Source organism: Rhineura floridana, chromosome 7 (genome assembly GCF_030035675.1).
Source record: "Rhineura floridana isolate rRhiFlo1 chromosome 7, rRhiFlo1.hap2, whole genome shotgun sequence".
NCBI classification, from domain to species: domain Eukaryota; kingdom Metazoa; phylum Chordata; class Lepidosauria; order Squamata; family Rhineuridae; genus Rhineura; species Rhineura floridana.
Window position 1 is genome coordinate 16,882,337 of NC_084486.1, and position 260,686 is coordinate 17,143,022.

Below are 260,686 nucleotides of genomic sequence, written 5' to 3' on the forward strand. Positions count from 1 at the left end.
ACAGATACATACTGGGAGCAGAAGCTGCTCCCACATGGCTTTGGAAATGTTTGAAGGAAGCAAGTCATGTAGGTCCACCTTCACCAATCTGGCATCCTCCAGATGTTTTGGACTTACAACTCCCATCTGCTCCAGCTAGCACAGTCGGATGGGAGTTGTAGTTCAAACCATCTGGAGGATGCCAGATTGGCAAAGGCTAATGTAGGTATCGCTGATGATGTGGTTACTCCCCACAACAGCATTTCCCTTCAATGTTCATTTGTTCTCCTGCCTTTCTTTGTTTGAAAAGATGTATTAATAGGAATTTTGCTAAAGATCTAAAATGCGCTCCTAGTTATAAGGCTTATAATATAAGCCTAACAACAATGATTTAATTCTTTCTGGTTTGTTTTGTTTTTAAAGACAGGAATGTAACGTAATTATATGCTGTTATGAAAACTAAATTTAGGAGCAGAAAAGTAGACACGCTGCATAATCTCATTTGAATTCTGTCTGATTTTACTCACTCTCCTCATATACTTATGCAAAAGGTGTTTTGGGTGAGTCTAGTTACAAAATTGGGGAGGGGGCACATCAGTCCAGGGCTGACTAGATATTTTGCAGCAGACCTAAATCAGGGGCTGCAATTTCTGCTGAACAGCTGCATGGCTGTGAGGGTGTGCGGAAGGCAGGATTTGCTCATGAGAAGTGGCAAGTGAGGGAGGCAATATTTCAGTCTTCACTGCCTTCCCTGGAACCCCTCCCTCAGGCTCTTTCCTCTGCAATGTGGCAAATGTATCTGGATGGGAATATTAGCTAGGAGAAACTGGGTCAGGTGCAAGATTTTACTGCCTGAGGCAGAGCAACAAATGGCTCCCAGACCTCCCACCAAGTCAAATTATATAATACCCAGCCAAGATATTTTGGTTCCTGAGGCAAAATATCCCACAAGAGTTTCTCCCTCTTCCCTGGCAGAAAAAATACAATGATAACAAATGACTAACAATCTGCTGCTCTTTTGTGACACCATAAATCTGCTGCCTAAGGCAGCTACCTGATTCTGTGTAATGGTAAGTCTGGCCTTGTGGTTGAGGGGGTGCCAGGAGAAGGAAGGGTTTAAACCCCCTCCCCTCTTGAAATAATGCCTTTTCCTCATGGGCTTTGAAACAGTTCAGTGGCTGGGGTTCATAGACATGTGTCTGCTAGTTCAGCCTTTAGGCAACACGACACACACAAACATAAAGTTTGTGCATTTGCTCTGGCCCCTGAGGAAGAGTATATATTGCTCAAACTGCCCAGGGCTACCAGCAATAGCTTTACAATACCTGTTGAATTCTGCCACTCCGCTTGCTTCCAGTTTTGAATGCTGCATTTCTATGTCTATACTCTGAGAGTGTATCTACAAGCTTATATTTGTTTTATATATATATACCATGAAAATTCTCCAGTATTTTAATGCAATTTTCTCCTAATAAACACATTTTTTGTAGGCAGTTTTAACTAATGTACCCATTCTTGCAAGCAATTTCTCCTAATATAATGCAGCTTTGTATGACATTTTCACTAGTATATTAATTTTTATGCACGCTTCCCCCTAATATATGCATTTTTGTAAACATTAGTTGGCGAACTGTATTCCAAGTGTTGATTTTGAAGGATGACTATCTTTCAGTTCTCATATCGTTTCAGAAAGTTCAAATTTGATAGATTCGGCTTGAAATGTGACTTGAATTGAATTTCTCCCCCATCCCTAACCCTGAATGAAGCCTTGCAACATGTAAGAGGCAAGCACACCTTTGAAAAACAGGAAATCTGAGCTGAAATGAAGAGCTACAGATATTCCAAACCCACTGAAGTTTCCAATTTCACTACTTGGATTTTGAGTGGGAAGTTTCAGATTCAAACTTACCTTTTGAATGTGAAACTAGATGTGATATTTTACCTCTGCATTTAAAATCAATATGTATCAGATTTGTTGACATCTCTTGATTCAGGGTGGGCCCTGCCACCATTAGCAAAGTAAGGTGGTTGTCTCAGGTGATGGCTGTTGGGCGACGAGGATGAGATGTTGGAGGAGAAGGCTGTGTGCTACATGGCTTGCCCTGTTACAAACAAAACGCCCCAGTCCCTTTTAGGGGTCCTGGTGGCTTGAGTCCGCTCCCAATACTCACCCCAATAGAGTCTTAGAAAGAACGAAACAGTGATGGAGAAGGAGTATCTTTTATTACTAACACGTGCACGTGGAGAAGAGGTCAAGCCAATTCTGGCAAAATTAAGCATTGCTAGCCTTTTTATCAACTTTGTTATGTTAATTACATTAACATCATTATTGTCATAACTACATCACTTTCATTTTCCATACATCACTTTAATCCATGCCTATCTCCTTCCTAGCCCATATTTGGAACTTGTTATTCACACTTGTTTTTCCCGTTTTCACCTTGAACATTAGAAACATAGTTTGCTACTTGCAACAAGAGCTAATTTTCCCAGTCATTTTGCAAACGCAGCTTTATACAAACAATACCAGTCAGCAAATTAGCATTTCTATCTAACACACACACAAGTAAATTAACTTGTCAGCAGATTAACACACAAGCAAATTAACTGTCAGAGGGATGCTACAATTCCCAAACCAAGCAATATCTATATTTAAGTAGACTTCAGTGTCACAGCCCTACACTCCATAGGCTAGCCTGCCGTCCTCAGGTGTGGTGAAATGCTGAAGTAAGGTTCAAACACTGCTCCTGTTGGCTTCTGTATGTAATGTGTGTGTGTGTGCTTGTGTGATTTTGTGTTGGGTCAGTCCTGTCTTTATTGTTTGGTAGACACCTCACAATGAGCTGTTATCTGTCAAATACTAAATACTATGACACTTCAGCAATCCTCACTATGTAGAAATGTAGAAAGCAGCAATTACAAGATGTCAAATAAGATACCAAACAGCCAGCAAATATCAGGGCAGTCAGAAAATATCTGACTTTAAAAAGAGGCTGAATCAATGACTAGTAGCCTTTGTAGCTAAATGGAACATACCTCTGAATGTCACTGCTAGAGAGCAAATTGTTTCATGATTATACACTTTCAAAGGAATGGATGGCCCAATGCTTTTTGGAACCTCATGAGGCTGGCCTAGAGCCTCCAAGCAAAAGCTTTTAACTCCTCAGTTGACAACAAAGATTCTGATATAATTACATCAGTCTGACAATTATTTATTAATTTATTAAATTTATATCCTGCATATCCTCCCAATAGGAGCTCAGGGCGGCAATTACCTTTATTCTCCTGGAACATTATGGGTTGGAAAAATAAGTTTCATGATGCTGACTTTCTATTTTATCTCCAAAAGTTTAAGATTCTTTGTGTACAGGAAACCTGGGTTCCTGAAACAAATCTCCTCTCTTTACAGGGATTTCATTTACTGTATTTTCTGTCCCTGCTGTAAAAACTAATTTAAAGGGCTGTGGCAGCAGTGGCCTTACCACATTTATTTCAGTTGGTTTGCAAGTAGATATGCAGCTGCTGAACAGTATTTTTTCCACAGTATCTACAGATTATTTTTATAAAAGGTAAGCAATTAGGGCAACCTTTCCCAACCAGTGTGCCTCCAGATGTTGTTGGACCACAACTCCCATCAGCCTCAGCCAGCATTGGCAATGGTCAGGAAAGATGGGAGTTGTGGTCCAACAACATCTGGAGGCACACTGGTTGGGAAAGGCTGAATTAGGGTCTCTCATCTGTATAATTGTATACTTCCCTCCGAAACTAGCCAAGGACCTAAGCCCCTATAGTATTTGGAATAACTTATCAGAAACCTGGAGCTTCAGTTCCTGAATACAAGACTCCTGTTATGTGGATGCTTTAATGCCAGATTGGGGGCTACCCAATGGTAGACCAGCCACTCTGGGCGACGTACAGGATAAAAACAATACATTAAACAGTAAATTTAAAAACCTACAATAAAAACCTAGACCATCCCAAAAGCCTTCCTGAAGAGCCAAGTCTTCAGGGTCTGGTGGAAGCTTATCATAGAAGGGGCATGACAGAGATCATTTGGGAGAGAGTTCCATAGGGTGGGGGCCACTATTGAAAAAGCCCTCTCTCTGGTCCTCACCAGTCTAGCTGTTTTAACTGGTGGGATCGAGAGAAGGTCTTCTGAGGCTGATCTTGTTGAGCGGCATCCCTGACGATGTTGGAGGCGCTCCTTCAGATAGATTGGTCCAAAACCGTATAGGGTTTTAAAGGTCAGAGCCAACACCTTGAATTGGGTTTGGTAAGCAACCGGTAACCAGTGCAACTCCTTCAGTATAGGAGTGATATGGTCTTGTCGGCGGCTGCCTTTAATCAGACGAGCCACCGCATTCTGTACCAGCTGCAACTTCCGGACCATTTTCAAGGGTAACCCCACGTACAGCGCATTATAGTAGTCTAGGCGAGAGGTGACCAGGGCATGTACTACCGGTGGGAGCAGATGATTGGGGAGGTAGGGGTGCAGCCGCCGTATCAGATGAAGTTGATACAGCACTGACCGGCTCACAGCCGAGACTTGAGCCTCCATAGAAAGCTGGGAGTCAAGAATGACCCCCAGGCTGCGGACCTGGTCTTTCAGGGGCAGTTGTACCCCATTAAGCACCAGGTCCAGATCCCCCAACCTTCCCTTGTCTCCCACAAACAGTACCTCGGTCTTGTCCGGATTCAGCTTCAGCCTATTCCTTCCCATCCAGCCACTCACCGCCTCCAGGCATTTGGACAGGGTTTCAACAGCCAACCTTGGTGCAGATTTAAATGAGAGATAGAGCTGCGTGTCATCTGCATATTGATGACATTGCAGCCCAAATCTCCTGATGATTGCCCCCAGCGGCTTTATATAGATGTTAAACAGCATCGGGGAGAGGATGGAACCCTGTGGCACCCCACAAGTGAGAGGCCAGGGATCTGAAACCTCCTCCTCCAATGCTACTCTTTGGTACCTACCGGAGAGGAAGGAGTGGAACCACTGCCATATAGTGCCCCCCACACCCAGCCTCCCCAGGCGGTCCAAGAGGATAGCGTGGTCAACGGTATCAAAAGCCACTGAGAGGTCGAGGAGGACAAGGAAGGTGCCTTCGCCCCTATCCCATGCCCTCCTCATATCATCTACCAAGGCGACCAAGGCTGTTTTAGTCCCATGTCCAGGCCTGAAGCCCGATTGAAATGGATCCAGATAATCCGCTTCCTCCAAGTGCGCCTGCAACTGTTTAGCCACCACAATTGCTTAAGAATGGCAGATTTGAGACTGGGCGGAAGTTATTCAAATCTTGAGGATCCAAGAATTTCCCAGCATAAAATCATAAACAAACAAGGGCAGAGATTCCTAGATGTTCTGTCCCTGCACCAGTTAGAGTGTCTGCATGGCATTTGTTACGATTATGGTTACTTACCTTACCAATAGTGGTGCCAGCATAAAAGACTATGTGGCAGTATCTGTTACTCTACTGCCTGACATACTTAGGTTCGAGGTTGACTATAGAGTTGAAAGCGACCACTTCCCTCTGCTGTTGCAAATGAAATTTCTAAACCCTGTCCTCCTCCATCTTTTGCAAAACTTGGACGAAGTCCACCTCAGGGAACAGAGGATATGACGGTCAATTAATTTGTGTTTTCCCATCTCTCAGGTGTTTGAGAGTTTGTTGTGCCTTCAAGTCAATTACGACTTATTCCATAAAGGAAGCAATCCATCTCTTGTTTGGTCTTCCTCTTTTTCTACTCCCTTCTGTTCTTCCCAGCATTATTGTCTTTTCTAGTGAAACATGTCTTCTCATTGTGTCCAAAGTATGATAACCTCTGTTTCATCATTTTAGCTTCTAGTGATAGTTCTGGTTTAATTTGTTCTAACACCCAATTATTTGTTTTTTTCGCAGTCCATGGTATGTGCAAAGCTCTCCTCCAACACCACATTTCAAATGAGTTGATTTTTCTCTTATCCACTTTTTTCACTGTCCAACTTTCACATCCATACATAGAGATTGGGAACACCATGGTCTGAATGATCCTGACTTTGGTGTTCAGTGACACATCTTTAAATTTGAGGACCTTTTCTAGTTCTCTCATAGCTGCCCTCACCAGTCCTAGCCTTCTTCTAATTTCTTTATTGCCTCCATTTTGGTTAATGGCTGTGCCAAGGTATTGATAATCCTTGACAAGTTCAATGTCCTCATTGTCCACTTTAAAGTTACATAAATCTTCTGTTGTCATTACTTTAGTCTTCTTGACGTTCAGCTGTAGTTCTACTTTTGTGCTTTCCTCTTTAACTTTCAACAGCATTCATTTCAAATCATTACTGTACTGGTTTCTGCTAGTAGTATGGTATCATCTGCATATATTAAATTATTGATATTTCTCCCTCCAGTCTTCACACCTCCTTCATCTTGGTCCAATCCCGCTTTCCGTATGATATGCTCTGTATATAGATTAAGCAAATAGGGTGATAAAATACACCCCTGTCTCACAGCCTTTCTGATGGGGAACCAATCGGTTTCTCCATATTCTGTCCTTACAGTAGCCTCTTGTCCAGAGTATAGGTTGTGCTTCAGGACAATCAGATTCTGTGGCACCCCCATTTCTTTTAAAGCATTCCATAGTTTTTCATGATCTACACAATCAAAGGCTTTGCTGTAATCTATAAAGCACAGGGTGATTTTCTTCTGAAATTCCTTGCTCCGTTCCATTATCTAACGTTTGTTTGTGATATGATCTCTGGTGCCTCTTCCTGTTCTAAATCCAGCTTGGACGTCTGGCATTTCTCCCCCCATTTATGGCAACAGCCTTTGTTGTAGAATCTTGAGCATTACTTTACTTGCATGGGATATTAAGGCAATAAGTCAATAATTACTGCATTCCCTGGGATCCCCTTTCTTTGGAATTGGGATATATATTGACAGCTTCCAGTCTGTGGGCCATTGTTCAGTTTTCCATATTTGTTGACAAATTTTTGTCAAAATTTGGACCGATTCAGTCTCAGTAACTTGTAGCAACTCTATTGGTATGCCATCTGTTCCTGGTGATTTGTTTCTTCCAAGTATTTTAAGAGCAGCTCTCACCTCACATTCTAAAATTTCTGGTTCTTCATCATATGGTTCTTCCGTGAATGAATCTGTCATCCTTGCATCTCTTTTATAGAGTTCTTCAGTGTATTGCTTCCATCTTCCTTCTATTTCATCTTGGTCAGTCAGTGTGTTCCCCGGTTGATTATTCAACATCCCTACTCTTGGTTTAAATTTCCTTTTCATTTCTCTAATCTTTTGGAATAGGGCTCCTGTTCTACCTTTTTGTCACTCTCTTCTATTTCTGTACAATAACTATTCTAATAGCTCTCTTTGTCCCTACGTCCTAGTTGCTGTATTGTTGCATTTAGGGTTCTGACCGTGTTTCTATTTTCTTTTGCTTTTGCTTTCCTTCTTTCTTTAACCGTTTTAAGAGTTTTGTCAGTCATCCATTGAGGTCTTTCTCTCTTTTTAGCTAGAGGTATTGTCTTTTTGCATTCTTCCCTGATAATGTATCTGACTTCAATGCATAGTTCTTCTGGTTCTCTATCAACTAAGTTTAAAGCCTCAAATCTATTCCTTATTTGATCTTTATATTCTTCTGAGATGTTATTTAAATTGTATTTTGGCATGATGATTGTTTTGTTCTTCTTCTTTCTTTTTTTTTACAATAGTTTTTATTCAAATTTTCATAAAACAAACAAAACAGAATAAAAAAAACATAACACAATAAGAATAAAAATAAAAATAAAAAATTTGACTTCCGATTTGTCACAGATCAGCTATAAATATATAATATATATCAAACCTGTCCCTTAATACATACAAAATCACTGTTCTCCATAGTCTATCTTAATTAATCGTCAAATCCCATTAACATCATTTCATTTTTATCTTTCAACAAAAAGTCTAAGAGAGGCTTCCATTCCTTAAGAAATGTGTCTGTCGATTTTTCTCTAAGTAGACATGTCAATTTATCCATCTCTACTAAGTCCATTAATTTCAATAGCCATTCTTCCATTGTTGGTGTTGATTCCATTTTCCACTTTTGTGCATATAATAATCTTGCTGCCGTAATCATATATAATATTATTCTTCCATATTTCTTTTCTATTTGTTTATCCATAAAACCCAATAAAAAAATTCTGGTTTTGACTGAATATTTATCTTTAGGATTTTTTGCATCATCCTACCTACCTGTGCCCAAAATAATTTTGCCTGTTTACACAACCACCACATATGATAAAACGATCCTTCTTGTTGTTTACATTTCCAACAAACATTAGAAACATTACTATACATTTTTGACAACTTTTCTGGAGTCATGTACCAACGATACATCATTTTATAGAAATTTTCTTTAAGATTATAGCATAATGTAAATCTCAAGCCTTTTTTCCACATATTTTCCCATTGATCCATTTGTATATTATAACCAAAATTTTTTGCCCACTTTACCATAGACTCTTTTACTTGTTCTTCTTCCATATCCATTTTCAGCAGGAGTTTATACATTTTCGCAATTATATTTTCATCATTTGTACACAAACCTATTTCAAAATCAGATTTACTTATTTCAAACCCATACATTTTCTTATCCATTTTATATCTTTCTAACAATTGTAAATAGGCAAACCATTGAGAACTATATCCTTCCTTTATCAGTTCTCTCTCTTTCATTATATATTCTCCATGTACATTTTCTAATAGTTCTTGATATGTTAACCATTTCTCTTTTCCAGCCATTTCTCTTCTATAAAACGCTTCTTGACTTGAGACACATAATGGTATTTTCGAATAAAACCTTGGTTTATATCTATTCCATATTTTCAACAGAGGACGTCTTATAAAATGATTATTAAAATCCACATTAACTTTTACTTTATCATACCATAGATATCCATGCCATCCCCATTTCAGGTTATGGCCCTCCAAATCCAATAGTCTTTTATTCCTCAATAATAACCATTCCTTTATCCAGACTAAACAACAGGCAGCATAATAAAGTCTCAAATTCGGTAATCCCAGTCCTCCTCTTTCTTTGGCATCTTGTAATAATTTAAATTTAACTCTTGGTTTTTTTCCCTGCCAAACAAATTTAGAAATATCTTTTTGCCATTGTTTAAAAGGTAAATCAGAGGATATGACAGGTATTGTTTGAAACAAAAACATCATTCTCGGCAATACATTCATTTTTATCACGGATATTTTTCCCATTAATGACAATTGTAATTTATCCCATCTTAACAAGTCTTTCTTAATCTCTGTCCATAGTTTTTCATAATTATTATGAAACAACTTTGAATTTTTATTTGTCATAATAATACCTAAATATTTCAACTTTCCCTCTCTATTTTAAAATCTGTCTTGTCCATCAACTCTTTTTGTTCCCTTGAAGATAAATTTTTCACCAACATCTTTGTTTTTTGATTGTTGATCTTAAATCCTGCTAACGGTCCAAATTCTTTTAATTTGTCCATCAATGCATTAATTCCTTCCAAAGGGTTTTCTAATACAATTATCAAATCATCAGCAAATGCTCTCAATTTATATTCCTCTTTTTTTACCTTTATTCCCCAAATCCTTTTATCTTGCCTTATATCTCTAAGCAGCACTTCCAAGACCAAAATAAATAAAAGGGGAGATAATGGACATCCTTGTCTTGTACCCTTTTGTATTTCACATGGGTCCGTTAACCCCCCATTGACAATTATCTGTGCCTTCTGAGATGTATAAATAGATCTAATCCATTTTATAAAATTATCTCCAAAATCCATTTGCTCCAAGACCTTAAACATAAATTTCCAATTCAAATTGTCAAATGCTTTCTCAGCATCTAAAAAGATCAAAGCTGCTTGTTTATCATTTCGTTGTTCTAAGTATTCCAACACATTCAAAACATTCCTGACGTTATCACGTAGTTGTCTTTTAGGTAGAAACCCTGCTTGATCTTCCTGAATAAATTGTTGCAATATTATTTTCATTCTTTCTGCCAAAATTGTTGTAAAAATTTTATAGTCATTATTCAACAAAGATATCGGCTGATAATTTTTTGTTTTGGTTAGATCCTGCTCCTCTTTAGGTATTAATGTTATATTGGCATTTTTCCAACTATCCGGTATCTTCCCCTCTTGCAAAATAGAATTCATTGTATACTGTAAAGGTAATAAGAGTTCCTCCTCCAAGCATTTGTAATACACTGCTGATAGTCCATCCGGTCCTGGCGCCTTTCCTAATTTAATTTTACTTATAGCCTCAGATATTTCTCTTGACGTAATAGGACCATTAATAACTTGTCTCTGAAAGTCTGTAATTTTAGGCAAATTCTGTTTAGATATATACTCTTCTATTTTTTCAGAGGGAATTTCCTGACACTTGTACAAAGTTGAATAATATTGATGAAAAACCCTTTGGATTTTTACATTGTCTGTCAACATCTCATCTCCTTCTTGTATCTTTAAAATAAGATTTTTTTGTTGTTCTTTGTTTTGTTCTTCTTCTTTAGCTTTACTCTGATTTTCTATATTACCAGCTCATGATATGTACCACAGTCAGCTCCTAGTCTTGTTTTTGCAGAAAGTATGGAACTTCTCCATCTTCTGCTACCAGTTATATAATCAATTTGATTCCTATATTGACCATTTGGTGATGTCCACCTGTACAGTTGTCTTTTTGGTTGCTCAAAAAATGTGTTGGCAAGAAACAAATTATTGGCTTCACAGAATTCGATAAGTCTTTCTCCTGCTTCATTTCTATCTCCTAAGCCCCATTTCCCCACAATTTCCAGTTCTTCTCTGTTCCCTGCTTTTGCATTCCAGTCCCCCATGATTATCAGCACATCTTGTTTTGGTGTGTGATCAATTTCCTCCACTTCTGCGTAAAATCTCTCCAGTTTCTCTTCTTCTGTGTTTGCCATCGGAGCATAGACTTGGATGATGGTTATGTTAATAGGTTTCCCGTTTAATCTCATTGATATCACTCACTCAGACCTTACGTTATAGCTCCTAATTGCTTTTGCTACATCACTTCTCACTATTAAAGCAACCCCATTGCTTCTTAATTTCTCATTTCCTGCATAAATATTTTGTAATTGCCTGACTGAAAATGTCTGATTCCCAACCATTTTAATTCACGCACGCCAAGTATTGTAATGTTGATGCATTCCATTTCTTGCTTGACAATTTCTAACTTTCCCTGGTTCATGCTTCTCACATTCCATGTTCCTATTGTGTACGTTGTACAACTCCAAACTCTTCTTTCACATCTGTGTGCATCAGCCTCTGGGCTTCCATTTGGCTTTGACCCAGCTGCGTCATTAGTCACAGCGGTACTCATACTTGTCCGTTGTTCTTCCCCAGTAGCTTGGCGAGTGCCTTCTGACCTGGGGGTCTCATCTTCCAGCACTTTCTTGTGTTGCATTTTGGATACTCTGTTCATAGGGTTTTCATGGTCATGGGGTTTTCATGGTTTGGGAGTAACACCTTTAATTTCCTCCATCAAAGAGTTATGGCCTCTGAATCATGTCCTGTTTGTGAGCTTTGTGGCACATCTGACTGGCCATCTTGGAGACAGGATAGATTTATCAGATACAGTTGAACTGTTCTAATGGAGAACATTCAGCATCAAAATTCACCAAAGAAAATTTTGGGAGCAATTTCATTTCAGCTCTAAGGAAAATGAAGAGTTTTGTGTAAGACCATTTTCTGAGCACAATGTTTCTACTGTACAATGGCAAACAGGAGGCAAGTGAAGGAGTGGGAGCAGAGGGTAACTATTATGGAGGATAAAATCTCACCTTTTTTGTATGTAGCCTAATCAAATTCCTCTGCATTTTGAATGATCTATGTTATCATAGAATGTGATGTAAAGTTATTGTTGTCCCATCTCAAAGGGGTATCACAGAGCTGGGAAAAGTGCAGAAAAGTTTAAGCACCTTCCCTATATGAAAAGGCTAGCAATCAAGGATTTTTAGTTTTTGGTAGCGGTGGTGGAAATGACTAGATATTGTGTGATGATTTGGGTAGGGCTTTATTACTGTATTTTTATTATATTGTATATATTGTTCAGTGCTTTGGTAGGCCTTTTGAGCCAAAAAGCAGTATATAAATAAATAACAACTCCACAAAATTATAATGCTCAGAGAATGAATAATGATTTCTTTCTTCATCTCGGGATGCTAGAACTCTTATCACCTCGTTCACTTGAGGGATGGATGGAAGCTGCAAAGTTTGTGATACCTAAAGCGTTCCCAAACGCTGGGTGGTATTCAATACTAGTACTACTCAGAGTAGACCTCACTGAAGTTAATAGACATGTCTAACCTAGGTTCATTAATTTACATGGGTCTATGCTGAGCAGAATTGAGTTGAATACAACACATTGCACTTTACTGGGTGACTCGGGGTTGTGTCCAATGCTAGTCTGACTCAGAGTAAACCCCATTAAAATTAATGGGCATCATCTTAATGTCCTTTGATTTCAGTGGGTCTACTCTAACTGGATATAACCCACAGCTTTAAAGCATAACACTTACTATCCTCCCCCTCTTCTTCACACTGAATTTATGAGCAATCTTGGAATCCTTACAAGTAGTTCTCTAGAGGCATAACAACAAGACATTTGGGAAGCTAAAGAAAGCCAATCCCAGTTGATTATTAGGACAAATAACAAATTCAGTTGGAGAGGTGAGAATCATTCCTGTTGTAGGAGAATTGTCATGTCCTATCAGGAAGATGACAAGTGCAAGGGCAAAGAAGTGACTAACTAAGAGGAATCTGTGCAGGGAGCAGTGTTGCTCGGAGTTGAATTTAGCTCTTGTCAGAAAGGCTGTACACGATGGCTGAAGGTGCTGGAAGCTGTGAAATGCTCAGCCTGTGCTGATTTTTCCCCTCTGGGGGGAGGGGAAATCATTCCTTTACAAGGCCTTCATACTGCCATTTTCTCAGAGTTGTCACAACAGCCTGACTCATTGATGTGCTGAGAATGTCACTGAAGCAACTCAGGGCATCTTTATCAAATGCATAAACATCAGTTGCCACAGCGTGTTGGCCAAACTTCCACTTTAAATACAGTTTCCCTGATGTATTACATTTGAGGGCCTCATTTTCTCTCTCCCATCTTTAAAGCTCTGCAGAGTAGCCTTTTGTGGGAGAGCCTAGTAGCTGTGATTTCTTTTTGCAACTGGCTGTATTTCTTTGTTCCCCAGAAGCAGCCATAGCGGTACTAATAGGAACCTTGCACTATTCTCAAATGACTCCTGTGTGACATTGTCATTGTCCTGATGTCCCAAGATAGATCTGCTGAGGGCCATAATTTACATTGTAAGTACACTTGCTTCTGCTTGATGCACTTTTAGTTCAATGTTCTCTTTGGTATTGCAAAGCACATCTGTAACCAGCCAGCATTGCAGCACATCTGTAACCAGCTAGCGGCTGCTCCCAACGCTGTTATATAGAATCACATTCTGTCCCAGTGTATAGTTTGGTGTTATGAAGCAACTGCCCTGTCATCTGGGATGCCTGGCCATGGTCTGTGATCTCTATCATATCCCTATATCATTCTGCCCTTGGGACTTTACTTGCTCTGTACTCTGTTCCTCAGAGTCCTAGGGCTGAGTTTATGCAATTCTGCATAGTATGATTGGTGAGGAAGAATAAACCATATAAGGGGCACAACCTCACAGAAGTTAGTCATCATGGCTAAGGGCCAGTCCACATGCAGATCACATGGCAAAACTTTTCCTGATTCAATGGCTGCAAGTCTCAATAGCATGTGTTTAGCATGTGTTTTAGGGCTCATCCAGACGACTGCAAAATGTGTGACACGCCCACTATGTGTGTTCATTATTTTTCAGTTGTCCAAATGACGTCTCGCGCTGTTACGCATTTTTGTCGGTTAAATCCGCTCCTTGCAATACCAGCAAAAATGCAATTTGCTGTTTAAAATTGGGAATCATCCGCTGTGCCTTCAGGAGGTAGGATGCAATACCGCGGACTTTACAGCTGATGGGTGGTTCTTGGGCATTTCCCCTTGCCCCTTCTCCTCATTCCAGCCAATCACGTATCTGCACTTTTGCGCATGTGCGAGAATAAGCCCGGGAAAATTGAACCAATCATCGCAATGGTGGGGTGTTGGGGGGGGGTCTGCAACTACTGCACAGATGCATTTTATTTTTTGCCAGCCTGCAAACTGGGTGGCCGCTCTGGGTGAGATCTGCAATGCACAGCAAGTGAGAAAGGGGCTGCTGGTTGGTTTCACACCTGCCTCCGGAAAGCTTTGTCAATTTCATTCTACTCTGGGGTTGTTGTTTCAAATCATTTCGCCGCGGGAAAGAAAGGGAGAAGGAGGGGTGTGTGAATGAAATTGACAAAGCTTTCCAGAGACAGGCGTGAAACCGACCAGCAGCCCCTTTCTTGTTTGTATTTGTGATATTACGCTTAAATGAATGTATGTTTTTCTGCCTTTATGGATATTTAAGGAGATACACACGCTGGCAATTGCACTTATTTCTCCAAAAAAGCAAGAAGTGTGTCACTCCCTCTTCTCCCTTTCCTTCCCGCAGCGAAATGATTTGAAGCAAAAAACCCAGCGAGTAGAATGAAATTGACAAAGCTCTCTGGAGGTAGGCTGAAACCGACCACCCCCCTCCTTCTCCCTTTCTTTCCGCCACGAGAACTCCTTTACAGCCATATTGTGCTTCGTTGCAAAGGGGGAGAGGAGCATACGCCATTTTTTAGCTGACCAACTGGTTGATAGGGGGAGGTTTTAGAGGCGTAGCTTGGAAAAAACAAAAAGAATGTAGGGGTCTTACTGCTGCGGGTGCGGGTGCAAAAAAGCATTTTTTTTAATTGGGAAGGAGCGAACTAAAAGGCAAAGTGAGGACTATCAGATGATAAACTGAATATGGAAACCGTGGATTATCCCGCTCCGTTTGGATAAGCACTTATACTGTTTAAATTTTTAAATTGTTTTTATAAGATCTGTTTTAAATTGTATTTGTTTTAATGTTTTTAGTTACTGTAAACTGCCCAGAGAGCTTCGGCTATGGGGCGGTATACAAGTATAATAAAATAAATAAATAAATAAATAAATATATGGATAGTGCAAGATTCCTGTTAGTACTGCCGTGATTGCTTCTGGAGAACAAAGAAAGACAGTCAGGTGCAATGGATCAGAGGCTGTGAATACCACTTATTGGGAAAGCAATGGGAGAGTGTTATCACCCTCATAGTCTTGCTTTTGAGCTTCCCAGGGATATCTGGTTGGCCACTGGGGAAAAAGGATTCTGGACTAGCTGGGCTTTTGCTCTGATCCAGCAAGGCTGCTCTTATGTTAACTGTACCACTTCAGTCTGTAGGTTTTTGTGTGTGGCTTATTTGGATTCTCCCCCATGAATTCTCCTTCCCCATTGTGGGGATCTCCAGGTGGTTTGGACTACATCTCCCATCACCCCCAGCATATTGGGGAAACCTGATTGTCCCCCACATAACATTTGAAAGAGAACTTCCAGGAACAGCTTTAATTACATGACCTCTGGTATATGTAGATTGGCCTTACTTTAATGGTGCTTTAAGTTCATTGTGGCTGAACCCTGTTCCATTGCTTTAAATGTGGCACAGTTACTAGCAACTTCTGCCTGATTGTGTTTTGCAGAGTGAGCAAGAACGATTGTCCAAGTAATAGCTGAAGTGTTGAATTGGGAAGTTTCCCCTGACATGCATTTTAGCAACATTGTGATTTGCAGAATGTAAAGATAACAATATACCAAGTACGGTTCCCAGTGTGGTCATTCTGTGCTTACACCATGCCTCCACCAATTCCCATATGTTGGCATTGCAACTTGTTACAGGTCAGATCCCCAGTGGCATTTGAGTGAACCATGACAAATTAAATGGATGTTAACAGATGTCTCAAAGATTGCCTGCTACTGTAGATATGTCTAAGGCAGCCTTTCCCAACCAGTGTGCCTCCAGATGTTGTTGGACCACAACTCCCATCAGCCTCAGCCAGCATTGCCAATGGTCAGGAAAGATGGGAATTGTGGTCCAACAACATCTGGAGGCACACTGGTTGGGAAAGGCTGGTCTAAGAAAACTACTGGATATTGGCTGAGTAGTCTATAGTCTCAGGCCATCTCCCTGCATGAGGCACTGCCATCATTAGTAGTCACGTTACCACTCATTAGCATCACTCAAGGCTTAGAACCCTCCACTGAACATGTGCACTGATTCATGTTTTGCACACTGCATATATTTGCATTCATTGCTCATGGTTAGTTTTTAATGTTGTTGATTAATGGAAGAGGGGTGATTAGTTGATTATTGAGTGTGGTTTGTACTGGTTTTATATTGTATTTTATTTTATTATGTCAATGTACGTCGCCTAGAGTGGCTGTTAATTCGGCCAGATAGGCGACTCAAAAATAAAATTTTATTATTATTATTATTATGGTGTGAAACTTATACCCCAATAGTGTACACACTGAGATTCCCCCAATAGTGTGCATTCCCCCTCCTCTAGATGACCAGACCTATAAGGGTTTTCTCCTCTAAACCCTCAGTGTTCATTCTTATTAACCCTAGACTGGGTTGCTTCAGTCCTAGTTAGCTTGGCTTGCCTCCCTAGCCTCTTTTCCTCAGTGTTCTCTACCTCCCTCTCTTCTTGGTTCTTTTGTACTCAGTTTAGTTAGGGTTCCAGGAGAACCACATGGCACACCAGTCTCTTTTCATCACAGTGGTAGTTACGTAAAGTGCAGGCCTCAAGGAAGCCTCTGGAGGATTGGCCTGCTGCACGCACATTGTTGACTTTCCTCATCACTTTCTGTTGTCAAGAGGCCAGGGTGTCAGGAACTGCCCAGGTAATCCCAAGTGGCCTGATGCTTAAGACAAACTTATTCACTGCAACTGCTTGAAGAAAAATTTCTCTCCACTCCTCCCACCTTGGAATAGGTAACATCCATGCTTCTATTTCTCTCCCCCACTTCTTTTCTCAGCTTTTATGCAGGTACCCATGTTGCTTTGCACTTACAGCAATGTGCATTTGTATTCTAACTTCCCTCTCTGTGTATGCCTGTATGGTGTCTGTAAATACACTGCCTATATAATCAACCTTCTATTTCTGTAGCAATTTACATGCTAATCTTTGTCTTTTGTAATACACTGTTCACTCTTGGATTCTGAGCTTTGTTTGCCATCTCATTGCTGAGGCCCCCTGATATGTGTAATATACCCATGGCATACTGTGACTCTGAATTAAAGACCTGAAAACACTTGCTTGTCCTGCATACGTGAAAACTCATTGGCAATCACTTGTGGCCAAGTAAGATTGTCTTCCAAGATAAGGTCTTTACCAGTGGGTCCGTAAGTGACTGTGGAGGCCAATTCTGGATCCACACGACCTCCCACAGTAAGGACATAGGTTTCTAGATGGAAGATGTTCGCGATGAGGATTTGTTTGATGTGCCTTCCACTTAGCTCGTTTGTCCCATTTGCCCTGTATTCATGCTTCTTTGAAGTCCATAGCCCCTTTGATAATAGCTGGCCTCCATTTGGGATGTTCATGGGCCAAGACTTCCCAGTTCTTGATGCTCATGTTGCATTTTTTAAGATTCACTTTAAGAACCTCTTTAAACCTCTTTTGCTGTCCACCGATATTCCATGTTCCATCCTTAAGCTGGGAGTAAAGTAGCTGCTTTGGAAGACTGATCAGGCATTCGAACAACATGGCCAGTCCAGCGAAGCTGATGTTAAAGGATCATTGTTTTAACACTGGTAGTCTTTGCTTCTTCCAAAACATTAGTCCATCTGTCTTCCCAAGTAATTTGCAGAATTTTCCGGAGGCAGTGTTGGTGGAATCTTTCAAGAAGTTGGGGGTGGCATTTATAAATGGTCCATGTTTCACAGGCATATAGTAAGGTTGGTAGTACAATGGCTTTGTAAATAAGTATTTTGGTCTCCCTGCGAATATCCTGATCCTTGAACACTCTACGCTTCATTTGGATACTCTTAAAACAGTTAAAGAAAGAAGGAAAGCAAAAGAAAAGAAAATAGAAACACGGTCAGAACCCTAAATGCAACAATACAGCAACTAGGATGTAGGGACAAAGAGAACTATTAGAATAGTTATTGTACAGAAATAGAAGAGAATGACAAAAAGGTAGAACAGGAGCCCTATTCCGAAAGATTAGAGAAATGAAAAGGAAATTTAAACCAAGAGTAGGGATGTTGAATAATCAACCGGGGAACACACTGACTGACCAAGATGAAATAGAAGGAAGATGGAAGCGATACACTGAAGAACTCTATAAAAGAGATGCAAGGATGACAGATTCATTCACGGAAGAACCATATGATGAAGAACCAGAAATTTTAGAATGTGAGGTGAGAGCTGCTCTTAAAATACTTGGAAGAAACAAATCACCAGGAACAGATGGCATACCAATAGAGTTGCTACAAGTTACTGAGACTGAATCGGTCCAAATTTTGACAAAAATTTGTCAACAAATATGGAAAACTGAACAATGGCCCACAGACTGGAAGCTGTCAATATATATCCCAATTCCAAAGAAAGGGGATCCCAGGGAATGCAGTAATTATTGACTTATTGCCTTAATATCCCATGCAAGTAAAGTAATGCTCAAGATTCTACAACAAAGGCTGTTGCCATAAATGGGGGGAGAAATGCCAGATGTCCAAGCTGGATTTAGAACAGGAAGAGGTACCAGAGATCATATCACAAACATACGTTGGATAATGGAACGGAGCAAGGAATTTCAGAAGAAAATCACCCTGTGCTTTATAGATTACAGCAAAGCCTTTGATTGTGTAGATCATGAAAAACTATGGAATGCTTTAAAAGAAATGGGGGTGCCACAGCATCTGATTGTCCTGAAGCACAACCTATACGCTGCACAAGATGCTACTGTAAGGACAGAATATGGAGAAACCGACTGTTTCTCCATCGGAAAGGCTGTGAGACAGGGGTGTATTTTATCACCCTATTTGTTTAATCTGTACTCAGAACATATACGGAAAGCAGAATTGGACCAAGATGAAGGAGGTATGAAAATTGGAGGGAGAAATATCAATAATTTAAGATATGCAGACGATACCATAATATTAGCAGAAACCAGTAATGATTTGAAACGAATGCTGATGAAAGTTAAAGAGGAAAGCACAAAAGCAGGACTACAGCTCAACATCAAAAAGACTAAAGTAATGACAACAGAAGATTTATGTAACTTTAAAGTGGACAGTGAGGACATTGAACTTGTCAAGGATTATCAATACCTCGGCACAGTCATTAACCAAAATGGAGACAATAGTCAAGAAATTAGAAGAAGGCTAGGACTGGGGAGGGCAGCTGTGAGAGAACTAGAAAAGGTCCTGAAATGAAAAGATGTATCACTGAACACCAAAGTCAGGATCATTCAGACCATGTCATTCCCGATCTCTATGTATGGATGTGAAAGTTGGACAGTGAAAAAGGCGGATAAGAGAAAAACCAACTCATTTGAAATGTGGTGTTGGAGGAGAGCTTTGCCGATACCATGGACTGCAAAAAAGACAAATAATTGGGTGTTAGAACAAATTAAATCAGAACTGTTACTAGAAGCTAAAATGATGAAACTGAGGTTATCATACTTTGGACACATAATGAGAAGACATGATTCACTAGAAAAGACAATAATGCTGGGAAAAACAGAAGGGATTAGAAAAAGAGGAAGGCCAAACAAGAGATGGATTGATTCCATCAAGGAAGCCACAGACCTGAACTTACAAGATCTAAACAGGGTGGTTCATGACAGATGTTGTTGGAGGTCGCTGATTCATAGGGTTGCCATAAGTCATAATCGACTTGAAGGGACATAACAACAACAACACACACATCATTTAGAAGCCTACACAGAATGAATAAGAAATCCAGGCCTCATCGTTTTGTAGCAGGGCAGAGGCACATTCCTCATTTACTGTATGAATAAAACCAAGACTAGTAAGGCTGTGCCTCTTTAAATTTTTTGAAACTCAACCCTTTTTGTTCTCAAGGTGAGGGGACCTTGTAGAAATAGACTGAATGAAGAAGAAACACCCCAGTGGGTGGGCTTTCACTTTGTGGCTTGTCAATTAATTAAATCAAATTGGAATGCCCCAGGAACTCTTCCACACATGTTTTTGTTCTGAAATGTCACTTGCATGCAAGCCCAGATCTTTTCTGAAAAGACCCTTTTGACACTCTGGGGCAAGGCTAGTCAAGAGCTTTTCCTAAAACTGTGTGAATGAGGCATCCCCACTCTGTTCAGTCCTTAACAGCAGGAATATTCCACACAACTCCATTTCAGCTTTGGATGCTTCTCAGCAGCTGATTCACACCACTCTGTTCCAAGATATGCTGCTTTCGCTGCAGACGGTGACATCCAGCTTCTTGCTTTCTTCTGCAAGGTTTCAGCCAAATTGTTTCTTCCCTCTACCATCCCTTGCTCCCTTGCCTCTAAGCTGTGCTTATTGTTTTGGTTTGGGGACTAATAAGGACCTTCTTCAAGAAGACACCAGCCAGTGTTTTTCTTCCAGGGGAAGATTTTGCTGCTTTTGCCACACACTAAAAAGGGTTTGGGAGAGCATCTTAAAAGAGGTCTCTATATAGGAAGGAGGTTTCCTTTGGCCTTATCAAGGTCCTGGCAGATACCTTGAGTCCATTGGTTAAAAGGAGACAACAAGCATTGCCTCCAGGTGTTTATGGGGACACCAGGTTCTGCTTGAGACCCACAAGGTAATCACAGTTATTCTGACCATGGTGCTATGAACTTGGTATCCATGATCCCCTACTAAGTTGAAAAAATTCAACAGCTTTCCTCTCAGTTTCCTCCTACCACAGGATATGTAACTAGTAGCAACCGTAACCTTCCATTTATTTCTATTGCATTTATTGCCTGATCTCTTTTTTTATTATCACAAGACAGGACGTTTGCATGGTAACCTTTACCCTTTCTGGTTCTTTCATCTTCTCAATAGACTAAAGTCTCCTCCTCATAATTCCATATTAGGTTACTCTCCTTCCATTGTACTTGCTCTTTATCTCTGCAACGATAATGTTCCTGGTAAGGCATGGGTGGTCTCAGCTGGGTATGCATTGTTAACCCAGTCTTTTCGGTATTTTTGTAGTAGTTTTGCAAGCTGCATAGCTGTTCTTGTTGCTCCTAAATAATTTTATGTTGGCTTATATTGACATGTTATCAACTTGAAACCTTTATTCATTTGCAAATAAATATTATAATTGTAGCAATGGTGTACTTATTGCTGGCTCTCCAGAGCAAGCATACTAAGATTGGCCTATGCTAAATCCACCAAATTAAGTAAGGATATCAAAGGTAATGAAATTCTGTCTGTTTGCTATTTCCCCTAAACTAACTAGTGAATACACATGCAAAATGTGTGTATATGCAAACGTGTGCACTAACAGATCTTGTTACAGACTATTCTAAGCAGGGCTTTTTGTGTGACAGTACTTGTTGGTACTGTACTCTAAGAACCTCTTTTTTGCTATCTAATAGCAGTTGTCATGTGCAGACACCCATGGCACTTTCATCAAGCTATGAGAACCAAGACTTCATTTTTTACTCCCCCCCAAAAGGCACTGACTCTAAGCATGACGGAATCTGAATTGAAATCACTATGCTCTTAATAGCTTGGCTGCTCACATTCTGGTTTCTACATATATCCAGATTTATACATGTGGAGTGATCTCACTGGTGTTGCAAACTGGCAAAGAATGCATTGAGTTCAATATGAAGAGAGGTGATGAGTACATATTATCTAATTCTCCAACTCTGACATAAATAGGAAAAAAAAGAATTTGCTGATGCTGACTAACCTGCAAGCAAATTAGATGAATTGTAAATGGGGATCATAAACTACTTTGTTTCCATTCATATAACCAATATTATGATGACAAGTCTTATCATTTTATGTGACCAAAATAAAAACTAAATAAAATTACTAGCCCAAGACTATTGAATTATCTCTGTGCCCCATGGCAGTTATTTGCCTTTAAGTGCTGGCAGCTGTGCTGTTTGGTGATGTCTCTGCTTGAAAACAGCTTGCCTTGCTTTTATGGGAGTTTATTAGATTAGATTAGAGCTGGAATATATAAATGCTATAGCACTACCTTACTTGATGGCTGGAATATCACACCCTAGAGAAGCTTTGGTTACTCCATTGGTTATGGTTGATTTCATAATTAATATCCCAAGAAACCAACTGTGATGTCATGAGGAAAGGCAGACCGGTAACAAAAATGGACTTTTCTATTGAATTGGGATTTTGTCAGCTGATTAGTTTTGCTTGTGGCTGATATTGTTATAATGAAGGAATTTTGCATGTTGTTTAGTATTGGTTTTATGGTGGTTTTTAATGTATTTGTTATGTATTTGTATATTTTGTTACCCCATGGATATTATGAACAAATGGTCTATAAGTTATCATAAAAATAAATAAAGGCATGTGATGTGGCAGGTGAGGAAAATGAAGGAATGAGATGGATGGCATGCACATTTTGGTCTGTTATGGCAAATGGTTATTCATTTAATGGGGCTTGCACAAAAGAACCGTGTTTATTGGTAAAATATTTATACTGCTTAAAATAATTTAAAAAATCTCTTAGTGGTTTACAGCAAAGGGGGTAGATTGGGTCTATGGTGGATCATGCCCATGGAATATATAATATCGACCTTCAGAGGCTGTCCCCTGAGCCTGCACCTGCAGAACCTCCACTGCCTGATGAATTGCCCCCACCCCTCCATACCAGGAATTTACACCCTCATGCCAACCCACAGGCAATGATCCTGGAAGGAACTGTTGAAAACAGGAGTGGTGCTAAGCTCCAGGCCAGAAGCCTGTCTCTTTAAAGCAGTGTTTCTCAACCGGTGTGCCTCCAGATGTTGTTGGACCACAACTCCCATCAGCCTCAGCCAGCATTGCCAATGGTCAGGAAAGATGGGAATTGTGGTCCAGCAACATCTGGAGGCACACCGGTTGAGAAACACTGCTTTAAAGCCTTCTATTCCTCAAGGAAGGGATGGATCCAGGGATAATAATAATAATAAGAAGAATACATTTTATTTCTAGGACGCCTATCTGGCCGCACAAGCGGCCACTCTAGGCGGCGTACAAGATCAAGTAAAATACAACATACAAACTACATAAAAACCCAAGAACTGCAATATAAAACGAAACCAAACCCACCCATAGCTAAAACCAATAAAATTAGGCTACCCCAGGGATCTTGTAGGCCTGCCTGAATAGCCAGGTTTTCAAGGCTTGGCGAAAACTTGGCAGGGAGGGGGCATGGCGAAGATCATAAGGGAGTGTCAGGCCCAGGATGTGACTCAGGAACCAGACCAGCGGTTGTAGTTAATTCGTGTTTTATTAGGGTAATGTCCAAACAAAGACTGCGTTTTCTCATGAAGCAATACAGGGATACAGGTCCTGCGGCATTCGGAGAAAGTTGACAGAGCAAGGGACTTCTTCCCGCCTGTTCTTTAAGAAGGGGCCAAACGGGTGCGCAATCTTTCGCTCCTCCTTAACTGCCCCTCAGGTACTGCCCGCCTTCCCCCCTTCTCTCCTGTCTTTTCAGCTGTCTGCGTGTGCGCGGTGAGGGGGGAAGCATCACCCCCTCCTCTTCTGAAGTTTCCGATTCCAGGATGGGGGATAGGGGAGGGGCTGATGGTAAACTGCCTCCCCGCTTTTCAGCTGTGAGCAGCCCTCCCTCTTCCCCCTCTTGCTCTGAGCCTGAAAGAGGGGGAGGCGTGAGAATGTCCAGGGAGGGCTCAGGCTCCCCGTTGCTAAGCGACCCTATCACTGGCAGTTCCTCTGTTTTGTGTTCGCTTCAAAGGGGGGAAGTTCCTCCCCCTTCCCTCTGCCATCCATCTGAATACTCTTCTCCCAACTCTCCGGGATCCAGCTCCCCGGGATTGGGACCCCAGCTCTGCCTTCCGACACCATCCCCCCTCCCAGGCTGTGCCCCCCTCCCCTTGTCTGGCTTGGGACGGTGGGGAAAACGTTGATGGAAAAGTTTTACCAATTCTGGAGCATGCACATCAGCTGCATCTTCCCATGATCTGTCAGCCACCCCATAGCCTTTCCAGTGAATCAAGTACTGCAGCTTGTGGCGTCTGATCCTGAAATCTAAGATCTCCTCAACTTCAAACTCAAGCTGCTCATTTACCAGGAGTGGAGCTCCGGGAGGTTCCTCCGGCCGTAACTCACTGGGAGGGGCGGCTTTCGTTAAGAGGGATCGATAGAACACAGGATGTATTTTAAACGTGTCAGGCAGCTTCAGTCGGTACGCCACGGGATTAATTTGAGTTTCTATTTTGAAAGGACCCACCCTCTTGTCTTGTAATTTTCTACATTTGCCCGGCATCTGGAGGAAGCGGGTGGACAGCCATACCTGGTCTCCCGGTTGAAGGGGGGGGCCCTCCTTCCTGTGCAGGTCAGCAACTCGCTTGTACTCCATTTTGGCTTTGTTTAACTGCTGTTTCAGTGTCTGTTGCGCCGCTTGCAATTCCTTAAGGAAGTTCTCAGCTGCCGGTACCAGCATTCCTTCTGAGCTGCTTGGAAAGACTTTAGGATGGAATCCATAATTAGCAAAGAACGGGGTTTGTTGAGTGCTGGAGTGCAGAGAATTGTTGTAGGCGAACTCTGCAAAATGCAAATATGATACCCAGTCAGTCTGTTGATAGGACACATAACTTCGTAAATATCTTTCCAAAACGGCGTTCAAGCGTTCCGTCTGCCCATCTGTCTGGGGGTGATGGGCGGAGGAGTGTTTTAATTCCGTCTGCAACTGTTTCCACATTGCTCTCCAAAATTTGGCTGTGAACTGAGTTCCTCGGTCTGAGACTACGCTGTTTGGCAATCCATGCAGCCGGTAGACTTCTTTTATGAATAACTTGGCCATTTCTTTAGCCTCTAAGGCCCCTGCACAAGGAAGAAAGTGTGCCATTTTGGTAAGTAGATCCACCACTACTAAGATGGCTGTCATTCCTTGGGACTTGGGTAGATCAGTTATAAAATCCATGGAGAGGTCCTTCCAGGGTTCGTGTGGGACAGGCAACGGTTGTAACAGTCCTGCTGGTGTCCCTGTTTGTGTTTTTGTCCGCAGACAGACAGAGCAGGACTTTACATAACTCTCAATATCCCGACGCATTTTAGGCCACCAGAAGTCCTTGGCCACGTTCTGAATGGTCTTGTAAATCCCAAAGTGTCCCGCTGTGATGGAATCATGACACTGGCGTAGGATTCTGAGCCTTAATTCCCCTTCTGGCACATATCTGGCGGTTTTGAACCATAACAGTCCATTTCTCCAGTGAAAGGTTACTTCTGAGTCTTGACCTTGTCCCGTCTCCTGCTGATATTTTAGCATGTCTGCATCTTCTTGTTGTGCCTTTTTGAGTTCCTCTTCCCATGAAGGCTCGCATACTCCCAATGTTAATTTCTCTGGCGGGATTACGTACTGAGGCTGGTCCTCGGATTCACTTTCTTTGTATTGTGGCTGTCTGGATAAGGCATCTGCTCTCTGGTTTTTGGCTTGGGCATGGTAAGTAATCTGGAAGTTAAACCTAGTGAAGAACTGGGACCATCTTATCTGTCTCTGGTTCAGCTTTCTGGCTGTTTGGAGGCTTTCAAGATTCTTGTGGTCGGAGTGCACTTCAATTCGATGAGAGGCCCCCTCTAGGTATTGTCTCCAGTTTTCAAAAGAGTCCTTGATGGCCAGCAGCTCCTTCTCCCAAACTGTGTAGTTCTTCTCTGCAGGCTTTAACTTCCGAGAGAAGTATGCACAGGGGTGCAGCTCCTTCCCTTCTTGGTCTAATTGTAGCAGGACCCCCCCGATGGCAAAATCTGAAGCATCTGCTTCCACTACGAAAGGGCGGTTCGGATCAGCAAAGCGCAGAATGGGCTCAGTAGCAAACCTTCTCTTCAGCTCCTCAAAGGCCTTGGTGGCGTTCTCTGTCCATTGAAACTTCTTCTTCCCCCTTAAACAGTCAGTCAGAGGAGCTGTTAATTTGGAAAACCCTGGAATGAACTTTCTGTAATAATTGGCAAACCCCAAAAACCGTTGTACATCCTTTTTGGTGACAGGTTGGCCCCAGTCCAATATGCAGCTTACTTTCCCTGGGTCCATCTCTACGCCTTCCGCTGAGATTCGATATCCAAGGAAGTCTAGAGACTTGAGGTCAAATCCACATTTCTCTAATTTAGCATACAGGTGATTTTCTCTCAGTCTCTTCAACACCGTCTTCACATGCTGGTCGTGGTCTTCCTGGTTCTTTGAGAACACCAGGATATCATCTAAGTAACAGATTACATACGTGTCCAACAAGTCTCTAAACACGTCGTTCATGAATTTTTGAAAAATTCCTGGACTTCCACAAAGCCCAAATGGCATGACCAGGTATTCATACTGTCCGTAAGCGGTCAAGAATCCTGTTTTCCATTCATCTCCCTCCTTCATTCTGATCAGATTGTACGCTCCTCTCAAATCCAACTTCGTGAAGATTTTTGCAGAGCGCAGTCGGTCCAGCAACTCTGAGATCAGGGGCAGCGGGTAGCTGTTGGGGATGGTGATCTGGTTCAATGCGCAATAGTCGTTACAGGGTCTGAGTTCCCCCCCTTCTTTTTCACAAACAATAGTGGCGCTCCAGCAGGGGATTGTGAGGGGCATATGAATCCTCGCCTCAGGTTTTTATCCAGGAATTCCTTCAGGGCCTCCCTCTCATTCTCTGTGAGAGAGTAGATTCTCCCTGATGGGATGCTGGCTCCTGGCACTAGATCAATCGCACAGTCGTAAGGACGGTGGGGGGGGGTAAAGTCTCTGCCTCTTTTTCATCAAACACATCTTTGAATTCTTCATACTTTGGCGGCAGGGTCACTTGCTCGATCTCTTGCACTGCCCCCGCTAAGGTGTTCTTGATTCCTTCAGGTTGACAGTTCTCCTGGCAATACTGTGAGGTGAACCACACCACCGCCTCCTTCCAACTTATTTTGGGTTCATGCTTTGCTAGCCAGGGCATTCCCAGAATCACCTCAAAGTTCGAGAGATCTGACACGTATAGCGAAATGAAATCTTCGTGCCCAGGGATTTGAAGTTTCACTTCCTCCGTGGCTTGTGTCACCCCTCCTGACTTCAGGGGTCTCCCATCGATAGTCTCCACAGCTAGGGGAGCGTCCAGTTTCCACCGGGAAATTCCATGACGCTTGACTAACTTTGCATCAATAAAATTTGTGGAGGCTCCACTGTCAATTAAGGCAGTGGAATTAAACACCACTCCTCTGGAAGTTGTAATCCGAATAGGCAAGACCAACACCCCCTTTGAGGAAGGTTGGATCGTTGGGGGGCCTTTATACAACGCTGCCCCCAGTCCACCGGCCTGCACGTGGACTGGGTGTTCTAATTTCCCGACGGCTCAGCTTTCCCCCCTTTCAGTCCACAGTCTCTGGCCACGTGGCCCGGCTTTGAACAATAAAAGCATAAACATTCTCGACGTTGTCTTTCCTTTTCTTCTTCTGACAATCTTGGCCTAGCCCCTCCCTGTCCCTCAGTTGCATTACCTGCCATCCCTGCAGAGGGAAGGGTCTTGCTGCGGGATGCCGAGGCTGAGTATCTCGGGACCTCCTGCTTCCTTTCCAGGCGCCTTCCTTCCATCCGGTGATCTATCTGTAGGCATAGCCGGATAAGCCCTGGTAGGTCAGCGGGGGGGGGAGGTCCTGGCCAACTCATCCAGGATTTCAGCATTTAATCCACTCCGGTACATAAACATCAGGGCGGCGTCATTGTAACCAGTTTCCTGGGACAGAATTTTAAAAGCGTTAGTGTACTCGGAAACAGTCCCTTTAGCTTGCTTCAGAGCGCCTAGTTGCCGCGCTACTGTTTCAGCTCTTTGCGGGTCTTGGAATATCTCGGTCATCTCCTGTATAAATCCTCTGTACCTTCTTAAGACAGTATCCTTTCTCACGAGATATGGAGTCACCCATTTTGCAGCTTCTCCCTCCAGGAGGCTAATCACGAAGGCCACTTTAGCCCCATCATCTGGAAATTCCCTGTGCCTGACATCCAGATATAACTCACATTGAGCCACGAAAGTTGCCAACTGATCACTTTGTCCCGCGTATTTTGGGGGCAATCCAATGGGAACCTTTACTACGGCAGCTGGAGGGGCTGTTTGCATCTGGTCTATCGTGGCCTTCAAGGTTTGATTATCCGTCTTCAGCGCCTTGACTGCTGCTAGCAGGGCTTGAACATCCGTCTGCAAATCAGCTACCTTAGTCCTCAAGAGTTTCACTTCTTCCGTCTCAGAAGTGGGGTTCGTCCCCCCCGCTGCTCCCTTTGACATCTTGTCCCAGTCAAGTGAAGAGAGCGTTGAGGGTGATTTAGGTGGCTGTCAGGCCCAGGATGTGACTCAGGAACCAGACCAGCGGTTGTAGTTAATTCGTGTTTTATTAGGGTAATGTCCAAACAAAGACTGCGTTTTCTCATGAAGCAATACAGGGATACAGGTCCTGCGGCATTGGGAGAAAGTTGACAGAGCAAGGGACTTCTTCCCGCCTGTTCTTTAAGAAGGGGCCAAACGGGCGCGCAATCTTTCGCTCCTCCTTAACTGCCCCTCAGGTACTGCCCGCCTTCCCCCCCTTCTCTCCTGTCTTTTCAGCTGTCTGCGTGTGCGCGGTGAGGGGGGAAGCATCACCCCCTCCTCTTCTGACGTTTCCGATTCCAGGATGGGGGATAGGGGAGGGGCTGATGGTAAACTGCCTCTCCGCTTTTCTGCTGTGAGCAGCCCTCCCTCTTCCCCCTCTTGCTCTGAGCCTGAAAGAGGGGGAGGTGTGAGAATGTCCAGGGAGGGCTCAGGCTCCCCATTGCTAAGCGACCTTATCACTGGCAGTTCCTCTGTTTCGTCTTCGCTCCAAAGGGGGGAAGTTCCTCCCCCTTCCCTCTGCCATCCATCCGAATACTCTTCTCCCAACTCTCCAGGATCCAGCTCCCCGGGATTGGGACCCCAGCTCTGCCTTCCGACAGGGAGAGAGTTCCAGAGGGTGGGGGCCACGATTGAAAATGCCCTCTCTCTGGTCTGCACCAGTCTAGCTGTTTTGACTGGTGGGACCGAGAGAAGGTCTTGAGTGGCTGATCTAGTCAGGCGGCATATTTGTTGATGCTGGAGGCGTTCCTTCAGATAAGCTGGGCCAAGACCGTATAGGGCTTTAAAGGTTAGTACCAACACCTTGAATTGGTCCTGGTAAACAACTGGTAGCCAGTGTAGATCTTGTAACACCGGAGTGATGTGATTGTGGCGACGGCTGTTGGTAATCAAACGTGCCACCGCATTCTGTACCAGCTGCAGTTTCCAGACCGTTTTCAAGGGTAACCCAACATAGAGCGCATTACAGTAGTCTAAGCGAGAGGACACCAGGGCATGTACTACCCGTGGGAGAAGATGGACAGGCAGATAGGGTCGCAGCCTCTGTATTAGATGTAATTGAAACCAAGCTGCCCGGCTCACTGCCAAAACCTGAGCCTCCATGGACAGCTGGGAATCAAGGATGACCCCGAGGTTGCGGACCTGGTCCTTCAGGGGCAGTTTTACCCCATTGAGCACCAGGTATAAAGCTCCTAATCTTTTCCTGTCTCCCACGAGCAGTACCTCGGTCTTGTCAGGGTTTAGCTTCAGCCTATTTCCTCCCATCCGTTCACTTACTGACTCCAGGCACTTGGAAATGGTCTCCACAGCCAACTCTGGCGAGGACTTAAACGAGAGATAGAGCTGGGTGTCATCCGCATATTGGTGGCACTGCAGCCCAAATCTCCTGATGATGGCTCCCAGCGGCTTTACATAGATGTTGAATAGCATGGGGGCAAGTATAGAACCCTGTGGCACACCACAATTGAGAGGCCAAGGGTCCGAGACCTTATCCCCCAATGCCACCCGTTGATGTCTGTCTGAGAGATAGGAACGGAACCACCGTAGAACAGTGCCCCCTATTCCCATTCTCTCCAGACGATCTAAAAGGATACCGTGGTCGACCGTATCGAAAACCGCTGAGAGATCCAGGAGGACGAGGAATGCATGTTCTCCTTTATCCAACGCCCTCCTCAAATCATCCACCATAGCGACCAAAGCTGTTTCAGTTCCATGACCAGTCCTGAAGCCAGACTGGAATGGATCCAGATAATCTGCTTCATCCAAGTGTGTCTTTAACTGTTCGGCCACCACTCGCTCGATGACCTTGCCCAAGAATGGAAGATTAGAAACTGGGAGGTGTGCTCTGGCCCTAGAAGCATAAAAGCTTTTAGTTCAACTGTAGGAATTTGTTGGAGCGGGTTGCTCACTTGGAGTTTGCCTTTCTCCACTCCATCTTGCTATTCCTTGTTAAGATCAGGAGAGGAGAAAATGTGTGTTTCAAAGAAGGATTTGAGGGAAGAGAGAGGTGGCACCAAATAACAAGAGAAGGGAGTTCCAGCCTTAAGGCAAAGCAAGAGAGAATCAGTAACATCTGTTGCGAGAAGACATTGACTTTGTATACTTTGAGCTAAGAATACATTCTGCACCCAATATATCCAAATTACGTGCCAAGAAAAGAATTCTGTAACCTTTATTATGCAGATAAAGATAGTCCACATAATTTCACTTATTAAGTCACTCTGTGGCCTCTGCTGTCCAAAACTGCACAAGCTCTTTTTTTTTTGAGGGGGGTGGGAGGTCTCTTCAATGACTTGCATGGGGGGGGAGGCTTGACCCTTGGCATAACAAGAGTCCTTTCTGGAGAGGTGTAACACTTTATTGGGACCTGTCTTTTCTGGGGATCCATATGCTTCCCCCCACCCCATTTCCTATGATTTCTATTGTACCCATCCCCAAATGCTGAAGTGTGCCCTTGTGGGAAAACCACCACAGTTATAATTCAGACTTCATTTGCCTGCCAATTGCATCCAGAGCTCACAGAAAAAGAACAAAAAGAACAAAAAGTTACAGACTTCCCTTTGTTTAAACAAAATCAAATGTAAATGAGTTCTCCGTGGATATATCTCTGCCTATAATTTGGAGGGTTAATCCACTCTCAAGGTGCTGCCATGCCTGAAAATTTCATCCATTTCTGCGAAAGGGAAAACAAGTTATAGGTGTTTTTAGATTCCCCATTGGAGTGAACAAGGCACGAAAGATACCTTTGTTTTTAACATATCTAATTTGGTTCTGAATTACGAATCAAACTGGAAAGACGCAGAGTGGCTCCAAGACAGATCTGGCTGCTTCCCAAAGTTACAGATTGAAGCTGAATTTTGTGGCCAATGCACACCCTTAGCACATCCAAGGAACTAGGGATGGGGAAGAATATCCGCTAAATCAGACTTAGTACCAGATTCCAACTGAATTTGACAGTTCGTCATCTTTTTGGCTGGCATTGATTTCTTGCGGTGGGCCGCGGCTGTAATCAGCACGGATTTTGCAGCCGTGGCTGCAATTGGCACAAGATTTCCTCCCAAAATTTTCTTTCTATTTTACATAACTATCTTCATAATTTCCTCAAAGTTGCTGTATTCATAACAGTGTAAGTGTGATAAGGATTGCCATTTGTCCATTATATATTATGAAAAAATTGCATTATTATTGTCATATAATGCAAAAAATATTGGCTGCCCTGGCTGCCCTAGACTATATATGTCATCAATGTTAACTGTCAAATCATCCTGCAATTTCGTGTTTTCCAAACAAGACAGCTCAGAGCATTCTGAATCGCCATCCTCTTGCGCAGGAAACATTATTATGATGAGAGAGACTGATGCACGTGACCCACCCCAGCCCCACTTTCATTGCTGCTGTCCTCAGCTCATTGGGGCTGTCTCTGTCTCTCTCTGTGTGCTGAGAGAGAAAATAAAAATACAAGGTGGTACTAGTGGTGGTGGTGATGCTGCTGCAGTGCTGCTAACTCAAGAATAGTGAAAGGGAGGGGAATCATTATGCAGTGCATCAGTTAGCCCAAGGCAAGAGACAGGCTCTGAGGTGATTATCTGCCTTATTGATATGTAAATAGGAACAAAACACACGTGGAATACCCTGATCATAAGCATTTCTGTTAAAAATTACATTTTTTCACCACAAATCCCTCCACACACAGATTGAATAACCAAAAAACACACACACTACACAGTGGATTGAATCGTCAAGTGTCAAAGCAAGCGGGAACAAAAAAAGGCAGTTTGGGATCGAACGATGGACTATTGGAATACAAGCGGATTGGAACTAGGCAGAGAACCCGATCCCTACAAGGAACAGACACACATATGGAGCAGGGCATGACAGATGCTGAAGAACAGACATTCATCAGGTTTTTTGCTCTCTGGGGCAGTACAAATGTGGGCGAGTCTTCTCCTGCCTCATTGCTTCCCTGAGGGGAAAAACAAAGCCAATGCTTCTTCTGTTTCCTAAGTCTCTCTAAGAACTTCTAACAATGGCTCCGATTTTCTAAGAATTCTTTCATCATCATCAGAAGGGATTCTTTTGTCAAAGTAGATGATATTTCCCCTGCCCCTGCTTATCAGATCAACAGAGACTTTTCTGTAACAGTGGGGTTACATCACAGCAGTGCCACCTGCTGGCTATATCTATATATTTAAATATAGCAACATTATTTGGCGGATTCACTTGGGCACCCCAATATGGGTCTCAAGTTAGCTACTTCTGGCTACACATTTTCTGTCTTGAGGCAGGGAAATAAGAGCAAACAGAGGGAGAGGGCTTACCCTGAGAGACATCACCCCCATTTCTTCTACTGTACTTTTACTCTTTATGTACTCTTCAAGAGCAAGAGTGCTATGAAGATCTGTCTACACTATTCATCCTTAGGGATGGGCAAGAATTCTGCCCAATTCAGATCTGGTACTGAATTTTCCATTAATTAGTTGATTCTCTATTGTTGCGGGTTGGATTTTTATGTAGCAATTTTCTGCGGCTATTTTAGAAAATGGGTGTTTTTTTTTAAAGCCTCTAAAATATTGATATTAAGAACAAATAATTTTATCAATATTTCCTTTCATTTGTCGATATTTCTTTTCAAAATATTGATATTTCCTTTTAAATTATCAGTATTTCTTTTAAAAATATCAATATTATTATGAATATTTTTGTGAGAAACAAACATGGATTGGGCTAGCGGACAAAGAACAAACTTAAATAGATACCGGCATTTAGATCAACAGAATGCTTTTGAACCCGCACTGGCCAGCCAATCCCATGCCTTCGATGAGGAAAATCTTATGTTCAGAAACATAGCTTGGCACATGACTAATTCAGTCAATGTCTTCCGTAAAATTGCTGGGTCATCTTGATTAACTCCCCCCCCCATTGGTGGCTTCTAATTACACCAGTAATCAATTCAGCCACCTAACATGATGTGAGGCTAATGCAACATGACTGCTGTATTATACATAATGTTGCTAAACTGTGCTAGAGAGTGTATTAAAGGAAATTAGCACTTGCATAACATACTTTGCTGAATTTAGAGGCAGAAAAAAAGGTGGAAAAGAGAGGAAGGTTCCTTAAATATAATATAATAATATAATAATAATAATAATTAATTCATTAACAGGATATTCACCACATGGTGGGAATGTTTGAAATATGCAGAACTGCCCAGCTTAGTTCCCAAGCAACAGGGGGACAGAGGAATAAGAATGCCAATGTCACAACAACTCTTTGTGCTAAGTCTTTCATTTTTAAGATGTTTTAAAGTGTTTTTAGTGTTTTTGTTTTGCCACCCTGGGCTCCTTCTAGATGGAAGGGTGGGATATAAATGAATGAATGAATGAATGAATAAATAAATAAACAACCCTACCCCCTGTCACCAAAGGTCTATGGAGTTCATTATCCCTTCTTATCTATGTGCAGCTTGTTTACTTTAACCCACAGAATTCAATCACAGCTGCTGCTAACTGAGCCCAACTTTATTGGCACAGTGTTCCTTCTTAATATGCATAACCTTGCCCTGATTCCATTTCTTGGACTACGCTGTGATAGACGGAACCCAGAGACTTATCTGTGACTAGAGAAAGCCCAGGACATTCAATGGACAGGGGAGAATAGAGGGCTCCAGTCCTTTCCCACATATTCTTTCCAGCACTTTCCCATCCCAAAACTCTCCCACTTCCCCATTGTTGTAGACATGCTGTTTCATTTTGACAGTAACTGATGGCTGGCATGCATTTAGAATGTAGTGTTTTGACTATGTTTGATATTTAACATGCAGTGGTATTTGTTATCTTGCATCATATGGCTTGATAGGTGATATGCACTTGTCTTCAGTATTTGCATGTCGGATTTTGAAGTAAAATGTCACATTCATAACAGAAATTCAAAAGTTGAGTTTAAATTTTATGTTCACACTTGAGTGTGAAATTGGAAATGTCAGTGATTCCATATGCTTACAAAATGAGAAGTATTGCTGTCCCTCCCACTCTCCCATTAAGCATGATACAAAAATGTGCACAGTTATTGCAGTTGTCTACTGCTTGAGCAGCTATGCTCTGTAATGTCTGGAAAAACCTCTTTATTTCTTGTTTAGCTAAGTTTTTTTTTAGCACAACATGGTTATCAGATCAACATCATACCCCACAGAGCCACACATCTAGCTCCGTGTATCTAGGATGATTTCAAAACTGATTTTCAAATACCAGATGTTTCTGAACCATGCAATGGGTGCAAAGTAACATGGGATTCTGCTCTCCACCCTCAGCCAAAATAAAAAAATAAAAAATAATTAAAAATCCCACAAAACAACTGCACATGTGCAAGCTCTTGGATGCAGCCCAACTTGTTCTCTAGAAATTACTTTATGAACATGGAAAAATGAAATATGCCTCCCCAACTACCTGAAAAATAAACTCATTGTACTACAGTGAATGTCTAAAAGCAAGGCATAAGTCTAAGTGTAGCCCATCTATCTTGCTATTGAAGAAGAGAAAATGACTGGAACTGGGTAAACTACAGTTAGGAAAGTTCACTCAGTTGTATTAGCCTCCGCCCTTTGTAAATGTGGGGCAGATTTTCAAACACCATCCACCAACTGAAAGAAAAATTGAAGTCTTGCACTTTATGATGAGCTTGTCAAAAGCTTTAAGAAATTCTGCTGAACTATGCCTTCCCAGACTCCAAAGTAATCATATGTAGTACAAGGGCAGCAAGGGACACAAAGAGACAAACTGAAAAACTGTTCTGTGTGGCTCAGGTGCTGGGCTGCATAATGAAACTACAGTGCCCTTTAAAACATGCTAGTGTGGTGGGAGGTGCTATTTTGTGGGTTCATCTCACTGTGCTAGTTTCATGTTTACAGACCCATAATTATGCTGGCAGAGTCTTTCCTGTGGAGTTGTCCCCAGGGTGGGGGTCAGATTTGATTTTTAGGGACCAAATGGAGCTGAGATCAAATGGATTAGTATAAGACTCTATGTTGGAGAAAGAACCCTCCTGTTGAAAAATTATGATGAATGACATATTCTCAAACACTTCATAGACAAAACCAGAGTGGGATACTGTTGTGTACTTTTAGCTCCTCTAACTCACACTAACATTCACTGCCTGAATGCCTCCACCACCCCAACCTAAATAACAAACTTGGCTACAGGAGAAAAGTTCCTTAAGCATCCAAGGATTTAAGATTTGGGAACAGCCAGCAAAGAAACTCTCTTCAACAGGTTGCGGAAGTGGGGAGTTAGCTATTGCAATTTCAACCACCCTAGATTTAGACGGGATTGAGGTCAAGGGGCCAGTTTCTAACTATTTTCAGATTCTAGTGATACAAGGATATAATTCAGATCACCTGATATGTGTTAACATCTACATGCCTCCCAGATCTACTAGCTCTCATGTCAAGATATGGACAATGCTGGAAGACATGCTAGCTAGACTCCTCACAGATTATCCTAATTACCATCTATTGATCTGTGGAGACTTTAATGCTAGGATGGGTGTAGAATACTCCTCAGTAGAGTGAGCGCTTGGTTTAGATCTAGGAATAACAATAAATATAACTCGTATTTCACGTGATAAGACAATTAATAGATATGGTCAAGCCTTCTTTGCAATTATTTTCAAGCACCAATCAATCTATCTAAATGGGACCTACCTAGATTGCTCAAATGGTTACTATACATAGTTAATGGATAAAGGGGCTAGTGTGGTTGATCACATTCTTGGATCTCTCTCATTGACTCCCTTTGTTCAGTCCATGGAAATTGAGGACAGATCTGAAAGTGATCATTTCCGTCTCAAACTAACATTGGATCTGCAGGGGAATAAATCTCGTGTTTTAACAGATCACAATATAGTTGATAACCTACAGGGTGAGAAATGGATTAAATGGTCTCTCCAAACAGATACTAATATTAGGGAGGTACTGGAAAGTGCTGAATTACAAGAACTCTATCAGTCTGGCGTAGAAGGATCTCAGAATATTTGTGAAATATTCCAGGACATTATCACTACACTTATACCTTACCTGACCGTCACCCCCTCAGTTAAGTCTTCCCCAGCAGTATGTTTATGGTTTGACATGGAATGCAAATCTGAAAAAAAGGAACTATACAAATTTGCAAGGTTAATAAGATATTCTCACTCAGATGAAGCTGTCATACTTCTCCCAAAACACTGAAGTGATTATAAAAATTTGCTCAGAAGAAAAAAGAGAGAGTTTTTATGTGATTGTGGCAAAAACTGGCCATGATTACTATCGACAAAAGGTTATTTTGGCTTATCCAATTACTACACCAGGATAACCTAATACAGGTAAAAGTTGGTTTCCAAGATGTTGTAACACAACCAATCGCTATCAACCGAGGGGTGAAATAAGGCTGTATCTTGGCCCCTGTTCTGTTCAACCTGTATATTAATGATTTAATTCCTGGCATGGCCTCCCTGTCCTTCTTTTCTCCTTCAATTGATAATCGGAAATTATCAATATTGCTTTATGCTGATGATTTGGTCTAAACAAATTAGGACTCCAAAGAATGTTAAGTAAATTTGGTTAGCTTTGTAAAGAGGAATAATTGAAGGCCATTGTGATGTTCCTATATTAATGTATATATGGTAAGTGTTGGTTGTTTAGAAGATACATGGTAAGTGGAGTGAAAGAGGAGGGGGAGTGAATGGGCAGTAGAATGCTAGATGATTGGCTGAGTGTTTAAAATGGCTGAACGTATAAAAGGAAGAGTGAGAGTGGAATCAGGGGGGAGAAGAGAATTGAGTGGGTTGCTTGGTGGGGTTTAGAGAGTTGTTTGACAGGAGAGAGTGGAGAAGGAGGGAGGTGGAGTTCGGATTAGTATTGAGTAAAACCATATGCTTATGTGCCTTAAGAAGAAATCTTGTTAATCTTGTTAGCTTTGTTATCTTTAATAAATACTTAATTTGGTTTACCAAAGGCCTGATCCTTGGCTGGGGTTTCACAGACCAGAAGGGAGGGTAAGGTAATGACCAAGGCTGAAGGGGAACTGTAACAAATGGTGGCAGCAGTGAAGAGAATAACAATACCAGTATTCAGAGTCTCTGGGAATACTAGTATTAGGACGTTACTGGTGGTTGCCTAGCAGGGGGATCTGTTGAGATCTGTGCTAGAGCAGGGAGAGAAACCATAAGAGAGAGCGGTCCGGACTGGTGGAGTCCCTGGTGGTGCCTAGTGACAGGCAGTAACCACGAGCAGGTAGGAACCTGACAGGGAGAGCCAGGGAAGGACGCCTCACAGCCATCTATTCCAAATTCAAAACTATGGTTTTGGGGAAAAGAGCTCCAGTGCATAAATGGTCCCTTGAAGGGCGTAACACTGAACAGGTTCAATCATTTAAATATTTAGGACTTCATTTCAATAAGTATTTATCATTGAAGCACCATTTAGCTGCAGTTAAATTAGCAAGTTTATTGGACAGCCTAGGAAGTTTTTCTTTTCTAGGGGAGCTCAGTTGGTGAATCCTGCCCTGAAGATCTTTACAGCTAAAATTATTGCCCAAATGTTATATGGGGCTGAAAAGGGGGGGGATACCTCAAATCCATGTTGGAGGTTCTTCAAAATAAATTTATGAAACAGGTCTTGGGACTTCCCTCTGGAACACCATCAACCCATCTGACAGCTGAATTAGGACTTGCTTCAATCGCAGCCAGAATTGACCTATCCTTTTTTTATATATTGGCGCAGATTAAATGAGATGGAAGACCAATCTCTGACTTAGCTTTTCTGGTTTGAGCAGCTGAGACATGGGGGTTGGGCACAGCAGTGCCAGGCAATGCTTGAAGAGTATAACCTTACTATGGTCAGGTTTTTACCCCTCAGCTCATGTGCCCTTAAAAATTGGGTTTTTGATCGTAATGCAAATCAGGACAGGGCAGCAATCTTTGTTGCTCAATTTTCCATGTGGTTTTCTAAGTTTAAGTTAACTCATTTAAGGGTACACTATCTCGAGATCCTGACACACTCTAATCTCTGCAGGGCTTTTACTGACTGTAGGTTTCAGCTGATGTCCTCAGCTTTTCTTGATGGGAGATATCATGGGATCCCACATGAGGAGCGGAGATGTATATATGGATGCAGCCAGATTGAGAACATCATACATTACTTGCTGTTCTGCCCACTTTTTGAGGACCCCAGAGGGAAGTTCTCTCCCATTATGCAGCTAATTTCAGATCCATCCCCACAGAACGTTGTACTTTTTAAATTTAGAGGACAAAAATGTGTATATTTTTTAAAAAAGTGGCTCAGTTTGCTCTAGCAGCAAAGAGGTTGCATTCTTGTTACTTGAAAAATTTAGAACTTTTAATAGGATTGTTTCAACAGTTATAATGATGCTATTAAGCAGGATACTCAATGACGATTTTGTGACCTGTTTTAAATCTTATATTTCTTTCTTTTAGTATTTTAAATGAGTTTAATAATATTGAAAAGGTCTATGGCCAATGTACAGTAAAGGTATCTTAGTCCTTAAAATCCAGTCCTCCACATTTCTGCAGAAATTTATGAATGCTTTGTTTAAAAAAGTCCTCATGAAAATTCTCAACATTTTAGTGTGATTTTTTCCTAATAAACATTTTGTAGGCAGCTGTGACCAATGTACATAGAGGATGTGAGAGCAATTCAAAGGGGCCAAAGCACACATGTCAGAAACATTTGGAGAGAGACATAGCATACAGGTGTTTATATGCCAGTGCCAGAAGTCTCTGAGCCAAGATGGGTGAGCTGGAGTGTTTGGTTTTAAAGGAGGCCATAAATATGGCAGGCATTACAGAACCTGTTGGAATGGAAAGAATCAGTGGTGAAAGGTTATCTCTGTATACAAACTCTATAAGAAGGACAAGGAAGGGCTTCCTGGAGGTGGTGTTGCTGTTTATGTCAAAGAGGACATAGAGTCCAACTGTCGGGACACAGAATTGGGGTCCCGGGGATTTAGAGTCAGAAGATGAGGGGGAGGGGAGCCCCCTGTCAGACTTAAGCGAAGGAGAAGGAGAGGAATGTCCAGATATAGGGTTGCCCAGCAACGGAGATCCTGGGAGCGCCAGAGTCTCGGAGCCAACCTTGAAAGTTCACACACCTCCCCCTCCGCCCGGACCTCCCCTTATGCCCATACTGGAGTCGGAATCTTCAGAAGGGGAGGGGCCGGCGCTTCCCCCCTCACCGCGTACTCGACGACGAGTGAAGAGACAAGAAAGGGGGAGGGGGAGACAGGTGGCCCCTGAGGGTGGATTGAGGCAGAGTGAAAGGCTTCGTGCCCGTTTGGGTCCTACTTAAGAGTTGGGCGGGAAAGTGCACTTCGCTCTGTCAACTATCTTTCCATGTCGCAGGATCTGTAAGTCAGTGGTGCTTTATGAGAAGGCACAGCATTTGTGTGGATGTCACTCTAATAAAAACTGAATTGCTTTCACCCACTGGTCTGGTTCCTCAGTCTCATCCTGGACCCGACAGCTTGACAGAACCACCTAAATCACTCTCAACGCTCTCTCCACGGGACGAAGACAAGATGTCAAAGGGAGCGGAGGGGAGAACAAATCCCACTTCTGAGATGGAAGAAGTGAGACTCTTGAGGACTAATGTGGCTGATTTACAGACGGATGTTCAATCCTTGCTGGCAGCAGTCAAGGCGCTGAAAACGGATAATCAGGCCTTGAAAGCCACGATCGATCGGATGCAAACCGCCCCTCCAGCCGCTGCGGTAAAGGTGCCCATTGGATTACCCCCAAAGTATGCAGGACAAAGTGATCAGTTGGCAACCTTCGTGGCTCAATGTGAACTATACTTGGATGTCAGGAATGCAGAATTTCCGGGTGATGGGGATAAAGTGGCATTCGTGATCAGCCTCCTGGAGGGAGAAGCTGCAAAGTGGGTGACTCCGTATCTGGTGAGAAAGGATGCTCTCCTAGGAAGGTACAGAGGATTCATACAAGAAATGACCAAGATGTTTCAAGACCCGCAAAGAGCAGAAACTGTAGCGCGGCAGCTAGGCTCTGTGAAACAAGAAAAAGGAACTGTTTCCGAGTATACTAATGCTTTTAAAATTTTATCCCAAGAGACTGGCTATAATGAGGCAGCCCTGATGTTCATGTACCGGAGCGGACTGAACGCGGAGATCCTGGATGAACTGGCCCACCGACCTGCCAGAACTTATTCGGCTGTGCCTGCAGATCGATCACCGACTGGAGGGGAGACGCCTGGAGAAGAGACAGGAGGCCCCTAGATACTCCGCCTCGGCGCCTCGCAGCAAGAATCCCTCCACTTCGGGAATGACGGGTAGCACGACCGAAGGGCGGGGGGGGCAGACCAAGGCTCTCGGAAGAAGAGAAAGAGAGACGATGCCGAGAACGTTTATGTTTCTATTGTTCCAAACCGGGTCATATGGCCAGAGACTGTGGGCTAAAGAAGGGGAAGACGGAGCCGTCGGAAAACTAGAACACCCAGTCCACGTGAAGGCCGGTGGGCTGGGGGCAGCATTGTACAAAGGCCCCCCGATGACCCAGCCTCCCTCCAAAGGAGTGCTGGTTCTACCTGTGCGGATTACAACTGCCAGAGGAGTGATGTTCAACTCTACTGCCTTAATCGACAGTGGAGCCTCCACCAACTTCATCGACGCAAAGCTGGCCAAGCGTTATGGCATCTCTAGCTGGACACTGGACATCCCCCTTTCCATGGAGACCATTGACGGGAGACCCCTGAAGTCAGGGGGGGTAACGCAAGCCACGGAGGAATTGAAGCTTCAAATTCCCGGGCATGAAGAGCTCATCTCACTGTACGTGTCAGATCTTTCAAGTTTTGAGGTGATTCTGGGGATGCCCTGGCTCGCCATGCACGAGCCTAAAATAAGTTGGAAGGAGGCGGTGGTGTGGTTCACATCTCAGTACTGTCAGGAGAACTGCCAACCAGAAGGAATCAAGAACACCTTAGCGGGAGCCATACAAGAGGGCACGCCAGCGATGCTCCCTCCAAAGTATGAGGAATTCCAAGATGTGTTTGACGAAAAGGAAACGGAAACCTTACCCCCCCACCGTCCTTATGACTGTACGATTGATCTTGTGCCAGGGGCCAGCATACCATCGGGAAGGATTTACTCACTCACAGAGACTGAAAGGGTGGCTCTGAAAGAGTTCTTGGAAAAGAACCTGAAGCGAGGATTCATTCGCCCGTCACAGTCTCCGGCTGGGGCGGCTTTGTGCGGATTACAACTGCCAGAGGAGTGATGTTCAACTCTACTGCCTTAATCGACAGTGGAGCCTCCACCAACTTCATCGACGCAAAGCTGGCCAAGCGTTATGGCATCTCTAGCTGGACACTGGACACCCCCCTTTCCATGGAGACCATTGACGGGAGACCCCTGAAGTCAGGGGGGGTAACGCAAGCCACGGAGGAATTGAAGCTTCAAATTCCCGGGCATGAAGAGCTCATCTCACTGTACGTGTCAGATCTTTCAAGTTTTGAGGTGATTCTGGGGATGCCCTGGCTCGCCATGCACGAGCCTAAAATAAGTTGGAAGGAGGCGGTGGTGTGGTTCACATCTCAGTACTGTCAGGAGAACTGCCAACCAGAAGGAATCAAGAACACCTTAGCGGGAGCCATACAAGAGGGCACGCCAGCGATGCTCCCTCCAAAGTATGAGGAATTCCAAGATGTGTTTGACGAAAAGGAAACGGAAACCTTACCCCCCCACCGTCCTTATGACTGTACGATCGATCTTGTGCCAGGGGGCAGCATACCATCGGGAAGGATTTACTCACTCACAGAGACTGAAAGGGTGGCTCTGAAAGAGTTCTTGGAAAAGAACCTGAAGCGAGGATTCATTCGCCCGTCACAGTCTCCGGCTGGGGCGCCTTTGTTGTTCGTGAAGAAGAAGGGGGGGAGCTCAGGCCGTGTAATGATTACCGCGCACTGAATCAGATCACCACCCCTAACAGCTACCCACTGCCTTTAATCTCAGAGTTGCTAGATCGGCTACGTTCAGCCAAGATTTTCACGAAGTTGGACTTGCGGGGAGCCTACAATCTAATCAGAATGAAGGAGGGACATGAATGGAAAACGGGGTTCCTCATGTGTTACGGTCAATTTGAATACCTTGTCATGCCGTTTGGGCTTTCAGGAAGTCCAGGAATTTTCCAAAAATTCATGAACGATGTGTTTAGAGACTTACTGGACACGTATGTAATCTGTTACTTAGATGATATCCTGGTGTTTTCGGAGAATCAAGAGGATCACGACCGACATGTAAGAACCGTGTTAAAGAGACTGAGAGAAAACCACCTGTATGCTAAGTTGGAGAAATGTGGGTTTGACCTCGAGTCTTTGGACTTCCTGGGGTATCGAATCTCAGCGGGAGGAGTAGAGATGGACCCAGGGAAAGTGAGTTGCATAAAGGACTGGGGGCAACCCATCACGAAAAAGGATGTGCAATGGTTTCTAGGGTTTGCTAACTTCTACAGGAAATTCATCCTGGGGTTTTCCAAACTAACGGCTCCCCTGACCGACTGTTTAAGGGGAAAGAAAAAGTTCCAATGGACGGAGCACGCTACAAAGGCTTTTGAGGAGTTAAAAGAGAAATTCGCTACCGAACCCATTTTGCGCTTCGCTGATCCGAACCGTCCCTTCATAGTGGAAGCTGATGCCTCGGACTTTGCCATTGGGGGGGTTGCTACAAGGAGATCCTGAGGGAAAGGAGTTGTACTCCTGCGCATACTTCTCTAGAAAGTTAAAGCCTGCAGAGAAGAACTATACGGTCTGGGAGAAGGAGTTACTGGCCATTAAGGACCCTTTCGAGAACTGGAGGCAGTATTTGGAGGGAGCCTCCCACCAAATTGAAGTGCGTTCCGACCACAAGAACCTGGAAAGTCTGCAAACGACCAGGAAGCTGAACCAGAGGCAGATCAGATGGTCCCAGTTCTTCGCCAGGTTCAACTTCAGGATTACGTATCACGCCCAAGCCAAGAATCAGAGAGCCGACGCCTTGTCCAGGCAGCCGCAATTTAAGGAGAGTGAGCCCCAGGACCAGCCACAGTACGTGATCCCACTGGAGAAATTAACACTAGGATCATGCCAACCTTCATGGGAGGAGGAGCTCAAAAGAGCGCAACGGGAAGGGATGGGCATGCAGCAGTACATTCACGAGGCGGGGCAGGATCCAGACTCAGAGGTGAATTTCTACTGGCGAGATGGGTTGTTGTGGTTTAAAACGGCCAGGGTCATGCCAGAGGGAGACTTAAGACTCAAAATTCTACGCCAGTGCCATGACTCTGTCACTGCAGGACACTTCGGGATTTACAAAACCATTCAGAATATAGCTAAAGACTTTTGGTGGCCGAAGATGCGCCGGGACGTTGAGGACTATGTGAAATCCTGTTCGGTTTGTATGCGAGCTAAACATCAAACGGGAAAACCGGCAGGGCTGTTACAACCGTTAAAGGTCCCCAGTGAGCCTTGGAAGGACCTTTCCATGAACTTTATAACTGATCTACCAAAGTTACAAGGGATGACTGCCGTTCTAGTCGTGGTAGATCTCCTTACCAAGATGGCACATTTTCTCCCTTGCCCGGGGCCCTTAGAAGCGAAAGAAACGGCCAAATTATTCATCAAGGAGGTTTACCGGTTGCATGGATTGCCCAACAGTGTAGTCTTGGACCGAGGGACTCAGTTTATGGCTAAGTTTTGGAGGGCGCTCTGGAAGCAGCTGCAGACGGAGTTAAAACTCTCGTCTGCCCATCACCCCCAGACAGACGGTCAGACGGAACGCTTGAATGCCGTTTTGGAGAAATATTTACTCTGTTACGTTTGTTACCAACAAACTGAATGGACTTCGTATTTACATTTTGCAGAGTTTGCCTACAACAACGCCTTACACTCCAGCACTCAGCAAACCCTGTTCTTCGCAAATTATGGATTTCATCCTAAAGCCTTTCCTAGCAGTTCGGAGGGAGTGTTGGTGCCCGCTGCTGAAGAATTTCTACAGGAGTTACAAGCCATCCAACAGACCCTGAAACAACAACTGGACGAAGCCAAGACGGAGTACAAGCGAGTTGCTGATTTACACCGGAGAGAAGGCCCCCCCCTTCAAGCAGGAGACCAGGTATGGTTGTCCACTCGATTCCTCCCAATGCCAGGCAAATGCAGAAAACTGCAAGATAAGAGGGTGGGGCCTTTTGAAATAGAGACTCAAATTAATCCGGTGGTGTACCGGCTGAAGTTACCCGATTCATTCAAAGTACACCCTGTGTTTCATCGATCTCTGCTCACCAAAGCAGCCCCCCCCAGTGAGTTGCGGCCAGTGGAACCTCCAGGGGCTCCGATCAGGGTAAATGAGCAGACGGAGTACGAAGTTGAGGACATCTTGGACTCCCGAATAAGATGCAAGAAATTGCAGTATTTGATCCATTGGAAAGGGTACGGGTCTGCAGATAGGAGTTGGGAAAATGAAGTTGATGTGCACGCTCCAGAGTTAGTGAAAAGGTTTCATGAGTTATTTCCCCACTGTCCCAAGCCAGTTAGAGGGGGGGGGCTCAGCCTGGAAGAGGGGATGAAGTCGGGACGCGAAATTGGGGTCCTGGGGATTTAGAGTCAGAAGACGAGGGGGAGGGGAGCCCCCTGTCAGACTTGAGCGAAGGAGAAGGAGAGGAATGTCCAGAGATAGGGTTGCCCAGCAACAGAGATCCTGGGAGCGCCAGAGTCTCGGAGCCAACCTTGAAAGTTCACACGCCTCCCCCTCTGCCCGGACCTCCCCTTACGCCCATACCGGAGTCGGAATCTTCAGAAGGGGAGGGGCCGGCGCTTCCCCCCTCACCGTGTACTCGACGACGAGTGAAGAGACAAGAAAGGGGGAGGGGGAGACAGGTGGCCCCTGAGGGTGGATTGAGGCGGAGTGAAAGGCTTCGTGCCCGTTTGGGTCCTACTTAAGAGTTGGGCGGGAATGTGCACTTCGCTCTGTCAACTATCTTTCCATGTCGCAGGATCTGTAAGTCAGTGGCGCTTTATGAGAAGGCGCAGCATTTGTGTGGATGTCACTCTAATATAAACTGAATTGCTTTCACCCACTGGTCTGGTTCCTCAGTCTCATCCTGGACCTGACACCAACAAACTAGAAATGCCAAAAGGTGGTAGACTCCACAGAACTGCTGTGGGCAGCAATACTGGGCCCCAAGAATTTAGTACTTGGGACATACGGTGCCCCTCCCTGACCAAACTGAGCCATTTGATGGTGGCAGCTCAGGTGATGCAGGAAGGGGTTTCTTGGGATGTTGGTTCCCACCTCTCCCCCATTCATCCAGGCTGAAAAAGTCTGATTTCAAGGTGCTTCACCCCAAACCCTGGCTTGGCAGGTGATGTGCCATAGTAGCAGGGTGGACTCTGTTTGATGTCAGGGCCATTCTATATTTCCCATAGGCATGATGCCAGAGTGCCTCCTTCTCCTCCCATTTAGCAGTTCTTGGTGACAAAACTGAGCCTGATGGCTTCCTCTCCCTTCCCAATTCCCAGATGCAAAGTTGCTCCTCCTTGCAGCATCTCTTGCACTTGCTCCAAATTAACATGGGGATCATATTTGCTACTCAAGCAATGCTAATACATGTTCTTCCCTAGGTGTGAGCTGCAGTGCAATGGCTTCTGCCTTCATTCCTCCAGTCCTCCTCCATTTGTGCAGCTGAGTACTTCTGCTCCCACTGCCACCCTGAGTCCATTTCAAGCTTCCATGGCATTGATCTTTCTTTTTTTTCTGCTGATACACAACAAAACCCTCTCTGTCTGTTGCCTGCCTATCTATCAGCAAAGAGGACATGAGTCAAAGAAACACATAAAGGGCTGATTTCAAAAATGCCAAGAGAAAGGAGTCATTTTCAACCACACCAACATTTTAACCACATCAAATTATTGCTGATCTGAAGGCTCTGCAATCCTAAGCACACTGTGACCTTTGTCATGGAAAAGAATGACTACTGGAGCATTATAATAGGGAATATAGTTATATATTAATTTATTGAAAATATTTATACCCCTCCTCTCACACATTTCTTGAGGCAGTATATAACAAATTAAGTGATGTGTGGAGCCATAGTTAGGAAGAGGCTGTGTACACATTACCATTTACGCTGGCTCCGGTGCACTCTAACAGCTGGGTTTTGAATCTATGTATACAACAAGACATTACCCAGGAGCCAGAGCCATCCTGTAGTCTTTTTGTGAAATACTCTGGTTGAATGTACTTCCAAGCAAGTGAGCTTTGATCCAATTTGAAAACTGTAGGATTATTCAATTCGAAGTAAAGCCCAGGTGTATAAAGGTGTGGTGTAGTGGTTAAGGTGTTGGACTACAACCTGGGAGACCAGGGTTTGAATCCCCACATAGCCATGAAGCTCACTGGGTGACCTTGGGCCAGTCACTGCCTCTCAGCCTCATGAAAACCCTATTCATAGGGTCGCCATAAGTCGGAATCGACTTGAAGGCAGTACAGTTCAGTTCACCTTTCCTGTGGGAGGGTAGTGGTGGTGGTCCTACATGACTGACGATGGCATGGTATCTTAGAGGAGCATCCCACTTGCCACCCATTGCCGCCTCTGCCATTACCTTGTCCTAATCCTGTTGAGTCAGAACTAAGGCTGCAATTGTTACGAAGGGACCTTGAACTTCCTCATGAGCAGAGCTCACTAGAAATCCAAATTCCCCAAAAGAGAGCAGCAGGATCTTTTGCTGGAGTTACCCGCACGTCACCCCCAGAACATGTATAATTTTACCCTTAACCCAATAACACATACACTGAAAGTAAAATAAAGAGTGGTTTTATTAAGAGAAGGAACAAGGAAAAATATTGCAGTTTACAATTGCAGTTAACAATGAGTAGTTTTCTAACTATTATTCATTCATTCATTCAGCAACACTGGATAGACTAAAGTAAAGAGACTAGCCCTATAAACACTTTCACATTAAGCTCACCCACACAGAAAGAAAGAAAAAAAGGAAAGGAAAAAGGCCCAGATAGTTGCATATACCTTTCCTGGAGAGTTGCTGCAAGGCTAAAGCTGAGAGAGATAGACTTTCGTATCTAGCCCAAAAAGCTCCACCCTTTGTAACCAGCGCCATATTTGAAAGTTCTCACCCAAATCCATAGCTCTGAAATTGTCCCAAAGATGCTAACGTGCGTTGATAAGAAAAGCAGTTGTTGCAGCCCCCCAGACGAGGAACTGACTTCCCCTTCTCACTCCTCATGTTTTATACCTTTTTTCTAACTAAACTGACCCCAAAGTAAACCCAATGTAAATGTCTCCAGGAGGATGTGGACCCACTCATTTCCTGATAAGTTCCCAGATAATAGGTGTGATCTCCCTGCTGTAGATTCCTGATGATTCCCCAAGGTTAAGATTATCATAATCCTTGTGTAAAACAGTTTCTTTGTTTGACAGGAGTTTGTCCTGTCTTCTCCAAAGGCTTAGAAATGCACAACACCTCCTAGTTTGAAAGGATCTATTCTGTTTCCTCCTGATGGCCTAGATTATCATAAACATTTCCTTTGTTTGAAAGGAGCACCTATTCTTACTGGGTGACAAATCCCAAATTTCCATGAGTCAGGAAGTCTATACCTTCAGGCATTGCAAGATATGTACCCAGAGGTCACAGAGGGGCTGTTTCCCAGGAATCTTTGCTGTTGTAGGCCTTTTCAAACTCTGGTTCACTGAGATGAATCAAAGATTAAAAATTCCAAATATTTGATTCCTCATAACAGCAATCCTAACCATGTCTACTCAGAAGAGTGAAGTTGAGACACAATATTTATTTCAGTCATAGACCAGCACATATAAATAAAAAACACAACACAATAAAACACAATGCATATGACAGTATGAAATACTCAGGCCCCATATAAAAAAACCTAATAAAATATTAAAATAATATTATTTTATCAACATTCTACAGCAGGTGATGGTAGCTAACTAGCCACTTTAGCTGTAACCTGAGAATTCTGATGTGACAAAAAAAAAAGATAAATAAAATTGGTCAGATTTGTCAGGAATTTTCTGTAAAATTAGGGTAATAAAGATGAATTGGATGTCATGATAAAAAGAGCCGTATAATAAAACATGTGCGACTGTTTCTACTCCCCCCCCCGTGCACAAGGGCATAATCAGTCAGAAATAAGTCCCATTGAATTCATTAGGATTTACAAGTTAGGATTGCGATCTAAGTCTTGTTCACTTCAATTGGCCTTAATTCCAAGTAAACCCATTAGAGTGTAGTGATGTGTACAACACCGTGTGAATTTGAATTGAAACGTAGAGAAATAAACTAACCTCACTGTGTTTTAAGTAAGTAACGTACACAGCCAGACTCTCCCTTCCCCCTTTTTGTAGCCACAATCTAGTCTGGCCATTAGAGGGCACCATAGACTTAACTATGTACTTTGAAACGGAAAATAAAACTGAAAATGAAAGAACAAGACAAACCAACCATCCATAATTAAAGATGGGGGGGGGAGAGAGAGAAACAGGCTTTAGGTATTCCATTTTGAAAAACTGACAGTAACATTTTGGTAGATCAAAGACAGTAAAATTTGTTTTGGTGAGTACTTCCTTCCATTTAGTTTTCTTACTGATACTTCTCTGTATAGGAAGATGGCCTCAAATAAAACATCTCCTCCCCCCGCCCTCACACTGTCACTTTGCTTCTTCCATTTTTTGATCCCTGATGCCATGGTCTATCTTGACAGAACAGTTATGTTTCTAGGGTTCACTAAATTATAAATGCTGCGCACATCTAAAATGTGCAATGCAAATGGTATTTATGGATGCATAGTCAAGATAACGTAATGTGGATTTGTTATTCCTTAACACACTTTAACTAGCACACTCATAATTAAAGCTTTAAAGAGATAAAAGCTTGTGGTTTCTCCTCACTTCCTCTTACTTATTGGGGTGTACTGTTTCTGAGATCCCATCAGTCTGGGTTTACCAGGCAATAAATTGAAAGCCATTTGTGAAAAAATCTGGAGTTTTAATACCTGCATGCACTTTTTACAACTGGTGACATCTGTATTGCTACTTAAGCTTGGGTGATTAGCGTACAGTAATACCTCAGGTAACAAAGTAGATGCATTCCTGGAGATTATTTCTTTAACAGAAACTTTGGTACCAGAGATAGGAATAACATGGAAAGAATAGGGATAGGTTCCTACAACCGCTCATGGATGGTGGGGGCAGCTTCAACAGAGACTTTAAAGGGTGCCTACCTAAAGCACCTCCCCTCCCCCTACTCTGAATCGTATTGGATCCTTCCCTCCCCAGCCCTGGGAGAATGCAAGAGATCTCTTTAATGCAAAGCAAAGACACAGTCATGTCAGTTTCACTGCAACCAAGCAAAGGCACAGGCTTGAAATTTTATCCATAGCAAAGCAAAAACACAACCTATCCAGTTTTACCTTAAAGCAAAAGCACAGGCTTGTAGGTTTATTGATAGCAAAGCAGACACAGGCTGGTCAGTTTCACCTTAAAGCAAAGGTGGTCAGTTTCACCTTTAAAAAAGCCTTGGTTAAAAGGAGCATTGTTCCTGGAGGATTCCTTAACTGAGGTACTACTGTACTTGAGAGAGATGTCCAACTTTATATTAAAGTGAATGCAAAACGTTCCTGATCATGACAGGAAAGTCATTTAACCTCTAGAGGTACCTGGGAGCTAAAATCTATTAGATGTTTGTGTTGTAGTGATCAGACCCCACTTTTTGGACCTAGCTGTATATCAGGGTTTATCCCCCACCCAATTTCTACCACTAAAGACCCTTTCCAACTTGTCTACTCCTGTGCACTACAGAAGATCCTGGGGCATATTATTTCACTTGGACACGGTCAGTTTCATGTGTGAGGAGGTCCTCAGGTGGGCCTCCCACACTAAAGTCCTCTTCCATACATGGCAGTGGGGAGGGGGGTAAGCAGCAATATCTATCATATCAGTTCCAAGTGCTGCAGTGATGGAGGCCCTCCAAGCACTGCGATAAGTGGTGATGTTTCAAGTATGGTGCAGCAGGGTGTGCAGGCTGCCCACTTGTGTATGGTTCCAAAAGAGGAAGAGCATCATGAAAACAGTGGGCAAAAGAAGACACAGATTTGCATAAAGCTGCATTTGATTTTTTTTTTTTTGTATATGTAGGTGCCAATTGAAAAATAATTTATGCAGTTCAAATAGAAGTACAGTACATCTCACCATAGTGTTGGTAGGCACACAGAACAGGGTCTTTTCAGTGTTGATCCCCTCAGTTATGGAACTGAATTCCTAGTAAAATCAGGCAACCCATTAATTTAAATGGCCTTTAAAAACTTGTTTTTTCATCATGGCCTATGGAGACTAATCTAGGATATTGAATGCTGTTTTCTAGAGTTAGGTGGGTTATTCCTTTACCTGGCATGTTGACTTATATATTTTATGTTAGATGAGACAGGATATTTTAATTGTTTTAAATGGTTTTATTGTTGGGTTTAATGAACATGTTTCTATATATGGTTGTAAACCATTTAGGGAGGAAATTTTGCCTTAAAAAGCTGTCTAGGAGCCTATTAAATAAATAATAAATTTCATGCAAGACTGTGGCCAGGTCACCTGTCTGCCATCCAGGTACTAACTATTGGTGGTCAGCTTCAAGGCCTCCACTCCACTTTCTTGTGGTTCTTTATTTTTCAACTGGACTTGGACTCGACAGCCTTTCAAATAGGACTACCCACAGTAAAACAGTACATATGGTCACCTTAAGGGTCTCTCTGGACAGCAACAGTGCTCTGAATGTCCTGCCAGCCACCTTTTAAACTTCTGAAATGCCCTAAATGTAGCCTCACTCTGGGACGGTGTCTAATAGGTCACATGACACATGGGGCACCTGAAAAAAAGTAGAAAATATTTTAAGGGGGGAATTTTATGGAGAACCCATGACCAGAGTCCACAGTGGGCCCTACTGGGGCACTGGCACCCCGGCAGTTGCCTGAGGAAGCCACATGGTGGTGTCAAGCCTGCACAAGGAGCCCTGAAGCTCCCCAGAACACAGTTTGAAAACTACTGCAATATATTAGAGGAAATGAGGATATTTCTTGTTATTTGTATCTGGCTGATGTTGCTTCCTAGAAAGCTGGAAAGCATGCCTATGATCATATCAAAATTGACATTAATTAAGTGACATAGCAAGCAAAGATACCATTTAACATGATCTTTAGCATACGGCAGGATTGGGGAATCTTTTTCAGCCATAGACCTCATTGCCTTATGGCAAACCTTCTGAGGGCCAAAGCAAAAAAGTGGGCAGAGTTAGGGTTCTGACTCCTCCATATGCTGGGTGTGGCTTCCCCCTCCCCTTTCAGCTACACCTATTCTCCAGGTTAGTTCTGGTTTTCTAGTGTGAGGGTTGGGGTTGGCTATCCTTGACGAGTCTTTCTATATCCGCTGACATTGATGATGCCACTACACTCAACTGGCATTTGTTGCTCTGTGAGAAGGTTGGTTCTTCTCGCAGCACTGCCCACAGCACTATTTAGATTCCAACGGTGATGCAATTTGAAGTGCATATCTCCCCAAGCTTAGAATCTAATAAAGACTAGAAATTCAGAACAGACATTGTGGGATATTTACTCTGAAGTACACTGTTGCTTTACAGTTCAGTTAATTCAAGTTGAAACTTCTGACACATCCCTCACCACCACCAGCAATGTTGCTGCTGATGATGTTGCAAATGGTGGCACTGACAAACTGGATTAGGAGACTGGCAGGCCACTCCAAAAGACCCAGAAGGCTATTTCTGGCCCACAGACGATGAGTTACCTGCCTTGGTATATAGTACAGAATTCTAACCAATCCGAGACCAAATTGACATAATTTGCACTAGTTGAGACAAAGTTACTCAACCACTATTCTGTTCATTTTTGTTTTTCAGAAGTCCATTTAGAATGTTTGGGGGCTTTTTGTAAATATTTTAATTGTATGAACCTGTAGTCGATATTCTGATGTCATCATGTCATGATGCAGTATGCAAAACCATCACATTTATTGTATGATATGTGACTGGTTCAGCCAATACGATTTTTATTTCCTCAGCCTCAGTGATGTCCTGTTCGTGGACTTCCCATAGACATCTGATTCACCACTGTGACTAGATGGGTGTTTGTTTGAGCTGATCCAGCAGACATTTCTGATGTTCTCATGCACAATATCTGTGCCATGACACAATGACATGCATTTGCTGTGTACTATCTGATTGACTTGTGGACCACATGATAATGAGCCTAATTTTGTAATGAGTTAACAAAAAGAGCCTAGAAACATGGAACTATTGCCTAAAAGAGTGTCAGTTCAAACAATGAAAGTTTCAGAATTTTTTGTCAAAATCTTTAACCACTCCAATAAGAGCAAAATGTGGTGCAAAAAAAAAAAATCCTCTGAAAATTTGCAATGGTCTTAGTTATTGCCAAAGTTAGAATAACTTCCTAATCCTCTAAAATGGCAAAATGCTACAAAGTGTGGGGTTATAATTTTAATTCAGATTACTCATTGTAAATACAGAACCAGGAGTGGTAGTAATTCCAGGTAATTCATCCAGAATAAAGTATCATGATTTTATATATGTCCTGTCCTTGGTCTCAGATGTAGTATTTTCCCCAACCCCAGCTCTGCATTCTCTTTATTTGAGAAAGTCTCTTTTGCTCCTTTTCACATCTATCATCCCTAAGTGTTTTTATATAAATGTCACAGCTAAGGTGGGTTTTGACTATGTCACAAACTCTGAATAAAAAAAAAAATCATTTCCTGCTGCTTCAGCATTCTTGCATTTTAGTCAGAGAGCTGTTTAGTTTAGTGATAGGAAGCTATGTGCAAGTTTTAAATAAAACAGATGAAAGTAAAAGGTAGATTACCAGTTAAAGGCATCACCCTTCTCTTAAAAACAACAACCACCACCAATAAAACTATCATTACATTCTTGCCATTTAAAATAAAAGACAAAGACAACTGAACACGGAATACCAATCTTTTGCTCAGTGAATGATCTGGAGAGGTACTGATAATAGTGCATTGATGACTCAAGTGCCCTGTTTGTTGCTGCATAAGGAATGATGCTAAAAGCAGGCACAATCAATTGGACAGGGCATTGGCCTGATGTCCAGGAGTCCTGGGTCTAAAGTCCTGTCACTTCCATGGACTCATCTTGGATAAGCTATTGTCTCTGAGCATAGTTATCCTTATCTGCAAAATGGGAATAGAACTTTCTACTTCACAAGTTTGTTGTGAAAGACAAACATAAGAAATGTACTATATTTTTATCCCTCTTTTCAGACAATGACTTGCATCAATTAAAAAAGAGTGGGGGGTACTGCCATTAGGCTTAAAAAAACACAAAGAGGGAAGAGGTAGAGGAAGGAGATCAGTTCTTCAAGGTGAAAACAAAGTGGTCAGCTACAATCTTTCCATCTGATGTTCTTTCTTGAATAATCTGTTAGTGGCTCTTTTCTCTTTGGCTGATGGGTCGGGCTAGAGGGTTCTTCCTTGTCTCAGAGGTAGGCAAGTGGCAGTTGCAGCTGAGTGTTCTTTCTGGAAGGGAGAGGAAAACTGAGCTCACTGTAGTTGCCCCCAATGGACAGGGCCAGTTTCAGGTTATCTCCTACTTGCCATGATATTCTTCCTGGGAGGAAGAGGGAACAGACTCCATGGGGTCTTAATTCCCTGACAAATGGCAGAGGCCAGAGTGTGTTACCTTCAGTGCTAAGTATTATGCTCCACAGGGGTCTGTTTTGCCAGCAAATGTACTATATGAACTTTCATATTAAGTAGAATCCGGCTGTGATTCTATGAGGACTCCCAGATTCCACTGATTTCAAAGCGCAAGTCATAACTAAATTGTCCCATTGACTTCAGTGTGACATAAATGCAACTAATGTACGCTGGATCTGACCCATTGCCTTTGGGATGTCCTGGAGAAAATATTGGCTAGGTCAATAAATGGCAAAAGCATGATCCATTTTAGGAAGTTATACTGGCTGCTCTAACACTTAGCTGTCAGACATAAATAGGCACCTGTACACTCTTTCCAAATTCAGTAGTTCTTATGTATTTATGGAGTCTCAAGAACTCAGCTTTACATTAAACAGATGTGTCAAGTAGACACAACTTTATCATAAGTGTGCCATGCAGTGATAGCAACCACATGAATAGTAATATATTCTAAACTGTTGCTCCAGGAAAAAACACCCCTGCTGTTATTTGGAGAAAGGGAAATTATATGCTGACCTGTTTGACAGCTGCCCAGCAGTGAGGAGTTTGGGAACAAGGAAGAAGCTACATAAACCATCTGCAGTGCCCACCCATTCCCTGGCAGCCCTGCGGACCCTGGCACTTTCCTTGCCTTGGCTGACCTCAGAGGGGGAGAACTGCATCCAGCGGTGGCCAATCTGCAACACTTGGCCCATAGACATGAAATCATCTTAAAGCTGAAATCAAACCAGTTTGATAGATCAACTTGTTTCCGCTCCGCGGTGTGTTCAATGAAAATGTTTTGCTGTAGGTTGGGCAGAGACAGTGATTGGGCTGGTGTTTTGCCATGGGCAGTCCTAAAAAGTCTGAGATCAGCAGCAGGGAAGGAAAGTGTGTCCATCTATGGGCAAAAGCCAGAGAAAATGGTATGGCTGAGTCGCTTCAAAATGTAGCCAGAGAAACCATTCTCGCTGCTTCTGAAGCCACTAGTGTGCCCACATCTGGAGAAAAGCCCTGGAGCGGCAGTTCCTCGGGTTTTGGAGTAAAAAGGGGCAGAGTTTGACTACTGTCTTGTCTCTCCAACCCAGAAAACAGAGGTGGAGAAGCACTGAAGTCAGCACACCTCAAGTGTGTCTCTACCCTTATTTAAAGAAGGCTGCAGAGACCCCTGCTTTGGGATAAGCTGGCCTGTTTGACTGCTGCCCAGTGGTGAACAGATTGGGAGTGGGAAAGAGGCTGCCTAAACCACCTGCCCACCCATCCCCTGGCAACCCTCCTGACCTGGGCACTTTCCTTATTGTGTCTGACTTTGGAGGAGAGAACTCGCTGTAGCCATTTTGTAACACCTGCCCCACAGACCTATTTGCACACCCTTTCAGTAGTACTTCAATTTGTGAAGCCTCTCTCTCTCTCTCTCTCTCTCTCTCTCTCTCTCTGGGGTTCCCCTTCCCCTTCTCTCTCTCACTCTGCCCCTCCCCCTACTTCCTTGCTGTGTTTGTGGTTTGTTTTGGAAGGAATGGAGGTTAAAGTGCTTGGTCTGATTGGTGGTTGGGTAGTGGTGTTTATAGCTCATGGTGAGAGCTTGAGCAGTGGGAATGATTATAAAGCTAGGAGAGTGGCTGTATACTATAGTCAGCATGGATTTTTTGCATTCCATAATGTTAAATTGAAAATACTCCCCATGCCATTCTGATCCTTCCCATAGGCGCATTTAAAAACAAAATCTTACAAAACTTATAGTCCTGAACTCAGAAACACTTCCTTAACAACTCTCTAAATTTTCATGGCGATACACAAAACAGTCAGAGAGAATAGAGAGTTCAAAATCTAAAAAGAGAGGGGAAAAAACCCAGAGCCCTTTTGGACTTTTTTCTGTCAGAGTTCTATTAATTTGTTGAAATTCATTAAAAATCAGCCATGTTCACAGAGTGCCTGTAATCCTATTACTGACCTTGCCCCATACTATGACCTTCATCGTCTGCAGTTTAAAAGTTAAAAAAATGCCTGGCTGATTTTTAAGTAATTTAAGAAATTTAGCATTGAACTCAATGATAAGGCTGGGCATGCTCAGTAAGAACCAATTGTCAGTGTTCTAAAAACTAGACTCACAGCTGCTGGGCTTGCCTAATCACGGGGTCACACCCACACCAGACCTTTATTTTACTTTAGACAGTCAAGGCTTCCCCCAGAGAATCCTGGGAAGTGTAGTTTGTGAAGGGTGCTGATAGGAGATTCCTATTCCCCTTAGAGAGCTCCAGTGGCCAGAATGGTTTAACAGTCAGCCACTCTGATTGAAGCTCTGTGAGGGGAACAGGGCATCTTCTAGCAACTCTCACCATTCTTCCAAGCTACACAGGAAGTGGATTGGACTGTGAAAGACCAACCGAAATGGGTTTTGCATTTTGACCAATTTGTAGGGCAGTCCAGTATCTCAGAGAGGAGGTCATGTCTCCTGCTTCCCTGGTGCATTCACTGTAGCTGCCCAATTTCCCTGCTTTTTAAAGTTTGATAGAAATATCTATTGGCTACAGGTAAGTTCTTAAACCGCAAGAAGTTTTGCCTGTTAGTGAATAATGAGATAAAAGTGCTCACTGCCCTTCAAAGTCTTATCAGCACAGATCTGTCCCCTACCGCGGGTATGAGGCAGGGAGGGAGTGAATGCACTATGGATTTATATTTATTTCAATTCCAAGGCTGTATGAGTTGTTATCTGGTTAGCTATCTATGCTGGACAAAATTGGTTGGGATTTTGGACGTTTTACTGATTTGATAGTTTAATGTTATTTTAAAGGTTTTTAATTGATTGTTAATATTCTGTACTGTACTTGATAGTTATTTTGTACACCGTTTCTGGATCTATTTTTGAGTTGTTTTTGAGTTCTGTTTGGTATATTGTTTTAATATCTTTGTATTGTATTTGATCTCCAGCTTGTATATTGCTTTTGAGATTCCTTTATGCTGTATCCGATTTTAATATGTTAAATTGTAAATTGATTTTCTTTTTTGGTATTGATTTGTATTTTTGTATATGTTTTTGTTCTTCTTTTGTATGGTACTGAACCTTCACTTTGCACAATGCTCTGAAATTATGGCCTATCATATTTTATTTTTATTGTTTGTGTGTTGCTTTGAGATTCTCTGAATATAAAGTGATTAAGAAATTTTATAAATAAATAAAGAAATAATGTAAAAGCCAAGACACCAAGTTTACCAAATGCTGACTGACAACATTAGCTCAGCAAATGACAACAAGTGACCTTTAAGCCAAAGATTTGGCTGGCTATTTCAAATCAATATGTGAGTGTCGCCTTTAATTCCTTCTATAGATCCCTAATCTTGTGCATGTGTCATTTCTGCCCTATCTCTCAGTTTCCTTTCTTTCCTCCGGAATTCTTTTCCAGTGGTGCACTTAGGTAATTGCAGAGTCTGCATTAGATGATAAAAATGTGTCACAATTCTTACTTCAAAATATGGTAAGTCAGTCCTGCCATGTTTGGTGGCCCCCTCTTATTCATTGTGCTGACTGGGGCCCCTGGACATCTACCCTGAAGTCTTGCCCTGAGAGTGCCTTTATTCTCTTCCTTTTGATCCTCTAATCTAGACTGTTTCCCTTTCACACATCACTCTCGTTTCCTAGATACCTCTGTTTTTTTCTGTTGCTGTTTCCTTTTACAGTTCTTCCTTGCCCTGCCTTTCTTTAAGATCAAGCAGCCCAGTCTGCCTGCCTTTTCCCTCTGTGACGTTATAATCGCTCATCCAGTCCCTACCACTACTGCAACTGTCACCACTAACATGAAACCATTCAGTTCAATTCAATATGGAGACGCATACACCTATGGGGGAAAAAAAATCACAGAGAGAGGAGAAGAGGTACTTTCTCTTTCCACCCACCAACAATTCCTGTTAATGGAGCTGGCTCTGGGAACAATCTGCGGGGCTCCTCTGCTCAAGTTGGGTATTGCTAATCTTGTGTAGAGGGGTTGTGGTGAGTCTCCCCAAACTCGACTCTGCCCAGCAGAGCTGGTGGGCAAGAGGACCTAACAGCGACCTTGCTGGCTGTAAGCAAGCTGGATCACCCTGTATTCATGCATCTGTGCATGTTTGTAAAATATTAATACTTTGCCTTTCTACCAATGGTGTCCTCACGCTGCCAGTGAACATTAGCAGCAGAGAGCAGCATGCAGTGTGGGAGGGCCTAGTCAAATTGGGGTATCTGCTGCTGTAATGTAATTACCTAGCCGTGCATCTAGAAACAGTCTCTGCATTTGGCTACGGACCCTTGAGGAATTTGGGTTTTTTTGCTAGTTCTCATGCTGTCTGACCTGATCTGCACCTCCTGGGCTAAGGTGCTGATCAGAATGCAGTTATCCTTTGGATTTCGTATGTATTTGGATCTAGCGATGACATTCTTTGGTCTAAAAAAAGTACCAAAATGCCTATAAATATGTGTGTACACTGAAAAATATATATCAGAAATGTGTACTTTGAGAGCAAATATGTTTAGAAACATGTATTGAACGAGCAAATATAAATAAAATTTTCCACATGACTTTTTTGTTGCTGAAAAAACCCACAGATTAAGGCCAAAACAGGATGAGACAGAATTGCAAATGAACAAATGCAAAACTGATATGGGAGGAATATAAGTTTCCTCCTTTGGGAGGAGGGGTGGGATATAAATGTAACAATGATAATACAGACATAGAATGATCCATCCATTCTTATGCTGGACTCCTCTGACAATCAACACATGACTGTTTTGGTGGCTGTTGGGTTATACCAAGGAAGCCTTTGCCCCCTCCCCCCAAAAAGAAGAAAGACATTGATCAGTAGAATCATTTAGAAGCAATTTGCCCTTTTCTATTACCTTGAATCATGATCAGTAAACATCCACCTCTTAAAACAAGCAAGTCGTTCGTTTTACAGTGTTCTTACTGGAGCCTTTTTAGCACTCTCAACTATAACAGTCTGAGAAACGTATTGGCAGACCATTTCTGTCATGGTAGATGTTTCTAGAAGTGGCTATTAGTTATGATACTTAGATGGAACCTCCAAAATAAATCCAGGGGTAATATGCCTATGAATATGAAGTAGTGGAGACGAACAAGAGGTAGTCAGCTCTTGCCTACTGCCTTGTGTTGCCTGTAACAGAAGTTTTTGCTAAATTATGGGTTAGAATAACTGCACTCTTTAATTTTTTTCTTTTCCTCAGAATGGAGTACAGGGTTTGTTCCATCTACACCATACTTTCAAAGCACATGACTGCTCCTGCTTAAGGGTGTTGGGAACTGCGGTTCTGTGAGGATAAACTACAGCTCCTAGGATTCTTTGGGGGAAGTCATGTGCTTTAAATGTGTATGGTGTGGATGTAGATCAGCTGGAAGAATGTTTGACCCTCCAGATGTTGCTGAACTATAATTCCCATCAGCCCCAGTAAGCATAGCCAGTGGTCTGAGATGATAGGAGTTATAGTTCAGCAACATCTGGAGGGTCAAAGGTTCCCCACAGCTGATGTAGGTTATAAGTGAGACTATAAGTGAGACTTTCAACAAAATGTTGTAATGTATCCTCACCTTCTAACAGGAACGCTCCTGTTCAAGATGCCTGCCAGCCAGCAGGCTATGCCTCCTCCAGGATACTATAAACTGTAAAAAGCTCAAAAAGCCGGCCAATTTGTTGTGTCCCCCCCCCCCACGCTGCAAGTTTCTGTTTTTTATTTCCAGCTGTCAGTGCCTTTTGGCTACTGAGCATCCTCAGTACTCAACAGGCTATTTTTAAATGGTTCTTTTAGTTTTTATTTTTAAAGGGTTTTTTGTACTACTTGGTTTCCTTAAGCATGCTGATACCTCCTTCTTCTTTCTCCTGTCTTGTCTTCACTCACCACCTGAATTTGCTGTTAGAGGGAGTAATGCCAGCTTGAAAAATCTTTGCTTAGTAAAAAGATCAAGTTGCTTAGAGGCACTGGAACTGTTCCAGTCTAAATGTTAAGATGTGGTTAAGGTGTCATTCCACTTAAATATGCGTAGAGGAATCAGATACAAGTTGACCAAGGATGTGATTGTGAGCTGATGAAGATTTGAAGTCAGCAAGCTAATTTTAGGGTCATGTGGCCTTTTGCATTAACAGTTCTGTTGATGTCCTGGAGGGAGACGGACCTTTTGCTCTGATCCCAAAGGATGCTGTTATATTATTACGATCAAATAATACTTACCTTTCCTAAGAAGCAAGAAAAAGTAGTAGATGTTATTCACGACTATTTTGATGGTATTTGAATATTTTAAGGCACCCTGAGCATCTTGTTAGACTATTAGCATCTCAGTGGTCTGTGTTCAGGTGGTCAAGGGTTAACAGTTTCGTTATGCATTTAGTTGCTTTAGATTTTAACGGAATGGTATCAAAAGCATTTTGTGTGCTTTTAAATCTATTATTACATATCCTGGACCTTTGAGACTGGATGGGGCTCTGATTAGCTGCATATACATTATTATAGTAGAAACCCTAAAGTGCTAACAATAGTATTTCACGGAGAGCAGGAAAATGCCAGTAAACAGCAAAAGGTCACAATTTGCTTGAAAAGTGATCTCATCTCTTTCCTCCTGCCACAGAATGGAAAATACACTGATGGCAGGAGAGTTAACACAGTCTGCTTGAACTGCCGAGGACAGACTTTTGCATAATTAATATTAATTAGCTGCCTCAAGAGTTTTCTTGTTTGCAGCTTTAGGCTGCCCTTCCATTCCTTTTTGCAAGTAGGAAAAATCCGTTTTGATCTGTCAGCGCTGAATCACCATGTCCGTTGGCAGTAACTAAACATGACCCTGGAAAGACCCGAGTGATGGTGTGTGCTCCAGTGACCTGCGAGAGTAAGCAGAGCTAGAGCTAATGAGTAAACGTGTGTTGCCTCTTATCGGAGATCAGTTTCCCAAAAGGCACTGGAATGACATAGATATCACTGGTGTAGTTGTTACTTTTAACCATGACATCACTGATTTAAAAATAAGCTCAGAGATACACATACCCAGTGCTACATCAGAACTACATTAATGGGAACACACTGCCATGGGAATGAGAACCTTGAAGGCAAGAACACTGTGCCATAATCAGATCAGTTGTTTAAAATACTGAACTGTTTCCAATCCAGTTAGAATTGGAACTGTTTGGCAGCTATCAAGAGTTATCCTCCCCGCCCCCCTCAGCCATTTTGCTTTTTAATATCATCCAAGCAGCTCATCTTTCTTTGTATGTCTTTCAGTGACTGATCTTGTTTCATTTTTTCCCCTATTGAGCACCTGTTGATAGGTGACGCAAGCTATTATTTTTGTGGTCATTAACGGAAAGTGATCGGAGCATGAAAGGGAACACAACCTCACTTTCACTTCAAGTTGTTTTGAGAAACTGCTGAAGCTGCCAGTTTTCTGGTTTGGACAGGCTTGGTTGTCTTTATTTTTTCTTTTTGGCAACAGTACGTGTGGGGCTTTATTTACTGGTTTGCCATGTTGCAGCAAATTCTGCGGGATATGTACATTGATCCGGAGCTACTGGCCGAACTGAATGAAGAACAGAAGCACGTCCTCTTCTACAAGATGAGGGAAGAGCAGGTCAGGCGATGGAGGGAGAGGGAGGAAAACACTCCAGAGGGAGAGGCTGAGCTGAAGAGGACACTGAGACTCAAGCAGGGTAAGATCTGACACCTTTTCTGATCATCCGTCATTTCTATGGGACGTTTAATGTCCAAACTGCTATATATTTGTTATAGCAGTTGCCCTGTGGAATAAATCCCAATAACTTGTCTATGGCAACTACCAGATTTATTGGTTTTGAACATAGACTTCCCAGCTTTGGGCCTAGAATTCTGGTCAGGGAGTCACAATGGCTCCAATCCAGTTGTACTTTAGTCCCATTGAAACTAATCGGAACTAGCTTAGCTATGAAAAATGTTTCCTATTGGGCTTAAATGTGACTCTCTCTTTTTCTCTTTAAGTACAGGGATTTGTGCCTTTCATGTGCACACCTAATTCATAGATCCATTGCTTGTATATAATGCTTGACATGGTGTGTAAAACCGGTAGACCAGAAATATAAGGAATGATCACAACACTGGGGTGAGGGTGGGGTGAAGAGTAACTTCCAACTCTCTAACTTGACCTATGAATGCCTCATCCTCACTGAGGACATGATTATTCATTAATCCATGGCCATACAGTTCTTACCTGTAAACAAAGCAAAATGCATGCTACAGCAATCTAAGGTGAGAAACATGTATACATGTCGGGCAGAGCGGTGTTAACATAGATGTGATATTAAACCACAGAGGGTCATTGTTAGGGAAATGCAGGAACAACAGATGGATCTGAGTGTCTCAAATGGTCTGTTCACATACTGGGACTGGAAAACTTTATTATCTATGAATCGCTTGTCTTATCCCATCTTTAAACACAGTGTGAAGGGTATTTCCTGAGGACCTTCACCACTAAACTTGCATTTTTGCAGTGCCATGTGCAAATAAAGGCCTGCTCAGTTTGATTGATCTGTAGTTTTTTTGGAGTGAGGGTTCAGAATGCAGCTCAGCTTCATGCACCAAAACTGCATTAAGAGGATGAAGATTGTCTTATGCTGAAGATGAACATAATGCACACTAACACCAAAAAATGTAACTGCAATATTTTTATATAGTAATTTGTCACAGTGTTGACAGCTGCATTTCCATATATAAATTATACATTAAGCCTATTCTGCTTTTTAGTGCACAGAATTGTTTTTTGGGTAATTAATTTTCTGGTTTATAAAGCATGATGAAAAAGAGAAAATGATCATAGGAAACTTTATACTGTCTTACTATATCTGGATGCATGCACCTCACCTGTGCTTAATGTTTCATGACCGTTTGCTCCTACCCAATTGACTTGCCTATTTCTTTAGCTGCAATTTTTTTTGGGGGGGGGAGTTTGAGCATAATTGGGGCAGGGTGACTAGGAAATGTAGTTTCCATCCTGCATAAAAGAGAAGGACAATGAGTTTCACCTTAAACAGGTACAAAGTCAGCCTGATCAATTCTAAATTGAGTTGGTCTAATGGAGGCCAAAGTAACCATACAGTTAGGCCAGTGTAGTGAGAGAGCCACAAGGCTTACATGGATGACTTCGAATTGGTAGTACAGCCTACATGATGGGAAAGAGTTTCACAGCACTATGTGGCAGAGGAAGTCCCAGGTCAAGTAGTGTGGTGTAGTGGTTGTGGTGGACTAGAATTGGGGAAACACAGGTTCTAATTCCACTCAGCCATGTAACGCTCACTTTGTGAGTGACTAACCTATCTCGTACCTTTGTTGTGAGGATAAAAGGAGGGTGGAAGAGAACTATGTACACCAGTGAAGGTGGAAAGAAGGGAATAGAATTAAAAATATCTCAAATTATCAAGAATTTTAGAAAAGTCAATGGCCTGGTGCATATTTTTCATCATTGTCTGACTGCAGCTTACATGCTTGTCAGAGCGATTACAGGTTAAATACCCCAGGGAGGACTCTCATTCTCACCTACCTCTTAGGGCTTCTCTACACTCCAGATTTTGGCATAATTCATACGTATGTATTTGTCCTAGCCCCCAGTCTAGGAACCCTGGGGTTGTGGCCCTATGATAGTGCTAGGAATCTCTAATAAGGCTGAAAGTGCATTTATGGCTCAGGTGAGTTTTGAACTACAGTTTGCTCTCTTAGAGCAACCCTGTGCTTGTATACTCAGAAGTGGGACCCATGATGCTCAATAGGATATACCTGGGATTGCAGCCCCAGCTCACAGTACTATACCATGTGAATCTGAAGTGTTTAATATTCTGTATTCTACCTCCCTCCTCCTCTGAAAGGATGAGTCTTACTTCAAACGGAGAAACAATCCTTTACTGCAGTCGACAAAATTCTTTCTACAATAGGAGGCAGGTCTGTTTATGCCCTGAGAAGTGGAATTTCCTCAGCACACCCACCTCATCTCGGCTCATAACCTTGGGCTTAATGCAGTGCTTTCACTTCATCAAGAGAATTTTATTCACTTCTGAAAAGAATGCAGTTGACAAAAGAATAATGCATGCCTCAAACAAACAACTTGCTGTGAGATCAAAGCAGCTCTGTGGGCTCAGGCAATATGGCAGGACATGTGGGCTACGAAATGGCACAAGCTATATTTAACTTTGTTAGAAGTTCAGCATGGCCACATAAAGACTTTAATGTGGTTGCATACAATTAGGACCACTGGATCTACTGTAGGAGCAACAGAGAAAATGTTGAATGGATATTTAATGATGTTTTAAATACAAGCTTCTTTCTTTCTTTCAGTGAAGAAGATAGATTGTTCAGGTGGCTATTCGGGGTGGCAAACTATTCTTGAGCACTTTCTGCATAATATTGTAATGAGGTTGAGGTAGAACTAAATGGGCTTTTGGACTCCTCTCCAATTGAGTGATTTTTATAGCTGTGAAATGGGATTCTGCAGAAAATGGGGACTGCTGAAATAGTCAGATCAGTTTCTTTGTTAAGTAAATAGTAAGGTCACTTAATTATCTGCTTTGTAATATAAGTTAGGGCAATGGGTTGCCACAGAAATGAAATAATTGGAGATCAGTTGGAAGGGGGCATGTCTTTCTTCCCTCCCCTTCCCTGGGCTGGACATCATGCCATCAAGATGTCTCTGTGTGAGACAGAACAATAGCCAGGCAGTATTGAAACTGGGCCTAAAAGAGACACAGAGACTTGGCTTGCTGTGTTGCTGAATCTAGTATTAAGTCATTGGGGCACCATACAAGAAACCCCATGGTGAGCAGGATCTGTTGCAGTGTTAATGCTGTGAGCCTTTAACTTCATTCTCAGCCTGTATAGTATGTGCAAATAAGCCTTATATCACAGAAACACCATCAGTGTCCTGTGAGCTTCATTCTAGTGGAACCAACCTCAAGGTTATGTGCTGGGACCTCTGAAATCTCTTACCACTTGGAGACTGGGATGCATGCAAACAATACTTTAGATGCCATGGGAAGGCTGAGGCCGAGGCCTTGGGTAGTCATAGTCAAATCTAGCTCAAGCCAGTGTGTTCTTCATCACAGACTCCTTCAAGGCAGGCTGGTGAGCAGAAGCTGAGGTCCAGCAAGTAGAAGTTGTAAATGGAAATGGACTGCCTTCAAGTCGATCCCGACTTATGGCAACCCTATGAATGGGGTTTTCATGGTAAGCGGTATTCTGAGGGAGTTTACCATTGCCCCCCTCTAAGGCTGAGAGGCAGTGACTGGCCCAAGGTCACCCAGTGAGCTTCATGGCTGTGTGGGGATTCAAACCCTGGTCTCCCAGGTCTCTAAGTAGAAGTTACAGCTCTGTTAAACAGGCAAAGGCAGAAGGCCAGTCTCCTACTAAGACAGGAGTGGGGAACAGGATCTGGCCAGTGAGCTAGATCATGAGCTCCCACACCCCTGTGGATTACTTTGACAGGTGGGCAAAGGCACCCACCTGTCGAATCACCTGGAGTCACTGTGACATCAGGTGACACAACTTCAAAGTAAAGAATTGTTTCTTCCTTGAGTTCAGGCTGTCCCTGCAATGGAAGATTCCTGCTGAAAGCACTGACTGCAGGACCCATTTTTGTCAGGAACTGGCTGCACTTGGGAGCTCCTGACTGGGTGCTCCCAAGCATATTCAATACCAGCAAGGCTCAATCTCTGTGCCAAATGTAAGCCCTTCTTGCCAAGGAACAACTGGGAGTACATTTTAAGGCCCCTGATTGTTCATTTGCAGCTGCATCTTTACCTGCCCCTCACCTGTTGTAATATGGTAAATGTGGGGCAGGTGGACATGGCTTTGCAGAAATGGCCTTGAGAGCCAAATTAGGACTAATTTGTCTCACTGACCAGAGGTTCCCTGTGCCTGTACTAGGCCAATCCAGAGGCTTCATATTGCCTGCCAATCACCAAGGCTGATGCTGCACACACCAGTTGCCTTCTGTGCCCGAGGAAGGCTCTGAGACCTAAGCATACTCAATCCCAGGCAGTTCATTAGTCTAGGCCCCAGCCTTGAACCCTGCGGCTCTCAGTTCAAGCCTCAAAGTCCCTCACAATTGGTTGCCTTAGTAAGAGTGGTAGTTAGTCACTTCTGAAGAAGCAGGATTAATTTTGCTGCCTAATGCTTGGCTCCCTTGTTGTACATAAATCTTGTTTCTTTTATTTAAGAGCTAAAGGATTAAATAAGATCTGTAGTAACACATGTGCCTTAGCTTGGGCTCTTGCTATCATCAGCTCTTTGCACAGTTGTCAGGATAGTTTTTCTGTTGTGCATGGAAGCTAGGTTCCATTCATAACAATAAAAATATCTTCCACAAATATTTCTGAATAGGGAGGAAACCACCCGTCAGTTTTCTTTGCTCTGCACCACATATAATTAAGGAATGTGTATTAATGTCTACAGTCTGATTAATTAGTAGCTTTCTTGCTCGCTTCCTAAAAATATAATAGGATGCTTTAAAAAAAGATAATATGGGCACAATCCAGCAAAAATCAGTGGAACTTAGTTGTTGCTGCGGAGTCCTATTTCATTGCTCTCAATGGATCTCTGTTGCAATTAACTTTTGCCACATTGTGCCCAGGGCTGGCATCAGACTACAGCGGCCCTTGGCAATGGCAGCGGCAGTACTACAGCTGGGGGCTTAAATAGGCCTGGCTGGGTCACAGAGTAGCACACAGTGTGCGCATGCCTGCCATCACCCAAGATGGCGGGAGGCATGTTGATGCCCCCACTGCCACCTTGGGTGATGTCAAGCATGTGCACACTGATGCGGCACTGCAGGAAGTTGCATGACCAGCCCACACCAGTGGCAGGGTGGCGTGCCTGGGAGGATGGCTGCCACTCCACAGTCTGCATCAGCATCGGGTTGTGGGGCACATGCTCTATGACCCGAGGCTAGCATGGATCACCGAGTAGGACCTATAGCCACCCAGCCCCAGCAGCAGGGGCCCCTCACAATGCCAGGGTCCCTCTGCCAATGCCCAACCTGGCCACCAGCTGGTGTCAGGCCTGATTGTGCCTAATCTACAGTATTTAAGGTAATTGTCTGAAAGAAGTGAGACTGAATACTCCCAGCATGCCTGGGAGATAGGGCAGTAATACCTGCCCCTAGCAGAGGTTTATTGGAAGGAGGCAAGGCCAGAACATTGAATCATACAGAAATGGAGTAGGTAACCTTTTCCACAAGTAGTTACTTTGGGCTCAAGGGAGTTATAAATTCTCTCTCATGGCACAAAAGTGTATTTTGGCACTCAGGGTGGGAGTTACTCTTCTACATGATCTCACTAAGCCATGTCAGTTTTCTATTTAATAGGAGGAGGGTAGATTTTTGACTCCTAGGACCTCCACTTTTGGGTACCCACCAAGTGGAATTCCCCATTACTCTCTGGGACTTCCTTGTCAAGAGTGAGAAGAACAAGTTCAGCAGTTGCTCATACATTATTATTGAAGATTGTTGAAAGAGCAAGTAGGATTAATATGGTAGTACCATTTCCCCTTGGCAATTTCTAAGCGAAGATAGAATTGATCAAGGCCACAAGTACAGCTTCAGTGCTGTGTCCAGATTACAAGCTGAACTAGCAGCTCCCCCTTTCTGATGTAGTTACCACACATGAAACAACTGTTCTACAATCACAGAAGTGTTGGCTAAGGTTTGTGACATGCCATTCAATTGTACATCACCTGGAGGCTTGTGCCAAAATAGCAGAATTCAGATTATAGCCTGAATATGTCATTAATTACCACCCACATCTTTTTTCAACAAAGCATCTGTGTTCATCAATTATGGATAATGTATTCCTTCACCAATTATAAAATGACAAATCTGCAATGTTAAAAGAAAAAAAATCTGACCCTGAATGGTGATAATATAAGATCCTCTTCCAGAATGATCAAAGTACCTTTACTGATGAGAGAAGAATTGCTCGTCTGGAAAACCATATTGTGGAATTCAACAAGCATCTGGCTGTGTCCCTTTTGATTCATAGGAAGCTGCATTATACCGAGACCATTGGTCCATCTAGCTCAGCATTGCCCACACTGACTGGCAGTGGCTCTTCAGGATTTTAGACTAGTGACATTCTCAGTTTTTCCTAGAGATGCCTGGGATTGAACCTGGGACCTTCTGCATGCAAAGCAAGTGCTCTCCCACTGAGCTATGGCCCTTCCCCTGGGGCAGGAGTGGCGAACCTTTGGCACTCCAGATGTTGCTGAGCCACAACTCCCATCATCCCTATCCATGGGACATGCTTGCTAGGGATGATGGGAATTGTAGTTCAGCAACATCTGGAGTGCCAAAGGTTCGCCACCCATGCCCTAGGGCCATAGCTCCACGCAGAAGTGGAGCCTGACAGACCACTTGTCATCGCTATCCACTTTTCCACGATGACCACAGTAACACCATTTTCAGACTATGTGTCCACTGAAGTTTCAGACCAGATATTATGTCTCAGGAGCAATTTATAATTCTGGAATACGTTGTGGAATTTGTCTCTGCTACCTATGAACAATCTGCACAGTTTACTAGGCTCTTAGCATTTGTAATTTTAGGAACTTAGTAAGCTATCTTATACCTGGTCAGATCATTTGTCCATTTACCCTCTTCTTGTCTGCTCTGGATGGGAGCAGCTTTCCAGATCTCTGACAAAGGTCTTTCCCATCACCTCCTACTAGAACCTTTGGAGGTGCCAGGGATTGATCCTGGGACTTTCTGCATGCAAAACAGGCAATCTATGGATTATTATATAATATTTCTTTGGTATCTCACTCTTCTTATAATGACCTTGTGGAAATGTACATAAGGTTATCTCACTTTATTCTCACAACAACCCTGTGAAGTAGGAGAGGCTGAGAGATAGTGACTGGCTCAAGGCCTGCTAGTAAGGGCAGCAAAAAAGTCTTACTTCACTGCCTCTATTGTGTCCTCAAGTAATCTTCTAGCCAAGCTTTTCTGGGTTGTCCAGAGTCTGGTCTCACGTGCTAGTGGGGAATGGGCCTCTGGAGGCAATGGAGGCCTGCTGTGACTGTCTCACCCATCATTTTAAGGATAAAATCACTCGACTCTGTGGTGATTTAGATGCTACTGTTATAGCTACAGTTCCAGCTGAAGTGTCCAATGCTGTGTCTTCTCTCACTATGTGTGATCAGTTTCAGTTTATGCGGCTGGATGTTATGGACAGAATGCTTGCAGGAATGTGTCCAATTGCATGCCCTCTTGATGCCTGCCCATAATGGCTGGTGAAATCAAACTGGGGGGGGGATTGCCCAGATGGGTCCAGAGCATTGTGAATGCTTCTTTGCTTGAGGGAGTGGTGCCCACCTCCTTCAAAGAGGCAGTGGTGCAGCCACTACTGAAAAAGCCAGCCCTGGATCCAATGGATTGTAACAAATGTTGCCTCGTGGAAAATACCTTCTTGTGACTGAGAGATTTGTGTCAGAGCAACTGTGGAGATTCCTGGATGAGATGGATTATTTGGATCCATTCCAGTCTGGATTCGGGCCTCCATTCAGGACTGAATCAGCTTTGATGTGGTTCTCATGGATGACCTTTATAGAGAGAAGGACAGGAGGGGTACAACCCTAATCCTTCTGCCTGATCTCTTGGCGGCTTTTGATACCATTAACCATGGTATCCTTCTGGACTGATTCTGCGGGATGGGTATTGATGGCACTGGGCTGCGGTGGCTCGTCCTACCTGCAGGGTCGTGGCCAACAAGTTGTATTGGGAGGGTGCTCTTGGCCTCCTGGTGTTTATACTATGGGGTGCCACAAGGCACTTTTCTATTCTCAGTGCTATTCAATATCTACATGAAGCCTTTGGGAATGGTCATTAGCAGTTTTGGAGCGAGGTGTCATCAGTGCACTGATGATACCTAACTCTACGTCTCCATTACAACTGAGGCAGGAAAGGCTGTGCAAGCCCTGGACTGGTGCCTGGATGCATTTGTGGACTGGATATGAGTCAATAAAACTTGAATCCTGGAAAGATGGAGGGTTTGTCTAGGAGATAGATCAACTGCCTGTCCTGGATGGGGTTGCACTCCCTCTGAAGGAGAAGGTCCACAGCCTGGGTGTGCTCCCTAACCCATCTTTATCACTAGAGGCCCAAATGACCTCTGCGGCCAGGAGTGCCTTCTACCAGCTTTGGCTGGTATGCCAGATGCAACCATTTCTGAACTTGGATAGCCTGACCAGACTGGCCCATGCCATCACAATGTGATTACTGTTATGTGTTTTATGTGGGACTGCCCTTGTAGTCCAGAATGCAGTGCTGTTCATAGGAGCAGGCTACTGACAACATGTTGCTCCTCTGCTGTAGGAGTTGCACTGGTTGCCAGGTTCAAGGTTCTTCTATTAATTCACAAAGCCCTAAACAACTTGGGCCCAAAGTACTGAAAAGATTGTCTGATTTCTTATTTTCCTCCTTGATCACTGAGATCCTCTGATGGGGCACTCCTGGTGGTTCTCCATGCCCCTGAGGTTTGGTCAGCTTTACGAGGGAACAAGCCTTTAATGTGGTAGGTGCTCCCCTGTGGAACTCCCTGCCAGTAGAAGCTCAGCAGGAATCATCATTGCCTACTTTTAGATGTTGCCTGAAAACTCTTGTTATTCAGATAGGCCTTTGAAAAATGAATTCTAGGAACATGGGAAGCTGCCTTGCACTGAGTCAGACCATTGGTCCATCTAGCTCAGTAGGATTTCAGACAGGATTCTCTCCCAGCTCTGCCTGCAGATGCTGGGGGTGGAACTGAGGACCTTCTGCAAGCAACGCAGATGCTGTACTACCATGCTATGGCCCTTCCCCAATTCTTTTCCCCAACAAATATCTATTGATCTTATTGTAATTTTGTTTGTTGTTTCTGTGTTTTTATGAAAGTGTGGTCTAGAAATATTTAAATAAAGAAATAGTAAGCTTTCATGGCTGAGTGGGCATGCCACTGTTTACTATACTACATAGCCATAAAGACAGAAATACTAATTTCAGTGGAAGCCAGTGGGAAATTTTCTCTGTGGGATTGGATTTTTTTCCGTGCCTGCTGTTTGCAGTACGTCACGAGAATCCAACACTGGATAGGATTAGAAAAAGTCCCATGTACTTTTAAACAGCCTAATTAGAAACAGAACATTTCACCTTCATTCATTTCATATCGGCTGTGGTGCTAGCAATGCACATATCAATGCTGGTTTTTTAAAGCCTGACTGTTATCTGTTTTTATTTATAAAGCTTGTTAGCTTCTTCTCTGTAAAATACCCAAACTGATGTACAATAAAATAAAGAATTAAAACAATATATTTGTTAAAAACAAAACATTATTTAAAAGTAACTGCAGTTTAGGGCCAGCATCAATAAAAATACCTGTATAAAATCAGCTTCAACAGTAATCCAGAAAAATTATTTTAAAAAGCCCTTCTTCAATAATGTTGTTATTGTTGTCATTGCTTTAACTTGCTGGGGGACATAATACAAGGATAAACCTAGGTATATTTCATGTGACAGTCTGTTCCACAGGATGAACAATAGAGCCAGGAAAGCTCTGTTCTTTGCTCTCATAGTTCTAACTTCTGGCAAGTAAGGCATGAGAATGAAGGCCTTGGCTGCTGATCTGTATTTTGTCTCCCCAGATCTTTCCCCATATAATCCCCATGTTCTTAATGGAAGAAGAATGGATGCAAGATAGAGTGAGAAGGATTTGCCCATATCTGAAGATCAGCAGTCTGGCACTGTTGCAATCTCATCCACTCAATGAACTGTAGCTCCAGAAACAGAGTGCCAAACAATTATCTTTATGGCCCTCTCACTTCTAATCACCAATGATGGATAATCCTTCAAAATGATTGAATACAGCAATCTAGTTAACTTCTGGGCCCCTTCAAGGTGTTGGCTATTACCTTAAATAACCTCTGTCTTTATATAGTTTGTCGGGGGTTCCTTCTCAAACATGTGTCTTCCTCTCCTTTTTGATTGGCTGAGAAGTCCATACTCCATGTTTACGTAAGAGGGCACAGATCATACCTCCTACATCACCCTTCCCCAGCATGAAAACCTCCAGATCAGGGGTTGCCAACCTGTCCCTGCGGGCACCATGGCACCTGCAAAAACCTTCAGTGGTGCCTCCAGCAGGCAGCCTGGAATCTGAGGTTTCATTTAAAAAAGTCTCTAACCCTCCTAGAAAGAAAGTTAGGGAACAAAATGTACAGGTATCTTCCAAGCGATTTCTGTGACATGAACCAGCCTTGCTGCTCCTGCCTATCAGTGTTATAAGTCAGAGCTGTGATTGATAAGTGAGTTATTTGGACACCAGGCAATAGTAATCCCTGGGGTCCTGAAGAGCTGCTGTTTTGCCCTCTCTTTTAGTGCACTTTTCCTGCTTCTCTCTTTTTTTCTTGTCCTTGGAAACTCCATAGTTTGTCCTTGCTTTTCTCTTAGCAACCAAGATCTTTTTTGTGCTGGGTTCACCGGAGGTCAAGTAGGTGAAGGCCTAGAAATTGTTTACTGCAAATACTATTACCCAATAAGTGTGGCTGAATGTTAAAGAATCCCCCTCCCACCAAAAGGCAAATGTGAAAATTTTGCAAAGAGGCTTAGCTAGGTTTTCCACTTTACAGGCACTAAAGACCGGGGACTCATTAAGAATTCACTATGTAGTTAACTTACAGTACAATGAATCATAGAATAGTAGAATTGGAAGGCCATCGAGTCCAACCACCTGTTCAATGCAGAAATCCAAATTAAAGCATCCCTGACAGATGGCTGTCCAGCTGTCTCTTGTATGTCTCCAGGATTGGAGAGCCCACCACCTCCCTATGGAATTAGTTCCATTGCTGTACTGCTCTAAGAGGACATTTTTCCTGATATTCAGTCGAAATCTGGCTTCCTTTAACTTGAGCCCATTATTCTGCATCCTGCACTCTGGGACGATCGAGAAGAGATCCTGGCCTTTCTCTGTGTGACAACCTTTCAAGTACTTGAAGAGTGCTATCATATCTTTTCTCAATCTAATCTTCTCAACATGCCCAGTTCTTTCAGTCTCTCCTCATAGGGCTTTGTTTCTAGTTCCCTGATCATCCTCTGAACCCGTTCGAGTCTGTCTGCATCCTTCTTAAAATGCATTGTCCAGAACTGGACACAGTACTCAAGATGAGGCCTAACCAATACCGAATAGAGGGGAACTAGTACTTCATGTGATTTGGAAACTACACTTCTGTTAATGGAGCCTAAAATAGCATTTGCCTTTTTTACAGTCACATCACACTGTTAACTCATATTGAGCTTCTGATCAACAACAATTCCTTGCATGTGGTATTTCTGAGCCAATTATATTCCATCTTGTAATTGTGCGTTTGATTTCTTTTTCCTAGGTGTAGAACTTTGCACTTATCCCTGTTGAATTTCATTCTATCATTTTCAACCCAATGCTCCAGTCTGTCAAAATCACTTTGAATTTTGTTTCTGTCCTCCAGGGTATTACCTATCTCTCCCAGTTTTGTACCTCCTGTAAATTTGATAAGCATTCCCTGCACCCCTTCATCCAAGAAATTAATAAAAATGCTTAGGAGCACTGGGACCAGGACCGAACCCTGCTGTACCCCGCTTATTACCTTCCCACAGTTTGAGAAGGAACCATTGATAAGTATGCTTTGAGTACGATTCTGCAGTCAGCTGATCCACCTGATAGTTGTTCCATGCAGCCCACATTTAGCTAGCCTGCTAATCAAAATATCATGGGGCACTTTGTCAAAAGCTTTGCTGAAGTTGAGATATATTATGTCTACATCCTTCTCACAGTCTACCAAGGAGGTTACCCAATCAAAAAATGAGATAAGATTACTCTGGCAGGATTTGTTCTTGATAAATCCATGTTGACTTTTTGTAATCACTGCATTGTTTTCAAAGTGCATAGAGATTGACAGCTTTATAATCAGCTCCAGAATTTTCACAGGGATCGATGTCAGGCTAACTGGTTTGTAGTTTTCAGGTTCCTCCTTTTTGCTCTTTTTGAAGATAGGGACAACATTAGCTCTCCTCCAGTCATCTGGCACTTTACCCATCCTCCATGATTTCGCAAAGATAATTCAGTATTCTAGGATGCAGCTTATTGGGCCCTGGAGATTTGAACTCATTCAAAGTGATTAGGTGTTTGTCTATCATTTGTCTATCATTCTCAAGCTGCAATCCTGCCCTTTCAACTTCACGTTTTCTAGGAGGGCCATAGACCCTTCTTCTGAGAAAACTGAGCCAAAGTAGGAATTGAGCACTTCTGCCATTTCTTTGTCATCTGTTATCATTTTGCCATCCTCATTGAGTAGCTGTGCCACCATTTCTTTTCTCTGTCTTTTACTATGGATGTACCCGAAGAAAGCTTTTTTGTTGCTTTTAGCATCTCTTGCTAACCTCAGCTTATTCTCAGCTTTAGCCTTCCTGACGCCACCCCTGCAATGCCCTGCTGCCTGTCTGTACTCTTCCTTTGTGGCCTGGCCTTCCTTCTACTTCCTGTATGTGTCCTTTTTTGTTTTCAGGTAACCTTTTTGTGAAGCCACATTGGCTTCTTCTGCTGCTTTCCCCCTTTTTTCCTTGTTGGAATTACTTGCCATTGTGCTTTAGAATTTCCTTTTTAAAAAACTCCCACCCAACTTAGACTCCTTTTCTCATTAGGGTCGCTTGCCACAGAACCTTACTTATCATTGTTCTGAGTTTATTAAAATCAGTTGTCCTGACGTCCAGGGTATGCATAGGGCTACCAGGTATGTTTTCTTGGGGGGATGCTCCGGGACACGGCCCCGTTACTTTTTTTGCAGGTGGTCCCCTGCTGGAGTCCCTCTGTCTGTCTCTACAGCCAATCAAGCCACCACAATTCCCAAAAGCAGAGTGTATGTTTGCATTTAAAAGCTATGCCCTTTCTTCTTGCCTTAGGAGAGCTGGAGAATCCAGCAAGGTCAGGAGTCACTACAGCTAATCAGCAGTCTGGATGAATCTCCTTGCATGCTAATTGGCTCCCACCACCTATTGTTGTGGGGAGGAGAAAAACACAAGGAGGGAGAGAGTCAACAGGAGTTCAGAGAGAGACGTTTACTGAGAAGAGGACAGCCAAGCCTGATTGAAGATGGAGTTTGCATCAGAATCTTACTAAAACGAAGGTCTTTCAAACAGTCCCATGCCAACCGATAGCAGCCAATGTGGAGGGTAGGTGAAGACTGTCAGGACCTTTCCTGTCAGGATCCCACCTCAGGCCACCACCTGCTAGGATCCCGCCTGTGGCTACTGCCTTATCACGGTCCCACCTCAGGGTCCTGGTTTTTAAATGGTTCTCTCACAGGCTCTAGCAAAGATTTCTCAAGATCCCACTGCTAGGCAGCACCACCAGTCACTCCCAGTAATTCAATATTGCCTTGAGACTGTGCCTTAGTCTCCCCTCCTGGCCTATTGATATTTTGTGTCTAGGTGCACTTGCAGGCCACACCCCCCCTGTATCTTTCCTATAAAGCACACAGCCCTGGGTTGCTCTGGATACCTGATGATGCTACACTATCTCTTCACCGCTGCCACCATTGATACTGTTTCCCAACCTTGGTATATGCCCTGCCCACCCTTCCGGTCTGTGTAACCCAGCCAAGGATCAGGCGTTCTGGTAAACCAAGAAATATTTATTTATATACAAAGGGAATAACAAGATTACTTAAAGGTATTGTCAACAAGCTTATGGTTTCATCAGATGCATTTCTTTTTATGTTTCTAGTCGTCAATAACCTGCCTCACTACCAGCCTAATCCAATCCAACCCACAAAACCAACCTCCCTCAGAACTCCCACCAACAGACTTCTCTCTCAATTGTCATCCTCTCATTTATACCTTCAGACACTCAAACGCTCAGCCAATCATAATACAACATTCTCCAGCATTCCAGCCCATGTACTCCCCCCTCTCACTCAGTCCACTTACCAAATACACTCTAATAAACCCGCACTTACCATATTTACAGTCATATATACAGGGACATCACAAAGACAGCCACAAGGGGGGGAAAGGATGGGTCTAAGAGTGAGGCCCAGTCTCAAATGTGCCATTCTTAGGCAAGGCAGTTGAGTGGGTGGTGGCTAAACAGCTGCAAGCACACTTGGAAGAAACGGATTATCTAGATCCATTTCAATCGGGCTTCAGACCAGGACATGGGACTGAAACAGCCTTGGTCGCCTTGGTAGATGATATGAGAAGGGCATGGGATAGAGGCGAATGCACCTTCCTTGTCCTTCTCGATCTCTCAGCTGCTTTCGATACCGTTGACCACGGTATCCTCTTGGACCGCCTGCAGAGGTTAGGTATTGGGGGCACTGTATTGCAGTGGTTCCATTCCTTCCTCTCTGGGAGGTAGCAAAGAGTAGCACTGGAGGAGGAGGTATCAGATCCCTGGCCCCTCATTTGTGGGGTACCACAGGGGTCTATCCTTTCTCCAATGCTTTTTAACATCTATATAAAGCCGCAGGGAGCAATCATCAGGAAATTTGGGCTGCATTGTCATCAGTATGCGGATGCCACACAGCTCTATCTCTCATTTAAATCTTCACCAAGGTTGGCTGTGGAAACCCTGTCCAAATGTCTGGAGTCGGTGAGTGGCTGGATGGGAAGGAATAAGCTGAAGCTGAATCCTGACAAAACCGAGGTGCTGTTTGTGGGAGACAAGGGAAGGTTGGGAGATATAGACCTGGTGATTAATGGGGTACGACTGCCCCTGAAAGACCAGGTCCGTAGCCTGGGGGTCATTCTTGACTCCCAGCTGTCCATGGAGGCTCAAGTTTCGGCTGTGAGTCGGGCAGCTCTGTATCAACTCCATCTGATACAGAGGCTATGCCCCTACCTTCCCAATCATCTGCTCCCACCGGTGGTACATGCCCTGATCACCACTCGCCTAGACTACTGTAATGCGCTCTACGTGGGGTTACCCCTGAAAACGGTTTGGAAGTTACAGCTGGTACAAAATGCAGCGGCGCGTCTGATTACAGGCGGCCGCCGTAGAGATCACATCACTCCTGTGTTGAAGGGGTTGCATTGGTTACCGGTTGTGTACCAAGCCCAATTCAAGGTGTTGGTCTTAACCTTTAAAACCCTATACGGTTGTGGCCCAGCTTATTTGAAGGAGCGCCTCCAGCATCGACAGGGATGCCGCTCAACAAGATCAGCCTCAGAAGACCTTCTCTGGATCCCACCTGTCAAAACAGCTAGACTGGTGAGGACTCGAGAGAGGGCCTTCTCAATTGTGGCCCCCACCCTATGGAACTCTCTCCCAAATGATCTATGCCATGCCCCGTCTATAATGAGCTTCCGCCGGACCCTGAAGACCTGTTTTTTTAGGCAGGCTTTTGGAATGGGCTAGTTTTACTGTGTTTTTAAATTTTTAACTGTTTTATATACTGTTCTATCGTGCACGTCGCCCAGAGTGGCTGGCTATCCAGCCAGATGGGCGACTAACAAATCTCATAATAAATAAATAAAATAAATAAATAAAAACAGCGTTTTCTCACAGAGAAGGGGAATGAAGGAATGTTGAAAAAAAGGAAGGCTGCTTGTGAAATACAAGGTGCATTGCTTGTAAATCATTTTTTTCTCCCTTAGTGGTGCTTTTGCAGATTGTCTGGGAGAAAGTGGAGGGGAGAGAGACAAAGGGCTAAGAAGAGTGGGGGTATTTTACAGACATCACAGCTGATCTACAAAAAGCAGGTTTCTACTCCTTGTAAAATACAGGCAGACTCATTCTTCTTAGCGTTTGCTCTTTCTGTCTTCCCCCATCCTCTGTGAGGCTCTCTCTCCCTCCCTCCTCCAGTTTCTCACAGACAGTCTGCAAAATGCACAATCAGTGAAAAAACCACTTTACAAGCAATTCCCCTTGTATTTTACAGGTAGCCTCCCTTCTCCATTTCTTCAGTGTTCCTTTGCCCCCTTCTTTGTGAGGAAATGCCACCTCACCTCACTGTCCACCCACTCTTCTTAGCCCTCTTTCTCTCTCTTCCTGTGCACTCTCCATTTTGGCTGTAGTGAGTGTGTGCAAGGAGAAAAGCACTTGTCAAACAATGTCCCTTGTATTTTGCAGGCGAGAGAGAAATCCTTGTCTCAGCTGCTACGCAAAATGCAGGGGGAAGAAACCTGCTTTTTACAGGTCAGCTGTGAGAGGGACCTTTCTTGCAGGCAGCAATGCCTGTAAAATACCAGCTTCTTTGTCCCCATCCCCATGGTGAGGGAAGAAAAAACCACTTTGCCAGCTCTAAGTTTGGTGTTTTGGGAAGCACCGAGCACAGGGCTAGCAACGCCCCATGTGCAGTGATTTCCAAGCACCTGATTGCCATCAGGATGTGACTTGGGATCCCCCTGCAGGGGTTTTTGATAAGTGGGTTGGACAGTGATGTCATGTGATTGACACGTGGGTGCCCCTGGTCACCTGTCAAATTTGGCCTGTGAGGCCGATCCTGGTAACTCATGCAGGGGCCCTGGCCTTCTAAATTTGCCACTATAATACTGATGGCTATTCCCATGGCAGCCATTTTGTGAATGATTCCCCCAACACTCTCTCAAAATTCTTAATGTGCCCTCTGGTCCAAAAAGATTGGCAATCCCTGCTCTAGATGATGATGGACTACAACTCCAATAATCCTTGATCTTTGGCCATGCTGGCTGGGGCTGATAGGCATTGTGATTAAAAAAAAAACATCTGGAGGGCCCTAGGCTGGGGAAGGGTAGTTGATACAAAAAGGGGAAGAGGTGAAAAAATGCAATAGTGTACCCACAAGTAACCTATTGGGGAAATGTATACTGTGGTACATTGTGCACAGGTAAGATCTACCGTGTATTTATTAAATTGCACCCTGTCTTTCTGCTTGTTACTGTCCCCTTGTAATTTGTGGTTCCAGGGTTTTTTTGGGGGGGTGGTGGTCAGGGCAAAGAGCTCTCAGTGGTACTCCCTCTATGACTGCAATCAATTCTCCCTTGTCACCACTGCTCATTGGGGTCCAATCAGCACCATGTCCCAGAAGGAGAGGAAAAGGCATGCAGAAATTATTTATTTAAAATATTTCTGTACCACTCTTCATCCGGGGAATACCAGAGAGTAATTCATATGCAAACATAATACAAAACAATATCACACATTAAAATATCTAAAACCACATAAAAATCACATCCACTGTGTCTGCCTGCCTGCCTGCCTGCCTGCCTATCTAAAATATACCAAGCTGAAAATGTAGCCAGAAAACACCTGGCCGAACAAGTAAGTCTTAAGCAGGCACTAAAAACTCCTCAGAATCAGCACTTGCTTTATTTCAGAGGGAAGAGAGTTCTACAGCAGAGGTACCAATGGAAAAAAGGCTCTTTCCCAGATTGCCACATAATGTACCTCAGTCATCGTCATAATCAGGAGAGCCTCTGCCTCTGATCTCAAGAAATGGGCAGGTCTATATGGGAACAGGTGTTCCTCCAGCTATCCAGGCCCTGAGTTGTATAGGGCTGTATATGTCAACAGAAGCACCTCAAGTGTGGCTTGGTAGCAAAACTGGCAGCCTGTGCAGTTCTTTCAGAATTGGTGAAATATGGTTCTCGTAGGCTCTGCACTAGCTGCAGTTTCCAAACCAGATCTAAGGGCAGCCCCACACAGAATTTATTACAGTAATCCAGCTGAGTTTAACAATGCATGGGTAACTGTGGTCAGGCAATGCCTGTCCAGGAATGGCCATAACTGGCACACCACCTGAAGGTGGTAAAAGGTGCTTCTAGCTGTTTAGGTCAGTTGTGCCTTCAGCAACCATTATGGATCCTGGAGCACCCCTAGACTGTGTACCTGCTCCTTTACACAGAGTGCAATACTTTTCAGAACAGGCATCCTGCCTAATTTCTGGAATTGGGAACCACCTACTCACAAGGCCTCTGTCTTGTCAGGATCCAGTTTCAGCTTCTTGGCCTTCATCCAGCCCACCATTGTGTCCAAGCACTGATCTCGGACCTGCACAGCTACACCTGACTCTGATGTTTCAAAGGAATAGAGCTGGGTGTCATATATGTGACACACCACTTCAAATTCCCATAATGATTGCTCCCAGTGGCTTCAAGTAGATGTTAGATAGCAATGGGAACAAGATGGGACCCTGCAGCATCCCACAGTGAAACTGTAAGTGGGCTGAGGTACAGTCTCACAACACTGCTCTGCAACGGGCCCAGTAGGTAGGAATGGAACCACTGCAGCACAGTGCCTCCTACACCCAACTCATGGAGATGATCCAGTAAGATACCATGGCCAACTCAACGGTATCCAGAGAGATGAGAGGAATCAACAAGATCACACTCCCTCTTCTGATCAAAGATAATCTATCAGGGCAACTAAGGTTGATTCAGTCCCCCAACCATGCCTGAACCCAGACTGGAATAGGCCAGATAGTTTGTTTCATCCAAGAACTGCTTCAGTTGAGGAGCTTCCACATTCTTGAGCACCTCCTCCAAAAGGTTTTGGTCCCTTCCCTTTCTCTCAGTGGCTGATCACTTGGAGAGGGCAGGTGGAAGCAGCAAAGGCACTTGTTCACCTGGGGCTCCTGAATTAAGGCTGCTTCACTTCTCTTCCTTGTAGGCGATATAAGTCTTGCACCTTGGCAAGAGCACAAGTCTTTGGATGGGAGCACAAGGGCTCTTGTCCTGTGGCTCTCAGCAAAGGACGAGCAGCTGGAAGGAGATAGTAGATGTGAAATTTGAGCAAGTGGAAATGCATTGAATGTGGAATCCTATTTTATGATTTTGATGTTTTATATACTTTGTATTATATATTGTATTTAATTTTGTTTTTCTTTTATAAAGTTCTTTGTGATCATTTCTGATGAAAAATAAAGGTGAGAGCCAGAGGCTCCAGGGGTCTGCAGTGGGTCCTCTACTGGAATATGGACCTTGACAAGTGCCTAATGATGCTAGTATTGGATGCCCACCCTGCCCTTTGCAATAAAAACAATAAATGGCAAATAATCATAGATTCCTTGTACAGTTCCTGCATTGAAGATCCCCTTAATGGCAGTTAGTTTCAAATTATATATCCTTTAGATTTGTATTTATTTTTATATTGCTTGGTACTGTTTTGTGTTTTTATCTTTTAATTTTAAGTTGCTTTGATTTTTTTTATTTGTTGCAAAAAAGCAACTAACAAATCCACTAAAAATAAAACCAATTTAGAGATTTTTTTCATTTTCTAGAAATTTGTCAAACTTAACATTTTCTTTAAAAAAAATCAAGATCTGATATCATTGTCGAAGTACAAATTTTAAAAACTCATTTAATGTTCTTCAGATGGGAGAAGTCCTGTGACTACTACTTGTCGTCCACGGATTAGTTTGGTTGAAATAAGATTACACGAGGGACTTTCTCATTGGCATACAGATATCTATGGAGGATACAAAACTAAGTCTTGGAGCTTAGAGCACAACAGCATGAGATTTCAAAATGTATTGCACCCTGAACAGCTGAAGGAGCAGCTTGCAGGATAGAATAGTATTGTTGCGTGCCACCTCAGTGTCCCAGTGGTGAGAGATCTCCAGGGGTCCCTGCACTTGCCCAGGGTTTGGGTTTAAGAACATAAGAACATAAGAAGAGCCTGCTGGATCAGGCCAGTGGCCCATCTAGTCCAGCATCCTGTTCTCACAGTGGCCAACCAGGTGCCTGGGGGAAGCCCGCAAGCAGGACCCGAGTGCAAGAACACTCTCCCCTCCTGAGGCTTCCAGCAACTGGTTTTCAGAAGCATGCTGTCTCTGACTAGGGTGGCACAGCACAGCCATCATGGCTAGTAGCCATTGATAGCCCTGTCCTCCATGAATTTGTCTAATCTTCTTTTAAAGCCATCCAAGCTGGTGGCCATTACTGCATCTTGTGGGAGCAAATTCCATAGTTTTGTCTGTCCTGAATCTTCCAACATTCAGCTTCTTTGAATGTCCACGAGTTCTAGTATTATGAGAGAGGGAGAAGAACTTTTCTCTATCCACTTTCTCAATGCCACGCATAATTTTATACACTTCTATCATGTCTCCTCTGACCCGCCTTTTCTCTAAACTAAAAAGCCCCAAATGCTGCAACCTTTCCTCGTAAGGGAGTCGCTCCATCCTCTTGATCATTCTGGTTGCCCTCTTCTGAACCTTTTCCAACTCTATAATATCCTTTTTGAGATGAGGCGGCCAGAACTGTACACAGTATTCCAAATGCGGCCACACCATAGATTTATACAATGGCATTATGATATCGGCTGTTTTATTTTCAATACCTTTCCTAATTATTGCTAGCATGGAATTTGCCTTTTTCACAGCTGCCGCACACTGGGTCGACATTTTCATCGTGCTGTCCACTACAACCCCGAGGTCTCTCTCCTGGTTGGTCACCGCCAGTTCAGACCCCATGAGCGTATATGTGAAATTAAGATTTTTTGCTCCAATATGCATAATTTTACACTTGTTTATATTGAATTGCATTTGCCATTTTTCCGCCCATTCACTCAGTTTGGAGAGGTCTTTTTGGAGCTCTTCGCAATCCCTTTTTGTTTTAACAACCCTGAACAATTTAGTGTCGTCAGTAAACTTGGCCACTTCACTGCTCACTCCTAATTCTAGGTCATTAATGAACAAGTTGAAAAGTACAGGTCCCAATACCGATCCTTGAGGAACTCCACTTTCTACAGCCCTCCATTGGGAGAACTGTCCGTTTATTCCTACTCTCTGCTTTCTGCTTCTTAACCAATTCCTTATCCACAAGAGGACCACTCCTCTTATTCCATGACTGCTAAGCTTCCTCAGAAGCCTTTGGTGAGGTACCTTGTCAAACGCTTTTTGAAAGTCTAAGTACACTATGTCCTCTGGATCACCTCTATCTATATGCTTGTTGACACTCTCAAAGAATTCTAATAGGTTACTGAGACAGGACTTTCCCTTGCAGAAGCCATGCTGGCTCTGCTTCAGCAAGGCTTGTTCTTCTATGTGCTTGGTTAATCTAGCTTTAATCATACTTTCTACCAGTTTTCCAGGGACAGAAGTTAAGCTAACTGGCCTGTAATTTCCGGGATCCCCTCTGGATCCCTTTTTGAAGATTGGTGTTACATTTGCCACTTTCCAGTCCTCAGGCACGGAGGAGGACCCGAGGGACAAGTTACATATTTTAGTTAGCAGATCAGCAATTTCACCTTTGAGTTCTTTGAGAACTCTCGGGTGGATGCCATCCGGGCCCGGTGATTTGTCAGTTTTTATATTGTCCATTAAGCTTAGAACTTCCTCTCTCGTTACCACTGTTTGTCTTAGTTCCTCAGAATCCCTTCCTGCAAATGTTAGTTCAGGTTCAGGGATCTGCCCTATATCTTCCACTGTGAAGACAGATGCAAAGAATTCATTTAGCTTCTCTGCAATCTCCTTATCGTTCTTTAGTACACCTTTGACTCCCTTATCATCCAAGGGTCCAATTGTCTCCCTAGATGGTCTCCTGCTTTGAATGTATTTATAGAATTTTTTGTTGTTGGTTTTTATGTTCTTAGCAATGTGCTCCTCAAATTGTTTTTTAGCATCCCTTATTGTCTTCTTGCATTTCTTTTGCCAGAGTTTGTGTTCTTTTTTATTTTCTTCATTCGGACAAGACTTCCATTTTCTGAAGGAAGACTTTTTGCCTCTAAGAGCTTCCTTGACTTTGCTCGTTAACCATGCTGGCATCTTCTTGGCCCTGGCGGTACCTTTTCTGATCTGCGGTATGCACTCCAGTTGAGCTTCTAATATAGTGTTTTTAAACAACTTCCAAGCATTTTCGAGTGATGTGACCCTCTGGACTTTGTTTTTCAGCTTTCTTTTTACCAATCCCCTCATTTTTGTGAAGTTTCCTCTTTTGAAGTCAAATGTGACCGTGTTGGATTTTCTTGGCAATTGGCCAGTTACATGTATGTTTAATTTAATAGCACTGTGGTCACTGCTCCCAATCGGTTCAACAACACTTACATCTTGCACCAGGTCCCGGTCCCCACTGAGGATTAAGTCCAGGGTTGCCGTCCCTCTGGTCGGTTCCATGACCAACTGATCTAGGGAATAGTCATTTAGAATATCTAGAAACTTTGCTTCTTTGTCATGACTGGAACACATATGCAGCCAGTCTATGTCCGGGTAGTTGAAGTCACCCATTACTACCACATTTCCTCGTTTGGATGCTTCCTCAATTTCATATCTCATCTCAAGGTCTCCCTGAGCATTTTGATCAGGGGGACGATAGATCGTTCCGAGTATTAAGTCCCTCCTGGGGCACGGTATCACCACCCACAACGATTCTGTGGAGGAGTCTGCCTCTTTTGGGGTTTCGAGCTTGCTGGATTCAATGCCTTCTTTCACGTATAGAGCGACTCCGCCACCAATACGTCCTTCCCTGTCCTTCCGATATAGTTTATATCCAGGGATAACCGTATCCCACTGGTTTTCTCCATTCCACCAGGTCTCCGTTATGCTCACTATATCAATGCTCTCCTCTAAGACCAAGCACTCCAGTTCTCCCATCTTGGTTCGCAGGCTCGTAGCATTAGCGTACAGGCACTTGTAAGCAGTGTCTCTCTTCAAGTGTCTTTGGCACTTGTGGTTAGGCCTGTGGTAATTTTGCTCTTCTGAATTTATATCCTGTGCCCCTGCTCTCACAATGCCTACTTCTAGGCCTACCCCTTTTAAAATTTCATCATTTCTTTGGTTTTTATCCCAGGGGGGAGGTTTATTCCGAACCGGACCTTTCTCAGCTCCTGTCGGGTTTCCCCCCTCAGTCAGTTTAAAAGCTGCTCTGCTACCTTTTTAATTTTAAATTGGAAAGAAGGTCAGCAGAGTCTGTGAAATCTTTATAAAATATAGTTTATTTTACACGCATTCCAACATGAGCGTAAGATGGGATTCAAAGCATTAGCAGTCCAATAGATCTTGCTTTTCCATCAAGGTTACAAGAGGCATCCTAAAGCCATGGTGAAGTGAGTCAGCCTGGTTGCATGTCTCCAGTCTTTCTTTGGCCCCAGGTGTGGAAGGCTCTCCTGAAAAGTTTCAGTAACAATCTCCCTGGCCTATTCACCAGTTAATGGGCACTTGACAGACCCATTAGCCCACCTGGCCACTCTATTAGATTAACAAAGGAGAGTCATGTGACCACGGGAGCAGGTTTCTCCCCTGAAGAGCCCACCTGCAGGAGCAGGGCTCCAAACCAGAGACTGGATGGGGACTTATAGAAATCATCCACAGCATCTCAACCCCCAAACCCATAACAGTATATTGGTATGTCCCAGCTTGCTCTGATATTTAGTACTTGTGAGCTGCTGCTCATTATGTTGAATCAGAAATGGCATGTCATAGCTGGGCCGTAATCTTTACCCGAGAAACTCTTGATTAGAAGAACAAAATTATTGTTACAGAACTAAAGTAATAACAGGTCTGACCACTGGGCCAATGGGGTATTAGGGGAGTGCTGAACAGGTTAGCATCTGCATTGTTTTTGAGGCTTTCAGAAACTATGACTGGTGCTGCTCCCTGCTGGCCCACAGGGGTGGGGGAAACAACCAAGATGCAATTGCTAGGCCATCCTAGAACCTGTAGTTAGAGCTTGCTGTTTGGGTAGCCTAACATCCACAACGTGGTGTTTTCTCTTTTCTCTGCCGCCCATCAAGATGGGAGCTACTGTAGCAGCAGACATCAGGCGAGAGGGAGATCACTGTCAATGTTAAGGTAGTTATAGTATTAAATATTTCTCCTCTGCTTTGTGGTCAGCAACTGGAGGCCCCTGGGCTTTTTTATTTTCTTTTATGGGAACATTTTGGATCTCCAGTTGACAACCCAGAGGTAAAAGAGCAATAGAAGAAACAGCAGTTTTGGAAATATGATTTGGCCCGCCTTGGACATCTAGTAAAACATCTGTGTGGCTGCTGGGGATAATTGACCTCACGGGCCAAGGAACCTGGTCAGTGTTCCTCTCACTTCCCAGTGGGTGGGTGGGTGCCTGCCTAATAAGAAGCAGTAGCTCAGGGTCCTAATGTGGAAGGCCAGCTAGAAAATCAGTGCAAGGGTTGAATGCACCTGTTGGTACTCTGAATTATAAAGATGAAAAACCATAGGGTATGAGATCAGATTTTCTGGGGCCAAGTTAGTCCTATCAAAGACACAACACGGAACACAGAAGAATCTTTTTACTAGAACGGCTGTTTGTTTTTAAAAATAATGCTGGGAACAACTTTGGAGTCTTAGGCATTAGGTGGTTGTGGTGGAAATCAGTGTTACATTGTGAGGGTGGGTGTTTCCTTTTTGTCTGCTGTCTATCAAAACAGGACCAAGAAGTTAAGACAGACAGAGAGTAATCATTCTGCATCTCCTCTCTGTTTGGAATTCATGACATCCCTTATGATCTATAAATCTGTGAGGCCAACACACTATAGGGCTGTTTCATACTTTATTTTGGAACATACTGCGAAATGTCTTAATAGCATCACGAATGGCATGCATGTATATAGACTGTAATGTTTGCTGGGAAAATGCTTGTAAGCAAGACCCGGCCTTCACTGGAGCACTGCTTGCAGGCATTTTGCCAGCAAGGGCCATAATTTATACGTGTGTGGGCCATTCATCAATAATGCTGTGTGTACTTTGTACTCAGAAATTGGTTCCCCAATAAAGAAAATAAAAATGAATTGGCCCTGAGATATGCCTTTTAAAATACAAGTCACCTAGCAACCCTAGCTCCCAAGGTTCCAGAGGCTTTAATTGGATGGTTTTGCAAGTATTCATAAATGATTCCTATTGAAAGAATTTTTCTACAGACTTTAATGAACTGGAGGTTGGACAAGAACAATCAGCCAGTTTTATAAGTGTCTGTGTGGGAAAGGCATTTTGAACCACGAGCAAAACCCAACTGAATTTCCAGCCAAGAGGAATAGGGAAATCATGTACTACTTCTCAGTAGTGTAATTGGAATGGGATACCTACTCTGGGCACAATCTGGACAACATTGGCACTAAATATTACGTTACCAAAAGTTAGTAAAATAGTGGTCAGTTATGCAATGTTACCCCCTCTAAGATGCACACCTTAACATGGTGAGGGGGTTTGAGAGTGTCGAAGAAGCTGAGAGCAATGCCGTCAGGAGTCTAGACTGAGAGGCTAGACTCCTAGCAGGGTCACCCAAGGAGGAATGATCAAAGCTGAGACACCAGATTAAGATGCACCCAGACTCAGAGGAAGGCAACGGCAAACCACCTCTGAATACCTCTTACCACGAAAACCCTACTAGGGTCACCTTAAGTTGTAACTGACTTGAAGGCACATCACACACACACATGCAATGTTTTCAGGAGGGAAAGCCAGACAGCAGCTTGCTCGGTGAGCGTAGCAGCTGCAGGCCAAACTGAATGGCACCATTTCAGCTTCTCATTGGCTGTGCGCCTGCAACCTAACACATTAAAGTGTGTTCAGCTATTGGAGAAAACTACATGGTGGTGAGAACATTAGACATGCAGCGCTGGAAACAGTAGCTAGCAGATTTTGCCCTTTCACAGATGGAGTACCTTAGCAGCAGCAGTGGACAGCTGAGCAGGGCTGCGCTGCTCACTACCTGATCTCCGTGTGGCTGGGTCACTGCAGGAAGGGGGCATGGTGGTGAGGTTGGCCCGGTGCACATGTGCCAGTGGAGCCAATCCAGTGTGTTTGCACTGCCGTGATCTTGCCGCTGCACTCCTTCCCCTCTCTGCCTCAGTAGGCTGCAGCCACTGAGCTGGACAGAGGTCAAGTGAGTGACACAGCCCTACCAGGCCGTCTGCTGCTGCTCAGGAATGAGAATGTGTCATTTCAGTAGCAACACTGTTGAACTTGGTTCATGGCAGGGGAGGATATACGTGGCTAGCTTCGGTACTGCTTCTCCTTATGGTGCCGGGGACAGTAAAAGCTTGTTCCACAGCATTCAGATGAGGGACTGCATTTGCCGATGGAGGTTTGACTTGGAGAGTGAGTTTTTAAAAAATTTTAGAGCTGCCAACCACTTTGTATATGTGGCAACTGTGCACGGACAACAGCACATGTCCCTGAGTCCTAACCAGACTGCATGTAGCTGTATATGTGGGGGAAATGGAGGCATGAAGCAGGGCAAATGGGATGAAGCCAGGGTGACTATGGATGGTCTAAACAGGGATCATAAGGATTCCTTTAAAATAGTTGTCATGATGGTATCCTGCTTCTAATTCCAGAAATGAGAGTCAGAACTCAAATATGCTTGCTTTCGGTTTTCCAAACCTTGGCAGGGAAGACTGTGTCACCTAGGTCTTTCAGCCCTATGGGAGCTGTACTTTTTGTTTGTTCTGAATTTGTAATTAGGAGGTGCATTATCTGGATATTTCTCAGGCTATTGGAAGAATTATATTATATTGAAGGGCAACAATTGAGTGTGTGTGTGAATGTGTGTGCATAAGTGAGAAAATATTATCCTTTTCCTGGCCTCCAAAAGCCTGTTTGAATAAACATATCTTCTAGCACTTCCCAAAGAACCACAGGCTTGGGCTTTGCCAAGTCTCCAGGGAAAAGGAATTCCAAAGTTAGGAGACAGCCATTGAGAACAGGTCTCTATATGCCCTAGCAGTCCTGACTTGGTGCATCAATGACATTAGTGTACCTGGTTGATCTTAAAGATTGGGGTGGAAGATGGAGATGAATGAATGAATGAATGGTTTATTATGGTCGATGACCAGAAAGATATATCATACAAGCATAGACAGTACAAAACAGGGTTAACAATGCAGTATCCCCTAAAAGTATGTATATACAAACTATTTAGACAGATGTTGCAAAGTGCAGCGGTCCCTGGGTTATAAGCACTTTACATAAATCAATCGCTGCAGCAAAAAAGTTTGCAACCTTATATGTAATACGGGGGTCTGTGTCTGCAAAGAAGTAATGCATATAAAAAGTTACATCCCTGCCCAGCAAATTCTGGAGGAAAGGGGTGATAAACCGTCTGCGGAGATCATTATAAAATATACATTCTACTAGGACATGATTTGCGGTCTCAATAGCACCAATATCACATGGGCAATATCATTCAGCAAAGGGAATTTTGCGGATCCTTCCCTCTAAAAGAGCAGATGGCAGAACGTTATATTTGGCCAGAAGATGGAGATGGAGGCAACTTCTTACATATGCTAAGCCCAGGGTATTGGACTTTTTAGGTCTTCATTAGCACCTTGATTTGAGTCCAGAAGGCAGTAGATATTTTCCTAGCCTTCCTGTCATAATTGTTCTGGGATTTTTGCTGATGAAACTGAGGTTATCATACTTTGGACACATCATGAGAAGACATGATTCACTAGAAAAGACAATAATGCTGGGGAAAACAGCAGGGAGTAGAAAAAGAGAAAGGCCAAACAAGAGATGGATTGATTCCATAAAGGAAGCCACAGACCTGACTTACAAGATCTGAACAGGGTGGTTCATGACAGATGCTCTTGGAGGTCGCTGATTCATAGGGTTGCCGTAAGTCATAATAGACTTGAAGGTACATAACAACAACAGAGGTCCTGTCTACAAATTAAGCTGATGCTATGAATTAAAGTACTATACGCAGCCAATACATTATTATAGAGCCTTGGTGGAATGAGGATGCATTGAGGTAAAGAGACAACATCATGGCCTGCTCCCCTCCCCTCCACAGGGCTAACAAACACCATCTACCCTGTGAAAAGGAAGGAGAGAGCAAAGGAGGCTGGCAGAGGCAACATCAGGGCCTGCTCCAGCCAGTTTGTCCCCTTCCTCTGGAGGGCAACCTTGCATTTTATATCATTTATTTGTTTGGGTATTTTAAAATTGTAACCCTGCTTGTGTGTCTTGGCAGAAAGGAAGTATAGAAATGCAATAAACAAATGATTAAAGTCACTAATTCTCATTATGCTCCCATGTGGCTTTTGTAATGCGATTATCAGCCCATCGGTTATGAAACTGAATAGTGAGTAGCAATATCCTGCAGTTTTTTTCAAATCCGGGGGAGAATGTTTGAAGATGTCAAAGTTTATAAAGAACAATGATAAAAAATGTAAGTGGTAATTAATTTCATTGCCCAGCTCCTGTGCTAAACCACTGAGTGCACTGAGCTGCACCAGGCTGTTAAGTTTTGGGAGGGGGGGGAGAGGGAGAGAGAGGGAGAGAGAGAGAGAGAGAGAGAAGAAAACAAGCCTTCAAAGCTACAGTTTGTCTTAAAAACTACAAAGAAGAATGATTAGGTCTGTGCTGGATCACTGAATGCTGATAGAGCATATTTTAAATGGCAGAACAGCTGCAGAAGAAATATAGCAAAACAAAAGAACAACAAACCATGACATTTTTTAAACATCAAGGATTCCTAAATGTGAGGTCAGGTAGTTTGTTCAAAGTGCTTATTTATTTGGACCCTGAAAATGGGGTTCTTAAATTGCCCCAACAGGCGAGGGAGTGTGTAACCAAAGTTCAAGAAGCGAAAATCTGTTTGGAAATATTTATTTTCAATACATCAACAGAAGACCAGGGAACACAGTACAGTTTATCAAAGACATGAGCATTGTGATACCAAAGAGAAATCAACAGCATATTATATATAAACGAATCTTGGGGAAGGGAAAAATTAGGAACAGTATGTGACAATAGTGATTATAATAGTGATTATATGGAGAAACAAAATAGAATATGAATATGCAACTTAAGTTATAAACTGAACTCTACTCAGAAGAATAATATGTAAGACTAAAGTTAACTACAACTTAACTGTTACTGAATCCTTACATTGGCCCAACTAAACTCCACCTGCCCTCTAGTTAAAGCTTACTACACTACTGTAGCTGTCCCAACTACGTGATCTTTAATTTAACTGATGAGCATAGCTACCAATCCAGAGTGATTTTTCACAAGTCAGTTTCCTGTGACCTTAGATGCATGTTAGTCAGGACTGGTGCCAAAGAGTGGCCAGGTTGGGCCCCTCATTAGGGTGGGACAGTAGCATTCCCCTTCTGTACTCTGCGCAGGGTCCCTGCTGCGGATTGCAGGGACAGAGCTTCCAGGCTGCCTGTCCATTTGCTCGTGCCACCTACCTCTCTCCTGTGTTTTGCTGCTGCATGCGCTGCGCCTGCAGGGCTCCCATCAACCAAGATGCTGGTGGAGGCTTCTCTAAGGGGCTGATGCCCCTACCGCCATCTTGGTTGATGGCAGGCACATGCACACATGTAGCATACTGCGCATGTGTGCCATCAACCTAGATGGCGGCAGGGGCATCAGCCCCTTAGAGAAGCCTCCACCAGCATCTTGGTTGATGGGAGCCCTGTGCGCACAGAGCAGAACACAGGAGAGAGGTAGGTGGAACAGGCAGGAGCTGTGTGTCAAGGGCAGGCTGGTGCCCAATGGCCCAGTCATGCCTGGAGCCAGCCGTGATGTTAGTAGAGATCAATCTGGTGTCCAGGATATAGCATCCAGGAAAAAAACCAAGCAGAAAATGAGTCCAGGTAAAAATTAAAGAAAAATGTTTAAAAATAAAGTAGTGATGTCTGAACAGAACCCAGGGAACTAAATAACAGGAAAGTATATGGAACACTCAGCACAGAAAAAAGTAACCTAGTGTAAAATTATTACAAGCAGCAAGAATGGAATCCAAAAGCAAAGTTTCCTTCTCCATGTGTGCGTTCCAGAGAGAAGAGCTAAAATATGGTAAAAATAGAATTTAGAAAAACCTGCTTGTGTAGAAAAGATATGAAGCTAACATAGCATCCAGAGAAGAAAGTCCCCCCTTTTTCCAACAGCCCAGAAATCTTTTCCTGCTCACTGATTGGCTCCTTTTCAATTCCCCCCACCCCACTTGCTCATAACTAAACTTGGTTTTCTTTGATGACAGGTCACTGCAAAAACAGTTTTCTTTTGTTTTTGGGGTTGACATGTTTCCAAGCCTTATCGAGGTACAGGGAAACTTACAACAGGATGCCCAACGCTGCTAGCCACATGGAGTAATGAATCTTGTACCTTCTTCATACTAGTGCATTGTCTCAGCTCAACTCAGGCCTTGCCAGCAATTCTGCTTCCCACACACTCTGGATGGGGAAAAAAAATGTCTGTTCTCCAAACAGGATTCAGGCCTGTTCCCATCATGAGCTAAAGTCTCTTGACCAAGGGTTTGTTCTATTTCATTTCACAGCTTCTGGGGTGATAGCCTTCACCATGCACAGACCTGGCCAAATTTTGAGCTCACTAACAGACCCCTAGGGCATTCATCCCTAGGGCAGCTTTTTTTAAAAAAATCAAAAACCACCATAAAATGTCCAAATAAAGGGTTGGCTTAATGAAAGTGATGATAAAAATGCATTCTCTGTTAAATGTCCCATACCTCTGTTAGTGGGTCTGTTGCACGTTCTTCCTAGACTGCTTAGGTGGCTAAGAGGGAGAGGGAGGACTAAGCTATATTTTCGGAACTTGCAATGTTTCACTTGGGAGGCCCCCCTTCCCCCCAGGAACCTTATTCATAGGGACAGGACTGGTTTGTCTTGTTGTAGCAGGGGGTAACCTAGTGTCTTTGTGACATCAGCAACCACTGCACCAATCTCCACCTTCAGTTCAAAACTCATTTGCTTGCCTGATACAACCAGCATAGCTAAGGAAAGGGACACATTGCTTTGAGAGAAGGTAGGAGATTGGTTCAATGGCTGCTGATGTCACAAGGTCACTGCTTTTCCTCTGACATTGTCATAGGGATGGACTAAAGCAGAACAGGACTATGAAGGAAGCAGGAGACCCAATGTTTGGCTGAAGCAGTGGACAGAGGCAAGGGCCCTAATGGATTGTGAGAAGCAAAGAAAGATGGGCCAAAGTCTGTTGGAAAAGGATGCAGCCAGGTACAGCCACATTTCCACATACATTCCTATATTTCCAAACACTTAATGGGCATCCAGGTAGTTCTGGTTCTAGTTGGTTGCCAAAGGCAGCCCGAACAGAATTCAGTGCTTCTGACTGAGATCCTGGGCGGTGGAGCGGTGGCAGTGGTGGAGTTCCATAGCTGTGAAGAAACTGCTGAGTGCTGATCCGCACATCACACAAAATAAGATGGTAGGAATCTGGATTGTACCACTTCAGGTAGCAGGTGTGTGTGTCTGTGTGTACCATGTTTTTAAGTGCTTCCCCATATTAAAAAAAAATCATCTGCATGAAGCAAACATAGGACCTTAGGGAGAAAATTTCAGTGTAGCCCACTTTCTGATATACTAGTTTACTGTGTACAGGGAACTTTAGATGTAAGAGACCTATGCTGGAAGCAAGGGGATTCAACAGAAAATTGTAGCATTTATTTATTTATTAAATGTATATCCCATCCTTCCTCCCAGCAGGAGCCCAGGGCAGCAAACAAAAACATTAAAAACACTCTAAAAGATCATAAAAACAGACTTTGAAAAGATATTAAAACAAAACATCTTTAAAAACATTTTTTTTAAAAAAGCTTTAAAAACATCTCAAAAAGCAATTCCAACATGACGCAGACTGGGATGAGGTCTCTACTTAAAAAGCTTGGTAAAAGAGGAGGGTCTTCAGTATGCACTGGAAAGATAACAGAGATGGCGCCTGCCTAATATTTAAGTGGAGGGAATTCCAAAGGGTAGGTGCCACTCTGCCGAAGATCTGCTTCCTATGTTGTGTGGAATGGACCTGCTTGATAAGATGGTATCTGCAGGAGGCCCTCACCTGCAGAGCGTAGTGATCGACTGGGTATATAAGGGGAAAGATGGTCTTTCAGGTATCCTGGTCCCAAGCTGTATAGGGCTTTGTCCACCAAAACCAGAACCTTGAACTTAGCCCGGTAGCCAATGGGCAGCCAATTCAATTCTTTCAGCAGCAGGGTAGTAAGCATGCAGGGTTTGGAAGTACCTTAATGTCCCTAAGATTCCAAAGCAATGATCCACTAAAATGATAATTTAATTAGTAATTAATCTGCTACACCACAGAGTGACTTAAGTACCTGAATACTGAGTTTGGCTGAGTGTGCTGCAACCCTTGTTTAACTAATAGTATATCTCCAAGATTTGATGTCCAATTGGGCTTGCAATGGACTTTAGAGCAGCATCCATGCAAAAATGAATCAATTTCAAAAGGCTGTGGAGATGGCTAACAATTGGGAATTGTCAAGGGTGCCATAATTGCTAAAAACAATGATAAATGAGCCTGCATGCAACGAGCTGATTCTAGCAATATCCCATCAACTGCAGCCTTAGTTATTTTAAATGGCTTTTAATTAGCAGCATGAATGCAAATAACTTTAGGCATGAAACAAGAGATGCCGATCTCTCCATATCTGCTTGACTTCTACTGGGGACAGAGACAGATTTTCTTACATATACTTTTATGTTGGTTAGAAATGTGTGAAGGTTATATGTGTGTCTGGCACCTGAACCCTTAATTCCAGTAGCCAAAGCTGATGGACCACCCCACCCCCCAAATATTGCAGGTTCTCACAAGAAATCTTGGAGTCAGGTTGTAAGGTGCCAGGGAACTCTCAGACTGCTGATCAGACAACCAGACCTAGACAGTTACTGTCTAGCACCACAGCAATTTACCAAGAGCTTCTGGATTGTTCTTCACTGGGTTTAGGCATCAGAAGTGCACCTGGCCACAGGACAGCAACATAGCTAATTGTCAGGGACATTATTAGTCTTCTACTTGGCCCTATAAAGCTTCAAACCCTGCCTTAGCTCTTAACTCTGATGAAGCTGCTCTTAGACTGCCCAGGCCTCTCTGCTCAGTGCTTGCTCTGTGGTCAGATTATCAGCCCTGGTACAGGTTTAGCTGGGGCATGACAGGAGTGAAAACTGAGGCTAATAGCAACTGCTCCTCTCAGTTATCATAATATTATCACCTGGACCACATCCAGCTATCCAGATAAGGGGAGTAGATACATCAGAGGCAATTTATTCACCACATGGTGGCTTTGGGGAAAACTCTGAGAATATATGAAAAGTGTCTTCAGGGTCCAGAAATGGGGATAGATGGGTGAGCAACTTGGGTGTCGTCCCCCCTTGTACTTCCTGTACATGATTTAGCAGGCAAACATTGTTGTCATGAAATTGTGTTCTGTTTCGCCCACAGCTTTGCAGGTCAGAGGGTCTTCTTCACAAAATGATTACTGCAGTGGAGAAGGTGCTTCCCCTCCCTCCTTTTTTGCTTAATGTTCTGAATTCTTTACTTTTCTTTTGTTGGCCTTTTGTGAGGGTGAGGCTGGGAACAACCACTCCAGTCCATGGTATATTAGACTGGCAGTGCAGTTCACTGGAGACTAATGATTCTTCTAGGCCAGAGTCCTAAGTTTGGTACTGCTCTCTAAGGCCTTGTTTCCTGAGTTCATTGCTGTGAACTTCAGCCAGAAGTGATTTCTATTAATCTGTTGTAGAAGGCACTGGAAGGGGGCAAGCAAATATTATGGTTCTAGTGCTAGTGCTGGGTATGTTTATGAGACAAAATAAGTATACATTTTTAACATGTCACAGCTTTCTGCCTCTTGGAAGGTTGTCATTGTAGCCACTGGTGCTGCAAAGGTAGAATGTATCATGTACTTACCGCAAGGGCACAGCCTGGAATCATGTGCACTCGGGATGTAATCAGAGTAATTCTTAGTGACACTTAGGGTTGCCATATTCCAGTTCCACAAATCCGGGCAGGTTAATTTGCATATTATGCAAATTATTTGCATATTATTTGCATATTATGCAAATATTTGCATATTAATACTTGGATTGTCCAGTTGTTTTGTTTTTGTGCCTAGGAATTACCATCAAAAACTGGGGAAAGATGTGAGAAATCTTTTTTTTAAAAGCAACATTTTTAGCCTTAAATGCCTAGACTCTAGTTTCCAACACTATGGAGTATTTATTGATTGATTAAGAGAATTTATATCCTGCCTTTTTGCTGTTAAAAACAGAGCTCAGCACAGCTTACAAATATAATAAAAACAATAAAAATACACAATCAATATAAAAACATAATAAAAACACAAAATAGCAACAAACATAAAGTAAGTCAGGGCAACAGTACGGTTAACCATATACGATATATTTCAAAGATGTGGTGGGTGGAGAAAAACAAGAAGCCAAAATGTTAGGAAAAGGAGTCTTTCACACCACATGCTCAGTTGTAAATACTGTTGCAGCAAGCTTTACAAGTTCCTCCAGTATTCCACTGGTGCAGGCACTCAGACATTCAAAGTATCTGTATGTTTCTTAGGTTTTATAAAGCAGATCTTTGCTTAACTCAAAATTTCTTCTCCCTTTGATCAACCACATCTACACAGGTTCCACCTCCATACTCAAAATGAAACTGGGCCTGGAAGTGTGCAACAACCCCACACATACCTTGCTAATTAGATTACCAATGCCAGGATGTCTGTCTTATCGACTACTCTCCTGCTCCCCCACACACACCGGGCATCATGAAAGACCCAGTCCTGGGCTCAGAAAGAAAATAAATATCTGGTCCTCTTCAAAGTATTGATAAGCCTCTTGTTTTAATTGAAATAATAATTATAAATTCTTGCTCTTATCACTAATGGGAGTTAATTATCTTGCATATGCTGCTGTTGCTTCTATGGCTGTAACGGAGTGAGGTTAAAGATAAGTGAAATGCAAATAGGAAAAAACAACACAAAAGGCAGCAACACTTTCCTAAATGTAATACCATACCAACCACAACAAGATTCCTATGAGTAAGGCAGAAAACTAAGCATCTCACAACCAAAAATATGATAAATGAAGAAATATTTATATAAAAGCATGACTATCAAATATATTTATTATTTACACAAACTGTAAAGATATTTATAGTGCAATCCTAGGTTTATTTATTCAGAAGCAAGTCCCAGCGTATTCAGTGGGGCTTACTCAAACAGGGACAGAAATGCAACCTCAAGTGATAAGCAACTTCGTTCACAAAACCCAAAATTCCGAATCATGCCACTTTACACTGTTTTGCAACTGTTTATACTTGTTTTTATGGTTATTGGATTTTAAATGACTTTATTTCTTGTTGTGAGCTGCCTTGGTTTCCAACCCTACCTCACAGGGGTGTTGGAAAGATTCCATACACGCACACGCACACACTGCAGATGTATAAATACATACAGCCCATATAATAGTTTATTGTCAAACCAGTAGGTCACTGCAGAAAAATCAGTATTAGTTTTAAAAAAATCAGTATTACTTTCCTACAGAATAAAAACTGTAATACCTAAGTAAGCCCTGCCTACTTGCTTTAAAATAGGACTGGAGGGCACAAACACAATTCTTTTTTACATTCACTCCAAAGTCCCATTGATTTTCAGCACATTCATAACCATGTCTACTCAAAAGTAAGTCCTATTGAATTCAATGGGATTTACTCTGGGCATATGGGATTAGCATTGCTTTTACAAAAAGCAAGCATTGGGAAGGTTTTCAAAACACTGCCCAAGCTCTGACTCCTGCACACAAGAGGAAAAAAAACTGAAATGTATATACTTACCCAATTTATGAGATTTTCAGATAAACGGGGGGTGAAACCACCATTTTGTTTTCTAGACACTGCCTCAGGTCAATGAAACTGAAACACAATCCCTGATTGGCTGCAATCCTGAACGGGCAGGGTTAAAGCTACGAAGTGCTATACAGTACTGTTTAAAGAAAGATTTAACAGTCGGGGGGGCTGATGTTTTTATGTATATATCAAGAACCGGACCACCTAGAAACTTATTTTTTTTAAAATTAAAGCTGAGAATCCGGGCCACCTAAAGAACTAGCCGGGCGCCGGGTGGCATGCATAGAATCCGGGTAAAACCCGGCTAACCGGGCAATATGGCAACCCTAGTGACACTGGTCTAGTTAGTGGAAGGAATATTCAAAGGGCCAGGGATGGCTGAACTCTCCAAAATTAGCCACATATTGATAATTATCTGTGCCTCCTTGCCCTGATCTCAGAGGAAACTGGATAATTTTTCTGAGGCTGTCAGGTTGCTTCCAGACGACCTGTTTGTTTAGTATTCATTTTAGTTTTTTTGCACAAAGTTTGCAAGGAGGTTAGATGATGTTGCATTAAGTACATGTTATCCTACCCTTTCCAGGTCATTTCTCCCTCACTTTCCTTATTTTGGGGGTGGATGATGGGTTTGTTGCACAAGAGCTCTAAATCAACTTGAATTACTCGATCTCCATTTGCCAGTAAGTGATTGAGTCCTACCCTTAAATAAGTGATGGTCTGGAAGCACCCTCAGAAAAAGTATATACCTGTTCCTTTGGGGCATGAGCCACTGGGCTCTGTTTCCTGGCACACTGCTAATCAGAGTACCAGAGCCTCAATGTAGAGTGTAGAGTCAAAGGAAGGGGCAAAACATTCCTGCTCTCCCTCGCCTGGACTTCAGTTCTTATCATCTTTTAAAAGGAAGGGAGGCCTGTGTTTCAGGGGTGGGATGATCAAGGAAGTCAATTTCTGTGAATTCTGATGTAAACTGACCTGATCTGCACCTTCCAGACTAAAGTGTGGGTTAGAAAATAATTATCTTTTGGATTTCACGCCTCTCAGAATTTAGTAGTACAGTTCTTGGCTCAAAGACTGTACCAAATATGGATTTTTAAAAACATTTATTTGGAGGAATAAAAAAACGATTAAGTTATAAGTGGTGGGGAAAAATAGGAGAGGATTAGCTCTTCTAAATTTGAAACTTTATTATACTGCAAGTTGTATTCATTGGTGAACCAATTGGATAATAGACTCTGATTTTCAGATGTAGCCTTTGAGGATGAACTCATAAGTGCTCCATTACATAAGGTATAATGTGTGTGGGAGGGGAGATACAAGTAGATCAAAGCAAATAAAGGATTTTTAAAAAATCCAATTGGTTGAAAATATGAGATTGTTATATGTGGCTGTGAAGCCCTAGAATTTCTCCGTTACAATCAGAAGAGCTAGATACAGATGGAGATGGAGGCTTTAAAATTTGGAGAGGAAATAATCTTTTTGGATATAAAGATTCAATAAATCTGGCTTGGTTGACTGAGTATTCAGAAATTAGAACAAGATTGAACTGTACCAAACCATGACAATTTGAGTATTTTAAAATAAGATTGATAATTTATTTATTTATTTATTTATTTGCCAATTTATAACCCGCTTTCGTTCAGTGAATTCAAAGCGGCGAACAACAGTATAAACTCATACAATGTAAATAAGAACTCATAAAATCACATAATAAATCTGTTAAACATTAGTAATAAGATAAAAATGTATACAATTTGAAAATTTGGCAAAAATTAAAATTAAGTAAAGTGGAAATATTTAACAATTAAAAGCTTGGTGAAATAAAAATGTTTTAACATGACGATGAAAATCTAAAAGGGAGTTAGAAAGCCGTATCTCTAGTAGAAGGGCATTCCACATGCTAGGGGCTATTACTGAAAAAGCTTTGTTCCTAGTGCCCAATTTACAGATTGTAAAAGTTGAAGGAATAATCAAGGTACATTCAACAATGGATCTCAATGGACGGTGAGATGTATATTCACAAATACGATTGGATAGATAAGATGTCGCCAGATTGTGTAAAGCTTTAAAAATTAAAGTCAATAGCTTAAATTGGTTACGAAATCTGATAGGAAGCCAGTGTAGATGATATAAGAGAGGCGTGGTATCCATTTGAGGACCAGCTCCTGTTAGCATCCGTGCCGCTGTTCTCTGAACCAGCTTAAGCGGCCGAAGGCTTTTGACAGGAAGGCCGACATAAAGGGAATTACAATAATCCAATCGTGATGTTACAAGGGCCTGCGTTACTTTCCGTAGATCAGATAGTCCCAAGAAAGTCCCATTTGGAATACTGTGTACAGTTCTGGTCGCCTCATCTCAAAAAGGATATTATAGAGTTGGAAAAGGTTCAGAAGAGGGCAACCAGAATGATCAAGGGGATGGAGCGACTCCCTTACGAGGAAAGGTTGCAGCATTTGGGGCTTTTTAGTTTAGAGAAAAGGCGGGTCAGAGGAGACATGATAGAAGTGTATAAAATTATGCATGGCATTGAGAAAGTGGATAGAGAAAAGTTCTCTCTCATAATACTAGAACTCGTGGACATTCAAAGAAGCTGAATGTTGGAAGATTCAGGACAGACAAAAGGAAGTACTTCTTTACTCAGCGCATAGTTAAACTATGGAATTTGCTCCCACAAGATGCAGTAATGGCCACCAGCTTGGACGGCTTTAAAAGAAGATTAGACAAATTCATGGAGGACAGGGCTATCAATGGCTACTAGCCATGATGGCTGTGCTCTGCCACCCTAGTCAGAGGCAGCATGCTTCTGAAAACCAGTTGCCGGAAGCCTCAGGAGGGGAGAGTGTTCTTGCACTCGGGTCCTGCTTGCGGGCTTCCCCCAGGCACCTGGTTGGCCACTGTGAGAACAGGATGCTGGACTAGATGGGCCATTGGCCTGATCCAGCAGGCTCTTCTTATGTTCTTATGTTCTTAAAGGATGAAGTTGGCTGACTAATTTTAGTTGTGCAAATGCACTCCGAGAGACTGCTGCGACTTGAGGTTCCAAGGTTAGGGCTGAATCTAAAATGATGCCTAAATTATGGACTTGTGCCTTCAGGGGAAGTAAAATCCCATCTAATGAGGGGAGATTTTCATTTTCCTGAAGGGAATCTCGTCCGATTAATAGAACCTCTGTTTTGTCTGGGTTAAGTTTTAGTTTATTACTATTCATCCAATTCTGAACTGCTGCCAAGCATTGGTTCAGAGGATGAGCAGCCCCTTTGACATCTGGTGGAAATGAGCAGTAGAGTTGCGTATCATCAGCGTATTGGTGGTAGGAAATTCCAAATTTGCGTATAATACGGCCCAATGGTTTTATGTATATGTTAAACAACATTGGGGAGAGAACAGATCCCTGGGGAACCCCATATCGCAATGGCCAGGGCTCTGAGAGAAAATCCCCAAGAGCAACTCTTTGCAATCTACCTTCTAGGAAAGAGCGAAGCCATTGTAGAGCAGTGCCTCGTAGCCCCATCTCGAAAAGGCGGTTCAAAAGGATGTCATGATCAATAGTATCAAATGCGGCCGACAGATCCAATAGGACTAGTAAGGTCACATTACCTTTATCTAATTCAAGTCGTAAATCATCAACCAACACCACTAAGGCTGTTTCAGTCCCGTGATGAGGTCTAAAACCTGACTGAAAGATGTCGTAGTGGTCATTGGTGTCTATGAAACTTTGTAGCTGCGCCGCCACCACTCGTTCGATTACTTTACTTATAAATGGCAGATTAGATACAGGGCGGAAACTATCACAAAGAGTGGCATTAAGAGAAGGTTTTTTAAGTAACGGTGTTATAATTGCTTGTTTCAGATATTCCAGTAAGTGGCCTTGTTGCAGTGATGAGTTGACTATCAGGCATAGCCAATTTGCCAATTCAACTCTAGATGTTTTTATCAACCAGGAAGGGCATGGGTCGAATAAGTAAGTCGTGGGATTCATTCCACTGAGGAGCTTAGGAATATCCTCTGGTTGGATTAGTTGAAAGGTTGTAAATAAAGAAAAATGGGCCGCATCAACTATGGAATCACAGGGGCCTGGCGTTTTATTAGCGTCCAGTGAAAGACGGATCTGACCAACCTTATTCTCAAAAAATGTAGCAAATTCTTGGCAATGAGCCTGTGAGGGAGTTATACCAGAATCAGGCTTTGTTGGATGGAGTAAGCCATTAACTATCCTATAGAGCTCCTTTGACTGATTCTCGGCTGAAGTGATAGCAGCCGAATAGAAGGATCTTTGAGTGGCATGTCTTGCAGAGGCATAAGTTTTTGCTAGTTTCTTAGTGTCGGCCTGATCGGAAAGACTCCCAGTCTTTCGCCATCGGCGTTCTGACCGGCGATAAGCGCGTTTCATTTTTAACAATTCTTCTGAAAACCAAGGGGCTGGTTTCAGTCTTGCCATTTTTAAGGGTCAAAGAGGGGCCATTGAGTCTATCGTTTCTGTCACATTAAAATTCCAGCTATTAATCAGGGAATCAATTGATTCTCCAAGGCGCGGGCTAGGATAATTTTTAAGTTTTTGTACAAATATATTAGGATCTAGTAGCCTCTTCGGCCGGTATAATTTTGTAGATCTTTTAGTGCTAGTAGGCAGGGAGGTTACTAATAATTTGAAACTAATCAGATGATGATCCGACCAAGATAGTGGTGTAGTGGTTATGTTGTCTATATTCCATTCATTGATATTTGGATCCGATTGAAAAATAAGATCCAAAGTATGGCCCGCTTTATGAGTGGGGGTCGTAATTAATTGTTGGAGGCCTAAAGTGGACATCATGACTAAAAAATTTTGCGCTAAGCTTGAAGAAGTTGATTCTGCATGAATGTTGAAATCTCCCAGTACTAAAAGTCTGTGGGACTTCAACATCCATCCTGAAATTAAGTTATATAGATCAGACAGAGAACTCATAGGCGAATGAGGGGAGCGATAGATTAAAGAGATTGTTAGTTGATCTTGATTACCAAATTTTAAACAAAGAGATTCAAACCCCATATTATGTGAATGGGGCAGCTCAATCAAAGGAATCGATTAATGATAGATTAAGGCTACTCCTCCTCCTCGATTATCAGGTCTAGGTTGATGAACTGCTGTGAAACCAGGAGGACAGAGATTGGTGAGATTCACTCAACCGGAGGTACCTAGCCAGGTCTCAGTGATACATGCTATATCTGCATGTTCATCCTGAATAAGATCATAGATAGTTATAGCTTTGTTATTAACAGATCTAGCATTAAGAAGTAAGACTGAATAACTTAAATAATTTTGTTTTTTGTGCAAAGGCTGTTCAATTCGCTGGGGAATTTGCATGGGGACTATTAGACAACGAGATAGGGATGGGTTCTTGGGGTACCTTAAATTGCTCAGCTGATTGTATCTCCCCTTTCCCAGTGTTAACTCTATCGAGTTAACATCAGGCCTTTTAACAGAGTGGGATTCCGGGTGAATTAAATCTAGGGGGGGGGGCTGAATAAGTTAGGACTTAAGTCATTAATGGATCAGAATAGAGAGGAATCTAATAGTTGTATTGGACCTGTGGTAGATAAATTAGGACATTCTATATTTGTATCTTGCGAAATCAAGGATGGCACATCTAGTTTCTTGTTTTGTAGAGTTTGAAGGAGATGTTGAAGGTCCGTAATGATATTTTGTTGTATATTTTCAGAGAAACTTGGGAAATTAGATATTAAATCTTCCACATTCTCATCTAAGAGAGTAAGGGATTGGGATTTTGTTTTATCATGATTGGAAGTGAGATCTGTCATCTTTGAATTGGTGCTGTGAGTTTGAGAATTGGAGGGAGTACCCACTGGTTGTTCATTACTATTTATGCATGTAGATATGCATCTTAAGTTTAAAGGCTGTGGACTAGCTACATTAATAAAGTGTCTCTGAATCATTACACCCAGTTCTCTGAGACACATTCTCCTTGTTATGAGTAGCTTCACTGCATCACAGGATTTAAATGTTAGAAGTAAAGACAGACCTGAACTGAGGTTTGAAAGAGTTTCCACCTTAACTAGATCATTGTATTTCAGTGGACCTATATTCTGCATATGAAAAAGGTTCAGAATGTGTGATTTCAGGTTTGCAGAATGCCTATTACTATAGGAGTGCAATACATAGGGGTGGGGTACATGAAATAATACTAACGTGTTAGGGCTCAGTCTTAAATTCCAATGAATAGTTGACTTTGTCTTTTCCCTGTTGGGCGGTCGCTCTGGCGGTCTGATAGAAGGAGATGGAGTATCGGGGTTCAGAGTTGGAATCTGGTCTACGGAGCTTTTTATTAAAGGATCATTTGTATTAGGCTTGTGAATTTCGTCTGATCGATTCAGACATTTGGCTCGTTCTATTGTCAGTAGTTCATCCAGCAGTTTAAAAAGTCTATGAAAGTTCATCTTTCTATATCTCGGAAATTTAAAGTTTTTTATATTTTTAGTTTTAATTGTTTTTTGTCGAATATTAGGGTGTTTTTTCTTAGAACTTTGTTTGCAATGCGTTTGTTTCTTTAAAGTAACCTGGGTATCGATGACTGGAGGTTTAGCGATAGTGACGTCCGGTTTAACCGGAGAGGGGAACTTCATAGTTTCTTTAGTAAGAGTTCTTAGGAGATTGTTTGACTCAGAGATGAAGTTTCTAATCACCTCCAGCTGATTTGAAAATGATGTTAATTGTTGTAAAAATAGAAGTGAGATTTCGGTAGCTGACAGAGCTATATCCGGTGTATTAACACAACAGGAAGTGTTTAGATCTGCAAGAGACTCCACAGTTGGAGTCAGGAGCATCTCCTTTAAATCTGTAGGATTGTGCAGAGCTAGCTCTATGTTTTGATGGAACAGCGAGTCACTTTGAGCCAGCTCGATCGCCAGATTGGGAGTGGTTGGTGACGGAGGATCCCGTAGCAAATGATGGACCTTGGAATCAAGCACCCAGTCTGATATTTCGTGAGTCAATAATGGCTGTTGGAATTTCGGGTGAATCAGTTGAGTCCGGTTGTGATTAACTGGAGTCTGTGGGTTTTTTTAAGTCTATAGATGAATCCGGAAGTTCTAATTCACTCTTCTTCTCCATGAAGAACTGAGTGATTTTAAGTTGCTTTAGTTGTTTAAATTTAGTTTGTTGAATCCTTTCATGATGTATAGATTGTGCCGATTGATTCTGGTCCCTATTTAGCTCAGACAGCAGTGAGGATTCTGTCCCTGGTTCATCGTCATATGTTTTCTCTTCCTGCACGTCTTTTTGATTTCGGCGCATTTTTCTAGTAAAGACCATAGCTGAAATGCCAAAGTTCCTCGCGTCTTTTTAGTCTTTAATCTTTATAGATCCTTTAAATATCTAGATCCTAATAAATATCTAGATCCTAATAAATATCTTAGAGATAAATACAGGGCTGTAGTCATCTGGGGTCTAGACCCCTTACTTTTTTGGGAGCAAGGTCCCAGCAGGACCTGTCTCTAGAGGCCTGTGAGGCAATCAGCATGAAAGGGGAGTTTGTTAGCCACTGAGAAGAGTCTTCTAACATGCTCCCTGGTGCTTTCCTGGTGACTGGAGCCAATCAAAGTGAAAGGAGGTGAGTCAGCCACTGAGAAGACTCCTCTCAGTAGTTAACACTCTTCCCCTTTCATGCTGATTGGCTCTCACATCTGTTGTTTGTTTATTTATTTATTTATTGTATTTGTATACCACCCCATAGCTGAAGCTCTCTGGGCAGTTTACAACAATTAATCTGTTGTTGTGGGAGAAGGCATTAACCAGGATCTCATTCTCAACCCAGCAGCAAAAAGGGGGGAAAGGGCATGGCTGTGACTATCATGAAGGGACCCTGCACTTCTCAATTTGCCACTACGCTACTAGATAAACAGTGAGAGAATTAACTGATTTTGACATATGTATATGTATATATGATTACTTGTTATCAAAAATATATGCTTTGCTTCTAAAATACAGAGCCCAACCAAAGAAGAGGGTACATGATTAAATGGGCACAAAATATAGGAGAGACTATTGCATTGGAAATTTGGGAGAATTTGTGGAGAAAGACATATAGATTCTCACCAAGTTCAGCTATTGGAGGAAATTGCTTTAAAATTGTGACATGATTATATGTAACCCTGGAGAAAATCAACAGAAGGAATAAAAAGGTAAAGGTGTCCCTGCACTTGTAGTGCGAGTCATTTCCGACTCTTAGGGTGACATCTTGCGACGTTTACTAGGCAGACCGTATATGTGGGGTGGGATTGCCAGTTCCTTCCCCGGCCTTTCTTTACCCCCCAGCATATGCCGGGTACTCATTTTACTGACCATGGATGGATGGAAGGCTGAGTGGACCTCAACCCCTTTTACCGGAGATTCGACTTCCTCCTTCCGTTGGAATCGAACTCCGGCCATGAGCAGAGCATTGGGCTGTGTTACAGCCGCTTACCACTCTGCACCACGGAGTATGTAACCCTGGAGAAAATCAATAGAAGGAGTACAAATTATCAAAGTGTATGTTGGAAATGTCAAAAAGATAGAGAAGATTATTGTCATGTGTGGTGGAAGTGTCAGGTTGCTAAAAACGTTGGAGAAGAGTTAAAAGTACAATAACCCCTGTTTTAGGTTACAAGACCCCTTTAGAACCAGCTTTCTTGGTATTGAGTTACGCAAAACAGAGGTGGAGAGACTTCAGTCTTGTCAGATCTTGGTTTTTTTTATTAGAATCCCAAGATGTATCAATCAGAGCTAGGTAAAGGAGACATACAGTTAGAAAGAGAGAAGAGTGTGCTCCTGGGCACATTTTGAGACTAGGAATTTCTTTCAGTACTTTTCATATAAAAATAAATCCTTGGTTAGCTTTCTTCATTTCAACCATCCAATTTAGGTTGGAAAAGTCATTTTATATTGTTGCTATTGTTAAACATTTGTGAGTCTCTGAAACCCTTGCCAATTTACTGCAAATCACCACAGATCTACCAGTAGAACTTGATCAACCTTCTGCTCATTCCTTTTGGAAAGTTCATTAAGGAAGGACTTTAAGGAATTAACTGAGCAGGTGTGGGAAGCCTTTAGCCCTCCAGATGTTGCTGAACTACAGCTTCTATCATCCCTGGCTGGGGCTGATGGGAGTAGTGGTTCAGCAACATCTGGGGGCCCAAAGGTTTCCCATCTCTGGGACAGAGACTAGAAAAAGTAGGAGAATGGCTCGGGGAAATGTGGGATTAAACTGATATATTATTTGTTGGTATAAGAAAAAAGGCAATGGTAGAATAATTTTATATTCACTAATAGGCAAAAAAAAGAGCACCCCTTGCGGTTTAAGAACGTACCTATAGCCCACAGCTATTTCTATCAAACTTTAAAAAGCAGGGAAATTGGGCAGCTCTAGTGAATGCACCAGGGGAGCAGGAGACCTGACCTCCTCTCTGAGATATTGGACTGCCCTACAAATTTGTCAGAATGCAAACACAATTTGGGTTGGTCTTTCACAGTTTTACAGTTTGGTAACATGTCTCTGAGCATATGGTAAGTGGTGGCAACACCTGCAATCAGCGCTACGGGTGCTTTCGTACTGCACTTTATTCCGTTATTCTGATGATTTCTTACCTGGTAATTTGCGCATTATATTTGAGCTTTCATGCGACATACTGGGTAGCTCCAGAATTCTGGTGGAATGTAGTGCAAGTATAGCACTAATTACTGCAATAAATGATACCAGAAATAATCTGTTAGCAAGGCTGGGAACCCGGAAGATAATGGGAGTTTTCCGCTAGCTGCTGCCGCTCATGTGACAGGCATCCCAGCATGCAGTGTGTTCCCGCCCTTTAGTTGTGCAGGGTTTTTTGGGTTTTTTTGCCTGACGAATGTTGTACTGGTATTCCGGCATCGGCGCAGATAGCAGCAGCATTTCCCACACACCCCTGTCTTGATACAACTAAAACAATTAAAAAAGTCAGATCCTAAAGGGAGAGGGCTTGCATGGCGACGGGACGAGATCTTAGACCTCCTACACAGTGGGGAACAGTGTGCATGGGTGAGGGACGAAAACAAGCTGTGTGAAAGACAGTTGCGCGAAATGCCGCTATATTGGCTGAAAAAGTACTGTTCCTTATCACAAGAGCTACTGCAGTGTGAAAGCGATTTTAGAAATTGGGACAGAAGCGCTCCCTTTTTAATCCGTTAAACAAGCACTATTAGCCCAATGTGTAAAAGCAGCCTACATCTCCAAAGGTGGAGAATTACATTTTTTGTATTTTGTTGTTGGTGTTCTTACTTAGCTTCTTTCCTGTGTTACTACTGATTCTACAGAGAATCTAACCTAGAAAATTATATTTCTCTCATTATTCATCCCAGAAATCTGTGTCAAATTTATTTGCTGGGAGGAGGAGCGGGATATAAATCAAATAATAAATAAATAAATAAATAAATAAATAATTTCAAAGGCTTTTTATTGGTCAATGTCATATGATGGTGAAGACAGCCTTTTGTGTTTGAAACTGGAGGTTAAGTTCTGGGTGCATTTTGGGTGCATTAACAATTGAATCTTAAACTGCAAGGTTTTCTTTGCCTATTAGTGAATTTCTCTGCTTTTTAATCTGGGAGGTAAGACATGGGATCCTGTGCAAGTTTGCTGAGAATGGATTGATCATTTGCATGCTTATTGAGTTCAGTGGGATTTACTCCCCTGCAATCATGCTTAGGATAGGTGAAACTGACCACGGGGGAGAAGGAGAAGAGGGAGAGCTGGAATAGGCAGAGGAGGAGGAAGAAGGAAGAGGGGATGGGAGGAAGAAGGGAGGAGGAGGGAGGAGGGGAGAGGAAGGAGAGAGAGGGAAGAGGAGGAGAGAGGGGAATGAAGAGGGGAAAGGCAGGTCTGATCTTTTGCATGCTTGTTGATTTACTCCCATGCAATGATACTTAGAAAAGGTAAAACTAACCATGGAGGAGGAGAAGAGGGGAGAGGAGAGGGAAGGAGGAAGGGAGAGGAGAGGGGAGGGTTAGGAGGGGAAGGGAAGGGGCAAGAGGGAGGGGCTACACAGAGCTACAATCCCCAGAAGAGGGGCTGACTGTTAAACCACTCTGGCCACTGGAGCTCTGTTAGGGGAATAGGCCTCTCCTAGCAACTCTCAGCAGCCTTCACAGACTACACTTCCCTGGATTCTTTGGGAGAAGCCATGACTGGTTAAAGTGGAATCAATGGTTGGTGTGGGTGTGATTCCCTGATTAGCCATTCCAAACAGCTGTGAGTCTGGCTTTTAGAAAATGGACAGTTGGTTCTTACTGAGCATGCCTGGGCTTATAATTGACTTCAATGTTAAATTTATTTAATTAATTAAACATCAGCCATGCACTTTTTAAAACTTTTAAACTGCAGAGGATGAGGTCAGGGTAGGGGGCAAGGTCAGTAATAGGATTACAGGTACTCTGTGAACATGGCTGATTTTTAATTAATTTCAACAAATTCTGAGACCACTGATAAAAAATTCCAACCAGGGTCTGGATTTTTTTCTCTGCCTGTCAGTCTAAGGTTAAACTTATTTTTCATAAAAATTAAGGGTTTAAGTTGATCATCACTTGTTACAGTAACAAGGAAAGGAGAGAGCGAGCGTTAAGTCCTTATTTAGCAAAAGGCAGTGTTTTACATAGTGTTCATTAACATGAGAGAAGGAGGATGAACTGTGAATTGAAGAGAAGTCATCTCCATAAGTGTTGCCACTTACTATCCATAATTCACATCATGGTAGTGAATAATGAGAATACAATAGTCACAAACTCTTATTTCATAGAATCATAGATTAGTAGAGTTGGAACGGGCTCATATTCAGCTTGTGATCAACGACAATTCCAAGATCCTCCTCACATGTACTGCTGAGCCAAGTATCCCCCATCTTGTAACTGTGCATTTGGTTTCTTTTTCCTAAATGTAGAACTTTGCATTTATCCCTGTTGAATTTCAACCTGTTGTTTTCAGCCCAATGCTCCAGCCTATCAAGGTCCCTTTGAATTTTGTTTCTGTTTTCCACGGTATTAGCTGTGCCCCCAATTTTGTATCATCTGCAAATTTGATAAGCGAGTGAAGAGTGTACCTCCTCATCCAAGTTGTTAATAAAAATGTTGAAGAGCACTAGGCCGAGGACCGAGCCGTATGGTACCCCACTCGTTACTTCTGCCCAGTTTGAGAAGGAACCATTGATAAGCACTATCTGAGTACAATTCTGGAGCCAACTGTGGATCCACCTGATAGTTGTTCCATCCAGCCCACATTTAGCTAGCTTGCTAATCAGAATGTCATGGGGCACTTTGTCAAAAGCTTTGCTGAAATCAAGATATATTATGTCCACAGCATTCCCACAGTCTACTAGGGAGATTACCCGAACAAAAAATGAGATAAGATTAGTTTGGCAGGATTTGTTCTTCATAAATCCATGTTGGCTTCTAGTAATCACAGCATTGTTTTCAAAGTGCTTACAGACTGACTGCTTCATAATCTGTTCCAGAGTTTTTCCAGGGATTGATGTTATGCTGACTGATCTGTAGTTCCCCAGTTCCTCCTTTTTGCCCTTTTTGAAGATAGGGACAACATTAGCTCTCCTCCAGTCATCTGACACTTCACCAGTCCTCCATGTTTTCACAAAGATAATAGACAGCGGTTCTGAGAGTTTTTCAGCCAATTCCTTCAATACTCTAGGATGCAGTTGATTGGGCCCTGCCAATTTGAACTCGCTCAAAGTGATTAGGTATTCTTTGACCATTTGTCTATGAATCTTAAGCTCCAATCCTGCCCCTTCTACTTTATGTTTCCCGGGAGGGTCATAGACCCTTTTTTGGCAGAAGACTGAGCCAAAGTAGGAATTGAGCACTTCTGCCTTTTCTTTGTCATCTGCTATCCTCATTGAGTAGCTGTGCCACCATTTCTTTTCTCTGTCTTTTACTATGAACATACCTGAAGAAAGCTTTTTTGTTGCTTTTAGCATCCCTCTCTAGCCTCAGCTCATTCTCAGCTTTAGCCTTCCTGATGACATCCCTGCAATTCCATGATACCTGCCTGTACTCTTTTTTTGTGGCCTGGCCTTCTTTCTACTTCCTGTATGTGTCCTTTTTTGTTTTCAGGTCATCTCTAAGCTTTTTGTGAAGCCACATTGGCTTCTTTTGCTGTTTTCCTTCTTTTTTCCTTGTTGGAATTGCTTCCCATTGCGCTTTTAGAATTTCCTTTTTGAGAAACTCCCACCCATCTTGGACTCCTTTTCTCATTAGGGTTGCTTGCCCTGAAACCGTACTTAGAATTGTTCTGAGTTTATTAAAATCAGCTTTCCTGAAGTCCAGGGTTTTGCTTCTGTTAAAAGCAAGAATTCAAGTATGGTGTGGTCACTTTCCCCCAGAGTTCCCGTAACAGCCATTTCATCCACCAAATCATCTCTATTGGTTAGAATCAAGTCCAGGATAGCTGATCCTCTGGTTGCTTCCTCCACTTTTTGTAGGAGAAAGCTATCTCCAACACAAGTAAGAAATTTCTTGGAGGGGCTGTGTTTGGCAGAATTTGTCTCCCAACAGATATCAGGATAATTGATGTCCCCCATTACTACTACATCATGTCTCCTTGAAACATTGACAATTTGCTTTTCAAAAGTTACATTCTCGTCTTCTCCTTGATTGGGTGGTCGGTAGTAGACTCCAAGCACCACATTCCTTTTATTACTTGCCCCATTAATTTTAATCCAGATACTCTTGGTGGAGCTACCAAGCTCATCTTCCTTTGTTTCTTTGCAAGGATATATATATTTTAACATATAGTGCGACTCCACCTCCCTTTTTATTCCTTCTGTTCTTTTTGAACAAGTTATATCCTTCAATTGCTGTATTCCAGTCATGGGTGTCATCCCATCAAGTTTCAGTTATACTTATCAAGTCGTAATTATCCTCCTGTATTAAGAGTTCAAGTTTGTCCTGCTTGTTTCCCATGCTCTGTGCATTAGTATACAGACATTGAAGACTATGTAATTTATGGCTTGGCTTCCTTACTATATGTTTCTGAGGACTGTTATTGGGCCCTATTAGAGCTGATCTCTCTGTTCCCATTACTGTGCACAAGCCTTCATCAGTTGTGATCACCAATTCTACGTCTCCCTCCCCCTTAGGATTCAGTTTAAAGCCCTTCTGATGAACTTCTCCATGCTGTGGCCAAACACATTCTTCCCAGTCCTTGTGAGATGCAACCCATCACTTGCCAGCAGTCCATCTTCCAGGAAGCATACCCCATGGTCCCAGAATCCAAATCTCTCATGTTGGCACCACCTTCGTAGCCATTTATTCATACTGAGTATTTTTCTTTCCCTTTCTACTCTTCTTCTAAGTACTGGAAGGATGGCTGAAAAAACGATCTGGACCCCAAAGTCCTTGAGTTTCTTTCCTAGAGCTTCAAAGACATCATTTCTTCATAGCTCCATTTGGCAGTATAATTTGTTCCCACATGGATGAGGAGAAAGGGATACCTGTCAGTGGGCTTGATGAGTGATGGCAACCCTTCCATCACATCTGTAATCCGTCCTCCTGGTAGACAGCATACCTGGCGAGTCCAGGGAACTTCTCGGCATACTTGGATTTTGATCCCACACAGTAGGGAGTCTCCCACTACCAGTACTCTTCTTGTTGTGGGGTGTGGTTTCATTGCCCCTGCTTGATTGAGCTTCAGCTTCTTGCTCATTGTCGCACGGGTCTCCTGTATTTCTTCCAGTACATGCTGTCCTCCAGTCTCATCCTTGAGTGGTTGAAAGCAGTTCCATATTTCCACTGGTGAAGGGTGTCTTCTAGCCCTTCTGCTCCTGTCACCCTTTCCCATGGAGTTTCCTCCACTTCTTTGTTCCTCTCCAAAGCAGCCTCCTCTTCTGCTACCACATGTTGTTGTTCTTCCACCTCCACTTCTCTTTGCTGCTGTTGTTCCAGCATTCTGTCTAAGAACTCTTCATCTTCTCTTATAGTCCTCAGTGTGGCCACCCACCATTCCAGGCCTCTCACTTTTTCTTGCAGCAGTGCCACAAGCTTGAACTTGTTGCATGTGTACGCCATGTTTTTCTCAGGCAAGAAAACAAACATGACACACACTTTGCAGGTCACAACCACCAGAGTATCCTTCCCATTCATACTCTCTTCTACCTTTTGTTTCTTTCTAACTACTTGTTTTGGAGTGGCCTGTGCTTTGTCCTGTCCTACTTCAGGGTAAACTTGAGAGTCCCACTGGTATGCGGTGTGCTGTACAAGGAGAGTTAGTATTTTTTATTTTTATTTTTAGGGACCTCCCCTTGATCTCCCTTGTCAAACTCTTTTGTCAAACTCCTGTTTGCTCTCCCTGTTCGCTTAGTCTGTTCACTCTCTCTGTGAAAGCTTGCTTGCTTATATCTCCTCTCCTGTGGACCAGCTGAGACAGCTCCCTCTGCTCTGCTCAGTTAGGAGTCAGGAAACAGAATATTTAATAGGAACCTTGCTGATGATCATAAAGCAGCTGCTTTTCAGAGGTACATCAGAATAATTTTACTTCTGCATTTGTTCATAAAACAATGAAGTCTTGTGCTGCTTAGGAGAGTATGAAGTTTTGTTTCTATACTGTGTTGCTGAATTCAGGATCCTAGAGGACATGACAAAGCATTAAACTTCACATTAGATGTGAATTAGATCCATTAGATCCATGTTTTGGATTCCTTCCATCTTTCATGAGGGTGGCAGCACAGAGATGTATGAAAGCGCCTCAATCCTTTCCAATATTCATTCTCACTGTCATCTGATATTTTCCCTTCTGCTGCAATTGGTTTATTTTGCACACGTCTTCTGTTTCATCATTTGCTGATACAGAAATATATGTATTTTTAACATATATCATAACAAGCACAACAGACGTGCATATCTCAGCCATCAACAGATATTTTCAAATCAGTTGCCTCACCTGTGTGTTTCCTTAATATACATTAATATATTTCCAGATGGGGTAGCCCTTTTGGGGAAGAATGTTGAACTAAATATTAAAAAGTGTTTGTTGTTCACATGGATTTATTCTGTGACAGATGTCTCTCTTCCTGGGAAAAGAGGCTGTATACCCCAGAATCTCTGGTGGGGGGCAGAAGCCCACCCCACCACCAACCCTTGTTGTAACAGGGTCTTTGCGGGATAGGTGGCTGATACTTTCCCCACCCTTTTTCTTCCTTGGAATCTATGCTATTTCCCCCTGTCCAGTACCCCGGTCAACCTATAATTCCTATTGTACCCATCCCCAAACAGTAAAGTCTTTCCCTGTGGGAGAACTACTGCAGCTACCATTCTGAAATTTGACAGACTCCATTCCCTCAGATGGGTGACCATGACTCCAAATTGCTTCTAATTCTGGCAGAAAATAAGAGACCTTTTTAAAAAAACAAAAAAACTAAGCTTTAAAAGTTCCTTGCACAAAACTTCCTGGATATATATGTCTACAAATTGACAGGATTAATCCACTCTGGAGGGGCTCGTATACCTGCAAATTTCACTCAATTCTGTGAAAATGGGGGAGAAGTGTAGCCTTTTTTAGATTTACCATTATATTGTGGTGAAAAATAGAGCTTTGTTTTAAACAGATCTAATTCGGTCCAAAAATAATGAGTCAAATGGGAAAGACACAGAATGTCTTTGAAACAGCTTGGGAAAGCAGACCGATCTACAGATAAAAGTTGAATTTTGTGGTCAGTGCATTTTCCTAGTTATTGCTATAGTTTCAAATACTTATAACTATCTATTTATTAAATTTATATCCTGCCCTTCCTCCTAGAAGGAGCCCAGGATGGCAGTATTATATTGTGTTCCCCCCCCCCCCCGTTTCCCTTTCCGCATGTAAAGATTGTTTTATGCCAGTTGTTCTGGGGTTACTATCAATTTTAGTTAGCTTGATTAAATGGAACAACTTTTTCTTTCTTTCTTTTCATTTCCTTTGTTGTACATCTTCCCATCTTTCTAGTGGGTATGCAAATATCTCTTCCTGCTTTATTTATGCAATTATGTTAACTTTCTGACTTGGTATTTGTTCCATTTCTTCAAGGTAGGAACTGCTATCAATTCCCCACTCCCTCATCCCAACACTTTTGATGGGGCTACTGTTTAATTGCTCCAGAGTCCTATCTTTCTTTTCCCCCTTCGGTTTCTACATTTATATTCTATTAACAATTGCTACTCTCCTCCCTTGGGCACCTTATGTATGGTGGTTGTTGTTTTTTAACTGCCAACGCCTTCCCCCCTTTGTTTTCTTTTCTCAGGTGTATGATGTTTCATCTTCATTTGTTTTAAAATGTTGCTCTTACTATATTTTTCTGTTTGTATGATCGTTCCCTCCTCAATGGACTGTTTGCCTGTTTTATCACTGTGCTGTATTTTCCTCACAATCTCAGAAACTGGTCTGTGGTTCAGCCATTGGCTGCTTTCACACTGCACTTTATTCTGATGATTTCTTACCTGGCAATTTGCACATTATATTTGATCTTTCACATGACTCACAACCTAGCTTCAGAATTCTACTGGAATGTAGTGGAAATTTAGCACAAATTTCCGTGATAAATGATACCAGAAATAATCCGTTAGCAAGACTGGGAACCCGGAAGATCACAGGAGTTTTTCACTAGCTGCAGCCGTTCACGTGACAGGCATCCCAGCATGCAGTGCGTTCCCACCCTTTAGTTGCGCTGGGTTTTTTTTTTTTTGCCTGATTAAATGTTGTACCGATATTCCAGCATTGGCACATATAGCAGCAGCATTTCCCACACACACCCCAGTATTGATACAACTAAAACAATTTAAAAAGTCAGATCCTAAAGGGAGAGAGCTTGCATGGCAATGGAACGAGATCTTAGACCCTTCTACACAGTGGGGAACAATGCTCATGGGTGAGGGACGAAAACAAGCCGTGTGAAAGACAGTTGCATGAAATGCCAATATATCGGCTGAAAAAGTTGCTCTTCCTTAATGCAACAGGTACTGCAGTGTGAAAGGGATCTTAGAAATTGGGACAGAAGCTCTACCTTTTTAATCCATTAAACTAACGCAATCAGCCCCATGTGTGAAAGCAGCCATAGTCTCTCACAGTGGTTGTAGCTCTTTTTCAGTTTCATGCCTATCAAACCATCTGCTACTTCCCCACAATTCTAACCTTTACCCAAACTTTCCTGCCATCATTTTTCTTTTTGCACATGTCCTCATGTTTATCTTCCCTGTGTTAAATACTGTCAACTTTATTTATCTCTCTCCACATGTTCAGAAATACAGATCTGCACACTCCCAGTGGTCTGACAATCTGTCTGTTTTCCTTTTAAAAGGATTTGGGGAACCTAATAATACCTAATAAGTATTATTCAGAATCACATGACAACATGACTTGCATGGACTATAGTTCTAAAGCAGAGTTACCAATGTTGACCCTCTGGGGGCAAAGGTAATCTTGAGAACTTTCACTGGTGCCTGAAAAGCCTCTGAGCCTCCCTAAACACCCTTTGCCATGAGGTGGCATGGACGGTTACCTCCCCCCCGCTTAAAAAGTACCGTATATTCCGGCGTATAAGACGACTGGGCATATAAGACGACCCCCAACTTTTCCAGTTAAAATATAGAGTTTGGGATATACTCGCCGTATAAGACTACCCCTGCTTATGACATGCAGGTACTTAGCAGGAAAACTGTCACTTATAAACATAAGGCTGTTTGTCATCAAACATGTAAACATAAAAGCCACCCCTTTGCCTCTCTTCGCCCTGTTCCACGTGCAGGCTTGTCGTAGCTGAAAAGCGTCAACGAGGCGCAATCCCCTCAACTTTTGTCCGGGCCCTTCCACGCACCAGATCAGATCATCTCCGCCGCCAGGTCCTTTAACGAGCTCCCCGCCCCGCTTTCTCCTCTAAGCTATCCCGCTGGCTTTTGTTTTCCCCTCTTCTCCCATCCCCAATCCAACCTCTGCCCAAGCCACGCTCGCGCAGCAAAAACCAACAGGGAAGGTCCAAGAGCACGTCTTTTCCCCCCGAGAGAAAGCTCTGCTGTGGCTGTCCCGGACGAGGACAAATTGCCGCCATTCATCAAGCCCGGGAGGGCAAGCCCATGAGCATCATCCCCATGACAACTACAAGCAGAGGAAAGAAAGGCATTGGATGGTTGGAAGGGGCGGGGAGAGCCGGGATATAGCAGGAGCGAAGCGAAGCCGTGTCTCCCGCGTGTCGCTGCTGTGAGAGTTGGGACTGAGTAAGGAGTCCAAGCCAAAGCAATGTGTCTTTGTTTATGTAGGCCGGCTGGCTAGCTGCGGCGCGCTCAGAGCTGTCCCCGTCCCTGTCGGTTGTAACTGAAGGAGGCTCCTGAGTGTGTGCTTGCTCTCCCTCTCCCTCCACGCCGCGCGTCATTTGTGCGAGAGGAGCCATAGAGGCCTCTTCATACAGCGGCTGGAATGCGAGACGTCAGTAGTGATGCCATGGGAGCCTGACGCTACTGACCCCCGCCCCCTGCCCTCCCCGCCGGGTGTCTGTGCGTGTATACACACGTGTGTGTGTATACACACCAGCCCTAGCCTGCACGTTTGTTTGCGGAAAGGCACGCTGGCAATAGTCCAGCAATGCCCACTCTTGCGAAATAACTACCGTATATTCCGGCGTATAAGACGACTGGGCGTATAAGACGACCCCCAACTTTTGAGAAGATTTTCCTGGGTTAAAAAGTCATCTTATACGCCGGAATATACGGTACACAGAGCTGAAGGAAACAGCACATAGAACTGCCTTGAAAATAATATAATGGTGAAATAGGTAGTGAAAAAGCATCTCTTTCACCATTTACTGCAATCTAATACACACTTACTTCTGAGTAGACATGTATTGGACTGCACTGCCCCTCTCTGAGTTCTATGTATTTTTCAAGGCTCTGATCAGCAGCTGAAAAGAAAGTGGAGCAACTAAGGGCTCATCCAGACGACTGTATAATGTGTGACATGATCACTTTGTGTATTCATTATTTTTCAGTCGTCCATATTCCATCGCGCGCTTTTGCACATTTTCGTACGGTTAAATCTGCTGTTTCATTACTGCAAAAAATGCGGTTTGCTTTTTTAAATCGGGAATCATCTGCTGTACCATAAGGCGCTTGGATGCAATACAGTGGACTTTAGAGCTGTGGGCGGCCCATGGGCGTTTCCCCATACCCCTTCCCTCGTTCACAGCCAATCATGCATTTCCACTTCTGTGCATGTGTGTGGATGTCCGGGGAAAGCCCGGGAAAACTGAACCAATCAGAGCAATGTTGTGGTGTTGGGGGGGGGCTCTGCAATTATATTGTGCAGCTACAGCCATTTATTTTTAGCCAGCCTGTGAACTGGGTGGCCGCTCTGGGTGAGATCTGCAATTGTGGCTGTTTGTAAAACCCCCCTTGTCCTGGCTGGTCTCGCTCAAGTGCGGCTGGTTGGTGCAGGGAGCTCGCTTTGCAAATGGCCATGGGAAGGAAAGGGAGAAGGAGGGGGGGTGAAGGCAATGGAGCATCAAGTTTTGCCTGAAGTGGTTGGGAAGCTGCTGGGAAGCCTCTCTTAGTGGCTCTTCCCTGACACTGCCGCCACCGCTGCCTAAGCAGAGAGCGAGAGGCAGGCAGAGCGAGAGTGAGAATGGAGAGGAGCTGGGAGCCACCACCGAGCACTGCACTCTAGAAAAGCTTGGGGGTCAGGAACCTTGCAGTGGAGCCAGAGGTCCCAGCTGGCATTCTTGCATGGTATTTGATTTATGAGACATTGGGGGGGGAATGAAAGGTACAAGGACAACTTGAATCGAGAATGCGCCTGGGCGGGTGTGCGCAAATATGCAGAGTCACAAAGCTGCCACGCCACCCCAGGAAAAGTTGGTTCTGTAAGAAAGGGGGTGCTCCCCATTAAACTCTCAGCTTTCCTGCCATTCTTTACAAAAGAAGCAAGTAGTAGCAGCTCCTCAATACCCCCCTTTCCGTTCTGTAGAAATAAGTGGAATTGCCAGCCGTGTGTATCTCCAGAAACTGCAATATGCATAAAGGCAGAAAAGCATACAGTCGGTTTTGCAAAATATCGCAAAGACAAGCAAACAAAAACACAGGAATTATTGGCATATAAGTGGTTTGCTAGAGCGTCTCAGGTGCCCGCAACCATAGAGACTGGTGGCCTACATTCCTAGACATGACACGTTGTTACTTGCTTGCAGTTCCATGAGAAATAAGTGGAATTGCCAGGCGTGTTTACCCCCAGAAAATTTGATATGGAAAAAGACAAAACCACATATATTCGGTTTAACGATATATCGCAAATACAAGCAAACAACAATACTGTATTGGAAGTAAATTCATATAATTGTTTTGCTAGAGCGTCTCGGGCGCCCGCAACCATAGAGACTGGTCGTCTACCTTCCTAGACATGACACGTCGTTACTTGCTTGCAGTTCCATGAGAAATAAGTGGAATTGCCAGGCGTGTTTACCCCCAGAAAATTTAATATGCAAAAAGGCAAAACCACATACATTTGGTTTAGCGATATATCGCAAATGCAAGCAAACAACAATACAGCAATTATTGTCAGATAAGTGGTTTGCAGTTCTATTTTATCAGAGGGAACACTTCAAAGCGGAGAAAGAGGAAAGGATGTTTAGCAGCTCTAACCTCATTCCCCCTGCATGCCTTCCTATTACAAATTGTTCCTGGAGAATATGTCCAGCGCGCGTGTGTGTGCGTGTAAAAGGGGGGAAAGGAGGCCCTGCACTCAGCACCACCACCAGCAGCCCCCAAGAATCGAGGGATCCAGCAGCCGTGTGGGGTTCCCTAGCTAGGAAAGGCTGCTGGGTGCTGGGGGGAGGGGGTGCGAGGGGGGAGATTGAGATCCCCCTCCCCCAAGCCCTAGCTTGTGAACAATGTTGCCATAAGGGAGGAAAATGTAGCAGCAGCCGCCACCTCCCGCCACGCTGAGCTCGCTACATCGCGGCGCTTCCTATCCCGAAGCTTCGCCGGTGCAGCTGCTGTGAAGTAGCCTCTTTCACCACCACCCCTGCATGAGCCAAGGAAGCTCAGCATGGCGTCAGCACTGCTGGGGCTCCTGCTGTTCCTGGGCTCCGGGGTGTCACACGACCCTGTCCAGGCGCCCGTTGGGATCCGGCTGCCCTCAACTGCACAAGGCAGAAATTTAATAGCTGTAAGTGGAGCTGTACAAGAGCCAAAAACTCGGTCAACTCCATTTCAGCCACTACTACCAAACCAACAGGAAATTCAAACTTTTGTGCTCTTACGTTCAAGCGCCTGCACGTTATTGTGCTTGGGTGCACAGGGGGAGAGGAGCATACATCATATTGGCTGATAGGGGGTGGTGTTTCAGGTGGAGGTGGGAAAAAGCGAAAAGAATGTAAGGGTCTTCCCGCTGCGTGTGCGGGTGCAAAGAAAGTGTATTTTTCAGATCAGAAAAAGATCAAATTTCAGGCAAAGTGGGGACTGTCAGATGACAAAGCGTGTATGGAAAACGTGGATTATCGTGGTCAGTTTGGACGAGCCTTAAGAGGACAGGAAGGAAGAGGGCAGAATGTTATTTTATCATCCTCACAATTATTATTTTAATTTATTGCCTGCCCTTCAACCTGAGGTCCCAGGGTGGGTAACGACAACTAAAGTACATCCTTAAAAACCAGTTCAAACATCCTAAAATCTCAATATAGGGTGGGTTCTAAAAATATACATCTCACGTTTCAAAGGCCAAGATTCACCAAAAACTGTATTGCCAGATGCACCTCTGTGGGGAGTAGGGATGGAAAGATCTGTCAATTTCAGTTCTCTCGGTTTCTCATTTTTTCTAGTCTTAAATTCAGTTCTCTGCATTTCTGTAGCAGTTGTGATTTTTTTACAAAAATCCTAATGAAAATTCTCCAGCATCGTCTCCTAATAAACCTATTTTTGTAGGCAGTTTTGACTGATGTACACTTTTTTGCAAGCATTTTCTTGTCATGTACTGCATTTGGTATGTTGTTTTCATGTATATATTCATTTTTATGCACACTTTCCCCTAACATATGCATCTTTGTAAACACTGGTCGGTTGATGAACTTCATGGAAAATCTGAATAAATTCACATTTTGAAGGATGGCTGTGTTTCAGTTCTCATATTGTTTTGGAAAGTGTGAATCTGATAGATTCGGCTTGAAATGCAAACCGAATTGAATTTCTTCCCTGTCCCTAGTGGAGAGGGAGTACCACAACTTTGACTGCCGTCAGAGTTGCGGTTCCAAACTATGCCCACAGCTATCCTAGAGGGCAGATATAACGGAACCCCGCTTGCAGAATGCCTCTGTATTTTCGGTTGCATGGTCCCTGAGGATTTAGTCCATTATATGTTATTATGCCCCTCGTACCAACACCCTAGAGAAAAGTTTCTAGCCCCTCTCCTATGTTCCACCAGGGGACTCTCTCATAATAAACTACTAACAGACCTATTAATGGACAGTAATAATCAAACCACAATTGCAGTGGCTAACTTTGCACTTGCTGCTAAAAAGCTCAGAGAAAAGTACGTAAACTCGCTATGTAAATAAACCAGTGATATATTTTAGACTCAGGTTTCGGTTTTTAAACTTTTTATTGTACCCCATAGAATCAAATCATGTTTGTCTGTTCTGTTTTGCTATTTTATGGTGCAACGGCCTATGGCTATATGCAAATAAAGTTTATATTGATATATTGATTGACTGCCGTAGAGCATGCCCCTTTCCACACCTCCAGCCCTAAAATTCGGAGGGTACCAGAACTATCAAGACGGCCCCCTCTGCTGATCTTAGGGCTTTAAACAGAAGGAGAGGGGTGGGATCTGGGAGATTGGAGGGAGGAAAGTGAAAGAGCCGAGAGGGGGGAGACACTGGGGTGCAACTGGAGTCAGGAGTACAAGAGAGAGAAGGTGTGTCTGCAGTGCACACACACACACACACACACACACACACACACACACACACACACATCATATCCAGCAAAATGGATCCTTTTGAAACTGCATTATTTTTTCATTCCTTCCCTCCCCATTAAATCACATCTGCCCCTCCTGATGTTGTTGGAGTCCAACAACATTAGTTCCACCCAGCATGGACAAGAGTCATATTATCTGGAAGGCCACAGGTTTTCCACTCCTGCCCACTGTTAAAGATCTAAGAGAGATCAGACACACACACCTTGTCCCTGGGGCTTCTGTTCAGGGCCAGCAATTGTGAAGTCTTTGATACTGTTCACGACCACAGTTGTGTGGGAATTGCTGGGATCCTGAGAGTCTATATATCCATATCTCATTCTTCCTGCCAAGAAGCTCAAAACAGAATGTTGGCTTCCCAACACAATCCTATTTGATAGGGTTGGTTGAGAGAAAGAGAGTGAGTGAGCATGTCTTGCTCTCCCTGGGTAGCTTGGACATATACAGTATATCATGCTGCCAAGGAGGTAAGGAGAATTTTACCATATCTGAGATACAGACTTGTTGTAACAGACTTGGTAAAATGTGCAGTCAGTTCCACATTTACGGGGGGGGGAACCATACTTCACACTTCAAAATATTATATTTTTGAACTCCAGTGATGTATTGTGATGTCATCTTGAGTGATCAGAAACCAGCATTATGAAGTCAGCAGTGAGGTGCTTTGTTGCACAAGACCAAGTCTGCTGGGAAGACCGGGAAGTTTATATGGGAGCTGGGAAAGATGCTGACCAATTATTATAAAGAGAAGTGGGAAAAGCAAGCTGGTAAAGCTGATTAGAGTCTCTAGTTGTTTTTCAAAAGCAAAGTGATGGCTCAGAAACTGAGGCCTGTGGCTTAACTCCCAGGAGATCAGCTGCTGGTCCTGATGTTCACTCACATGCATTGCCACAAATAAGCATAAACATATTAAGGTTGGCTTCCTTTCTGTGAGACAGCTCATGTGCTTAGGTCTATGATTTGTATTTTGATCCTTGTGTCGACTGTGTGTTATTGACTCTGAGTCTGTTCCCTCATCAGAAAGCCGTTTGTTTTCTATTTTGGTGGCTGTTACAGATAATGGCAAACGTGTGCAGTGGCTCCATGGGATCGATGGCAAGGTCTGGGTTTGGATTATGGGAGAAGCTCCTGGAGACAAGCCATATGAGCAGATTTCAGAAGAACTTTTTGCGGAAAGAGCCAGACAACAAGCCCAGAAGGAAGCAGAAGAATTATGGTGAGCATTTTGTAAAACCAAATTCCAAAACTTATTAATGTAGGTGGTGTTGGATGAAGATGCTCACATTTCAGTAATGTTTTCTACTCAAAGAATAGGCAAAATTTTAATACCAAAAATACCTGCTATATCCCTCTTAGCTTTTATCTGTCATTTTTTAAAAAAAAAATTATTGAGAATTTTTGAAAAAGAGACAAAGAAAACCACAAGTAGAGCATATACAAGTCAGTTGAACTGAGGCATGTCATCATGGGTCAGTCAATCAAATGCCTTCCATCATAAGCAGTAATATACAATTCAATTCTAAAACCCAAAAGAAGAAGCATTAGAAGAAATGCTTCAGAGCCCTGTGCGAGTAGAGGGAGGGCAAAGAAATTGACTGTTTTTATTGATGAAGCTAAGGAAAGGGAACCAAACTCTATTGAACTTATCACGCTTTGCCAAACCATATGTAATGATACATAAGGTGTTCAGAGAGAGTGATGCTCCAGACTCGAGACCACCACCCCTCTTTGAGGGGCTGGAAGCCCCCTTTCATTTGCTAGCTACTTTGAAACATGCAGCCGTCAAAAGCGGGGTGACCAGCTCATTGTGATGAACCATTGGATTAGTATCACTCTCCAACGACAGCAGAGCTAAAAGGCAATCTGGACTCAGACACTGTAGAGTGATTACAGAGATTTGCTCAAAAACCCAGACCCAAAAATTGCCGAACTTTGTCACAGTCCCAACAGAGGTGTACCAGGGTTCCGATGCTACCATACCCTCTCCAGCATTGCTGGGAAGATGTCCAGAGGATGCAAGAAAGCCTCACCAGAGTCCAGTGCTAATGGCATAAGACTTTTAATGAAGCCTCTTGAACTCTCGTAGAAATTGTTTTTAGAGGGGCCCATGTCCGGTTCTTATCTCAAACATCAACATCATTTGAGGTGGCAGGGTCTCCTTCTCAGGCAAGTCTCAAACCCTCCGTATCTCCCGTTGTCCTCTCAAGTGATAATGAATAAAGCACTGAAGTAAACGCCTTTGATTGGGAGTCATTTTGGACACAGAGGTGCTCGTAGGGTGTTGGAGCGTAGAAAACTGCCCTGTTTCCCCATTTTCTTAACAAACGAAGTCACCTGCAGTATTTGCAGCCAGTGAAATTTAAGACCTTACAATTTTTGCCTCAGTGCAATGTCTGTGATAGGATGACCCCACTCAAACGGTAGAAGCCTCTCCCCCTCCCCTCCCCTGTATTGAGCTAGTTTATCAGGGTGAAAAAAGTCTTTATGCTCAAGGAATGAGAGGAGGGGAGACTTCCCCGGTGCAAAAAAACCCCCCCTCTGCCAGTGCTTCCAGACTTGTAACATGACCTGAGTGAATGAACTGGATATTTTGTTTATTGCCCCTTGATTAGGGCACAAAAATGGCAGAGCTCTCAATGGTGGGACAGGTGAATGCAGCTCCATGTGAACCCAGGGCACCTCAGTAGCTCCTCTTATTATGGGTACGAGTTGTTTCAATTGAAAAGCATCAAAACAGAGCTTACGTGTGGGAGCTCCCAGCCCCCTCCTCCATCTGAGGCCTATATCAGAGGGAACTGCTGACTCTGCTGAGTTTTCCGCTCATTAATAAAAGCATTTAGAAGGTGCTGCCACTTGGTGAACCAATGGTCTGGTATGGGGAGGGAAAGCTTCAGGAAGAAAAATTAGAAATTTGGGAAGTATGGCATCTTCACAGCAGCTGCATGACCTAACCAACTGAGGCACAGCCTTTGCCAACTCTGGAGCTCTCCATGGATGATGCAGTGAAGATTCCAAGGTTTTGTTTCCTCAGTTGATTAAAATAACTTACGATAATTATCAAGTATCAAAATCCACCATAGCATGGAGCCAGGCCAGAGGCCAAGGATAATCAATGTTTCTCTGATGAGGAGAGGCTGAGACGGAACACTGTGGACTTTTTATTTCCAGCCCTGCTAAATTCTTGAAAAGCTGTCGTGTCTGCTTAAGTGGTTCTAAAGCCGCCTTCAGTTTACTCAACATCAGGAGAAAGTCATCCATGAACAGGTTGATTTTATGCTCTCTCTCCCTCAACCATCACCCTAGCAGGTCCAGGATGTGCCTTGATTTTGCAGGCCAGCACTTCTATTATAAGGGCAAACAGCCAGGGGGACAAGAGACATCCCTGCTTTGTGCCCCTATGTAAAAATAAGGCAGAAGAGTCATGACCATTGACAGATAACAGAGCTCTTGATGTTGAGTAGAGCTGTCCAATAAGATGAAGGAAACTGTGGCTGAAATTGTTTTATTAGCAAGTGTTGTAATAAAAGTCCCATTCCACCCAATCAAAGGCCTTAAAGGCATCCAGTGAGAGTAGGGCTGCAGGTAAGTGACTCTTATTAACCTCATGTATCACATTAAGGACCTGGAAACAGAGTCTGCAATGTTCTGGTTGGGGATGAAGCTGGTTTGGTCTGGTGCTATATAGTCCCCTACTAGGCTTCTACTGGGAGGGAGGGCAGGATATAAATTTAATAATAAATATATAAATAAAATGAAATGTGTTTAGACACTGGACATGACTCCAGACCATAGCTTTGCATTGGTGCTAATCAAAGCTATGGATCTATAGGACCTGACCTGGATGGGGTCTCTGCTGGGCTTTCGGATGATAACAAATCTAGAGAGTTGTCATGAGTCTGAAATTGCCCACACATCCAGCACCTGATGGATTTTTATAAGATGAGTATCTAATGAATTTTATAAGTTGTTCAGGTTTGAGCTTGCTCCACAGCTAGCTCCTAATTTAAGTCCAGAGTCAAAAGTCCAGGAGAACGTCCTTGGAACCGCCTTTCCCATGCAGAGCTCTACTAGTACAGGAGCATGATTGGAGACTGTGATAGACCCAATATCTGCACGTCTGACACTAGGCCAAAGGTCCTTTGATGGGAGGATGTAATCCATCCTGAATTGTGATTTGTGACTGGGGGCAAAGAATGTATACTCCTTTGCATTGGGTGGCATTCCCTGCAGACATCTAGCAAGTCATGGTCCTTTAAAAAATCACATAATTCTTCTTCCTGGGTAGAGATCGTAGGTCCTCACCCTATAATCAAGCGCACTACTGAGACTGATGTTGAGGTCCCCTCTGATAATGACAGAACCAGTTGCAAAGTTTTGTAGCAGCTCTAGGGCTGAGGTCAAGAAGGAGCACTGTCCAGAGTTAGGTGCATACAGCTTGCCCACGGTGATTTGGCAGCCTTTAAAAGCCCTTCACAAAGGAATCTACCCCTAGGGTCTGCTAACGAGGCTTTGATCATTAGAAGGCAAGACTGAGCTATCAGGACCACAACACCTCATGACTTAGAGGAGCTCAGGGCAGTGTGCAGAGTACCTATCCAGGAGTTCTTCAACAGGCAATGAATTGACTTCTTACGCTATTGTGTTTCCTGGAGCAGCATGATGTTTGGACACTGCCTTTGCAGTGCTGCCTCCACTCTCACTCTTTTTACCACTGAACCCAGGCCTCTCACATGGAATGAGACAACTCTCAGGCAGTCTTCATCATGGTGCATTGAAACTAAGTGTTGCTGCAGGTGTTGCCTGAACGTGAGGCTACTTTTTCTTAAGACTCGTACAACTTGATTTCTTTACTTCTGAGCCTTCAATGAAGCGGGGGGAAAGTACCTGTGAACTAACAGGAAAAAGACTGGAAAATTGGGATCCAAATATGAAGGCACCAAGCCACAAACTAGGTGTTTTGAGATTTCCTTAAAAGATGTCTCAAGCCATTTAGGATTGGGGGGTGATTATATAAGCAGTCAGGGCTCAATGACAAAACTCCACATAGAACAGAACACAAACCTTTAGTTGAAAAATAGGAACACGAAAGATCTCAGCTGCTCACTTTGCTGCTCAAAAAGCTAAGCTGGGATTTTCCGTTTGTCACACCCATTCCTTTTAGGAGCCCATTGGGAGCCATGTAACCCACTCTGACTGTCTCTTGGAGAGACATGATCATCATCAGGAGGTTGAATGCTGACAGCCTGGAAGATTAGCTTCTCTTGCTCATCACTTGCAGCGTGAGTTTCCCCCTGGGACTGGAGAATTAATTTGGAGGGAAATCTCCATCTGCATGAAAAGCCAGCCTTCTTTATTGCCTGTGTATAGGGTCTGAAAGAGTGTCTTCTCCTGAGGGTCTCAGGACAGATGTCCTGAAATACGTCCACACAAGCCTCCCCACACTTCAGCTCTCTAATGTTTTGTAGGGCCTTGAAAAAAACTCCCTTCACATTGTACTGTTTGAAATGAACCACCACATAATGAGGCAGTTCTAATGAATGGCCTCTCTGACCCACCAATCTGTACACCTGTTCTAAATTGGAGAGGACAGCAGTGATCCCTAGCTGAAGTGAGTTGAGTCAAGTAATCAGGAAGTTGGTCAGGTCACCCCCTTCCTCCCGCTCTGGAACTCCTCGCACACAAATGTTCTTGCGGCAATCACGGTTGGATTGCCCTTCTTGCTTGAGCTCAAGGTCAGTGACTGCCATTTTTAGAAGCTCAAGTTCAGGTTGCATGCCCTGTTCTACTGCTAAGGCCTCGTTCGCCATTTTAGCCACTTCGATTGAATTGTTGGAGACCACGTCTAGTTTAGATTCCAGGGGCTTAAGGGCTGAGGATCAGTCGGACATTAGCGCACTTTGTGCTGGAGACACAAGGTCGTCAATTTCAGTGGCCTCACTATTGGGTCCTGTCAGTTTCGCTCCCTTCAGTGGCTTAGACTCACCCTGCAGGGCCCTCAGTGTTTGACAGCTCCAAGCCAATGCAGCCAATTACCTTGGTATTTTTGAGTCTTGGGAGCTTTGCTTGGTGTCCTCTTGATCCCTGGATCATGCCTCCTTCAAAGCTGATAGTTTTAATGAGGATTGCTTAAAATAGCAGCCAAGATCTGCCTTGAATTGTCCTGTGTTTAGCGGAGAAAGACAGCTACACCACCATTCTCCTTTGTGGCTAGCCCAGACCCCTGTCATTATGATAAAATAACTCACTTTTGTTCGTTCAGAGATTATATCCTTTCCCAAAACAAAATATTTAAGAGTATTATGTCTCTTACTTTTGTCACATGGTCTTTGATATCTCCCTGGACCTTTGCATGGATGGAGAGCTCTGGAACACCAGAAGCTCTGTCGCTATCATTCTTGGGGATCATCTGAGGCCATGGACTTTAGCCTGAAGTTCTGAGGTTCTGTCTCTGAGATGAGATACGTTGGCTGCTCAAAAGAATGCCAAGAGTGACCAGTTTCAGGAGTCGTTTGCTCTAAATTACAACCTGAGTTTTCTCACACACCACCACAGGGAACGTATTTTGAGTGAAATGTTATCCTTGGTTGGCAGCTGTATATAGGGGGGTGAGAACTGTAAACAGTCTACAAAAACTTACATCAGGGGTGGGGACCCTCTAGCGTATGGGCCAAATTTGGCCTGCCAAGCGTTACCATTTAGTCTGCTAGGCCATTTTCTGCAAAACACTTATGTTCAGTTCACACCTGGTGTCTTATGTGACATCAGGTGTATGGCAGGCGAAGCTGGATCCTGTGGCTGGAAAGCAGGATTGAACTGCCTGAGCATCAGTGGATCGGTAGGAAGCTCAATCCTGATTGGTTCAGGTGTATGAGCTAGTTCCTAGGAATTAGCTCACACACCTGAACTGTGCAGAAGCAGGATTGAACTCCCTGCTCATCATCTGATGTACAGGGAGTTTTATTTATTTATTTGTTTATTAAATTTACATCCCACCTTTCCTCCCAGAAGGAGCCCAGGGTGGCAAACAAAAACACTAAAAGCACTCTGAAACACCTATAAAACACCTTAAAAACAAAACATCTTCAAAAACATCTTAAAAACAATCCTGTTTGGTTACTATCTCTCCCCACGCCCTGGGCCAACATTGGCCTATGGGGTGGGGGGAGATAAAGACTTGGCTTGCTGGGCCAAAAAGGTTCCCCATCCTGACTTACCACATAATGAGACTTTAAGGTGCCACAAGCCTCTGTGCTGCTTTTCCATTTATTTACATACACTGCTTCCCCCCACCTTTTTTTTAAAAAAAAAAGGAAGCAAAAAGAAGCAGAAATTACAAAGAAGTTCCGGGATGCTATGGCTAAGGAGAAAGCTCGAATAGTGGCGGAGAAGTGGAAGATAGAGACAGAAGATCGCAAAGCAGCCAAAGTGATGGAGGAGAAAATCCAGGAGGAATTAAAGGTTTGTTAACTCCTTTATCTTCTATACTTGCATTCTGCCATTGGTGACAGCGATTCCCTTCCGGGGATGGGAAGACCCCATCAGAATATCAAGGCATTTTCACTCAAATTGTACAAATTGGGTTGGCCCTTAGGATCAATGATGTTGAACGCATATTCAGACTTAAGTTTTAAATGTAGCACTTGACACAGGGCTATTGCGGAAAGCAGCAGTCGTGTGTAACATTTCCCCCCTAGACTTACCTGTGTCATTTCTCAAAGCTTTTCCTGCCCTTACCAGTGCCAGTAGCAGCCACCCAAAAATGCTGGGTGGGTGAAGTCTGGGTGAGTCTGACCAGAGCTGACCCAAGACATTTTGCTGCTTTAGATGAAAGACAAGATGCCCACCCCTCTGTTGAATCGTTACTGGGCTGGATGCAACAATCCAGTCACTCGAGGGCAGCAGACTAGCTTAGGGTGGCACCGGCAAGCCGTGTGGCATGTACAGCTCTCTCCTTCAACACCTTGCTGCCACTCCTTGTTCCCTCATCTGCTGCCTGAGGCAACTGCCTCACTCTGCCTAATAGTAGGGCCTGTAAATGTTCCAGGAAGGGTGGGAGGAAATGGCAGCTCTGCATCAAGCATCACAGCTACTTTCATGCAGAGGGTAGATCTGAAATTGAAAATTAACACACCTAAGGGGCAGACATCCCATGGCTGAAGTGCAAATTCGATAGAAGTGGGAATATGAGAGTGCTGAACTATTTTCCTTTCCTTCATTTTCTGAACAAGATTGTCTATACTGAGTTGGGCGTGTGTGAGAGAGAGAGAGAGAGAGAGAAATAGGGGCACACTTTGAAAATTATTGAGTTAGATCACTGGCAACATGAATCCCAACCTACTAATTCCATAGTTGTAATGTTCTAAAGAGTTCCTGTAGAATCTCAAGTATATGAAAAATTATATTCCTGTGTATTTTCTACTTGGCTGTATATGAAAGCATTTCTCTCCCTTTTTAGCATACTTTTTGTAGCTTTCTTTGGAAGTTGTGGATGTAGGCTCTTTTTATATTGCAGGAAAGCTGCGGATTTTGAAGGCAGAAGGAGAGGATCTTGGAGTGTAGCTGTGAGAGAGTGGCAGCAAAGAGAATGTGGGAAACCAAAGGGCTGCGAGGTGGCATCTGGGTCCTGGACGATCCCCTTGTACCTTTTTAAATCTGCCATTCAATCAGAAGATGAGGCAGGCATTTCTCCAGTTTGTTTTCCCTCCTGTTCCTTTTATGCAATTCTCTCCCCACCACTCCTGATGCCCTGCCTGTGGGTTGACATAACTGGAGCCCTATTAGCTATAGCTTGTAGAGGAAGGGTGCGGATGAAAAAAAACACCTCTGTGTGGGGGGGGGAGGGACACAAGCAGAAGAAGCCACAACTGCCTCATTTCCCAATTAAGTGACAATTTAAAGGCACAAGATGAACTTCCAGGTTGCAATCTAGCAACCCTAGTAACAGAGGGAGGCTGCTAGTCTCCTGTTCCCTAGGAACAAATACAGAACTGGCGTCTGGCTGGAAGACATACACAGAACAACCGTTTCTTTATCTGTTCTTTTGTGCTCAACTTCTTTTTGGCAAATTCACTATCAGTCATCCTGTGCTTAATGAAATACGGTGCTCTGCAACTTTTTTTTTTGTAAGGGAGCAAATAGCAGCATTATATCGAGAGGAGACAAGATGGCGCCCTAGGAGGACACGTCTTCAGGAGCTCGGTATTACTGCCTACTAAGGACCTATCTACCATCAAATTGCGGCTATCTTCTGTAGGACTGTATATCTGTATATCTTCTCTGTCCATAATTAACCTTGAGCAGCTGTCTTTGGAGGAGGAGTTCTATCATACGCCATTAGCTGCTGTCTCTCTCTTTCATCTTGCATGCTCTGGCTGCCTGCCTGCCATGGAGGGCTTACTAAGTAAGCTGTCATTGCGAATTGTAAACGAGCAATGAACAATGAATAACGAGCACTTATATGTATGACCAGGCATTGCTATTAGCAAAAGCCTTCAGGATTATCTGCCTTATCCGGTCATTTTATGGCAGCCTCTCCTTTTATCATGGCGGATTGTAAATCTGCATTCTGCTCTCTACCTTAAAGATATCCCACACAATTCACCACTGTGATTACCTGCTTGCTTGCTCCTGACGGGAACTCAAAGTGATACTCTGGCAGCTATCCTGCAGTATGGTCCTTACCAGGAAACACTGTAAAGATCTGGGGATTGTTCCCTCGCTCAGGCTTGAGCTCAACCCATGCGAGGGTCGAACTGAGCAATCGAAAATAACTCATTTCTACTCCTCAAAGGAGGCAAACCCCCAAGAGAGGAAAGATAATGAAATGAAAGATAAGGAACCAGCTGTTGAAAGTATTCAGCAACCAAACCTAATAATGGATTGGTCACTGAGCAACATTCCAGGCAGCCACTTTGACATCTGCGACCCACTCACTATAAATCTGGCTCAAGAGATAGCTTGGGCGGAGAACAGGACTCTGCAATGAACAGCTAGAATTTCTCTGGATGGGGATAATCTCATCCAAACTGAACGACCTACAAATCAACCTTTAGAAGCCTATGAATGTGTGGACAGTAAAATGAATGGCTGCTCAAGCCATTCCAACCAAACTGAACTTGTCAAGGAACTAAATGACTCAAACAAGAATAGTCCTCCGACATCTGAGATCTGGTTCCTCTGGATAGCAAAGGTCCTTGATCGTATCTCAGTGTTCTTGGCAGAATCCAACCAACTTTTAACTACACTGACAAAAGCTTATATAAAATCAGGCCTAAATCAGGAGATGAAGGAGACCAGCCCACCTTCAAGCCTGGCTCCAGTTCAACCTTTACAACCAAAGAATTTATCCTTAAAAGATACTAAGAAATTTAAAGGCAAGGCATGGAAGCGCAGAAACAATACTGCTAAGTCATCCAAGAAGAGTAAGAACATCAAGAACATTAAATCCCTAAAGAGCCATTGCTGCTACAAAATGAAATTTGAGACTCTCTTTAAACTACTTGATGCTCTGCCAATACGGGAAAAGAAGATGATGACAAAAAAGACCACCTAGCCTGAACAAAACCCGGGTGCCAGTATTAAATCTACACAAGAAGCTCCTATGGTCCCTCTGCTTCCATTACTGCCAAATCCCATATGACAGAGCAAGGACTGTGACCTACCAAATGAATCCACACTAACCACGAGGCGAGAGAGAGCTATGAAATGGTCCTTAGTTCTAAATCGCTATAAGCTGGCCCTGTCTAACTATCCTAAACCGGTAGGCTTTTTAACCCCAAAAGAGCGTAAAATTCATCTATTAAAGGCCTTTGGTAGCAATATTTTCGATGATATAGCTCATATAGATTATCTGTTCTATAATTACCAATGCTCGTGCCATGGTGTTGTTCTTCGACATGAGAAAAGCAAAACTGGTATTTGACAACAGAGACTTACTTTCTACCCATGGTCTGCTAGTGTCAAGAGTTTTTGAGAACTTAGCTTCTCCGCAGACTCTAACCTTCCATCCTGACATAGGTAGAAATAAAGCCCTGGAAAAACCAGATAGCAAGGCAGGAAATGACCTGATTGATTTGAACTCTGAACCAGCACCTCTCCAAGCTAGAATTTGGGACCCACAGGTTCAGGAAACCCAGAAAGGAGCAGAACCCAATGGGCAAGTACCAGAGATAAAGGAGAAGAAGGAATCTCTTATCGAGGAGGAGAAGACCCTGCTCGATTCGTTCCCTGCTCTATCTGCTGCTGCCCAAATGGAGATTCTGACAAGACTTAATAACCTAATAATACACCTGGAAACAAGACTGGCGACTTCCACATATGGGGATCCCAAGGAGAATGAACTTGGTAGACTGAAGGACCACGAGGTAGCCTTCCACGACCATCCTAAACCCTCAGAGAGACCACCTCAAAGACCGGCAGAGGCTAAGCAAAATGCCCCCTTAGTTCAGACTACAGCAGAAATGAAGCTACTAGCCCCTGATATGATGCAATCCTCCCCCAAGAAGAAACAGGCTTCTATCACCCGTAATGCTGGAGCGTCTGATTGTGTATCTCTGTCCTGGACAGATATGAGATGGCTTGAAGCGAATGAAGAGGGGTCTCCACAGAAGATAACCACTCCCACGATTTATCCATCTGGTTCCCTAAAACCAATGCTCTCAAATGTAAGCAGACTTGATCCAACTTTGGACAAAACCGTCCCCTGTGAGGAGACCGACCTGCCATACCCAGCAAATATGAGGCAGAATCTACCACCTTGCAAATCTTCCCCTCCCTGACAAAGAACTAGCCAGTCCATTAGGTATTTATCGATCCTCTTGTGGAACATCTCAGGTTGGAGAAATAAAGTATCTGACCCATCCTTTTCGCAATACCTTACAAAATACGATATTATCCTCCTCCAAGAGACGTGGCTCAGAGGGGGACTCGACCTAAATGGCTTTACAACCCACCTACTGGAAGCTACACCAAGCACCAAGGGGGGATGCCCTAAGGGTGGACTATGCACACTTATTTCTATGAAACTGTGTGCTTCTATCATCAAAGCAGACCCCCTTATGGCCCTTGCTAGCCCCTTAATAATTAAATTTGCATGGACGTCTTTGTTGCTCATCAACGTCTACTCCCCTCCATGTTGCCATAAAAAATCAAGTAATGCTAACATGTTGAGACTTGAAGAATATGTGGCCAAATTGACATCTCTCTATCCTGAAGCTTTGGTGATACTAGCAGGAGACTTCAACGCCAGAATTGGCTCCAGCGACGAAGCCCTATATACGAGCTTTCAGATGCCGGTCCCACCAGTGGATGGGCCTTTTAATGTTCTGGCTAGATGATCAAAAGATAATGGCATTAATTACACTGGACTATGCCTTTTGCAAATGCTGGACAATCTGAATCTAACACTGACGAATGGGAGGGTGAAAGGTGACTCTAATGGCGAACTAACCTTTCTTTCTGGCCTGGGAACCTCCACTATTGATTTCTTTATTGTCTCCCAGGAGCTATTCCGGGCAGTTGCCTCGTGTATGGTTGATAATCTCCCTGAAAGCGACCACCTCCCCCTACTCCTGTCTCTGAACTGTGGCAACCAAGCTATCTATGTAGATCAGGAGCCAATGCTAGATGCAGATCTTGATATTCGCCCATCCCGTATCATGTGGCTGCCCAATGTGGAAAATGATCTAAAAGAGACATTAAACTCGCATAGATGCCTCTGCCTTTGTGAACATGTAATTACAGCAACCTCGATAACGATGGTACTCAGGTCTTTCCAAAAATTGATTATGGCCCTGCAAAACGTCCTCCTTCCTAAACCTAAGAATAAACCTTGGAATACTGTATCAAAATCCAAACCTTGGTTCGACCATGACTGTGTAATGCAAAAAACCCACACACAACTATTTACAATATATAAAGCCTATAGAACTGATAACTCCCAGTCATCATTTATGGAATACCTCGAACTGAAGAAACGATACAAGCATCTAATTAACCGGAAAAAGGAGTTAGCACAAAAAGAAAACTGGCAACGTCTGTTAAAAGCCTCCAGATTAAAGGTTTCAACTTCATTCTGGAGGCTGGTTGCAAAGGGATGACCTAAAGTGCCTCCTAATTTGGACTACCACATCTCAGCGAATACCTGGGAGTCCCATTTTAACAAAACTTGTGCAAGAGAACACTTACACCAACACATGTTCAAATTCGACCTCAAGGACCTTCCTGACTGGCCACCTGTGTCCATCAAGGAAATCTCTAGCCTTATTGCTAAAATGAAATCAAATAAAGCTCCTGGGGCAGATAACATCCCTGCTGAGGTATTTAAATCGAATGTAGACTGGTGGGCCCCGATATTAGCACCTCTCTTCACATACATAGACCATTCTATCTATATCCCAGAAGACTAGGGCCTTGCGATAATTATTCCAATTTATAAAAAAGGCTCAAGATTTGATCCCTCCAACTATAGACCAATCAGCCTCCTAAATGCCGTTAGCAAGCTATATGCCAGTCATCTGCACGAGAAGCTGAAAGACTGGATTGAACAAGAAAATATTCTAGTAGAAGAACAGGCCGGTTTTAGAGCAGAATGCTCCACCATAGATCATGCCTTTGTCTTGCAACATCTGATGGATAAATATACAGCCAATCCTGGTGGAGCTCTCTATGCGGCCTTTATTGACCTTAAATCAGCCTTTGATTCGATCCCAAGGGACAGACTCTGGGAAAACTTAAAAGCTACTGATATCTATAAGCGCCTCCTATTACTAATACGTGGTCTCCATGATAACAACTACTTACGTATTAGATGTAACAATGCTGGGCATCTATCCAGGCCTATCCCTATTTTTAAGGGAGTCAAGCAGGGGTGCATACTAGCCCCCTTACTGTTTAACTTCTGTATTAATTCTTTAGTAGACACCTTGATGCCCATCTACTTACATCTGCCCAGATTATCTAAAAGACCTCTGTCCATCCTTCTGTATGCAGATGATATAGCTCTTCTATCGCTGTCGTGCATTGGCTTAAGGCTCATGCTTAGTGCTCTTGCCAACTACTGCAGAACTGAATCACTGACAATCAACTATAATAAGTCGAAAGTCGTAGTCTCTAATAAGAAGACAAAACATTGCTGGTGGATAAACGACCATCTAATTGACCAGGTCGCCTCCTTTCGTTATCTAGGGATGATCTTCCACTGAATGGGAGCGTGGCGACTTCAAGTAAAGACTGCCATTGCCAACACCCAGAGAAGTATGAAGGTGCTTCTCTCCCTCTATTATAATAAAGGGGGGCAATATCTTCTGGCAGCTATGCAGGCTTTTGTGGCAAAAGTCATTCCACAGCTGTTGTACGGGGCACAAGCCTGTGTCTATGACAAAGAGTTCAAAACAAATTCCTACACGCCATACTTGCCATTCTATGTTGTGTCCCCAACTATGTTCTGCACTTAGAGGTTGGACTTCCTACAATAGAATCCCGCATCTGGATGTGCAGAATTAAATCATGGCTAAAGATGATGTTTGCCCCAGTGGGTTTGGCCCCCTACATCTTATCTGACCTTTTCCAGTCTAAATGGAAAAAGTTGATTAATGCCAAACTACTAAACTTAGGGTTCTCCACTCCCATGATTCATCATCAGGTTATGTAAAAGCAAAAGAACATATTCTCCAACGAATCCTTGATACTGACTTTCAAGCCCATTTGACCCTGGCTACAAAATTCAGGATTAATGCAAGGCCATTTGTACCCGCTAATTATCTAGCGACTTTGACTATTCCTAAATTCAGAAAAGCTTTCACACTGGCCAGGTTTAGCATCCTACCCTTGGCTCTTTTAGAGGGCAGATTTTAAAAAATCCCCTACGAGAGGGTCTGTCCCTGTGGTAACGGGGCAGTAGAATCAGTCTAACATGTGCTATTGCACTGCCTATTCTATCGTGACCTTAGATCCCACCTAATTACCCCAATCTTACAAAACATTCCTGGCAGAAATGCGGCTTTCTATGTTGATTTTTTTTATCTGATCAATCCCCCCAGATTTCAATCAAGATAGCTAGCTTCTGCTCTCCCGCAATCTATTGCAGAAGAACTCTCTTAAGTTGATTGATAATTTGATGATGTAGATTTGATTTTAATGAGATTTTAACTATCCCGTGCTGTTTTATTGAAAATTTTGCTCTTTTTAATGATGTTAATAATGTTTATATTGATGCTGGTCTATGACTGCAATAAACCTATTCATTCAGCATTATATCTATTTGAGCGGCTTTGCTAAGACTGTGTTTCAAATCTAATGAGCACTTACTAGTGGCAATGCCCCTCTGCCCCCTAAAGTGCAAAAGCTTCTTGACCTACGATGACCCATCTATCCTTAAGAGCAGCTACTCAGGCTGCGTCCTGGAATCATACTGCACTCACCGGAAGCACAATAGATGGAAACCTTTCATACTTATTGATCCATACAGAGAAGCTGCAAGAGTTTCAGCGGAAAACCTCGTGCCAATTTCCTTGGCTGTAAAAGTGGAGGGGTCAAATGCCAGCTCCCCTAACGTCAGTATAGCAAATGAAGTCAAGGAAGTCCTTTCAGGGTTTCCCCCCCTGGGTCATTAGCCTTGGAGATATTTTGCAATCCCCAGTTTCAAATGTCCAATTGCAGGTTTGTTTGTTTTGTTTCTGTTTGTGATTAAGACAAAAAGAACTGTAGCAAGATTTTAGAAATCCTTGGTTTTTGTCCTCTAGGATTGCCACTCCCCCTCCTGCTCCTATTCCTATGACTTTAACAAGAGTTAACCAGAGCATGAATGACTGAGGTCAGGTCTGGTTTCTCTAAGAAACGGTGGGCTTGGCCTATGAGATAAAACTGATAAAAAGTATCTGTGGCCACCGCTGCCAGTCGGCCAACCAGAAGCAGAGCTGGATATGGGAGTATTCCTAAACTGTGAGCCTGCTGCTTCAGCAGGAGTACAGAGCTACTCAGAACAGGTTGTACACCTGCTCCTAGATACCAGAACCTGCAATGCACAGTACCTCAATTGTATCTGGATTAAGTTGCATTTTGTTCATTCTCATCCCATCCCAGACTGCCTCCAGATACAGATTCCTCTCCACAATTGGAAGATGGAAATGGGAGGGAGGGGGAGAGAGTGAGCTGAATGCCACCCACATACTGGAGACACCACCACCCACATACTGGAGACACCAAACTCCAAATATCTAGATGACCTCCCCCAGACGTTTCATGTGGGAAATAGTGAAGAGCACTGGAGACAAGATAGAACTCTGTATGCAAAGGCTGTGGGGTGGAGCAGCAGTCTCCCACCTCCAATTTCTGGAACCTACCCATCAGGAAGGACCAGAGCCACCTCAAAACGGTAGCCCCCATTCCCATCCTCTCTGGGTGGCCGAGAAGGCTATCATATGCAATGGTACTGAAAGCAACTTAAGGATCCAGAAAGTTGACTGGGTCTCATCCCCCTGTTCCTTTCCTACCACAGGTCATGCATCAGGGTGACCAAGCCACTTTCAGTCCTGAAACCGGGGCAGAATCCAGATTGCATACAAATAATCTGTTTCATCCAAGAAGGGCTGTATTATATTAGTGAAATTAAATTTATTTAATCTGTGTATCCCTAAGTACAGAAAGGCATTTACTCTAGCAAGATATAATGTACTCCCCTCAGCCTTATTGGAAGGGCGGTACAAGAGAGTGCCTTATTCAGAATGATTTTGTATTTGTAACTCTGGTGCGGTGGAAACCGTTGAACATGTATTATTGCACTGTGCCCTTTACTCTGATTTACGTACTTTGTTCATTGTCCAGTGTCTTCTTTTTTTTTTTTTGCAATTAATTTTTATTCCAATTTTCAAAACCAAAACAATACAAAAAGAAAACAACACAAATCAATAACTAGTACAATACAAAAAGAAATATATATATATATATATATAAAAGAAAGAATATTGACTTCTGATTTGTCATAGTTCAGCTATAAATCTATAATATATATCAAACCTATCTCTTAATAGATTATAAAATCACCTTCCTCCAGCGGTTATCTTAGTTGGTTTCAAATCTCATTAACATCATATCATTTTAATCTTCCACAAAAAGTCAAAGAGAAGTTTCCAATCCTTGAGATATATGTCAATCAATTTTTTTTCTAAATAAACATGCCAGTTAATCCAACTCATCAAATCTACTAAGTCCAGTAATTTCAAATCGCTATAATTCAGCTATAAATCTATAATGTATAACAAACCTATCTCTTAATAGATTATAAAATCACCTTCCTCCAGAGGTTATCTTAGTTAGTTTCAAATCTCATTAACATCCTATCATTTTAATCTTCCACAGAAAGTCAAAGAGAAGTTTCCAATCCTTGAGATATATATCAATCAATTTTTTTTACTAAATAAACATATCAATTAATCCAACTCATCAAATCTACTAAGTCCAGTAATTTTAAATCGCTCTTCTGTCATTATCCATATTGGGTCCATCTTCCATCTTCCATCTTTACGCACCCAAAAATCTTGCTGTCATAGTCATATAATAAAAGTCTGATAGGAATTTCCTCCATCACAGATATTTTCTTGCCATCAAATCCAAACGTATCACTGAAGTATTGTTGCAAAGCCGCATCTCTGTTCCTCTTTTCCACATGATACACTAGTACATCTCTTGAAGATTTTTCCATTGACACAAAACAGGGATTAATTCTGTTAACTTTCTCCATTTCAAGTTCCATCAAATCCTTCCAGTCCAGGAATTTTTTTGAACCGATAATATCTTTATCTCCAATCTCTTCAATTCCTTCAGGGACAGCGCTGAATTCCAAACTGTAATATTTGTCTCCAGGATCCATCACAGCCAGGAAATCCAAATCTTTTTTCATGTCCATAATTAAGCCAATCTCCATAGTTTGAACCTTGCCTTTAATTTCTCTTTCATCCTTTTTTTGTTTTCCAGATCTATCTTTATTCTCCTTTCTCATAGAATCCTGAGTTTCTTTCAGCTCCTGTCTCATTTCGTGAAATTCAATTCTCCACGCTTGTCTATTATTTCTCAGTTCTTGTTTTATTGAGTTAATCCCATTCATTATTTTCTGAAACATGTCTAGAGATAAAGTCCCTTCTTGTACATCCATGATCTTCTTAATTGTCATTCTTAAAGCCAAAGGAACAAAACTCCTTCAATTTTCAATGTCCCAAACAAAGAGCAGCTTATTTTTTTAACCAGTTACTAAGGAGTTAATCTTTCCAACCAACTAACGTCACACGCTAGACAGCCCTTATCTCTTATTTGCCCGGAAGTGTAAGAACGGCTTTAGTTCACAGCGTCCAAATAACTAGTAGCAGAGAGAATGAGCAGATTCGTCAAAAAAAAAAGTAGATCAGGAAAAATAGTCCCAGCCATATATTACACAAAAGTCTTATAAATCAAAAAGATTTCTTATCTCTTCCAATCAGAAATCTTCCGTCCGTTGTAATCTTTAAAATGCTATTTTCCATGTCAGCTTTTTGCAATAAAAAAAAAGATAAGCTATTTATATTTTCTTCCCCCTTAGTTCCGTCAATAAAAAAAGGAAAGTCTTACCTCACCTAGGTTACCTCAATTGCTGTTACTTTGACAAATCTCTTTAGCTGTATAGATAAGAAAATGATGAATGTAGACAGGAGGATGTTTGCCTGTTAATCCGTAAAAAAAAAAGGATCACTTGTCCAGCTGAGCTAGCATAAAAATCCTCGCTCTGTCTGAGCTGCTGGAAGACAGACAATTCTGACGAATTCCAGACTCCAACAATCAAAACAAAGCTGTGTGGGAAATCTCACGTTTCTTCCTTATCCGGAAGAAATTATTCCCAGTCAGAAAAGAGCCTTCTGACTGAATTTAAACTGGATAAGTTTCATCTAAGACGGAGCTCGTCTCAGAGGCTGCACAGGCGTAGGGATCCTCCTGGGAAGTCGGATTGCCCCGTGTCTTCTTAAAAGAGCTAGAATATTAGAAGAAAATTCCTTCTACGTTCTACTTGAGGATCGTGACCCATTCATTACTGATATGGTATCTAGATTCTGTGTTGCGGCCATGGCCCGCAGAAAGAGCTTGGTCTAATCATTTTAATCCCTGTTCTTACCATTTTAATATGTATTTTATGGATTTGGAAATGTGTGTTTTATGTTTTTTGTATGTTTTTATTTTGCTTGATGGTCATGGACTGAAATAAGCATTCATTCATTAGTGAAATACTTAATTAGGGTTACTAGGCATGTAAGTAGCAGTGGAACAGCCCTTATGACCATCAGTAGCCATTACACCAACCCCCCCCCTTCCTCAGACCTCTTTGGTCCTTTCTCCAGTGGTTTTGGTTATGACCAGCCCTGTAAATTTGCTCTGAGCTAAGAGTGGAGATTGGTATAATGGCTGCAGTTGTCCTTGTATAATTAGGTGTGTGTGTTTGTGCACGGAAATTTTTTTTACTTCACCTTTCAAAAATTTGTCCCTCCATCCCAAATCCTACACCACTCAAATGTGTTTGCAGACTATAGCTTTGCTTGGTGCTGCTCATGTTAGTATGTTCATAGACAAATGGATAACCCTCTCAAATAGGAGAAAGCTGCCGTGTTGTCACTTGTGAAAGAACCAAGAACAAAGTATGAGCACTTTTGTACTCTCATACACAAATGTGTAAGAAATCAGGCTTGCTTACTATAACACTAGTATTGTAGTTGAAAAGTTGCAGGTTCTTAAAACACCATCTCTTTATCTTTTCATCTTTTAGCTTTCTGAGGATACTTCCTCACTGAGTATACTTTGTATTCTAGAATTGCCACTCTTTGTTCATTCACTTTTTAGAGGCATCTACATGATGTCATTATCAAATTGTTGTTCTCCTGTGTTTTCCCCACAGTTCTGCCCATTTTGAGAGCTTACAAAATGTGATGTTTTTGGAATGAACGGTGTAGGTCTGCAGGTGTAAACATGTCCATCTTTTTGAAGAGTCGTGGTTTTGACACGTGCAGTGAGATTTTGGACATTGGAGCATATTGCCATGTCTGCACATACCTTCACTATTACCTTTTCAGCAGTATTTTTTTAAATCAATCATTTAAGTTGTGCCAAAAAAAGCTTTTTTTGCCGACATTTATTTTTAAAAATACTGAAATATTTGTGCAATAGCACTTAAACAATAAAAAAAGTTTTAGCACAAATTTAAACATTGCTTTAAAAAATCTGCTGCTAAATGGATAGGTGCATTGTCACTCTCCCATCTACATGGCTAAGTCGTGTCCACGAGTGTTGGAGAGAACTTTGCTGGATGTACACAGATACACAAAGTACTTTACCCCCTGAAGTATGGGAGGTGAGTTGAAATTCCATGATGTAGCTTTCAGCGGAAGAGAAATAACTGGTTAGTGCTAAAAACTGCTAGTCTGGAAGCATCCCAGCTCTTTCTTCCTTCTACAGGAACAAATGCTACGACAGGGATAAACACAGATGCTTCAGTTAATAATCTATTCATGTCTGAAATCTCTGAAGCCCTGAAAAAAAATGAACTTTTATGAATGGTTAAGGAGGGTAGAATAGTTGCAGACTAGTTGACATGCTCACTTTACCACATTTAAAATGTTAAACACATCACTAATACATATATATTTTCCCCTGGAAAAATGATGGATCATATTTGAAACCATCTTCAGAAAAGAGAGAGAAAAAACCATGAACTCTATTAATTTTTCATCATCTGGAAGCATTTTGATTTGGGAAATGAAAGTGTGCTGACCCTTAATTATACAGTATCATCAGACCCCACTTTTAAAAATCACTTTTTACTGTGTATGAGGATCCTAAAGTTGGTCAGATGAGAAAGATTGTATCTTCACTTATGAGAGTGAATAGTGATTCCTCCTTTCTCTTGCCAATACTTATCTGCCCCTGACATTTCTTAAGATATTATTTAGTTTATGCTGTCAGATTAAGTGGGGTCAGCTCTATATTTGGTTTGGCAACTCACATTTTCATGCCCCCCCTTTAACTGTGTAGTTAAATAAGCTACTTGCTGGCAAAATAATTCATTGAATCATTGGGAGACCATGCACTATGTCAGCTGATAGGCTGCTATAGCTTTTTTGTTGGAAATTCTAGTCTACCATGAGGTATTGCTACAAATGACTGGGGTACTCAAACTCGGTGATTGTTTAATAGTTGAATCAACACAACTTTTTCTTTTTAATATGGGGGGGAACCCCAATATAATTTATCAGTGCATTCCCAGGTGTACTTTAGTCTTGGAACAGATTGTTTTGGATGTCTCTAAAAGCTTATCATTCACATTTTCTATCATGTGCATATATGAGGCCATCCCACTGAGTTCTTGCAACAACCGAGGAACAGAATGAGAGGCTGAAAGATAACGATTTGCCCAATGGCTGAGCTGTGAGTTTTGAACTGAGGACTGCTCAGTCCCATTTCAATATTTTGTCCACATTACACCAGCTTTCTTTCTGTAACATTCATGCATGGGGAGAAGTATGTAGTCTCAGTGCAGGGACAGCAGATGCAGCCTCCGTGAGGGGAATGTATGATTTTTTTTTCATATATTGTAAAATACAAATATGTTGACTGAATGCATGAGTAGCTTCCTGCTGCTATCCTTCATAGAATGTCTGAAGGGGAAAGGCTCCCTAGACAACAATGTCATCATGCATCACACTGTACCACTTTGGCTTGCTGGATGGAGGGAGGTTTGTCCAATTGAATGGGGGGGGGACATACGTAAGAGGCAAGCATGCCACTGAGCACCACTAGCCTTCCAGATTTTTCTGGATGCCGACTCCCATCATCGGCTACCATTGGCCATAATGGCTAGGGCTGATGGGAGTTGGATTCTAACAACATTTGGAGGCCGTAGATTTCCTGTCCCCGAAGTACAATCAAGTTCTTGTTCTGTTTTTCTGTTTGTTTGTTTATGGGTTTTTTTTAATACTGGGGAATGCTGGGAAGTGATGAAACTTGAGCCCCTCTGTGTCTGGGGAGAGAGCGAGCGAGCGCAGGGGTCTCTCTCACTCAGTGGGGTATCCACCGTGGTAGGGTGGGGGTAAGTGGGCAGCCCCCCCTTTCTGCATCTCCCTTTCACTGGGAGCGTTTCCATCCCTCCCCTCTCCCTCCTCTGTGGTTATGAACGAGGGTGGGTGATGTTCTATCTTTAAATAAATGGAATAAATAAGTATGCCAATGAGATCCCCCCCCACCCCTCTTTCTCATTTCACGTACACGGACTTATTTGTTACTTTTACATCATACTTTCCTCCAAGAAGCTTAGCAACATGTTTTGCTGACAACCCAAAGATAACTGTGTACTAGGATGCTTTTAACTGTTTTTAGTATGCTTTTTTTTGTGGGGGGCTGTTGTTCAGCCGTTTTGTTTATGTTTGCCACCCTGGGCTCCTTTGGAAGGAAGGGTGGGATATAAATTCAATAAATAGATAAATACCTTCCTCCTCTCAATAGGTTTTACCACATGACTATCTGTTTGGGTAAAGAGCATATAAACCCATGAAGACAGATAAATTATTTATTTACCAAATTTATTTACCACCTTTCTTCCCTCATGGAACTCAAGGTGGCACCCATGGTGTTCTCCGGTGGTCTCCCATTTGGCCACAGACCTGCTGGTTGCATCATGTGCCCTCAGATCATACCCTGAGACCCAACACATGATTTCTTTATATGATCGTTGTACGCCTGATGAATGTATGAATGGATTCTACTGAATAGCATGAAATGGTGTAATAGTTCAGCTTTGTGATGTCTCAGACCTGTTTTGTATCGTTTGCACATCCTGCTGTGGTAGCCAAGTGATGAAAATGCATACATAAACCAGCCCATGGAATGATGGGGTGAACTTACAATTCATTGTTTGTGATAAGACCAGTAGAGTTTGGTAAAGATAGCAGCAGATTGCAGAAATGTATAGTCTGGTAAGACTTATGGTTGAAAGAATAAAGAAATGTAAGGTTTATTACTACTGGGAAATAAAGCTATTATGAGTACAGACATACATGTGGCTAACACTCTCACACGCTAACTGGCTAGAAAGAAAGAGGAAGGAAGGAAGAAAAGCCTGTGAAAAACAAATAGCAAGTGTTTTCTTTTAAAGAAGGAATCAGCAAGGGAAGAATAGGTTTCTGTCTATCATCCCACACTGCTTCAGATTACTTGTTACAAGTGTTGGTGCTTTATACCGAACATAGATATCAGTGGATTGAACGTTTGTTTGCTATACTAGCTTCCGTAGACAGAAGTGAAGGCAACTGGCATAGACAATTTTAAATGGTATTTTGCTACCCCAAGCTGAATTCCAATGTGTCTCAGGGTGGTAAAATTGTGTCCTGCAACAAAGCCATGAGTGCTAGCCTCATGACTCCATAAGTGTCAGAAGAAAGGTATCTGCTTCCATGGGTTGGTTTCTTTTGCTAAAAACAGCATGGGTCATTTTTATCCCAATAAGTTAACATTGGTTGGGACAAAAAAAGCATCCCAATGGCAAAAATCAATAGAATTTGTGGCATATTTGTTGCCCCAGGCTCTTTTTGTTTACAGAAATAGAACTGTAAATGGCACCTGGCTGCATTGCAGGGACATTGTTTACTACTGTGCAGATGACACTGTCTTAGAAGAAACTACGCTGTAGGTCTGCTTCTGTTCAAATTCTGTCATGAAAAGCACACGTGGTGTTGATTTCAGGCCTGCTTTTGGTTAGAAGGCAAGAGCAGGAGCTGGAAATGATGTCTTACAGCATCAGAACCAAGTTGTACATTAGAGAGGATAACTTTTTTTATTATACACATTTCATTGACTTTAATTAAAACTCTGTCCCTGCTTGAAAAAGGCAAACCGTTTTCTTGCTAGGAAATAATTCTCTTTCAGCCCCCTCAGGGCTCTGCTGTAGTTTTTACTGCTCTTTTGTTACTTGATTAACATAACAAATATAAGAGGATCCTGTAGAGACACATCTATTATGTGACAGGTCTCATCACCATATGCAACAGATTGCATCTGTTTTATGGCTGTAAAATGGGTGTAATGCTCACACTGCAGCATTATTAATGTCCTGGTGACCAAAACAGAACTATCTTGTCTTCCTGAAGGCTTTTCGCTGTTGTTGTTTGTTTTTTGCCTAGAATTAATAATTCATCTTGTTGAAATATAAAAACCAGCACTTATTTTGCTCTGTGTGTTCTGTTTTCTTTGTTTGCCATAACTGAACTTTTGAAAAATTGTTTCTCAAAAAGACTCCCTGTGACAGTTTGTTTATAGTAATGCACACAACTGCAGTCTATTTCATCCATTCTCCTGGTGAGGGGAGAAGCACAAAGATGTAGCCAGCGGACTTCTGAAGGTTTCGTTATATCCAGATGGGGTATGTGTGGGTCTGCCAGCTTGATTGGGGGTGGATCTGCCCATTGGCTGGTTTTCTGAATCTAGCTGTAGGCTGTAGTCTTTGGAATGAGACAGCCTGTGCATCTGCCAGTGTCAATGGGGGTGGTGGGAGAGCCCCATCCAGACTGAGTGCTGTGCATGCTGCAGGGAGGTCCTGGATGCTGTCATGCATGTGCAGTGCATCCTAGGAATTTGGGCATCAAGGGAAGCATTGCTCCCATATGCCTAGCAGCCTTGCGCATGGGCAGGAAAGTCTGAGGCCTCTCTGCACTCCTCATAGCCCAGCTGGGACCTTCCACTGCCCACCGTTGATAATGAGAAGCAAGGGCAATGGTGGGGAAAGTCCTACTGAGGGTAGTGGCACAGGTTGCAGGAAGGTCTCTTGTCCCTAGTGTGCCATTTGGACTGTGCCAGGGCCTAGTGCAGGGATAGGGAACCTGTGGCCCTCCAGATGTTGTAGAACTCCAATTCCCATCAGACCCGGCCAGCATGGTCAATGATGTGGGGTGAGGAAAGTTGTAGCTCAATAGCATCAGGAGTACCCAGAATTCCCCATCAGTGGCCTAGAGGGCATAGCTCCAACTGGTGGGGCAGGACTGAAAACTGACTCACAGGCCAGTCTACGTGCTGTTGGACCAGCCACACAACCATCATTTCTTCTGGCTTTTAAAATGATTCCCCCCCCAAAAAAAAGTTCATAGAAAGAGAAAGAAAGTAAAGCTGAAAATTGAAGTCATGGAGAGGGAGAAGGAGTTAGTAAATAGAAGGAAAGAGGGACAGAGAGAGAGAAGCAGAAAGACAGACACAATAGTAAACAATAAAAAAAATGAGAGGGTCCCATGTAGTGTTTTTTAAAAATATAACCCTGGAGACTACTGGATCTAGAGACCTTTCCAATTTGGAATTTGGTTTCTCTCAGCTTCTCATTTCTCCAATCTTAAGTTTGGTTCTCCAAATTTCCATCAGTTTGCAATTTTGTTTAAAAAAAGAGTCCTCGTTAAAATTGATCAACATATTGTGTGAATTTCTCCTAATATGTGCAATTTTGCCAAATATACACATTTTTGCTGGTTGCCCTAATGTAATGCATTTTGGTATATTTTCACTAATATATGCTGCTTTATGCATACTTTACCCTAGAAGCTGCATTTCTCTACTCGTTACTCAGCTAGAGAACTGCATTGCAAAATTTGGAGAATTTCAAAGAATAGTGGGTTTTTTTGTTTGCATGTTGTTTTGGAAAGGGCAAATTAGGTAAATCACCTTTAAATGTGAACTGAAACAAATTTCACCCCCATCCTAATTCATCACTAGTTTTTACTGCAGCTGATCACCTGGTGGTCCCACTTCTCCCTGGGGTGTGAGCAGTTGCTGCTAAAATCTTCAACAGCCACACACTGCATTCACGCCTCTTTTCAGCCCACCAGGTTCCCTTTCACTTGTTTTGTTTTCTTCTGGGGAAAAAGCCCTAAACTAGTAAAGACCACCATTTATTTCCCAAAGGCTTTTCGGTAGAGGAAGATGATATTGCAGACATTCTGTTGTACCATTTCTAGCTGATGTATTATTTTCAAACTGAAAAGCTTCACTACAGAATTGAACCTGAAAGGGCTGAAGTGGGGCTAGAAATGAAGGGAGCATCTGTGTCACTAAGATGCATCGTGAATATTATATTACACATATAATATTGCATAGCCATCAAGCAAAGAGCCCCAGTGTATGATGTGCAGACAGATTATTGCCTTATGCTCTTAAACCCTCATCATAATGACTACAACGTGTGAGTGAGTGAGTGAGAGTGAGAGAGAGAGAAGGGAACCTATATATCACCCCCCCCCAAAGCAAGAGTCCTATACTTTTGAAAATTCAGTGACAGGTGGATATGTAAACGTTACAGCTATTCCCAAGACTATACTTCTGTCAGCTGCTGCTTTAATGTTTTGCCCATCATATTGCTTTTAAAGGCACACAAGTCTTGATTTATTTTTTACAGACAGCAGTCCTAATTTAGGGACCCTGAGTGGATGTAATAAGTATACGTTATGCCTCCTTCATGGGGTCTCTGCTGGTAGAGACATTGTCAAGAGTGATGGGTGGAATTTGCACCCATTGCAACATGTCACTTATTGGTGTTATATAAGATTTTTATCCTACCTCTTTACAAATGTTTCAGGCAACGTGATAAAAACAGCAACAGGCAGGATGAAAACGATAAAATTAACACACCAAGATCAATTGAATTACACACACGCATGACACAGGCAGGAACAGATATCATAAAAAGGCAGGTCAGGTGTCATTAAAAGCCCAAGAGATCTGAGTGAACATTTCCTGGTATCTACAACATAGTAGCGAAGGCAAGGAAGGTTGTCCTCAAGTGCAGTAATTCATTCTCTCCCCCCTCCCCACAATGAGAGAATGACAACCATTCTCTTATATAGGACAAACTACTAAGAGATCCACTTTGGGACACCACCGTGGGATAGGAGTGTGGGGAGAGGTGAACCTGTCTCTTGTCCTTGGTGACTTCAATGTCTGGGGTAAGGACCAGCTTTTACCACCTCTCAGCTGTGTCGATTGCAACTAAGTTTACTTTGTCCCATAGAACTCAGTGGGACATGATGAGATCAGACTTGCCCTAGCTGAGTTGCCTTACCCTTTCATCTGCATATCCTTGCACTGGATCTCATTTCTCAGTATTACCCTAAACCAGGGATAGGGAACCAGTGGCCCTCCAGATGTTATTAGACTCCACCTCCCATCAGCCCCAATCAGCATTGCCAGTGGCCAGGCTCTATGGAAGTTGAAGACCAGCAATACCTGGAGTGTGACAGGTTCCTCATCCCTGCCCTAGAACTGAACACTGCAAGCTGGCTTTAACATTACTAAAGGTTCCTGAGTGCATGCTCATTTCTTGAGGAAAGTAGCATGCTTATACATACACAAGCCCTAGTAACTAAAATGTTCTGCTAATACAAATTTAGGGCTTCCCAGTCCAGATCCTTGGAAAAGCCTACACTGTTGTTCTTTTTCAGATTTGCACAGAGTGGAAACATCCACCAGGGGCTCACACACATTTGATTATACTCAGTAGACTAGAAATGCAATAAATAAACACAAAGATAAAATACAGAATGCAATGCAATACATGCAATAAAAACAGACAGTGCTCTGCAATCTCAAACAATCAAAACATTAATGGTATATAATAATAATAATAATGGTGACATAGAGCTACTGAAATCTTGGGTTTGTACTTTGTCCTCAAAGTAGTCCTTGCAGTTACAGGTGAGAAGTTGTTCTCTTGTTCTCACTGCTGTTGACAGAAATTTAGCCAATGACAGCCTTGGTGTTTTGTACCATTAGATACTTAACATATTTACGATATTTAAATTGAACGGACCTCCCTAGTAAATTGGTCAGTAATTGTCCAATCATATGAAGCCGGATCCCTACCATAAAAGTTGCAAAACAAAAGGACATGTTCAGTGGATTCAGTCTCCTGATTATTGCACCGGCATAGCCTTAAGGAAAGAGGGGTGTCAGCAAACTTACCATATAAACATTGGGATGGCAGAACATTGAGTCTAGCCAGAGCAAAAGCTCTGCAATATTTGGCTACTCCCAAGTTCTCAAAATAAGTAGGTAAGTGGAAAGGACCAGCATAGGAGATATCCAAGGAGTAAGGTGAACATGTTGTATGTGAACAAGCCAAGAGATCCTGAAAGGTAATATCCCACACAGTTTTTGTTTTATCAGTGACAGTAAAAAAAAAAAAATTTTTAGGGGCAACAGGTTTTGTTCAGGGGCTACAGTAAGAGTCCCCAGGTAAGTGTACTAGCAGCCCTGTTCCCATTTTAAAGATGAAGATCTTATACCAAATCTGTAAGGTTGCCATTTCCAATAAAACAGCTGCATTGGGGGCACATTTTGGGATCCAAAGAAGGACTCGTAAGAATTTAACTTGATCATAATTTAATTCAGGCAGCACTACCCTAATTAAATGGGAAGTTATCTTGGCATGAAAGACCTTAATAGCTGCAGGGATATACTGGCTACCTTTGGTTAAAAAAAACAGTATGGTGGACTGATTAACTTGAACTTTCTGGGAGGCAGATTTCCTATCGCAGCTTGTTCTACAGCTATTGCCCAGAAACCATGGGTCATCCTTAAGCCTTGACTGAAAGGCTGAAGGCAATGAACTGGGCTATCCCAGACTTGTGAGGAGGATGCCCATTGTTCTTGGAACAACAACAAAAATCTATCGATCTACTTATTTTTTTGAATCTAAGAGTCAAATTATGCCTCCATTTTTAATCCAGAAAAACTCTTATGCTCTAGGTATAAAAAGTTCAGGAAACACTGCCTTAAAGGAACATGAACCCTCTTAGGGTTTGGACCTGGCAACTCTGCTGAGGTTTATTGCCTTTGGTGGGTCGCATCATCCACCAAAATCCTTTGAAAAACAAGTCACCAAGTTCCCTGCTGGTATAAACAGCAAGCAAGGAATTTAGCGATACCTACTTAACTACAGCTGAACAACATATTGCCTTAATAAAGGTTTTCAGACCACCTGGTAAAACACCTTGATTACTTGCCAAAGGTAGAGATATGCACTTACTCCAATTTAGTATTCCCTGAATATCATAATTGCTTGTAATTAACCAATTGCTTACTTTATTCAAATCATTTTTGAAATGTCAATGGATAGAAAGTATTTAGAAGATTGTCTGCTGGCAGGGTTCTGCTAAGCAAACCATTCTTATGAAGCCCAAGACACCTGTCCTTGTTTATTTACAACTGACAAAGTATGACTATTCTTTTCTTCTCCTTACCAATAGAAAGTGCTGATTCTCTTTAACTAATTCTTAAAAAAAAACCAAAATTGTCTCTGTGCAGCCAAGCAACCTGAGTCCTACCTGGTATCTTAAGAGTCATGAAAAAATGTTGGAGAATCTTCTGAAAGATCTTCACATTTTGATAGTGCTAAAACTCCCACTATGCACCCTAGCATTTTTTTAAGGTGCAACAGTGCTGAGTACCAAGCTGCTAAGAAAAAGGCAATGCTGTTCATTGAAACACTCTTAAGTTTCACGGGCAGCCTCCTGGATTTCTCTGCAGTCAACAGCTCATCCAGTTTGTGGTTACAGTGATTTGCAGAAACTTATGACAAAGTCATATTTATGGCAGAAGAGACTTATGACAAACTTATGAAACTTTTGTCATGAGAAACTCATGTCAAAGAGACAAATTTATGGGCAAAGAGTTGGGGTACACTCCTGATATTAGACTTGCCCAGATAAATGTGGCTCATTTGTCTACTAGAAAGCATTTTGTACAGGGACCTGGGCCCCTGTGGCTTATCTTTACTCATTAGTGTGCCCCCCACTAAACTTACTTTCAAATGATAGGATTGCAGCCTTAAAAGTCATTCTCTCTAGAAAGTCTTGGACAAATCATTAGGCAAGTGAGAGACATGGCCGCATGCTTGAATTCCATTTGCATTATTTCTTTCTTTACTCTTTACTCTCATTCTTTTTCAGCAGGGCTTTTTCATACTCTGCTATGGACCATAACGATGCTTACCACACAGGTAGCCAATGTGGTGCCCTGCAGATGCTGTTGGATTACAAAGCCCTCACCAGCCCTCCAGAATAATGCTTTGCATGATCTAAGTCGTCTTTACAATCACTCTGCAGAGTAGTCTGGTTACATGTTACCAAGAGGCTCATATTGCAGATGCAGGGTGGAAGGCAGAATAAAAACAGGATAATAGAATCAAACTATCATAAAATATTATACATCACAGCAGCCAAAATGACTTTGCAGGTAAAACAAATTACATTAAAGATTTAAAAGCTCCCAAATGTCTAATGGAATAAAAAAGTGTGTGTGTGTGTGTGAGAGAGAGAGAGAGAGAGTGTGTGAGAGAGAAGGAGAGAGAGTGTGTGAGGGAGAGGGGGAGAGGGGGAGAGAGGGGGAGAGGGAGAGGGAGAAGGCCTGCAACGAGGGGACCATCACTGAACAGGCTCTGTGCCTTGTTCATGTCAATCTGACTTCAGACAGAGAAGACATTTGGAACATATATGTTACTATAGATGGGGATCTATTTGAAGAGGTGGACTCAAAATGTAGACCCCACTGCTTGGGTTGGCTGTCCCCAATTTGAGTCAGTTCCTGGCCTCTTCAAACAATGTCTATCTCAAACTGGACCTTGCATCCCTATCTACATTCCTACCATACTCTGCTTGCCAGTCCCCACCTTCTTAAGTCAAGAAAGCAGTGCAGGTATCCCATAGGTAATAGGAGAAGCCCTGCAGGGTAGGGTCTCTCCTTGGCAGCAAATGATGCACAGCAAATGTATCATTTTCTGCTAGGAATCATGGGCCTTGGCTACTGTCTATGGGAGTCATCTACCACCTGTTACTCGCCCCCCATTCCCCAAGGCAAGCCTTTTTTTGGCTTAGGGAAGGGGGATCAGTGGCTAAACAGATCGCTCAACCCCCCCACGGCCACCTCAGCATTTTATGAATATTTGATGCAATCACTCAAAAAGACCAATTTATATTGGGGGCCAGCAGGAGGAGGCTCATATATTACTGCTGATGGAGACTAATGCAAGGGCAAATGTTCCCTAAAGTTATATGAAGCCACGTTATACACAGTCATCTCTTTGGTCAACCCTATCCAGTATTGCTTGGGCTGACAGGCAGCAGCTCTCCAACATCTCAACCAGGGGCCTTTCCCAGTCCTTCTTCCAGGTCTCCTTTAACAATAGTTTGAAGCTGAGATTTTCAGCGTGCAAAGCACAGGCTCTTCTGCAGAGCAATGGGAAGTACTCTGGACTGAGGCCATTTAGGACAGGAGCGGAGAACTGGCAGCACTCCAGAAGTTTCTGAGCTCCAGTTGTCATTATTCCTGACCATTAGCAATGCTGGCAGAGGGTGATGGGAGTTGGTCTAACAACAGCTGGAGGGCCACAAGTCTCCCATTCCTGATTTAGGGCTTTAAAGGATAAAACCAGCACTTTGGACCAATTAAAGCTTCCAGACATTCTTCAAAGGCAGCCCTCTGTAGAGTGCATTACAGTCATTCAACATGGAACTAAGGTCTAGACATGCTGCCACATCAGATATTGTAAAATGGGACTGCCGCTCACACTTGATCAATCCAGAGCACCAATAATTTTTGCTTTTTTATAACTCTGACGTGTCACCAGTCACAGTGCAGAGTAATCTGGCTGCCATGGTACAATTTTTGAGAATCCTGCCCTCAAAAATGGTTTTGGGGAGCTGTATCACATAGGGGGTTTCCTTATATGCTGTTTCCTCTCAGTTGTGATATCCTCCTGAATTTTTGATTTGTTTAGAAAAGAGAGGAAGAAGAGAGGCAAAGAGGTGAAGAGCAGATACGGCAACAGGAGGAGTGCAGGGCTCAAGAGCTGTACCTGGGCCTCAAGCAAGCCCAGCAACATAGCCAACGCAATGAAAAAGAGGAGCATGAGTGGGAAGAACAGTGTGAGTAACCTATAGAGGATTTTTGTGATGCCAAGTTCTTGCTTTAGCCTGAAGCTGCCACGTGATGCCATACGAGGCGTGAACTGGGCCTTGTACGGAAAGGGCAAAGACATTGTGCCTTTCTAAATGACTCGATAGGAAGAAGAACTTTGATCGTTTAGATCAAGGATGGGGAATCTGTAGCTGTACAGATGTTACTGGACTACATTTCTCATCTTCTTGGTGATTGGGCATGCTGGCTGTAGCTGATGGGCGCTGGAGTCCAACAACAAGTTGGGGGGGAGGTTGGAGCAGAAACACCTCTTCTGATTATGTTTTATTTATTTATTATTTATTTAGTTTAATTTATATACCGCCCTAAGCCCGAAGGCTCTCTGGGCGGTATACAAAAAGATAAAAACAAGCACAATATATAAATACAATAAATACAATAAATAATAATAATACAACAAACAAACAATAACGAACCAAACAACATCCAAAATACGGAAATGCTGTTTAAAATACACTTTAACTTGACTGGAACTTCAGGGAGTTTGATTTGCATGCCTTGCTCTAGTATTTAAGGTTTTGCTGCTGTTTTTGTTGGACTGCTGTGATTTTCTGCATTTTCTTTGGTGAGTTCTTCGTTTATGAATTTTGTGTTATCTTATTGATTGCTACTTACTTACTTTACTTGGTCTTAAAGAATATAAAACAAATTAGTTGGCCCAATATGAAATGTCACATTGTCATTTCATTTTCATTCTTTGGTTTATGAAGAATGCTAATAAAAAGCACCAAACAAGGCAAAATGGAAGAGAATTTTGTCTGCATCATAATTATGTGTCCAGTTTTCATCCTGAAAGAGAAATATATTGGTGTGTTGAGAATAGGGTTGTCAGGTTCACGGCCTGAGACTGATCCTGTATCTTTAGGAGAAGAGAATGTCAGCTAAGTGCAGGTGTTCTTGCAACTCTGTAATGGGAAAAACCACAAGGTGGAATTCTCCTTTCCCCCTGGACAACTTTTAAAGATACAGAAGATCTCTTGGAGGCTGGGCCTGGCAACCAAGAGGTCTTCTGTATCTTTAAAAGTTGTGTAGGGCGAAAGGAGAATTTCACCTTGTGGTTTTTCCCATTACAGAGATTCAAGAACACCTGTACTTGGCTGACTTTCTCTTCTCCTAAAGATACAGGATCAGTCTCAGGCCAGGAACCTGGCAACCCTAGTTGAGAATCCTGGTCAAGGAGAGCTTATGATTGGCCCAGGCCAAGTAGTCCTGGTTCCAGAGTTTGTTGGAAGGAGAGAAAGAACAGGGAAGACTTTAAGGAGGGATTATGTGACAGAGCAGGACTGTTGTTGTCACTGAAAGAACTCCAGGCCTGCTGGGGAAAGGCGTGAATGAGTGAGTGAGTGAACACCACCTAAGATTTCCAGGCAAAGTGCCGCTGGAGAGTGATTTTCTGTGGCAGTTACCACAGGGAAAGGCTTAGGAGTGGTGTGACGCCAGGCCTTGGCTGAGGAATCCTTCCTTCCTGAGTAAGTACTGGAGAAGGCCAGCAGCAGGCCAGAACCAGAAGACCTGAGAGACCGAGTCTCAGGAAGCAGAAAGGAGCTCTGCCAGAAGATGTTTCAAATATGGAGGAGATACTGAGAAGAAGCACAACCCTATTCCCTTATCTTGACATAAGAAAAAATGAAGCACATATATCATTCCTTTTCATCCCAGAGCAAGGAGAAGCTGAAGGTGAGAATTCTCACATGTAGCTTGTGTATGCAGTCATTTTTAAATGTGGCCCCCAGCTTTGTACACACATGCATGGGTCCTTGTAGGGGGCAGCAGCAGGGCCCCAACATCACACCAGTACCAAGTCCCAAAAAACCTCTGGGTGGCCTATGACCATGAAGGGACATGCCGAAAGCACTCCTTGCCCAGAGCATTATTTATCCTAGGGCCAGCCCTGAGTGTAATAATAATAATAGGCAAATTGGAGTGTATTTTCTACACTCTTTGTCCTCTTCCCCATTCCTTTTGTGTCAGATCTGTTTAGATTTTAAACCTTTGGGCAGGGACTTGTCATTTCTTTTAATTTTCTGCCAGGATCTAGTTAAATGTTAAGCACTGAATAGATTAACAACAGAAATAACATTCCTGTGAGTGCCATTGTGGATTTCAGTTGTGCTGTGGCAGGGGCCACATGATCTGTAAATATAACCTTATTCATAGAATTCAGAATAATTTCTCAAATGTCAGTTACCTAAAGACCATGACCTGTCATTTGTATTATTATTTATTTATTAGATTTATTAGTCGCCCATGTGGCTGGTTGTCCAGCCACTCTGGGCGACGTACAGAATAAAAACATACAAATACATTAAAACATTAAAATCTCAACAGTAGTAATAAACCTATGAGATCAGGTCACTTTGAATCAGATTAATTTTGCATGTGAGAAATGATATTCCCATTAACTATGATTGTACCTGGCCTCTATTTATCATCGAGTAAAATCATGAAAAAGTAACTTTCAGTGAAAAAGGGAGTGAAATAATGATGGTCTCTGGAATAACGGTAAGTCCAATTGTTCACTTGAAAAAGAAAAGAAAAGTCCCTTTGAACTAGACATGGAAGGAACATGAGTATAGGGATAGCCTGATTTCTGTCATTGGGGAACATGATTTCTTCCCTTTTTTCGATTTCTGTGTGTGATAATGAGGGGGGGAAAGACAGGAACTTGGTAATGATAATGTCAAAAAAAATCTTCAATAATATCAAAAAAAGTATCTCATTACTTGAGAGAAGTTGTATCCTTTTGACTAGTGATGGGGGAGGCCTGGGCTCAAATTTCATCTTAGGGGGAGACTCTGGACCACTGCCAACCCATGTCTCCCTGGTCAGTGTACTTGAAAAATGCCCCATGATATACTAGCGTGTTTGTGTTTTCCAACTACTTGTTCTAATTCAATGGTTGCTGCATGCAGAGGCTGGGGAAATGCTAATATACTGATGTCACAGCATCTTTTGTTTCAGTTATACATTGTCAGGGGGAAACGGGGTGGGTAGAGACTGGTGATGCCTTTGTATCTTCCCACAACATGTAGTTAAGACGGAGTAGACTGTGTGCACTCCAACTGTGGTGGGGGTGCAGGTGAAAGCTTCAGGCTTCGACTCCTCCTTTATAATGTGTAGATTTTGTATGAACTGCTACCTATGTGTGCACACCATGCTGGGTGTATGCTCCACCCACATAATCCACCTGCTTCAAAGGAATAGGATATGGATTGTGTGAAGAGTATATGTATGACTGTATAAACATCTGTGGATGATAGTGCAGACTAAACATCATATACATTATGAAGGCATTGAGGGTTTGCAGTAGGTTTGTGCTCCTTATTTGGCTGAGGTATCTGAGCCTCAGCCAAGTTGGGCTGAGACAGTCTCAGATTGCTACAGGTTGGATATGGTTGCCCAGAGTGTTCCGGGGCTATCGGGATGGGGTGTAAGGCAGAAAAAAGAGGCAGACTTGTGTGAGAAGGAACCAAGAAAAGGAAGTACCTCTTCATGGGAGAAGGTAGATGCCTTTCTGCCTGACCTCTCCTCCTCCCTGCCAGGCCTCCCGAAGCCCCACACACCAAATCCTCTTAGCAAGAACCTTCCCAGAATGCAGAGAAGCCGTTCACAAAGGAGCAGCTCTCACAGCAGGAATCGTCTTGCGTAACAGCTGATAAGCTGGAAGATTCATCTCGTGCGGTTACACCACCTGAGTTGGGGGGGGGAGTAGCATCTCCTTCTTGCCTCCCTCTTGACCACATTTTACTTTTTTAAAACCCTTAGCCCCCCCCAAATAACTTCAGGGATGGATCCGGGGCAGGATGGGTGGTCCCATTTGCAGGACAGGGTAGACTGGCCCTCCTTGGGGCCCACAGATTGGGGCCACGGGGTGGATAGGGAGGGATGTGCACAGCCCTAATTTGCAAGCTTAATACTTGCTCCTGTGACCCACTGCTTAGGGCCAAATGACACCACCAAGTCAGCAGCTGCGCTCAGCAGTGCCAGGGGTGAGCATGATTCAGTGTCTTCAAAAGGTGCTTAAACCCAGCCACTTTTATTTTGAAGGAAAAAGCAACCACACGGCTCTGATCCAGAAAGTGCAGGGCCTCTGTCCAGATCCGAAGCATGTACTGCTTTGGAGCCCTGCAGCTGCTTTTTTCCTTCAAAATAAATGTGGCTTGGTTTAAGCGCACTTTTTAAAAAGTGTGAATCCCGATATGTATTGTTTGGCCCTTACAGAGTTTACAATCCAGGCCACATTGTGAAGAGATCCTTAGGGCTCAGAGTTGAAAGGGACGGGCTTCAGGTAGATATTTTGCGAACTTGGCTGCAGTTGTGCCTAAGTTGTAATAAAAATGATGTTTTGCAACACAGGTGGGGCACACACAGGCAGAACACAAAGGAGCTCTGCCTAAGCCTGTACCAGCTTTCCATCTGTGTACAGATGTACATGCGGTGGGGCGGCCTCTAACCAGGCATGTGAGGTCTGATCTAGACAGGAGTGATGTGCTTGCACTCCAGGGCACATGAGCTCTGTATGAATGGTACCCTCCAGTTTTGCACAATAGAGTTTGCCCATAGCTGCCTGTGTAGACACGTTTTCAAGTCTTTGGAGGCCAGGGGCACAGCTAGCAGACACAGCCCTAATCTTTCTCTTTTCCACTCTCTTGCCCATACATCTCTAAGCACTTTGAAATAATTACAGTCTGTGAAACCCTGTGGAAAGTGAGTGCTGAAACCTCATTTTAGAGGAGGAGGTTATTAGGGAAGAAATTTTTAAGAGTGCAAGAATGTGCCTGGAACCTTGATGTGACTCTTGCCCCATCTACAGAGATGGCACTTCTGCTACTTGTGTGTATCTGAGGCTTGTGGCTTCATATGGTCCAAGAGTGTATGGACTAATCATGCCCTGCTGTTGTTACCCCTCAACTGTATGGTAATGCTTACCTGGCTGCTGTCCACCAGCATCAGAGGCCAGGAAAATGCAGAAATGCCAGTGTTTGTGTTGTTTTGCTATTATGTGCTGACTGCAGGAGCCAAATTATCCATTAGGAGCAGAGCCAGGCCCCATCATGTCTTGCCACCCCAAAGTCAGCGGCACTGCTCGGCAGTGCCAGGGGTCGGAGGGGGTCAAAGAGGCGCATTGCTAGTGCAGCTGCTGTGGAGGACAAATGTTGCAATGATATTGATGACACTACTAATTTATTTAGTAGATGGAATTTCCAACAGAATGGGGATTCATCTCATCATCCGACCACTATTTATTGCCAAGTCAATAGGCAAAGCGTTACTAATTTTAGTGTTCAGTTTAATTCACTGCTGTGGTTCCTTTCATTCAGCCAAACAAATAACAACACTCTTCTTCTATAGGTAATTGAAATATAGCCCTTTAGTGCTTTTTAAAATACGTTACGTGGGCATTTCTCAAATGTGGACATAGCATTGCCACGCAAGAATTACATTGCTGGTTCAAAGTGAGGTCTCTCCACAGCCAGCATGATAATAGTGACCCAGTCAGATACTTCTGGTTCTCACACTCAGGGCTTGGCAGTAATGCTTTCCCATTTTACTTGACCTCAGCACCTGTTATTTAGGGGTATTCTGCCTCTGTACAGTGAGGTTTCATTTAGCAGTCATGAATAATAACTATGGAGAAACAGGTCCTCCATAAATCAGTCTGACTCTTTTTTAAAAAGAGTGATATCACCCTCAGACCCACTGAATTTGATGGACTTGAGTTACCCCAGTGGGCTTACTCTGAGTATGACTGATCACCCAAACTCCAGTATTATGACAGAGGAAGAAAAATTTCCTCCTCCATCATATTCATAATGTATAGTCACTCAACCACACCTCTCAACCCAAGTCATTATTTTTTTTCTAAACTAAAAGGTCCCCAATGCATTAACCTTCCTTTATAGCAGGAACAGGAAACCTGTAGCTCTCCAGATGTTGTTGGACTCCAACTTTCATCATCCCTGACCACTGGTCATGATGGCTGTGAATGATGGGATTTGGCACCCAACAACATCTAGAGGGTCATAGGTTCCCTGGCCCTGCTTTATTGAGAAGGTATATCTATAGTGGCAGACTTGTTATGACTGGAATTTATTCTGGGATAATGATGCACTGAACTGGGTTTAGTTTGCCATAGACTGCAGTCCCTACACTGGAAAAAATGTCAGGAGAATTGTCATCAGTATACCTTTGCCAAGTCTCAAGAGTACTAGCATCCTTCTCCAGGTCTCCAAGGGTTAAACTGCTGGGGAGGGAGCCCTAAGCAATTGGCCAAGCTATTTTCCAAAATCTCTGTTCCCAGCACTCTTCCCTCATTTCTAGCATGTTCATCCTATTCCTGTATCTTTCAGATATCTGAGTTATTTGAGAAGTGGACACCAAGCCATGTATAAAAATAATTTATTTTGAAAGTGCAGGGGAAAGAGAGCCACAATCCAGTGCAGGAGATTGGTTTGAAGGCTGATCTGTAAGGTTCATTCCCATCTCCAGCAATACCAGTCTTCAGTATGGAGGCCCCCGCTCCCTAAATTCCTGAGTCTGAGCTTCAGGAAATCAAAGCAACCCTTTATATGCATCTCCAGGAATTTTGTGGCAACTGTTTTGGCTAGTAGTTTACACAAAACCTTTAAAAAACTCTCAGACATTGTTGACTCTTCCCTTTGATCAGCAGACCCCAAGCCCCATGGCTGCTTCTGAAAGCCTCTGTTCCACAGGTGGTAAGTTAGCTCCATGGAAAGGGAGGCTCTTGAGGAACATAAGCTGTCTTAATCGCATGGAGCTAGTTGCACAGTTCTTTGGAATCCAGCCCAAACGGTGAGAACAGGAAATGCTGATTTAGTACCTTACCTGGTCCTGATGTCTGCCATGTGTGAGGGCCTGGAACATGTTGATGTGAAAAATTCTGCTTAGTAGAGAGTCCAGCCCCATGATCCCCAGTGAGGAAAAATTCTCCCTGAATCATTTGTAGCCTTAAAAGTTGGGGCTACCCCAATTATGTTCCCAAGTGTACCTGTTTTACTTTTTTCCTGTGTAAGTGAATGGCTGCCATCAATGGCTGTCATATACTCCTATGGGGAAAAGCAAAGCACTGTACTTGTGAACACACTGTTGTGATCAGGGCAAAATCCGTCCTTACATCTGATAATTGGATTTCATCTGTGCTCATCTCACAGAGAGGTGTGTGTCTGTTCAAAGACCAGAGATGCATTGCATACCCCCTCTGCAAGGTGCAAGGCCCTCCCTCTGCACACACATCACTTGCCATGATGGGTCTCAGACTACTAGCATGAATAATAAGCATGTGATACTCAAATTTTCACTGATGTGATCTCACTTCATGTTTTCCAAGTTATTATTTTTCTCAGCAGAAGAACAGAAACATATCATGCAATGTTTGCAGTCAAATACCGTTTCTATCTTGAATATTTATTGCAAGTTGTTCCCAAATTAGCTATAGACCAACGACTATTAAGTGAGCAGCTGGAGCAAATCATTAAAAATCTGAGATGCATATTCATGGGACATTCTTATAATATACATCCAAGCCTAGCTCTGTGACTCGCTGCTCTTCAGAAGAGCAAAGGAGGCCATAAAATATGGAGACCTCCTAATCTGTCCTAAATGATGTGACTTGGTCAAGTTCATTCCCAGCGCAGTAGGAATTCATTCACATCTTTATCAAAGAACTTGCAGTTAGCAGTCCCTGTAAGAGTAGCCAATATATTTTCCTGTTATAATTATTCTGTACTTTTCTTTCCTGTGCCAGTAGTGCATTCTGGACCATTGCCCTAATTTCTGTCTACATTTTTATATGCAATTTTGCATAATTTATTGGCATTTATAGACTGTCTTTCTGCCAAGGCACCCAAGGTGTTTTACGATTTTAAAATAGTAAAACACGTAACTGGTATAAATTATAGAACAGTCCTCTCAGCAGTCCTGTATCCAGCCTTCCTTGTTAGGTGAGACAGCCACATTTCTAGGTGGGGCATTTGGGGGCAAGAGGTGCACAGTGCCAGCCAACCCCCCCTCATTGGTGCAGAGGATGTGAGAGCTAGGTCAGGGTAAGCGAAAGGCCCTGCCACTCCTTCTCCATCCAGAGAGTGTGTTGACTTACATGAATGAAGTGTAATCTGTTGCATTGTCTCACCTTTTTTTGAGAGAGCCGCAGGAATACCAGATTCAAAAGCTTGACTTTGACTATAGCTACAGCCCTCTTTCACCAGTGATCTGTCCCTATGTTCTGATTCTTCATGAACTGAAGTACTTTTGTAAAGACAATGAGCTCCTGAGCTTGGCTTTGATGCTGCATGAGGTATCTCAGTTTTAGATACCACCTGAAGGACAAACTTGTCCATACTACAAGTTTAGGGAAGGGGAGAGAGAAAATAAATACTACAGGGTGTGTTTGTTAACTCCTCCTTGAGAGTCCCTCCTTCTAGTCTTGCTCCTGGCCTTTAGAATTTCGTTCCTGTTGGACAATCAAGGGAAAACTTTTTAATTGGCTGCTACATAAAGGACGAACTAAGCAATTGGAAACTAATTGTGGAAAGCAATGGGTTTTTTTTTTTACTGGTTGCTGGGTTTATTTTTCTGTCCAGAAACCCTGAAAGGCCTCATGCTGAGCTGCACATATTGGGAAAATCAGAAATGAAGTCTGAGGTGTCCAGCCAGCTAGGTAACTGTAGCTTACATAGCAATGTTTCTATTCCTCTAGGGCTGTTTTTAGTAGTCAAGAAAAAAAATATAGCCACTATGACTGTGTGTATAATGAGTACCTTAAAAAACTAAAGGGTAGCCATTTTTTCAGATCACTTTAAGTTATCTATTTCACCCTTCAGTAATAAGCAATGCTGTTCTACTCATTATAATGACTGCATAATAAACAAACTCTTACTTTCTTCTGCAGGCAAACAAACATGCTTCTTTATGTAGACAGCATAACTGAAACTGAACAGCAGAGCAAAGGAAAGTCCAAGGACAGAGTCTAACTCTAGCCCATAATATGGACTAATATGTAACTCTTCAAGGGTCATGCTGCTATAATACAGGCTTTTTAAAAGGAACATTTATATAATTATAGGGTGATTGTGATCATGAAAAATCCATCCTCAGTCAGGGAAAGTCTTGACTTTGGGGGCTCTTCCAGACGAGGCTTTTGTTGTGCACTCGTCCTGCCTTATTCACTGAATTTTTCAGAGGGTCCTATTCTTAAATTGCTCCTGTTCTTAAAACAAGCTATCATTCCTTAAATGGAGATTGTCATTGTCTGTCATACCACAAATTATAAAGAAGACAATTTCCCAAAAAATCTTAGGGAGGAGAAGCACAGCTTGGGGGGGCAACCCCCCTCCCAGCTTCAGGCCTGCCTTTCAGGCTGTCCGATGGTCTCTTCAGGTGCTGATGGCAAAAAGAAAGCACAATTTTCAAGGGAGGATTGTGTTTTGGTTGGCTTATTTGTTTGTTTATTAGATTTGTATCCCACCCTTCCTCCCAGTAGCAGTCCAGGTATTTATTACATTTCTAACCTATCTTTCCTCCAAGGAGTTCAAGGTGGTGTACATGGGTCTCCTTTCCCCATTTTATCCTCACAACAACCCTGTGAGGTAGGTTGGGATATGTGAATTAGGTAGGTTTACATCAAACTGAAAATGAAACCCCCTCAAAACACACACATACACAGACACTTTTTCTTCAAGGATCAAAAAATGGCACAGTAAAGTTCATCCAATTTTCAAATACCAACAGCCTGGAGAGGAAGGCCAGGCTAGTGATAGCAACTTGTGTGTAGCAGAAATTTGAGCTCAAATACTAGTTCATCACTCTGTTCCCTGCACTGTAGTGGCAGTCAGTGTAAAGATCTAGGGGAGAGGTGGTTAACAATTCTCCTGTGTGTGTGAATCAGTCTGAATTACAACATCCCTCTAGATATGTGTTCTAACATTTCTATAGGGATGCTGTAGCAGTGGATGTTTGGCATCAGCTGGGCTTTAAATCAAATGACTTTTAGGAGATCTCTTCTAAATCTATGGTTCCATGAGTCGAAGATAGATATTTTAATAATTAAGCCACAAAGGAAGGATGTAACTCTCCCACACTCACTCACACATATCCACACATGCTTGCAAAGTTTTGTTTTAAAACTAGCATTACTATCCACTGTCTCACTCTAAACCCACAATTATATATAGATAAAAAAAATCTCTGTACTACCTCAGTTAAGGAATCCTTCCGGAAGAAAGCTTCTTTTAAGGAAGGCTTTTTTAAAAGTGAAACTGACCAGCTTTGCTTTCCTATGAATAAACATTCAAGGCTGTGCCTTTGCTTTAAGGTGAAACTGACCAGCCTGTGTCTTTGTTTTGCTGTCAATAAACTTTGCCTTTGCTTTAAGGTGAAGTGTCTATGCTTTGCTATGGATAAACTTTCAGACTGGTGCCTTTGCTTTGCTGGGGTGAAACTGACAAGCACGTGCATTTGCTTTGCATTAAAGAGCTCTCTTGCTTTCTCCCAGGGCTGGGGAGGGAAGGATCCAATACGATTCAGATGTTGATGATGAGGTGGAGGTAGGTAGATGCCAGGAAGGCACCCTTTAAAGCCCCTGTTGAAGCTGCCCCCACCATCTATGGGTGAGTGTAGGAATCCATTCCTATTCTTTCCAAGTTATTCCTACCTCTGGTACCAAAGTTTCTGTTAAAGAAGTACTATCCAGGAACACATCTATTCTGTTAACTGAGGTATTACTGTACAGAGAAAAAATAATAATGAAAGCTGGTAAGGTAAGGTGAGGATGTCATTACGGGTTAGTCAAGCAATATTGAATTTGACCCTTGGTATGCCATTTGCAGAATGTTACTCTTTTTTTACTACTGGATCCAGAAGGTCTTCCAGCTCCATCTTTATGTGTGGAAACTGGATGACTTTCAATGCTGCAGTGTTACTAACATGGTAGCTCTCTCAACCATATATGCTGGTACCCCCCAAAAAGTAAAGACACTCTGATGATTCTGTACTTGTTCATCCCTCCAGTACGTCGCTCAAAAGCTGCTGATGAAGAAAGGAGCCATAAAGCACGCTGGGCTCGGGATGAGTATCGGCGGCAATCTTTGCGGGCCATCCAGAAAGGAAAAGTGGCTGGTCTAAGTAACCTGTTCCAGATAGCTGATCTGAAAATTGAGCAAGAAGCAAAGCTGAACAATGCCTGTCACATTCCACCAGTGGCCATGACGGTACCAACCAGGTTTGTTTGTATTAATAAGGTGACCCAGGCCTGATTGGCATGTTCCGGCTCCCATATGGAGGCTGTTGCCAAGAATGCATTTTCCAATTTCACAGGGGAAGAGGCAGTAGGGGAAGCAAGATTTTCAACAAGATTACTCTTAAACATATTCAAAATTAAATTGCAAACAATCTAAAAAACATAAAGCATTTTAGGATTGCTCCTACTTTTTGCAGAGAGGTCACCATGTCACTCCATTGAAGCAGAATCAATCAATCAATCTTGGGGCAGCTTAAAGACTCACTAATGTATTATGGCATCAGTTTTTGTGGAATATCTTTAGACATCTCATAATGGTTATAACCATGTCATCAACAAACAGGTTTTTTTTTAAGCGGAGGGATCTGCTTAACAGTAAGGAGCTATAAATCCTGTATATTGTTTATACTGGTGCTCTAGCTAAGACCTTGTCATTTCTGCTTCCTACATTTCAGAGTCCAAGCAGAGAGACATTTCTTCCCTTAAGAAAGACCTCCGTGTCTTAAGGGGTTCTTAACCTGTGATCAGGAGGTCCATGAACTGGGCACAAAAACAATCAATTTCCAATGCAATAAAATAAATTGTACTTATTTTTTGGGGGGGGGGCATAGTTTTCATCAGATTCTCAAAGCGGTCCATGACCCCAACAAGATGAATAATCACTGGCTTCAACCATGAGCCAGAGTTCTTTGACCAAAGTTTTCTTCCTAGTAATGTGTAAAAAATGTGCATACTAGGGTATAGTGTACATAAAAAATATCTTGTTTATCTTTATGAAAATAACAAAAATGCATTACAGTAGGGAACGTTTCTTTGCAAAAATGTGTATGTTAGATAAAATTGCATACAATAGATATATGTTAGGAAAAATCCACATTAAAATGCTGATGAATTTTCATGACTTCTAAAAAAAATTACAAACTGATGTAGAAAGGTGGAGAACTGAACTTAAAACTGGAAAAATGAGAGAGAGAAACTCAGAATTGTCTGATTTGCCCATTCCTAGTAGCTTTATAGTGCCAGATGAAATATGATTGTCTGTAAGTATCTCCTGACCCTTGTCAAGTGCGATGCTGATGGTGCAGAAGAGCACAGCAGAGAGCAAATGAGCTGCCCCCTTCTTTGCCAACTAGCACAGTAGTACACCATGTAAGGTGCCTGGGTTTCATGGCCAGAGCCCCTGTCCTGAGGCCTCTTGCACGTTATATAGTTCAGTACTTTTGTTCCATTTTTTCTCTAAAACTCTGAAATCAAATAGTGTGCATGACTGGGAATGCAGCAGATAAAACAAATTAGAACTGAGATGTTGGTTGAGAATTTCCTTACAAAAATAATTTCAACTCTAGTTGAGAGTTTTCTTTGGGCAAAATTAAAGCGTTCTCTGATTGTATTTTTATCGATCCCTTGCCTGTCTGGTAAGTTCTGTGAATTTCCAGCAGTGTAAAACAATCTAACACAGCAGATGGAGTTAGGCAAAGTTTTATCAGTGGCTCCTCCTGGGTTTACATGGCACCATATGATATTATTAATTAGACTTGGTGTTAGGAACAAGCTAGTGCAAACCCAAACATGCTGTTAGTTTTTAAAATGTACAATTGCACATACAAAAAGTCCCACTAAGAGCAAGTCTCTTTGTGCTGATTTTTATTTTCATTTTTAATGCCAAGACTTTCAATTGTCAGTCTTTGCTCTTATGAAGTCTGGCAGCCCAGCAGGACAAAAGGCACCCTAGTCCCTTCCTGTTCGGCGTTTTGTGTTCTGCTTTGACAAGCATTCTCTTTGTCTTGCTGTGTTTTGAGACACAATCTTGCCTGTAATGGCTGCTGGCATTCCCAGCTTGATTAGGGAATCAAAAATGTAGCTTCTGAAAGGTAGTGAATTCTCTGTGTTTCGCTTGTAAGTTGCTTGTTGAAGCAATATTTTCATTATTTTTGTTACTCTAAGCACTTAAAATGAAGGAGGCTCCTCCGAAATAAAGTCACAAAAACATTAATAGAAGTAATAAATGTTAAGGACTGTTGAATATTATTCAGCTTCGAGTTCTAAGCCTTCTAAAGTGAAAGTGTTTAGTGTAGAATTCAGTATTAGATGTGAATGCTTTTGTAATTTTCAAGTGAGGAAAATTAAAAGGCTATGGCAATTATTCTGTATTTACCCAAAACTGTTTGTCCAGCCTTGAATCAGCCTTGCATTTAACAACTTGCTTGGTCGCCATAGGTGACAAGGAATTTTGTGCAGGTGACTGAGCAGGCTGGCAGAGGAGGTATGGACTGCTCTGTCTCTCCATGAGAATGCTTTGTTTCTGTACTGGCTTTGAAGGAATGGAAGCCTGCTCTCTAGAGCAGGGGTAGAGAACCAAACCCTGTGGGCAAAATGTGGCCCTCCAGGCCTCTCTATTTGGTCCTGACTCTCCCCAGACCTCCTCTCCGGCCACACCCCTCACCAGCCTTGTTTGGCTGGGATGTGGCTCTGAGGCTGAAAAGATTCCCTGCCTCTGCTCTAGAAGCATGGAAGTAGAGCAACTGTGCAAGCCATGTCTTCCCACGATAATGGTCCCTTTGACTTGTTAAAAAACCCCTTTTATTTGGTACAGTTTTATTTGGTACAGTTTTATTTGGTACAGTTTTGTTTCCACGCAACAATCTCTGCATGGCTTTAACTTTGTTCTTTTCATTTAATACAGTAAAGCTTGGGAACGGCCTCCAAGGCCTTTCTCCAAAGAAGTCATTGTTCAGTGGTTCAAAGAAGAGCAGATTCCACGCCGTGCTGGATTCGAGAGGAACACTAACACCGTGGCATCTTGGTTTCATGGTAAAGCGGAACTTTGTTTGCATTCTTAAGGCTGAAGTGCTTTTCCAGGAAGCTGGTGGCGGTGGCAGGTTCCTGGAGAGGTTTGTTTGTTTCCTAAAGGGAGCTAGAGCATATGAGATGTGCCTAGCCTGACCTCCAAAACAGAGGTATCTTTTTGTAAAGAAAATAGAAAGCAGATATGCCTCTCTCAAAGCAGCATTTCATCAACCTCATAGATATTTGTTAGCTGGTGTGGTGTAGTAGCCAAGGCCCAGGAATCACTGAGGTGATCAACCTGTGACTGAGCTGTGCCACTTCAGACTGTGCAGGCCCATATGACAGAATGTTGTTCTGTACTGCATATAGAAAACTAGCATGTTAGGAAGAAAGCTAGGCTGAATCCCAGGGCTGGCACCAGAGGGCGGCCGGATTGGGCACTGGCTGAGAGGCCCTGAAGCCCAGATGGGCCCCTGAAGGCTCCCTCCTTAAGGTGGGAAGGTAGAATTCCCATTCTGTGATCCACAGCAGTGTTGGCTCCCGACCCTGCCGTGGATTGTGGAGAGAGAGCTGCCAGGTGCACAAACTCCAATACAGTCAGTGCGGGATTCAATGAGCCTATATGCACACCCCACCGACCTCTCCCTTCCCTGTGAATGGTGTGCCCTCTGTGCATGCATGCCTGCCATCAACCAAGATGGCGGTAGAGGCCCCCGTTGCCATCTTGGTTGACAGCAGGCATGAGTACTCAGTGCACAAGTCATTCACAGAGATGGGAGAAGTAGGAGGGACGCACAAGTGGGTTGATTAGCCCTGTGCCTTCTGTATGGGGGAGGGCTTGGGCTACAAGGTTGTGGGCTTGGGGCAGTCTGGTGCTCAAGGGCTCAGTCATGCCCGGTGCCGGCCCTGCTGAATCCCTTCTCCCTGACATTTAGTGCAGTGTTAGTTTGTATATAGGAGACTTCACTCATGTGAATGCTCTTAGGGGGTACAGCCCAGATGTAGGTTTGCCACCCCAGTGAGCACTAGGCTGATATTTGCGCTGGAAGCTGACAAGTCACTGTTTTAATCTCACTGTAGCTCTCAGTTCACTAGGTGATCTCAGGCAATCCACTTTCTCTGCCATTGTCTCGGCCCTCTGGTTTGCTAATGATAATGTGAATGATAATACAGGCCTGCCTTACAAGGTTGTTGATATTACTAAGACAGTAGGTGTTAAATGCACTGAATATTCACAGAGTGCTAAGAATCATTGTTATTGTTATATAACTGTTCCATTGTTTTTATTTCTCCCTCATAGCTCATAGTGTTGTGGCTCTTGGATTTGTGAATGTATTTGTTGCCTTCAGTATCATTTCATGGGGTAGGGTGGGGAGGAGTCAGTCTCACTTCATTGTCTTGATTGTTTACTGCATTGGTTCCAGTGGCAATGCTTCCTACAAACGAACCATTCCAGTCATTGACAAACTGTTCAACGGTTCAGACAAACTGAACTGGAAATAAACTGTATATTTGAGAATTTTTTTTTTTTATTAATGAATGAAAAATATTTTCAGAATTGATTCTGATTCTAAATTTTTTTGCCTAAAATGACTAGTTTTATTTAGAACTGTGTCAAATGTTTACTGACTTCACTTTTCAAGTGGTATCAAACTATTCTGATGTGATAGAAATATTCTTAAAGAAAAGAATAGATTGTGCAAATGGTCGGTTTTTTTCCCTGTCCTTTTCAATGATAGTTTTGCTACCTGGCTGCTGCTGCTCCTGCTTTAATCACATCCCTCCCCCGGCACCCCACCCCATCCTAGTCAGGGCCAGCCCTAACATTAGGCAGTGAGGCAACCGCCCCAGGTGGCAGATCCTGGGGGGCAGCAGCAGCCCCTAGCTGTTCCTCATGAACCCTCTTGCCATTCCCCCCTGTTGCCACGCAGTCTGTCCTCTGTTCACTATTCTGGTCTGCTGCCTCAGGTGTGGATGGAGGATGCTATCCTGTCACCAGTGTTGAAGTAAAGATTCAACTGCCAGTCTGCTGACTCTTCCTTCTCTGGATTAGTCACATGAATAATCCCATCCAACCAAGGATCACACTGTGAACAGGACAATATTTCAACTCTGTCTAGCCAGTCAGATTTGCCTATTGGATGGTGTCATGGATAGCAAGTCATTGTATTGCTAATGGAATACAATAGTATATAATACGATATATAATACAGAGCTTGGAAAAGTTACTTTTTTAAACTACAACTCCCATCAGCCCCAGCCAGCATGGCCACTGGATTGGGCTGATGGGAGTTGTAGTTCAAAAAAGTAACTTTTCCAAGCTCTGATATAATATACCATGGAAACGTGAGGATATAAATAAGCTTTTCACAAAGACCTGCAGAACTGCCAGAAAAGGGAGGCATTCTTTAGCACTGCCAAAAATGTTCTGCAAAATAAAAATAAAAATACAAGTAGTTTCAAGTTTGCTGTAATTTAAAAAGATCTAAGGACAGATCTGTTCAGGTTGTGTAGGAGCAGGCCTGCTTTTAACCTAGTGGCACACAGGCAGAAAGCACTGACATCAAGACCTGGGTGAAATCCCCTTGTTCGTGAAACTGGTGAGTGGTCCTCTGTTTATGATAAGACTTGTAGAGAGTAGTTGACTTAAACTAGCAGCTGCTTCTGGTGGCCACTTGAGCTGTTCATACAACATTTTTGTCTCTGTCTCAGCAAAACATGAAGCCTGAATATGGCCTCCAGTGGGCCATGGCTGAAATTAAGCACTCAAGCTGGGAGTTTATGCTGATGGGAAATGTGTGGGCAAATAGTGCTTTTAGACTCTCTCTCTAGCTTTTTCCCCTTACAGAAAAGCAAGATCTAAGTATATATAATCATGGATGAGCAATTAAATCACTAGGATTTTGGATGGATTAGGAATAAAGGTAAACTCAGTTACAATCTGCTCATACTCACATGGAAAGTTGTCAGTGAGGTGTGCTGCACACAATTAATGACTTTTACTATAATTAAGAAACCCAACTGTTAGCTTTATCCCAATCAGGGAGCTTAAACTGAAGATGTCTGAGGGGTTGGCTGCATTGTGTCAGCCCTCTCTGGGCACTGGCCACTCTGGCTAGGGCTGATGGGAAGTGGAGTCCAACAACAACTGGAGGGCCACAAGTTCCCCATCCCTGCCCAATTAGTGTTGGGCTCGTGCATCTCCTGCTGCCCTATCCCTTTATGTGCCGTGACCCAGGACTTCTGATTCTTGTTTAGTGGCAAAGCTCTGTTCACTGTGGACAAACTGTGGCTTGCACTTGCCTGTAAACCATGATTACAAGTGAAAAGAGATTAATGCAGGGTTAATAGGAATCAGTAGGATTCTTCCTGTTGAAGAGAAGGGTCGTAGCTCTGGGGTAGAGGATCTGCTTTGCATGCAGAAGGTCACAGGTTCAATCCCCAGCAGAAAAATCTTGTCTGAAATCTGAAAGAAAATCCTGTCTGAAATCCTGGCGAGCCCCTGCCAGTCAGTGTAGACAATACTGAGCTGGATGGACCAATGGTCTGACAGCTTCCTATGCTCAAGACTTTGAGGGGCTTTGAATGGAGAATGACTGAACTGGCGAACCACAGGAAATACTTGAATCATAAACCCATTTGTGTAGTGTCACGAACGATATCAGAAAATAAAATAAATGGGAGTTCACCTGTATGTACTTAGAAAGTGTTTGTGAGTGCCAACCATAAGAAGTCAAGAAAAAAGAAAAATGGAGGAAGACTGAGTGTTGACAAGATGTCATCTGAAAGTCCACAGGGGCATTCCTTTCTGTGCCATCTGAATTGAACCCAGTCACTACACAGAGTGGTTAGTGTAGATAAAAGGGCTACACTGATATGACAAAATAAGTACAGGCAGAGCTATCTTCTTAAAATTGAAATATTTGGTGAGGTTAGCTAAAAACACCCACCTAAAAACAGGTTTAACCTCGGGGGTGTGTTTGTTTGGCACATGTATTTCACTCTCTCTCCCCAAAAGCCCTATTGAAATGTAGAGGCCCTACTTACTTAAATAGGTTTGTACAGATGTTCATGGTGGATTGTACCTTAAATGCCGAGTGTAAGGAGTAGGATACCGGAGTTGTCAGACTGGTCACTGTTGTGTCACATTTAGAGTACTGGTGTCATGAATACAGTGCTGGAACAAAGACACCTGAATTCAAACCCTGGTCATTAAGCTCATGAAGAGTGACCATGACTCAGTCAGTTCTTTTTAACCTAACTACACCTCCCTCACAGGGTTGTTGTGAGGATAAAATGGGATAACCCATGTGTGCTGCTTTTTTTCTTGGAGAAATGTTGCATCATTATGAAGCTGAATCAGAACAAGTATGCCTCTGACTACCAATTGCTGGGTATCAACTGGTTCTGTCGCCTTCAGGTCCTGCTTACTGGCTTCTCATAGGCATAGACATGTGGTTGGCCATTGTGAGAATAGGATGGTGGACTAGATGGGTCTTTGGCCTGATCCAGATGGGCTCTTCTTATGTCCTAAGAAAGAAAGAAAAGAGGGAGGGAGAGAGAGTGAGAGAGAGAGAGAGAAAACCCAGCAGAAGCAGGGAATGCATTTGCTGCCACGGTATATGGGATGAACACTTCGCTCCTATTCACAACCTCCCACCACGCCCACTACCACCACCACACCACCGAAAGGTGTTTGTTTGCAGCCTGGGAACAGGGTCAACAGTTGAATGGGTCATTTCTTCTCAGCTCTGGTCCTATTTATTGTGGAGCTGATCTGAAGGTTTTTGCCAGAAACCTTTCGGACAACATTCAGTGATTTGGATGGGGGAGAAAAGAGAGGGGGAAAAAAAATAAGGGAACCTTTGGAGGGCAAGAGAAAATGAGCACAGAGGGCTTACTGGAAAAGTTGTGATGGCTGTTTCTTTTTCTTTTCTTGCTTTTGTTTTTTTGGCTGCTTCAAGTGGCACCCAGCTGCTGCAATCTGTGGCCAGGCAGCCCACCACATTCCCCACAGATGCCATGCGATGCTATGTCATGGCATAGTGCCTTTCTGACTGAGGGATTTGGGAAATCTGATTGGCTGTGTTATGTAATTTTGTTCATCAGCATCCAAGAGGCAGCACTACAACACTGTTGACAAATAGCTTTGGTTGTCTCAGTCAATTGGATCAAACATCTGTGTGGGAAAAGAGGCTGAGAACTTGATGGTAAGGGAAAAGAAGAAAGAATCTGGCGTTAACAGCAGCATAACTGAAACAATACAAATGTGTTTTCAATGAAGAAAAAGTGAGGCACTTTTTGACACTTAAGTAAATGTAAGTGAAATGAAGTAAGCAGTTTCAACTACACCGTAGCTGCAATACTCAGAGGTGAATGAGCAGACAAAAATAAGGAAGCGTTTGGTTGAAGGTTACAGGACCCATTTGCTATCAGTACTTCTGTGGTTGTAGAATACTTCCAACAGTGTTTGGTGGTGTACAAGACTGTATGTAGATGATCATGGCCATTTTTCAAGGTCAGTCAGTCGTCAGTAGTACCAGAAAAAGAGCTGATTACCTTGTCGACTCCAATTCACCTCCCCTGGGAAGCCACTGCAGTAGTTATTTCCTTCTTCTGTTCTCACAAATAATTTGATCCTTCGTACAAGATGTCACCTTACTTGAGTTTTTAATAACTGTTGAAAAGTCTGTCCATCTTTTAGAAGGCCTTGTGATTGTTGTTTTAGTCCATTGTAGTTGGGAAGTGTCTGCACCAAGAAGCTATTAGCAAACATGATAAATGTTTCAGAGCCACAGCCTCCTGGAGGAAGAAAGGAGAGTATCCAAGTGAGGTAATGTGAACTGGGCCACACGGCAACAAGAAAGGAAGCAAAAAAGGCCAGCACTCCTACTGTTCTGAAACCAGAGAGCGGGTGGGGTGGGGGGCTGAATAATTCATGCCGACGGTCTAATTGCTAATGTGAAAATAGGCTTTGCTAACCCTCCACAATGCACCGAACATCTTTGCTTTGTGTTTAATTGGGAATCAAGGGCATATACACCAAGGCGGTAGATGATGGATGGAAAAACACTGTTTTATTGGGCAGCTGTTACTGATTCAAAAGAGGGGAAAACGTGATTTCATAGTTTGTTAGCACAGATGTGGAGAGAGGCTTGCTTTCTGAAGTATGATGAAGGTTTTAGAAATAGAAGCAGACCCCTGTACCTTGGATACAAGTTGCCCAAGGCATGACAATGTTCAGTTTAATGTAAAAATTTAATCTAATATTGAGGCTTAAGCAATGCAAGGCTATCCTTGTGATTAATTAAGGTTGTGCACCAGTGCTGGGGCATGTGGATTTGCAGATGTTTTGACTTGTTATTCCCATGTTGTTCTTGTCTGGCTATTGGAGAATCCTAGCAACAGCTAATTAATGTGACCAAGAGCCTCTCTCTGTGTACAGAAATGGAGGGGAGCAATAGCCAGTTATAGAATACATTATAAAGTTCATTTGTTGCGGCCTAGTAAAGGGCAAAAAAACACCTGATACTTCTGAATGTGATGAGTTGTGCATGATGATAAACAGAGCTTGGAAAAGTTACTTTTTTAAACTACAACTCCCATCAGCCCCAGCCAGCATGGCCACTGGATTGGGCTGATGGGAGATGTAGTTCAAAAAAAGTAACTCTTCCAAGCTCTGATAATAAAACTAAGACCAGGTCAAACTGTCCCCTCCCCTTTTACAGGACCATTCATTTTCCTCAAAAATATAGGAACGTAGGAAGCTGCTTTATACAGAGTCAGACACATTGGTCAGTCTAGCCCAGTATTGTCTACACTGACTGGTAGCAGCTCTACAGGGTCTCCCAACTCTATCTGGATATGCTGTAGATTAAACTGGGACCTTCTGCATGCAAGGCAGATGCTGTACCACTGGGCTACAGCCCTTCCTCCCAAAGGACGTGTGTGGAATATTGGTGACTTTCAAGTGGTGGGCAAATTTTGGTTGGGAGAAGGGCTTACCTTTCAAGGTGAGGTGACTGAGTTGTTAAAAAAAAAAGCAATCCAAAAGTGGCACAAACACCTGAACTTGCTGGCACCATCATCTGAATTACACCAACTCCGACCCTGACATGCATCTGTACATCCAAGTGATACTGACATGATTAAAGATGGGACTGATAGTGAGTAGAGGGACACACATACAGAGCTCTGCTTACCTCTCCTGCCAAGCCACCCCACTAGTCAGAGGGGGCAACCATGTAGTCCTTCTGACAGTGGCTTGGCAGTAGCTCTGAGCAGAGTTCTGGGCTAAGTTGTTCACCTTTAATTATTCTGCCCCCCACCCAACATACATATGTATTGCTGTCATAATTGAGGAAGGTGATGCTGGTGAGTTAGGGGGTATAGGCTCAGAGCTTCACTCAGTGATGCCTGCTGAGTTTCCCCCACCATCTCTCCCATCTGCCATTGGCCTGCAGGAACAGTGGCAAATGTGGCAGCAGTGGCTATCACAACCACCAAACAGTAGGAGTGGCAGCAGCCATGGGCCTTGTTGAGGCCCCAACTTGGGCATGCTGATATTGGGTCTGCATGTGTGGGAGGAACATAATGAGTAAACAAGAGTGAGACAGTATTCACTAATAGGCAAAAAACCTTGCGGTTTAAGAATGTACTGATAGCCCACAGATATTTCTATCAAACTTTAAAAAGAAGGGAAATTGGGCAGGTATAGTGAATGCACCAGGGGAGCAGTAGACCGTATCTCCTCTCTGAGATATTGTACTGCCCTACAAATTTGTCAAAATGCAAACACAATTTGGTAACATGTGCCTCTGAAGCTGACGACAGGAAACATGGAGGGGAGGAGGAGGAGGAGAAGGAGGAGAGAAAGGGCAGAGGGGAGTAGAGGGATGGGAGCAGGCAGGAGGGGAAGGGGAGGAGAAGGACAGGTTTGATCATTCGCATGTTTATTGAGTTCAGTGGGATTTACTCCCTTGCAGTTGTGCTTAGGATAAGTAAAACTGACAGGGAGGGGAAGGAGGGCTGGAGTGGACAGGGGAGGAGGAAGAAGAGGGGAGGGAAGGAGGAAGGGAGAGGAGAGGGGAAGGAGAGGAAAGGTAACTCTGATCATTTGCATGTTTATTGAGTTCAATGGGATTTACTCCTATGCAATCATGGTTAGGATAGGTAAAACTGACCATGGGGGAGGAGGAGGGGGAGGGCAAAGGGGAAGGAGTAGATTGGAGGGGGGAAAGGAAGGGGGAGGGGAGGGCAGGTTTGATCATTTGCTTGCTTATAGAGTTCAATGGTATTACTCCCGTGCAATCATGCTTAAGATAGGTAAAACTGACCTTGGGGCGGAGGAAGGGGAGGGGGAGGAGGGGGAAGGGGGTATTGGAATAGGATGGGGGGCAAAGGAAGGGGGAGGGAAGGGGCAAGAGGGAGCGGATAGGAGGGAGGGGAAGGGGATGGGGGTGATCAGTTGAATACTTTTTGAGTTCAGTGGGATTTATTTCTCTGCAGTCATGTTTGAAAATGGAAATGTGCTGCCTTCAAGTTGATCCTGACTTATGGCGACCCTATGAATAGGGTTTTCATGGTAAACGGTATTCAGAGGGGTTTTACCATTCCCTTCCTCTGAGGCTGAGAGGCAGTGACTGGCCCAAGGTCACCCAGTGAGCTTCATGGCTGTGTGGGGATTCAAACTCTGGTCTCCCAGGTTGTAGCCCAACACTGACTCGGGGGAGGGGTGGGGAGGGGAGGAGATTTGGTGAGTGGGCACTGGGCAGAGGAGAAGCCTTTTTCCTTTCTAAAACGAAAACATTGTGAACAGTATAATTGCTTTTCAGGGTTTTCCCCACCTTTTTATTCTACAGCTGGCACATGTAGCCTCCCACCCAAATTTAAACCAGAGCTATCCCTGGCCACATCTGCACCAGTCTTTTATTTCACTTTGGACAGTCATGGCTTCTCTCAAAAAATCCTGGGAAGTGTAGTTAGTGAAGTTTGCAGAGAATTGCTAGGAGATACCCTGTTCCCCTCACAGACCTTCAATCAGAGTGGCTGACTTAAACCACTCTGGCCACTGGAGCTCTATCAGTGGAATAGGAGTCTCCTCTCAGCACCCTTCACAAACTACACTTCCCAGGATTCTTGGGGGGAAGCCACGACTGTCTCAAGTGAAATCAAAGTCTGGTGTGGGTGTGGCCCCCTGATTAGCAAAGCAAAGCAGCTGAGAGTCAGGCTTTTAGAACACTGACAGCTGGTTCTTGCTGATCATGCCCGACACTATCATTGAGTTCAATGCAAAATTGCTTAAATTAATTAAATATCATCCAGGCATTTTTTTAACTTTTAAACTGCAGAAGATGGTCATAATATGGGGCAAGGTCAGTAGTAGGAGTACAGGTACTCTATGAACATGGCTGTTTTTTAATTAATTTCAACAGATTATGAGAACTCTGACAGAAAAAAGTCCAAAAGTGCTCTGGGGTTTCTCTCTCTCTTTTTAGACTTGATTGATTGATTGATTGATTTGATTTGTATCCCACCCTTCCTCCCAGCAGGAGCCCAGGGTGGCAAAAAAAGCACCAAAAAACTTTAAAACTTCATAAAAACAGACCTTAAAATACATAAATACAAAACAGCATTAAAAACAATGAAAAAAACAACCTTAAAAAGACTTTGAACTCTCTATTCTCTCTGACTGTTTTGTGTATCGCCATGAAAATTTAGAGGGTTGTTAAGCAAGCGTTCAGGTCTATAGGTTTTTTAAGGTTTTGTTTTGAAATGAGCTTATGGGAAGCATCAGAATGGCATGGGGGTATTTTCAATTCAACATTGCGGAATGTGAAAAATGCATGCTGGCAACCGACAGGCCCAGCTTCTGATTGGAGGGAATAATTTTCCCAGGAGTCTCCAATTACAGGCCTTTGAGGGAGGAATATTGTAGTAATGTATCACGTTGTTCTAGTCTGCTCAGTGCACTTTGCTGGTTCTGCTAATGGTGCATGTTTGGAAAATGCAAGACATTCATATTCTTCTGTCTCTGTGTCACATGCCCACACATTCACTGCTTAGAAATTTCACACTCATCTGTCAAAAAGAGAAAAAAAGACTTTTAAATTTCCTCATAATGGTGAATGGGAGGAGATAAAGCTTCATTTTTCCAAACCATGATTTGGATTTGGACCCTAAACAGAATTGGACCGCATCCAAAGTGCTTCAGACTGAATCTTGCAATTTTGTGAAATGTCAGAGCAGGGTCCAAAACAAATATTGTGGTCCATGCACACCTTTACCCAAAATTCATGGTCCTGTTTGTTTGTTTTTTTCATTTATTGCACTTCTTATAAATATTGTCATTTCCCTTCAATAAAGAGATGATCTGACATGCTCCTCACCTGTTAAAAATGCATTTAGGAGCAGAATACAGGTAACTGTGTTCACAGACTCAAATCTGACTTCCTCAACCATATTGCTAATGGTGGAATGTGGGGTGAGTTGTGGTGACAGTTGGGGATGTCACTGTGGCAACTGTTTACTGATTGTGTCATGCCAGACGTTCAGGAAGTAATGGAAGTTCTTCACTGCTTTTATAGCTATAATGAGTGAAATGTCTCTCATTAGCACAGGTGGGCTCTGTATCAATGACCACAATATCTCGTAAGCAGAACTGAGCTGGGCAGTTCCCCTTTCTTGATTTTGCTTGCACCTCAAGCCCTCTTCTGGCAGCTCCCCCTCCCTCAAGGGAAGAAAAACCCTTCATGAGGAGAAAGTAGGGTGGGGGTGGGGGTGGGGGTGGCAGAGGACTCTGATAAAGAGAGGAGATGGCATTTTTTTTCTTCAGACAAGTGATGCTGGCTGTTGCCAGGAACCATGGCATTGAACTACAAACCCCATGATCCCTAGCAGGAAATGATGTTGGCTGCATCATTTCTAGATAGGGATGGAGGGGAAACTCGATTCAGTTCGCATGTAAAGCTGAATCTCTCAAATTCGCACTGTGCGAAACAATATGAGAACTGAACTACAGCTATCCTGAGAAATTCACACTTCTCTGAATTTTGCAATGCAGCTTTCCAACCAAACAATGTTTACAAAAATGTACATTAGGTAAAAGTGTATGTAAAAATGAATATATTAATAAATAATAATAATAATAAAATTTTATTTGTGAGTCGCCTATCTGGCCGAATTAACGGCCACTCTAGGCGACGTACAACTTCACAGTAAAAATACAATAAAAGCCAAAGAGGACCACAACAATAATAATATTACCATATTAAAAACTAACCCACCCCAGAGGTCCCGTAGGCCTGCCTGAACAGCCAGGTCTTTAAGGCCCGGTGGAAACCTATCAAGGATGGGGCATGGCAGAGGTCAAAAGGAAGGAGTTCCAGAGGGTGGGGGCCACAATCAAAAATGCCCTCTCTCTGGTCCGCACCAGCCTTGCTGTCTTAACTGGCGGGACCGAGAGAAGGTCTTGTGTGGCTGATCTTGTTAGGTGGCATAATTGGTGATGCTGAAACTAATACCAAAATGCAGTATATTAGGAGAAATTCCTTGCAAAAATGTGTACATTAGTCAAAACTACATACAAGATTGTGTTCATTAGGTGAAATCTGTACTAAAATGCTAGAGAATTTTCATTACTTGTTTTTTTTAAAAAATATGCAAATGACTGCAGAAATGTGAAGAACTGAATTTAAGATTGGAAAAATCAGAAACTGAGAGAACTGAAATTGACAGTTCCTTCCATCCCTATTTACAAGCAATGAGAAGGTCCATTGGACCATTTGTAGTTCAAGCCCAACATCCTTGGCAGGACAAGGCTCAATGGTAGAGCATGTTCAATCCCTAACATCTCTCAGTAGGGTTGGGAAAGCCCCCACTTTGAAACTCTGCTAGTCAGTACTGAACGAGATGGACCAATGGTCTGACTTTGCATAAAACAGCGCTGTGTTCCTTAAAGATACTGCCAGCATCACTTGCATCTGTAGTGTTCAGAGTCCTCCACCACTTGTTACTTCATCTCCCTTCCCTACAGTGGGGCTTTTCCCCTTCTTGATGGAAGGGCAAGAGATAGTAGGCGTTTGAAGGCTGACATCAGTTGGGCCCTTCATGGGTTCCTTTTGAATGCATAAAACTCCCTTGAGGATTACTGAATACTCAACAGGAACATTCAGTCCTGCTCTCACCCGTATCTGTTCTGCAGTGACTCCCACATTGTTAACATTAAGCACCTTATAATGATGCTCCTTTCTGCAAAATGAATAGAACAACCATAATTTGATTAACACTTTAATGAAATTAAATTATTAGGGCTGCGGCAATGTTTTTCAACATTTTCAGGAGGGGGGTGATAGAAAAACAATTTTAAACGATTTATTAGTGAGAATATTCACCTGTCTTTTCAGTGCCATTATGTTTCCTGTTCTGCTTCTGCTTTGGAGCCTTCCCCTCTTCCCCTTTCTGGTTGCTGCTACTAATCCTGGATTAGTCACATTGGTGATCCAAGCCAAGCAGAGATTACATAATGAACAGGCTGATGTTACACTGCTTCTTGTCTAACCATTGCTAATTGAAACTGGCACATTTTTCACCACTGTCAAAAACGTTTCCCCAAAACACTGAATACTTTTGGCTCTGCTCTATGAGTACTCAGTATCAAGTGTAACAAACATCAGCATTCACTTCCTCAGAATTGAAGTCTGATTAGTAAAGTTTGCATACGTCATTCCATTTGAAGAGAAATACTATGATTATTATGGTAAAATACTGTCTCTACAGGCAACTGGTCTGTTGACCCACCTCAAGACCCTGCCTTTGTTGATTTCAGCCTCTAGGCCAGCCTTTTCCAACCAATGTGCCTCCAGATGTTGTTGGACCACAACTCCCATCAGCCTCAGCCAGCATTGCCAATGGTCAGGAAAGATGGGAGTTGTGGTCCAACAACATCTGGAGGCACACTGGTTGGGAAAGGCTGCTCTAGGCAGAAGCCACTGAATCTGTCAGTCTGAAATCTCCTTTGGAACCATGATATTTCTGAGGCTCGTCAAGGCAAAATTATACTCACGAACGGGCTCTCAGTGGGGTTGCTTGCACTCTGCAATCATATGAAGGAAAAGCACGCCATTACACAGAAATATGTAGAGAGATCAGACTGCAAAACGTTGTCACTCAGGAAGCAGTGGGAGGCAATACTTAACCTCCTGACCTTACAATGGAGAAACAGCAGAAGGAGATTAGAAAATAAAAAGTAAGCTTTGGGCGGCAGGTAGGGGAAGGCTTCTATTAGCTACTTTATGAACAAAAGCAGTGAGTTTATTTGTGTGGACTAGAGGGGTCAGATGAGAAAATGTAAACCTGTGGTGAATATAAATTTGGGAACTCTCTTTGTTGCCTCTCCCACAGCCTTGAGAAAAACCTCAACACCATATCCACCCTTACCTACTCTGTGGCTTGCACTTTTACCCCCAAGGAAAGTGTGTACATTGTGAGCTATCGCAGGTTAAAATGAAAAGCCACCTATGTGCGCACATACATGAAATTCACACACCGTACAGGCATTTAGATTATTCATACAGAAGGGCATGGCTCATTCACCCTCCTCAATTGTGTCCAGGGATCTGATTTTGAGAAGATGGGGTATAATCTCCCTATGTTCCAGGCCGCATGTAATTAACTCCCAGGGGGAAGAGGCACATGAATCAAGCCTTGGTGCAATTGAGCATTCATATTTGACTGTTCATGTTGAAATGAGCGGCCTTATTTATTTATTTTAACTGGGGTTGCCAACATGGTACTCTCATCGGCCCCAGCTAGCATGGCCAGTGGTCCAAGGTTATAGGAGCTATTGTCCAATATCATGTGGCTGGCAGTAGTGTAGTGGCAAATGCAGAAGTGCAGGGTCCCTTTGTGATAGTCACAGCCAGGGCCCCTCCCCCCTTTATTGCTGCTTGGCTGAGAATGCAATCCTTGTTAATGCCCTCTCCCAGAACAACAGGCATCCCTAGAAGCCAACAGCACAAAAGTGGAGAGTGTCAGCTACTGAGAAGAGTGGCTGGCTCACCTGCTTTCACTCTGATTGGCTCCAATCAGCAGGAAAGGAGAAGGAAGCATGTTAGGAGACTCTTATTCATGGCTAACACACACTTCCCTTTCATGCTGATTGGCTTATAGCATGCTGGAGACATAGGGACCCTGCTGCAACCCTGTGCCCAAAAGAGTAAGGGGTCTAAGACCCCTTGAGTCTCTGGATGACTACACCCCTGCTGGTGGACATCAAGTTGGCTACCCCTGCTTTAAACAAGCCACCTTGCCTTTTCATAAATTGTGCTCAAGGCACTTGCAAAAACGCAATGAAAACATGTCCTAAAAATAACCACAACAGCCAATAAGCTAGCAGCCTGGCATAAAAAAAATCAGTGTCAGAGCGGGGCCATGGGCAACAGCCTAAGGTGAGTTGGGAACCAGGAGCTGCAGACAAAGGTTGTAGTCAGGGCTGAAGAGTAAGTCAGAGCCAAAGAACAAACCAGAGGGCAGGAGCAAGCCAGAAGTCAGGTCCGAAGGACAAGCCAGAGGGCAGATTTGAGGAAATAAGACAGAACTGAAGGACAATCAAAGGATACAGGAACACACTGGAGTTTAGGAAGACCTTATTGTTCAAGCAAAGCTAAACTGGATTAGGAAGCACTCTTATAATCCTTTGTGTCTGGGAGGATCCAGTAGCCAGCCTGGTAGGCAGTCTCAGTCCAGGTTCTGAGAATACTGAACTGCCTAGATAGATGATGCAACATGCAGTTTTTTGGGGGCGGCAAACACAATCTCAAAGACTCCCATTTCAAGCTTCAGCTGCCTCCCAACTAATTTCAGTAACAATAAAACAGAATTGAGGAAGCAGAATTCCAGCAAAGTAGAAAACAAGATGGCCTTCATGTGGCTCTTAAACAACAAGGCTGTAAGTGCCAAGTGGATATATTTGGGAAGTTTTAAAAATGAGGCACCTCCAGAGAGAAAGCCCTCTTCCCTGTTGCTACCCACCTAATCTTTGAAAGCAGGGGCACCTGGTGACAGGCCTCTGATAATTATTTTAAAGAACAGGCAAATTCCTATTGGAGATGGCACTATTTCAGATACCATGATCCTAATGCATAGTCATGTTTCTCAAAAGCAGCGCTGTGAATTGTGTCTGGGAAAAAATGGGAAGCTAGGGCAGAGCTTTTAACACAGGGGAAATTTTTTATCACCGTGGGTCTCTGTTAATAACCTGGCTGCCTTTATTTGCTCATTCTTCCATTCATTTAACAGATATGGTGCTATTTAAGAGAATCTCCTTACAAGTTGGTGAAAGGTGCTTTATGCCACAGTTGCCACATCAATCATCTGCACTCAATGCACCCAATCTAAAAGCACTCACACCAAGCTGCAAATTTGGTACTTAAAAGGGAACACAGTCTTATCTTGTATAGACTGAACACCACCTCCGTGGTCAGACAACCCTCCCACTAATAGCACCTCTATCTTGTTTGGATTGAACTCTAGCCTGTTAGCCCTCCTTCAACCCATCGCTGACTCTCAAGATTAGCATACTGGGGGCACCTCATGCCAGACTCCAGAGAGCATCCCCCACCAGTTTCACAAAGAAGTTAAAGAGGCTGAGGAAAACAACAGAGCCTTGAACAACTCCAGAGCACAACTGCCACAGATTAGCACCCTCTTCAGTTACCTTTAAGTGTAGAGAAAACCTGTGGGGGGGGGACAGTGGGGACTGGTAGCTCTGCACAGCGCATTGCCTCTGCCCCTCCTTGCCATCATTTCCCTCAAACCTATGGAGGGTGACTGTGTGGAGCGGGTGGCCTTCTGTACTCATGGAAGCTCCCCACACATGTTAAGGCTCTAAAATGCACAGGTAGCCTCCACGAGTACAAAAGGCTCCCTGCTTCACACAGTTGCCCTTTATTTATTTATTTATTTTATTTGGAAGCATATTTGTATACCGCTGTTTCATTTCAAAAAAACATCAAAGCGGTTTATTTATTCTTTGATTTATATCCCGCCCTTCCTCCCAGCAGGAGCCCAGGGCGGCAGGGCGGTTTACAACATGTAAAAAACTATATAATAAAAACCATGAAAAATGCAGTGAAAACACGGTCAGCTATTGTAAAGAGACATCTTCTTAACTTCCTGCATAGGCCTGGTAGAACAGAAAGGTTTTCATGAGTTGACGCATGACAGGAACGTTAACAAGGGATGGGGGTGGAGGGAATGCACTCATCCCTGCTTCCTCCCACCATGACTGCTGAAGAGAGGTAGAAGCTAAAGTCCTCCAGAGCCATTATCTAGAATCTGCTGGTCAAGTAAGAGTTGGAACCACCAGAGCATTGGTGTCCCTCACACCCATCTTGGATAAGCACTCGAGAAGAATCTCACAGTATCAGAAGCTGCTGAAAGGTACAGGAGAATCAACAGGGTTACAATTCGCCTAGTGTAGGTTGTCTGCCAGAGTGACTGAGTTTTAGTGCTGAAACTATACAGTTGTGATACAAGAGATGCGCTCACTGCTCCACTATGGGAGGACAGCGAAAGCAAGGTAAATCATGGGAAGTGGGTCCTGAGACTTGGGAAACTCTCTTAAGAGTAGATTACTTTATCTGTCCTGTTCCACCTCTCCCAGCATTGCAGTGTCTAATTATCACTTCCTTTGTGTTAAAAAGACAAACCCCTGTTCTAGCACCCGTTCAATAAAATCAATATGTAAATACATCAGAAGTAACTGGACAAATATTAAGTTAACTTTGTTAATTAGAGAGTTCTGACTTTAGCTTAAGCAATTTAGAAGGGGGGGAACAATTCAAATTCCCAGGAGCTATTTAATCTTTAAATTAAAGATTAACACACACTACATTTGTGTGTAGCCAATATGACTTTATATATTGCACAGAATGAGCAGAGTCTTCAACTTCCTTTGTGCAACTTCATATATTACATGTCAGGTGTGCAGACATGGGCTAATCTAGATACAATGTTAATCGCATGCACACTTTTGTCTGAGCAGCCTTGGGACCAAGGGGGTGGGGAGGGGGAGTTTAAGTCTTTTGCTCCCTGCCGTGCCCCTGACAAAAACCACCTCTCTGGAATGACTATTTGCAAACAGCAGCTTCTCTTGCTGTGCTAGGGGTGGGGAACCTTTTTACAGCCTGCGGGCAGCATTGCTTCTGGGCCATAGCTGGGAAAAGTTACTTTTTTAAACTACAACTCCCATCAGCCCCAGCCAGCATGGCCACTGGATTGGGCTGATGGGAGTTGTAGTTCAAAAAAAGTAACTCTTCCAAGCTCTGTTCTGGGCAATCTTCTAGGCGCCACATCCCAGTGGTGGGCCGGGCCAGAAGCAAAAGTGGGTGGAGTAATGAAATCACATTTTGCCTTTGTACGGTAGATCAGTTTCTACACCTACTCTCTTACACCCCTCTCTTTCTTCCAGGCAAGCTAGAGGCACTGTCAGAGTTCATGGACACTTTCTAGCCAGGCAAAAACACTTGAGGAGAATGCGAAACAGGACTGGTGAGGTGTGTGGCTTGAGGAGATTCTTCAGGGCCGGATAGAGAGGCCTGGAGGACCACATTCAGACCCGGGGCCTCAGCTTCCACATCCCTGCCCTATGCAAACAGCATCAGAGGCGATATTTGTTGAGGCTGTGGCAGAGTGAGAGTTCAAGAGGCCCTCCTTATTCCCTCAGGGTCATGCTCAGGCTTCCCTGTGGCTGCTGTTGCTATTCTCAAAAGGTGCACCTTGACTGTATTGTTGAAAATAATGGTCAGGTCTAGTTTGGATATTTCTAATGTACACCTTAAAAACATGCCATGCGGATGTGGGAAAAAAGCAGGTATCGTGCAAGTGCACTTCTTGGTTATGTCTGGCTGCAGTTTCTTGTTGACCGTACTTTCTACAATAACATTGAGACTACAATACGGAGACTTAAGGATTTGCTTCTGAGGATGGACTTAAAAGAGAATTACTTTCATTTTAATTTGTTCTGGTTTCAGTGTTCTCTTATTCCTGGTTTTGTTGTAAAGTACAGATTGCAATTTCCAGTGCATTTTAAATACATATTTTAGTAATGCACCTCCATAAACCAGAAAGAACGACATGTTCCCCCCAGCTGGGCAGCATACATAAATTAATAAAAGGTAAAGGTGTCCCTGCACTTGTAGTGCAAGTCGTTTCCGACTCTTAGGGTGACGTCTTGCGACGTTTACTAGGCAGACCGTATATACGGGGTGGGATTGCCAGTTCTTTCCCCGGCCTTTTTTTACCCCCCACCGTATGCCGGGTACTCATTTTACTGACCACGGATGGATAGAAGGCTGAGTGGACCTCGACCCCTTTAACCGGAGATTCGACTTCCTCCTTCCGTTGGAATTGAACTCCGGCCGTGAGCAGATCTTGGGCTGCGTTACCGCCACTTACCACTCTGCGCCACGGAGGGTCTTACATAAATTAATACCCTATTTTAAACAACTGCTTTCTTTTCCAATAATGTCACTGGAATATAACAATTCAGATTAAGTGGTTTGCAGGCTCTAGAATAGGTACTTTGAATCTGCGCTATGATCAGAATCAATACATGGAAGACTGTAGGAGACTACTTTAGACTTCAGGAACAGGCAGCCTGGGAGCAGCTCCATCTGTGTCTGAGAAATGTGTGCCATAGACTGAAAGACTGATGGTCTGGGATTATTTTTTTTTGTTACTGAAGTAACCTCAGAGCACTGCCAGACTTCCTATTTTCAGGTGGCATACAATTAATCACATTCAAATTCAGGTTGCACAGTTAAAATTGATCTGGAGGTCTTGCACAACAAACCTGCTTCCTGCGCCCACCTCCACCAGACTTTATGCGATAAGGAAAATGATAGGAAAGTGTGGGATAACATTTGCAACATCATCTAACTTCCCTGCAAACAAATCAGAATGAATACTCAATGAATAGCTGACATCTAACCTCCCGGCATACTTCATACTAACAAATCAGGGTGAATCCTCAATAATAGTCACCTGGAAGCAACCTCAGAGGCTAAAATTGAGTGTGGAAATTGAGATAATGGAAAGGAGGGTGCTTAACCTTTTCTTTTCCAACTATGCTCAAAATTGAACACCCCAAGCTGTCCCCCTTAGCACACCAGTTATGGGGTCTTTGTATCTTCTCTCCTGTGTAGAGAAAAGTGACTTGAAGAGAACACCACTGAAATGAAAAATGACCATAGGGGGAAAGGTTAAGCAACTTCTCTCCACCTGCCCATCCTCCACTCAGACTGGCACCTTGCAGAGGCTGCATTAACACCATGGAGGAGAGAGATGCAGAGCTCTCTAACACAAGCTATGGCACCCTTTGGCTGTGTGTAACGATGGCAGGAGGGAGGAGAATGCCAAAAAATGTGGAGACTATTCAGTGAAAACTTTGCAGAGTGGCTTTTTTTGGGGGGGGGGAGAGAAAAAATATCAACAATTTTAGCAGAAAAATGTCTTCTGAAATTTCTCTTGGCTTAACGTGGGTGATCATGTTTAAAATCTTCTTCATATTAAAAAACAAAATCCTAGCATGAAGAAAACCAGAATGTCATGGATATACTAATTTTGTGTATACTGAAAGTTTGTATTGCCTCCCTGCAAACTATGGTACAGTCTCAGCAGATTTCTGCCATGTGATTTTGCTGAACATGTCAATCATCCCTACGTTATACTATACATGCTAGCACTTTCCGGAGGCCAGGCCATGTCATGGTACCTGTGCATGGTGGCTAGACGTGCTTGGTTGGTTCTACAGCAAAATGTTCTTGACTTCAGTGAAATGTTCAGGAAAAATGAATAGATGTCACAGCCGTCTTGGGACTGTAACACTGTAGACTGCAGTGGTGATGCTGGATGTGTGTTTGATGGAGGTGGGGGATGGTGGAAAACAGGACTGTACTAGTCCTCTTCCAGTCATGCTAGCTTTCCATGTGTATTCTGAAGTGGTATCATCCCAAGGGAGGCGCCCCACATGTTTCTCCTGAATGTTTGAAATGTTTCTTTATGCCATGTCTTTATTTTGAAGTAACCCTAATTTTTGTTGTCTAAGTCCTGCCTTCAGGCTTTGGACTCATTTACTGTCCCCCAGGCGGAGCCTAGATCTAACTGGCTGCTACAGCAAACAATTATTTTCACATTAACAACAAATTGCAATTAAAGCAAAGCAGACATAGTTCAAAATGAGTTGCCACCAAAAGACAAGCGGTGAAGGGTAAAAAAGTGAAAATTAAAAAAGGTATCAGCATCTTTAGTAAATAAGTAACTTGTCAATGACAGTAATGCAATATTTTGTCTTTCAAGCTGCCCAATTAACCTTTTAGACTATTCAGTACCCATAAGCCAGACCAATCATGTTACTCCTCTATCACTAAATAATTGAAATCGTGTCAAGCTGTATCACTGAATAACTGAAGTTGTCAACAAAACATTTACACTCTGTTGATGGTGAACTCAAAGCAGAGATGAAACAGAGGCAATCAAATCAATGATAGCCTTTCCCTTAATTATAGTTTTTGGCCATTGGTTTAGAGCTGCCAAAAGAAAATACTGTTCCACTTAATGCATTTGTAACATACGGAATTCATTAAGCACAAGAGGTGTTGATGGCCTTTTACTTAGATGGCGTTTGAAAATGGACTGGATGCATTTATGTATAGTAGATCTAGCTAGCATGGCGTGGAAGTGATAGTGCTGCTGGTGGTGGAAAGCAGGAAGCCCTGGTTCAAATGAAGCCTTGCAGTACCCAGACCTTCCTTCCTCTAGTAAACCTAGAATGGGAACTCTTCTGATAAGTTGAGTAGTGGGATAGAGAAAAGGATGATTTTTTCTTCTGGATTGGCCGTCTAATTGTTCTTGGAATGTTAGGTAGCAAAAGCAAAGTTGCAGTAGATGGCATGTGCCTAGGGATCCCTGTGGTAACATGAAGCCCTGTGGAAAGCAACCGATTACCATAATTCCTATTTAGCTTTTTGGTCATCTCATTATCATGAAATCTCTAATGCCAATACCAAATGCTCTTTAGTGTCTGGCTTTTAATGAAATAGAACTGATGGAGACAAGTTTTTATTAGTATTGGGGTGAATATGTGTTAGTGGAGGGATGCATGGGTTTTGAGTGTTGTCATATCAGAGTTTGCATGGCTTTGAGGAGATGAGTATAAGGACGCGTTTACACTGTGCGCACGCATATATACAATGAGTGGTGCCTCTACAAAATGTCTAATGGCACTATGTTGCTCTGAGGGTCTTGTGCATGTTTATGAAGGTTAGAATTTCTGTGAAAATTTAGCTCCTTCGACCTATAAGATACCTGTCTTTTCCTCATTTCTCTGTAACGTACCATATTACTAATAGGCAAATAACCTTGTGGTTTAAGAACATACCTACACCAACAGATATTTCTATCAAACTTTAAAAAGCAGGGAAGTTGGACAGCTATAGTGAATGCACCAAGGGAGCAGGAGACCTGACCTCATCTCTGAGATATTGTACTGCCCTACAAATTTGTCAAAATGCAAACACAATTTGAGTTGTCCATTCACAGTCCAATCCACTTCCTGTGTAGCTTGGAATAATTTGGTAACATGTACCTCTGAGCATATGGTGAGTGGTGGCAACACCTACCATATCCAAAGATGGAGAATTACATTTTTATATGTTTGTTGGTGTTCTTATTTTGTTTCTTTTCTGTGTTACTACTGTTTCTACAGAGAATCTAACCTAGAAAATTATATTTCTCTCATTATTCATCCTAGAAATCTGTGCCAAATTTATTTTTATTAATCTCAACGTCTTTTTATTGATCAATGACATCTGATGGTGAAGATAGCCTTTTTTGTTTCAAACTAGAGGTTATGCTCCATTTCTATTTTGGGCGCATTAACAGTTGAATCTGAAACTGCAGTTTGATGTAAAATCAGATGGATTACAATATGTTGCTACTTAACCAATGTCTCTAGCTGTTGAAAAAAACAAACTTGGCCTGCCCAAGATGCATGTTTTCAGCCTGCTATGCTTAAATGGCTCCACTTAAGGATGGTGGGCATGGTCAACTGAAAACATAGAGCACACCTAGAATTTTGGTAGACTATATTTCACCTCCCACTGTTTTATCTTGTGCAAACTGAGACACTCCTCATGTCCATTGGAAACTATTCTGCAGAACAGTCAGTGCCATTATTCCACAATTGCTTTTGTAGTTTTTTTTAATGTTGCAAAGTGTTGCTGTACTTCACATAATCAGAGAAACAGAAGCAAAAGAGAATGATTTACTATAGGAAACTTCACTAAAATTGCAAAGTACATCAAACATGTTTAAAGTGACTATCTGAACTATATCAACTGTTTTAATATTGTTGCTTCCCCCCTGCTAAAACAAGATCAGCACAGCAAATGTCTTGTTTCTGTTACTTGGGCTGATTGCAGGTGTTGCCACCACTCACCATATGCTCAGAGGCACATGTTACCAAATTCTTCCAAGCTACACAGGAAGTGTAGCTTCCCCCTGCAATCATGCTTAGGATAGATAAAACTGACCACAGGGGATGGGGAGGGGAGGAGGAGAATGGGAGCAGGGAGGAGTGGGAGGAGAAGGGCAGGTTGATCATTTGCACCAGACCTTTTTTTCACTTTACACAATCGTGTAAAGAATCATAAAGAAATGATGAAATTTTAAAAGGGGTAGGCCTAGAAGTAGGCATTGTGAGAGCAGGGGCACAGGATATAAATTCAGAAGAGCAAAATTACCACAGGCCTAACCACAAGTGCCAAAGACACTTGAAGAGAGACACTGCTTACAAGTGCCTGTACGCTAATGCTAGGAGCCTGCGAACCAAGATGGGAGAACTGGAGTGCTTGGTCTTAGAGGAGAGCATTGATATAGTGAGCATAACGGAGACCTGGTGGAATGGAGAAAACCAGTGGGATACGGTTATCCCTGGATATAAACTATATCGGAAGGACAGGGAAGGACGTATTGGTGGCGGAGTCGCTCTATACGTGAAAGAAGGCATTGAATCCAGCAAGCTCGAAACCCCAAAAGAGGCAGACTCCTCCACAGAATCGTTGTGGGTGGTGATACCATGCCCCAGGAGGGACTTAATACTGGGAACGATCTATCGTCCCCCTGATCAAAATGCTCAGGGAGACCTGGAGATGAGATATGAAATTGAGGAAGCATCCAAACTAGGAAATGTGGTAGTAATGGGTGACTTCAACTACCCGGACATAGACTGGCTACATATGTGTTCCAGTCATGACAAAGAAGCAAAGTTTCTAGATATTCTAAATGACTATTCCCTAGACCAGTTGGTCATGGAACCGACCAGAGGGACGGCAACCCTGGACTTAATCCTCAGTGGGGACCGGGACCTGGTGTGAGATGTAAGTGTTGTTGAACCGATTGGGAGCAGTGACCACAGTGCTATTAAATTAAACATACATGTAACTGGCCAATTGCCAAGAAAATCCAACACGGTCACATTTGACTTCAAAAGAGGAAACTTCACAAAAATGAGGGGATTGGTAAAAAGAAAGCTGAAAAACAAAGTCCAGAGGGTCACATCACTTGAAAATGCTTGGAAGTTGTTTAAAAACACTATATTAGAAGCTCAACTGGAGTGCATACCGCAGACCAGAAAAGGTACCGCCAGAGCCAAGAAGATGCCAGCATGGTTAACGAGCAAAGTCAAGGAAGCTCTTAGAGGCAAAAAGTCTTCCTTCAAAAAATGGAAGTCTTGTCCAAATGAAGAAAATAAAAAAGAACACAAACTCTGGCAAAAGAAATGCAAGAAGACAATAAGGGATGCTAAAAAAGAATTTGAGGAGCACATTGCTAGGAACATAAAAACCAACAACAAAAAATTCTATAAATACATTCAAAGCAGGAGACCATCTAGGGAGACAATTGGACCCTTGGATGATAAGGGAGTCAAAGGTGTACTAAAGAACGATAAGGAGATTGCAGAGAAGCTAAATGAATTCTTTGCATCTGTCTTCACAGTGGAAGATATAGGGCAGATCCCTGAACCTGAACTAACATTTGCAGGAAGGGATTCTGAGGAACTGAGACAAATAGTGGTAACGAGAGAGGAAGTTCTAAGCTTAATGGACAATATAAAAACTGACAAATCACCGGGCCCGGATGGCATCCACCCGAGAGTTCTCAAAGAACTCAAATGTGAAATTGCTGATCTGCTAACTACAATATGTAACTTGTCCCTTGGGTCCTCCTCCGTGCCTGAGGACTGGAAAGTGGCAAATGTAACGCCAATCTTCAAAAAGGGATCCAGAGGGGATCCCGGAAATTACAGGCCAGTTAGCTTAACTTCTGTCCCTGGAAAACTGGTCGAAAGTATTATTAAAGCTAGATTAACTAAGCACATAGAAGAACAAGCCTTGCTGAAGCAGAGCCAGCATGGCTTCTGCAAGGGAAAGTCCTGTCTCAGTAACCTATTAGAATTCTTTGAGAGTGTCAACAAGCATATAGATAGAGGTGATCCAGTGGACATAGTGTACTTAGACTTTCAAAAAGCGTTTGACAAGGTACCTCACCAAAGGCTTCTGAGGAAGCTTAGCAGTCATGGAATAAGAGGAGAGGTCCTCTTGTGGATAAGAAATTGGTTAAGAAGCAGAAAGCAGAGAGTAGGAATAAACGGACAGTTCTCCCAATGGAGGGCTGTAGAAAGTGGAGTCCCTCAAGGATCGGTATTGGGACCTGTACTTTTCAACTTGTTCATTATTGACCTAGAATTAGGAGTGAGCAGTGAAGTGGCCAAGTTTGCTGACGACACTAAATTGTTCAGGGTTGTTAAAACAAAAAGGGATTGCGAAGAGCTCCAAAAAGACCTCTCCAAACTGAGTGAATGGGCGGAAAAATGGCAAATGCAATTCAATATAAACAAGTGTAAAATTATGCATATTGGAGCAAAAAATCTTAATTTCACATATACGCTCATGGGGTCTGAACTGGCGGTGACCGACCAGGAGAGAGACCTCGGGGTTGTAGTGGACAGCACGATGAAAATGTCGACCCAGTGTGCGGCAGCTGTGAAAAAGGCAAATTCCATGCTAGCGATAATTAGGAAAGGTATTGAAAATAAAACAGCCGATATCATAATGCCATTGTATAAATCTATGGTGCGGCCGCATTTGGAATACTGTGTACAGTTCTGGTCGCCTCATCTCAAAAAGGATATTATAGAGTTGGAAAAGGTTCAGAAGAGGGCAACCAGAATGATCAAGGGGATGGAGCGACTCCCTTACGAGGAAAGGTTGCAGCATTTGGGGCTTTTTAGTTTAGAGAAAAGGCGGGTCAGAGGAGACATGATAGAAGTGTATAAAATTATGCATGGCATTGAGAAAGTGGATAGAGAAAAGTTCTTCTCCCTCTCTCATAATACTAGAACTCGTGGACATTCAAAGAAGCTGAATGTTGGAAGATTCAGGACAGACAAAAGGAAGTACTTCTTTACTCAGCGCATAGTTAAACTATGGAATTTGCTCCCACAAGATGCAGTAATGGCCACCAGCTTGGACGGCTTTAAAAGAAGATTAGACAAATTCATGGAGGACAGGGCTATCAATGGCTACTAGCCATGATGGCTGTGCTGTGCCACCCTAGTCAGAGGCAGCATGCTTCTGAAAACCAGTTGCCGGAAGCCTCAGGAGGGGAGAGTGTTCTTGCACTCGGGTCCTGCTTGCGGGCTTCCCCCAAGCACCTGGTTGGCCACTGTGAGAACAGGATGCTGGACTAGATGGGCCACTGGCCTGATCCAGCAGGCTCTTCTTATGTTCTTATGTTCTTATGTGGCTTCTCCCAAAGAATCCTGGGAAGTGTAGTTAGTGAAGGGTGCTGAGAGTTGCTAGGAGATGCCCTGTTCCCCTCACAGAGCTTCAATCAGAGCACCTGACTGTTAAACCACTCTGGCCACTGGAGCTCTCTCAGGGGAATAAGAGTCTCCTCCCAGCACCCTTCACCCTTCCAAACTCTAATTACTTCCAAGCTCTGGGCTCAGTACTGGTAGTCCCATCCTCACCTTTGGGCACTTCAATTCGAATTCAAAAGAAGCACCGGACTAATACAAAGAAATTGTTGAATTGGTAGGTAGTGATTACTTTTTCTAAAATGGGAGTTGCCAAATGGCTTACTATCCCAGCTCTATAACCCTAAGTTTGTAGATATACTGCACTTGTTACATCTGACTTAAGGTGCAGATCTAGTATATATTCTTGGGTCTGGATTGCATTGTCCCCAATTCACCAGTCTCCACCCCTACCTGCCCCCCCAGGCCCTTATCCAACTAGGGAGTGCCCCAGTTTCATTTGGAAAATGTTGGAGGATATGCTTTTCAGGTGCAGAATAGAAGAGAGGTGTACAACAACATTAGCCCCTGTTAATGGCAGGTGCTAGGAAGCCACTTGATTGGCCAAGCCTGGAATAAATACTAGGCGCCTGGCTTTCTGGTTTAGCCCAGGCAATTGAGCATTACATTTTCATTGATCTGAAATAACTATGTGCTATGGGTGTAATAGTATAGCTGATAACCTATTAGGAAATACTTATTTAATAATAATTTTAAAAACTGTGTCTGAAGAAAGAAAGCCAAAACAGAACAGTAAATAACTGAATTTATTTATTATTTATTACATTTGTATACCGCGCCATAGCCGAAGATCTCTGGGCAGTTTACAACCATTAAAAACATTAAAAACAAATTTACAAATTTAAAAACACATTTTTGAAAAACAATTTAAAAACACATGCTAATTTTAGGCACAAGATTCCTCAAATTGTTGTGGATGAAACCTAAGATCCTGGAAGCCAATAGAATTTTGTTATGCAATAATTGTGACTTCCAGTAACCATGTCAAAATAACTGAATGTGCCTTCAAGTAAATGAGATCTGTGGTGGTGGTTGCTTTTAAGTGTAATGCCATAAGAGTAACAGACTAGGTGTTCAGAGGTGCTTACTACATAGTAAGTGTTTAGAATTGCAAGGTAAACAGATAATTGTTTTCCTACCAAATTAATGTCCCCATCCCTAATTACCAGTGGCAATGTCACCTATTTTGATTGAGTGAAGAAGTATATCATATTTAAGACTGCATCACGAACAGATAGATTGGATATCTGTGATTTTAGCAGACAATCAGGCCTGCTCCCAGGAAGTGTGTGACTGAATGCACTGGGACTTCCTTCTGAATACAGTAAGGCCCCACTCATACGGCGGGTTACATTCCAGATCCCCTCTGTAAAGCAGAACCCATTGAATAGAATGGCGCGTGATGCCCGAAAACTGCCGTAAAAGCGGAACAAGTGCCGTATGAGTGGGGCTTTAGTCTAATTGTGTCTAATTGAGACTGCTGTATTAGTGAATCGTGGTAAAGTGAAGTGCTGTAAAGTGGGGCCCTACTGTACATGTTTAGGGTTACACTGTCAAATATGGAAATCTTTCTGGTGAAAGGTATATAAACTTGCACTGTAGTTCAGGATCTGCAAAGCTGCTATCAGGGTTTTATAGAGGTGGGAAATTTAGGACACAGGAGATACTTCTTTACACAGCACATAGTTAAATTATGAAATGCACTTCCCCACCTCCCCCCGTACCATTCTCCAGAGGGCCACATAGGCATGCCCATGTGCACACACACACACACACTCACACAAACACACTTCTACTATGGGAATTGTGTTGTACAAGACTGCAGTGGAAAAGGGGGAATGACTCAAAATTGTGCTGCAGCCTCATATGTTACAGACATGTCTGTTGGAGAGGGACCAGAGCTTGGAAAATTACTTTTAAAAAGTAATAAATTACAGTTACAGTTACATGGCCCAAAAAGTAGTAACTACTGTTACAATTACAATTGCTCTGAAAGTAACTGATTAATTTACTTTTCCTCCAAAGTAATCCCTACAATTACATTTCAGTTACTTAAAAAAAACGCCTACAAGGTGCTGGCCTTGGCTGCTGCACATCTAAGTAGCCTAAAACAACATTAAAAATAAACAAACACATACAGAGGTAGTAGAATAATTATTTTTATTCATAAGATAGCAATGGTGGTCTCTCTGCTGGTAAGGGTGGTGGGGAGGCAGGCAGAGGCCACAGCTCAGATCTTTGCATGTCAAACCAAGTGCAACCCCCCCCACTCAGCCAGCCAGCATAATCTCTCTCACTTAACCACCTCCCAGACCCTGCCCTGCCACCAACTAAGGGACACTCACTCAAGCAAACATTTTCCCCCGAGATGCAAAAAAGTTAAAATACTGCAAATGCAGCACAGTAGCCAGAGAGGGTGGGGGAGGTCACTTTGTGTGCCAAATGCAAGTGTTTTCTCCACTCCACCCCATCTCACTCTCTGCCTCCTCCCTCATCGCCTCCTACCCATCCACAGAGCATGAGGAAAGAGCTCACAGAAGCTCAGTTTGAGGCACATGATTTTCATCCACAAATCACCCTGCTCCCTCCCCCAAGTAATGCCCCAAAGTAATTCTGGAAACGTTACAATTACTCCACAAAAGTAGTAAAATTACTCCTAGTTCTATTACAATCAAAATGTAAATGAATTACCCACTTGTTACTCAAAAAAGTAATGAATTACTAGTAATTCATTACTTATAACTAGTTACTTCCAAGCTCTGAGAGGGACTACTATCTACAAAGGGTTTGGGGGGAGTACAAGGGGGCTGCAGGAGGAGAGGAAGAGAAAGACTGGCTGCACAAGCTGCCTCTGGTTATGCCACTTTGGGATACGACTCATAGTAAATAAAATAATAACACAAGTAAACACTGATAGAACATACCTAAAGAGACATTAGTCTCTTACAAACTCTCAGCACCCTTCACAGACTACTCTTCCCAGGATTCTTTGGGGGAAGCTATGACTTTTTAAAATGGAATAAGACTGGAATCAATGTATGGTGTGAATGTGGCCATTGTAAGACAACTGGAAATCTGAAATAGTGTGCCCATATATCGTCACCCCCACAACGCTTGGGACTTGTTTTCAATAGTTCTCCTTGTATGGATGCTCCAGGTCTGTATTACTGAAAGCACCCAGCAGATTAAACTTAGTTTACAATAGCATCTGTTGTTGTTGTTATGTGCCTTCAAGTCAATTATGACTTATGGTGACCCTATGAATCAGTGACCTCCAGGAGCATCTGTCATGAACCACCCTATTCAGATCTTGTAAGTTCAGGTCTGTGTCTTCCTTTATGGAATCAATCCATCTCTTGTTTGGCCTTCCTCTTTTTCTACTCCCTTCAGTTTTTCCCAGCATTATTATCTTTTCTAATGAATCATGTATTCTCATTATGTGTCCAAAGTATGATAACCTCAGTTTTATCATTTTAGCTTCTAGTAACAGTTCTGATTTAATTTGTTCTAACACCCAATTATTTGTCTTTTTTGCAGTCCATGGTATGCACAAAGCTCTCCTCCAACACCACATTTCAAAGGAGTTGATTTTTCTCTTATCTGCTTTTTTCACTGTCCAACTTTCACATCCATACATAGAAATCGGGAATACCATGGTCTGAATGATCCTGACTTTAGTGTTCAGTGATACAATCTTTGCATTTGAGGACCTTTTCTAGTTCTCTCATAGCTGCCCTCCCCAGTCCTAGCTGCCTTCTGATTTTTTGACTATTGTCTCCACTTTGGTTAATGACTGTGGCGAGGTATTGATAATTCTTGACAAGTTCAATGTCCTCATTGTCAACTTTAAAGCTACATAAATCTTCTGTTCCCTTTACTTTAGTCTTCTTGACGTTCAGCTGTAGTCCTGCTGTTGTGCTTTCCTCATTAGCTTTCATCAGCATTCATGTCAAATCATTACTGGTTTCTGCTAGTAGTATGGTATGGACTGCATATCTTAAATTATTGATATTTCTCCCTCCAGTTTTCACACCTCCATCATCTTGGTCCAGTCTTGCTTTCTGTATTATATGTTCTGCATATAGTTTAAACAGATAGGGTAATAAAATACACCCCTGTTTCACACCCTTTCCGACTGGGAACCAATTGGTTTCTCCATAGCCTGTCCTTACAGTAGCCTATTGTCCAGAGTATAGGTTGCGCATCAGGACAGTCAGATTTCTTTCAGAACAATTATAATTGTAATGATAATTTATTCCTTTTGGGGGCAGGTAACAGTAATTGTAATTTATTCCTTTTTAAAAGTAATCTTCCAAACTCAGACTGAACCCGGTTCAATTTATCTACAACCCCTCTGACCTAATCCTGTTTCTTGGCCCATCCCCCAGGGGGATTCTTTCTGCATCAAAGGAGATTTTCCTAGACTCCAGACATGCATATCAGATTAAACACCATCCATGGCTGCTTCTTTCACTCAAATCTATGCAGTCCATATTTCCTGGATTCTCACCCCTGTCTGCTGCTTCTCCCCATCACTTCACATTTTCCTATGAATTCATAGGGTCCATAGGGTACATGGGGTGAGGGGAAGAAAGTTTTTGTTGCTTGCAGTGTGGCAGCAGCTCTATCCAGAAAGGCAGGAGTGAGAGCAAAAGCCAAATTGTAACCTCTCTAACTGCAGCTGGAGAAAATGACCAGTGATGTCATAATGATCGTGTCAGCCAATCAGGAAGTGTTGTCATTTTCCTCCAGCTGTTGACTCTGTAACTGATGCAGTCATGGGGCTGGCAGTGAACTTTCAAATATAGAAAGACTCCTGTTCAAACCAAGCACATTCATGTTGCCTGGACGAGAAGAAAGGAGTTGTAAAGTGTGTCACATTTGAGACATGATACTCAACTATCTCTGTGACAGGCAAAGCGACTCTGCAGAACAGCCAGCTGTTTAAATGGAGGATAATTAAGCAGAGTTGGAAAAAAGCTTGGGGGGAGGGATGCAAAGCACAGAGCATCAGGAACAAAGGGATACGGAGTTCTGCCTTCAACTAAAGCCAGGATGGGGAACCTGTGGCCTTTCAGGTTCTGATGGACTACGAGTCCCAACAACCCAAGCCAGCATGGCCAGGTATTATGGGAGTTGTAATCCAACAGCATGAGAAGGTTCAAAGGTTCCCCCCTCTCTGCACTAGATAGAGTCTATGACAACCAAGGTAAGAACTGGCTTCTTTCAAAATCAATCTGATGACAGAGAGTTCATGTGCAGATCAGCATAGCAAAGTCTGCTGTATTTCCACCAGATGTATGAGCATCTGAAGGAAAGCTGAGGAAGCAAAATGACTTTCTTTCCTCTCCACCAACTAATTAACTGGAATAAAGGCTCTGACAGCTTCCCACAAAGCATAATAAAGGTAGCATCACAAATTACATATTTTTCTTTACAAGCATGCACAATGGGACACATGTTTTTGGTTAATAATTGGTTTCACAGCTAAGGAAAGAGTTGTGAAATGAAACACCATCTTGCTCGCTGCATTTGTGTATTGTATTATATGTACCAAACAATGATTCTCTTAGTTTCCTGAGATCTCTTTAACTTGCTTGGTCAGAAGAGTCTCTAAAACTCTGTCTCTGAAACCATGTTCTATTCTGAGAAAATATATTAACAAATCCTGATTAAAATTTGATAGGGCCATATGACATGGCCTCATGAGCTAGATTGGGTCCACAGGCTGCCAATAAGAGGCTTTCTTTTCTTTTTTTACATAGATTAAATTTATATTCATGCATCTCTTTTGGTGACTGAGAGCCTCTCCAGATGTGTTTCTGCAACACGTTCGTGGCACAATAATGGTGCATTAGTGGTGGATTTATTCTGCTTTAGTTATTGATCTTTGATGGTTCCCTAATGTTGCAGCATCATTGCTGTCCAGAAAGGCTATAATGCAATGAAAGCACGACCACCTCTCCCCTCCCCCCAAAATCCCCCACATTTGTGGTAGGAAAAGTTGTGGGATTTCACAGGAAATTACAGGATACAGGAAATGAAGCAGTATGATCACCCCAAAACCTTTGCAGGTGCAAATAGTATTGAAAACAGGATCATGTATGACTGCCCCCAAAGCATCTTGACAATAAATAATCATGAATGTGCCATGAAAAGATCATCTGGAAAGGTCTTGTGTGTGTGTGTGTGCATATATTCAGTATATATGCCATGCCATAACCTTATCAGTATATTTCTAGTTCCTATTCAGTTCCTGTTCAGTTTAGTAGAACTTTTCCACAAATTCACAGGGGATTATGCCCAATGTTTTAGGAGATACATGCCTCCAACATGGAAAAGAAGTTTGTATTCCAGTCCATAAAATGTTACACTATACTTGTGCTCCATTATTCCAGTGAAATCTAAACTGACACAAATTATGTACAATTTTTCTGCAGAGACAACATCTAAAATTATCATGACAGCTATTTGTTAAAGTTTTAAAATGGATATATAAAATACAGGTAAAATGTCATCTTTTTCTTTCTTTTTTAATTTTGCAATGACTTCCATTTTTCTTTTTTCTTTTCCAGACCATTTCTCCTGGTAACAATGCAGATCCAAATAGATAGGCAGTTTCCTGTGAATGCTGATGAAATGCTGATGAAACGCTTAAGAAAGCTGAATAAATGAGACTAGGTTTTCAGTGTGTTGGAAATTAGATTTTTTCCTGGAGTGATGAAAGAGTAGCAATGCTTTATGATACTACCAGAACAATGCCACCATTTCATCATATTTATATTGCAGTAGCTTCTAGTGGCTCCACGTTTGATTAGAGTCCCATTTCATTTGGAACTCTGCATGCAAACTAGTTGAGTTCTTTGGCCTGAAGAGTTTACAATTTGGTGGTGGTCTTGAAGTATATAGGGCATTTCAAAATGCAGAGGCAGTCTGATCATGAGGCAGCTGCTTCAGGTGGAAGATTATGTGTGCCATTAAGGGCAACAGAGGGTGTTGAGATGGGGCATTTCCAGACAATTGCTATTTTTTGGTGGGATTAATCACATATTAGCAAATTCAAATTGCACACTCTCAGTTGATTGGGAGGTCTTGTGCAACAAACCTGCTTTCCCAAATGACTGAAAGAAGTGAACCACTTGATAGTTTTCACAGAAGTGAAAGGCAGCACATAAATGTCCCCATCAATAAGTGAGGTAATAATAAATGGGAAAAGGTTGGACCAAACAAGAAATGGTAGAGGTAACTCAAACAAAGGATGTCAGGGAGAGTCAAATGATCAGGTCAAAAGGTGGGCAATGGAACTGGCTGTGTGGCTGAGCAGAAATGGAAGGATCTTTAGAGGACAAAATGGGGAGACCTGTTAGCCAGGCAATGCAGCAGTCATTGTCAGAAACAAGAGAACTGGAATTGAAAGCCAATGTGGTATAGTAGTTAAGAATGTTGGACTAGAACCTGGGAGACCAGGCTTCAAATCCCCACTCACTCACGATGCTCACTGGGTGACCTTGGGCCAGTCGCCATCTCTCAGCCTCACCTAGCTCACAGGGTTGTTTTGAGTATTAAAAGGAGAGTGGGACAACCACATGCACCACCTTGAGTAGTGCAATTTTCTCCTAATAAACACTTTTTTTGTAGGCAGTTTTGACCAATGTGCACATTTTTGCAAACAATTTCCCCTAATTCACATTTTTGTAATTTTCACTAATATAGTTTTCATTTTTATACACACTAGCCCCTAATGTATGGTTTTGTAAACATTATTTGGTTAGAGAACTGCACCACAAAATTAGGATAAGTGAGAATTTTGAAAGATGGCTGGGTTTCTGTTGCCCTATTGTTTCAGAGAGTGCAAATTTGATAGATTCAGCTTTAAATAGGAACTGAAACAAATTTCTCCCCCATTCCCTATGTAGTAGTAGTGGTAATAGTAGTAGTAGTAGCAGTACTTTCTTGTTCAGTAATAGTAGTAGTAGTAGCAGTACTTTCTTGTTCAGTAATAGTAGTAGTAGTAGCAGTACTTTCTTGTTCAGTAATAGTAGTAGTAGTAGTAGTAGCAGTACTTTCTTGTTCAGTAATAGTAGTAGTAGTAGTAGTAGTAGTAATGGCAACAGCTGCAAGAAATGGGCCGGTGAATGCATTCATGGTGGATAATTCAAAAGTATTAAAAAGTCATGTTTCTTACATTTTTTTTGTCTAGATTGTGAAATCAATTACAGATCTGAGGTCTTTGAATCCTTTTGGCATTTTGTGTGAGCTGAAATGACAGACAGAAGTGGGGAAGAAAGAAAAGGAATCGACAGTACAGTTCAAAGAGGCATTCATTTGTGGTTCCTCATTTCAAGCAGTCTGTTGTGCTGCAGCCAACTCAGAAGGGACAGGAAGGGGGGAGGCATGAGTTTCAGGCACCTCTGCAGCCAGAAGAAGCAGAGTTGGGAATTGTTGTGTCTGAGCAGGATCGTGCGGGAGGGGGGCAGCCTGCTCTCCAGCCAGTTCCCACGAGTAACGCCCTTTCTGAGGAGCCGAGCGCACCGCCCCCAGTTGATGCAGAGGACTTGTGGGGGAAAGCTTCAGAGTCAGTGCCAGCTCCTCCTTTACCAAGCAGTTCCCAGGAGGATTCCAGTGTGGCACCGCCCCCTGACCTCGAGCCCATTGCTCGGGAGCAGGTGTCTTCAGATGAGCTGTTGGATGCGCGTCCCCTGTCTCCTCGTTCCTGTCGCGGCGAGAAACGGACAGGGCAAAGACAGGAATTACGCAGAAGTCAGAGATTACATTCAAAAACATTTCCTATATAAGCCTGCCGCTCCCAGTGGGGGGTCGTTGAGTCAACTTCCTTCACACGCTGCAGAGCATGTCTAGAGTATAGTTAGGGACTCTAGTGAGTTAGCGTAGGGTTTCCTATGAAGCGCAATGCCTTTGATGTATCCATTACTCTAATAAAATGAGATTTACTTGCACACACACTCCAGCCTCATTCTTTCGGCTCTGGACGGGACAGATTGACTCAACCACCATCCCTACTTGAACCTGTTCCCATGGCGGATGACATGGACCAGAACGGAGCAAGAGGGGGAGTACCTATCACCATGGAAGCTTTGTATGCCGAGATCCAGAACCTCCGAGTGACTACGCAAGCCCTATAAGCCGAGAACCAAAACCTCAGAGCCGCAACGCAAGCCTTGCAAGTGGATAACCAGAATCTCCATGCCTTGGTCACCCAAGTCCAGGCTGCGCCTCCCGGGGCGGCAGCCCCTGTGAAGTCTCCATGTGGCTCCCCATGTGATACGGGGGGCAGAGTGAACAGCTTGCCACGTTTCTAGCCCAATGTGAGTTGTACATTCAAGTGCGCAGAGCTGAGTTCCCAACTGATGACACGAAGGTGGCGTTCATCATCAGTTTATTGGAAGGGGAAGCGGCAAAATGGGCCACCCCATATTTGATTTGCAACGACCAGATATTGCGCCAGTTTGACGCCTTCAAGAATGCGATGGGGGACATGTTCCGAGACCCCCAGAGGAAGGAGACGGTTGCCCACCAGTTAGGGACCCTGAGACAGGGAAGGGGGTCTGTAGGGCAATACACGAATGCTTTTCGTGTTTTGTCTCAGGAGACAGAGTACAATGACCCAGCCTTAATGTACTTCTACAGAAATGGACTGAGTCCAGAAGTGTTGGATGAACTGGCGCGCTCCACACACCCTGACTCACTGAGGGGCTTGATTCAACTGAGTTTGCAGATAGACAGCCGCTTAGAAGGAAGAAAGTTGGAGTGAAGAATGGAGCCTTTACAGAGTCAGGTTGCTGCTCCGCTGCCCTGTGCGTGCCCCGTGCCCAATCCTGGCATCCCTACTGTCTCGGGAGAGGAGCCCATGCAGATTGGGGGGGGCTAGACTGCAATTGACAGAGGAGGAGAGGGAAAGACGCCGGAGGGAAGGACTGTGTCTCTATTGCGGAAAGTCTGGACACCTTGCCAGAAATTGTGCAGCCAAAACCGGAAGATTCCAACCGCCGGAAAACTTCACATCCTAGCTCTCGTAGAGGCTAGAGAGTTGGGGGGTGCTACAGACACTGAGCCTCCGTTACAACCCCTTCCCTCCCAAGGGGCCCTTTTGTTGCCCATTCGCATCACCCTATCCTCAGGCGAGAGCTTCTCAGCCAAGGCTATGATTGACAGCGGAGCATCCTCTTGTTTCATAGACCGAGAGTTGGCGCTACACCACGCTATTCCCACAAGAGAACTGAGTCAGCCGTTGGCAGTGGAAACTATAGATGGCCGGCCTCTGAAGTCTGGGGGTTGACTTGGGTGACTGAGTCCGTGGAAGTGAAGGTCCCTGGGTATCAGGAAGACCTGTCGTTCTATGTGGCATCCTTGCCGCATTTCCCGGTGGTGTTGGGTATGCCTTGGCTGGTTAGGCACAACCCCACAATCTTTTGGGATGAAGCTGTGGTGGTTTTTACCTCCAAGTACGGCCATCAACATTGCCAGCCTGAAGAGGAGCCACAGGTGTTGGCAGGGGCGTCTCCCCCAAGGGAGATAACTTTGCCCACCAAGTATGGGAGTTTTCGGGACGTCTTCGATAAAAAGGAAGCGGAGCAACTCCCTCCTCACCGGCACTATGATTGTGCCATTGATTTGGTGCCTGGGGCACACATCCCCGTGGATCTACTCTCTATCTGAACCAGAGTTGGCAGCGTTAAGGGAGTTTCTGGACGCCAATTTGAAGAAAGGCTTCATTCGCCCTTCACAGTCCCCAGCTGGTGCACCCCTGCTGTTTGTGAAGAAAAAAGGGGGGGAGCTCCGTCCCTGTAATGATTATCGAGCCCTAAACCAGCTCACTATCCCCAATAGTTACTCGCTGCCGCTCATTAGGGAAATGTTGGAGAGGTTGCGTTCCACCAAAATTTTCATGAAACTGGACTTGAGAGGAGCTTACAACTTGGTGAGGATTAAGGCAGGTCATGAATGGAAGACTGCGTTTAAGACCCGTTACGGTCAGTTTGAGTATTTGGTGATGCCATACGAGTAGTCGGGAGCACCTGGAGTCTTCCAAAATTTTATGAATGACATCTTTCGGGACTTTGTGGACCGCTTTATGATAGTGTATTTGGATGATATCCTGATTTATTCGAATTCTTCCGAGGAACAAGACTCACATGTGCGTGCAGTGCTGTAGAAGTTACAGGAACACTGTCTTTACGCGAAGCTGGAAAAGTATGGGTTTGACCTAACCATGTTGGACTTTCTGGGGTATCGGATCTCTCCAGCAGGAGTAGAAATGGACCCAGAAAAAGTTCATTGTGTACTCACGTGGCAACCCCTCAAGACCAAGAAGGATTTGCAATGCTTCTTGGGCTTTGCGAATTACTACCATCGTTTCATAGCCAACTACTCCCATCAGACCGCACCGCTCATGGATTGCCTGAAGGGCTCAGGACCTTTTCAATGGACAGAAGCTGCACAAGAGGCTTTCGAGAGCCTGGAGCAAAGGTTTGCTACCGAACCCATGCTACAGCATGCCGACATGGCGCTCCCTTTTGTGGTACAGATGGATGCGTCGGACGTTGCGATCGGAGGGGTTCTTTTGCAACCAGCCCAGAAAGGGGGAGAACTGATGCCTTGTGCCTACTTTTCCAGAAAGTTAACCGACTCTGAACAAAACTACACTGTGTGGGAAAAGTAGCTATTAGCCATTAGAGATCCCTTTGAAGCCTGGAGACACCATCTGGAAGGGGCGCAGCATGAAATTGAGGTGTGCACGGACCATCGTAATCTAGAGAGTCTTCATACCGCCCGTAAACTCAATCAGAGGCAAGTGCGCTGGGCTCAGTTCTTCGCACGGTTCCATTTCAAAATTCATTATATCTCCCAAGCACAGAATAAGTGGGCTGATGCCCTCTCAAGGAAGCCAGAATTTCTGAGGGATCCCACCCCAAGACCGTTACAGTACACAATCCCTACGGGGAGTAGTAGGGGCCTGCCAAGATTCTTGGGAAGCTGAAGTGCATGAAGCGCAACAACAGGACCCTTTCGTGCAGGAGCAGCGGGTCGAAGAGGTTGCGTCACCCCAGGCAGAACAGAAGGACCTTATATGGAATGATGGCATACTGCACCATCAGGAAGCTGTTTATGTGCCCCCCAGAGAACTGCGAGCGAGGGTACTACGTCAGTGCCATGACGCCCCCACAGCAGGCCACTTTGGGGTTTTTAAGACCATTCAAACTGTCACTCGGGAGTTCTGGTGGCCCAAGGTGAAGAAGGACGTAGAGCATTACGTTCGCTCTTGCCCCACTTGCATGAGGGCTAAACATGCCACTGGGAAGCCACCGGGGCTACTGGAACCCCTTCCTACTCCAGGAGAACCTTGGCGAATGATTACTATGGATTTTATAACAGACCTTCCACCTTCGCAGGGGTAAACCACAGTTTTGGTGGTCGTTGATGCCTTCTCGAAAATGGCTCACTTCATTCCATGCGCAGGGCTCCCAAGCGCTCAAGACACTGCCAAGTTGTATGTGCAAAATGTGTATCGGCTGCACGGTCTACCAGACAGCCTGGTTTCTGATTGGGGCACACAATTCACCTCGTGTTTTTGGCAAGTGTTGTGGAAGTTGCTGCAAAGTGAGCTGAGACTGTCGTCTGCCATCATCCCCAAACGGATGGGCAGTCTGAGAGGGTCAACGCAGTGTTGCAACAATATTTACGTTGTTTTGTGGGGTATCAGCAGGACAACTGGATGTCCTACCTGCATTTAGCAGAATTTGCCTATAATAATGCTGTGCATTCGCACACGCAACAGACTCCTTTCTTTGCCAATTTTGGCTACCACCCTCGAGCCTTTCCTGCCCCAAAAGACAGTCTCTCAGTCCCAGCTACTGAGGATTACTTGCAGGAACTTCACGCTATGCAACAGCTACTCCAAGTGCAACTAGAACAGGCCAAAGTGGATTACAAACGTGCAGCTGACCAGCATCGGAGAGAGGGGGATCTCATACGAGTGGGAGACCAGGTCTGGATCTCTACACGTTTCCTAGCTATGCCTGGCCGGTGTCGTAAACTGCAGGATCGGCGTGTAGGGCCCTTTGAGGTGGAGGCTCAGATTAACCCCGTGGCTTACAGACTAAAATTGCCGCCCACCTTCAAGATGCACCCAGTCTTCCACAGGGCATTGTTGACCAAGGACGCTGCCCCCGACCCTCACCGTCCACGAGTGGAGCCCGCACCGCCGTTGTTGGTAGAGGGGGAGGAGGAATACGAAGTAGAACAGATTTTGGACTCGCAAAAACGCCAAGGGCGTCTTCAGTATCTGATTCATTGGAAGGGGTACGATCCAACTGAATGTTCCTGGGAAACAGAGGAGAATGTGCATGCTCCGACTTTGGTGAGATAATTCCATGAGGCTTATCCAGAGAAATCTAGACCTCAGGGGTGGGAAGGGTTAAAGGATGGAGGGGGGGATGATGTTGCGCTGCAGCCAACTCAGAAGGGACAGGAACGGGGGAGGCATGAGTTTCAGGCACCTCTGCAGCCAGAAGAAGCAGAGTTGGGGATTGTTGTGTCTGAGCAGGATCGTGCGGGAGGGGGGCAGCCTGCTTTCCAGCCAGTTCCCACGAGTAACGCCCTTTCCGAAGAGCCAAGCGCACCACCCCCAGTTGATGCAGAGGACTTCTGGGGGGGAGCTTCAGAGTCAGTGCCAGCTCCTCCCTTACCAAGCAGTTCCCAGGAGTATTCCAGTGTGGCACCGCCCCCTGACCTCGAGCCCGTTGCTCGGGAGCAGGTGTCTTCAGATGAGCTGTTGTATGCGCGTCCCCTGTCTCCTCGTTCCCGTCGCCATGAGAAACGGACAGGGCAAAGACAGGAATTACGCAGGAGTCAGAGATTACATTCAAAAACATTTCCTATATAAGCCTGCCGCTCCCAGTGGGGGGTCGTTGAGTCAACTTCCTTCACACGCTGCAGAGCATGTCTAGAGTAAAGTTAGGGACTCTAGTGAGTTAGCGTAGGGTTTCCTATGAAGCGCAATGCCTTTGATGTATCCATTACTCTAATAAAACGAGATTTACTTGCACACACACTCCAGCCTCATTCTTTTGGCTCTGGACGGGACACAGTCGTGCGCTCGTACAAGTAATACTGCGGTCCACCTTTCTTGTTCAGCACGCAGCTTGTTAGTGAACGCGGGGAAAATATTATGACAGTAATCTGAAATAGGTTTACAGTACTTGAGAGCCTAAGAGGTTGGAGGACACAATGAGAGTATTAACCACGAGTCACAGCAGTGGGCGTAACACAGCTAATTTTCAGAAACAGCTGCCAGGAAATACATTCATTTTCAGAGAGACTCTGGTATTAAACTCTTGCTGACATTTCAATATTGCTTAGGCAGATAATCCTGTAGAAGTTTCTTTTTATAGAAAGCTTGAGAAGCAAAGCATGGACAGGGCTACAATGCTCTTTCAACAAATATTGATCAACAGAGGGCGGAGCTAAGGTGTGAAGCTTGGCACGAGACTGCTACCAAAGATGGCAGCTCAGTTTTTTAAATTTGTTTTTATGTTGCTGTACACCACACTGATGTTTTGCAAGAGGGTGGCATATCCTTTATAAATAAATAAATATTATTTTCATTCATTTATTCAACAAAATTTGTATGCCACTTACTAGGACAAAAGACCTCTAAGCAGTTTATAATAAACAGTCTAAAATAGTCAGGGACATGGTAGAACCATCTGAGGCCTGCTGTAATGAATTTGCTAGGCACTTCCAGGATAAAATCTTTAGCATCCGCCAGGACTAAGACTCCAGTGTTATAGCAGGTGAATCAAGTGAGGTATCCAGAGCACAGCCTTGTTCCAATTTCTTGGATGAGTTTCAGTTGGTGCAGCTTGAGGACGTTGACAAGGTGCTTGGACAGGTATGTGCAACCACTTCTGTGCTGGATCCTTGCCCTTCTTGGCTAATAAAAGCTAGCAGGGATGGAACAGCTGGCTGGGCCAGGGAAGTGATTAATGCCTCTCTGCGAGAGGGGGTGGTCCCTGGCTGCCTGAAAGAGGCAGTAGTGAGACCACTCCTGAAGAGGCCCTCCCTGGACCCAGAAAATCTTAATAACTATAGGCCGGTAACAAATGCTCCATTCCTGGGCAAGGTCCTGGAACGAGTGGTTGTGGGCCAGTTCCAGACACTCTTGGATGAGACCGATTATCTGGATCCATTTCAGTTGGGTTTCAGGCCTGGTTTTGGCACAGAAACAGCCTTGGTCACCCTGTATGATGATCTTTGTCGGGAGAGAGACAGGGGGAGTGTGACTCTGTTGATTCTCCTTGATCTTTCAGCAGCTTTCAATACCATCGACCATGGTATCCTTCTGGGGAGACTGGCTGAGTTGGGAGTGGGAGGTACTGCATTGCGGTGGTTCCACTCCTACTTGGCAGGTCGGCTCCAGAAGGTGGTGCTTGGGGAACATTACTCAGCATCCTGGACTCTCCAGTATGGGGTTCCACAGGGGCCAGTTCTGTCCCCCATGCTGTTCAACATCTACATGAAGCTGCTGGGTGTGGTCATCCGCAGCTTTGAAGTGTGTTGCCATCAGTATGCTGATGACATGCAGCTCTATTTCTCCTTTTCATCTTCTTCAGGTGAGGCTGTCAATGTGCTGAACTGGTGCCTGGCTGCGACAATAGACTGGATGAGGGCTAATAAACTGAGGCTCAAAACAAACAAGACTGAGATGCTGCTAGTGGGTGATTCTTCTGACAAGATGGTGGATGTCCAACCTGTTCTGGATGGGGTTGCACTCCCCCTGAACGAGCAGGTTCGTAGCTTGGGGATTGTCCTAGAACCATCTCTGTCACTTGAGGCTCAGGTAGCCTCGGTGGCACAGAGTGCCTTCTACCAACTTTGGTTGGTAGCCCAACTACGTCCCTATCTGGACAGGGATAACCTGGCTTCAGTTGTCCATGCTCTGGTAACCTCCAAGTTAGATTACTGCAATGCACTCTATGTGGGACTGCCTTTGAAGATGGTTCGGAAACTGTAGCTTGTGCAAAATGCAGTGGCCAGATTGGTAACAGGGACCAGACAGTCCGAACATATAAAACCGATTCTGGCCCGCTTACATTAGCTGCCTGTATGTTTCTGAGCTGGTTTTGGCCTATAAAGCCTTACATGGCTTGGGACCACAATACCTGATGGAACGCCTCTCCCGATACAAACCCACCCATACACTACGTTCAAGATCAAAGGCCCTCCTCTGGGTGCCTACTCCAAGGGAAGCTCGGAGGGTGGCAACAAGGGAGAGGGCCTTCTCAGTGGTGGCCCCCAAATCATGGAAAGACGAGGTGCGCCTGGCGCCAACACTGTTATCTTTTCGGCACCAGGTCAAGACTTTCCTCTTCTCCCAGGCATTTTAGCATGTGTTTTAAATTGTTTTTATATTGTTTTAAATTTTAAAATTGTGTTTTAAATTGTTTTTAAAATATGTGTTGTAAATTGTATATTTGTTTTAATGTTTTTGATTGCTGTAAACCACCTAGAGAGCTTCATCTATGGGGCGGTATAGAAGTGCAATATAATTAATTAATTAATTAATTAAAATACCAGTGAAACAAACATTACAAACAAGTTGCAATGAAAAAAATAAACAAAACAAGCAATTATCAAACACTTTTATTTACTGAAACCACATATCAAGATTCCCTGCTAAAATTACATGCCTGAGTAAGTTTGCTGGAACAAAAAAAAAAGATTTTAGCTGGCTGGCATTGAAAACAATACAAGGGAATATCACTTTGGTTGATGTACCTGTGTTGTTTATCTTGCTTTTCACTGCCCCTGGTCCACATCATTGGCTCATACCTGGGGGGTGGGGAAGCACAATGGGAACAGCATCAGGTTTGGTTGCAGCCCCATGTCAATTGTAAAATTTAGTCCACCCTTAAGAGAATGTGTATGGCCAGCTGAGCAGTTTATATTTTGAATCGGATCCTAAAACAGAGAATGGGAAACTTGCTGCCCTCCAAATGTTGTTGTGCCACAGTTCTCAACACCACTTTGACCATGGGCCACGCTGATTGAGGGTGATGGGAGTTGAAGTTCAACATCTGGAGGGGCCACAGGCGCCTTATTCCTGTCCTAAGGCATGGGATTTGGGGTGCTCCCTTTTGTTTGGTTTCTTTGTCTAGCCTCATTATTACCCACAATGGAATTTCCCAGTTATAGAATTGGCAACAGAAAATAGTGGATAAAACACAAAGCACAGGAAGTATGTGGCACAGTTTTGCCTGTATCCAGATCTTGGATGAGGTATGACTACTTCCATCCCTCTAGCAAGAGCCCATATAATTTCCCATCTGCACTTTCAATAAGCCAGCCTTCCTTACCTTTGATGTATTACCCTATTGTGTCACTCCCGATCTTGCCCAGTCTATTTCCATACCCCTTTTCCTCTGGCCACGCAATCACCCCTGTTGCACTAAACTGATGGGAAACTGATCTGAGGTGAGGGCAAGGTCACAAATACAGACACAATTAGATGATACATTAAATGTCTACTTTTGTTCCTGTTTAAATAATTCACAGCCCAACAAAAAAAAAAATTTTTTTTAGTTGCCAAGGATGTTTGAATGGCTTTAGGGTATTTTGGGGGTGCTAAATCCAAAAATGACATTAGTTTTGCCGAATTGGCTCTAGTTTTTGAGATAATGGATACCCCTCAAATGACGATTGTACCCCAATATGACCTGTAGCTGCTGACATATGCAGCAGGGTTTGGTCTGTCAACCAAGATGGCGACAAAGGCTTCAGTCCCTTATGGAAACCTCGGCCACCATCTTTATTGATGGCAACCCTGCGCGAACAGCAGAGAAGGGTAGGTGAAGCGCAGGGGATGGTGGGTGGTTCGGAAGCTCGTCTTGCGATCCACAGGATCGCAGAAGGGAAGCAGAGGGGCCCGGGGCAGGCCCTGGTGGCGAATACACTCTGCAAAAACAAAGAAAAAACATCACTGACTTTGTAAAACAAGCATATCTTGCTTATTTTGGAGTGAAGCTTGGAGATCAAGATAAGTCTTGGGCTTCCCATAAGGTTTGCAAAACCTGTGTAGAGTGCTTACGACAGTGGAAAAATGGAGAAAGGAAACATTTAAACTTTGGTGTGCCTATGGTGTGGAGAGAGCCGCAAAACCATCACGATGATTGTTATTTTTGTGTTGTGAATGTGAAAGGCTTCAATTGCTACAAGAAACATAAGTGAGAGTATCCTGATTTGGACTCAGCAAGGCGACCTGTGCCACACAGCGAAGACGTTCCCATACCAGTGTTTACCTCACTGCCTGACCTTCCATTGTCAGATGTTGAAGAAATGCTGGACGTGGAGTGTAGCACAGGTGGTAGCCCTGGAAGTGGATATGAAGAAAGCTTGTCAACACTTGAGCAGTTCTCCCAAAAGGAACTCAATGATCTGATATGAAACCTCAGTCTGTCAAAGCAAGCATCTGAACTTTTAGCATGCAGGCTAATGGAAAAGAACTGTCTACAGCTGGAAGCTAACATAACAGCTTATCGGACAAGAGAGGAGGGACTTCTTCCATACTTCAGCCAAGATGAAGAACTTGTATACTGCAATAACATTCCTGGACTTCTTCTCCAAATGGGACTACCGGAATATCGACCAGAAGATTGGTGGCTTTTTATAGACAGCTCCACCAGAAGCTTGAAATGTGTTTTATTGCACAATGGTAACCGCTATGCATCTCTTCCAATTGCTCACTCAACAAAACTTAAAGAATATGAAAATATCAAAATGGTCTTGCAGAAGCTCTGCTATCATGAGCACCAGTGGTCTATTTGTGTTGATCTTAAGATGGTGAACTTCTTGCTTGGGCAGCAAAGTGGATACACAAAGTACCCTTGTTTCATCTGCTTGTGGGATAGTAGGGCAAAGCGAGATCATTGGAAAAAAGTGACATGGCCTTCAAGGGAACACATGACTGTAGGTGCAGTGAACATCATTAACAAGCCATTGGTTGTCAGGGAAAAAAATCATTCTCCCACCACTCCATATCAAGCTTGGACTGATGAAGCAATTTGTTAAGGCCTTGGACAAAGATGGTGATTGCTTCAAATACATTTGTAGATCGTTCCTTGGACTGACTATGGAAAAACTAAAAGCAGGAATTCCAGAGAGAGAGAGAGAGATGTAATATTTATAGCCTAGCCATTCATAGTGTGTGACACTTGGGTGGAGACTTGGGTTCACATTCCCCTCTTCCATGATCCTTGGATCTGAAACACCCAATCAGGAAGCCACACAATCCAGAGTACAAGTGGAGGGGGGGATCACATTTGAAAGCACCAGCATATTAAAAGCAACAGCAACAACAGTACACCTTTCTTAGGGTTGCCATATTCCCCTGTTAGCCGGGTTTTACACGGATTTTTTGCATGCCACCCGGCTCCAGTTTAGCCCCTTAGGTGGCCCGGATTCTCAGTTTTAATTTTTTTAAAAAATTAAGTTTCTAGGTGGTCCGGTTCTCGACATATACAGAAAAACATCAGCCGCCCCAACTGTTAAATCTTTCTTTAAACAGTACTGTATAGCACTTCATAGCTTTAACCCTGCCCGTTCAGGATTGCAGCCAATCAGTGAAGCCAGGGTTGCATTTGGTTGACCTGAGGCAGTGTCTAGAAAACCTCATTGCAATGCCAGAAAATGGTGGTTTCCTCCCCTGTTTATCTGAAAATCTCATAAATTGGGTAAGTATATACATTTCAGTTTTTTTCCCTCTTGTGTGCAGGAGTCAGATCCTGGGCAGTGTTTTGGAAACCTTCCCAATACTTGCTTTTGTAAAAGCAATGCTAATCCCATATGCCCAGAGTAAATCCCATTGAATTCAATGGGACTTACTTTTGAGTAGACATGGTTATGAATGTGCTGAAAATCAATGGGACTTTGGAGTGAATGTAAAAAAGAATTGTGTTTGTGTTCTAACACTTTCTGTCCCTCCCCCTCCAGTCCTATTTTAAAGCAAGTAGGCAGGGCTTACATAGGTATTACAGTTTTTATTCTGTAGGAAACTGTTGAGGCTATTGTTAGTTTCAGGGAGGGTGTTCACAAGCACGTTAACCGACCCTCAGGATCCCTCTCCCAACCCTGTCCCACTTTTGGGCTCCCGTCTCTGTCAGGTACTGTTGGGTCCCACAATGGGCACATCCTCAGACAATGCACCTCTGACTTTTGGAACTGAGTCGGACACTAGCCCCGATGGGGCACCGCTCTCCTGAGGGGGAGAGAGAGGCAGGGCTGACGGGATTATGGTGTGGCCAACAGGTTGTTGTCTGGGGGGGTCATCACTAAAATAATTGGGAGGAGGGTCATCGCCGGTTACAGACCTACCAATCATTACCTTGATGCCAGTCCATTTCTGCGCTCCTGCTTGCCACAGAAGCCAGAAATCCAACTGCTCTGGGTGGTCCATATCTAGCCGTTTCCTTACCCCAGATAGGCATACGGCATCAAAGGATTCATCCTGAGGCCACCTGTACTCCGGAGCCCCGACAGCTGTCACCCGTGTCCATTCTTTGACACATAATCTTACCATTTCTTTCTTTTTCATGCCCTTTTTGAGAGGCAGGCATCCTTCGTCCCAGAACCTGCACATAAGACTTATAGGGGTTAAAACATCAACATTACATGCTTTACTTTTTTCCTGTCCCATGATACCTGGCGGAAATACCTCTGCAACACCTTAGCCCAGCGGCCCCGCTTTCTGTCTCCCAAACACCGGCGGAGAGAAATCTCTCCTGGCGCCTGTCGGTATTATGGAAAACCTGGCATGGAACCGTGGGAGCGCACTTGATCCCAGACGAGCCCCCAAATTGTTGAGGCTATTTTAGCACCCGCCAAGGCAGTGTGATGCTCACCTCAATACCCAGGTGTAAGTGCGGGCGGAGGAGAGCCAGATGGGCTCCTGTGCTTTCGGCCAAGTATCAAGTAAAGACACAGACACAACTTCTTGATCAAAAAGTGACCTCAGTCTCACACAGGCACGTCAGCCAGGCAAGAGTGAAGGCGCCGTTTATTTTCAGCAGAGTCAATATATAGGTTTCAGAAGTAAAAGGAGTAAAAGAGCAATAAACAAAATGTAACATAACATTATTGACAAGATAAGGATAGGGATGAGGTGAGTAACTGACACTTGTGGTGGTCATAAACATGGGAACATATACACAAGAAAATACATATGGCCCTGAGAAGGCCTCTTATCAATAAAACTACGAGATCCTATTACTAAGCCTCCGAAGGAGTACCCAAAAGGAATTTTGAGAAATACAAAACCCTAATTATCTGGAGAGGATACATGGGGGTAAATACACATCAAGCACTGTGAGAATAAAACACTCAAGGACAGCTCAGTTTATTATCTTCTAAAAACATTGTTGCCGACTTGCAGGCACCTCCGAGGCCAAATTCCCATGAAGAGAAATGAAACTTAGAGTGTCTGTGTTCCCCCCTCCCACCTGCATTCCAGCGTGCTTTGCAACTTTGGTTCAGTATTCACAGAATTATTCTGGTCCAGCGTTTTCTTCCCAACAAAACTAATACTGATTTTTTTAAAACTAATATTGATTTTTCTGCAATGACCAACTGGTTTGACAATAAACTATTATATGGGCTGTATGTATTTATACATCTGCAGTGTGTGCGTGTGTGTGTATGGAGTCTTTCCAACAACCCTGTGAGGTAGGGTTGGAAACCAAGGTAGCTCACAACAAGAAATAAAGCCATTTAAAATCCAATAACCATAAAAACAAGTATAAACAGTTGCAAAACAGCGTAAAGTGGCATGATTCAGAATTTTGGGGTGTGTGAATGAAGTTGCTTATCACTTGAGGTTGCATTTCTGTCCCTGTTTGAGTAAGCCCCACTGAATACACTGGGACTTGCTTCTGAATAAATAAACCTAGGATTGCACTATAAATATCTTTACAGTTTGTGTAAGTAATAAATATATTTGATAGTCATGCTTATATAAATATTTCTTCATTTTTCATATTTTTCATTTTTGGTTAGGAATCCTGGCTGGTTGTGAGATGCTTAGTTTTCTGCCTTACTCATAGGAATCTTGTGGTTGGTAAGGTGTTGCATTTAAGAAATCATGGTACGAAATGGCCTGAATCAGTATAAGGCAGATTCCTTGGTTCCTAAAAGTGGGAAGAGATTCAAGGGCCATAGTGACTCCAACTTTTATTTATGTATTTTTATTTACAACATTTATATACCTCTTTATTGTAAAAAATCTCAAAGTGGTTTACAGAAAGAATTAAAACAATAAAATTATTGGCAAAAGTGTTAAGGACAGATACTTAAAAACATTCAAAATAATAAAACCAACAATGAGTTAAAAACAGATTTAAAAACACAATAGCTTCCACATGCCTGGAGAGGCTTGCCTCAAGAAAACTGATTTTAGCAGGTGCTGAATAGGCAGACGCCTCTTTTAGGCAATGTCAATAGGCAAGGAGTTCCAAAGCGTAGGTGCTGCCACTTTACAGGACTGATTTCTTACAAGAGCAGAACAAGTACTGTACTATGTGGCACCCATAACATGGAAAGCACAACTTGAACTTGGCCTGGTAGCAAATCAGCAACCAATGCAGATTTCAGAGCAGAGGTATTATGTGCTGATAGGATCTCACTCATGTCAGCAATTGTGCTGCAGCATTCTGCATTAACTGCAGTCCCCAGGTCAGGTTGTGCTGCATGGGGATTTCTGTGACCTTGGCTGACTGGCTGCTAGGATTTTTTTAGTTTGGGTTTTTGGTTATGAATCCTGACTGGTTGTGGGATGCTGAGTTTTCTGCCTTACTCATAGGAATCTTGTTGTGGTTGGTATGGTATTACATTTAGGAAAGTGTTACTGCCTTTTGTGTTTTTTTTTCCTATTTGCATTTCACTTATCTTTAACCTCACTCCGTTACAGCCATAGAAGCAACAGCAGCATATGCAAGGTAATTAACTCCCATTAGTGATAAGAGCAAGAATTTATAATAATTATTTTAATTAAAACAAGAGGCTTATGAGTACTTTGAAGAGGACCAGATATTTATTTTCTTTCTGAGCCCAGGACTGGATCTTTCATGATGCTCGGGGGGGGGAGCTGGAGAGTAGTCGATAAGACAGACATCCTGGCATTGGTAATCTAATTAGCAAGGTATGTGTGGGGTTGTTGCACACTTCCAGGCCCAGATTCATTTTGAGTATGGAGGTGGAAACTGTGTAGATGTGGTTGATCAAAAGGAGAAGAAATTTTGAGTTAAGTAAAGCTCTGCTTTTATAAAACCTAACAAACATACAGATACTTTGAATGTCTGAGTGCCTGCACCAGTGGAATACTGGAGGAACTTGTAAAACTTGCTGCAACAGTATTTAGAACGGAGCATATGGTGTGAAAGACTCCTTTTCCTAACATTTTGGCTTCTTGTTTTTCTCCACCCACCACATCTCTGAAATATACCGTATATGTAATGGTTAACCATACTAAAAAATGTAAATGTTTATTTCAGTCAATGACCAGCAAAGGTTAACCATACTGCTGCCCTGACTATGTTTGTTGCTATTTTGTGTTTTTATTATGTTTTTATATTGATTGTGTATTTTTATTGTTTTTATTATATTTGTAAGCTGTGCTGAGCTCTGTTTTTAACAGCAGAAGGGCAGGATATAAATCCTCTTAATCAATCAATAAATATTGCATAGTGTTGGAAACTAGGCATTTAAGGCTGAAAATGTTGCTTTTTAAAAAAAAGATTTCTCACATCTTTCCCCAGTTTTTGGTGGTAATTCCTAGGCACAAAAACAAAACAACTGGACAATCCAAATAATCCAGATTTGTGGAACTGGAATATGGCAACCCTAACCTTTCTGCATGTACAAAACTAGCCTGTTGGGGACAATGATGGACTGGAACACTTCTCTGTAATATGTTCATTCTGTGTGCGCAGGAAGGTTTTGTTATTAAAAGAGAAGAAAATGGGAGAGTATTCAGTCACATGATTCTCCCGCTGAACTGCCTGCAATGGCTGAGTTTCTTCAGACCAGCTCAGGGATATATCCTGAAGCTCTGTCACCACTCTTAATTGTGGTCTGTGAGCCAGTAGCTCAAGGACTGCATGCTTCTCCAGAGCCTTGAATAACCAGCCTGTTGTACACTTCCTTCTAGTGTTTTGGACTGCAACAAACCATAAACAGAATTTTAGAGGAGGAGGGTATTTGAAAGCACAGAAACATGGAGATATTTTTTGGCAATGAAAGTGCAAGTGAGATGACAAACACTTTCTGCTCTGCTTTTGGTATGAGCACAGCCTTGCTGTTTTTTAAACCAGTTGCTTATATGAACTGGTATGTACCTTTTGCAAAACCAAAGAAAAGAGGATTAAAGAAAATGAGTGGGAACAATGGAAGGGAAAAGGTCAGTGCTACAGACCTCTGCAGATAACATAACATCCTACATGACATAAAAAAGCCATCAGTGATTCAGAAGAGGAAGCCTCAGGAGGACGAGAGGGGAAGCCAGGCCACTTGACTTGAATTCAAACTATTTCAAATGTTCAAGCAGGATTTCCACAGATGTTGTTTATTTTCCAATAACCATCCTGAAGTGAGTGGCAATACTTTTGTGAGCTCCCTCCCTTCTCTGTTTGATTTCTTGTTGTCATGAGAACAGTACAGTATCTTTATTTTATTTTTTTAAGGAGAAAGGACGAGGGTTTCCATTGCTCTAATTGAAGCATGCTTGGCAAATGACTGGTTAGAAGCAAACTAAAGAGGTGGGGGAGGGCCAAAAGGAGGAAAAGGGGTACACTTTAGAACCATTGACGGTATCAGAAGACCAAACCAAGGCTGCTTTCACACATGCGGCTGATTGAGTTAGTATAATGGGTTAAAAAGGAAGCGCTTCTGTCCCAATTTCTAAAACCCGTTTCACACTGCAGTACCTGTTGCGCCAAGGAACAGCCATTTTTGTGGCCGATATACCGGCATTTTGCACAATGGTCTTTCACACAGCTCCAATGAACACAGCCTTGTCTTCATTCCTCTCTCTTTATACACGTGTGCACTAATTCCTCCAGTAGCACCACATGCTTCAGAGTTTTTCTCCCTCCCTTTGTTTTAGGGGGTTTGGTATATTTCCCCCCATCTCGGCTTTCAGGGCTTGCAGCGGTGGCACCTGCTATCGCGGCCGCTGGGAGCTCGTGAAGGCAGCTCCCCTTACTATCACTGTTTATTTTGGGATTCACAGTCATGGCCCTGGGGAGCTGGGGGTGATGGCACCAGCTTTAGCAGCCATTGGGAGCTCACGGAGGCAGCTCCCCTTACCCTTGCTCTTATCCATACCAGAGCTCATGGCTGTGGCTGTGGTCGATGGTGGGGTGGGGGAATGCCTGGTAACGCACCTCCCTTCACCCTTCTTTGGCCCCAGTCATTTGGTGGCAGCAGTGCCTGTTAACACAGCTCATCTAGAGCTAGGGTCAGCTCCTGCTCATTTCCCCCCTCTATTCCACACTACATGCTGGGATGTCTGTCATGTGAGCGACTGTAACTAATGAAAAACTCCTGCAATGTTCCGTGTTCCCAGCCTTGTTAACAGATTATTTCTGGTATCATTTGCCACGGGAATTAGCTCTAAAGTTCCACTCCATTCCACCAGAATTCCGGAACTACCTGGTATGTCGTGTGAAAGGCCAAATATAATGCAGAAATTAACAGGCAAGAAACTGTCAAAATAACGGAATAAAGTGCAGTGTGAAAGCACCCCAAGAAATGACAAGGAAGCTGCCTGAGAATTCATTCCAGCTTTTTAGGGGAAAAAGAATTAAAACAAATATGAGTGTTGCCTAAGCTATGTATCACTTCATACCTATGAAATAATACTGATGCCTAGGAACAAAAATATGCTCTGGCAGCGAAAGAGGTAATGCTGAAGCCTGCAATGTTTTTCTTCCAGTGGTGAGTTTGGGAGGCGGTGAACAGTTTCTTTGAAATGAAGTAACCAGATTTTGACCACATTTGGTAATACTAGCTTGATAATGATGGCCAATAAAAACCTGGATGGCCGTCAACTCAGTATTCCTATTGTATATGCAGGTTCCAGTCTGCAATTTAGCTGGAATGGGTTACTCAGTTCATGTCAATCCCAATGGCATCTTCAGTGCTGCTAAGGTCACAAAATCAGAGAGCCGGTGTAGTGTGCAGGGTCTTGGATTTGAGCTGGGGTAGGCTCAGGTTCATTAGCTACTCAGCCATAAATCTCACAAAATGATTTTGGACTGGTCACCATCTGTCTGCCTAGTCTATCTCTTAGGATTGTTGTGGCAATAAATTGGGAAACCTCTGAGTCCCTTGGAGAAAGGGGAGGATAGAGGTATAAGAAATAAAATGACACCATCATATTGGCTTCTACAAGCTGACATATTAAACATAAGAAACAGCCTTGTACTAAACCAGATCAATGGTCCATGTAACCCAGTGTTGTTTAGCTGGAGCTGATGGAGTGTAGTCTAAAATATCTGAAGAGCACCAGGATTTTTTTAAAAAATTCCATTTTGTTAGATTTTTTTCAATAGGTAACAAGGAAACAACATAAGCTGAAAAACTAGAAACAAAACACGAAGAAGAAAAAAGAAAAGGAAACCCTCTAAATCTTCAAAAGATAATCAACATAATTAAGGAGAAGCAAGACCAGAGCCAGATCAAGAGTTCCAAATGTCCTGAGATATTGATGGAAGTTGCTCTTGTAATGGATGTGTGAAGACATATGAAATAAAATCCCACCAAATGATGTAAAAAGAGTCAGGCTTAGCATGTCCTTGAAGTGAGTGTAAAGACAGTGTGATTTGTTCAAGGAGAGCGAAAGTCCAGGTGTTCTTCTACCATTATGAGATATCTAGATTATCTACATTTTTCCATTTTTGAACGATCGACAGTCGTGCTGCAAACAATAAATAGATTACTACATGTTTAGATTATATGTATACATTACAGCCATCAAAAGGAGATTTCAGGGCCAACTGGGGAACTATTTTAACGTGAAATTTAAGAATTGTAGAGATTTCTTCAAAAACTATTAACCAAAAAGAGTGAACCTTAGGGCAATCCCACCAGAGGTGGAAATAGGTACCCCAGATTCCACACCCTCTGCAACATTGTGGACAGGAACTTGGAATTATCCTTGAAAGTTGTGTCGGGGTTCTATACCACCTATACAGACTTTCAATGAAATTTCGCTGGTGTGCACCAAAATTGATTTTAATGGTTTCCATGTCAATATATCCTGCCATTGTGTGTCATCCAATTGGATGTCCATATCTGCTTCCCACAATGCTCGTAACCCAACTAGTGGACCCATTTTACACTGTACTTACTCTTTGTACAATTCTGAAACAATTCCTCTCCTAGTCCCAGCATTCAGAAAGATATATTCCATTCCCACAAGAGATCTAGTAGGCTGTATATGAACATTGGGGTCCAATAAGAAATTTGTTATTTGGTCCATCTGAAACCAATTCACATCCAGATCAACTAGGTCCACCTGCAACTGTTATTTTGTGATGGGGTTACCATTCCTATAAAAATCCTTTAATCGAAAATACCTCTTGAGCTCCCAAAGAAGAAACCAAGATTTCATGGCATGACCTGTTACTGCAGGATGTATATGCTCAAAGGTGAGTGGATCAGAGAAAGTCTTAATTGCCAGTGTTGCCAGATTTGGAAGGTTCATAATGTGAATGGATTATTAATTTTCTTTAGGAAAGAATGGGTAATATGTTCAAAAGGAAATGCCCCAAAAGGGCGTAAGTCCAGTTCTTTTTCTTCCAGATATATCCAATGTTTATGGGATTTGAAAGTCATAAAATATATATTCTGAAGTTGAAAAGCTTCATAATATGATGGAAGATGTGGTAGACCCCCTCCCCCTCCCTCCGTCCACCTGTAATATAGTTTCATAGCCAAACCCTTTTTTTTTCTTGGAAGACAAACCAATTAAGATGTTGCTGCCAGCGGTTGGGAGTGGCCGGAGGGTTGCATATTGATAAATAAAATAAATAAATAAATATTGAGAGGACCTGAAACAGAAATAAAAAACCCGGAACCAATTCATTTGTACAGCAGTTGTCCTGCCTAATATAGAAAGTTGCAATTTCTGTTTTGTCCATTTATGTAAATCCTGACACACACGTTAAACAAGGGGTTCAAAATTAAAATAAAACAATTTTGAGAGCTTTGTAGGTATATATACACTTAAGTATTTTGTGGCAAATCAGAATTTGGCTAAATTTGGACATTTCCAATTGGTTGGTTGGGTTTATGAAGAGCACCAGGTTGATGAAGGCTGGCCTACTTTGATGGCAGCAAAGGTCTCTGCTCTGCAAGATGGCCCTTTAGTGCACTAGCAGACTAACTATGGCCTGGGGACTAAATGTGGCCCTGGCCTCATTTCTTATGGCTCCCAACACCACCCATATGAAGCTGCTCCATTCTTTTATCCCATTAGCAGTTTCCTTCCTGTTCATTTCCTCCTTATCTTTCTGCTCCCTTCCCACCCCATGTGACCTGTGTGCGATGAAATAAGAGAGTTGGTGGCTGGAGCGCAGGTGGCATAAATCTCAATCCAAATCCAAATCTCAATCCAAACCTGACTGGGTAAGGTTGCACCACTGTGCTAACCACATGGTGGTGGCAGCAATGAAAGCTTACTTCTTTGCCACCATTCTGTCTGTTCTGCAAGTAGACATCTAGCAGAGCTTTTCCAAGTGGTGAATGGGCTTTGTCATCTGATCAAGACAGTGTTGCTTGGGTAAAGGATGGGTAATAAATTAAACAACAATAACAACATTTCAGAACATTTGGAATGAGCTGTATTTTTTTTTAAAAAAATACCCAATATAACATGTTTTTATCCTGTTTGCATGAAGTTATTTTCCAAAGCGTTTCAGAATTGGTAGGCTTCTACCATATATGTGTGTGTCTCTCTCTCTGTGTAACACACTAAAATGAGAAAGGAATTACTTTCTTTTGTTTTTGAGAATAGTGGCCATATTGATCTGTTGTAGAAAAAAACATCTCTGTATACTTGTTTGATACCCATCAGACCCAGTGAGACTTGCTTCTGTTTGGACCTGCATAGGATTGGTTCTAATCAGAAGTGACATAGTAAAAAATTGAAGCAGGTTAGTGGTTATTCTGGATTAGCTAATTCAGAGCATTTATTCTCTCTGACTGTGTCCATCACCAGCTCTGGCTCTACCTGCCATCACTTTGCAATCCCAACAGATTGTCCCCCAAGGGAATGAGCCCCTTGACAGAAAACTGGCTGTGTACTCCTTAACACTTGTCAGCAGCTGAAGCTGGAATTCACTAATAGGCAAAAAACCTTGCGGTTTAAGAACATACCTATACCCCACATATATTTCTATCAAACTTTTAAAAGCAGGGAAATTGGGCAGCTATAGTGAATGCGCCAGGGGAGCAGGAGACCTGACTTCTCTGAGATATAGTACTGCCCTACAAATTTGTCAAAATGCAAACACAATTTGGGTTGGTCTTTCACAGTCCAATCCACTTCCTGTGTAGCTTGGAAGAATTTGGTAGTATGTGCCTAAGTAAAACTGACTGGGGAGGGGAGGGAGGGAGGGCTGGAGTGGACAGGGAAGGAGGAAGAGGGGAGGGGAGGACGAAGGGAGAGGAAAGCGGAAGGAGGGGAAAGGCAGGTCTGATCATTTCCATGCTTATTGAGTTCAATGGGATTTACTCCTATGCAGTCATGGTTAGGATAGTTAAAACTGACCATGGGGGAGGAGGAGGGGGAGGGAGAAGGGGAAGGAGTAGATTGGAAGGGGGCAAAGGAAGGGGGAGGGGAGGGCAGGTTTGATCATTTGCTTCCTTATAGAGTTCAATGGTTTTTACTCCTGTGCAATCATGATTAAGATAGGTAAAACTGACCTTGGGGCGGAGGAAGGGGAGGGGGAAGGGGAAGGGGAAGGAAGGGATTGGAAGAGGATGGGGAGTGAGGGGCAAAGGAAGGTGGAGGGAAGGGGCAAGAAGGAGCGGATAGGAGGGAGGAGAAGGGAGGGTGGGTTTGATCATTTGTATACTTTTTGAGTTCAGTGGGATTTATTTCTGTGCAATCATGTTTGAAAATGTAAATGGACTGCCTTCAAGTCGATCCCGACTTATGGCGACCCTATGAATAGGGTTTTCATGGTAAATGGTATTCAGAGGGGTTTTACTATTGCCTTCCTCTGAGGCTGAGAGGCAGTGACTGGCCCAAAGTCACCCAGTGAGCTTCATGGCTGTGTGGGAATTTGAACTCTGGTCTCCCAGGTTGTAGCCCAGCACTGACTCGGGGGAGGGGCAGGGAGGGGAGGAGGAGGGGGAGGGGAGGAGATTTGGTGAGCGGGCACTGGGCAGAGGAGAAGCCTCTTTCCTTTCCAAAACAAAAACGTTGTGAACAGAACAGAAGAGTATGGGGCAAGGTCAGTATTAGGATTACAGGTACTCTGTGAACATAGCTGATTTTTAATGAATTTCAACAGATTATGAGAACTCTGGCAGAAAAAAGTCCAAAAGGGCTCTGGGTTTTTTTCTCTCTTTTTAGACTTTGAACTCTCTATTCTCTCTGACTGTTTTGTGTATCACCATGAAAATTGAGAGGGTTGTTAAGGAAGCGTTTCTGAGTTCAGGACTATAAGTTTTGCAAGGTTTTGTTTTGAAATGAGCATACGGGAAGCATCAGAATGGCATGGGGGTATTTTCAATTTAACATTGCAGAATGTGAAAAATCCACGCTGGGTATAGTATACAGCCACTTTTGTGGCTGTATAATACCTGCTCTGCATATCTATGAAGAATGTAAGAGCCCTGCTGGATCAGGCCAAAAGTCCATCTAGTGCAGCATCCAGTTAAGGCTGTTGCCAACTAGTTCCCTGTAGTAAGCTCACAAGCAGGACCCAAGTGGAACAGCACTCTCCCCACCCCTTCTGATATCCACCTACTGGTATTCAGAGGCATAACACCTTCAATAGTAGGATGACATAGTATGTAGCCATCATGAATAGAAGCTATCAATTTGTCTAATCCTCTTTTAAAGTCATCCAGGTTGATGGCTATCACTGCCTCTTGTGAAAGTGAATTCCATAATTTAACCATGTACTGTGTAAAGAAGTGCTTTCTATTCTACTGCTGAGGAATTATGTATTATTTTTTATTTATTAATAATATGTATATGCCACTTAATATGCAAGATCCCTAAGCAGTTTACAAAAAACTCAGCAAAATAGTAAGAAATCTATATCACAACAATATAACCAAAATTATAGAGAAATGCATGAAGAAAAACAGAAAACCCATCAATAAAACATATGTAAAACAGAACAGCGTCATGAATCTTATAAGGCAGGGCAAGCCTAGATAATGGACCTTCAGGAGTTATTTAAAGCTTGCCACTGTTTCTGCTTGATGAACGGCACATGACAGGATGTTCCAGAGATGGGTGCCACTACTGAGGAGGCCTGCTTTCAAGATGTAATAAGGTGTCATTTCGGTAGTCATGATATAATCAGCAAGGAGATTGATCTGGGATACAATGGGGACTCTGGGCTGCTAGATATGTTGGTGGTTTTCAGGTTTTCTACAAGAAAAATGTTGTAAAAATAAAATCTTGAGTATATCCCAGTAGTTTATTTATTTTATTTATTTAATTAAGCTTATATACCGCCCGACTAGCAACAGCTCTCTGGGCGGTGAACATTAAAAATACAATAAAAATAACACAAAACTGTACACAAAACTGTACAGTCTAAAATCAAAATATAATAATTTACAATTAACAGGAATTAAAATGCCTCAGAGAAGAGAAAGGTTTTAACCTGGCGCCGAAAAGATGATAGTGTCGGCGCCAGGCGCACCTCCTCGGGGAGACCATTCCATAGTTCGGGGGCCACCACTGAGAAGGCCCTAGATCTTGTCACCACTCTCCGGGCTTCCCTATGAGTCGGAACCCGGAGGAGGGCCTTCGTAGTAGACCGTAGTGTACGGGCCAGTTCATATCGGGAGAGGCGTTCCGACAGATATCGTGGTCCCGCGCCGTATAAGGCTTTATAGGTAAGTTAATAGGCAGATAATAGGTATGACATAATATACATTAGGGATGAGGCAAACGTTCTTGTCTATGTGTTTGTTTTCATGAGTCTGACAGTATCTTCCATTTTTGATGATTTTTTTAGCTCTTCTTGCAATTATATTCATATTGTTCTGATGCTGATCTTTGTTCTCTCTGCTTTCGGCTGCATTGTCCATGCCATCATTTCATCTGACTATTTCATTTGACTATGGTGATGCGTGCCTTAATTCCATCCCGTTTAGATTACTGTAACGCGCTCTACGTGGGGCTACCTTTGAAGACTGTTTGGAAACTTAGACTGGTACAAAGAGCTGCAGCCAGAGTGTTAACTGGTGCTGGTTACAGGGACCATACAACTCCCTTGTTACAACAGCTCCACTGGCTGCCAGTCTGTTTCCGGTCACAATTCAAAGTGCTGGTTTTGACCTATAAAGCCCTATATAGCCTATGTCCCTATATGAGCCTGCCCAGGCCCTGAGATCTTCAGGAGAGGCCCTTCTCTCAGTCTCAACACGTTCACAAGTGCGATTGGTGGGGACGCGAGATAGGGCCTTCTTGGTGGCTGCTCCTAGGTTCTGGGCCTCCCTTCCTAGGGAGGCACGAATGGCCTCCTCCTTGCCATCCTTCCGTCGGCAAGTAAAGACTTTTTTATTCCGACAGGCTTTTGGGATAGAAGGTGTTTAGGATTGGGCTCTACAAGGTTTGTTTTATTGTTTTATGCTATTATTTGTTTTTTAGTATTTAAAGTGCCTGTTTCATGGTTTTAAGGTTGCGTATAGTTTAATTGTATTTTAATTGTATGTTTTTGTATGCTTTTAACTACATGAAGTTTTATTTGTAAGCCGCCCTGAGTTCCAGTTTGGAAAAAGGGCGGGGTAAAAATAAAGTTTCATTCATTCATCTCCTTAGCTATAGCAACCCTCCTGATTTTTTTGTTTGTTAATGACATCATAACACTACATCCAAAATGAGGACACCTTTGATTTTAGATGGAGTATAAATATTTTAAAAGTTAGGTTCACAGCAGGAAAATATACTTCATGAGGATAGACTTTAAATTATCTCTTTACAATATAGTCCTTGTCTGCTTTCCGCTCTGTATATGCATGTGTGCATACACACATGTGTGGAGCACTCACATATGCGCACATCCGTAGGTGGCTACCTCTATATATCCAGCAGTGTGCTCTAAGGAGACTTGTCCTTGAGTAATAGCTGTTTAGCTTCCTCTCCCTGCTGGTTTGGAGGCAGGATTCTGGCTATCTACAGATTTGAATGCAGTAAGCCAGCAGTTAAATTGTGTAATGTAATTGTGTAGTGGTGAGTGGGCTTGCATGCTACAATGAACCCGATGCGGTCGGGAGTCATGTACTCCCAGCAGGTTCACCCATGGCGGTAAGGTCAAGGGAGAGGAACCAGACAAAGAACGATCCAAGGATGTCCTCAATGGCAGAACAGGCAGAGGATAACAATGTGTGTTACAACAGCTGTGAAGGCGGATGAAGGCTGCAGCAGATAAAGGACTTTCAATCGTCGTGGTCCCCATGCCATTGGATCAAAGCCTTTTTCTGTCAAGATTGTGTGTTGATTGTGGTTGCCAGTCTCCCCACGTAAAACAAAATCACACACAGGCGTCTTCCATAACAAAAGTCCCATGGAAAGACTTTATTTTGGAAGACAATCTTACTCGGTCACGAGTGATCACCAGGCAAGGTATAAAGAGGTTGAACTAAGTAGCCATCAGGCCCAGTTCAGTCCTCTGTAATATTTGTAATTCCAACCGCTGTTTGACATTTGCCCTGTATGGGCAGCAATGCCTGCTACTTTAAAACAGTTTGCCTGATGGACAAGTAAAGGCACCCTGATGAGAGCATCACCATTAGAGAATCACAAGGTTGTCAGCAAGAATGCCAGCCATTTCAAAAATCCCAGCAGCTGTCTCTGAACGGATGGCATTACTTTGGCCAGTGTGACACTCTTTCCTCAGAGCAAACACACCTCATCTTTCCGTGTGTGTGTGTGCTTTTAAACAGAGGTAGCAACCATCAGTAAAAGGAAACACTCTATGAGCACTGTCAGCTCTTCTATTTGCATATTCAGAGAGTGCCAAAGAGGCAGACACTTGAAACCTTACCTTAGAAAACACAGCGCTTATCTCCAACATTATTCTTTTTGGCGCATGGCACATTATATTAGGCTCTAATGATGCACTCTATTTAGCAGTCTGTGACTGCCCGTCCGCCTTGCAAATGTGTAACCAGAATTATGCAGATCTAAATATTACTTGTGCACTTCTGGATTGTTTAATCATTGACTGCTTTGATGGATCTTTATCTAGCAATTCTGTATTTACATGCATTGATGAAAATTGGCTGTTGTTTCTTTCTTCATGCTGGAAACAATGCATTTGAATTAATCAAGTGATTAATGCTACTTTAATTTGTAGGTGATGGGCACTGTAATTTGCTGGAGGCTTCAAAGTGTCTGCCTGTTACTGTAGAGCCATCCTTTGGACCTTTCAGAATCCTGCCACTACTAGGGCACAAGTAGTGATTCCAGAGCTGCAATAAACACATTTATACACTGTTGGCGTGTAAAGAAAGAAAAGATCAGAAAATGTGACAGCAAGGCTTCCTGTGTTGGGATCTCAGGGACTTATACCAGAAACCAGAAACAGGGTTCTAGTATACTGAGCTACCTGGTTCTGCAAGTGTTGAGGACTCAGGGCCTCTTCAGGTGGAGAAGGGAACAGGGATGTGGACCACTGATTCCCAGGCAGTACAAAGCCTCTGGTTTAGCTAGGCCTCACATAAATACTAGGAACCTGGGTTACTGCCCTTCCTTGTTCAGCACAGCAGGACCTTCTCCCTGCTACACTCCCAGCAAAATCCCCAGCCACCGATCTTAAGGACTCTGAGCTACAGAACACACCCTCCAAGCCCAGATTCAGGAATGGCCTTCTATGGCTCAGGCCTGTTCCTGATATTCTAAAGGACATAAGATGAAGGAGATATGTAAAGACAAAATGCCCTAAGTATAGGGGCCTTATGGGTCCTCCAGATGTTGTAGGATTCTAACATCAGCCCCATCAGCATGGCCAATGGTCAGGGATGCTGTGAGTTGTGGTCCAACAACATCTGAAGAGGCACAAGTTCCCATCCCTCCCTTAAAATAGAAACCATTGGATGTATTATAAGATTTTGTAGGAAACAGCCTGCTTTACTTGATGCCTAAATGCCACTATTTAATGGACCATACATATATTTTCCAGACCAGTAATTCCTAAATTACTATTTGCTTGATACTTTTTTTTTTTTTGCTCTGTTTTTGGCAGGCATTATTAGTCGCCAGGAGGCAGAAGAGCTACTGATGAATAAATCTGAGGGAGCATTCCTAGTGCGGGTCAGTGAGAAAATCTGGGGATATGCCCTGTCCTATCGCCATCAGAGTGGTTTCAAACATTTTCTGGTGGATGCTTCTGGAGATTTCTACAGCTTCTTAGGGGTGGATCCCAACCGACACGCAACACTCACAGACCTTATTGATTTTCACAAGGTATTTCTTGCTATATGCTCCGATCAACCACTGAACTTGAGATATGAATAATTCCAATGAACAAGTAGTATGAGCCTGAGCTTTATAACATACAAAATTAATCTTTCCAGGCAGGTCCAGCTGCATGTTTGAGGGAGGCTCTGGTCTTGGGAATAGTGACCTCTGACAGGCCCCTTGGGTGGTGTGCAGCAGTACTCTAGGGAGCATTATGTGAAGCGCCAGCTGGCTAAGTCTAACTGCTATGATAATTTTCCACAATGCCTCAGAGTGATGCTGTGTCAAGGGCATTGTGGGAAATTAATATGGCAGTTAGATTCAGCTGCCCAGCAGTACTCAAGGTGCTAGGTCATACACTTTTTTAATGGGTGGCCCAGAACAGGCACCAGCAGTGGGTGCTGCTGGGACCTCAGCAGGTGTCCAGGGATGTCAGAGACTGACAGTGGTCCTGTTTGCAGGGTCCCAGCACTCATGGCCCCCTGTAGGTTATTCCTTCCGACACCATAATTTGAAAATCTCATTCTTGGCCCAGTCAAACAAAATAAAAGACGCTCATCTGCAGGCTGTACAGGTTGGCACTTTACATTCTCCAGTGCAGTGGAAGAGAACACCCCATAGCTATTCCCACATGTTTTCCATTTTCCTACCTCACCTGCAGTAGAGGACATATGAAGTAGGAATGGGGGTGAAACTTGGTTTGGTTCACATTTTAATTCAGGCTTACGTAATTTGCACTTAGTGAAGCAATGCACAAACCGAACTGCAGCTCTCCTTTGAAATGCATGTTTCTCCAAATTTCAGGATGCAGTTCTCCAACCAAAGAATGTGTTACAAAAGTGCATATTGTAGAACTCCTGCCCTGCAGAGGTGTGTTTTGGCACTTTCACTCTACAGTTTTTGTTGCTGAAGATGCACCTCTTTACCCTGCCCTTTGCTGCTTGAGAGGTCTATTTTTAGGACCTTCTGGTTGTGGATGTAATTTGTTTTAAATTGTTTTTAATATTTTATTTTATATTGCTTTGATCCACCCTGGGATCTTCTGGTTGAAGGACAAGTAATACATTTAATGAATATAATAATTATTATTTAGGGGAAAGTGCATATAAGTGGGTATATTAGTGAAAATAACACACAAAATAGGAAAAAGTGCTTGTAAAAGTGTGTATATTGAGAGAAATGTGCACTAAAATGCTGACAAATTTTCATGACGATGAAATTGAGAGAAACCAAACTGGACATATTTGTCCATCCCTAATCTGAAGTCCTGGTTGTGGAAAACAGGACCAGAGAAGGAACAAGCAAGAATAGCTTCAGCTGCCTTCTCTCCCATTGCATCAGGAGATTTATAATGCAATCCTATGCATGTCTCCTCAGAAGTAAGCCCACCTGAGTTCAATGGGGCTTACGCCTAGGTAAGTGGGCATAGGATTGCAGCCTTAGTGGTGCATCTCCAAAGTTCAAGTTGCCAGTGCTTGGGAATATGTGGAATGAGGGGGAAACTTAAATACATTCCTAGCTTTTTAGGGGATTCTCCCTCTCACTTTGAGGTGGCATTTATTCTTAGTTAAATGAGTATCCTCTTCTGCCCTTCCTCCCAAAGGAACCCAGGGTGGCAAACATCAAAATGCTAAAAGAATCCAGGTTAAAATAAAACAAAACCTGTTTAAAACAATGAGCACCATCTAAAAACATTTAGGATTGTCTTCAACTAAGTCTTACTCAGAATAGACCCATTGAAATTAATGAACTTCTGTTCATGTCAGTCATGTTTATTAACCTCATTGGGTCTATTGTGAGTAGTACTAGCATTAAATACCGCCCTTAAAAACAACCACGTATCCTCACAGATAACTAATTCCAAAGTTGCCATGGCCATTATTTATCAACCATCAAATGCATGCATCCTGACCAAGATGCATCAATATACCTGAAGCTTCCTTGTACTTACTGAATGAGACCATGGATCCATTCAGACCAGGATTATCTACTCTTGACTCTCAGCAACTCGCCAATTCCTCAAGTCAAGGTTTTGCCTAGCCCTGCTACCAGGGTTCCTTTAAAGAAGAGCTGCGGGGAATTGAAATTGGGACTTATACGCATGCAAAGTATGTAGTAAAGCAGGGAGAATTTGCCTTGTAATTTGGGGAGAGAGCAATTTTCCATTTTGATGTAGGAAGAAGGCCATCCTGTTTTCAACTTCTGGGCCTAGAAGATCTAAATCCTGCACTGGAGAAAGCCCAGTTCATCAAACCAGATAGATGGTGCAAATTGAGTGACTTTGTATAATTTATCTATTTTTTCTGTAATGTATTCTGTGTGCATTATTTACAATGGCTTCATTAGTAATGAGCGGCAAGGACTATGAGGACTTTACCCACTCCCCCAGTTGCTGGTAGTCTCATTGAACACCCCCTTCCCCTGGTTTCTAAGGCCAAAACTAGATGTGTGTGTGTTTTAAAATAAATAAATAGCCAGTTTTTGGGGAGGGCGGCAGAATCCCATTCAGAATCAGGCCTCTCTATGTGCCTGCTACTTGCAATGAGACAAAGCTGACATTGGTACCAGTGGAAACTTTCCTCCCATTGCAAATAGCAGGCATGCACTTTATGATTCGAGCTGGAACCATGGGGGAGCAAAGGATTAAAGCCCTCTTTCCTTCTTGCTTGATATTTACAATAGGAGGAATGGCTTGCCTGTGCTAGTTATTTGATTTCTGTTTTTTTAAGACAAACAAACAACCACATGTGTAACAACCTCATTGTCAGCTTGGCTGGTGTTGCTCACATACTTTCAAGATTAAATTTGAAGCCACAAGGGCTAGAACAAGGACTGGGAACCTGTAGCCCTCCAGCTGTTGTTAGACTCCAGCTTCCATCAACTCCAGCTAGCATGGCCAATGATCCGGGATGATGGGAGTTGTAATCCAACAACATCTGGAGTAGGGATGGGATTAGTGGCCTGTGCCACTTCAAAAGCATTTTGTCAGCCTAATAGGCTGGTACCAATTTGAGTGTGTTTGAGCTGCTTTTACTGATCCGTAGTTTTCCCCTCAGAAAAAGTATTGATATTGATATGGGTATTTTTAAAGGAAATATTGATATTTTGAAAGAAAATGTCAATAAAGGATGGATAAATTGAAGGAAATATTGATAAAATTACCAATATTAATATCAACATTTTAGCTGCAGAAAATCACTGCATAAACTGATTTGCAACAATAGTGAATAAGCAAGTCAATGGGAAATTGGGTACCAAAGCCAAATTGTAAGGAATTTTAGCACATCCCTAATCTGGATGGTCACGGTATAGAATCTTGTACTAAAAAGAAAAAAAGGGGAGAAGGGAAGCAGCTGAGATTGCCAGGAATCTGCATTCTGAACCCAATGTCACTTTTTGCACTCTTGCAAATAGGAATGGGTGAATCTGTCAATTTTGGTTTCTCATTTTTCCAATCTTAAATTCAGTTGTTCACATTTCCAAAAAGGTTTGTGATTTGTAAAAACAAATTCATCAGCATTTTAGTGTGAATTTCTCCTAATATACACATTTTTCTATGCAATCTTGCCTAATATGCACATTTTTGCAAAACTGTGTTCCCTAATTTAATGCATTTTTATGTTGTTTTCCCTAATACATGCATTTTATTCATCCTTTACCCTAGTATATGCATTTTTTACACATTGTTTGGCTGGAGAACTGCATTGCAAAATTGGGAGAAATGGGAATTTTGAAGGATAATTGCATTTCGGTTCACATATTGTTTCAGAAACTGTGAATTAGGTAGGTTCATTTTTCAATGCGAATCCAATTTCTACCCCCAAACTACTTGCAGAATGACAACATATACAATCCTGAACATAGTTACAGAACTGGTGACAAGAAGCTCTACAAATCTCATATACAAGGACTTCAACAACTTCAGTGCCCATTTTCTTTCTCTGGAGTCAAGCTTGAACGAAAAGTTTTGTATTCCTCTTCCTCCCAGCTTACTCATCACAGGCAATAAGAGCACAAGAAAAGCCTATCCATCTAGGGAGGAAGCACAGGGACACCTGTCAGAAGCAAAATGTCCATTAGCTTGTGACATTCAAAATAAAATAGATTGGGATGTCCCCCAATGAGAAAAATCAATGGCTGCAGCTATGACAAGCTCGTTAGTGGATGTGCTTTGCCCCTGAAGTAAGCAGGCAGTTTTCGCTTAATTGTCTGTGGTCAAATGGGAAAGAGATTTAACAGTGCTATCTTGGGAGGTTGCCCCTGCCTTATCTCCCCAGCCACTAGCTCTGGTGCCTTTTTCATTTGAGTGCACTGAAACGACAAATACAGAAAAAAGTCAGAGCTAGCTGTGGTAATGGCAGAAAACTGCAGAGGTACACAGGCACCAGTCAGTCTAGCTTCTATTATTAAATTCACTTTGGTGTATATTTATATATACTTTAAAAAAAAGTTTGTGTGCATTCAACTGCAATGCAGGAAGCAGTACAGACAACTGTCCTAACCCAGTGAGGTGCATGTTTGTAGATACATTGATTTTATACATGGATTTCCTCCAAATGTATTCCCAAAAGGATGCTACTCTGTGTGTGTGTGTGTGTGTGTGTATGCATTTGCTGTTAAACAGTTAATCATGGCTGTCAGCACTGAGAGACCCCTACCTGCCTCAGAGTTCCATGGTGAGAGGGAGCGACTGTTAAACCAGTTTGTCAGTGGCACAGATACATGCCCTTATGCCAGTTTCAGATCTGTGAAGAGTAAAAAGCAGAGTTTATTTATTTATTTTAAAAACTTATATACCGCCCGACTAGCAATAGCTCTCTGGGCGGTGAACATCGATACAATAAAATACAATATAGTATAAAAACATCACAATCAAATTTCACAATCTAAAAACAGCAAAGGCTAAAATCAAATTACAAATTACAAAAATTACAAATTACAAACATTACAATCATTACAATCATTAACAAAAAATTAAAATGCCTTGGAGTAGAGAAAGGGTTTAACCTGGCACCGAAAGGATGATAGTGTCGGCTCCAGGCGAACTTCCTGGACCTGGAAAACATGACTTCTGTTGTTGTTCTGCGCCAGGCGAACCTATCTGGACAGGGATAGCCTGACTTCTGTTGTCTACACTCTGGTAACCTCTAGGCTAGATTACTGCAATGTGTTATATGTGGGATTGCCTTTGAAGACAGTTTGGAAACTGCAGGTAGTGCAGAATTCAGCAGCCAGATTGCTCACTGGGGCAAGACAGTCTGAGCACATAATATCTATTCTGGCACAACTGCACTGGCTGCCAATTAGTTTCCGGGCTCAGTTCAAAGAGCTGGTTTTAACCTATAAAGCCTTATATGGTTCAGGACCCTAATATCTTAAGGACTGCCTCTCCCCATATGAACCAACCCATTCAGCATCTGAGGCCCTTCTTTGTGTGCATTTTCTGAGAGGTGCTTGGTGCCATAATAATAATAATAATAATAATAATAATAATAATAATAATAATAATACATTTATACCCCGCCTTTCGGCCAAAGGCCCTCAAGGCGGCTTACAAAAAAAATAAAATAAACCCAAGTATAAAAATACATTATTATCTATCTTTGGGCACCAGGGAAAAACATTCCTCTTCTCCCAGGCATTTGGCAGTTAGTTTTTGGAGGGCTTTTAATGTTGTAGCCTCTTTTACGGGGTGAGTTGTTCTACTGTCTCATCCATGTATTGTGTTTTTAACTTTTTATTTCTATTAATTTTATATTGGTTTTAATCTTTTTATAGTACTTCACTTTGGGTTCATTTTTATGAAGAAGAGTGACTAATACATTTAATAAATAATAATAAATATCCTTTCCTCCGTTATACAGAAACTATAGTACAGAAGGAGGAGGCTTTTACATAGCGCTTGGCATCATTTGAAATCTGATACCTCTTTTGTCATGAAAAATTAATGACACTTTTGCTATTGATTTCAGTAGTTTGCACCCTTTTCATTTGTAACTCTTGGTTTTTCTAATCTCTGGCTTTGTGTGTGTCTCTGTGTGTAAAATATGTTTGTGTGTGTGTGTGTATAAAATCTCAACATGAAAGGAAAAAAACCCACAAAACATTTTCCGTTCCCTTGAGGAATCTTAATGTGCCAGACATGGCACAAAATGAATCTTCAATGAGTAATGGTCTGTAAGCTAGGGCTGACAAAATAAATCCATTTTTGAAATGTTTCAAATGATTGCTGTGTATGTATAAGCATCAGATGATCCAGATACAAGTGATTCAGCTGCAAACAGACAACAGGCAACAACTTGCACTTAAAAGGAGGTGGAGCTGTGGCAGAGGGAAAAGAAGAAGCCCTTAGTCAAGGAATAGCTGAATGGGAATGGGTGGCCAATAGGTCCTTTGGCATCTGTATGATTAGACAATGCCATATCCTAGATGGAGAAAGAGAAGAACTGCTCTTTCCAAATGGAAAATAAACAAAAGTATGTACGTGAGCATCTCTTTTCTCTGAGTTGAGCTGAGCTGGAATGAGTAATCATCCTTGCCGTGGTGCCACCTACATCCCACGTTTATTTGTGTAGCATGAAGGCAATGAGGTTTTCACTTGAACCTTTGGAGCTCAGCTACATGATTAGCAGCTGCCTGAAGACATAACTCTTGCTTTATTGCAATACTTCAAACTGCAGGTGATGGATTAAACACCTGAATGGTCCCTCATATTAAAAACAACAGTAACATAAAACTTGTTGGTTAGCTTTCTCGCCAACATACTAGTGTGTGTAGAGATATATTATTAAAAAAATATTTGGAGGGCATTCAAACATTCACTTGCTCTGTCAGAAGTGGTTCACTTCCATTATAGATACATTATATCACTCTGCTAATCATGTAGTTCAGCTCTGAGTCTGGGTAGTCTCTTCTTCCTCCGTTAGAAATAATCCCTTGCTGATCTGTCAGGAAGCACAACAGGATGACTAATCATGAAGATCTCCCCCTGCCCAAAAATATTAAAAATCATGCTAATATCCCTCTGGTTTAATCCATCAAAAGATGTGTTTATGGGACTTACTAAGTGTATAAGTATACTGTAAGCCTCGTAGCCATATTCAACATTATTTATTTTTCATACTGATGATGCAATTTGTTTTGCCTTTCTAGGAAGAAATAATCACATCGTCTGGTGGAGAGTTGCTGCTGGAGCCTTGCAGACAAACAAAGAACCCGCCTGACTATAGTCCTTTATTTGAATGACAGTGGAGGCCATAGAGCACATATTTCTGGAGAGCACGAATAATTAATGAAGGAACCCCGCTTTGTGATATAAGATATCAGCTTATCACCAGCTAACAAATGGCAAATGTTAATCCAGAAAAAAGTTTTATCTGTTTTTTAATTTGCAGACATTATTTATCTCATTAGTCATTTAAAACTGGAAGAACACAAAGACAAATGCTTTACTATTGTACTTTAAAATATGGTTAAACTACCAGCAATGGTCAAAAATCAGGATGCCCCCTCCACTTGATTTTCAGAAGTAACAGTCACAAAGGAAATGATTGGTAATGGATCTAAGAACTTAGCATATAGTGAATTTTGAAATTCTCAAATCATAGTATTAAATATAAAGCTAAAAAAGATACAGATTTGTGGTATGGAAATGTAGAAATAGGTGTTTCTGTGCTTCAAACTGTACATGATGCCAGCACTCCCATTTGTTTAAATCCTGTCTTCCCTGATTATGTACAATGTGGGAGACTGAAAGAGGTCCCTGGACAAGGAGAACCAAACTATCCTTGCACCCGCCACTTTTCTCCATCTTTATCCCAGCTAAGGTCACTCCTGGCATCACAGCTTGGTTGAGTAGAAAAGTTCCGGGGGGGGGGAGAGAAAGGCAAGCTAAGATCAGGGGAAGGGGTTAAGCACCCCCCTTCACTGTGACCCTTATGCTCCAAAAGTCAGACCCTCTCCTAAATACCTGATTGGGGCAGATCCAGGCTTAAACGAATGGGGCTGCAGCTGTTACAGGTGTTTTGAGCCTATGTGGATAGAGGCAAGGGGCACTGAAGTGTATAGATTCCACAGTCCTTTAGCAGGGATGTTGAAGCCATTAGATCCTCCTCTCACTCCCCAGAAGTGGCTTCCTCACACTGTTCGCTCACTATGCCATTGTGATGCAACAGGGCTTAGGTAGCCTGGACTGTGTGCTGGATTGAATCGTTAAGTATAAAAGTAAAATTGCCATCTGGCAAATGTTGAAAGATAAAACATACCAACTTCTAAGTTGCACTCATTAACAACTTTTTATAAGGAGCAATAAATGCTTGTGAAACATTGATACATTGTGATATTTTTGCTTTTGTTTTTATTTAGCTAGGAAAATCTTTTCCACTGTTCCTCTGTTTACCATTACAAGCCTATATGGCCAGTGGGCTCATGTATTTTTATGTTATGTACCAAGCCTCAGTTGTGACACATAACATTATGACTGTATGATAGTTTGTTGAATTTTTCATTGGAATATGAAAGAGCCTTGTTTATTTTCATCCCTCCCACCCCTCACTTTTACTCTAGTTTTCTACCCAAAGGGTTCTGAAGCTGAGTTACAGCAATAAAAAAATTGTAAGAACAAACCAACCATTAAAAAACTGATAAAATAGTAATGTCAGCACAAATAATTAGAAAGAACTGGCACTACAGCCCCAAAGCATTGCATAAAAAGGGATTTGACTTGTTTTTTAATAGCCATTTGTAGCAACTAGTCCTCCAGATTAGCAGACAGAACATTCTACAAGGAAGGGGCCACAGCAGAGAAGTCCCTGCTTCTAGAAGACATCAATCTAACTCTTGAGAAGGAATGCTCCTAAAGCAAGGCCCCATCTGAAAATCTGGAGACACATAGAGGGAAGACATTATAGGTTCTCTGCTTACAGACCATTTAGGACAGGAATCGAGAACCTGTGGCCCTCCAGATGTTGCTAGACTTCAAATTCTGACCACTGATCATGTCCAATATCAGGAGGGTCACTGGTTTGCCACCACTGATTTATGGCCTTAAATGTCAACTGCAGAATCTTGAATTTAGCCTAAAGCAGGGGTGGGGAACCTCCAGATGTTGCTGAACTCCAACCTTCATCAGCCCCAGTCAGCAAGGGCAATGATGAGGAGAGTATAGTCAAGCAATGTCTGTAGGACCACAGGTTCCCACCCTGGCCTAAAAACAAACTGGTAGCTGCCGAAGTTGTCATAGCATAATCTCCAAATGAAGCACTGAACTTCAGTGCAGAAATGTACTTCTAAAACAGATAGTCTTGGAAGCTTAGGGAAGTTTTGAATGTTACAATTTGTGGGAGGAGGAGAAATATAAGTGATTCCCACTTTTTCCTTCTTAGTGCAGCATCAAAAGCAAGGAATCACGTATGCCCAATTATGGCATGAGTGAGTGACAATGCAATTACATCGCATGCATCTCAACAACTGAAGAGTTGTATAAATCCCTGATTTGGAAAACAAGGAGCACATTGTAGTCACCAAAATTTGGAAGCTACCAAAGCATTAAGCACAGTTGTCAAATAATTATATTCTCCAAGAGAGAACACAGATGATGATCCAATGGAAACTAGTAATTCCCAACATGCTTTCCCAACTGGAAGCCACAGTTCCAGAATGGGGAATTTTAGGTCTATTATTTTTTGAATCCTGGCTTAGTCTTTCAAGCATCTGATTACTCTGAACTTTCCAACATTCTCTGTCAGAGCTGTTTGCTACTGTAAGGCCAGAATGCAAATTTATTGTGAACTGCAGAGCCATGACCAATCTGTATATTTGGCTAGCTGCAGTTTAACAATTTGTATGAATTTGACTACAAGTAATTAAAACATTTCCTAGTTAGAGCAGAAATAAGGGGACACATTGTACCTATCATTCACATGTGAGATACTCTTATTTTTTATGCAAGCACCTGAGAAATCTTGCTATATTATTATTAAAATGTATAGACCACTTCACAACATAAAGCCATCAAAGGAGTGCACAAAATAAAAACAGAATACACAAAGATAAGCTCTAAAAACAATAAAATCAGTTTCAACAAACTCTAAAATCAACAAAGCCATCCATACAAATTCCCAAAACAACAAAACTATGGACTTGGAAGTCATGAAAAATTAAGGACAAGACACGCTTAGGTTTCTTCTCTCTTGCTTCCTTGAACAACACTTGCCCTGCATTTTGAAACCTGTATCTCTCACCATGAGTAGGAGTGATCTTTTTTGAAAAACAAAAACCAACTACAACCTGCCTAAAAAATGCCCCAGAGTCTATGTACATTTCTTATTTGTCTTCCAACAATGAAGACAATAGTTGTGCTTCATCTTGGAGACTTTGCTTTAGGGCACCTAGTAAAACGGGCCTAAATGCAATATAGCAAGGGTTCCTAAACTGTGGAGCCCACTAAAATCTATGGACTCAAGCATGCCTATGTCTGTTGGATTTGGGCCATGTTATTTATGAGCCTTTTTAGAGCCTTCTAGGTGACTTACATTAAAAATTAAAGATAAAAATAACATTAAAAACAATACACAATCATCTCTTACATCCAAGTGATAAAGTAGTGGAAATAGTAGCAGGATATTTACAAAAATTGTAAAAACATAATAAAAAGTGGACAGATTGACCTTTGCTACTCCAAGAGATGTCCAAAATAATCAAAAGAGACTTTGATCATCTTCTGAGCAGAGAGTTCCACAGAGTTGGACACACAGTTGAAGAAACCACCTCGAGCTTAAGAGTCTCATTTCTGAAGTGTGAGATGCTTAGAGTACTTCCTCATATGAGTAGATGGGAAAGTAGATAGGGACCAAAGCATTCTATAAGACATCTTGGACCATTTAGAACAGGAGTGGAAAACATGTGGCCCTCCAACTCCCATCAGCCCCAGCCAGCATTGGCTAGTGGTGAGTATGATGGGAGTTGTAGTCCAGCAACATCTGGAGAGCCACATGTTGCCCACCCATGATTTAGAACTTTAAAAGTCAACACCAGAGTACTTTGTTTTGGGCCAAGAAACTAACTGAAAAGCAGTGGAGCTCCTTCAGAAAAGTTGTTCCAGGCTTCTTGCAGCCAGTTCTGGTTAATAATTAGGCTTCTGCATTCTGTTAGTCCAGTCAGGAAGATTCCAAAGCATGCATGTCAGTGACCTGATTGTTATCCTTCAAGGGCAGTTGACCACTCAACTGAAGGCAGTAACAGGCATCCCTACCAACAGATGCTTGTTGATAAGAGCAGGAGTCCAGAGCAACCTCAAAACCAGGAACAACTTGCAGACTAGTACATAACTATGGGTGCAGGACAGCTGAAAGTTGGCCTTTATCCCATTTTCTCTGCCATTCCCTAATGAACATATATGGGGCAATAGTGCGATATTTCATCCTGTAATCCATTTTCATTTTTTTCCAGTCTGCATTTCATGCATGCCTCATATTTTAGGTTTTACCTGGCTTTAAAATAAATTCCTTGTAAGTTCCCTGGCAAATGAAATTACCGGCTGGAAAACTGCAATTTCATCTTGAGAGTTTTATTATGCTAATAAATGTCAGGATTCTCAAATAAAGGAATTGCTTTTTTTTTCAGAGTCCTACAGAAATAATGAAAAACAGTCAGCCAACTCACAGAGTACCAGAAAGGAACACCTCAACAATATATAACCAGAAACAGCAGCCATATAACAGAGTGGAACTTAAGTGAAGATATATTTCAAAGGAAACAAAAAGAGATCATAGCAGGGAAGAGTTGAAAAGAGCAGAACCCTTACTTGGAAAAGATGTAGAGCCATTACCAGTTCTTTGCGGGGTGGGGAGCAAATTACAAATGAAGGAGGGTGCATTTTCCTAAGCTTGTGTGTCTTGCTGAATTTGAGAAACAGGCCCTGAAAAGCTAAACAGCATGTGGGAGGGAAATGGGATGGCAAATAATTTTGCAAAGTTTTACCAGAGTTTACTAGAGACTTTATTGTATGTCACTCTGTCCGTCTCTCTCTATATGTGAAATATAATGGGGCATCTAGCCCAGATACGGGGAATCTTTGGCCCGCCATATGTTTCTGAATTACAGCTCCCATCATCTCTCACACTGGCCATGCTTGCTGGGCCCGATGAGAGGCAGAGTTCAGCAACGTCTGGAGGGCCCAAGATCCCTCACACTTGCTCTAGACTAGTTTATCTAGCTGGCACCTCTCCAGGTACTCATGCAAAGGTCTTTCTCAGCAAAATCAGTGACATCCTTTAACTGAAAGTGCTGGATGATTGAACCGGGATGTTATGTCTATAAGGCATCATCACTCTCTCTAAGGATGAACATAGGTAATGAATGCCAATGGAAATGAAGTCAAATAGGGTCACTGAGACACAAGAGATATCAGCACGCTCAAGAAATTCCAAGGTGTTTAGAAATACCAGATGGAAAACTGGTGGTAGTGGTGAGGGGAGTAAATTAGCCTGCTTGAGAACCTTACAGCTTATAGTAACCTGGAAAAAGGCATAGCTGGCTGCAGTCTAGAACAGGAGCACTCCTGTTTAGGGGGTGAAGAGACGAAGCAACATTTTGTTGCAGATTCCTCTTTGTGCTCTACTGCCAAGCTATATCCCTGACCATGATTCACCTTTCTTTGTGGTGAATATAACCTCAAGTTCTACATTTTATATCTGGGCTTGGTAGCTTTTGAAGATATCATGTGAAAGTATCCCAATTGACCTAGTGTGGCTGAACTCCATAGATTTGCCTTTTGTAGTAGGCCCTAGATTACAGTAGAGCTTCAGTGAGACTAGTATGGGTTCTTTGGATGACAGAAGCGAGTTAGATTTTTCAAAGACTGATGTTAGAGTTCAAAATCAGGGCCTTGAAAGAATCAACTTCAGAATTCAGGAGGGATTCATATACAAATTCCACCACCACCCATAAATTATGTGCCTACCTGGCCAGTGCTATTTCATATTCTTCATTGTCTGGATTTATGAAATTACAACAGTGACCATCACATCCAAGTTTAGAATGTACTACTATAGTTAGCATTGCATTTAAGGGGCTTTGCTTTCTGCAGATTTCCATTATAAGCCTCCCTTCCAAAAATTCTGGTAAGTGAGATTTCTGGGAATTTATTACAAGACACTTGACCCTTAGGTACTTTTATTTTTACAGGAAAACAGGCCCAAGTCATAAAGTATTTTTAAAAATTCCTATAGGCACAAACCATTCACTTTCAATTTTATGTGTAATAGGAAGCTCATAAATATAAAAGCAGGAGTTGCACCATTGAGATGTACAAGCAGCCACTCTGTGCTAGGCTTACAGCAGATGAACTTGATGATGCCACAGTCAGGAGCTTGATGATGCCACGGTCAGGAGCTCATCTTGAGAAAAAATATCTGCGTTCTCCTCTGAACCATCATCTGCACCCTCCTACATTTTGTAATAACATTTTAAGTTTGCCAGAGTGTTTTATAGTTTTATTCTGCCTAGAGATACATGGAAGGGACCTCTTTGGCATAGCTATATGTTTGGATTAGGATTGGCTGAGGGTTGCAGAGACCTGATTAGCCAGATAACAGTAGATTGACAGAAAAGTATGCAGAGCTTTTCGGAGTTCAACTAGAAGTATAAAATGTGCGTGGGATAGGAAAGAGTTGATGGGCCTCCACTGTGCAGTGCTGCTTATGGCTTTGGAACAGGGCAATAGTTCAGTGGTAGAGCACATGCCTTACAGCCAAAAGATCCCAGGTTTAATCCCCAGTGTCTGCAGGTAGGGCTGGGGAGGACTCCTGCCTGAAACCCCACAGGGCATCTGGAGGGCACCACAGTGACAAGCTTTGTATTAGGGCTTAGACGACAGCTGCCAAGTTGACAGAACAACAGCCTCTACAATTTACCTGGGTGGATAAGCCCAAAATCCATGTCCCTGATGTAAACTGGAAAACTGAGATAACAGACACACAACAGCAAGGCCATGGCTCCAACAACAACAACAACAACAATAAATAGGATGCATTCTGAACTAATATAAAGTAACTTTAAATTCCTTATAGCTGGAATTACCTCAGATTGAACCAACCGAGTCTCTATAGAGAATAGCTTTTATACAAACACAGGCCTTTATAGAGTGATACATTATAATGGAATCCCCATATATCATTGTGGCTTTATGTCTCAACTAATAAATTCTAAGATTTTATATTCTGTCGCATCACAAATTTGTGTTAGGCTGAAAAGTGCCTCTATCATTCTGGGAGAATGATCTTTTCCCTCTTCTTCATTTACATGTATTCATTTACATCATTTTTGAGTGCGTATCTGTAGTTCCCAGGACTGCAACAGCTTTACATCCTTTTGTCACTTGGTTCTCTCTCACACATGCTCTCCTGACAATTGGGTTAGGAAATTGAGATTTCTCTAGTTGGGCTCTCACAGTGACTGAGATGTTGAAGGATGGTTTGTGCTGGTTTCTGGATTGCACCTTTCTTCTGAGGTGTAGTTAGTTAAAGTCTGCCCATCTTTCAGCCAAAAAGAACCCCAAGGCAGCTCACAAAGGCTAACACAGACCTCCTTCTTTTAAAAATGCAAGTTACAAACATTGAAGACTTCAAAATCTTGACTTTAAAAATAAACAACAACACTAGAAGCCAAATCTATTTGTATTCTTGCCTAAAGGCAAAGGCCAGTCCCGCCATAAATGTCAGAGAGAACAGGCAGCTCCACCTTAAAAGGGTCCCAGGCAGAGGGGTGGGACAGGGCAGGGCAAGGCAAGTGGAAAACTTGTACTACTTGTACTTAGGGTTGCCAGGTAAGAAGCATCCCAAACCCTGAGATTTTGGGGGTGGGCCCGAGTGATGTCACAGGGCATGCCCGAGTGATATCATGGGGCAGGTCCAAGAGACATCGGGGTGACGCCAAGTGATGTCACACGGTGGGTCCAAGTGATGTCACGGGGCAGGTCCAAGTGATGTCATTAAGCATCAATCACAGTTGCTTGGTGCATACAATTCATACAAAAACATTTCTCTGGTTGGAAATTAAGATAAAAATCTGAGCTAAAAGATGGAGCCTGGGTAGGGAACATTTAATCTAGCCAATTCCCTTATGGCAAAAAGGGTTCTAGTGCCCTCAGGCCAGGCCAGGCCAGTCACCAGAAGGCCGCTGTAGGAAGAAAGGAGCCCAGTGTTGTGGAGATGTTAGATGGGAGCACTCAGGAGTAAAGATGGATGCCCCCGAAGAGCTGCAATTCTAAACACACTAAGGGACTAAGCCCCATAGAACTCAATAGGATTTACTTCTCAGTAGATATGGTTTGGATTGTGTTGTTGGTAAAGCTTGACTAGAGATCCTCTGCAAAGATATCCATATCCAAGTAGGGTTGGCAACCCCTTGCTTGGAATGCCCTGCCCCTAACTTTTAACATCCAAATTTCTTTACAGATTTGACCCTTCACTTCAGAAAGAGGTCTGAGAAATGAGTAAGAAGATTCTCGACCTGTTTCTGTCTCCCCTGTGGGCTATAAATTCAGCTCATCAGCCAACCCAATTCCAGTGAATATAATTGACAGAGAGAAAGCACACATGATTTGGTGTACCTTCATAGGCAGTAGCTTGGGAACACCAACTGCAGCCATGCTGCCCAGTATGTGAATTCTCTTACCACTATTGGGCAAGAAACAAACAAAAAGGTGCATCATCAGTGGGCTTAAGAAAGTTGAATGGAGCGCATGGAACCACTGTTGTTACTTCTATGGTTGAAAGGGAGTGAGGATAAAGGTACATGAAATGCAAGTAGAAAAAGAAGAACAAAAGACAGTGATGATTTCTTCAATACAATACCATATCAACCACAACAAGATTCCTACGAGTAAGGCAGAAAATTCAGCATCCCACAACCAGTAGGATTCCTAACCAAAAACCAAAAATATGAAAAATGAAGAAATATTTGTATAAGCATGACTATCAAATATGTTTATTATTTACATAGCCTGTAAAGATATTTATAATGCAATCCTAGGTTTATTTATTCAGAAGCAAGTCCCAATGTATTCAGTGGGACTTACTCAAACAGGGACACAACTGCAACCTCAAGAGATAAGCAGCTTCATCTCTCAACCCAAAATTCAGAATCATGCCACTTTAAGCTGTTTTGCAACTGTTTATACTTGTTTTTATGGTTATTGGATTTTAAAGGGATTTATTTCTTATTGTGAGCTGCCTTGACTTCCAGACTGCAACCCTAACTCACAGGGTTGTTGGAAAGATTCTCTGTCTCTGTCTCTGTCTCTGTCTCTCTCTCTCTCTCTCACACACACACACACACACACACACACACACACACACACACACAAGTAAGAATACATACACCCCATATAATAGTTTATTGTCAAAACCAGTTGATCATTGCAGAATATTAAAAAAATCAGTATTAGTTTTCTACATAATAAAAACAGTGATACCTAAGTAAGCCCTGCCTAATTGCTTTAAAAATAGGATTGGAGGGAGAGAGAAAGATATACAATACAAATACAATTCTTTCCTATGTTCACTCAAACATCCCATCAATTTACAGCACAATCCTAACCATGTCTACTCAAAAGGAAGTCCTGTTGAATTCAATGGGGTTTACTCTGGGTATGTTTACTCTGGAAAAGCAAGTACTGTATTAAAGCTTCTTAATGTTTAAAGAAGATGTTTTGTTTTAATGTGTTTTAAAGTTTGTTTTTATGATGTTTTAATGTTTTTAGTGGTTTTGTTTGCCGCCCTGGGCTCTTGCTGGGAGGAAGGGCGGGATATAAATCAAATAATAATAATAATAATAATAATAATAATAATAATAATAGGAAGTCTGCAAAACACTGCCCTCTTCAAAATTTAAACTGGCCTGACTCTTACATAGAAGAGAGAAAAAGACAAAGTTTATTTATTCAGTCTGTGAGATGTTCAGAAAAGCAGGTAAAAGCATGTTTTCTGAGCCTTGGGCCAGTCACTGCCTCTCAGCCTCAAGAAGGAGGCAACAGTAAACCCCCTCTGTATACCGCTTACCATGAAAATTCTGTTCATAGGGTCGCCATAAGTCGGAATCGACTTGAAGGCAGATAATTAAATTTGACTCTATTGGTTTTTGGCTCTATAATTCCTTGTCAGTCACAACCCTGACTTCTTATTGGCTAAAAACCTGAAAGGGCAGGGTTTAGAGCAGAACTTAGAGCAACTAAGAAGTTGTGGGGGGGAGCTGATGTTTTGGTGTATATCTCTGGAACCAGACCACCTAGAAACTTAATTTTTTTTAAATGAAAACAAAGTCCAGAGATTAAGGTGAGTCACCTGGAGGGGACCCCCAAAAACCAGCTGAAAAACTTAGATCTGGTAACCCTAGTACTTGGTGAGAGCATTGTTACATCTATTGTACCCCCTCCCCAAGATTTCTTACCCATATCTAGAGATATGAAGGTCTGGAAAAAAACTGGACCCTGCAGTTTTATCCCCATTCCTCCCAATTTTTCAGAAAAACAAAACAAAAAAGGGCTTTTGGGGGGGTTCTCCCCCACATTTCCCCATTTTCCCAGTCCTTCAGCTCTCTACCCACACCTGCACTATGGAAATCTCTTAACACATGTTAGTTTGCTTGTGTTGATTAGCTCTGAAGTTTGTGTATTTGCATTATGACCAGTGATGGCTGGTTCCCATTGGGACTAGTAGGGTGGAAGTCAGGCAAGTCAATGATAAGGGGAGCCAGAGCCAATGAGAGGCAGAGTCAACTGATGAATATTTTTAAAGTCTGTTTTTAAGATGTTTTAGAGTGTTTTTAGTATTTTCTTTGCTGCCCTGAGGTCTTTTGAGGAGGAAGGGTGGGATAGAAACTTAATAAATAATAAAAGTCTTGTCCTCATTCTCCTGCCTGCTGGGTTCTACAAAGGTCACAGTGAGACTAAGAAAGAAGAAGCTCACAGGCAGAGCCATCCTGGACCAGTTAAAGGCAGGCAGGTGGGCGCTGGCTGAGAGCAGACTGAAGTGGGTGGAGCAGTGCCCCATTCACCCCAATGGATCAGCCTCCTCTGATTATGACCTTGCATTATCAATCACTGGAAGAATCTAGATAGATCAGTTGTTCACGCTCTGGTAACTTCGAGATTGGATTACTGTAATGCGCTCTACGTAGGGCTACCCTTGAAGACAGTTCGGAAACTTCAGCTAGTGCAAAATGCGGCAGCCAGGTTGTTGACAAGGACCAATCGGTCTGCGCATATAACACCTGTCCTGGCCTGCTTGCACTGGCTGCCCATTCGTTTCCGAGCCAGATTCAAGGTGTTGGTTTCGACCTATAAAGCCTTACACGTTGTGGGACCGCAATACCTTGTGGAACGCCTCTCCCACTATGAACCTACCCGTTCACTTCGTTCAGTATCTAAGGCCCTCCTCCGGGTACCAACTCATCAAGATGCCCGGAGGATTGTTACTAGATCTAGGGCCTTTTCTGTAGTGGCCCCCGAACTGTGGAACAGTCTACCAGAGGAGATCCGCCTGGCACCTACGGTACTTTCTTTCAGGCGCCAGCTTAAGACTTGGCTATGCTCCCAGGCATTTTAATGTTTAATGTGAATGTTTTATGCTTTCTGTTTAATGTCTCTAGTTTTGAATCTGGCTGCTATTTGTTATTGATTTTATTGTAATATTGTATCTTAACCTTGTTATGTACACCGCCCAGAGAGCTACTAGCTACGGGCGGTTTATAAATGAAATAAAATAAATAAATAAATAAATAAATAAATAAATATCGAGGAGGCGTAGAAATGGCATGCGGATGGCCTCTGTGCCCCTAAGTTCATGCCCCAAACCCCATGCTGATTGCTTCTGCAAACTGTTACTGCTTAGAATTAGATTCTGGAAAGTTCAAAATGCAGGCTCCCTGACACAGTTACAGCATTTGGGAAGTTTCCCTATGACTGTGTTCAAGACAACACAGAGTCTGAGTAGTTTTGTTCACTTATCCAAAACAATGCAGGTTGTCCCACACTTCTGCTCTGTCAGATGAGATTGTTTATGGCTTTCTCAAACTTTGAAGGGACAGTGAGCTAATTGGTTTACAAATGTTCTCATGTGGCTAATGTAAACAAGTAGCCTGATAATCAAAACAAGCAAACAACCTTGAGAATGCAGCTGCATTCTCAGTCCAAGATGTCAGGAGGACAGAATCTGGAGACATCACCTGAGGGAGAACCAGTTACCTGTATGATGGGAAGTAATGATCTAATAGGTGTAAGATGCCCCTCCCAGGGGGTGTTTGGGGGATAAATACAGGACCCCTAGATCAGGGAGATTAAGCCTTCAGGGGGCCGAAGAAGCCCCAAGTTACCAACAAGATCAAGCCTTCAGGGGGCTGAGATAGCCTCAAAGTACCCTCAAGAAACAACATCAAGAAGACTGAAGGCTCAACCCCTCCCAGGTAAGAATCTCCAGTTGGCTGTTGGGAGCCATAGCAGAGTGTAAGGTGGGGGAGGGAGGAAGAGAGGCTGCTAGCTATGTAGCTTCAGTTTAGTGTTTTACTACTTGCAAAAGATAGCTGTTTGTAAATCCTGCTCTAATAAAGCTTCTAATTTCTTAACTGCCAGCCATGTTCATGATCCTTTTGAAATTCTGAACTAATTAGTCATGTTTGGCAAAGGCTAGGCATTTGGCATTACAGACCTGTAGCAACTGTAGAATTTTTAGCAGGCCAGTCAGAACCTTTTTTGCAACTGGCAACTACAGTTGTTTTATTTAATGAAACTGTATTGCATGAGGAGTTACTGTAAGTTATTTCACCAATGGAGTTTAGAAGAGAATTTGGCATCAGTGGATGTAGAAAGCTGCTGTTCTATGTTCTGATTTGGAGGAAGGGTGAGGTATAAAATATCTGAAAAAAGTAAATGAATAAATAAAACCAATGGGTGATTTTATTAATGTATTTGAAAGATTTGTATCCTGCTCTTCACTTAAAGGTCTCAGAGCCAGTTACATTCTGGTAAATACAGTAAAATGAGGGGGGTAAAACCCCACATAATTAAAATGTAAAATAAATCATAATCAACAATTCCTTTTTTTGATGCTCATGAATTATTACTGCTGGGCAAAGAGCTGAAGAAAAAGAAAGGCCATCACCTGCTGTTGGAACTAGGGATGTGCACAAATTTCTCAAAATTCGAATTTGACACCAGATTTCCTATTTATTCACCTTTTTTTGTCCTTGCAGATTGGGTTTTTTTTCTAGCCATTTTCTGTGGCTAAAGTGAATTTTTTAAAAAATATTAATACCATTTATTAATATTAATAATATTAATATCATTATTAATATCAACATTTCCACAAAATGTTGATATTAATATTGACATATTCTCCAAAATGAATAAATGAAATTGACATCAATATTGATGTTTTGAGGAAAATACTGATTTTTTGAAAAAAACTCTGAAAAATATTTTTAAAATATCAATATTAATATTGATAATTTTGTGTGAGAAAAAATTAATTGATGTTTATTGCAAATAGTGAACAGTGATCCCTCACGAAGCAATAATGGAAGAAAGTTTGACAGAGTGAAAATCGAACCAGCACCAAAATGCACACATCCCTAGTTGAAACCTACCCAGTATCTGTGATTGTCTAATCTCAGATAGCAGGACATTTCAGAGCTGAGGTGCCACTGCCAAGAAGACCCTACAAAAGGCCTTCTCATACATGAGGCTTAAGCTGCCTTTGAGCTTCTCATTTATTATTTACGTGGATGAGAACTAGAGGCCAGAGTGTGTATCAAACTGTTGACTTAACAGATGTCTAGTGAAGATTCAGTTCAAGCCTCTGTAGATAATTGCAAAGAGACCATCTGCTCTAGCTTAAGAAATCTCCTTGCATCAGTAAGCCAGAGAGGACATATGATATTCCCTGGTTCCTATAAAAGTTTCCAAGGCAATCATCCTCAATCGTCTGCATAACTTACATGTGTAGGTTTCACAGCTACAATTCTCCTTTTCAGAGTTCTTGATTGTGCAAACAGAGTACAATACCATTTGCACACACATAGGGGTGGGACAAGGACAAAGTCTTTCCCCACATTGTAATGTATGACAAGTCCCCCCCTCAAAGGCCACTGTTTCCCGGAGGATGTTGAGTCTTGTTATTTTTGTGCTGGATACTGTACTTGTTGAGAAACTTTCATTCACACACATTTGCAGCATGCAAAATTAATTTCTCCCTGGGGCTCCCTGTAATAATATCAGCTGACAGAGGATGACTAGACAAACTGCATTATTGGTTTGCAGACGACACCAGTGACATACTAATAAGTTCATATTTGTGTGTTTTTATACATCATGGACTAGGCTGTGTTTGGAGGGGTGCCCAGTTTCGACACCTTAGAGGGAGGGGTGGAATTGCCTCAAACAGACCATCAGCCGCATGTTGTGGCCTGTCAAGTGCTTCTAGTTCTTTTCTTTTCTTTTAGGCATAGGCAGGTAGAAAACCAGGAGGTTTGTTCATTTCCTGGTGGGTCTCTCAATACATAGCTGTTGAGCTATATTTGGCTTTGTGGGTCCTATGTTTGCTGGATTGCTCTAGCCTATAGTGTCGGCTGGCCAAGAGGAACAAACTTCAGACCCTGTAGGGCAGGGGTTGCCAACCTTTCTGGGCCAGTGGAACAAAGGAAGCTGTCTTTGGCCCATCTAGCTCAATGGACGCTTTTGGAATTTTGAGAAAGTGTGGGTGCCAATCACAAAATGGTTGCCATGGAGGTGTGACATCACACAAAATGGATGCTATGGGGGTACATAGGAGTGGCCGAGCCAGTGCAAACAGGAACTGAGCAGGAAGAGGAAAACAGTCTCTCCTGCATTGTGGATTTTTGGGGGGATATTTACTGAGACATTTCATGGGCACTGAAGGAGGTACTAGTGAGCATGCTAGTGCCCGCTAGCAACACAATGGCGAACCCTGCTGTAGGGGTCCATTACAAATATTTCAGCTGGGATTGAAAGAGGTACTAGGAATAGGAAACTGCTTTATACCAAGTCAGACCATTGAGCCATTTAGCTGAGTATTGTTGACAATGGCAGGCAGCGGTTCTCCATGGTTTCAGGCAGGAGTTTTTCCAACCTTACATGGGCACACTAGGGAATTAACCTGGGAGCTTTTGCATGCACAGCATGTACTCTATCACTGTGGCCCTTTCCCTTTATAAACATCAGGGCTGGCTATGCAGCAAGGTATAGCAGCACCATGATGATGGGGGAATAGATGGAGGCAGGAATTTGTGCCTCGGTTGTACTGAAAGCCATTTTAGTGCATTGGTAATGAGGAGGGGCCCTTTTTGATGTCTCCTTCAGGCCACAAAATGTCTTGGGCCCACACTAGGGATGGAATCCTCTCCTTTTTTACATTCTATTCTTAAGTGTGGCCCCCTAGTGGTTATTAACAATCCGATTCCTTTTTCCTCCGATATCTTTTCATTTTTCTGATCTCTGGTTCCAGGTTTTTTTTGCTTTGCAGAAAATTAATATTATAATTGCTGTTTGTTCAGGAGTCTCCACTGGTATCAATCTTTATTCTGAACTCTGTAATTATTGCCTGTTTACATTCCTTTTCAAGTGCATTTGCAGAGCAGATTAAGACAGATAATCAAGTTAGTGTCCCCACTGCTGCTTACAATCAACACCTCATCCCCCCTCTGCTGCTTTCTATCTGTCAGTTACAATCAACACCTCATTTCCCCCTGCTGCTTTCTGTCTGTCAATTGCAATCAACACTCCATTGAAAGAGTATACACATTGGAAGAGCTCACATAGAAAGTAGATTGATCAAAGTATCACTCACACTATCCGATGTTTTCAAAATGAATTAAACAAATGGAAAAAAAGAATGAATTGGAAACTAGGCATGGAGAGTTGCTGCTTCAAAATTCTCTCCTCAAAGACAGAGAACATCAGAAATAATAATTAATCCGATGGCAAATCTGATTACTGCAGAAACCATCACTAGCCCCCACTACTAATTCTTCTCTGCTACTCTTGGATCTAGACATCACCATCAGCAAAGAACAGGCTGCAAAACACATTTATTTAGAGAGCCTTTTGGCCGCTACACTGGGATGCTGTATGCACAACTGATTGTTCTAATAATGGGTGCAATGCAATTAAAGCCATGCTTCAGTTTTTTTTAAAGAATATGTATGTATTTCAGCTCTGATTTTATTTTGATTTTTTGGTGAACTTTTTCATGTTGATTCAGTACTTAAGCCTGTAATTTGCAGAAGTTGTTGAGAGTCTAATGGCTCAAAACTATTCTGGCCACCAAGGAGACAGTCAAAGTGAATCAGAAAGGCTTGGCTGCATTATCTGTAGGTTACAATTTACAGATAAATTAAGAGGCATACTTTCTATCCCTATCTCCCACTCTCCCACTTTATTAATAATGAAAGACGTTCACAACAATAAAGGAGAAACTTGCCTGCTGGCTAATATACTGTTTGTAAATGTAATACTTCCTTTGCGTGGCTGCCTAAGGAACTTTTCACTTCATTCTATCCTCTCTCTTTTTGGCAATTGATGATCACTTGCTTGTATTTTATAAAGATTTTTTTTTAAAAAAATCAATTTCTTGCATGTTTCATTTTATATAAACAGTGAATCGATGAAACATTAACACAAGTGAAGCTTTGATCTGGATTAATGTCCCATTCCTGGTTCAGTACAAAGCCCACTCTTTGTACTGGAAGCAGAAAAACCTTCAATGTTTTTCTTCAGATGGTTGGAGTGTGTGTGTGTGGTTTAGGCCACGGATATGGAACTTCAGGCCCAGGGACTAAATGCAGCTCTGCAGGCCTCACTATGTGGCCCTTGGGACTGTGCCCAGCCTACACACCTTTCTGAGCCACACTCCTCACCAGCCCTGCATTGCACACTCCTTTGCCTGGCTGGAACACATCCTTGAATTCTGATAATGCTTCTTGATTGCCTGGGTGAAGGATAGAGAGGGGTATGTGAGTGTGCAGAAATTAGCCTACTGTACAAAGGTGAAATGCAGATCCACTTTCTTTGCTACTTTTGCCTCTGGCCCTGCCCATCAATGCCCCGTGGCCCTCAGAAAGTTGCCCAGAAATGAATGTGGTCCTTGGGCTGAGAAAGGTTCCCCACCTCTGTTCTAGGCACAGAAGTGCCAGCAATGTGTTTAAGTTCCCAGTTGTGTTGCAGACAAAGGCTGGTTTGAGCAAGATGCCCTTTCTCCCTGTTTCTAAAGTTCTTCCTTGGTTGCTGTTCAGTGTGCATAATCTAAGGTTAGAGAGATATAGTCCCATGCTATCACCTGAGTTATGTCACCCCCCATGTGGAGTTTATATACTGATGGTGGTATTCTGTGATTGGGTGCTGAACATTATTCTGTGTCATAGAGATATGGGTGCTGCAGTTGTCAATTAGGCTGTGAACACACTAGTTGCCTACCCCAAAGTGTTTCCATTAGCCACACCTGGAGGAGGAACAGGTTGATCTACTGATCAATTGCCAAAACTCATTGAAACTGATTTTTTAAAAAAATACACTCAAGCTGCTCCCACCAGGTTTTACAGTAAAAAGGGCTGGGGTTTGACTAGCGTCGTGATCCCCCATTTTCAGAAGAGAGAGGTGGAGACACACTGGAACCTACAGAACAGTCAGTGCATTTCTACCCTTTGAGATTTTTTTATTGAATTCAATGGGAGGGAAGACCTTTGTACCACATTTGATAGTGGTGTAAACACTGCACTGTCAACACACAGGGAATGAGGCTGGAGTGGATAACCGTTTGGTTTGATCCAGCAATGATATTCTTATGAATAAAATTCAACTCTTTAGATGCTCTGATTCCCTCCAAACTTCTAAGTTCAGTGTATTCCAAGGCCACTTAAATGTTGCATTGAATAGGTTTCTGTAAGCTTTTAATTTTCCCAGTGGACTAATAACCTGGTAAAAGCATATTAGCAATAAAAATGAGATCAGGCAAAGGATATTGTTATATTTCATGTATCCTTCAAATCAAACCCTCTCTTTAAGTTTTAATTTCCACACCATTCATTTCCTCCATCACGTTTTAACATTTAATGAGCAAAAGAAATCCATGAGGGGAAGTGTGGAAAAATTAAATTAGAATGCACTGATTCAAAGTCTATTCTAACTAGGGTTTAGATGAAATTGCTCACAGTTCTTTATGAAAATTATTGACAGTATCAAGAAATGCTTCTATTTTTTACGATTTTTGGCTAATTGGGTTTGCCTATGTGACTGATCAAAGCAATAATATTGGTTTCACTTTCTGTTGCCCCTAAGTGACATCATCACATAGCCTAAATCTGATTGGATACATTGTACCATGAGCTTATCATATTCACTATGTGATCCCTGATTGGGTTCACCCACATGGCGGGGCCAGGAAATACAAAGCAGCAGCTGCTAGGGAGAAATGGTGTCAAAGCAGCAGCAACCAGGGGAAACAATGACACTGAATGACAAAATGACACTAAAAGGAAGTGAATTTTCACACAATTTAGGTGTTTTCTACCCTAGTGAGATCTCTATTTTCAATTTGAAAATCAAAGAGAGAAGACCTTGCAGTCCATATTTTAATAAGTATAATGTCTTCTATTGTGTTGTCACAGGTTTGGTCAAACACTTTCGGTTGTGTTGCTCGAGATGCATTTGTGACCTAACAAGAAACAGAAAATGCAGAAAATGTCGACTGAACTCCTGCTTCTATTGTAGATCTTTGGAGCAATTTTGCTAGAGTCAAGAGTCTTGTACTTTTCAGAGAAGTTTCCAAGAAGTATCTGTACTGTTATGTGAATAAATGAACCCCAGAACTTTTGGAGATTAACCAGACTCTAATAAAAAATGTCCTTATATAGTTTTTAATCTACTCTGGTAGGAGTGTGACATGAAGATGTGAAGTTCTTAATATCTCTTGGGAAAGCATCCAAATGTCAGATTGTACAATACCATGCCTTTCTTTGTAAAACCCTGGAAGCCTAGTTTATAAAAAAGAACATAATACAGGGGGAGATCGTTGTGGATTACAAAGCGGCTTCTGAAAATGTCACTGGTAAATAGCCAGCAAATCCCTTATTATCAATATCATGACACTGATATACAGTACAAAGGCACATATGATACTTGCAAATCCATATCACAGCAAACATTTTAGTCAGTAGCAATTCCTCAGACCCAAGCAGAATGCAGTTTTAATACATGTGGGATCTTGGGCTTTGTTAATGGCTGAGAAAGTTGTATCAAGTTCCAGGGACTCCTCCTGTACAAATGAACTTGATTTTAATTGAGTTCTATGAAAATGAGTCTGCTGTGTCCCCCCCTTTTTTCCTCATCTTTGAACATCACGAAAGAGATTATAACTCCTTTTTGCATTTGTTCACAGTCACAGTTGGTAAATGAATCTCCACTAGGAAGACTTCCAGCTTAGCTTTTCTGTGTGTACTGAAGTGAAAAGCGTCCCACTTCTGCAATACAATACAGGTGCTTTTTGACTCCAACTTGTGCTGACTGAATTAGATGTTACCTTTGCGCCATTTGAGCTACTTGCAGGCAATCTGGTCTAATGCTGCTCTGATCACTTACTGCACCAGAAATGCTGTCTTGTGGTGTCAAGTGAAAAGACAGCTGTCTGCCGTTCAGCTCGATTGCTTGCTAACAAGCAATGATGGTCAGTTGATGGCTTCTAGATTTAGCTGAAGAAGCTTGGGTTTTGATGGGGAAGGGATGTTTCCTCAACGATCACTGATCACTGGAGTTATGGTGCTGGGATACACCTACAAGCTCCTGTGGGGGACGAAGCAGCAATTTGGAACTGCAATGTAGGACTTGGAGAAGTAACAAACCTGAGTTTTACAGCTGCTTGGAAAGGAGGAACCTGGATGCGTGATCTAACTGGATGCTGTTCGTTTTGGGGGTGACTGGTGCTTTACTGACTAGCATTGTCTGTCTGTCTGATTCCCTGTTCCCCCATGCTAAACACGTATATTGGCAAATAAACAGATGCCACAAAAACAGTGTAGATGGAGTTGGTAATCAAATGCAGGTACATATTAGCTCCAACAAAAGCAAAAAGTATAGGATATGAACTGCTCCTCTGGGAACCAAGGCAGTCATCATCTGATGAATTTGGATGCATAGACAGATATGGACATTTTTAAGTCGGAATTTAGAAGCAGTATGTGGAGCTGTCCATATTGTTTCTTTGAGAATCTCAGAGAGGATCAGCAGTTGTACTGCCTGTTGTAAGAGTCTACTTGTATCCAATAGACTCTGCTTGTACATTTGTTTTTGTTTTTTAAAAAACCCAAGTATTATAGAACTACCATAATTCTTTCATGTGCTCTCATTCAAAGAAAAACTCTGTAATGCTGCCTCAGAGAAATGGGGAGCATACGACATGTGTATTAAAGAGTTTAACATTTCAGACTGAAGAAGCAGAAGAATCAGAGCTGGTACTAGTTTCAGGATGGAAGATATAGCTCCTGCCTTGTTCACAATATATCATTCTACAGCTGTTGCCTTAATGGAAGTCAATGAGAACCCTGTTGGGTTGCTTATATAGACTGCAGACGCATGAAAGTAAAACATGTCATAGACTCTTTCAAAGCCCTAATACATACAAAGTCCTGGGTTCAAATTTTAACCTCAGCTATGACCTCCTTAAGTGACCATAGGCAAAGCACAATCTCTCTGTTTCTGTTCTCCCTAGTCCCATATTAGTCATTTGTACTAGAAAAGGTGCATGGGGAACTGCAGGGGGGAGGTGAGGCGGGAGAAGCTCCATTGCACAAATGGAAATCTGGAGTGGAACAGCAGCATTGGATACAACTCACAGGCTCTTATGCTGCAATCCAATACATACTTACCTGGGAGTAATTCCCATTTAACCCAATGGAGCATACGTCTGAGTAGACATGTACTGGATTGGAGCCTTAGTCATTATGATACAGCAGAGGTGGGGAACCTGTGGACCTCTAGATGTTGTTGGACTCCAACACCCATCAGCTCCAGCCAGCATAGTTAATGGTCAGGGATAATGGCAGCTAGAATCCAACAACATTTGGATTGCCAATTGTTTCTTGTTTGTGCTGTACATGCAAACACTCGTGTGAAAATATTACTTTCCAAGAAGTGTGGACAATGAATGGGGCCCTCAGATGTCAATGCTCATCATCTCACTCATATTGATAGGCCAGTTATGTTGGAAGTGCTCCTGGAAGTAGAAGTAGAAGTCCTCCTGAAAGAAGGATCTGAGCACAACAGCACTCTCCCCACTTATGATTCCCTGCAACTGGCATTTAGAGGTATACTGCCTCTGGTGGTAGAACATAGCCATTGTAGCTAGCAGCCATTGATAGCCTTATCCTCAAAGTATTATGGATTAAAATCCAGGTTGGAGAAGAATTCTCTCAGTACCTCCATATAGGTGCAATAGGTCCTTGTATGTTTCCACTTAAGTGCCTAAACGCAGCTTGAGAAAGGCAATTTCACTCAGGGCTCTACTTCAGGTTGAAAGGGTTATATCCCCTCACGTCCATGGCCTCAATTCAAATCCACCCTTACAGCTGTTTTAGCCAAAGAAAAAAATTTCAGTAGATGAAATCCACACATTTCTCATATGACACCTAGTTTGGCCCTTAGTTTGTAAACCTATGGAAATAATATGGTCATGGCTGCATTACATTCCCACTCTCCAGAGGACCATGGGAAGAGCAGCTTTATGGGAGACTCCAGTGATATCTAGAAAATAATTCCCATCCTTCTCACCAAACCACAATTCCTAAGGTCTTTCTTCCTTTCTGCCTTTCTTTCTTCAAACATACAAAATACATACCAAAAAGCCAGTAAATATTTATTATATTTATTATTAATAATAACTATTATTAATAATAATTGTTTTTTTCACAAACATGATTAATAAAAATAGAAGCCAACCATTAATTTACGCTGTGCTTAGACATATTTAGTCCTTTAGGGAAAAGTTAATCAACATAGTAAAAAAATAAATTAGGGAGTGAGTCTGACTATAAAATATTTTGCAATTTTAAATATACTTTTTATATCATCCTGAGCAGTGCTATTTATATGTAAACAAAGAAACAAAACTCAAGTCTATCTCTTGGTTAGAGAAGTCCGTATGAGTAGCTTTACTTATTTATTCAGTTAAAGTATTTCTCCAAAGTCAGAAATTACTTATTCCAAAGTTGAAAACAATGAAAGACCACATACAGTGAAAGGAAAAGGTTTGGAGAGGGGCGGGGCATGAGAACTCCAGCAAACATAAAGCCAAACTTTGGAAGAAAATGCCCATTCTCAAAATATTGTCTGCTTGATACTAAAAGCTGGAAGAGCGCTATTGAAGGATGAATATTTACTACTAAAAAGACAAGTGCTGATGTTTCCTTGGTTTTCTTTGAAACACCAATCTCTTTCCCCCTAGATACTTGGAAAGAAAGCCAATATGCTGCTTCCAGAGCTAGTTGCATGATTAAACACTCTTGTATTTGTTTAAATTACTCTTGAACAATTAATTATTTATTCATTTGGTTGTTTTCTTATTTCATGATGGCATAACATGAAAGTTGTTAATTGTCAAGAAAGACATGGGTCCTACGGCTTCCGGAAAAAGGAAATGGCTCATTCTGATTATTTGGGGGGGGCAGTGGTGGTGGAAATCTCCTTCCACGGTTTAAGATACTCCAACACTGGATGAACAAATACCCCCATTTTTCTAGTTGTTCCTTGATTTGGTCCCAAAAAGGACTGTCCTTCCTTGGTTTCAAGAAACCCCATACAGAGCTGTTGACACAGAAAGCATTGCCCAAGCTGTATCCTTACTTAGGATGGTTGGGAAATTTGATAAAGGCGACATTGCACTATCCTGCAGTTTGCACATTCTTTGCTGACTGATCTTGTTTGCTATGAGGTTCTGCAGCTTTCCCCCCAATACTGGGTTTTTAAAAAAAGAAAACGGTGAATATAATGATATTGTTATTGATGACATCATCTGTCTGAACTGCTGAAATGTGTATTCCCTTTAACTTCTGTGTTGTTGAGGAAATGATACTAGCCATTAACATTCATTGATTGATTCTTAAATCTCAGTGACTTTAGCCAAACTCAGTTCTTTACTAGTCTGTTGACTCGGACAGGCAAAAAAGTATCTTGTCACTAGCACACTGAACTGACTTAGCTGTGGTAAGGGGGGGAGCAAAATAAGTTAACTGTAGGTCAAAAAGGTTGGTTAACTATTGGTCAGACAGGCTAACTGTGAAGTCAAGAATTCAACAGAAAGCAGCACTCAAGGCTTCAAGACAAATTGAGTTCAGTTTTCAACTTTCAAAATCACATCAGATAGCTGAGCTGGAAAAAAATTCAACTGCACAAGCGTTGTTTAATTGCACTGGCAAGGGGACTTTATTCTCCTCTCTTTGGACAGACAATAACCCTGTGGCAAGATGTCTATTTGATAGGCAATTACCTGGCTCATTTACTTTTACATAAAAAAATGCAGGCCATCATTAGAAAAAACAAAAACAATATTGTTATTTTTCAGCAATGAAATGGATGTAACAGGAAAAGCAAAACATAACGAAGTGCCGACTACAGCGGACCATAACCAGTTGCTAGTTTGTCAAAACAACAACTGCATCAGCACCTAACTGAAAACTACATCCCTAATCCTCACATATATGTTCATCCCTGCCCATACTCCCTTTTCCTTGCTCTTCATCTTTTAATCAAGAAACCAAGCTAGACATATGTGTCTACTTCTTATGTCAAATGAGCACACATGGGTAAAGTGAGAAATCCATCCCATTGCCCTGTCTTTATCCTACTATGCCCGGATGCCTTCCCCTAATCTAGCTCCAATACTGGAAGTGAGCTGGACTGGGGGTGGGTGGGATTGCTTAAAGCATCAGAGCATAATGAGGTAAGGCAGGGGAGGGGGACAAGTCTCTCTCCCCTCTCCCATGTGCTCATGTTGATATCAAAAGTAGACACCCTGCCTTTACAGGCAAACACATCTTTCATCAACACACACTTGTCTAGTTGGGCCCTAAGCAGAATATCTCTGGGTCTTTCTCCAGTCTGTGCCTCTGAAATGTGATACTTTTCTTCCCATTTATCTTCCCA

The 260,686-nt window shown here is 42.7% G+C and overlaps 1 protein-coding gene across 4 annotated transcripts; it reads left to right on the top strand.

The window, feature by feature from the left end:
* The first annotated feature begins 50,106 nt into the window (after window positions 1-50,106).
* SH2D4B (SH2 domain containing 4B) lies at window positions 50,107-241,016 on the top strand. Of its 4 annotated transcripts, XM_061634986.1 has the most exons (9): window positions 50,107-50,182; window positions 61,740-61,914; window positions 122,833-122,992; window positions 129,087-129,234; window positions 153,587-153,734; window positions 164,812-165,022; window positions 167,724-167,851; window positions 229,274-229,494; window positions 236,641-241,016. In XM_061634986.1, exons 2-9 carry the CDS (start codon window positions 61,755-61,757, stop codon window positions 236,731-236,733), a joined length of 1,269 nt encoding a protein of 422 aa, XP_061490970.1. In that variant the 5' UTR covers window positions 50,107-50,182; window positions 61,740-61,754; the 3' UTR covers window positions 236,734-241,016. The 4 variants fall into 4 exon arrangements, with proteins under 4 accessions (XP_061490970.1, XP_061490969.1, XP_061490971.1 ...); XM_061634985.1 differs by lacking the exon at window positions 50,107-50,182 and having other exon boundaries at window positions 61,299-61,914; XM_061634987.1 differs by lacking the exons at window positions 50,107-50,182; window positions 229,274-229,494; window positions 236,641-241,016 and adding an exon at window positions 201,967-202,451 and having other exon boundaries at window positions 61,299-61,914.
* The last annotated feature ends 19,670 nt before the right edge of the window (window positions 241,017-260,686 follow it).

Bases quoted from the DNA above. Each gene is read 5' to 3' on its own strand.
- SH2D4B (XM_061634985.1), top strand. From the start codon at position 61,731: ATGTTGCAGCAAATTCTGCGGGATATGTACATTGATCCGGAGCTACTG. The intron at 122,993-129,086 runs GTGAGCATTTTG...TAAAAAAAAAAG, and splicing joins AAGGAAGCAGAAGAATTATG to GAAGCAAAAAGAAGCAGAAA. The intron at 165,023-167,723 runs GTTTGTTTGTAT...CATTTAATACAG, and splicing joins GCCATGACGGTACCAACCAG to TAAAGCTTGGGAACGGCCTC.